At 50.6% G+C, this 282,511-nt stretch overlaps 7 protein-coding genes and 2 long non-coding RNA genes across 16 annotated transcripts; 4 read left to right on the forward strand and 5 right to left on the reverse strand.

The window, feature by feature from the left end:
• Window positions 1-52,828: 52,828 nt before the first annotated feature.
• Window positions 52,829-83,464, forward strand: CDK18 (cyclin dependent kinase 18). 4 transcript variants are annotated; one of them, XM_036015998.1, is made up of 17 exons: window positions 52,829-53,036; window positions 57,702-57,707; window positions 69,042-69,191; window positions 69,358-69,497; window positions 70,100-70,225; window positions 71,001-71,057; window positions 71,948-72,062; window positions 72,219-72,313; window positions 72,563-72,625; window positions 73,297-73,420; window positions 73,519-73,639; window positions 74,378-74,475; window positions 74,674-74,779; window positions 74,902-74,944; window positions 75,603-75,693; window positions 76,056-76,133; window positions 76,771-83,464. In XM_036015998.1, exons 3-17 carry the CDS (start codon window positions 69,068-69,070, stop codon window positions 76,803-76,805), a joined length of 1,416 nt encoding a protein of 471 aa, XP_035871891.1. In that variant the 5' UTR covers window positions 52,829-53,036; window positions 57,702-57,707; window positions 69,042-69,067; the 3' UTR covers window positions 76,806-83,464. The 4 variants fall into 4 exon arrangements, with proteins under 4 accessions (XP_035871891.1, XP_028386454.1, XP_035871893.1 ...); XM_028530653.2 differs by lacking the exon at window positions 57,702-57,707 and having other exon boundaries at window positions 52,829-53,041; XM_036016000.1 differs by lacking the exons at window positions 52,829-53,036; window positions 57,702-57,707 and adding an exon at window positions 53,080-53,119.
• A 17,886-nt stretch (window positions 83,465-101,350) lies between these two features.
• On the forward strand, window positions 101,351-129,937 carry MFSD4A (major facilitator superfamily domain containing 4A). Its single transcript, XM_028530919.2, has 10 exons — window positions 101,351-101,664; window positions 111,543-111,741; window positions 112,374-112,619; window positions 116,120-116,288; window positions 116,701-116,816; window positions 117,875-118,048; window positions 121,570-121,717; window positions 124,980-125,050; window positions 126,253-126,373; window positions 127,712-129,937. Exons 1-10 carry the CDS (start codon window positions 101,435-101,437, stop codon window positions 127,765-127,767), a joined length of 1,530 nt encoding a protein of 509 aa, XP_028386720.1. The 5' UTR covers window positions 101,351-101,434; the 3' UTR covers window positions 127,768-129,937.
• A 3,731-nt stretch (window positions 129,938-133,668) lies between these two features.
• Window positions 133,669-152,440, reverse strand: ELK4 (ETS transcription factor ELK4). Its single transcript, XM_028530949.2, has 5 exons — window positions 152,149-152,440; window positions 146,346-146,561; window positions 144,128-144,994; window positions 143,204-143,320; window positions 133,669-141,613 (listed from the first exon to the last, which is right to left on the reverse strand). Exons 2-5 carry the CDS (start codon window positions 146,550-146,552, stop codon window positions 141,515-141,517), a joined length of 1,290 nt encoding a protein of 429 aa, XP_028386750.1. The 5' UTR covers window positions 146,553-146,561; window positions 152,149-152,440; the 3' UTR covers window positions 133,669-141,514.
• On the forward strand, window positions 151,275-157,165 carry LOC118498223. Its single transcript, XR_004900750.1, has 2 exons — window positions 151,275-151,748; window positions 156,889-157,165. It is a non-coding gene; the product is annotated as an uncharacterized LOC118498223 (long non-coding RNA).
• A 13,726-nt stretch (window positions 157,166-170,891) lies between these two features.
• LOC114511912 (calmodulin-1-like) lies at window positions 170,892-171,645 on the forward strand. The gene has a single exon (XM_028530749.2). The coding sequence runs from the start codon at window positions 170,966-170,968 to the stop codon at window positions 171,410-171,412; it is 447 nt and encodes a 148-aa protein (XP_028386550.1). The 5' UTR covers window positions 170,892-170,965; the 3' UTR covers window positions 171,413-171,645.
• A 412-nt stretch (window positions 171,646-172,057) lies between these two features.
• Window positions 172,058-191,309, reverse strand: SLC45A3 (solute carrier family 45 member 3). Of its 3 annotated transcripts, XM_028530737.2 has the most exons (6): window positions 190,913-190,970; window positions 183,520-183,604; window positions 178,058-178,447; window positions 176,436-177,221; window positions 175,872-176,137; window positions 172,058-173,826 (listed from the first exon to the last, which is right to left on the reverse strand). In XM_028530737.2, the coding sequence occupies exons 3-6, from the start codon at window positions 178,227-178,229 to the stop codon at window positions 173,389-173,391; spliced, it is 1,662 nt and encodes a 553-aa protein (XP_028386538.1). In that variant the 5' UTR covers window positions 178,230-178,447; window positions 183,520-183,604; window positions 190,913-190,970; the 3' UTR covers window positions 172,058-173,388. The 3 variants fall into 3 exon arrangements, with proteins under 3 accessions (XP_028386538.1, XP_028386537.1, XP_035871744.1); XM_028530736.2 differs by lacking the exon at window positions 183,520-183,604 and having other exon boundaries at window positions 172,063-173,826; window positions 190,913-191,309; XM_036015851.1 differs by lacking the exons at window positions 183,520-183,604; window positions 190,913-190,970 and adding an exon at window positions 179,462-180,500 and having other exon boundaries at window positions 173,389-173,826.
• A 29,614-nt stretch (window positions 191,310-220,923) lies between these two features.
• NUCKS1 (nuclear casein kinase and cyclin dependent kinase substrate 1) lies at window positions 220,924-252,482 on the reverse strand. Of its 2 annotated transcripts, none has more exons than XM_028530562.2 (7): window positions 252,214-252,482; window positions 232,980-233,029; window positions 230,506-230,611; window positions 227,463-227,518; window positions 226,707-226,859; window positions 225,354-225,503; window positions 220,924-224,407 (listed from the first exon to the last, which is right to left on the reverse strand). In XM_028530562.2, the coding sequence occupies exons 1-7, from the start codon at window positions 252,228-252,230 to the stop codon at window positions 224,208-224,210; spliced, it is 732 nt and encodes a 243-aa protein (XP_028386363.1). In that variant the 5' UTR covers window positions 252,231-252,482; the 3' UTR covers window positions 220,924-224,207. The 2 variants fall into 2 exon arrangements, with proteins under 2 accessions (XP_028386363.1, XP_028386364.1); XM_028530563.2 differs by having other exon boundaries at window positions 225,354-225,500; window positions 252,214-252,466.
• Window positions 252,483-261,336: 8,854 nt separating this feature from the next.
• LOC118498088 lies at window positions 261,337-279,820 on the reverse strand. The gene is made up of 2 exons (XR_004900618.1): window positions 279,751-279,820; window positions 261,337-261,431 (listed from the first exon to the last, which is right to left on the reverse strand). It is a non-coding gene; the product is annotated as an uncharacterized LOC118498088 (long non-coding RNA).
• Window positions 267,915-276,658, reverse strand: RAB29 (RAB29, member RAS oncogene family). Of its 2 annotated transcripts, XM_028530958.2 has the most exons (6): window positions 276,614-276,658; window positions 276,083-276,329; window positions 273,466-273,537; window positions 272,585-272,766; window positions 270,186-270,307; window positions 269,723-269,927 (listed from the first exon to the last, which is right to left on the reverse strand). In XM_028530958.2, exons 2-6 carry the CDS (start codon window positions 276,204-276,206, stop codon window positions 269,816-269,818), a joined length of 612 nt encoding a protein of 203 aa, XP_028386759.1. In that variant the 5' UTR covers window positions 276,207-276,329; window positions 276,614-276,658; the 3' UTR covers window positions 269,723-269,815. The 2 variants fall into 2 exon arrangements, with proteins under 2 accessions (XP_028386761.1, XP_028386759.1); XM_028530960.2 differs by lacking the exons at window positions 276,083-276,329; window positions 276,614-276,658 and adding an exon at window positions 276,367-276,606 and having other exon boundaries at window positions 267,915-269,927.
• Window positions 279,821-282,511: the final 2,691 nt, after the last annotated feature.

The raw sequence follows: 282,511 nt of genomic DNA on the forward strand, positions 1-282,511 counted from the left end.
GGGTCAAGGAGGCTCCCTGTGCTGCTCCCGCCAGACTGCCAGCCTGAGCTCCATCTGTGGGAGTCTTCCAGGGTGGCTGGGATGGAGTTAGGCAGATTGTGGGAGAGGACTGGCTATGGCGAGCCAGGTGGGAGGGGACAGGGAGCGCAGGTCTTTCCCAGACCCAGGAGGGAGAGAGGAAATGCCCGGACAGGGTAGCAGACCCAGAGCTGGAACCCTAAGCTCCAACTGGCAGCCTGTGGGGAGTGGCTGCCTTCCCCCCTTCACTCTGCTGAACCTCCGTTCCTCAGGTGGCCGGCCTGAGCCCTCCCGTTTCAGCCACACAGAAAAAGGCTGAGGATTTGAGCTGACCGCAGAGAAGAAGTGAGTGAAGTGGAGAAACAGGTTGTTCCGGAGGTACTGAGCAAAGTCCCAAGTGCTGTGTGGCCCAGCATTCCTGGACTAGCAGCCCCCAAATCCGTGAGCCACAGGCCAGGCCTCAGTAACTCGGCGAGGGGGAAGGAATTGGCTCTGAGACCTCAGCACCAGGGCAAGTCTCTTTCCAGACTCAGGGAATCTGCCCCTAGAATCGCCAGTCCAGCCTCTTCATTTCGGAGTGAAGGAGCAGGACCAGAGAGGGGAGGTGACTTGGCCAAGGCCACACAACCTAGTCCCATCCTCCCTGCATGCCCCGCCACCCCCCACCTGGTGCCCCTTTGTGGCTGTCCCATAGCCTGGGCCTGAGCAGAGGTGCAGGTGCGCAGAAGGAGCAGGCCCCTCACTGTAGCCCATGGCTTTTAGCCCTACATGAGTTTGGAACAGCAATCACATAGGAATGAAAAGCCATAGGCCACAGCAGAGCTGAGGGGATCCAGCAGCAGGAATCAAAAAAGGGCGCGGGGAGCTGAAGGTACTTGGGATGCCCTCACGCCCCTTCCCACCAACGCCACCCACCCACACTGCCTCCCCTGTGGTACTGGGCCCCCCAGGTTACATTCTCTCACCATCCCCCACCACCTGGCCCCAGAAGCATTAAAGCCATCCTAGTAATGAGTTTTCAGTTCTTGCCCTACAAAAGCCCCCACACAATGGGCCTCACTCCAGGCATCAGGGGTGGTTTCCTGGCCATAAAGGACCTCCTCGAATTCCCTTAATTAGCCTCCATCCCCCTGCCCAGGGTCCTTAACTACTCCTCACCCCCATCCCTACAGAATCTTTTCAATGCTACTTACTGCTAGAGCCCAGGACCAGCCTGCATTAGGCTCTGTCCTTACAGAGTTTAACACTTTCTAGTTCAGCCACAGGAAACAGAGAGGGCAAGAGGGTCTGGGGGGGGGGAGAGCAGAGACAAGAAGCGCCTGCCTTTTCTTTAGAGGGATGGCCCACACTTCCTGGACTAGTTCTGGACGTTACTGTTACCATTCTTCTGTGGCTTAGAGGGGAGCAGGACCTCAGTCTTCAGACCCAGATGGAGACAGGAAAAGGGCCAGTGCTCGAAATCCCCACCAGTTGAGGGCAGCTAGCCTTGGAGCTACCCTGGGTGATGTTGTGGGAGGGGTGCTTGGTGCTCTCCCTCCCTCATGGGCAGGATGTGGTGGCTGGCACAGGCATCTCCAGGACTAGGGTGAAGAGCTAAGTCAAAGGAAACCAAGGTCTGCCTTGGCCAGGTGACTCAGTTGGTTGGAGCTTTGTCCCATACACCAAAAGGCTGTGGGTTCGATCCCCAGTCAGGGCGTGTACAGGATGGCGGGTGGGGGGACACCTGATCAATATGTCTCTCTCCCTTCCTCTCTCTCTAAAAATCAACTTAAAAAACCATATCCTCAGGTGAAGATTAAAAAAAATAAAAAGGGCAACCAAGGTCTCAGGGTCCTGGAAAAGATGTGCACTAAACACAGGACTGCCTTCTCCCCCCCTTTCCTGTAGTCAGTGTGGGCATGCATCAGCAGCCTTGGGGGGACGTTCAGGAAAGCTCCAGGGAATTCAGATCCCCAAGCCTGGCCTTGACCTCCCAGGGCCCCCCAAGGATGTGGTGAAGAGGCCTGAGGCACAGATCAGGCCCCATCTCTGCCAGGGAGCAGGTGCAGCCCCACCGTGGCCCAACCGCAGCCTCCAGGGTAGGCTCGCGGGCTCTCTGCAGGACCTGGCTGGCCGCCCACACTCCCCAACAGTGAGCGTGGGCACATGCTCGCACACACCAGTCTTACCCAATATTAAGGGCCAAACTGGACACCTTCCAACTTCCCGCCTGAACTTTAAGTCATCACCCCCAACCTCCACCGGCTGAAGCCTTTGGTTCCCCCCGTCCTCTTCCATGGGTCCCGAAATCCCAGACTTAGGACCTTCAAAAACTGTGGGCTCCAAGCAGAATGTCCTCGATTTCCTCCCAAGTGACACTGGGGTCCAAGGGTCTGCTTACCCGGCACCCTCGCCCGTCCTCTCCCTCACAAGTCCCGCAGAGCCACCTCCTGCCTCCGGGCAGCCACTTGGTCCTCCGCTTACCCCCAGAAACTCCAGGCTCCGTGCGGCAACTGGGGCCGGCCTCCCCCTTCCACACCCCACAGCCTGGTCAGAGCCGTGCAGAACTCAACTTGACTCACTTGTGAGGACCGGGCCCGCCCCTCCCCCAGCCCAGGGGCCGGTGGGTGTGGGGCGGGTTAGGCGGGCGGGGAGGTCAGGTATTCCTTCAACCCTGACTTGGGCCTGGGTAACAAAGGTCTCATTGAGCCTCTGGCTGTCTGGTCGGTGAAGCACAAACCTCTTGTATCTGCTCGCTTTTGATCTCACTCCCTCTGAACCAGCCATGTATTACTCACATCCCCCTGCCAGGCTATTGGAGTTGGAGGGGCTGTTTCGGCCCCCCTCCCCGCCCTCCCCATCTCCTTTCTCTCCTTCCTTTCCCTGCTGCTCCCCTCCAGCTTTTTTATGGTTTGCTTTTTGGCAGGAGACCCGAGGCAGCTGCCCAGAGGCCCCTCTCTTGCCCCAGTGCCCCTCCCTACCTCCCAGCCCCAGCTCCTCTCACCACCCAGCAGCCTCCGCAGCCTCCGCTCCTGCACCCGCCTGTCCTTCTAGCTCAGAGATCCACAGCCCAGCTCAGGCCTGGCCCCTCCACTCACCCTCGGCTAGTCCTTCCCTGGGGTCACGGATTCCCTGCCCTGGGCACATGAAAAGCTCAGCCCTTGGCCTGCCTTCCAGCCCCAGCCCACCGGACAAGCCCCCAGTAAGCTCGGGAAGCAGCAGCCTCTCTCCAAGGAGTTGCTGCGTCCAGAAGGACTCGGGAGTGAGGGGGAAGAACAGCTCTCTGGCTTTAGGCAACGACCTGATGAGACCTCCTTGGAAAGTGAAGGAAGGGGAGGCAGGTCAGCTAGGCCTCACCTCCTTTTCTGAGGAAACCCTGCTTCCTCCAATCCCGAGAATCTGCTTTCTAGTGAAAGGCTGCCACTCGGTGAGAACCCGAGGATTCACCCTCCTCAAGCTGGGGCTATCCCACCTTTCCTGTCTCCTCTGTGGCCGCCCCCAAGCCTCCCGCAGCTCTGCTGGGAGTGAGGCCTGGGGTGCAGCCCTGAGGAGCGGCACGTACTCCCTGGCTTCTCTGGCCCCGGTCCTCAGGGCAAACCACGGCGGGGGAGAGACAGCCGGCCACCTCTGAGGTCTGAGCTCTCCCTCGAAATGCCAACAGATGCTGGGGTCCCACGGCAGGCAGTCTGCGAGAGCCCCGCCAGCGCCCCAGCTCCCCAGCGCACCACCTGTGGCTCCTCTCCACCTCCGTAGTTTCTGCCCCTCCCTACCCCCCAGGTACTGCATTCAGCCGGGCTGAGGATTTGGGAAACTTCTCCTGCCCCGACAGAGGCCCCATTCTTCCTGCTGCTGGCTCTCATTGTCCCTCATGACTCCACACATTCTTGGGCCTCTAATGAGAAGCCGAGACAGCCACCAGCCCTCCCTGCCCCACTCGGCTCTTGTCAGCACAGCCTGGGCCCAGCCGCCTGCCTGTGGCAGAAGCTGGGGGAGGGAGGCAGGGCACAATCGGGAGTGAGTAAAAGGAGCTGGGAGACAAAACAGAGGAGGGGAGGAGATGGAACCACGGGAGACGCGGAGAGAAACTGTGAAGGAAGAGGAAAGTGATGTCGATGAAAATGTGAGAGAAATTAGACAGGAGAAAAGGGAAGGGGAGGAAGGAGCTACGGTGTTATGAAGTGGGTACTATGTGCCATGCATACGCTAGGCCCTTCAGTACCACAAACACTGTCATGATTATCGGCATCTGGTAGATGAGAAAACTGAGGCTCCCAGAGGCTGGGCGGGCATTTTCGCTCCTAGAGCAGGGGGCAGGGGACGCCTGAGAGAGAAAGGAGAGAGCTGAAAAGAATGCTGACAATGAGGAAAGAGGGCTGCGGAGGAAAACAAGCAGAGCAGGAAGAGGTAGAGGACTGGCCATGGACTTGAGGTTTCCCTGACCTCCTGCCATTCCCCTGGGGGTCCAGCTGACTGACTACAGGGCACACACCCCAAGGGCCCTGCAGTGCCGTCCCCTCTCCAGTGGCCAGTCCCATCGTGCCGCACCTGCTGGAGAGCCCAGGTCCAGCCTGCACACTAACGCCCACAGCAAACCCCTTGTTAGGGAGCCCCCAGTCCCGCCATTGTCTCCAAGGGCACAGTCACCCCGAATCCTCAGCCTATAACTAGGCACTGGAGTTGGAGGTGGTTCCAGATGAAAACAGGCCAGATTAGAGAACACTCCTTTGCAAGGAGAGCAGTGGGAAGGGCTGGCGAGCCGGCTACTCACCCTCCATAGGAGAGAAAGCCACAGAAGGGAGGGGCCAGGAGCACAGACTGGGCTCAGCCTGAGAAGGGACTGAAGACCTAGAACACTCCTGAAGAAGCAGTGTGCTCCCAGGCACCAGAGTCAAACATAGGGTGCATAACTACTTCTCAGACCTACTGCCAGGCACACAGTAGTTGCTCAATAAATGGTATGCTGGTGTAGAAGGGATTCTTGCACGTAGAAGTTAGATCAAATCTAAGGTCCCATTGCCTCCAAGATTTCACAAGTCCACATGGTAGCTGACTTCTCTCAAAGCTTTTCATAGACTTACATACCCTCTGAGGGGCTTGGAGCCCAGCAGCCCCGCCACTCTGCCCATGGTGGCAGAAAACAGGACATTAGGAAGATACTAAATTAAGAAGGTGAGGTATTCTCTCTCACCACCCCATGCACCCTAACATACCACATTATTCTAAGGATGTTGGCTGAATGATATAGGTATGTATTTGTTGAATGAATGAATGAATGAATGAACGAATGGCTGGTGAAGCTTGGAAACAAGAGCTAAAGACCTAGGTTCTCCCATATTTCAGGCCTGGTGTGTGCCTGGAGCTCCCTCATGTCTGTACTCTCAGGGTGGAGGGTAGGGAACACACCCTGGCACCTGATTCCACCCACCATGGCAGGAGCGGGGCACTGCAGAAACTTCAGAGGAGTGCCAGGAATTTGATTCTGCTGTCTCTGCCCCAGACAAGCTCCCAGACTTGGAGCTGTCATTGGGATAGGTCTGTGGGTGCAGTCGCTGGCCCAGAACAGGCCCGGCACTGACCCAGGAGACTAGTTCCAGATGGACCTGGCAATCTCCTCTGCGTTGTCCTCTAGACCTGAACCAGACCAGCGGTGTGCTTGCTACCAAAACCAGGATGCCTGGCCTGTTTCTGGACCCCTAGGTAGCCTTCCCTATGGTGCAAACCTCCACTGCCTCCCAGCTCCATTTCTACTCCAAAGGATGGTCAGCTCAGGTTCCTTCTCAGTCACCGGCTTCAGAGCCCCCCAGCAGGGAGGGTGCTCTCCAGTAAGCAAGAAAGCACAGAGAGTTCAGGCGTGAATTTCCTTTTTCCCAAGGGCTTTGTCTAGTTGTCTCAGGAGCCTCACCTCAGTCCTGAGCCTTTGCAGGCAAATGGAGGGAGCTCCCAGCCTGGCTTCCCATCCCTGGGCTCTTAGGGACGGGAAGAGAAGGGAGACCTGGGGCAGCCCCTGACGGCCTAGGCAGAGAGGCCAGGGGACAGGGAGAGCAAAGGCAGGAGGTCGGGGGTTCTCTGCAGCCCTGACACTTTCAGCCCCTGCGTCTGGTTTCTGCTGAGCTCCCAGGGCTGGGCTACGGGAGGGAGGAGAACACAGGGAAGCGCTTGTGTCACCAGAATCCAGCCTCCCCAAGCACAGGGCCTGGCCAGTTTTGCCTCTCAGAGCAGTCAAGCTGTTAAAGGAAAATACAATAACGGGTCATTGGCAAACTCACATGCATTTCAACCTGAGCAATTCATGGGTATCGAGATGTTCCGACGACCTGCCCAGGCTGTGTCCGCCCCCAGCCCTCTCCTTTCCCCCGTGCCTCCCTCAGCCTACACTGGGTGAGGGTGGCCAGCCCTAAAGAAGGGCACAGTGGGCTCTCCCAAGCCCCTTGGAATATGTCTCAGAGAGGGAGGCAGGCGAAGATGTGGGTGTTGGGGGTGGGGAGAGGGTCTGCAGCAGCAACCACTCATTTGGCAGACAGGCACTGAGCGTGTACAGTGGGACAGGCACCGTGCTGGGCACCAGGAGACGGCGCTCAGGCAGGCACAGCCACCGAGCAGGCAGTCCATGGGAAGACAGGCCCACAGGCACGACTGCATTCAGAGCGGTCCTATCGCCCCGGCCCCAGGTCTCCCCCACCCCCAAGGCCTTCACACTGCCTTTTTTGGGGGGGAGGTGTTAAGCTGAACTTGGCCCTCCCTATTTTGAGGGTCCCTCCTTCCTGTTCACACCTTTAGACCAGAGGCCTCACCCAGATATTTTCTGTGGTGTGGGGGTGTGTGCAAGAGAGATCTTCCTCTTTCTCCTGACCGATGGGGCGAAGGGTGGCTGGGACTGAGTGGCAGAGATGCACACCGTTCCCAGCCCTGAGCTCGGCTGTGTCCCCCTGCAGGATGGATGCAGGGCTTTCGGGGCACCAAAACTGCCCCCAAGGGAGGCACAGTTCCCTCCAAAGTTAGCCTTTCTCAAGGCTTAAGTTGGGCTAAGTTGTTCACTGGTGGATGAAGGTACATTGAAAAATCACCAGAAAGAAGTAAAATCAAACCCGAGGAAGAATTTGTTCATGAGGGTTGAGAGGAGGATGGCGGGTTCTCTTGCCTCCAAAGGAAGGCTGTGGAATGTAGTCAGGAGAGGGGCTCTCCCTGGGGCCCCCAGGCGCCCCCTCCTGACCAGCTGGGTAGAGGCAGGGGCTGGTGGCCAGCCCTGTTCTCTGCGGTCACTCGGTCAAGGACCCTTTCTCAGGAAAAGGGAGCTGCCTGCCCGCCCCACCCTGGCCAGGGTCTGCTCCCTGGCTGGCCTCCAGCTCCAGCCCCTCTTAGGTGCACAAGGGCCCTAGGTTTGAGGACTGAGGTGGGAGGCCCACCCAGGGCCAGGAGTTGATGGTGCTGCCCAGAGAACCGGTTTCTCCCAGCCTCCCATGCTGGGGTCCCCTGGGGACCTCTGCCCCAGGGGTGGACACCTCTGCTTTTGCCTTCTCAGCGCCAAACACATGCACAGGTGTCACAAAGTCCTGATCCTTGCCTCCTGTACGGCCCCTTCCCCCATCCCACCCACAACAGGGGGTGAAGGGAAGGGCGGAGGCGCCCAAAGCTAGTCTCTCCTGCCAGGGGGGAGCAGGAGACCGGGCGACCTCCTGAGTCAGGGCCCTCGCTCCTTCTCGCACTTGCCCCTGAATCCCACCAGCTGCAAAAACCTTTAAAAGGAACAAAGGCAATGTGGCCGGGTAGGGGGCTCCCTTTGGCCGACCTGGGGCGACGGTTGACGCAGCCTGCGGCGGTCCGCGCCAGCTTTCAGGTGAGTGCCTAAACCGCATCCTGGAGTCCGCCCTTGCCTCAGGAACCCCTCAGCGCCCAGCCAGAACCTCCGCGAAGAGGCGAGCCCTCCACAGACGCTCGCGGCCCTCAACCCGGCCCGGGGGCCCTTACTCGTAGCACTTTCTGCCTATTTGTTTTCGCTCAGTACTCACAGTTCGGATGCTGAGCCGGCTCCTCTCTCGCACTCACTTCCTTTGTCTCTTTCTCTCTCCCTCTCTCCCTCTCCCCCTCTCCAAGCTCCCTCTCTCTCTTCCCTCCTTGTCTGAGTCTCTGCAGTAGCTTCCAGTGGAGAAAAATAATTATTCTTCTCAATGGGTTCGCACGGGGCGCACGCACACACGCGCGCGCACACACACACACCCCGCGGTGGTACCCAATCAATGCACAAATCTTCGGGGTCCCTTTAACCTCTGCGGATGACTCCGGGAGTTAATTACGAAGCCTATTTCGGCGCAGCATAAATATGCATTAAGGTATGAAATGACAACCGATGCGCTGAACTTCAGGGATTTGGCGTTTAGACAGACTTCATGTCACCGCCCCCCACCCCACCCCCCGCCATTCCCACCACAGCCCTACAAGCCACCTCCACGGCATCGCAGTGACCACCGCGAGCTCTTACAGGGTGTCGGGGGCCGCGGGTGGCCTCCATGCAGTGCTTTGTGCCCCGAGACCCCCTCGCGCGCCCCCTGCGGTCCGGGTAGACCTTCAGCGGGCGCTTCCACTTCCCACAAACCGCAAGCCGGGCCCGGGCCACCGCGTGCCCCCCACCCCGCCCCCCAACGCACGGTGCTTGTCTGGGAACAAACTCCTAGCTCAGTGCCTGGAGAAGCTGGAGAGAGCGGGACGGCGACCAGTCCTCGCGCCAGAGTTCCCGGCAGAGCAAGACCCGGGACGCGACTCCCCTGCGGGTAAAGGGTCCTGGAGGTCCCGCTGCCCCCCACTGGTCCCGACCCGCACAACATGCACGCTTTTGCACACACGCGCGCGCACATGCACGCGTTTGCACACGCGCGCGTACATATGTGCACACAGACACTCCCGCGCGCGCTCGCGCCCGCACACACTCAGGGTTGTAACAAAGGAAGAGGGGCCAGCGCTGCCTTACTTTTCTTTCTCTTCTCCTCTCTTTTGCAGCCCCCCAGCCCCGCGCCGGCGTGCCCGGCCCACACCCCCCAGCCCTCCGCGCCCCGAGACGGCGGCGGGCGGCCAGCATTCCGGAGCAGCGCGTCGGAGCGGCAACTTCGCGCCCAGGCGCCCGCGCCTCGCAGCCCGGCGGGCGGGAGACAAAAGCTGCGGCGCCGCCGGAGGCCGCGCGACCAAGGTGTGCACGCTAATTGTCAGGAAATGTGTGTGTGCGCGCCGGGAGCTGGGGGGCGGGGAGGGGGCGCGGGCGGGAGGGGGAGAGGAGAAGAGGAGACCCACCCCCCGCCCCGCCACTCGCCCGCGCCAGGCACCCGAGCCCGGATTAGAGAATAAATTATCTGCTCTCTTCTCATTGGGCTGTGCCTGTGGCCGCCGTCGGCGGCGCCGGGCTGGGAGCCCGCCCGGCTCTTTGCATTCACCGCACAGCTCCGGCTTGCCTCGCTTCGCGGGGGCCAAGAGCCCGGGGCCTTGGCTCCAGACGCCAGAGGACACCAGCCGGCTGGCCGCGCCGCCCCTCCCCCGCCGCCCAGCTCGGCCTGACCCTTCGCCCCTCCCAATTCTGGCTGGTATCTTGGGGACGAAGAGACCGGAGAAAGAAGCCCAGAGGACGTAGAGCTCAGACTCCCTCTCCCCACCTCTCGTTTCACCCCCCCTCCAAGGAGAAAGGCGAGGGCAACTGGGGTCAGTCACCTAGCCCACCGAGCCCACCGCAATGAGACAGGGTTTTGAGAGCCCTTGGAGAGGATCCCTTTAGAGACAAATTCCCCTACAAATGTCCCTCCCTTGAGGCGATCTTCTGCCCCCCCACATTGTAGCAATGACAAAGAGGAAATTGCACTAAGGTTCTTTGCTTTCTCCAGCCCCATCAGCTTCAGCCCAGTCTTGTTCCCCATTTCCTGGGCCTTTCTATCGCCCACCTGCAAGACAGCTCATTAACTGCCTGCAAAGGAAGTACCTTCTGGTTCAAAGCAGCTCCGTGCCAAGAATGCATTCATTCATTCAGCAAGTAAGTAAATGCAGGACCATAGAACATGGGCTGGGCACCAGGAATACAAAGGGACATGGTTTGGATGAGCAGGCATGAAAAAATAAATTAAAGATAAATAAAATTAAAATTACAACTGTGTGAGAGGTGCTACATCAAGGTACAGACAAATTTTGAGTTCAGAGATGGGGGGACTACAGCCATTTATTCAACAAATGATTCAGCTCGTCTTAAGTGCCAGATACATAGATGAACTGGCGGGCATGGTGCCCACCGCCTGGAGTGGACAGTCTGGTGGACCAGAGGAGCCCTGACTGGTGTGATATGAGCTAATCAGTAGACACAGGGGAGAGGTGACAGTGAATAGCAGGGGTTCATAATCCACTCTGGGAAGCCCAGAAAGCTTCTTTGAGGAAATGAGATCTAAGTGAAGGCCTAAAAGTGAGTAAGAGATAGCTGGGTTGGGGAAGGGAAGGGAAGAGTTCTGACCAGAAGAAACTTGTAGAAAGGATCTGAGCTGCTGCTAACTGACTTTAGAAGGCAAGTGAACACCACTGTGCAGAGGGAGGTGGGGCTGGGAAGGCCCCTGTCCTTGCTCCCTGGGGGAACTAAGAGAACTGCCCGGAGTGATATTTCACATGCAACCCAAGGCAGGCTTCTCGAGGTCCTACAGTTTAATGTTTTGGAAGAGGCTCACTTGTGCATTATCTCTCAGTCTAGTCTAACCTCGCACCCTACCCCACTTTACGTCTAGTCACAGCCTGTTGCAATTGGACCAACTCTGTGCCGCTAAAGATAACCCTAAAATAAAGAACATGGATGATGAGCCCTTGGAGATAAGATACAGCAGTTCAACTTCCTGCTCCATCTTATCACTTCCCAGCAGCTTGCATCACTCTGGTTACTTCATCATTAAATGACACTTGGCCCTCACACAGGGACGCTGTCCCTGGGACCAGCCTGGACTCCTTTCTGCATGCTGGGATCTGTGCTTTCCAAGCAGCTCCACATTTATTATCCGGCGTTTTGCACAGCAACCCTGTGAGTTAACTTTATCTCCGTTGGACAGGTGGGGAAACCGAAAGTCAGGGAGGAGTGGCCTACCTACTGCCACGTACAGATTCCTTGGCCGAGCAGAGTTTGTGGCCCCCTGCCTTCTCTCCACTAGACTTCAGGTATGTGGCGGCCTCCCCAGCTCACTGGTGAGCCCCATGAGGGCCAGGACCTAGTGATCCCCTGCCTGTAGGAGAGCCTTCAGCACCTAGGACAGGGCCCTGCACACCCAGGCTCTCAAGCCAACCCTGCTGAGTGAGTGGCTGTGGTGGAAGGGAAGGAGATGAATGATTCAAAGGCAGAAACTGCATTAGCTTCAGAGTTATGCCTCAGCCGAAATTGCTGCTGTTACCAACACACTCTGTGCAGTTTATTCAGACTTTCTGAGATAGAGCTCCCTCATCTTCCAAGTGGGATTCACAGTACCCACCTAAGACCTTTGTGGAGATTAAGTGAAATGATGAGTGTGGAGTATCTGTGGAAACATACACAGGACATTGGTAACAGCAGTTACTGCTGAGAAGGGGACATGAATGGAGGGAGCACTGGAATCAAAGGAGAAACTCACTTTTCATGGTTTATACCCTCTAGTAGTTGTGACATACCATATCCACACATTACCTGCCCAAAATGAATAATGAAATATTTTATTAAGATAATACATGAAACAACATAACAACAACCAGAAAATGGGGACTCCATATGCATTTGTTGAACTGAATTGAGTTTTGCAGTTTGAAACATTAGGATGTGTTATTAAAGAGAATCATAGAGTCTCCTTTAGCTGTCACTCTGGCCTGAAAGTTTGCAATTGCTCTGTCTACAGGCAAAGGTGAAGATGTCCAAGCAGGTGAGATATTTTCCAACCCAGAAATTCTACAGTCCAACCTCCGTCTCAGAGGGAAATGGCAGCCCAGCAGGCTCATTGTTCTGCTGAGAGACCAAACTCCTGGAAGTAACGTGAGATGGATGGGGATGGAGCAGAGGTGATGGGGAGGAAAGGCCGAGGGCCTGGGCAGCCCCTCAGCAGGCCCCATTCTGTCCAGAGGAGACAGGGCAGAAAGGACTCCTGGACCTGCTTCCTCAGTGTCACTGTTCTAAGGTTTAGCAAGCAAGCTGCCCGCCTGGGCACTCCGTGGCCCCTAAGGAAAGTTGAGAGCAGCAGGTGCAGAGCCTAAGGAGGGGAGTGGGCTTTCTCTTGTTACCCTCCAGGTATTGAGGTCCCAGAAAGGACAGGGCAGCCATTCATCAGCCAGCACAAAGAGATACTCTCTCAGCCACAAAGGGACCAGGCCAGGTCATCTCAGACACTGGGGTATAACATCAGTGGGAAATTTAGAGCCTCTTAAAGAAAAAAAAGCTTTGGACTCTCACATCCAGTAACATTGGGGGAGGAATGGAGACAGGAAGGAAGCATTTTTCTGGGAGATTCTGGGTACAAAAAAGAGATAGTGGCCCCAGCCTCAATGAAGCAAAGGGTAGGGCAAAAATGATCAGAAACACTAGAAAAATAGGAATCAAAAGAAATAGAAATCATTTATTCTAGAGGAGTGACAGCTGAGGGAGAAAAGGAAGGAAAGGCAAAGACCACGGCTGGAATGGCCACTTTTCGGTCCAAGGGAAGAATGTGGCTGCTGCTTTTTCTGTTCTGAGTTTCTGGGGAAGGGCCTGAGGAGAGTGCGGGGTTTTCGTCTGGGTCAGGGGCTGCGGCGACTCCAGCCTCGCGCATGTCACCTTTCTGACTCCCAACTTTGCCTGTGGTCCACCTACTTCTCATTAAGACAGGACACAGTTACAGTGCAGTCTCTGGTTAGTCTTGAACACAGAAATGACCATCAGAAGGGACAAAGTACAATCTATTTCCATATATTTTTTAAGATTTTATTTTGTTGCAGAGAGGAGGGGAGGGAGAAAGAAAGGGAGAGAAGCATCAACGGGTGAGAGAAACTTCAGTTGGTTGCCTTTTGCACGCCCTCAACCAGGGTCAGGACCTGGCCTGCAACCCAGGCATTTGCCCTGACTGGAAATCAAACCAGCAACCTTTTGGTTCACAGGCCACCGCTCAATCCACTGAGCCACACCAACTAGAGTTATTTCCATATTAAGCAATCAAAGGTACTTAGAGATTATCATCACCCACTCACATTCTGAGACCTGTTGTACGCAGTGCACTGGGTTATGGCCTGCCCCTATTACAGTTGTCAGAACATCGAATATATGCAGTCTTAACCAATGATTATGCCATGTGCCTTGCACAGCGCTGGACACTTCAAGGATATAGCAGGATTTGTTTCATTCATTCTTTTATTCAATAGAATCCTCACACTTGCCAGCTAAATACTCTGGACTGTATGTAGCTTTAACTGGCCATCCACCTTCCTCAATGACAATGTCAGGGCATGCCCCATCATGCTTTGTATTACAAATCGCAGTCACCCCCATCATCTATAATCCCATAGATGGAATCCCCAAAGCAGCTACCAATTGAGTTTCATCTCCCACCTCTCCCTACCATCCCAAACCTTTCCATTGTATCCTTTGGAACTCACTCTGCCACTAGCCAATGTCCCTCTATCCTTAAACCCTTCCCCCAGCATTCCCTTCATTGACATGTTCTGTGACACCTGGCTGTCCCCTGAAGACACTGCTTCCCCAGCAGACCTGCCTACTGGGCAAGGATGAAGGGTAAAGATCCACACATCTTAGAGTCTACGGAAGGGCCTCTAAATCACGTCACCTTCATTCTGCAAAAACTGCAGCATCTTTGACATCAATGGAATTAGAACCCATCTTTAGAACCCATGTTACCTTTTTGCTATCTTCTCCACCAACTCATGTGATCATACCCTAAGTCTTGTTCTTATCCATAGATATATCAATATCTATATCTCCAATAACCTCACTTTCAAGAATCCCAGTCACCGATACCTCTCTCCTTCCAATTAACTTTGTACAGGACCCCCATTCAAGCTATTCTGTGGTCTCACAGGGACCTAATACACTGAACACATTTTATTGTCCTCCACGCCCTGCATAGGACCACTTCTCCCCTTCTCGAGCTTGATGTTCACATTTTATTACTACGATATCTCTTACAAACGGCCTCATCTGCTTTATCTCTCTTTTCCTTTGTTGTACTTACCTGGCAAAACTCCAGTCCCATTTAAACACAGCTAGCCACCTATCTGAGCAGCTGAACATTACTGAAGAAAATCACACAATCGTGTGTATTAACTGGTCTTACTCTAACCTTATGACTTTAAATCTCCAAAGAGCACTCAGATCTACCCAGCAAACCTTCTACATTTCCATGGTATATTCATCTTCCCTTCCTCTCAAGGGCTGTTCCGTGCCTTCTCTCTCTTCAAAACTCTAGCACCACCCCTCCATATGACTCTGCCTCATACTTCACTGATTAAGAAATGCAAAGAAATGAGAAGTACTCCATCTTTCTACCAACCCACCTGCACGATCTCTACTCACTCTCTGCCATCCCTGCACTTGGAGCCGATGAAGAGATTCTGTCCATGCCTAGGGCCAGGTCCTCCACTTGTGCACTGGGCCCCTTCCACTCTTGCTTCCTCCATGACTCTGCTTCTTGCAGTTTTCTCCTCTCTCCTGAATTATTGGACTTTCCTTAGATCATGCCTACCAACATAGAAATATACTTGACCTCCACGTCTTTTTCTAGGTAAGACTCCATTTCTTCGTCATTTTATGACAAAACTCAAAATAGGTCTCTGTAATCACTCTACACTTCCTTACCTACAATCTCTCCTCAGTGCACTCCAGTTTGATTTCTGTCTCTACCACCTGCTGACATCTCTCTTGTTCAGGTCTTTGGTAACCTCTCTCTCTCTCTCTTTTTTCTAACAGCCTTCCTCGGACCAAATCCAAAGGCCATACAAAGCCAGTCTGATTTGACCTATCATCGGTGTTTGACACAAATGACTACTTTCCTCCTGGCAACACTCTCTTTGCTTGAAACACCTCCCCACTCCTCCTCACTGACCGTTCCCTCATCTCTCCATGGGCTGGCCTCTCCTCTGAACTCTCTTTGACTCACTCTCTAGTCAACCTCATCTAGTCCTATGGCTTTAAAAACCAACCTCCTCCCTCCTGAGCTCTGGGCTTGCATATCCAAATGTCCACTCGACCTCTCCACTAAAATGCTGTATCAGTTTTCTAGGGCTGATGTGACAAAGTGACACAAACTGGATGGCTTGAAACAACAGAAATGTATTGTCTTGTAGTTCTAGAGGCCAGAAGTCCAAAATCAAGGTGGTGGCAGGGCTACACTCCCTCCGAACCCTCTAGGGGGGGATCCGTCCTTGCCTCTTTCTCCTCGGGCTGGCAGTCCCAGGTGTTCCTTGGCTTGTAGCAGCATCACTCCTGTTTCTGCCTCCATCGTCCCGTCTCTGTCCTCCCCCTGGATCTGTGTCTTCACAAGGTGTTCTCCTCTGTGTGTGTGTGTGTCCCCAATTTTCCTCTTCTTTTAAGGACACTGGTAATACTGGATTAGGGCCACCCTAATGATTTCATCTTAACTTGATTGCATCTGCAAAAGCCCTATTTCCAAACAAGGTCACATTCATAGGTATTGGAGATTAGGATCTCAACATATCTTTTTTGGGGGGACACAAGTCAACCCATAACCAGTGTCAGCTAGGTAATTCGATCTTAACATGTCCATAATGGAACTCTTGATTTCTATCCCTCTTGCCCCCAACCTGTTTCTCCTTCTCTTTCCCCACCTTAGGTAGCAGCACCATCAGCTCCATTGACAAGCCTAGAGAACGTTCTTGATTCCTCTCTTTTCCTCGCTCACTACATAGACACTGTTAGCAAGACCCGTTACCCAAAGCCAACCCTTCTTTCCACCTCCCCTGCCACTCCTTGAGTCTAATAATCTCATTTCTCTCTGTGCCGGTCTCCTAACTGGTCTCTAGCTTCCACTCACCCTACAGACTACAGTCTATTTTCCATCTAAAAGCCAGAGGGATTGTTTTAGTGCATAAATCAGATTACATCCCTCCCACTGCTTAAAATCTTCCAAAGACTTCTTATTGGAATTAGAATAAAATCCAAGCTTCTTAACGTGGCTTATGAGGTTTTATACGATTCAGCCCCTCTTCTCTCATTTCCTACAATTCTCCCCCATACTTACCTCATCTGCAATGGCACAGGCCTTCTTCTTGTCTCCCTTGAATGCTCCAAACTTGTTCCTGCCTCTGGGCTTTGCTTTTGCTCTTCCTTCTGCCTGGAACACCCTTTCCCCATTTGGCGTGAGTAACTTGTTCTCCCACTCAAATGTCACCTCCTGAGAAAACCTCCCAATGCAAGAGGCTCTCTCTCCCATTACTTTATTGTTCTATCCATAACTTTATTGCTAACTGAGACTGTTTTATTTGTTTCATGTACTTATTTCTGTGTTTATGATCTAATTATCCTATTATACCACAACCATCATAAGAGTGAGGACTTAGTTTGCCTTTGTCACTGCTTCGTCCCCAGCATCTACAACAGAGCCAGTACACAGTAAGTATTTGTTTATTAAATAAACAAATCACTGTTATATGCCTGGCAATGTATTAGGGTCTGAGGATTCAGCAATAAGCAAAAGACAAAAATCTGTTTCTTCTTTATAAATCAGATAGTGACCCTCCCCATGAGGAGCATGTCACAGAGCTATCAAATGTCTTGAACAACTTGAACAGCTCTTTTTTTTTAAAGATTTAATTTATTTATTTTTAGAGAGGGAAGGGAGGGAGAAAGAGAGAGAGAGAGAGAGAAACATCAGTGTGTGGTTGCTGGGGGTCATGGCCTGCAGCCCAGGCATGTGCCCTGACCGGGAATCGAACCCGCGATGCTTTGGTTCACAGTCCACGCTCAATCCACTGAGCTACACCAGCCAGGGCTTGAACAGCTCTTGAACAACTTCTTAGCAACATTCTCTCTGAGGATGGGTAAGCCCTCTCTCTCCACCCAAGGAATCTTCTCCAAAGTATACCACTCCAGCCCTGGCCACTGCAGCCCAGTTGGTTGGAAAATTGTCCTATAAACCCAAAGGTTGCAGGTTTGATTCCCAGTCAGGGCACATGCCTGAGCTGCAGGTTCCATGGGGCACATGTGAGAGGCAACCAATCAATGTTTCTCTCTCACATCAATGCGTCTCTCTTCCTCCCTTCCCTTCTCTCTAAACGCAATGAGCATGTCCTCAGATAAGGATAAAAATAAAATAAAATAAAATTGGCCTTGGCTGGAAAATTGGCCCTGGCTGGTGTGGCTCAGTGGATTGGATGTCAGTCTCTAAACTGAAAGGTCAATGGTTCGATTCCTGATCAGGGTGCATGCCTAGGTTGTGAGCCAGATCCCCAGTTGGGGGCATGCGAGAGGCAACTGATTGATGTATGTCTCACACATCGATGTTTCTCTCCCTCTTTCTCCTTCCCTTCCCCTCTGTCTAAAAACAAATAAATAAATAAAAATTTTAAAAAGTTGAAAATAAATAAAATAATTTGTTTTAAGTATACCACTCCAGATACTTCCCGTTTTCTTCATCTCAGTAGATGATCTTGTTTCCTGCTGCTATTTCTCAAGACAGAACAGGCCCTCTCCTCCCTCTTTCCCTCCCGTGTCCCCTTGCCCCCTACCCTTTTGGAAAGAGTGTGGGCTTGGCATTCAGGCAGATATGGGTGCCCACCCTGGGTCTGTGTGTGACCTTGGACCTCTGAGTCTCAGTTTTGTCATCTGTAAAATGATCGTGACAACACCTACCTCATTAGGTTGTCCTGAGATATAAACGAGACATTCTGTGTCACGTGTCTGTCTTTTTACAGATGCTCAGAAAGTATTTCATTCCCTTCCTTGCCCCTCTCTTCCTGCATCACCCTGTAAGTGTTACCATTCCTGTTTTACAGATGGAGAAGCTGAAGGCAAGTCTACTGATGTTCACATCTATCGGTTAGCTTAACCAAAGTCACACACACACTGCTAAGTGGCAGACCTCAGATTAAATCTCAGATCCCAGGACTTCTAGCACTGCTTCCAAAAAGCAAAAATAATCTAGTCACTTTTTAACAAAGCCAAATTAATTCAATTTAAAGTATTGTCCTTCATTCAGTCTGATATTTTGTTCCCTTTCTCTCTCTTCCTCTCTCTCTCTTAATGTCAGGATGTCCTTTATCTTAAAAAATGATTGTTGTATCCTTTTCTCACTTGGAAAAAGAGCTAACTAACTGCAAGACATCCATCCCTGCTGTTACAAAACTGCCTCCACTATCCCCAGAGGCTGCTGCCCATTCCCTGGTGGCAGAGGGCGGGCCCCAGTGTTTCTTCGTCAGAGGGGCTGAAGGTGGAGGTTTGGGTGGAAGGAGGAGTTTGGAGAATCGAGGTGAAGCTGGCTGCATAGCTATTAACCTTGGTTTGGAAGGACTGATGGAGATTTTGGAGAGCCCCAGCCCAGCTACCCTGTCATCGCAGTGTCCTGGCGCACAGGCACAGCCTGTCCTGGGAAGGGCCACACAACTAACTGCTCAGGCATGCTGCACCCTCCCTGTCGTCCTCCTTCCCTGGCCGGTTCAAGAAAGGTCTCTGCCTTTCCCTCCCAATAGTTTCCAGTACGCCCCATGAGGAAAATTGTAGATCTGAATGAGGATTATAAAAACGTGATCAGCGTATTGACCTTATTATTTTATTGTTGTTTCCATGCAACTGGCCCCAGGAGGTGACTGACAAGTTAGGCCAAGTGCACTGAAAGCCCCGTCTCTGCACCCGCAACTCCTGAGCTGCACAGGCCCCCGAGGACCCTGTGAGATGGCAGAGAGCCATAAATCCAGCCAGCTGGAGCCTGGGAGCTCACTGATTGTGCTGGGGAAAAGCAGCCTGATTTGATTGCTCCGTGAGCTGGAGGGGGAAAGGTGGTAACTGGAGTTCTGGAAATACAACTGTTTCAGAACAAAATGCAGTAACAGAGGGGCAGGAGGAGGGGACTGTGTGTGTGTGTTAATCTGTACAACAAAGGGGCCAGATTAGACCGAATCTAAGGCCCTTTCATCACAGAAATTCTGGGTTCCACTTTGTAACGGAGGGCAAGCGTGATGTAGCAGCTGTGAGAGATGTCATGGCAGGAAGGCAGGATTGGGAGACCCAGGGAAGCCGGAAGGAGGCAAGGAGGAGGAAGAGACATTTACTGACCAGTTACCATCACATTTAATCCTCATAATAATGAGTGAGGTTGATACACTTATATCCCCATTTTACAGGGAAGAACACTGAGGCACAGAGGATCAATGAATTTTCCAAGGTTATAGAACCAAGTGCTCAGGCTTGAACTCTAGCCCAGCAAGTCCGACCCCGAGGCTGCCCTCTTGGGCATGAAGTTGCCTTGCCTGCCTGTGAGATGTGGCGAGGGGAATATGGGAAGAAGCATGTCACGACTCCTGTGTCTCCACTTTGTAAGGAAGAAATAGAAAACCGACGGTCTCTAAGGAGTGAACTGTCCAAAAGGTATACCTGTGTTCCAGAGGTGAGGCGTGTGTGTGGGTGTGTCTGTCAGGGATGTGGCAGGAGCACACTGAGGGAAATACCCATAGGAGTAAATGGCAACCCCTGGACCTGGGCACAAAACCCCCATTCTGTGGAATAGGAGGGAGCTTCAGGACCAAACAGCATCACTTTAGGGGCCTCACCGACACCAAGCTCAGGTTGAGTCACCGGTGTTGTGAGGCTTCCAGAAAAGCCCACCACAGACCTGCAACCACAGAAGGGCAGCCTCTTTTTATTTTTAAAGATTTTATTTCTTTATGTTCAGAGAGAGGATAAAGGAGGGAGAAAGAGAGGAAGAGAAACATTGATGTGTGAGAGGAACATCAGTTGGTTGCCTCTCATGTGCCTCAGACTTGGGGGGACCTGACCCACAACCCATGCGTGTGTCCTGACTGGGAGTTGAACCGGCAGTCTTTCAGTTCCCTCGATGGTACTCAGTCCACTGAGCCACACCAGCCAGGGCTGAAGGGCAGTGTCTTGAGCCAGGAAGGGGCAAATCCCCTGGGACACCCATGCCGGCTTGAGCTCCAGGGCACTTGCTCTAAGAAGGGCAGGGACAGGCTACAGAGGACACAGAGAGGAGTGGCTGGGGCTGAGACAGGTATCTGGGAACGCGGTGAAACACTCACCAGGTGAAGGAACTAGGTGATCTTGCTCATGTTACGCAGTATAGGACAACCTCAGTTTCCAAATCTGTAAAAGGGGTTCATAGTAGATCGGCATGAAGAATGAATGAGGTAATGCATACAAAGTGCAGAGCTCAGGGCTGGAGACGACAAATGTTGGCTGCGGTAGCTATTATTAAACACTGAGCGTGGCTGCCTCAGACACTGGGACTCATTGGACACACACTGGAGGGACAATGACAGCATCCCCATGTCATCCATCTGTCCAGAGCTACTAGCTTTGTGGAGCAGGCGAGTGTGTCCAAAGGCCCTGGGGCTTGTTCCTCCTCCTCTGACATTAGTCCAGTTAAACCTCAAGAGCCCATGTTCATCTTGGTGGCTCGGGGAGACCTCTGGGTGATCAGAGCAGAGAGGTGTCTAGGCAGCAGTGTTCCTTCCTTCCCTGGCTGGCTGGTTGGGGGGCAGGGTAAGTGGGAGGCCTGGGACCAGCAGGGACCAAGTGACTGCCAGCAATAAGTGCGCCTCCTGCCCGCCTACTCAGCCCCTTCCTGCCCTGGTCTCTCCCCCTCCCCAGGCCACTGCCCCATCTCACCCTCTCCTCCACCTCCCTGCTTTCTGGCTGGGAGCAGGAACAGTGATGCTCGTCTCCTCTGGCTGTTTTCCTGATCCCTGGTTGGGCTTTGGTCTTTCACATGAGTGGGGCACCCAGTAGGCTTTTAAAGACTGTGAGGACGGAGAGTGAATGCTTAGAAGACAGAAATGTACATCACAGGCTGTGGGGATTGGAAAGCACCTACGGAACTACCTAGTTCAATCCTTAGCCTCAGTAGTTTTCAACTAGACTGAGCACAGGATTATTTGGGGAGGCTGTTAAAATGCAGATTCCTGGCCCCCAACCTGGACTCGTTGAAATACAATCCATACAAGGCATCCTCCATAGAAGAGACTTCTGGGATACCTGGGCATGGCCTGTGTAACCAGCTCCAGCAGGCGAAGGTCCATGCAGGTGATTTGGGTGGACACTTTGAAAAACACTGTTCTGATTCGTGACTCCTCTCTACCTTCCTACTATCCACCCGGATGGATGGGGAGACCACCAGCATGTGCCGTGAAAGGTTAGAGGCTGGCCCAGTTGGAGAAGGTCCAGGGACGAGGCAAACTTTGAGGACAATCAGGCACAGTTTTTCTTCCCTAAGCAGCTAATATGCTCCACTGTGGAGGTGCTCAATTAGCCACACTCGGGAATTCTGCATGTTTCATCCACCGTCCCCTCCTCCCTCCAGACAGAGCCCTCTGCTCCCCAGGACACAATTACAATCTCCGGCCTGCATTAATGAAAGCAAACACATTCAGTATCTGCATGTGGCTTCTCCGGTGCTGGAGATGGTTGGAGGGGACAGGGCGGGAGGCTTTCCTGGGGAGAATGAGCAAGTAACAGCCTTACCTCACTCTTCCGTCCGGCATCTCAGTTCACGAGGCCCATTCACACAGGCTTTCTCCTCAACTTCACCGCCTTCTCACTGTGGCCACGCATTTTAGCGCCGCTCGTGCCGGCGAGGTGTGCTCACGTAGGTTTCACCGTGATGTTGACGTTATAGAAGTTCAAGAAGATCAGTATTTCCATTTCCACCAGCTGGTTTGTTGGCAGTTTACTTACCAGGTTACAGGTTAACTCACATGGTCCCGCCATCAACTCTGTCTCATGAGGGAGTTGGTTTTTCTTTTATTGTTCACAGCGATATTCGCTACCCTCTGCCTAGTGTATGACACAGAACTTAGACTGTAAGAAGCACAACTATTTTACAAACCATTAAGAAACCAAAGAGCATCCCCAATCGCTGCACAACCACTGGTTGTGTAATGCACGCCGGTTTCACTGATATTAACATCTGAAAAATAAGGTGTGTGACTCGTGTACTTGGGGAAGTGGTACAAGTGACAGTGAACACAGCAGTGTGCGCCCGCCCACTGGCTCTGGCACACAAGTCTCTTTACTGACTGTTTGCCCAAGTTCAGGAGCAAGTGGAGAGACAAAACAGAGAGAGGTGAGAGGCAGTTTCCAATTTAACAAGCTAGAAGAGCATAGCTCATTTTTCTTATTCTCTAAAAGGGCAGAGATATTTAAAATTTTATGGTTCCGTTTTATAGGTGAAGCTGTCAAGACTCAAAGGCGCCATTGGCGGCTGCTCAAGGCCACATCGGTGGGACAGGGAGCTGGGCCTTCTGTCCCAAAGGTCACACAAATGTCCATCAGCTGATGGGTGGAGAAACACAAGGCCGTCCGGTGGAATATTACTCAGCCAGCAAGTGGAGTAAAGTACTGATACATGTGACTACAAGGATGAGCCTTTATAACATTATGCTAAGTGAAATAAGCCAGACGCAGAAGTCACATAGTGCACAATTCCATTTATATGAGATGTCCGGAATAGGTAAATCTGTAGACACGGACTGCAGATGAACGGTTGCCAGGGGCTAGGGAGGGAGGAGTGACTGCCACTGAGCGCAGGGTTCCCGTTTGCGGTGACGAAATGCGCTAGAATTGAAGAGCCGTGCTGGCACGCAGCCTTGCAAATGCACTAGATGTCACTGATGGTGAGTTTTATGTTGTGTGTATTTTACCACAGTAAGAAAGAAGGACTCGAGCAGAACAAATTCCGTTCCTTTCCCCCTGGTCCTGCTGTAGCCACGGTCTGTGGGCTGGCACGGCCAGTGCCTGCCACACAGTGGCCCTCCATCACGTGTTGAGAGAATGGGGGCAGGAGGTGGCTGCTGTTTCGGGAGTTGCCAGGGGACAGGAAACCCCCAGAAGGACTGCATGCTGCTCTAGAGGTCACAGTCAGGATGGCTGGGGTTGAAGAGAAGCAAAAAAAGATGAATGAGGAGGGAGGGCTGCAGAGATGAACAAAGGGAGAAACGGGACAGAGGGAAGAAAGTGAGCAGAGGAAGGGGAAGGGCCCAGGTCCAGAAGAAAGCGGGGCAGGAAGAAGAGGGAAGACCAAGGTGAAAGCAGGGAGGAGGGCTGGCGGGGGAGGAGAGAGGATGTGGGTGCCAATGGCAGCTGGAGAGCCTTCGGTGCCAGAGCAGAGGACATCCAGGTACTTGGCAAGCCCTCGCACCCCCTCGCCCCCACCCGGTTGTGATTCTTCCCCTCCAGGAAGATGAGCAGAGTTGGCCTGGGATCATCTGTCTTCATTACACCGCCCCCACCACCTTCGTCACTTCTTGCCAGAAAACTCATCAATATTCCCCTGTGGCTTGGCAGGCCCAGCCCTGCCCCCTCCCGGCCCCTCCTCCTCCTCTTCCTCCCCCCAGGTCCTGCTCGTGGACCAGTGATGAGCATGCCCCAGCCCTCCCCTCTGGGGTCCCTGCACTCCTCTCCCGGGGTCCCTGGATACATTCCCTGGAGGTGGGGAGAGGCTTCCAGGAGCCAGGCAGGATGAGAGGTGCCATCTCAGTGTTGCCAGCCCCTTTGAGAAGCCCCTGAGCCCTCTCTCTGAAATTTCTAAGTGCCCCCTAGCACTCTGCACTTGCTGTGTCGAGTTCGTTTTCCCCAGTCCGAAGCATTGATCCTTTTCTAATATGAGCTCTATGTTTATAGCCCACAGTACATGTTTACATTGTTTACTTGCCTCCTCCTGTTAGAATGCATGCTTCATTAGCACGGGGCCTAGGCCCGATGTGCTCACTGCCTAGACCAGTGTCTGGGGCTAGCAAGTGGGGTGAACGACTGTGGGGTGCTGGGTTTGGATGTCCATGAGGAAGGTGTTAGCATCTGCAGGGCCTAATGGACTCACTGGCTGTTGGGTCAGGGTATTTCCATGCTTCCGGACCCAGTGGCCTTGAAGGCAGCAAACAGAGGTGGAAGTCAGGTGGGAGTTCCCCTGCTTGCACTCCCTTAGAACAAAACCCAAACTTACTTCCAGGTTGGCCCCTGGCTGCGCCTGTTCTTTCCGACTGCTGTCTGCCTCCGTCACTCCACTGCAGCCACTCTGGACCCCTTGCATTTCCTCCGGCACACCTCGGGCACCCCTGCTCGGGGCCTTGGTGCTGGCTCTTCCCATAGCCCGGACTCCAGCACTGTTTCCCATGGGACATGGAGCTGGCCTTCAGGTAGCCTGTCCCTTGCCTCACTCGGGTCTCAGCAGAAACCCACCTCCTCCAACAGGCCCGCCCTGACCACCTGCGCTAACACAGTGTTGCTCCGTGTCCCTCTGTCCCCTTACCCTACCTCCTCTTCCTTATGGTGCTACCTGACTGCGTGCTATGGATATTCTTCCTCTCTCTCTCATTAGAGTGCAAGCTCCCTGAGGGCAGCTGCTGCTGGCACCTGGCTCTCTCTGCTGTCGTTAGTGCACACAGGCTGGACCCCAGCTGCCAGCATCTGCTTCTCTTTGCATGACAGCTTTCTCCTGCTGTGCTGGCTCTGTTTGCACCCACATCAAGCCAAAAACAAACAAACAAACAAACAAACAAACAGGTTTACTGGAAACCCACACACAAGCACTCAACAAAAACTGTTGGGAATTGGTGTATACATCTGCCTGCCCCCTTGCTCCTTGGGTTAGATAATTCCAAAGCGCAAGTTCTATACTGGCTCCCAGAGCTACAAATGGCCTTAAGCTTCAATTACTCTCTGTGGTAATTTGCTAAATAATGATTCTTTATTGGCTGCCTTCCCTTCTCTTTCTCCCTTCCCTATTTTCCCGCTGGTGTTCCTGGGATCATTTCCCAAGTAAAATCCTACGGTTAAAATGTTCTCTCAGACTGGAATGCTCATACGTGGCTGGTGGGGATATAAAGTGGTAGAGCTGCTTTTAAAAAAAAATAGCCTGGCAGTTTTTCAAAGTGTTAACCATGAAGTCACCACCTGACCCAGCAATCCCAGTCCTAGGTGTGTACCTAGAAGAATTTAAATGTGCATGAGTGTTCAGAGTAGCATCATTTAGAATAGCCAAGAAGTGGAAACAACCTAAATGTTGATCGATTGATGAATGGGTAAGCAAATTGTGTAGCCAAGCAATGGAATATTACTCAGCCATCAAAAGGAATGAAGTACTCACACATGTTATGACATGGGTGGACCTTGAAAACATGCTAAATGAGAGAAGGCAGTCATGAAAGGCCATATATTGTATGATTCCATTTATACAAAATGTCTAGAATAAGGAAATCTGCAGACAAAAAAGTAGATTCATGGCTGCTGGTAGGCAGGAGGAGAGAAAAATTTGGAATGACTGCTAATGGGTATGGGTTTCTTTATGGGGTGATGAAAATGTTCTAAAATTGATGGTGGTGATGCTTGCACAACTCCGTGAATATCCTAAAAATCACCGAATTATACACTTTGGATGGGTGAATTGTATGGTGTGTGAATGATACCTCAGTGAAGCCTTTTGATCTACTTAAAGCCCTTGTCTCAAGGTCCACTTCTTGGGGAACCCAACCTAAGATCCCTGGAACTTAGAACCTAAAACTGTGCCTAACACATAGTAGGTGTTCAGTCAAAATGGAAATACACGTCGCATGACTAAATGAATGGAAAATAACTGCAAACACAGGCTTGAGGATAGTTACAGCAACAACTACAACTGCCCTTTGCAACAGCGTGGATGGAACTGGAGAGCATTATGCTGAGTGAAATAAGCCAGGCGGTGAAAGACAAATACCATATGATCTCACCTGAAAGTGGAACCTAATCAACAAACAAACAAGTGAGCAAAATAGAACCAGAGACACTGAAATAAAGAACAAACTGACAGTGACCAGAGGGGAGGGGGAAGGGGGATAAAGAGGGAGAGAAGGGGGAGGGTTGTCAAGGAACATGATAAAGGACCCGTGGACAAAGCCAGAGGGGGAAAGGATTGAGGGTGGGAGATGGGGGTCCATAGGGCAGGGGAGAGTGGTGGGGGAGAAATGGAGACAGCTGTACTCAAATAGCAATAAAAGTAAAAATAAATGAATTTTAAAAATAGCCAACAAGTTTTCATTACAGCAAAAAAAAAAAAAAAAAAAAAAGAGAATGTCAACTACTATTCCCCCAAGCTCGTCCCGAGCCTTTGCCTCGTTCCCACCAGAGACACACCACAAATCTCACATGGCTGTGTGGGGTTGTCTCAGAGTGTGAAGGGAGCAGACTGGTGCACGCGCGTGCGTGTTTGTGTGTGCGTGTCAGTGTGTGTGTATTTGTGTGTGTGAATGGGGGGTGTTGGTGTGAGAGCATGTGTATGCGTGCGAGCGTGCGTGGTGACGCAGGAGTTGTCAGGAATCTAACCACGGGATCGTCGGTGGTGGTGAGGGCACTCTGAGCAGATCACCTCCCGACATCTTAAAGCAACCAGCACCCTCCCACCCCCTTCGTGCCTCCCTCCCACCCATGAAGCCCCTCCTATTGGAGTCCCTGCTGTTGGGGTCCCTACATCAGACGACTGTCACTTCTGCAAGGTAGTCCCACCTGCGGCAGCTTGGCCAACACTCTCGGCTGTTCATTGCTGGGCTGGTTGCATCACCAGGATTGAGGGCCGAGAGGAGAAAAGCGAGCCCAACTCTAAACAGATTCAGAGAACAGAGGGACGCCCCTTCACCCGAAAGCCAGCATTGCAGACCTTTTCTTGCCCACTAGCAATAAGACCAGTTCTTTTAAAAAATATTTTATTTATTTATTTATTTTAGAGAGAGGGGAAGGGAGGAGAAAGAGAGGGAGAGAAACATTGATGTGTGAGGGAAACATTGATCAGTTGCCTCTCTCACGCATCCCGTTTGGGGACCCGCAGCTCAGGCATGTACCCTGACCGGAATCGAACCAGCAACCTTCGGCTTTGTGGGACGACACTCAACCCACTGAGTCACACCGGCCAGGGCTAAAATTGGTTCTTAATCAGTTAAGAACATAATTCCTATTAGAGTGTGCTTTGATGATCCTGACTCATCATTCCACTCAACTGAGGCTGCAGTGCCCCTGCCCCTGCCCCCGCCTCTGCTGAGCTTCAAGGCTGGGACCCAGATGGCCCACGTGCATTCTGTGAGGCTGTGCAAAGTGTGGGCAACACACCGGTGACCTGTGTGAGGCCTGGCCCTGACCCCTGGGAGGCATTCCCCCGCCCCATCCCACCTCCCACCATTTCCTTAGTGTGGTGACATCCCAACATTCTGACTTGGGACAGCCCCCCAGCCCTCCATCTTGCTGGCCACCTTTCTCACACCCTCACAGTTCCAGGGATACCTGACCAGCTGGCCCAGCCCTCTGTGGGACTGAGTGGACTCTCCCTCTCGCTGTTCCCAGGCCAGGAGCTCAGTGGCAGAAGAATAACCCCCCTGGGTTGGCTCCAGACTCCACCACCCTGGGCGCGCGCCCTTGCCACCCCACAGGTGGCCTCAGTGCCCATGGGAGCTGTGAGCAGGAAAAGAAAAAGCGTGGCACCCAGACTGGACCAGACGTCCCCTGACGGGGGACCCTGGCATCCTCCCTCTCACCCCTCCCCACGGAGAGCCCCGCCCAGGTGCAGCGGCATCTGCCCTAGTGCATCCCAGTGCTCCTTCTGACTGGCTAGTCAGTCCTCACTCAACAAATAGTTTTGGCCCCTTTGCTCTGAGCCAGGCACTGTACCAGGCCCTGGGGTGCCAAGAGGAACGAGGAAGTCAGAGGGTCCCTGCCCTCACGGACCTCAGGAGAGACAGGCAAGCAACAATGCAACACATCACGACAAAAACACAAAAGGGTAGTGCTCATAAAGCGCAGAGCGCTCACCGTGTGCGGTCACCGTGTGTGTTTGCTGGGTTTTGTGAAATGACTGCTTTTGGCACTTCACTCCAATTAAGTCAAGTAACTTCACGGGAACCCCATAGCGTAGATATTGCAAACACAGGAGCTGAGGCTCAGAGGTTAGGTAATGAGTCCAAGGTCACCCAGCTAGTAACAGGGGTGAGGGGGGATTCTAGATTGCTTCCGGGTGAGTACTGGAGAGAGAAGCGCAGGGCCCAGGGCATCTGACTGCCTGGAGGGGCAGAGAGGGGTTGTTGGCTCCTGCACCTGCTCTTCCCAGACACCGTGAATTGCCTTCAACTCAGCTCTAAACACAAGGGCTGGCAGAGGCCTTCGTGGCTCACAGTCTCAAGTCCTGAATGGTCAGAGCCCTCTCATGCACTGAAGGACAGCAATGTGGGTCCCTGGCTGGGAGGGTGCGGGGAGTGGGGCCATGGTGTCAGGAATCTGTGACCAGGAGGGACCACCAGACACCATGTCTTTGGCACCGGCACTCCAGCAGGAGCGGAGGGCGGTCCCGGGAGCCCCAGAGAGGCCTGTCTCCCTTTCACGCCATTCGTTCCCGCCACACTCCACACATGCGCAGTCATGACTCACCACACTTCAGGCTCACGGGGCCATTGTCTGTCTGTCCGTCTCTCCACGTCTCCTGGGAGCAGAGATCACATGTGTCTTAACCAAGGCACGGCCCCTGCAACCAGGGCCATGTGACCTGAAAGATGCTCAGGTTATTGAGTAGATGGATGGGTGGGTGACCGATGGGCTCGTGGGTAGATCTGAGCCTTACAGTCACCCGGGAAGACAGAAGAAGTGTTGTTGTCCCCAGCTACGGGCTCGGGGCCGTGGCATGGCACAGCTAGGGGGCTTTGACCCCAGCCCAGGGCACTTGTTGGGTCACGCTAGGAGCAGGGCCCCAGGGCCACAAGAATAGCTGAAGACGCAAGGAAAGGTAGGGGACAGCAGACTTCTCACCGCCCAAGTCCCATTTTCCTTCCTCTTTGCCTCCTCCTGTGGCTGGTCCCCTCCAGCAGCGCATCTATCAACCCCAGGGGGCTCCAGGCCCTCCCCCTGGCCCGGCCATCATTGTGAGCTTGACGCTTATTACAGGGCACTGGATACGTGCCTGGGGGAGGGACACAGACATTAACGTGTGTCCCTGGGATCATAGTGACACCCACAACAGCTCCCACATAAGCACCCTCGCTGCAGTGCAGACCCAAACCCAACATTCACTCATTCGTTCTCTATTCACTCAACACATATGTACGGAGGGCGTGCTGTGTACCACACAGAGGTCTGGGCACCAGGCATTCAGGCCTGCCCTCAAGGGGCTCTCGGTCTAGCTGAGCAGCAGAGGAAATGACCTCTTTGAGGACCCAGCACAGAGGTGAGAAACAGCACAATTTGTGGGGGAGGGGCGTCAAGAGAAAGGCCAAGCTGCTGAGGCAAACGTGTGAGGCAGGGAGGGAGGGGCAGGAAAGGATGCAGGAGGAGGAGGCAGCACCCGTCTCGGTTGTTCTCACCGCTTTGCACAGAACACTCATTTCATAGTCACTAGTGTCTGAGGCAGGCACTCCTAAAATTCTGACTTTACAGATGAGGAAACAGTGGCACGGAGAAGTGCGGCTGCCCCAGCCACACAGCAGGAATGTAGCAGGCGGGATCGGAACCCAGAACACAGGCCGCAGCATCTGTGCATCTGACTTCGTGCTGCAGTGCCTCGGCTGGCAGGAGCCAACCCACAGCCACCTCTCGGGTCCAGTCGAGTCGGGCCGAGGAGCCCAAGGTGGTCCCGCAGGCGTGGGGCCCTGATGATTGAAACAGGAGAGCCTGCTGCTCAGACTGACCCAGAAGGACCGGTGGAGGATGGGCTTTAGGTGGAGGATGGGCAAGGCGAGGAGATTTGTCTGGGGGCCCTTACTGCGACCCGGGTGAGAGGAGGGCCGAGGGAGCTGGCTGGAGAGGAGGGGGTGGGTTTGAGAGAAACTGAGAAGGTAAACTTGTCAGGCAAAATGTGCTGACTGGCTGACAGGAAATGAAGAGCTGGAAAGATGGGGGTGTGGAGGGGGGATTTCTGGCTAAGAGCTTGGGGGCGGGTTCTTTGCCAGCCATGATACAGGACAGGGAGAAGCGTTGTTGGGAGTGACGGTGAGTGCGGGTTGGGACACGCGGCCTCCGAGGTGCTGGGGGACACCCAGGAGCAGAAGTGGGGCAGTTCCATAAAGAGCCCCACAGCCCTGCTCCCTCAAGGTCCCACTTCCTCTTGCCCACCTTCCCTCTCCCGGGCAAACCCCTGCCTGGCCCTGGCCCGCTTTCCACGGTCACCCAGGCCATCGGCCTGGGGCAAATCCCCCTGCCGCCTGTGGATGGGTGGGCACAGACCCTCCCCATTTCCCGCCTGCCCTCAGGGTGGGACGGGACTTTCCTACTCTGGTTTCCCCTGCCTGGCATGGAGACGGTAGCTCCTTCTTTGTGACACGAGCACGTGACATTGAGAGGCCAGTAAGTGGAACAGGGAAACTGAGGCAGATATTTAAAAAGGCTAAGTGGTTTACAACCATCTAGTAAATTGCAAAATCCTACCTTCCCTGGCCAAGGACACTTAAGAGTAAAGGGTTTACACTTCTCCCCAGCCACCAGGCAAACAGCTGGAATCACCCCACTCAGGGGAACAGATAACAACAATCCAGTTAGTGCCGTTTGTGCCTGCCACAACCAGGAACTGATGAAGTCAGGAGAATAAATCTCATTTTTGCGCATCAGCATAAAGCTGATGAATATTCTGTTGAGATCTTCCCCAGAGACCTCCCCTAAAATTCCCGTGTTTAGAAAACAAATAAGAACCCTCAAGTTGAAGACCAGCTCGGGCTGTCTCAGGAGCACGCCCACACCTTTCTCCCCTCTCAGGGTGTGTCTTTACTTTTCTCTCCTGAACCCTAAGGGTCCCCGTGAGACTCGCAACCAGGGGAGCAGCGGGCGGTGGCAGCTCATCCCAGGCTGACCCCCTGACCCTGTCTTCAGGGCCCCTTTTCTCTGACTTCCCAGTGAGCTAACAGCAGCCTCGCCTTGGCTCGCTTCTTTCCTGTGACGTCTCCAGGAAGCCAACGCAGAGCACCGCCTGGGCTCTCTGCTGTCACCTCTTCTACCCCAAGTCCTTCCTTTGTGTCACTGTCCCCAGCCTTAGTAAACCCACTCTCAAAATCACCTGGACTCACGTTGTGAAATCTTTACTATGTGAAGTCAAGAAACTGTACACCTCTGGCTGTCCAGCAGATCTGCTCCAGGCCTGGTCCCTTTCCGGTGACAACGTGACCTGTGACTCTATCTCCAGTAAGGGGACCAGAGCCAAACTGAAGAAAGACCCCATGCCAGTCCACACCCAGACGCTGCCGGTCACCCATCAGGGTTTCCGGAGGGCAGCCCCAGGTCTGTGGTGGGAGATGGGGAGAACTTGAGTGTGGTTTGGGATGGGAGGGGACCCAAGCTGCACAGCAGTGGCCTCTCGCTGGGGTCAGGGGATGGAAGTGCTAATCCTGCCCTGCTCCTTACTTGCCATGTGACCTTGGGCAACTGGCTCACTTGAGCAGGTCTCCTCTGTGACCTTCGCTGGACCACAGAACCTTCCGCTGCGCCCTTCAGCTCTCACCCTCCTGGTGGCAGCTGGAGGAGAGGGGGGCACCCACGGGGCATCGAGTGAGCTCTGGAGGAGGAAGGTGCATTTGGCAGAAAAGCCAGCCGGGTGCTTCAGCAGCAAGCAGGACCACAGAGCGGTGCAGCACGGGCAGCTGGCTCTGCTCGTTCTCCTGTCTGTGTGTCGGGACGCGCCAGGGCTGGGCGTCTGCGTCCGGTAAGCCTCCTGCTACAGTGGAATTCTCGGCAGCTTGGGCTTCTCAGACCACAACAGTAATCTGCTCAGGAAGAGCCTGGCCCTGCCGCACCCTGGGGGGCCGTGTTTGGCACAGGGCACCTGCCTGCCTTTGCAACCACTCCCACTGCTTGCCTCCCTTCTCTCTCCCCTGCCCCAGCCCATCACCTACAGATGCGCTGCAGGTCCACCAGCCAGTGCCAGTCTGCGGGAGGGCTAATGGGCCACTCGCAACTGAAAGGAATCTAGTTGGATTCCAGAAAAACTGTCCAGTGTTGGGTGGCTGACTAAGGAGGAATGTGATCTTTCTTTGTCTAAAGAGTTTGTAAATATTAAATATTTAAAAATATTGCCTTGTCTGAGGTACAAGAAGTAATGTTACTGAACAGCAAGTGGGGTCTTGCTGCCTGCCACCACCCTCCAGGGAAAATTCTGGAGGCAAAGGTTTGGTGATAAAGGAAAGGAGGCTTTACTCAAACGCTTCACAGTTTTGGAATAACACCTTTCCACAGGCATTAGTCACCTGAACCCTTCAATTAAGGCTGAACTCTTTAACTCTTTAGTTACAGCTTTAATCACTTAAACCTATGAATTAAGGCTAAACTCTAAAACCTGAGTTCTCTCATCATTCCCCTGTTAGTTTTTAATTATCTTATTTCTATAGGGTTAGTTTACAAACTAAAACAACATAAGATACAAAAGCTACACAATTTTGGAAGAACATCAGGCTTCTGCCTCAGAGCGCCCTCTAGAACACCCAGAGAACAGCCCTGCCACCATCTGCCAGGCCAGCCGGACCCTGGGCTGCACCAGGAGTTCCTTCTCATCCAAACTATAGTCCAGCGGGAAATGTGGGCAGCCGCAGCAGGGTCACCCAGGCATCCAGGAGGAAGAGAGGAAGAGAGAGAGAGAGCCAGTGAGCCAGCTCAAGAGCCCAAGGGCTCTTATTCGACCAGCTCTGGAGGCTTTCAGCTTCTCAGCCAATCCCGTCCTAGGCTGTTTACCATTGCCTCAGGCAAGCTCCTCCTACGGTCCCTCCCTCCTCCTTCCCAGGGATCTGATCAGATGTCTTTGTATCAGTGAGATGAGTGGAGATTTGGTGTGAGGGCATTTAACCTCCAGAACTTTCTGGAATGGAGTTGAGTGGGGGCTGACAGGGGAGGACTACACCAAAGCCATGGGGGAGGGTCTCCAAGACACAGCTTTCCTTGCCCCTTGAGGCGGTGAATTTGTGTGCCGAGCCCTGGGTGTGGGGCTGTCTGACTGTGGGGGCCACTCTGACCCGCTGTCTCCTCTCCCATCACACGGTTTTGGGTCGGTGAAACATCTCTGACCTCACACCCTCAGCCTTTGATGCCCTTCACTGCTCCCCGTTTTGAAATCTTCTCCTCCCTTATTACCAAAAAGTGGCATTCTTCAGGAACTCCGTTTTCCTGAGGATAAGTTAGGATTTTCCATTTGCAGGAAACAGAAAGCCCTACCTCACTGCCTTAACACAGTAAAGGACATCTGTTTGTTCCCCCAGGATTCAGGCAAGGACTGATGAACCAACCTGGGATGTCACCAAGGGCCTCGTTCTCTCCACCTGCTGCTCTGTCCTCCTCAGCCCGAGGCTGGCTCCCCATGGGGTCCCAGATGGGCGTCCAGGGCTCTCAGCCCCACCTGCCTCTTTGTTCACATGCTGATGGGAAGAGCTTCTTTTTCCCAGCATGGCCATCTTAAGGGCTGTAACTCTCATCGGCCTGACTCAAGACAAATTGATAGGGGAACTCAAGAGTTAAAGATTTTAGCTTTGTTACAGCTGAGAGGCTTAAGTGATTGACAGCTGTGGGAAGCTGTTGCTCCGGGAACTGGAATGCATGACTGCCTGACTCCAGGAGGTGGAGAAGCAACGCAACCTCCGGGGCCCAGGGGGTCTGCAAGTGACCGAACAATCAGCCGAGATGGCTTCTGAGCCACCGTGTTCCAGGGAGGGAACGTCTGTGATACAGATAAAGAATTGTTGATCAGTAGAAAAGGAAACCCTGGAAAAACCACTGCTGGGCTGCAGCTCTTACCTGAGTAACCTTTTCCAACCCCCTCACCTACCCTTCTCTTCTCCTTATAAAGAGGTTGGCTTGAGATGAGATGTTAGGATGGTTTTTAGGGTACACAACCCACCGTCTTCTCAGATCGCTGGCATCAGAATAAAGCTCCCATGAAGATTCAATCCTTGTCTCGACCTACTGGTGTCGGTAGTGACAGGCAGCACGAACATTGACTTTTCTGGTTTCAAATGTCCCCCTGGACCAATCCTTGCTGCTGGGGGTGTCATATGCTATACCCGGGAGTCACTGGGCGGCAAAGGGGGTTGACTAGTGGGGAGGCTCCTATACACACCCTTCCCCTGGACCCTACCTTTCCAGTCCCTGCCCCTGTCCCACCCCAGCGTCTCCACACTGCCCCCCTGGCACCTTTGTCCCCTCTCACTGCCAAGTCCCTCCTTTGCTACGCCTCAAGCCCTGACTTTCTTCCAGCACCCCACCCTGCATCCTGCTGTATTCGAGCTTTTCTATTTGACGTCCTTACATTCATCCGTATATAAAAAGAATAGTCATCTTTCTCCTGACATTACCCCTCTCACACAGACGCACACGGCTGAACTCCTCAGTCAGTCCCAGGTTGGGCTGGTACTTCTTCTCCACCTACCGCCCACCCACGGCCGGCCCCACGTCCTGCTCTTCCCCGGAGCCCGCAGCCGCTGCACCACATCTACAGTCCCCTTGACCCCAGACCACAGCAACATCCTCCCCTGCTTCCTTCCCAGTGTGCCTTGTTTCCTCACTACTTTCTTTGTGTGTGTGTGTGTTGCAAATATGCCATTTTTATATACACATTTAAAAAATATCTTTAACCACAGTTTACATTTGACAGCATTTGCGCCCATTTCAGATGTATAGTAAAGTGGACAGAAAGCCGTGCCCTCCACAGAGTGGTCCACTTACTGCTCCGAGCACCCACGTGACCCCATATCCGGTCATCTCAACGGAGTTGATTCTGTCCCCCGCCGCTGCCCACAGCTCCTCACTCTCACGCCGGCTTCTCTGAGCACATGCTGAGACACCACTGTTTCCTGCCACACCTATCCCCCAAAGCCTTCCACGTCTCCCCATTGCCCACTTGATCGAACCTTCCTCCCTGAGCCTGGCATTCGAGGCTCCTTGTGAAGGGAGCTCCCATTTTTCTCTCTACTCTGCTGTCTGTTACAGACCGCTGTCTGGTTTTACTGGCTGACCCTGAGAAACCATAGACATCCCTGCCTCTTCACTCTCCTCCCTGCAGCTTCCCGAAGACCACCGCTGGCAGCCTCCCGGTCCCTGTCACATATGTGTATTAGTGCGCATATGTGCCCATCTGCCCTTGAGTTCACGACTGCATCAAAAGCCCGTGGACACAACAGTCGCTGCCCTCAGATATCCTGGAGGAGCCTGTTCTTGGTAGAAATGAGCTCATGGGTGTGGAAGCACTTGGGGACAGAGGGGAGGTTTCATGTTTCACCAGCCAGGAGGACAGAGACAGGAATGCTGAAAGAAGCCAAAGGTGGAACCTAAGGGAGATGGGTCGCCAAGGACAGTATGGACAGCCTCTGCCAGGAGAGAGCCATGCCTGGCATCAGAATATAGGATATGGGCTACAACCCCAGGCACCCTGCTGACCAGCTGTGAGACCTAGGGCAAGTGGCTTACCGTCTCTGAGCTTTAGTCCCCTCACCTGGATGAGGGGCATTATGCCGCCTGCTCTGCTCTGCACCCAGGGCCACTGGAGGATGATTGAGGTGATGTGCAAATAGACTGGAGGAGGAGCGTGTGCCCAGGGACCTGGAACCTGTCTGGTCTGCCTCTCAGGGGACAAAGGGTAAGAAGCAAGCCTGGCCCTGCTCCAGCGGGAAGCTCTGCACCAGTCTGGCCCCCAGCAAGCTTCAGGGGGAAGTGGAGCTGATCAAAGTCCAGGGCTGAGAACAGCCACGCCGCACCTCTCTGGGTGGGGAACCTGCCGACCCTCCTGGTGATATCCTGGTGGCTGCCAGAAGGGTCTTCCTGCCCTCTAGTGGGCACAGTTAAGAGGCGCACCCACTTCAGTAAAAGCACCAAGGTCTGCTGCGGATTTCAGAATGCCACCTGGCACCTATGAATTTTGTCCAGTCATAGAATTCTCAACGGTCCTTCCAGACCTGTGATAGCAGCTCCCCACCCCATATTATAGATGGAGATCCTCCACTTTAGAGGTTATAGAATTACACAAGCTCCCACTGTTCATGGCAGTGGAGCTGAGGACTCCCAGGCCAGAGGTGTGTGCAGGGGCTAGCTCCCTGTAGGACCCCATTAGGGAGCTAGCTAGCTCAGGGATGGGAAGATGTGGGTTCATTGTTGGGAGAGCTTCGTCAAGGGAAAACCAGGCAGCTGGCTCTGGCGAAGGCTGGAGAATCCAGCCCCTCCTGCTGCTGCTCTGGCTGCTTCCCCTCCAACACAGGCAGGGGGCAGGAGATCCTGAGGCCCAGGGCCCTCTCCCCTAAGGTGGGGTCTGCAGACTTCTGCAAAGGGCCAGACATCAAATACTTCAAGCTTTGCAGGCCGTACGGGGTCTCTGTTGCAACGACTGGACTCGCCATTGTGGCAGGAATCAGCCCTAGATAATGCATAAGCAATGAACATGCTTGTGTTCCAATAAAACTTCATTTATAAATGTCAGGCTAAAATTTCACATAATATTGAAACGTCATAAAATATAATTCTTCTTTTGAATTTTTCAAACATTTAAAGTGTAAAAACCATGGGAGTGGGGGGGCAGGCTGGATGGAGGGGGGCAAAGGAGGAAAAATCGGGATAATGGTAACAGTACAAACAATAAAATATTTAACAAAAAAATGCAAAAAGCCATTCTGAGCTTCAGGCAGTACGAAAGGAAGCAGGCGGTGGGCTGCCCTGTCCCAGCCCTTCCTCTAAGATGTAGGTGTCTGTCTTTGCAGAGTTCAGGCTCAGCTCCCGGGTCTCACAGCTCTTTCTTTGTCCCCCATTCTAGTTCGTCTTCCAATTCTCTCCACGGAGCCAGAACCCGAGGTCCTGCCCTCAGCCCCCACCCCCCTCTCTCCCACGCACTCATTCACGCGTCCCCAGTGTAGTGCTGGGGGTCCCAGCACGCGCCCGCTTTGCACCACTCCTCCACCGCCCCAGACAGCTCGCTAGCCTTCAACCGGTCCTGAACTCCCTTACTTGTGTGCTTCAGAGACATTTCTCTTCCCCAAAGCCCGGGAGGGACTAGCTCTGGAAAGCGCACCGGGCCGCTGCAGCTCTGGCTCGGCTCTGAACCCTGAGCGTGGCACCAGCCAGCAGGTGATTTCTACCTTGACCACCTCCGGGTTTTCATTTGGTTCACGTCTTATGCTGTGTTGTCGGAGAAGCAACGATGCTTGACATGAGAACAGTTCAGAGCCAGGACACCGGGGCTCTGCCTGCAGCTCTGAACTCTCGGGAGTCGCAGGGCCTGGGCTGTGAGAGCCATTTGCGTGCGTCAGAACACACAGACCCGGCTCTCAGAACAGAGGAAGATTCAGGCAGAGACTCCTCCCCGCCTCCCCCGAAGTCCCAACTATGTGAGGTAACGATGTGTTAACTGAACCTGTTGAGATCATTTCACACATGCATATTTCAGATCATCACACAGCACACCTTAAACGCACACAGTGTTACATGCCAATTACATCTACATAACTCTGGAAACACCCAGAATAACGCACAATGTGTATATGGGAATCAACAACACGTAGCAGGTCACATAGCCCTGGGAGAGTGCCCTCGCTGAGAGGGAATGTAAAGTAAAATCGAAGAAGAATCCTGAAAAAATACCTCCAGGGTCAGTGTTAACTCTCTGTGGCCAGGAGGTGGCAGCATAGGCCACTAAGGGGTGTTCTGAGGGGCAGGAAAAAGGCTCTGGAAGAGACAGGTAGGCTCCCCAAACCTTAAATAACTTTCTGCTTGGGTAACAGTACTTGGCACTGAATGTGGGAGGGAAGAGGAGTTGAATCAGAGGGTATATGAGTCTATACACGTGTGTGTGTGTGTATATATATATATATAGAGAGAGAGAGAGAGAGAGAGAGAGAGTCTGTCCAGAAGATATCCAGCCTTAATATAACAAGAGCAGTTTGCGCGACATTGATGTAACCTGGCGGCCAAGGAGAGTGGACAGGAATGCACATGTGTGAACAGTGACGACTTCACTGCACTAGTCAGTGAAGGCGGTAGACACTGTTGAATGAACACGTGGACTGTGTGGCCACCGTATCCAAAATGACTGAGTAGAGCAACGAATCTGCATCAAATTGTGTTAAGCTTGAACGTTCCTCCACTGAAACTATTCAGATGATTCAGAAGGCCACAGCTATGGGCACCTGGTGACTGGCAGCTTCATCACCACAACACGCCTGCTCATGCATCATGTCTTGTGCAGAATTTTTGGGCAAAACATCAAATCACCCAGGTAACTCAGCCTCCCTACAGCCCAGATTTGGCACTCTGCAACTTCTGGCTTTTCCCAAAATTAAAATCACCTGTGAAAGGGAAGATGTTTCAGACCATCGATGAGATTCAGTAAAATACAACGGGACAGCTGATGGTGACTGGGAGAACTGTGTGAGGTCCCAAGGTGCCTACTTTGAAGGGGACTGAGGCGTCGTTGTCCTATGTACAATGTTTCTTGTATCTTGTATCTTCTTCAATAAATGTCTCAATTTTTCATAGTACATGGCTGGATACCTTCTGGACAGACCTCATATATGTACACATATGTACACAGATAGAAGCATATGTAGCTTTTTCCAACTAAACCTTGCTGGGTGGGGGCCAAGCAGGTGTTTTATTTCCAAGAGCACGGAACTAGGAGCCCAAATAGTAGCTCTTGTTTTGAGAAAATTGGAGGAGCACAGGTTACCTACTCCCAGGATGCCTCAGTTCAAATCCCATCTTTACTGTTTTAGTAGCTGTGTGAACTTGAACAAGTTCCTTAACCTCTCTGTGTTTCAGTTTCTTTAACTATAGAATAGGGACAATGTTAGTATCTATCTCCATAGAGCTATGCCAGTATTAGATTAATTGATACATGGAAAGCTCTTAGAACAGTGCTTAGCATGTAGAAAGTGCTTAATAAACGTTAGCAATTCTATTATCTTTAAGATCCCACGCTGAATGGAAATCCTCCAGGTCACTCCTTTCCATGAAAAGGCCCCAAGATCTCAACCCGGTGACTCAGAAAGGTAGCTGCCATGTTGGATCCACCACTGGGAAAAGGGTCCTGGCAGGAGCGTAGTGTGGCATGCCACCCCACGAGCCTCAAGCTGCAGAGGCCGTGCTAACACGGGGTCAGAAGGCACATACCTCCTTACCCCGAAACCCTTTTTAATTGACGGGGGTCTAACACCCCTAAATCCAGCAGGAACTGGAGCCAGAACAGACGTGTGTTTGTGTGTGCGGAAGTGGGGAGGAGTTGGGGGGCTCCCTCTTTCCCCTACCACCCAAGTCTGTCTCTGATCCTGCACTGGGATGGTGAGACGGAAAGCCCCCTGGGCTGGGTGTCAGGTGACTCACGTTCCAGTACTGGCTGGGGCACTGAGCCGTCTCTGACCTCCAAGGTCCCTTCAGGCTGTGATATTGCCTGGTCTTGGGTGGGCTTGTGCTTCCCCTCTGCCAGTCCAGCAGCTCCACCTCAGACCCCTCCTCCTCTGTCTTCTCCCTCGTCCTCCCCCACTGCACTCCAGCCTCCTTGTAAAAGGCTCCTAGACCTAGAAGTGGGTTGTCGTGAGAGAAGACAGACTGCCCCCCTGCCTGTCAGTTTGCATTTCCCCTATAGGATGCACCTCTGGGTTCAGGAGGTGGGCCCAGACTGCCCATGGGGCCCCTGGGAACTGGAGTCTAAAAACAGCGAAGGGGCAGAGCTGTAGAGGTCGGATGCCAGGGAGCAGTCTGTGTGGGGTGGGGGAGGGGCGGGCTGGAGTCCAGCCCACCTCGGTTCCCTCCTGGGACAGGCAGCATCTGGAGCGCCTGCCCTGCCCATCCTTTCCTGACTTCTTCGCCCAGAGCCCTGTCTCTGCTCTCACCGGCAGCCCTCATCCGGAGTAGCTTGTCCCCTAGTGGGTGGGCAGGGCGTCGCCGCTGCTGGGACCCATGGAGGAAGTGAGGGGAGAGGCAGGAGGTGGGCGGTTAACGCCTAACTGAGTCTGGGTCAGGGCCTGGTGGCCTCAGGGAGGCCCCCTCAACTGCCAGGAGCCAGAGCTCAGTTCTCCCCCCAGAGTGCCTCTCCTCAAAAAGAGCAGGAATGCGACCTTCTCCTGCCACCTGGGGTGCTGGAGAGAGAGGTGGTTCTGTCTGCCCATTCTCTGATTTTGTATAAGCAAGAGCAAGGGGCAGGGTGGACGGGCAGAGAAACTTCCTGGGCAGAGAAGATCATGAAACAATGAAATGGCGGCTTGTTCCAGAGCGTGGGCACAGTTAGTCCTTTCTGGTCGGGGAACTGAACCAGAACCAATAAGCAGGATTGGCGAGATAATCTGTGACCCAAAGCAAAATGAGAACACAAGACTCCTGTTAAAAAAAAGTACTCGGAGTTTCAAGAAGACAACAATAAAGCATTAAACTAAGCATGGGGCCTTCTGAATGTGGGGCCCTTCTGAGCACAGCGCCCCACAAGACTGCAGGCTCAGATGCCCATGAAGCCAGCCCCACTGAAAGCGATCATTTATTAAGTACCTACTATGTGCTAGACATGCTACTTGTATGTGCATTATCTCATTTAATTCTCAAACGACTCTGTGAAGTAGGCATGAGTAGGGTCTCTTTCTGGATGAGGAAACCTGGAGCAGCTAAACCGCCTGCCCAAGGCCACGTGTGCTAGTGAGCGCTATCAGAATGCATTCTTCCGGGCCAGTGCCTGTGTCCTTCTCCTGCTGCCTCTGTTCCTTCGTCTCCAGGGGCGCACGGCATCTGAGCAGGGACACTCTGAGGCTGTAGCAGAGACTGCCCCCCAGTCTGACCTGCCCCATGATGGGCCTTGGGCATGGGGAGGGCGCCTGCTGCCACCTGAGCACCCAGGTGCTGCAGAAAGTACGGGTGCTCTAGACTCGGACAGACCTGGATTTGTGTTCAGCTCTGCCTGTCGCCAAGTGACTAGGAAAGTCATTTGACCTCATTAATCCTCAGTTTTCTCACCTGTAAAATGGGATCACAATATCTACTTTCTGTTATCAGGAAGATTAACTGTGATCTACCACGTAAAGTTCCTGACACATAATAGATACCCAGTACTTAATAGGTACCGAGCCCCGCCCCGCACGGTCCATCTCTTTGGCAAGCCCCACTCTCCACCCACTCTCTGCCCTTCTTTGGAGCAGCCCAAGTTCGCTCTCCCCCAAGAGCTTCTTCTCCTGCAGGCTAGTGAGGGAGCTCCCTGAGCAGCTTCTCTTTTCTTTTTCTTAAATATTTTATTTATTTTTAGAGAGAGGGGAAGGGAAGGAGAAAGAGAGGGAGAGAAACAAGGATGTGTAAGAGAAATGTTGATGAGTTGCCTCCCACGCACGCCCCAGCTGGGGGCCAGGTCTGCAACCCAAGCCTGTGCCCTGATCGGGGACCTTTCGCTTTGCAGGACGACACCCAACCAACTGAGCCTTGCCCGTCAGGCTGGCAGCCTCTTTTTAAAATAACTTGGCAGGGTACACTGGGTTTCAAGGTTTATTGTTAATCCCCCCAGGGAGAATTACAAGGCCAAATATGGGGAAATTACCAAGTTTCTTGATTCTGCAGAGTCAGGCGGGTCTGACTCCTTTCTGAGGTGGTAGCCCTGACGTCCATGGCCTGCCTGCTTTCACTGCTCAGTGGGTCTCAGTACCTTCCTCTTCCCTTTCAGGGAGAAGCAGGCTGACCCCTCCCTGCAAGAAGGCCTCCTGCCCTTGGAAGCTTCCCGCTGGGGCGCCTGGGTAGGACCTCGTGCCTTCTTATCTCCAGGGAGGGCTGTGGGTTTCTGACCACTCCCGGCTGAGCTCCCTCTGCTCGACTTTCACCCTCTCAGGGACAGTTCCCCAGGGACAAAGTCCCCTTCCAGCCCCTCCCGGCCCGTGCTGGGGAGCTGAGGTAGATGGTTCGGTGGAGGAATAACTAAGGCCTGAGAAATCCTCTGGTATCTGAGAAAAGAGCAAATTCTCCCTTCTTCTCCCTCCCCCTCCCCCAGAACCCAGCCAACTGCAGCTTCAGGCTGCCCGGGTGATGCCTGCCCCTTTGCCCTCTCTCCAGGAGTAAATATTGGATCAGGTTCAGTCACCAGCTGTTCAACTAAGAGCACAGTTATGGGTTCATGAAAGGCCGAGATCCTAGGAAAGAAATGCTGAACCGCATTAATGCCCCAGAGGGCCCTGGGCAAGCTCCCCTTGCAAATGGTGCAGCTGGGGTCCAGGCCCTGTTCCTTTTCTTCCTCTAGTGGCACCAGGCTCTGCCAGACACAAACCTGTGAGCCTGGGCTGCCACCTGGAGCAGCCTGTCCCCTGGAAAGTGTTTTCCTTGCCAGGGCATTCAGTGCGATAGTCTCATTTGGGGCGGTCTGGTGTATTCAGGAATCGTACCTGGCCCCACCTGTACAGACTTAGCACTACTGCCGGGACACGGGTACATTTCGCCTGGTAGCACCTGACACATTCAGATGTATTTTGATTGGACATACCTGTCCATTCAGGTGTAGGGTCTCTGGACCTAGCAGACCACTCAGGTGTGTCTGGACTGAACAGGTCCAGTATCTGCCCCATCATCCAGACAGGTGTGCTCCTGGGAGGCCTGGGTAATCCACACTGCGCTGGGCCCGGGCTCACTCCAGAGAAAAAGGGACTGTGAATATAAACCCCAGCTTCTTCCTCACTCCTCCAGATGTGCCCCATCCCTGGGCCTTGCAGATTGCTTCTGGTTCCCGACCCATCCCCCCTGCCAGGCCCCACTTTCATCCCTCAGGCCACACCTGGCTGCTCTGGGGCCCCAGCCCCTCCCAGGCGGCAGGAAAAGGGGAAGCTGGTCCGGGAGGAGCCTCCAGGGAAATTAGCTGTGACTTTAGGGGAGTGTGGTCCCCAGAGCTGGGCTTACAGGGTGTGGTGGCAAAGGCCGTAGATCTGGGCCCGGAAACTTGCATCCTCCAGGCTGAGGTCGGGGAGAGGTAGCTGCTTTCCCCCTGCCCTGGACGCGCGCCCCAAGCCTGGCCCAGGGCTGCTGAAGAGCTGAGTTGTGAGAGAGGGTGAGAGGAGCCCAGCCTGCCCAGGCATTTCCCTGGGGAGTGCTAACCTCGGGGGCCAGCACTGTGAGTCGCCACTGCCAGGCTGTTCTCATCTCTCCCTCCCTCCTTATAGGGGGAAACTGCAGGGGTGGCAGTACCGGCCTGGAGCCTGTCAGAGCCAGGATAACCCCAGGGGAGGGGCGGCCCAAGGACTTTCCCTGCACTTTCCCGACTCCGTCAGCAAAGTGAGTTGTCTGGGCTCTCGCTGGCCACCGATCCAGCTGCTCAGTTCCAACAACGAGTGCCTTGGAAAAGGATGCCAAACAGCATCCACGTCTTCTGTCCACACCCTGGTTTTAGAGGCTCTGGCCTCGGGTCTCCCTCTTTCTACCCCCAGGGAACTTGCCTTCTTGTCTGTGCTGAGTGATTGTCTCTATGGCTCTCCTTCTCCATCAGGATCCAGCTGCTGGAGCGGGAGCTCAGAGCATTGCATTAGCCAGGCCCAAGCTGCTCAGGCCAGGGACGGGCAGCAGAGCACTGTGGAATGGGATAGGACTTCTACGGGAGATTTTGTTCGCATGCCTCCTCTCGACCCCTTTGTGCACCTCCCCAGGCCCCAGGCAGCGGCCATCCCCGCAATCTCCCCTGTCCGCTTCCTCCAACCTCCCCCTGGGCCCTGGGCGGCGGCGTGAGGCAGGATGCAGGAGCCCAGGAGCATCTTCATCCTGCGGCTGGTGGCCCTGGTTGGCTGGAGACATGAGCATCCAGAGCCGGCTAATCATTTGCAATTCTTCAGCAGGATATCTTTTCAACATATTTGTGTAATGTGGATCCGGCGGAGTGGCCAAGGGCTTTGTGGAGGCGGGTGGAGAAGCACTGCTGGGGCCGGCCTTGGCCCCTCTTGCCTCCCCAATTGGTTTGTGTTCCTCACTCGGCAAAGCAAAAGCTTTGCTGCTATTTAGTCAACCATCTTGTCACTAGAGCAGTCTTGACTGTGAGGGGGGCTCACCTCTCCCCTAAGGTGTTTCCAAATTACCTCTCCCACACACATGTCCTTACATTTATTTCTACCTGCAGCTGGCCCAGCGCTTACTCCAACTGTGGCTACGGGGCCTCTGCAGACTCTCTTGTTCCCCCAGCCCCCACCCAGCACCCATCCGCATCAGCTGCCGTCTGGCTGCAAACCAGTGGTGGGTGTGTGGTGGGGGTTGGGGGGGGCTTAGGTGTTCTCAGACAAACCTGGAGCAAGGACTTCAACCTGCTTTTTTCTGGACCTCACTTCCTGAAGCCCAGCTCAGAACCTCCTGCAGAAGCCAGCTGGGCCTGTCTGCTCTCTGGGTGTCCAGTAGGGAGAAGGCAGGGTCCCTCCTCTCGTTCCATGACCCTTCACTTCCTTTCCCTGAGACTTCCCAAATCTCCCTCCAAGGTTAAGGCAGGACCTTGGGGCACCTCACTCATAACTCACATGTGTTTAGTTTCCCTTCCCCCACCCTGCCCTCTGTCCCCCGCAAGGCCCAGAGCAAGCAAGGCCTCATCCTTGCTATGCCCGTCCCCGCCACGTCCTTGTCCCCCAAAGAGGGCAGGCGGGTGCCTTGAAAAGGCTGGGGTTTGGTGTTTAATTATGGAGCAGGCACTTGGCGAAGAGGCAGCTCCCCGGAAGGCGTGCGATGTCTCTCAGCACCCCAGCTAATGAGATAGTGCGGAGCCAGCCGACGGAGGCAGGCTCTGCCTGTCATTTACGGGTGCCTAATGGCTGTGGAGGCTATTGTTTTTTAATGCGATCAGGAGCAAAAGCTGTCTTTTCCTCCCCTTCTTCCTCCTCCCTCCCCCCCTTCTCCCTCTTTTCCCTCTTCTCCCCACCTTCTTTTTTCTTTAATCTGTCGGACTAGGAGAAATGGAGTTCTGGTCTCTCCTAACACGCTGTTCCAACCTGGACGTGCTACTTGGTGGCGCCGTGGGTACACTCAAACACTCACTACTCCTGAGTGAGTTCTTCGGAGCAGGGTCCTGATCCACCAGGTGCGTGGGAGCTGCGGAGAGGAAGTTCAAGGTGCCCGACTGCACTCAGACTGTGTGCCCTGTAGCGCCGCCACAGCACACTACCACGGCAGCGTACAGGCTGGTCTCAACCTTGGGCCACTGGGTCTTCATCTTCTCTGGATCACAGAACCCTCTGAGGGGCTCACAAAAGCTCATATATCTTTATATCTCTCTATTTTTTTAATTTTTAAAATTTTATTTATTTATTTTTAGAGAGGGAAGGGAGGGAGAAAGAGAGAGAGAGAAACATCAATGTGCAGTTGCTGGGGGCTGTGGCCTGCAACCCAGGCACATGCCCTGACTGGGAATTGAACCTGCAATGCTTTGGTTCGCAGCCCGCGCTCAATCCACTGAGCTACGCCAGCCAGGAATATCTCTCTCTTTCAAAAAGAGTAATACTTAGCAGTAATTGTCCTCTGGTTATGTTCCAGGAACTGTACTAAGTTATTTACATGCATTTAACCCTCACCCTGACCCCATGAGAAGGTGCTATATTATCCCCATTTCAGAGATTAGGAAACAGAGGTGCAGAGGGGTAACCAATTTGCTTATGTCATCCAGACAGAGCTTGAATCCAGAAGGCTGACTCTGCTTGAACACGGTCATTTGTAGAGACTCTCTCTTTAGAAACATGCAGTCTCTCTCCCTCTCCCTCGCTCTCTCTCTCTCACACACACACACGTGTGCGTGCACACAAGTCAGCATGGGCATACAGTGTTACGGGTTTTCACAGACTCACTGAAGCCCTCCTCCTGCTCAGAGGTGGAAAACCCCACGTCTAGGAGCCCCAGATCCGCACTTGAGAGGCCCGAGGGCAGGAACTGGGCCCGCCATTGTGACCGCTGGGTGCGTTAGTGTTCGCTGAAGGAAGAAACAGGGAAGTGAGGGAGAGGGAGGCGGGGAGGGAGGGCGGGCATGACCCCTGCCTTCAAGAAGTTCAGAATCTAACTAGTTGGACAAGATATGCAAACATGAAGACTTCTAAATAACATCTGCAAAGAAGAGAAGAGCCGGTGCCCGTCAAGCAGGACCCACTATGCGGGGATCGGGGCAGGGGAAGGAAGGCCGGTGACAGAGGTGGCGGGCTTGGGGCGCTGCAGGAGTGTCACCAAGGTGCACGTGCTGTTCCTGATGCCGGCTCTGTTTGCTTTCTCTCCAGGGCAGTGGGGGCAGGAGCTCTGGGCTGGGAGGCTGGCACGGTCCTCAGGCTCCCGCCTGCTCTGCTGTTCCCGGCAGAGCTAGCAGCTCAGCGGTCCTCCCACCGCCAGTGGCCCTTCCCTGCCTTCATTCACCCCACCCCCACCTCCAGGGTTGCCCTCATCAAGGTCTCGGATCTCAGGTAACCCACCATCTCCGTTTGCCTAGGAATTTCAATTCTAGATCTGACAGTCCCCAGAAAACCTAGACAGTTGGTCACTCTGCCAGCGGCTTCCTAGCGGAAGAATTCAGTCATGCCTTTCATCTTGACCTCTAGGCTCCTCTGGAGCCTCCTTCCTGTTTGCCACCCTCCTGTCCCCTGGCTCCTGTCCCGCCCTCCAGTTTGCTCATGGGCCCTCGTCTTTGTCAACTCTTTCCCCTGCCAGTTAGGTGCTGCCATTTTGGTTCTCCAGACCTATTCTTTGCTGGGTCCTGGGGCTACAAGGCTAAAGACGTGGTCTCTGGCCTCAGGAGACTCAGAGCCCAGTAAGAAGACAGACATGGAGCCCCCGCGTGTTGGGAGACACAATGAGAGAAGCAGGTACCGAACAGCAGTGTTCTGACGGCGGAGCGGTCAGGTGCGTCTGGGCGGGTCGAGGGCTCCAACAAGGAGGTGGCAGCTCCTGAGTTGGGCTTTGGAACATGAATAGGAGTTTCCCAGATACCAGGTGAAGGAGAAAGTGTCTTCAGCCATTGGGAACAGTATGTGCAAAGGCCTGAAGCAGTGGAATACAGCAGCACGTACGAGGAAAGTACACGTACTTCGATGTGGCCAGCGAGGGAGGCAGATACAGACTTACAAGGACCTCATATGCTAGGGCTCCATGAGTGAGTCCGTGGGTGGGCTTTGACAGGTCCCTAGGCCCTGAAATGAATGGGAAATATGCATATGTTTTTGATACTGGTGAGTGAGTTCCTTAGATTTGCTCCAATTCTGAAGGAGGTCTTGGGGCCCTAAGGCCCGCTGTCGGAGAGCTACCAGAAGCAGCTGGCGGCAGAGCCCAGTTGCCAGGTTTTCATTTTTAATTACGGTCTCTCTGGTAGCTGACTGAGGGAGGATGCGGAGGTCTGGAAGCTAGAAGCTAGGAGCTGGTTTACGGAGGCCCACAGGGTTCAAGCTTCAGCCCTCTTCCCTGGCTCTGAGTGAAGTCCTCTGGATGGGGGCAGTCTGCCCTCCCTGAGACACAAGCCTCCAGGCCTGCCCCACAGGCCTCCTGGCAGTCCCAGACATCACCACCCACATGCTCCACAGGTCCCTCAAAGTCCCCACCAGGCCACAGCTGGAGCCGGCGCCTGTGCCGGGCACATGCCAGGTGCCCAGTGAGTGGTTTCAAATGCAGCTGGGGCCCTCTCTGCGGGCAGAGCACACAGAGGGTTACGGTGGTGAGTACACGGGACAGAGGCTCTCCTCCTGTTATCGTTGACTAACTACCGTATCATTTTCCACGAGAACCACTGCACACCTGCCTTTGCCACACCCTGTGGGATGGGCTCAGGAGCCGGGTCTCAGGCTTTGATTTTAGATCTGTCTGGGGGTCGATCAACTCTCTTTTGCCCAGAAGTCTTGAATTCTTACGGTTTTCTGAAAAGAAAAGCTACGGTTCCTAGCCTTACTTATTAGTTGGAGAGTAATTGCACACTCTGAGCACATCCTATAATACAAACAGGAGTCTCTGACCCCACCTGTGGGTGAGCATACTGAGGCCCAGGGCTAGAACATGGACCTAGGGAGCCCGGCTGAACCAGCTGTCTCTCTCTCCTCCCCCAGCCTGCATGGGGTCCCTCTCCATGACCTAACCCTGGCCAGTGTTGCCTGCCTCCCCTCCCCAATGCCTGGCCCAGGCTTGTTGCTAAGGGCACTTTCCCCTTTTCTCCACTCTGTGTGGTGGTTTCCTTTCTGTGGCAATGCAGCAACCTGAAGGATTGTGGTATGTTAGGGAGGCACTGCTGGTGCGGGTGTGGGGTTCTAATTGGTTTGACGGTTGCTAGGATCAACAGGGCTGTGATTGGCTGACTCTGTTTATGTGTCCGCCCTGTCCCAGAACCCTCTGGATATGCGGCTGTGGCCCCCTCTGAAGTCCAGAGTGGCCGTGCGTGGTGTGTGTGACAGTGAGAAGAGGATATGATGCTTGGTGCAGTGATACATTACTGGAAAACAGTGGGCAGGGTTTACTCAGAAGAGGAGTAAGAATTGGCTGAGTCCAGCCGAGTCCTGTTGACCCTACTGACTATTCTACCCCAGGGAGCCAGCCCACGCATCAGTCCATGGGCTCAGGTCTCGGCTGCCATCCTCCCTCCTCCCTGCCAAGGACATACCTGCCCTGGGGAGAGTTTCACTCTGTTCTTAGTTTCCCATTTCTTCTGCCCGTACTTGTCTCCTAGAACCCTATGAAGGGCCTTTGGCTGCACACTAATGACCACAGACACACGCAGATGTCTTCACAATTCACAAAGCACTTGCACGTTTACGCTCTCATTTAACCCTTCTGAGAGGACAGGGGTCACATTATTCCCATTTTGCAGAGGAGGAAAACAGAGGCCCAGATAAACTGAGGCCCTTAGGGGCAGAGTCAGGCCTGGGGCCTTCCAAGTGTCCCTGCAAGGGGGCGGGGGACAGAAAGAAGGAGAGCCTGTGGCCAAGCGCAGGAAGGAGATCTCTGTTCGGTGAACTCCCCTGTCTGGGTGCCAAGCTTCCCAGGGGAACGTGGGACAGGCTCGGGCTTCGGTTTTCCAGAAGCCATGCCAACACCTCCCTTCACAGCCTGTGAGCGAGGGCTCTTTCCAGCTCCCCCACTCAGCCCCCAGGCACCCAGGGCTGCGTGTCCCATCTGCAGGGCATGGTGTCACCAGCAGCAGGGAGGAGAGGCGAGAGCAGAGTGGGGAAGTGGCCTGGATGGCTCCTGGCCCCTGTTGTCCCGAGGCTCAGGCCGGCCAGCATCCTGCTCCTAGGGGACCAAGGCCTCCCAGGACGCCACAGACCCTTAGAGTAGCAGAAGTGAGGGGCCCTAGGAGCCAGGGGTCCAGGGGAACCTCCAGCCAAGAGTTTCCTGTCTGACCCTGACAGGAGGCAGTTACTGGGCTGCAGGGAAGGGAAAGAGCGTGGATCGGGCGCCGAGTGAACGTCTCACTGAAAGCTCACAACAGCCGCAGGAGAGAAGGACTAACACAGCCTCCGTGGTGCGGATGGGGAACCGGAGCCCTGAGTGACTGCCCAAGGCACATGGCTTTAAAGCCCTCAGTCTTACTTGTGGGGCAGCAGGACAGGAGTCCCTCCTCAGTGGGAGAGCCGGGCGGTGCCGCGTCTGCTGAGCTGGGCTCGTTGACAGCAGTGTGGGGGCAGACACTGGCATGGGAGGAAGGCGGGGACACCAAAGGCTTCAGAGGGAATTTTCCGAAGGGCACAGACAGGGAGCAGAAAAATTAGGACGGCTCAAACAGTGCGCACATATAGGTTCCCTATCCAGCTAGTGAGCTCCGCCCACCTGTCCAAAGTCACTCTTAGCTGGTTTGTCTTTCCACCTGCCCATCTGTTCATGCCCGGCCCTGGGCCTGCCGAAGTTTCACCCGTCACTTTCTGAGCCCCAAACAGACTGGATTCTGCAGTCTAACCCCCTTAGCAGGAGCGAGGAGCAAGATGATGCCTTCAAAATGGAAGATTTCAGAGATTCCGAAACATAATCCCATGTCAGGGGCAGGGGGTGAGGTGACAGTCTCTGAGCAAGTGGTTGGCCCTACGTTGTTTAAGGTGTCACCTCTCCTCTGTGAAACTGTCCCTGATTCTCTCGGGCACAGTTAAGGGATTCTTCCTCTGCCCCAGCCGGTATTACCTTGTATGCATCTGACCCTGTGCGTGTCCCTCTCCCACGGGACGGTGACCTGCTTGAGAATAGGGATCGAGGCTTAAACTCATCCCTGCACCTCAAGGATCCAGCACACTCCCCGGCACACAGCAGGTGCTCAATGAATTTTTGCTGAATGGGCGAATGATGGTAATTGTGTCTGTTATTTACTGACTTCCTGTCATGAGCCAGGTCATGCTTCGGTGTACATTGCTTTTAATATGCACAACAGCTACACAAGATTGCTTTTAGTATCTTTGTTTCACAAGTGGCACACCTAGGCTCAGAAAGGGTAAGTCACTTGCCTCACGCCACACAGCCGATACAAGGAGGCTCTGGGAGTCAAGGAGTCCTTGAGAAGCCCCCAGCCTGGCCTGTCATACCAGCAGTTCCAACCTTGATATTTGTCACCACCTTGTCGTCCAGTCTCAGACAGGAACAAAGTTCTGTGACCCTGTTTCCTCATGCAAGGGAACATCTCTCATGCAAGCTCCCTCCTCCCCTTCCTGCCACTGCTAGAATTTATTTTCCACCAGGGCTTGTCTCCACACTGGGGTTCTCATCTCCAGACTTACCCACACCAGCAATCCACCACTTGGCCGCCAGAGAGCTCGTCCTAAATAGCAGATTGGTGATGTCTCTCTCCTTTGAAATGCTCCATGTTGCCATGTGCTTTCAGGTCTTCAGTAGAAGTAGAAGGGTCTTCAGAACCCAGCACCTGGCCCTCTTTATGTCATCACCTCCAGCCTCACCTACTCTAAGCTCTGGCCTCACAGAACTATGAGACCCTGCACTTTGCATGTGGCATTAGCCCTCCTGGAAAAACCAAACCAAACCAAACCCAAAAAACCCTCCTTAGTTCTCTCAGCCCATAATCCTCAGCTGGAGCAGCAGAGCGACCCCTGCAGGCAGCCACAGCTCTAACCTCGGTCCTGCAGCAGCACAGCTGTTCACTTAGCTGCCCCATTAAACGGCCAGCTCCCAGAAACTTTGTACCCAGCGACTTGTCTATTAATTGGCACATACGAGATGTTCAGAAACCTCTTGACCTCATCTATCTCCCTGGTTCCTTGAAACTCTACCCTTTGGCTCCATTCTCTCTGATTGTCCAAAACACGGTTCCTTTGCCATAGCCCCTCTCTCTGCCCTTCCGATCCCATCCCTGCCTTCGCACGGCTTGCTTGACTCCCGGCCTCTCATCACAGACGTGGGCTATGGAGCCAGGCAGACTGCTTTCTCTTCCCAAAGCCTGGAAGTTCTGGATCCAGCCCTCATTGCACCCTTCAGCCCTCAGCAGTTTTATTTGATAAAGGGCTGTGTGCCCAGGAACTCTACATGCCTGGCAGAGAGTACAGAGGCAGCAAAGAGCTGGAAGGCCCTCCGAAGGGTGCCCCTGCGGACCACGCACAGGACACTCCTGCTACACGCAGTTGCTCCCTTCGCTCTGCCGTGCCCGTCCCCTGGGCAGTCTACAGAGACCGTATGCCTCAGGCTGATGCTGGGGGCAGGTGCAGGCCTGAGTAGCTGACCCAGGCCCACGTCTTCTGGGAAGGCAATGGTTCTGCTCTCAACAACTCCTCCCCAGGGAAAGGCCTCAGGCTCAAAGTCTGGGACCTAAAGGGTGTCTGTCACTTCAGATCAGTCCTAGGAAAGGGTTCAGGCAGGAACGTGTGCACACCATGTAGCTCCCCTCCTCAAGAGACTCCCCGCACTGCCAGGGCCCCCAAACTAAAGAGGCCACGCCCACTGGCAGGGCGGAGGAGGCAGACCTCCCTGTTTTGGTGCCCATCACACTTGAGGCAGCAATCCCTCACAGCCTTCAGCAGGGAGCAAGGCTGGGAGGGGCCCACATGGGGCCAGCCCGCTGTTGCCATCCCATCCCAGTTGCCTCTGACCCCTGAGTCCAATGGTGTGGGCAGCGTGGTCACTGGCCTCAGTCCTAATCGGACCTGTCACTAAATCCTGCGGGGCTTTGGGCCAGTTCGTCCTCCTCTCTGGGCTTAGGTAGACTGTGGGTATTCTTGGATGATTCCCAGTTGGCCTGCAGGGTCTAATTCTAGCAGGACACACTGATGTAGCATTCAGGGCAGGAAGTGGGGGTGATGGCTCTCGGTGGGGCTCATTCAGGCCCTGGAGAGGTGTGGCCAACCCGGTGGGAGCTTTGTACCTGAAGGTAAATGACAAGACCCACTGAACAGGGCAGAGGACAAGCTCTAAGAACTACTGTTTGCCATGTTCTGCAAATGAATGTGGCAAACAGGACCTGTCTGTGCACATTAGCTCCTGGGGTGCCAGGTGCTGGGATCAGGGTCAGACTCGGAAGGTGGGAGAGAGCTACCTTTGGAGACAGGCCCTCTCAGCAAATCACCCCAGTGCACTGGCCGCAGTCCTGGGGGACTCCAGTCCCCAAGGGTCTCACCCCTCAGTCAAGGCTCTCAGGGCCAGCCCTAGGGCCAGCCCTAGGACCAACACCGGAAGTGGTGCTTGGGCCAGGGCTCTCAGAGTGGGAGAAAGGGGTGGGCACCCAGGCAGAGGCAGCCGCGGAGATTGGCAGCAGCTGTGGGCAGCTCGGGAGGGACGGGGAGGAGTCAACTTGTGCACGTGAAAAACTCCAGCGGGGCCGGGCTTTCCCCTTCCTCCTCCTCCTCCTCCTCCTCCCCCTCCGTCCTCCCCCCTACCTTCCTCCACCCCTCCCCTTCTCCCTCCTCCTCCTCCTCCACCTCCTTCAGCTCAGGTTGCAGCTTCTCTGGGGAGCCACTCACCTTTCGGGAACAGGGCAAGCAGCTCCGAGCCGGGCGAGGACCCCGGCGGGGCGCAGGGCACAGCGCCCGGCACCACAGCCTCTGGACGCGTGCGGTGAGTCCCGCTGGCTGGGGACCAAGGGGGGGGGGGTTGGAGCTGGGGGCACAGTGGCGCCCGCAAAACGGAGCAAAGGTAAGCCGGCGGCTCTTAAAGGCGCCGCTGCGTTTGCCGGGGGACGAGGGGTTGTTAGAGCCTGCCAGAGCGGTGAGGAAGACAGGGGATCGCGAGGCGTGCTGGGGGGCGGGGGAGGGGGGATGATGCCCTTGCGCAGAGGCCACTCCCAAGTTCCAGGTGCTTAGGAAGGAGGGCGATTTTGCATTCTCAGACCCCCGCACCCCCCGGGGAGTTTCCATCGGGACTTCTTTGGGCCCTCAGGCTCTGATCTGAACCGTGAGAAGCAAAGTTTTCCACCCAGTCGCGAGCCTGGCGCTTTCTAAGCGCCCTTCCTTCTGGGAAGGGCAAGGGTCAGGAGTGTCCGGTGAGGAGGGGATCCGCGAGGGTGGGGCCAGATCGCTGCCTCCGCGGGCTTTCGGGCTCTGGTGAACTTCCCAGAGCTCCAGACTAGGGGCTGGAGGCCGGAGCCCTGGGGTGAAGGTGGAAGGACACCCATGAAGCCCCGCGGGTTCCAGCGCTAGGAGATGGTGGTGACTGGGGGGGGAGGTTGACAGCTGGAGTGTGGGGATTGCTGCCCCTTCTCTCTCTGCCCACCCAGGGACCCCGAGGGTCTGTGGCCCCCACCCTGTGGCAGCTACTGGCAAAGGGTGAATGCAGCCACGGGAAAGGGTGGGCTGCCTGTTGGGCTGAGGAGATGGGGCTTGCGAATCCGCTGCAGGGGAGAGGTGCCCAGGTGTGGAGGACTGCGCAGACCTTGTGGTGGATGCAGTGGGGCTGTTGAGACAGTGACTGATTTTCTGGGCTTTCGGGGCGACATCCTGCTAGGCATCAGTGGCGTCTTTCTAATTCTCTCTGAGCCCCTTGCCGAGGCAGGGGTGGGAGCGGTGCTGGGGCTGGGGCAGTGGGCAGTGCGTATCAGCTCCTTGGAACCTTATCCCCACCCCCAGCCCAGCCCTCAGGAGTTCCCCAACTGTGGCCGGGGCCCTGGCTGACTCACTAACACCGCTGGCTTGCCCCTCCTGTGTCAGTGTCCTGTGAGGTTATGAATGCTCGTGTGGCATTTTCCGCTGGGGCTGAGCGCACAGCACATTCCTGGACGTGGCCTGAGGGAGCAGAAGCCCCCAGAGCACCTGGGAACGGCCCACAGGTGTCCCAGTCCTCAGAGGTTCCCTGCCTGTAGCCTGGCCCTGGAGGGAGCTGGGACAGCAGTGGCTCAGGGGTGGGGGACTGCGAGCACGACTCCAGGCGACGCTGGCTGCTGGGTTTGGGTCTGCATCTGGAAGGCCTGCTGAAGACAGGGTCGCCTTGCTGCAGCTGAGCCACTGTCTAGGGCCACCCTGCCCCAGCCACCTCCTGTGTAGCTGGTGAGGCTGTGAGGCTGACCCCACCCCTCCCCACAACCTCACTGCCCATTAGGTTCCTGGGAGTCTTCCCGCCCACTGCCCACACCCCTCCAGGAGAATGGAGCCTTTATTCTTCCCAAACTTCCTGGGGTTTCCAGAGCCAGAGTAGGCTTCAGTAAGTTACATCCAATTTCTGAATGCCTCAGCGGCTGCCATGTACCGAGTATCACTCAGCTTTCTGAACTAAGTGTTTCTGTCCTCATAATATAGGTGAGGGGACAGATGCTCTGGGAGACCAGCTTTCCCAGAGTCACACAGAGGTGGGGCCCAGCCCTTTTCCTTCAGAGCCCCAGCCCCCTGCTCTCAGTCCTTGCCCCATCACAGGAGACCCCAGCGTACCCCGCAGTTCTCCCGTTCGGCCTCAGCCCTCAGGAGAAGGAAGGATGGGGATGGCGCTCCCAGGAAGAGGCGTCCGTGTGTCCCGTGCTGGGCACACCAGCTCTCCATGGGTCGCAGGAGAGAGGGCAGCAGATCTGTGGAACAAGTAGGTTCCTGCTCTGAGATCTCCTGAGATCTGCTTGCCTCGTTTGGGAGCCTCCCCTGGGCCTCGGGGACATGAAGCTGCCTTAATGGCTGCATTTGTTTTCTCTGCAGAGCCAGGCTGTCCTCTGCCTGTGCCCAGGTACACAAGCCCCATGCTGTGGGGCGGAGCCTGGCTTGGCCCCTCCCGCCTCCGACCTCCAACCTTGCCTCTCCTTTCCCTGGGAACACCCCATTTTGGACTGTTGTCCAGCATCTCCATCTATCCCTCCCCCAGTTCCTTCTTTCCTACCCTGAGTTTGAGGCCGAAAGGGCCGGCCTTGGTGGAGCCCAGCTCCAGCGCACACTAGCTGACTCCCGTCTCCCCAGCAGACTCCTGAGCTTCTGCCAGCCTCAGTTTCCTCATCTGTGAAGTGAGGATCATAATGGGGAGGGTGGTCATGTGAATTGGATGAAAGAATGCATAGTGCCTGGCATGGAGCAGATGCTAAGTCACCGGTGGCTGTGCTGTTGGTGGCCGCTCGGAAGGGAATTTCCTAGCTGTGGCCCTGGGCCTGGCTGTGGGGGAGAGAGCAGGGCGGGCTTCCCTAATCCCACCAGGCCAGGCTCCTCAACGCTGTCTCTCCTGCTCTTCCAGCTGGAGAGTGGGGCTCTGTGCAAGAGAGTCAGGGTGGGGTGCTGGTGGGATGGAAACCTGCAGGCAGGAACCAGGAACCCATGCTGTGGGGACTCTGGCCTCCAGCTGCCAGGATGTGTGGGGTCTGCACTGGGAAGACCTACAGCCTCCTCCTCTGAGGGGCCTCTGGCAGGCCCCCCCCCCGGGGGTAAGAAGACCTCCCTCCCCCAGTACTCAATTAATTGCAGTCCCTGTCATAGCCCCTCCCTCCCCCCAACCCTGGACCCTTCACCTCCGCCCTCCTGGTGTTAGCTGCTTCTGGGGCACCTTTCCTTCTCCAGGGGTGGGCACAGACTAAGGGTAGTCTTGTGGTGTCCTGGGCCCCCCATCTGTGGACACACACAGACCCCACTGGAAGGCTGGGCTCACAGTGGACCAGGCGGAGGGTCTGGGACCCAGGGTCACGGCAGAGCCAGCGGCTGGGCCTGGCGGGAGGCGGCCAGCCACATCAGCAAGTCAGGAAGAGGAGAGCAGTGGCACAGCTCAGCCAGACCCGCCCTTCGAAGGTGAGCTGTCTGCGCCAGAGATCTCCGTGGAGGTTCTGTCTGCAGGGGAGGAAGGGTCGGGAGGTTTGGCTCTGAGCTGGTGAAGGCCTGGATGCTCTCTGATCCCTTGAGTGGCCCTGGTGAGACAGGACACCCCGGTCTCAGAGACACTGGACAGAACTTTAGAAGGGACACTGGTGCCCCCCACCCCCATCTTGGAACTCTGGATGATGGTCTCACCCTGTGCTTGTGCCTCACCCTGCCGCCCTTAAAGTCTTCCCTGGAAACAGAGGGTGGGGGCAGACAAGGTGACCCCGTGCCGACCCGGGCTGGTGCAGGCGTCCCTCTTTCCTTGCTGAGCGTCCCCGTCAGCTGTGGGTGGAGGCGGGCCTGGACTTTGGGGTCATTCAGGTGCCACCGCTGACATTCAGTGAGCGGTCTCCTGGATGAGGGAACTTGCTCCCGCATGCTCGTCCCTGGGTTTGGTGAACGGGGAGAGTAACGGTGTCACTTGGCGTGGCTGCAAAGATCCCGTGAGGTAACGCCCGCAAGCGCCTGGCTTCCTGCCCCGCCTGCTGTCACCAGCCACAGGTGGCTGCGGCAAACGGAGCCGGCAGCCACACTGGACGCTCTCACGGCCTGGGTGCGATCCCTGCAGAAAGCAGGGCTCGGGCCCCAGCCTGGGAAGGAAACTCTGTTCTTCAACCCTGTTGCCCTCCCTCACCCTGAGTGCCCCCTGCACGTCATCCTTGTTGTGGGGCGTCCTGATGAGGCCCCGAGTGAGCTGTTCTCACCCCTTCTGTAAAGAAGCCCCGTTTCTTCCTCCAGGCATCTCCTCAGGAATCAGGGCTGCTTCTCTCCTCTGACCCTAACTGTCCAGCAAAGGAGGCCCATGCGGGTTGACCAGACCCAGGAGGGGCATGGCCACCCTTCCGTGTGTCTTTGCAGGGCCTGGCAGCAGGTGGGCAGTAGGTCAATCGCTGGAGGGTGTCACTCATGACTGCAGCGGCGCTGGGTCCCCCAGCTGCCTGTGCTGGCGGGGCACGGGACGAGGCTGGGGAAGGGGTCCCACAGCTGCCCCCTGTTCCTGGTGTGGAGCCCCCGCCGTGGCCGGGCTGGGTGCCACATCCCGAGCTGATACCAGACCTGACCTGCACCTTCTCTGTGCAAGGTGGCCCTTGAGGGCTGCAGACTTCCCTGGTGGCGGTGCCTGGGGGCGGAATGCTGTCCCAGGGCAGGTGCGGTTCCCTCCAACCCCGGGGAGGCAGGAAGGGCACTGAACTCGAAGTTACAAGCCCTTGGCTCCAGTCTCACCTCTGCCCTGCCAACCCAAGTGGCCTTGGGCAGGTCACTTCCCCTTTCTGAGTCTTGCCTTCTTCACCTGGAAAATTCAGGCGCTGACCAGGGGATTTCTGAAGCCCCACCCAAGACTGCTGGGGTGCAGTTCCGACTTCCGCTGGTCCTGCCAACAAGGGGGGCCGTGTGCTGAGACCTGGAGAGGGTCTCTGCCTCCTGTCCCCCCAAACTCTGGAACACAGGGGCTTCCCTCAGCTGAGGCCTGGGTAGCCGGTTCCTCTGGTGGGCAAGGAAACCCTGGAAGGCCTCCCCCCAGTCAGGAGAAAAAGCACCTCCCAAACAGGTGGGTGCTAGATTCTAATGCTGTACGGGTGCCAGAGGCTCAGAGGCAAGGCTTGGTGAACTGTGGCCTTGGCCACGTCTGGCCTGTTTTATTTATTTATGTATTTACTTATTTATTTATCTATCTATCTCTTATTTAAAACAATTTTTTTATTTAGTGACTTTTAGAGAGGGAGAAACATCAGTTTGTTGTTCCACTTATTTATGCATTCACCAGTTGACTTCTGTATGTGCACTGGCAGGAATCGAACCCGCAACCTTGGGGTATCAGGACGATACTCTAACCAACTGAGCCACCTGGCCAGGGCCCAAATCCAGCCTCTTTTAGTATGGGCTATGAGCTAAGAATGTTTTGTACAGTGTCAAGTGGCTGGGAAAAATCTTCACAGAAGAAAATAATATTTTGTGACACTTAAAATTATATAAAATTCAAATTTTCGTGTCCACAAGTAAAGACCCTCTGGAACGCAGCCACACCACACTAGTTGTTCCCGGCTGGCTGCGGGCTCCTGCTGCCAGAGCGAACCGCGGTTGCCGTGGAGAGCGAGCAGCCCCCAAGCCTGAGTGCCAGCTGCCGGGCCCGGGCAGGAAGCGGCTGCCGACCCTGCTCCACATAACCATGCTTTTCCCAAGGCTGCATGGAGTGGGTCTGGGGTCACCACCTAAAAATACTTTCCCTTCACTTAAAAAGAAGTGTCGCTTCTTTTAACACGCGCAGTGAATGTTCGTTATGGCACTATTACATGATGCACATAAGCAAAAGGAAGATCTTAATATCACTCACAGTTCTGTGCCAGGGATGACTACTGTTAGCGTTCTAACACCTGTCTTTCTTGATTATATGCAGAATTTGTATGTATCTGTTACATGTATGACACTCTTGTATATTTAGCACACATAACAGCTTTTACAAGTGGCACACATCTGTCCTTTTTACCTAAAAACACATTTCAGCCCTGGTTGGTGTGGCTCAGTGGACTGAGTGTGAGCTACAAACCAAAGGGTCGTCGGTTGGATTCCCAGTCAGGGCACATGACTAGGTTGCAGGCCAGGTCCCAGTGGGGGCCACGTGAGCGGCAACCACACATTGATGCTTCTCTTCCTCTCTTTCTCTCTCCCTCCCCTCTCTCCAAAAATAAATAAATAAAATCTTAAAAAAAAATACATCTCAAACGGTTTGCGACCCCTGACTGTCCTGGGCCCAGTGGGGGTATTCCAGACAGAGGCGCCCGGCCGGCAGTCGGCCCTGCCTGGGTGAGACTCGGGCTCGGTGGGGCCAGAGTCATGAGCACATGGGTGGTGGTTTCCACCACTGGGGAACATGAGGTCACCAGGAAGAGTGCGTGGAGGTGGAGGAACAAAGGGCCGAAGCGGGAACTCTGGGGAGTGCCGACACCCGGGGACAGGGAGAGGAAGTGAGTCCGCCGGATGCAGAGGGAGCACGAAGCAGGAGGAGAAGCAGAAGGCCAAGGGAAGGGAAGACAAGGTGTAGAGCCCAGGGCAGCGCCTGGTGCCAAGCAGCTAACTGTGAAGTTAGAAAGTGACTAGAAGACACCAGCACCTCCTTCAAGAAGCCTGAGCTCCTGCCTGACCTGTGTGGCTCAGTGGGTTGGGCATCTTCCTACAAAGTGAAAGATCACTGGTTCGATTCCCGGTCTGGTCACATGTTTGGGTTGTGGGTTCTGTCCCAGTTGGGGTGCATAGGGCAGGCAACTGATTGATGCTTTTTCTCCCACATCACTGTTTCTCTCCCCCTCTTCCCCTCTTTCTAAAAAATAAATAAGTAAAAAATGAAGCCTAAGCTACAGGTGGCAGGTGCCACTGATGGGGACAATTAGAGAACAGTTGGCACACTGGGAGATGTCCAGAGGCTTCCTGGAGTGTGCCTTGGAGACAGAGAGGAGCATGGAGGTGGTCCAGGCTGAGGAGTATGGAGGTGGTCCCTGCTGAGGTGGTCCAGGCTGAGGCGGTTGCCTGGGCCCAGCCTGGTGCCAGGGAGACCAGCCGAGTGTGAGGAGGCAGCTTGTACAATGTCGGCCAGAGGGTTCTGTTGGAGTGCGGGCGTGGGCCGTGTGGGCCAGACTGGGGCGTGGGGGCTGGGAGTGGAGTATAAATAGGAATATGGTCTAGAGATGCTGGGAAACCCTTCCCTTGGCCCTCCCCGAGCCCGAGACTGAGGGGTCCCCAGGGACGCCAGAGCTCAAAGGCCCCTGCAGTTCTGTTGCTAAAGTTGGGCACAGAAAAAGCCAGAGAGATGTTAACAAGGGTCCCATGACAGGTCCTCGTATCTGGAAGAGGGAAGGCCAAAGAGCGGGCGAACTTGGTGCTTTGGGTTTCTCCTCCTACCGATTTGTGGAAGATGGGAAGATGGGAGCGTTGGCGTCTGCGCTTAAGCAGGCGGAGAGGAGGCAGATGTGAGCGCTTTCCTTTGGGGGTTAAGGAAGACCTAAGAAAAGTTTCTGAACTTTGGAACTTTGAAAGCCCTGGGCGGTAGGTGAGGGGCCTCTCTGGGGGTCTTTAACAAGAGCTGGTAAGAGGTGTGGGGAAGGGTCCCCTGTGCCCAGGAGGTGAGGCGGGCCTGGCCTGGAAGCAGGAAGATGTGGGGACAGAGGGCGTGCTTCAGCTCCGGGCTGGGAGGTTCTGTGCGCCCAGGACCCCAGCGGGCGGAAGGGCGCCTGGTTCCATGTTATGACTGGGAAATCCAGAGCCTCCCCGAAGACTGCGGGCCAGCTTTAGCTGGGCCTCCAAAAAAGGTCAAAAAGAAAATACCAGAAGACAATCAATGTGCCTGTGTTTCTTGAGCCTTAGGAAGCCAAAGAGAGCAACAGAGTATCAGGAGGGCCCACAAGAGGGGCTGGAAATGGGGCAGTCAGAGAATCGGGTGGGGCGGTCACCTATAGGGGTCAAGGCCAAAGTCTGAGCTTGGGTAGTGTACTTGACCCGTGAGTTTCTGGGAATCACCCCTGAGGGATGGGATCAGGGATGGGAATCCCAGGGATGGGAATCAGCCCTGAGGAGGGCCCCAGGGGCCTGCCAGCCTCCCTCCCCATGAGCCCTGGAGGCCTAACTTCTTGGGTTCTGGTTGGAATCTCTCATTAGGGTTTCCCCATCCCTAGTCCATCCGTCACTGTGGTGTGGCACCTGCCAGCCGAGACCTCTGTGGGCCTCATTTAGGAAGTTGCTGCCAAGCAAGAAGCTGCCCCCTCTGCCCCAGTGCGCCATCGCTCCACTGCCGTTGGGGCCCAGAGCTGGCTGTGCAAGAAGGGTTAGGGCATGGCGGAGGCTCCAAGTCCAGTGGGCAGCTGATGGTTTCCTGTGGGTCCTCTTGCCTCCAAACAGCTCCTGGACCTAGGAATTCACAGCTTTCGAATATTGATTCACTGAACATGTGATGGTTCGCTCAGTGCCAGGCCCTGTGTCAGGCCGTCCTTGCCCTTCACGAGCTCGCAGGTGAGCCAGGGAAAGGGACAAGTGAACAGGACAGGGAGGAGCCAAGGGCTCTGCTTGCGCCTGTCCACATGCTGTGGGAGCACAGCAGGGGGCTGGCTGGCTGCTGGGGGGAGGGAGGCCAGAACAGGAGGGGCAGCAGGCAGGGGTTTAGGGAGGGAGATGTTGTCCCTGGATTGGTCGAGCCTTGAAGGTGTGAGCACTTCCCTGGCTTTTCCCTAGTCCCTGGCCGGCCACCCTGGTGTCCCACCCAGAGCCAGGACAACCGAGGTGGATCCACACCGCAGGGAGTCTAGGGCTGGCTGGCTGGCTTGCTGCGGTGTGTGTGGGAGGAGGGCAGAGCCAGGCCCGCCCCAGGGGTGGCTAGCTGCAAAGAGTGGGGCTGGCCGGACCAGCAGATAAACCGAGACACAGGTCCCTGGTAGGCCCGAAGTGCACGGAAGGGGACCTGCCTTTATTGTACGCAGTGTCCTGGGGGTTCAGGTGACTGAAGGTCTGTCCACAGTGGACCTAATGTTTGTACATCTATGGAGGAAAGAGTCTTTAACAAATCGCTGTGGCATAGTGGCCAAGGTCTAGTGCACTAGTGCAGCCGTTGCTTCACTCGGTCCGCAAACACGGACTGAGCACCGCGGAGGTTCCTGATGCCGACGGAACGAGGTTGGCCGCTCTTGCCCTGAAGGACGTCACAGCCTAGTTTCCAGTGTGCACCGGCTGCTCCGGAAGCCACGAGGAGGGGCATCTCGCTTCACGTAGAGGAAGCGTGTGGCGTCACATACTAAGCTCAGGGGAACGACACTTGAGTCGAGTTTGGAAGTGGTTTTACCGAGGAGGGCCGGGCCCAGGGAACAGCACATGCGGAGCTGTGGGGCGCCAGCTTGGTCTCCTCTGCGAACGCCCAGCACGCTCCTCGAAACTGGACCCTCCAGGATGGGTGTGAGATGCCATAGGAGACAGGTCACAATGCAAGAGGCCTGGTCTGCTGGGCCCAAAGTTTGGACTTTTCCTAAGGGCAGTATTGTACTGAAGGGTTGTGAGCAGGGGAGTGGCATCGCCAGAAAGCCACTGAGGACGTGAAGGCCCCCAGATGAGTAGCAGCTGGACAGGAGGTTAGGAATTACTAGGAATTATCCCCATTCAGCAGATGAGGACACTGAGGTGCGGGTGTCCGCCCAGGTCACAGTGCGAGCAGGTGGCAGAGCTGGGATTTCTTCCGTGACCCTGGACTGCGGAGGGTTTTGGAGAGCAGGCCTGGACAGCAGGGGCCCTCACTCCAGGTCATTCCATCGGGGGGTGCGGCAGAGGTGCCCTGTGTCCCAGACGCCTCGTCTCCTGACCAGTCTCCTGCAGGTTAGCCTGGCTCGCTCCTGGAGACCTCCCCCGCCTGCTTCCTGCTTTCCATGCAGAGGCTGTGGGGATCGTCTCTGAGGTCCGTCACTCTGTGCACGGCATCTGCTCATTGGCGGGATGGCTGCAGGCCTAGCTGTCTCCCTAGATTCTTGCCACCCAGAAGGCCTCAGGCTGGCAGCCTCTCTCATCCAGGCCGGAGCTGGGGTGGGGCGAGGTCAGCCGTGAGGGCTCAGGGCTTCTGCTTCTGCCCTTGCCTCCCAGAGTCAGGCAGCGTGGGGTGACTGGCTTCCCCTGAGGTTCAGCAGCGTGGGGTGACTGGCTTCCCCTGAGGTTCGGGAGCTCGGAAACTGCAGCCTCCGGCTCCCTGCAGGGCAGGGTCAGTTAGAGGGTGGAGGAAGCGATGCTATCTGCAGGCTCCCTGCAGGCACGGTTCTCCCCGGGAGGAGGGAGTGTCTGAAGTCTCAGCTCATGACGTCTGCAGACTTAGTCAGCCGTGGCCTCTAGTTCCTTTGAAACCTGCCCAAAGCCCCACGTGGCTGAGTGACCGAGGTGGGGGCGGGGAGCAGGCAGCAGAGGGTATCATGAGGATCCTGGCCTGTGGTCAGCCTTCGGGACTAAAGGTCAGACCCCCTGGGCTTCAGAAAGGGGGCAGGTGGAAGTTACATCCTTCAGCCCCTGCCTCTGGGCCCACGGAGACTGAGATCTAAGAGAAAATGAAAACAGGAGTTGAGGAAGCATCTGACATGTACCTGGAACACAGCGCATGCTCCATGGGCTGTGAAGCAGGCAGCCGCGCCTGCTGTATGTCACCAGCGTGAGGCAGGGGATCAAAGCGGTCCCGTGAGTTCGTGCGCTTTAGGGGGGTACCCAATGGTCCTGAGGGTTCAGGGAAGCCTCTGAAGATCTGAGACCTGAGCTGCATGCAGGGGTGTGGCCTGGTGCAGAGCTAGAGTGGTGGGGAGGCGGGAGAGCAGAGCCAGAGAGGAGGCGGCGCCCAGATCTTGAAGGACTGTGAGCACAGGCTGGGAAGTGGGGCTTTATCCCGGAGGAAGGCAGTGGGACTCTGTGTAAGGGTTCGCTGGGGAATCTGCAGTCCCGCTCTCCGGAGGCTAGGACGTGAAAGTGACCCCCACCGCCCTCACCAGGGTGCAGCCAAGGTTCTGTGAGGTGGGGGCTGCTGCCAGCTTCCCTGGACAGTCTGCCAGCCTCCTTCTTGGCCTTGTGAGCTCCTGGTCAGGACCCCCCCAGGTGTCCCAGCCCTAGGGCAGGTGTTAGGTCTGGGGCCTGGCACAGGTTGTCCTGGACAATGGCCCTGCGGGGCCAGCGGGGCCTGCTCTGGGGAGACAGCTGCCCTCCGAGGGCAGGGTGAGATCTGTGCACTGGGGGGCCAGGTCCCCTGGCCTGTGCGCACCTCAGTCTGAGTTGGGAAGCCCTGCCTGCCTGGCCTTTCCTTCTGGTGGCTCCGGCCCGCCAATCGTTGACCACGTTCCCTGCATCCCACTCCCCTTCCATGCTGGGGTCTCAGAGCACCTTCCCGGCTGTGTGGACAGCTCTGAGGGCTGTGGCTGATGAGCCCTACGTGCGGCTTCTTGTCCGGCATGTGCTGTCTGAGCAGGTGCTCGAGAAGAGAAAATGGAGGGGAGAGCTGACATTCGCTGGGCGTCTTCCCTGTGCTCGTGTTGTGTCATGTCGGCGCTCGCAGAGTGTCCACTCAGACATCCACTGGACACCAGACACTTGCTCCAAACCCCACTCCTCCCCAGCCCACAGCAGCCTCTGCTCGCAGCTCCATCCTTCCTATCGCTCAGGCCCAAACCCTCAGGGTCCTGCCCAGTTCCCGCCTCACAGTCCATAGGCAGTCCTTCCGAGGGTCCCCTCCTGGCAGACTCCTCCAGAGCCCCACCACTTCCTGCCCCCACTGCCCCCGAGCAAGGCCGAGACACCACCACCTCTCTGGGACCTCTGCGTAGCCTCTTGCCCACACAGTTCTCAACACCGCAGCCAGAGGGAGCTGTTTAAAATCTGCAGTAAGGGGGATCACATCACTCATCTGCTTGAACCCTCCCAAGTCCCAAGGGGCCCTGGTGTGGTCTGTTGTGCCTGGCGCCTCCTTTCCAGCCACACAGACACGTCTCTCCAGTTCTCACTTCTGCCTCAGAGCCTCTGCTCCCGCTGCTGCTGTGCTGACCTGCTTCCCCAGATTCCCCATGACCAGTTTCCTCCCCGTGCCTACTTGGGGCTTTTCCAAGAAGACGTCACCTCCTCAGGGAGGCCTACCTACTATCCTGGTTACCATTGCTGTGCCCCATCCCCCCTTCGGGCTTTATTTCCGCCACCACACTTCTCACCACCTACCACTGCATGTTGTATTTGCTTTGTAGTCCGTGCTGCCCCTCCCCACCTTTGTTAGAACGCAAGTGCTGTGAAGGCAGGAATGAACCCTCTGTTTTGTTCACAAGACTCTCAGGGTCAGTAACGCTTCCTGGCACACAGTGGCTATTCAATAGTTGTCAAATGTGAATGACCAGAGCCAAAGCGAAGAGACTGGAGAACTTACCATCAGACAGCCTGCCAGTGGCAGCACCAGAATCTAAACCTGGGTTTGTCTGGCTTCTGATTCAGAGTGGGGGTGGAGGGGACCTGGAGGAGAACAGAGCGCTCACAGCCTCGGCCACCGGCCACCGGGAGGGGCAGGTGGGGGCTTTCCCGCCGGGAGCAGAAAGGAGTGATGTGGTCTCCGCCTCTGCATGCTCAGCCGCACCAGGAAATGGCCACATGATTCTCAGCAAGTCAGTTCCCCTCTCGGAGCCCTGGCACCCCCGCGGGCCAGCGAGGGGCTGGAATGGGGATCCGTAAGCGCCTTCCGCTAAGGTTCCAGGACCCCAGCCCTTCCTTGCTGGGGGCACGATGGCCTCTGGGCAAGTGGCCGGTTCCTCCTGGACTGACTCCTCCTTCCTCCTGTGCCATCCACTTCTCTGGTGCCAGCAGGAAGTGCTGGAGGGCCAGTGTGCACCTGGGAGGAAGTGACAGGGGGCAGGCCGAGGACTTCTCGGACGTACCTGGGCAGGCGGCAGGAGGAAGGCCTGCTGGGTGGTCTGCCTGCCCGCCCCACAGCTCCTGAGAGAGCTGCGCTTCCCCACCCCCACCCCCACCCCACCCCGACCAGGCCCGCAGCCCCACAGCCCCGGACGCTGTCTCCCTCTTCCCCTGGCACCAGTTGCACGGGGACAGCCCCAGATGGCTCTATGACCTGGGGGACAAAGGCCACACTGTGCCCAGCCCTGGGGTGGCCTCAGGCTGGGTCACACTGAGCCCTTCTGTCCCCATATGGGGGTGGGGGCAGATGGCACAAGGTGACAGGCCATTTTCCCAACTCCCTTCCCCCTTGACCCCCTAATCTGAGGAGCTGACTCTCCCAAGGGAAAAGTGACAGAGGCATCTGTGTCTTGAGCTATGGGACAACAGGCCATTCACTGCCCAGGCTGCCCTGTCACACCCAAGACCCCGCTGGGCTCAATGCCCCGATTGTCCCCTGCAGAGAGAGGCAGCTACTCTCGGCTGTGGTCACCACCCCTGCCACCTGCCCCCTGTCACCATCCGGAAGTCCGTCCTCACACCGGACCTCCATCGGCCCTACACCACTGACAGCCACTTCCTCCTGGTCTCTCCTCAGGCCAGTGGAGACCAGCTGGTCCCCAGTCCTCTGCACTCCCGGCCCCACATTCCCGCTTGAGTCAGCTGTCCCCAGTTTCACCCTCCCTCTGGCTCCCTGTCCCATCATCCCCTGCCCTGCCCAGCCCAGGTGGTGGCTCCTTGCTTCTAACTGAACATGAAGAGAGCAGGTACGGGCTAGGTCTCCTTGTTCCTGCAGAAATTGGGGGTCTCTCCCCCAAAAGGCTTTCAGTGAGCTCCTCCGCCCCTTCTACACAGGTGCAAGCAAGGCCATGAGGTGGATGGTGGTTACTGGTGGATTGCCAAGTCACAGGCCCATCGCTCCACCCCCTAAATCTCAGGCTGCAGGATGGCTTTATGGGGGTTCCCTGTTGTTAGAAGCAGGCATGGCTGGGGGCCCTTATAGAGCTCAGAGCTCAGGGAGCCCAGGGCCTGGCTCTGCCCACACCCACAGATCATCATGATTGAGCCTGGGCTGTCCGTCTGTGCCAGGCCATTTCCTTCCCTTCTCGGGGCTCTCCTGTGCCTGCCCAGCTCCAAGGGGTCCCCGTCTCAGCCAGTGCGGCAGCCCAGAAACCCAGACAGGACACTCTCCCTCACCTGGGCCTCAGATGTTTCCCTACCATGGCTCCCTGTGCAGATCACTGGGGATGCTTTTTAGTTTTTGTGTTTTGTGTATTTCTTTTAACCCTCACCCAAGGACATGCTTACTGGTTTTGGAGAGAGGGAGAGGGAGAGAGAGAACATCAGTTGGTTGCCTCCTATGCATGCCCTGGACACCAAGCCTGCAACCCGGGCATGTTCCCTGACCAGGAGTCAAACCCACGACCTTTTAGTTTGTGGGACGACACTCCAACCAGCTGAGCCACAGTGGCCAGGGCTAGGATGTTTTTAAAAGCTGCATTTTCCTGGTTGCAACCCTCAGAGCCTCAGTTCCAGAGTTTGAGGGTGAGACCCAGGAACCTGAATTTTTTACAGAACGTCCTGGTGATGCTGATGTTCAGCCAACATTGTAAACAACTGACCCATGTGCTGGGGACATCTCTGCTGTCACGCTGGGAAGTGTGAACCCACAGGGAGGGTGCGTCTGTGTCCCTTGACACTGGAACCCGTGTGACCCCTCTGTTACGGGTCCCCCGGGTTGGCCGCACACAGAGTGCGAGATGAGGTTGCTGCAGGAATGAGCTCCAGGGTAGGGCGTCAGGAAGGTAAGTGCATGGCCTGCTGGCTTGGCCAAGGCAGCTGGTAGAGCTCTCAGCTGCCTTCCCATCCGAGGATGCCTCGCCAGCCCCTGAGCTCCTTGAAGAGGGACCAAGCTTTACTCACCACTGTAACCACAGTGCCTAACACAGTGCCTGGCCTGTAGTAGGTCCTCGGTCCTTGTTTGCAGAGCTAAACTGAGTGAGACTTTGGGGCCCACTGACAGGGAGGCTTAGCTGGCAGCGCAGACCCAAAGCCTGCATTCTGAGAGGCGCAAGCCTGAGGTCGGAAGTGCCCAGTCTCAGGGCTCAGGGGAGCTGGGGGCCAGACTTAGGTGCCTTGGGGGCAGCCAGGAACATTCAGGGTCCTTTCTGGCTGAGGACAGAAGGATGTGATCATTAAGCAAAGCAAACATGTTACTGACCCATAATCCCTTAAACCAGAGGATTCAGGAGGCGCCCGGTTGCCTTGGCAACTGGGTAGTGGCCAGTGACAGTGCTGAGAGCATCCTCTGGAATAGGCTGTGCCTGGTGCGTGGGTAAAAAGCTGGGAGAGGGCACAGCATGGCCCCTCCCATCACAGGACTGGCTCTGATGCCTTCTTGGCAGGTGAGGGTGGGGGCCCTCGTGGGACCTCTGGGACCCAGCCCCACTACAGCTGGGGGGATGTGGGCAGAGCAGGATGAGAGGGCGGCTGCAGTGGGAATTTAGGAAACCATGGAGGGGAGGAGGAACAGCCCTAGTCTGGGTTTTCAGGGCAGGATGGAGAAGAAAGGGTTTGTGGGAAGAAGCGATACACAAATCTCGATGGGAGGCCAGCAGGGTGTCCCCTCTCTGAGAGGGCAAGAGGGCTGAGGAGCTGCAGTGAGAGAACCCCTTTTGGCTGGGGAGGGGCCCCAAGGGTGAGCAGAGAGGCCTGCCCCTCCCCCACTGTTTTCTCTCCTCCGGGTCCCTCTCTGTTTCCAACCAACTTCTGTGTTTCCCCTGAGACCCACAGCTGCCCCTGACCTCCCAGATTTCAGCCAGAGAGATGAGGCCGGGCCAGCTCAAATGCATACCCTTCCTCCCTCGTCTTTTTCCTCTTTTCTGTCTCCTGGGGACCCAGGACAAGCCAGAGAGGGACCTCCAGGTATTGGTAGTAGATGAGAGGGGGTTTGGACCACTCTCTGTCCCATTGATGCTTAGCTTCTAGGCATCAATGAATGAGGCTGACCAGCTGCTGACATGTCCAAGCTCGTGCACGCAAATGGTCAAGAGCTGCTGGTCAGAGGGCCACCTGGTCCTGGTGCCCTCCCTGCCATGCAGGCTTCCATGTCACTTCATGCTGCCATCATGAGCCGTCCTTTGTGGCTCTGACGGATCCAGCTTGTGAGCGTTTCCCCAGGGCAGGGAACCTGGGGGCACTCCCAGCGCGGCAGAGGGTCGGGACCTCCCCTCCGGGAGCTTGAACCCTGGCTGCCAAGCGCAGCGTGGCAGAGTGTGCCGGGAAGATGAAGACTAAGGCCTGGAATTCACTTTGGGGGTCGACTGCCGGCCCCCCCGCCACTGTCTTGTTCTCATGGCTGGCTCTTCTCACTTCTCCCTTCTCAGCCCCTGCTGCCTGGTCCCTGCTGATCATGAATAAGATGAAGAACTTTAAGCGCCGCTTCTCCCTGTCTGTGCCCCGCACCGAGACCATCGAGGAGTCCTTGACTGAGTTCACAGAGCAGTTCACCCAGCTGCACAACCAGCGCAATGAGGGTGAGGGGGTGCGGCCTCCCACCCTGGCACCCCCCCAAAGCCCCTCCTTGCCCTCCTTGACCGTACCTTCACTGCTGGCCTTGGGGGAGGACGGAGGGAGGACAGAGACCCCCCCTCCCCTTGGGGCAGAGGGGCAGGGTGGGGAGCTGATGCCTCTCCCTCTCAGACCTGCAGCTCGGTCCTCTTGGCAGAGACCCCCCGCCAGACTCCAGCACCTTCTCCCCAGCAGACAGCGGGGAAGAGCCCGGGCAGCCGTCCCCCGGCATACAGTGCCGGCGGCAGAACCAGCGCCGCTTCTCCATGGAGGTGAGGGCTCGGGCTCTGTCCCGTGGACGTGCCAGCATGTGTCCCCTGCTGTGTGCCCAGAAGGGTGGTGGCCTGGGACCCAGACTTCATGGGTTCAGGTTCTAGCTCTGCCACTGATGAGCTCCGTGACCTTGAGGAAAAGTTCCCAACCTCTGTATGCCAGAGTCTCCTTGTGTTAAAATGGTCATTGTGAAGGTCAGGTGGGTTAATACATGCCAGGTGCTCGGGTCATTCCTGCTACACAGCAAGGGCTTGACAACTCGACTGTTGTTCTATGACCCGTATGTGTGACCCAAGTGTGTGAAAGGTGTGCTCCAGAATCGTGCTGTCTGCAGGGACCCCAGTCTGCAGATGGCGATACTGCTGGCCCAGAAAGGGGAAGGGGCCTCCAAAGGTCACACAGCCCCCAGCCCCCGGGCGTTCACATATGTCTCTGAGCACATCATCGAAGTGGCTGTGAGCCTGGGGCCACAGCACGTGGCTTAGCCCTGCTGGGGTGGCTCTACAGGGAAAGCCAGGCCCAGGGTGAGAAGCGAGGGTCCCACAGCACTAGCTACCCTGGAGCAAACACTGGTGTCCATGTTTCATCCTGACCACTGCAGGACATCAGTAAGAGGCTCTCTTTGCCCATGGACATCCGCTTGCCCCAGGAATTCCTGCAGAAGCTACAGCTGGAGAGCCCAGACCTGCCCAAACCGCTCAGCCGCAGGTCCCGCCGAGCATCCCTGGTGAGTCCCAGGATGGACACAGACAGCAGCCTTGTAGCGGGTTCCTAGGAAGTTTCTGAGTGTCTGGCGCCACCTGCTGGTCACAGCAGATCCACATAGACCTGCGTCCTTGGTTAACATTCACTCCATAGATGGATCCCACCAGGGCTGGGGCTGACCCCTAAGCCTCCTCTGGGCCCCAGGGTCTCCAGCAGGGTGAGATCAATAGACCAGCTGGTACATGCTGCCCATTCCTGGCTTCCTGTCAGGTTTCCTTGGGAGCATCTTCCAAAACACGGACTCCAGCCCCCACCCCAGATACCCACCATGTATCTCTGGGTGGTGGGGCCCGGAATCTGTATTGTTAACAGTTGGGTGTCACTGAGCTAGAGGAGGTGTGCTGATGAGAGAGGCTATTGGGGTGGTGGGTTCTGAACTGGACATCGAGGTACAGCAGAGAGAAAAGACAGTTCCTGGGGCTGGTAGTCTGAGCAAGATGGAGACAGGTGGGGGGAGGTGTGCTGAGGCCTCCCCAGGTGCTAGGGCCCTGGGCTCCACCGCCGCCCCCCAGAGCAGGAAGCAACTCCCACCTGCAAGGGCTTCCCCCTGCGCCACAGGGATGAGGGGGAGGAGAAGAGGAAGGACTTGTGGCTGTGCTCACCCCTGCGAGCCTCAGTTGTTCCTTCTTCCTGAGGGTGCCTCAGTTCCTGTCCTCCCGGAAGCTGGAGCAGGGGAGGTGTAGTCTCGGGGCTGCTGGGGCCTCAAGCTCACAGGACCCTGTGTCTCTTCCTCTCAGTCAGATATCGGCTTTGGGAAACTAGAAACATATGTGAAACTGGACAAACTGGGGGAGGTAAGAGGCTGGGTTTGGTCTTCTCAGGGCAGCCAGGTGGGCTGGCTAGGAGGAGGACGGGTCTCCTCCACCCCTCCCCAACCTGCCCTCTCCCCGCACCTGCCCCATAGGGGTGCACGATCGTGGCTGTGCAGCCAGGCTCAGCCTTTGGCAGGTGCTGAGGTGGGCCCCGGTCCTGGAGGAGGGCGTGAGGGTGGAGTTGTCCATGGGTCCTGAGCAGGATCCAGGCCCCCCCCGCCCCCCCCCCCCCCCCCCCCCCAGTATTTCTTGTTTGAGTTTGAATCCCAGCTCTACTGTTCCCTAGCTTGGTGACCTTGGGCACATTACGTGACCTCTCTGCACCTGCCTTCCTTCCTTTGTGAAATGGGGCTGGTAACCGTTCCCCCTTACAGACTTGTTACGCAGATTGAAGAGGTCCCTATGATGAGCTTTTGTACAGCAAACACTCAGTGCCTGGTGTGTAGTTCAGTACTGTCAGCTGCTTCTGTAGTCACTGCCCCAGGCTTCCTCCTGGAGGCGGGGGTGGGCAAAGGTTCACAGAGAGGAGGAAGAAGGCCCTTTCCCTGCAGAAACCCGGGGAGACCTACACATAAACATCAGCCTCAGGAAGAACCAACTGGCACTGTAATAGAGGGGCAGCTGGCCTGGGAGGAGTTAGGGGCAGCTTCACAGAGAAGGGAAGGGAAGGGAAGGGAAGGGAAGGGAAGGGAAGGGAAGGGAAGGGAAGGGAAGGGAAGGGAAGGGAAGGGAAGGGAAGGGAAGGGAAGGGAAGGGAAGGGGGAAGGGCCCTCGGACTGAAGTCGCAGTCGCAGCAGAGGCACAAAGAGGGGGCGCTGAACAGAGGAGAGCCGGACCTGAGTGTTGCTGGGGCTCCTGGGCTGCTTTCCCAGGGCACCTACGCCACCGTCTTCAAAGGGCGCAGCAAGCTGACGGAGAACCTCGTGGCCCTAAAGGAGATCCGGCTGGAGCACGAGGAGGGGGCGCCCTGCACAGCCATCCGTGAGGGTACAGCACCCTAGGGTCCCCAACTCCTGAGCACTCCTGGGAGGAGGGGTTCATCGGCTGGAGCCCTGGCAGGAGCCTGGGGTGGAAGGCCACTGCAGGAGCGGGGACAGGGGGCTGACCTCAGGAAGGGACCCAGGTGGGCCTGTCTCCCCACAGTGTCTCTACTGAAGAACCTGAAGCATGCCAATATTGTCACCCTGCATGACCTCATCCACACGGAGCGGTCCCTCACCCTGGTGTTTGAGTACCTGGTGAGCTGGGACCTTCTTCCCCTCGTGGTGGGGGCGGGATGGCAAGGGTGATGGAGATGGGGGGTGCCCTGGGCCTTGCTCCAAAATCCGGCTCTCAGATATTTCCGGATAGGAGTGGGCCCAGGCCCAGGCCTAGGGGCAGCTCGGAGCCAGGGACCTCTCCCATTCCTGGGCTTGGGCCTTTGCCAGGGAGGGGCTTCCGGCCAGCGGTCAGGACTGGCCATGGCTGAGCCAGGCTCTGTGTTCCAGGACAGTGACCTGAAGCAGTATCTGGACCACTGCGGAAACCTCATGAGTATGCACAATGTCAAGGTGAGGGACCCCACACGTTTAGGCCCCTGTCCATCTTGGCACCCACCTGTTCTCAAGTCCAGCATGGGAACCCACTCTCACCACCAGGGACCGGCTGCTGAGGTTGCTTAGACCTTCTGTGTAGGACGGAGGGAAGGAGCGGTGCCCTTTAGAGAGGGCGGGGCCCCGTGCTGAGCGCCTTACCTGCCACACAGACGCTTACCCTCGGCCACCCCTAGCTGTGGATGCAGTATAACCCCTCCCAACTCTGAGCATCAGTTTTCCCATCTGTCAGACAAGAGCCTCGGTTACCTGCTAGGATGAGGGAGGCCTCTGGGGAAGCCCAAAAGGATGAGTGACCTCCGGTGTGTACCAGAATCAGGCACTTGCATGTGGCGGGCTTCCCGGCCCCTCGTGGCCCCTCAGCTCCCAGGCTAGAGAACCACCTGTCCCCCACCCCCCGTCCTTCCCACCTCCTCTGCACACCTGGTGCCCTCCCCTCTGGATGGACGGGGTTCCCTGGGGTGATGGGGCTGCGGTGTGGGCAAGGCAGCTCTCCAGGTCCCTCACCCCTGCCCAGTCCCTGTCCCCATCTGCGTCCCAGCCGTGGGGCAGGGGCGCAGGGTCTCCCAGATGGGACACGTTCCCACCTTTCACTGCTCCCCCTGCTCTGTCCTCCTGCTTTCCTCCAGATTTTCATGTTCCAGCTGCTCCGGGGCCTTGCCTACTGCCACCGCCGCAAGATCCTGCACCGGGACCTGAAGCCCCAGAACCTGCTCATCAACGAGAGGGGCGAGCTGAAGCTGGCTGACTTCGGTGAGGGCCGGAGCCCCCAGGGCCAGGTGGGGTCGGCCAGTCTCCTCAGAATGCGAGTGCCGTCGTGAGGAGAGGTTCAGCGACCTGTCTGTCCCTAGGGCTGGCCAGGGCCAAGTCAGTGCCCACGAAGACCTACTCCAATGAGGTGGTGACCCTGTGGTACAGGCCCCCCGACGTGCTGCTGGGGTCCACAGAGTACTCCACCCCCATTGACATGTGGTGAGTGAGTGAGTGTCATGGGACCCGGGGCAGGGGGGCCTTCCACACCACAGACTCCCTGCCGCTGCCCAAGTCCGCCTGTGAAGGGCAGCCTCGCCTCCTGGGACCAGGGGCCGTGCGGCAGCCTGTGGGACTGGCTGTTAAAGGATAAAGTCTGTGCCACATTGGGGCTTCCTGTCTCTAATCAGACCCTCCAAGCCGTGCTTGTGAAACACCCCTGGGACCTCCAGGGGGTTACGGAGGGCACAGGAGGCCCCCCCCCCCCCCCCCCCCCCCCCCCCCCCCCCCCAGTGAATATGACAGCCCTTCCCCAAGCATCAGTCCTACCAAAAGTCTTGGAAAGAATATATTCTTAAAATGAGCATGGGTATTATTTAATTGTTGTAGGATGAATTTTAAAACCGAAGCGCAGGTTTCCCAGGAGCGTCCTCTGGGAGAATGGGTTTAAGGCTTCTCTTCCGGTGGGAACGCACCACGTGGAAAACGTTTAAGAACGCCGCTTAGAGAACTGTCACAGAGTGACAGGGGAGCGGTCAGAGCGTCCTGGAGCCCGGAGACGCCCCCAGAGAGGGGCTTCAGTGGGGGGCTTGGCTGTGCTAGGAGCCCCTGCTGTCCTGGACCCGCGTGCCAGGACCTGTGGGAGCCGCCGTGGGGCAGGGCGTCGCAGTGGAGCAGCCCTCGGAAGGGTGGGTGCGAGGAGGCCCAGCCTGACGCGCCCCTGCCCCTTGCTCCCCGCAGGGGCGTGGGCTGCATTCACTACGAGATGGCCACAGGGAGGCCCCTCTTCCCCGGCTCCACAGTCAAGGAGGAGCTGCACCTCATCTTTCGACTCCTCGGTCAGTCTCCTGCGCTCCCCCAAAATGGCCACTAGGGGCGTCAGAACTCTATCTAGCCCCGGCGCATAAAGGGACTGGGAAGAGCGGCTGCACCTGTGGCCTTGGCCATTTTCTGCCTCACCCCTACGTTGCACGCCTCCCAGTCACCCTTGGCCCTGGCTCCTTACCATGCCTCCCCACCCCCTTTTGTCTCCCCAGGGACCCCTGTAGAAGAGACGTGGCCTGGCGTGATGGCCCTGTCTGAGTTCCGTGCCTATAACTTCCCTCGGTACCTCCCCCAGCCGCTCATCAGCCACGCTCCCAGGTAGCCCGCCACCCCACACCTCTCCTGCCTGCGGTCCTGGCTGCCCCGTCTCGAGGGGGCCACCCACCCCGCCCTCCCCTCCCCGCCCAGGCCAGGCCTGTGCCAGCTCCTTCCTCCTGCAGGTTGGACTCTGATGGCATCAACCTCCTGACCAGCCTTCTCCTGGTGAGTGCCCTCAGCTGGGTGCAGGAACGGGCACCAAAGACTGCTGAAGTCCTAAGACCCCACTCCGGCCCTCTGCCCACTTCTGTGCTCATGCTCTCGAGTTTGAACTGCCCCCCACCCTGCCCTCCACCCCACCCCCAGCTAGGCCCAGAGGAGCACCAGCGTCCCCGGACTCAGAGCAGGTGCACTCTGAATTCAAACCGCAGTGCAAACCCACTCACTAGCTTGAAAGCTACAGAACTTTTCTGTGCTTCGGTTTCCTCAACGGCAAAGTGGGATTAATCTTCCACATTTTATGAGATGGCAGTGAGGCTAAACTGAGGTTGGGGGACATCCTCAATGTGGGGCATGGCATGGAGGAGGCACACCACAGAGGGTGCGTGTTGGTGTTCCGTGGTGGTGTTACTATTATTAATGGTATGGTCATGGTTGCTTTAGCATCTGCATTCCTATCCCGAGAGGAGGTCACTCTCCTGAGGTCCTGTTTCTGGCTTTCTCCTGGTGGGAGGTGGGAGCCGGCACATTTGACCCCAGGGGCTTCTGGGCTTAGACTCAAGCCCCTCCATTTTGGCCCTCTAACTTGGCATAGGAGTAGCAATTCCCAAAGGGGTCCCTGTAGCCCCCCAGCCAGGACCCAACAGACCCCTGTGCTTTTCAGTATGAATCGAAGAGTCGCATATCAGCAGAGGCAGCGCTGAACCACCCCTACTTCCGGTCTCTGGGAGAGCGGGTGCACCAGCTCGAAGACAGTGAGTGTCTGGGGGAGGTTGGGGGAGGGAGCAAGGGCACCCCAGAACCAGGAAAGGTGGCGGCAGGTGTGAGTAGAGGAACTATAGCAAAAAGGCCAGAGGCCCTCCGTCTAGCTGAGCAGCCTTGGGCACATGAGTTCCCCTCCTTGGGTTCTCATTTGTGGGTAAGGGACCAAACCGTGGCTCTGAGTTTCTGCCCAAAAGGCCTAGTTAGCTGCTCCTGGCCAGTCCTAGCTGAAGGGGGTCCCCAGTCACAGGGTGCACCCAGCTCCAAGTACTCGGCGGGCGTGGGGGCCGCAGGCTTGAGGAGCAGGGCCGGCTCCACTCAGGTCTCTCCCTGCCTTCCTTCCGTCTCACTGCAGCTGCCTCCATCTTCTCCCTGAAGGAGATCCAGCTCCAGAAGGACCCAGGCTGCCGGGGCCTGGCCTTTCAGCAGCCAGGTAGGGCCCTGTGCTTCCACCACCACCCCTCACTGCAGAAGACCAAGACAGGCTGCTCCTCCCTCCAGAGGAACAGAAATGGGGCCCAGCAGCCCCTCGTGCGATGGGAAATCAGCATGGCCTCCCTTCCGGGGGCCCGTGGGGAGCAGGGAAGGGGTGGGTTTCCCTATCTCTGGCTCAGGCTTCCTCCTCTCGTGTCTCCCTCCTCAACCCCCACCCTAGACAGAACGGGGCTGCATGTAACAAAGCCCCGATGAAGGTACGTGCTCTCTCTGGTGTGTTCTCTCTGCAAGTCCTGAGCTCTCCAAGTAGCCTGCACCCCTGGAGAACTGTACTTTGTCCCTAAACCAGCTGATGGCCTTGGAAGTGCCAGGCACTTTCCATGCATCGTCTCATTGAATCCTTTGAACCCCTTGAAGTCGGTACTATTAATGCTCCCCAGTCAGTGAAACTGAGGCTGTGAATGGTTCAGACACGATTTCGTGCAGCTCCTGAGTAGCCAAGACAGGACTTGAATCCAGGACTGACCAGTTTCCAGGCATGAGCTCTTGCTTGCTCTAGCCACAGCTCTGGAGCATGCCCCTCCCCCCGGCCCAGCCTCCTCCCTGCAGTCTCCCTCTTCCCCTCTTTTCTCCAGGTCGAGGGAAGAACCGGCGACAGAGCATCTTCTGAGCTGTGCCCACCCGACTGTGGCTCTTGGGATGAGAGGTCGCACTGACCACAACTGCAGGCAGGAGGGGGCTTCTGCGGCCCTCGGAGGACAGAGAAACGAGGGCTAAGGCTGGCCCAGAAGACGTCTTGCAGCTCTGCTGGCCACAGCTGGGTCCTGACCCTGCTTCCCACATGTCTCCCCAGTGGCCTTTGCCTGGACACCAACCCCTCCATCACCTGCCCTGAGGGGAGGTGAGATGGAAGGGAGGGACCTTGGACTCCTTCCCACCCCGAAGTCCCCGGGCATCCACATGGGACCCACAGGGACAGGAGAATCCAGCTGCAGGGCCAAGCAATGTGCCCTGGACATGGGCACCCCCACGCCTCTCCCAGAGGCCCACCTGTCTCACCAGTTTGGTGGAGCCCCTTACGGGAACCTTGGAGCCCACACACCTTTCACCTTCTTCCCCTCTGAGAGCAGGAAGCAGTGTGGCACCTTTTCCAGGACCCTGGAATCCTTGGTACCAGTGTGTGTGCCAAAGCCCACCCCCCACCTGAGGAGCGGGTGTCCCTGTAGCAGCAGGGGAACAGCAGCCCGTCCCCACTCCCAGTCATCACCCCACCCTGTCCACATTCCCCCTGCTTGCCGGAGTCCCCCATGTTGCGGGACGCCCAGCTGAGTCCGGGGGCGGCCCGGCTGCACTCCTGTGCCTCCGCCGCCCCGCCCGTCTCCCTAGCCTGAATGGGACTGCCTGAAGGTGGTGGATGGTGGAGCACTCCCTGCCCTTGGAGCGCTGGCCCAGGCTCCTACCTGTCCACCCCTTCCCGAGAGCAGCTCCTGCTTATCATGTCTGAGTGCTGATAAGCCAGCCCTGGGCCAGGGTCCTGAGAACAGCACCCAGATATGCAGGGTCACCCTGACATTGGTGCCAGCTTGGCCTCATTTCTTTAGGGCTGGCGCAGCCTCCCCTGCCCCCTCCTTCCCGGCCCGTGTGGCCCTGTCCTTGTCGCACCCAGTCCTGGCACTAGCCTCTCCAAAGGGTGGTCACAAGAAGGCAGGTGTAAATGCCACGGTGACGTAGAGGACAGTGAGATGGGACAGGACAGGCTCAGATCCCGAGATCCCCACCCCGGGGGGCTGGGAGTGTGAGGGGCCGGGGCTCCTGAAGGAGGCACCCCTCGGCACCCCTTCGGAGCGTGCCTGTTGTGTCCCCAAGGGCGCTTCCACACTCGGCCGTGTCTTGAATAGCCAGGCCAGGTGGGGCCCAGGCCCAACCTGTCTGTACCGCCCTGGCCCAGGCGCACCCCTCAGCCTGAGGCGCAGCCCTGGAGGGCCTTTGCCTCCCTGGGAGCCCCCCCACCTCTCATCCAGGGTACTGTGAATGTCCTGTGACTCAGCCAAAGACAGGTGACATATTTAATTCATGTACTGAAGGGAGCAGGCATTCACATGCAGAAAAGCTGAATTTGACAGACTGATGCCAAAGATGGAGGCCTTCTCCGGGTCTCAGGATGCGGGTAGGCTTGTGTGTGTGTGTGTGTGTGTGTGTATAAAGTGCAGAGAGAGTTAGATTTGTGTGTGTGTCTCTGAACCCACCTGGGCTGTAGGAGGGGTGCCCTCCACCCTCCCTGCTGTGTTTTGGATGCTGCTTCGTTTAGGACAGGAGGTCAACTCTGGGTGTTGTGGGTGGGCGAGGAGGAGGCCCGCATCCCGCCTTGGCCCAGGCGGTGCCTGAGGCCAGGACAGTGACGACGGGGTCCGGGGAGGGTCTGCCTTCTGTCTGCTGGAACCAGCCCCTTTCTCCCCCAACCAGGTGGCTCCCTGACTTCTTGGGAGGGAGGAAGATTCAAGAGGGCTGACATAGTGGATGGCCAAGGCCAGGGCAGCAAAACTAGGTCCAATCCTCACAGTGATTCTGGGTCGTCTAGACTCCGTGTCCCCGGGGCTGCCCAGACCGCCTCTCACCCCATGTCTGCCTGCAGCCTCCTCTCACACGCGTCTCCCACAGCCCTCAGCACCCCGCTCTGTCTGCAGCTCAGCGCTCGGAGAATGTGAGGCTCCCGAGCCACTCCCGACCTCCCTGTTCAGCAGACTCACCTGGGGTGGCTGCTTTCCCGAGGAGGAAGCTAGTACTGAGAGGTGGGTGACATCTCCCAAGGCCCTGGAAGGAAAGAGCGGACAAGGACTTGATGCTGGGCCACCAGGTCAGCAGCCTAGGCCTCCTCATCCTTCTGCAGCCAGCCAGTCTCCACACTGTATGTAGGACAGTCCGCGCTCCGTGAGAGGGCAGGAGACTGGATGGGACCCGATGTTCATGAAGCTCCGTGCAATGTACCAGTCCGTGCGCAGAGGCATCTCCTGAGCCTCACGATGGTCCCATTTCTCCCCCCTTTGCAGGTGAGAACAGTGAGGTTCCCAGCCTTAAAAGACTTGTCTGGGGTCATGTAGCAAATCGGAACCCCAGGTCTGTCTGCCGTCCCAGCCCTTGGTCTTCAGGGAGGGGTGGGAGTGGAGAAGGGGGAGGTGTAGACAGAGTGGAGTCCCAGGAACCTGGGCAACCAAGGCAGGATCCGGGGCAGACCCTGCTTTGCTGGAGCACCTTGCAAGACCACCACTGAGACAGAGGCAGTGGCTGCCCGCCAGTTCACAGAGGCCCCTGCCCCTTTAAGAGTCTTCCTTGGGGGCCGCTGATCTTGCTGTCTCAGCTTCAGGCTCATGTGGACTGGGGGACTTAAGAAGTAACCTGAGTTTCTGCCCTAGAAGCCTGGGGAGCTCAGCTGGGCAGGCTTACACTATGCAGTCAGTGCTCAGAAGCCTTCAGTGGGAAAACGAAGGTTTCAGGAAGCTGAAAGGAAGCTGGAGGGGCCTGGCGGCTGGTTACCACCCACCAGGGCAGAGCTGTGAGGGCTGCCAGCGGGCTCTGTAGTGGCCACATGGCCACAACACAGGGCCTGCGGCCTGGAGCCCTCTGTTTCCTGGGCACCCCACCTCCCGCCACCCCACCATCACGTCCTGCCTCCTGGTGGCTCTTACAAACGGGCCTGCCCCATTCAGTGGGAGTCTGGGGCTCAAGTCCCCTTTAGCGAGTCATTTCCCCCTCTGGCCTCACTTTGCTGTCTGCTTATAGCACGGGTCAGGAATGCCCAGGGGCCTGACTGGCCCTTCCCTTCACCTGCCCACTGGCGGGAGCCCTGCAGTGCCTGAGGGAAGGTTCTGTTTGCAAGGGAGGCGGTGGCACCAGATCGCACGCTGGGTCCTGACCCACATCAGCTCCCACACAGATAGGACCTGGGGCCGGCTCTCCTCTGCCCCGCCCTCCTTCCCCACTTCCTGTGGGCTCGCAGTCACCCTGTCCCTACGGTCTGGTCTGAGCCCTGTGATTGGGGCTGATGCCCAACTGTTTGCTTTGTCCTGCTAGGCTACCTGGGCCAGCCAAGGGCTGGACACTGTTGCCAGACCTCCTCCCTTCCTTCTCGAAGCAGCTCGGCCCCTTTGGCCCATCTTTGCCCTGACCCCTGCTTCTAGTCTCGACCCTCCGCAGCACCCCATGGGCCCCTCTGTCTCCAAAGCAAATGGTCAGCACCTTGCATTGGTCACAGCCAGGCCCTGTGCTGGGCATCAGGACACTACGACGTATGACTCCACCCTCGCCTCCCAGCAGCAGACCCGCTGGTGGAGATGGCCTGTCTTACAGCAGACTTCCACCAAGCACGCACTGCGTGCCAGGCACTCTTAGGCCCCAAGAAGGGGGCAGTGAGCAGGACCACCATGTCTTCACACTCGGAGCTTAGAAAGACTCCACCCAGATGAGCACACGTCCATCAAGGGGTCAAGTATGATGAAGCAAAACCAAGCCGGGTCAGGGAGACACGATGGCACAGGGTGAGGGGCTTCTCTGATAAGTTCGGGGTGAGCCCTGGGGTCCCCCGAGGACAGAGTATTCGCACAGCCGCGGGCAGAGTGGCAGGCGGGCTGGCTCCTGCCTCACCTGGGGTGGCGGCTCTGCCTGGGAGATCCAGCAAAGACCCATCACCCCGATTTTCTGCTGGCAGGACCAAGCATCAGTAGTTTTTGAAAAGCTCCCCAGATCCCCCTGATGTGTGGCCAGAGTTGAGAATTCCTCAGGTGGGGTCTTGTGGGACGTGGGAGGGGTTCTGGATTTCTTTCTGAGATGGGAAGCCACTGACCTCGGTTTTTCCACACTCGAGAGGTGGACAGAAGCTGTCAGGGCCCAGCTCCAGTGACCTTGTCCCAACTCTCCCCAGACCGGACGGGCGGGGCGGAGGGCAGCTCCAATGGGACGGCAGATGCCCTTTGTCCACTGCCTTCTGCGCTCGTCGTCCTTTCCTCCTCTCCCTCCCGCCCTCCGTCTCTCCTTCTACCTGTCCCCCTTTCCCACCGTTGCTGGCTTTTCCTGCCCGCCCCTCCTTCCTCTTCTGGGAGTGGTCCTGGTCACACTGACACCCAGAGAGCAATCCTCTCACCTGCCCTCTGCCCCGAGGAAGAAGACCACAGCCTCTCCTCGCTGTCTGCCCCAAGCCTCACTCCCCAGAAGAGTTTTCTTGATGTCCAGCCTTATCCCCCTCTCCTGCGCACTGGTCCTCGTCCTAGGACGGCAGCACGAGGCATGGGTGCCGAGGCCGTGGCTGTGTGGCGGGCACGCGGCGCTGCCCTCCCGGGTGCACTCAGCCCTCCTCCTTGCCCGAAGCTTCTGGGCCAGCGCCTCATCTTCCCATCTCCTCCTGAACGCCTTTCCTCCCTCATCACTCGTCTGAGGAGCCCTGACTCCGCACCAGACGGTTCCAGGACCCAAGATGCACACAGGACAGACTCAGCCCCCTCTCAGGCACTCGGCACCTGGAGTCCCCAGGATGTGGTCTTCACTTCCTCCTGTGAGGGCGCAGTCACCTGGGGGGCAGGGAGTTGTCCACTGGGCATTCTCTTAAAATTTACCAATTTTTTGAAAAAAGCCTCAGATACAACAAAAACTCTTCATGCCATCCGTATCTTCCCGGGAGGAGGGACTGGCTGGGCACTGGGTTCCTGGGGAGGAGTCTTGCACAGCCCAGGCTCCAAAGCACACAGACCTAGATTGAGATCCCAGCTCTGCTGCCTGAAAGCTGTGTTACCTCCAGCGCGTAACTTAACCTCTCTGTGCCATGGTCTCCTTTTTAACATGATAGCGATAACACCTTTTTCACAGGATGGTAAGGATTCACACCACAGAGCGCTTGGTAAGCGGTAGCATTCACATCTCCCTGCACATGCCCGCCCCCTCCTCCACCACAGACATTCCAGCTTCGCCAGGGGAGCCAGTCCTGGCACTAAAATCGGGTCATACTTTTGCTTGTCTTGCTTTCTTTACCCTTGGTAAGATCTCCATTACAAGAACGTATTAAGTGTATTCTAACTAAATGACTCTGTGAGACTTTAAGAAGAGGACCTCTGTCCCGAGTTTTGTCTCTAGAGTTTCACATGCAGCTGGAGAAGCAGACATTGGAGGACAGTCGACAGTAAAAAGCATTGGGTCACAGGTGTCACTCAAAGTGAACCAGTTGCCTTCTGAGATAGTAAGCCCTCTGTCCCAAGGGACATCCAAGCAGGGGCTGGGAGACCACTTCATGGGAACTCTGGGGGCACGCACTGCCACTGGGAAGCCTCACCAGGCTTCAGAGGAAGGGGCCCACTTGAGGTCGGCCTGGTCTGACCATGTGCCTTGGGTCTCTACTCTGCCAGGAGGGCAGCAAGGTATGATGTGCCGGTGAGAAGTGCTGCCCAGAGAAGCCGAGAGAGATGCGGCTTCTGGGCTGGCAAGCTCCCTCCTCTTGGATTTCAAGGTGCCTGGGCCTCCTTCCCACTCTGGCTGCTCACTTGGAGGCCAGACCTCCTTGGCCTTTCAAGGCCTGGGTCTGACTAGGGTGTGGGAATGAACCAACCTGGGATCCCTAAAGCCGGAGCTGATGGCAGCGGGGGGGAGGGGGGGCTATTGTGGGGAAGAGGGGACAGGCCCAGGGGTTCGGCCCAGTTCTGTGTCATGCCTTGGGCAGATGCAAGGTCGCCCTCAGCCACCTGTGACCTACACCTCCAGGCAAGTGCTGTACTTGGCAATGAAGCTGGCTGCTCAGCTTCATGGTGCCAGAAGAGCGGGGAGGGCTGGGGTCCCTAAGCAAGGGAGGCAGTGCAGTGCAGGGTCGAAACTCAGCGGCCTCAGCATGAATCCTGGCTCCACCCCCTCCTAGTTCTGGGGCCTCATGCCTCAGTTTCCCTTCTCGAAATGAGGTGACCATAGAAGTAGTGTGGAGGTGGAGTTAACATGTGGAAAGCTCCCAGAATCTTTGGCCACATAGAAAGCACCACGTAAGCGCTGGCTGCTATGTCACCTGTCCCCCAGGTAGAAGCAGGCCTCACTCACCGGACAGGGAGAGGGCTGCTCGGGGCCCAGGGGTGGATGAAAGCCCTCCTGTCTACGGGGGCCACCTGTCCTCCCAACTGCCACCGGACTCCAGAATGTTCATGTCTCTTACCCTAACAGACGTATGTGTTAGACAAAGGACTGTGAGCTGAACAAACATTATCTAAGTTTTTTAAAAATTCAGACATTAAAAAAAAACTTCTTGGCCCAAACTACTCTGTGAAACACGAAAGATTCAGAAATAATTAAAGAGCGCTCTCCGCACAAGGAACTCAGAGTCTGCTGAGGGCCAGATAAATCCACGCCAGAAATAATAACAATAATGGCTTCCAAGTGGCCCCTTTATCTGTGTTCTCCAGATGCCCAGCGATAATCCCAGCGGTGCGAGCAGCCGGCCGGGGCTGCTCCTTTCTGCCGCCCTCCCTCCCCTCCCTCAGCCTTTGCGGGGGCCGGGGGCCGTGCGCGTCTTGCAGGCCTCGAGAGTGAGTCAGACCTCCACCCTGTAGGCTCAGTTCCCAGCTGTGAATGACATGAATTAGCCTCAAACTGAAACGTCTGATGTGCTGGGAACCTGCTGGAACCCGCCCTTCCCCGGGCCCTCCCTGCTCTTCCCCTCTGCCTCGAGCTCAGACCTCTTTGGAAGTGAGAGCCCCTTTACAGTCACGTGGTCTTATTTTTGGGTGTTTCCAAACCCTAACTGCCCACCCCTCCTTCTTCCTTCACCCCCCAGAATAGACAAAAGAATGTGGCCGCACGCCGCAAGCAGCTCCTAGACACCTCACTGATCGTCCCACTGCTGACTCCAAGGGGCAATGCTCTCCCAACAAGGCGCCCAGGGCCTTGGCGCCCAGCCCTGACTGTCCCTCCCTCCAGCTCCGTGTCTGAGCACCCACTGCACACTCTCTACTCTTCCACCAGACCAAGGTCCCACCTGTCCCTGAAGGTGCTTCCTCCCTCGAGCCTTTGCACCTCCATCTGTGCATGCTCCCTCTGCAGCCCCAGCTCAGTCAGACCCACTGGGCCTTGGCTGGGTGCTTTCTCCTTGCTGGTCCTCAGGGCCGCTGTGTCTACAGTGAATGGGGGCCGTGGATGACCTTAGAGTGTCCTCCCTGCTCCCAGTTTTACATAAACTGGTCTCTTCCCACTCCAGCATTTTGTAGGAGCCATTTTCCTCTTCTTTGAAGCATGCCTCAAACTCTCCTCCTTCAAGACGCCTTTCTCGATCAACTGCATGAACACTACGGGCTCGGTTCTATTGGCACAAAGCAGGCCTACACTGATGCCGATGCAAGAGGCTCCTGAAGGCCTTAGCCCCTCATAACCTCCATCGCCCACATAGACGCAACCTAAGTAAAAAGTCTGAGTTCTAGGTAAGACCTCGAACACCCCCCACCCCAGCCCTCCTCCCACGCCTGGCAAGCTAGAAACTCCAGCAGTCTGCAGTCCACACTCAAGCTTCGCACCGTCTGTCGGCTCTCTGTCCTGGTCTGGGCTGTGCGCTGCCCGGGCTGAAGAGTGCCCTGCTATTCTGGGCGTGCGCTCCCTCAGGTGGGCCGCCCCACCCCCCAGTCGCTTTGTTAGTAATGACACCAGTCAGTGACCCAGTGATTCCTTTATAAATGTGGAGGCACTTTCAGGCACAGTAGCCCATTTTGTTCTGAAAACATCCTGTGAGGCTGACCGGGCTGGTACAAATACACAATTCATGGATGTGGAGACGGAGGCCCTAGGAGACCGAGCACCTTTGCACATGGGCAGTGAAGTGACAAAGCCGGTGTCCCACCAGATCCGCCTGCCTGCCTCGCCGCGCTCTGAACTGCTTTGTCTGCCAGCTCAGATTTTAACTCGTTCCAGGGTCAGGGCTGTTGAGCAGTGGTCCTGGGCCGGCAGCCGAGCCAGAATAAGCAGATCTGACTTCTAATCTGACTCACCCAGCTGGTTCAGTTGTAGCCAAGCTGGGGAAATTTGGTCACATTCCCACCTCTCCCCTCCCCCTCATCCACAGCTGCTCTCCCTGCCACCTCCAGCTCCGGGAGCCCCAGGGTAGGGGCCGGGTGGGGTCCCAGGAGGATGTGAGCCCATGGGTGGGTGGGATGTTTTTCCTACTCAGCATTGTTCTGCCCTTCCCATTGTGTGGGCTGAGAGCAGGACGTCACCAAGTCGCCTGGCAGGCTTTCATCAGAGCTGGGGAACATTTCCGGAGGGAGCTGACCTGTTATGAATGGCTGAAGCTTTTCCAACGCTTTAGCATTCCCCTGGATCAGCCAGACTGGGGGAGTCAAGGAGAGGAAGGACTCGGAGACGGCCCACTCCTGGCAGCAGCTACAAGGCCAAGGGTCCCAGGGACCTCAGCAGACCCGTAGTTTGCCAAGAGGCCTTTCGCTTCGGCATGAGGGGCTTGGGAAGGCAGACTGGAGGGGAAATGGGGCGTGGGAGTGGGAAAGGGCTGGTGGATGAAGGGCTTGGCTAGCGGGCATTGAGTCAAAATTGGTATTTTGTTTACAACCTCTGACCCCAGCTTGAAATCGCGTGCACCTAAGGATGGGAATGGACCTAGTTATCTTTGAAAAGCTTCATGGAGCTCTCCCCAGAGGAAGTGCAAGGTCAGAATTGCTTTAAAGCAGCTCAGTGTTTGCTGTGGGGTGAGTAACGCTCCATGTTCTCAACCCACAGCTCTTCCTTCCCCAGGACGGTGTTTCTTCAGGGGCCCTCTTCTGACCGCCAGCTGGGCGTGCCTCCAGCGTGGTTCCCAGGTGCCACGTGCATCCGTTTTCTCCTGGTTTCATTTAATGCCCACAGCAAGACCAACAGTCAGCTATAGCCCTCCCCCCCAATTCTTGCAGATGAGGACACTGGGTCTCCAGACCATACAGCTACTTTTGTGGCAGATCTGGGATTTGAACCCAGGTCTGTGACACTCCAAAGTCCGTGGTGTGCAGCAGGATTCCTCAGACGTTCACGTGCATCAGAATTGGCTGGGATGCTGGCTGAGAATGCAGATCTCTGGGCCATGTCCCCTGTCTCCCATTTTAGTTCAGTTAATCAGGGTGGGGACAAGTAACGGGTGACTCTGAAGCAGTGGGCCACGGGGGAGGAAGTCTGCCTTGGGGCCTGGCTCTGTTCTATGACTTAGGCCTAAAGAACAGCATCCAGGTCTGAAACACAGGGGGAGCCCCAGGCCCCTGCCAAGACCTCGAGAGGTGGCCCTGTCCCCTCACTCATCCCTCGGAATGGATGAAGCGAGTGGACCCCAGGAGCAGCAGCCTGGAACCTCTAAAGGCAAAGAACCAGTCCACAGCTTAGAAAAGTCTCCCATTGTCCTCTTAACATTTTTAGCCCACAAGAGGGGAACCAGAGCAAACAAATCAGGGATAAAGGGGCCCTCATTTCACCCCTCAGGGGTTTACGGACCACCACCATGGGAAGGGGCTTGGGAGACACCTCTGAGACCTGGAGACGATGAGCAGAGCAGGCTTCTTAGAGCTGGGTGCATCAGGAACCCCTTGCTGCGGAATTACTTGGGGTTTGCTAAGAAGGCGGAGTCCTGGGCCCCACCTCCACGGTCTGAAACTCTATGGGAATCTGCATTAAATGCACTCCCCAGGCGATTCTGAGGCAAGTAGAGGTTTTCAGTTCTGGAAGAAAAGGAACTCGTGAGGCCCAAGCACCAGAGCTGTGGCATTGGCAGGAGAGCCAGGTGCGGCTGTGGACTGGTGGGAGGTATGCCACTCTCAGTGTGCAGGATTCTGGGTTTAAAGCCTTGCTTGGCCACTCTGAGGTCCTGGGCACACGGCCACCTCCCTGAGCTCAATTCCTCGCAGGCCTAAAGAGGATAATCTGGTCCACATCACCACACGGCTGGGAAGACCCAGTGAGCACGCAGTAGGTGCTGCTCAGCCAGCACCAGGTGTGTGGTGAAAGGAGCTTATTCAGTGTCTTGAGGTGATGCCAACAGAGGGCTCCCAGCAACCCCCAGCGGACGCTGACCCACGTCGCTTTGCTGGGGAGCCAAAGGCTCATTGGACGTGGGGGGTCAGAACTCAGAATCAGGACTCTGGACTAGATGGAGTGGCCTGGGACCCCCTCTGAGGGCCAGGGGTCAGGCTGAGGCCTGAAGGTCAGGTCTGGAGGGCTGCCTCTACCCCTTCACTCCCCTGTCCATCCACACCCAAGGCCCTCGACTTCACTCCAGAAGGCCACACCAAAAGCAGGGGCTCTGCTGGGTCAGCTCTGGGCTCCCCCAACCTACCCTCTCTGTTTCTCACCCTGTTCCCTGGAGTTGCCTCTGCTGAGCTGGGGCATCTAACCAGTCCTGCTCTCCTCCTTTCCTCCCTCCGCCCTGGGACGGCCCCGAGGACCTGTTTCCTTCCTTGCCCTCATGCCCTCTTTAGAGGCTCCTTTGCCCCTCTGCACCTTAAGAAGCCCACAGGCACCCTCAGGCCAACTGCCAGCTCACTTGTGGGGATAAACCAACTTTCACCCAGCAGGTGGAGTGGGCGCGCACAGTGAGGCACCAGGAAGAGGTGCAGCCGGACTGGGAGAGGGCCTCCCCTCTGGCAGTGCAGCCTGAAGGTTAAGAGCACAGGCTTCGGAGCCAGAAGGTTCAAGTCTTGGCCAGGCCGTTCACTGGGGCCACCTATGTCACCTCTCTGTGCCCCCATTTCCTGTTGTGTAAAATACAGATGTAATAACCATGCCCACTTCCCTCACGTGGGGAAAGCACTCGGAAATGCCTGGCACACATTAGACACTCAGTACGTGTTAGCCATATTGCTTATTGATGCCAGGATTTTTGAACATGGGAGATTTTTTTATGGTCTGACTTCATAGGTCTGCCTGTGTGTGCTCCTGGGGCCGTGCACCCGCCACATCCAAGCTCAGCTCTGGCTGCTCTCCCTTGGACGTGATGCTGTGCATGGAGCTGTGTCTCAGTTCCCAGGCAGGATTTATTCTCCTGGTAAATCTCCTTGAGAATAAGGATGAGGATGAGAGCCTCAGAGGCCGGATTAGGGGACCACACGAGCATCTCTTAAGCCAGGACCTAGAGGGCTGGGGAAAGAGGGTGACATCTGCTCCGCTCTGCCACTTCCTCTAAGCGCAGCTCCCACGTGGACTGGGGGCAGCTTGTGAACCACTGGTTCTCCTCGAGCTGAGCACTGGGGAGAGGGGGGTCCTCTGACAGCTGTGCTCTTCTGCAGGAATCTGGGAGGAGGCGGGGAACACACTCAAATCCTCCAGGGAAAGGGGACAGATGGTGGGGTCTGCTTTAGTCACTCCTGCACCATCTCTTCCCCTCCCAGCTACCTGCCCTCTGGATAGGGGCAGGCAGGAGGACAGGAAGACTCCTGGGGGTGGGGCTTGGGGGGGATGTGGAAGTCTCTGGGGCAAATGTCACCTCATCTCCCAGCCCCACTTGCTCCAACCAATGTGAAGAAAGCCTCCTCTCCTTCCCTTCTCCCTTGGCCAGACCGGCCACCCTGGGAGAGCCCTGTCCTCTCAAGCTGGACCACTGGGGTTGGTCCAGGACCGTTACTGGTTCAGAAGGTGTAATGCTCTGCAGAATGCCGCTAGGTAGAGGGCCTTGCCATGGGGCACACAGGACTGCAGCCAGGCCAGGCACACACACACAGAGGTCACACCCCAGAAACTCACACCAGCAGAAAGGGGACACCCAAGTGAAGTGAGGACCGTGGCCAGCAGTAACTGTAGCATCTCCAGCTCGCAGAGGCAGGAGAAAGCAGCCAGAGGACCATGGGGCCGCACATCCCGGAGTTCACCTTGAGTCAGGGCTGGGCTACACCTGGAAACTCAGTGATTCATAAGACAAGGGCCACACACATGAGGAATCCAGTCCTGGGGAGAACGTCGTTACCTGGGCACAAAGGAGGGAGCCACTGATTCTATCTGGGAGGGGACATTTGAGCCGGACAGTGCAGGCCGGGTCCCATTTCCGCAGGCCAGGGGAGAACAGCCAAGAGGCCTTGTTCAGGAGTCACGAATCCTCCCGTGGGGGCAGCAGGGATGATAGAAGAGGAGGGAAACGCAGACGGAGGCCTCACATTAGAGGGGCTGGCCGTGTCCCTTGGACAGAGGGAGGAGGCAGCAGGCAGGGTTCTCTCCTGATTTTCAGAAGCCATATATCCCTATCACAAAAAATTGGGGGCGAAACAGAAAAGGGGTAAAAAAGAAACTCAAAATCACTCATATACCAACTACCCAGAAATGACCACAGTGAACATTTTGCTGTTTTCCTTTCAGATCCTTTTTATAAAGAGACCTTTATAAAGAGCACATATGACAAATGCAATATGTAATGTACGGGCATAATAATATAGCAAACTCATCTTTCATATTTAAAGATCACGTTATAGTAGATCTTATTACGCATTCAGGGAATATATAGATTGACATTTGTGCAAGTTATTTTACAGGGATGGGCAAAAGCAGGCCTACAGTTGTGAGTATGTGACAGACTTTACTCTTGTGTTATTTATTAATTACTATGTTATTTATTTGTATCACAACTGTAAATCTACTTTGGCCTGCCCCTGTATAATAACTTAGCATAATAAATGTGCTTTTAAAAAAAAACTAAATTGAGATGTTGCAAAGGGAGAGTTTTACATTTTATTTATTTACGCATTTTTATTAGACAATACATTCATGTGCTCCATAATTCAAAAGGCACAAGAGTGTATCTAGTGAAAATGTCTCCCACCACCTAGTTCCCTCCTTAGACTCAATGAGTATTGCTGGGACCTTCTGGGAGTTTTATGCACAGACAAGAAGATAAACACATTAGTTTCTCCCCCTTTATGCAAACACTACACAAATATTAGCCACTCATTCTACATCCTGCAGTTTTTACTTAGTATATCTTACATACTGTTTCCTATCAATATATAGTTTTCTCATTTTTATGGCTACATAATCTCTCATTCTGTGGATGTACTGTGACTTATTTAGCAAGTCTCTTCTAACGGTTGGGTTTCTACGCTGTGTTGCTTGGTACAAGCGCTGGAATAAGTCACTGTGTACCTGTCATTGTGCACAAGTTCCACTCTAGCTGCAGGAGAACTTCCTGGAAGCGCAACTGCAGGTCAAAGGGCAGAAGCAGCTATAGTTTTGATGGACATTGCTAAACAACCCTCTGTAGAGGTGATACTAATTGTTTTTTTTTAAGATTGTATTTATTCCTTTATTCTTAGAGAGAGGGGAAGGGAGGGAGAAAGAAAGGGAGAGAAACATTGATCAGCTGCTTCTCATACACACCCCGACTAGGAACCAGGCCCACAACCCAGGCATGTGCTCTGATTGGGAATCGAACCAGCAACCTTTTGCTTTGCAGGAAAATACCCAACCCAACAGAGCCACACTGGCCAGGGTGATACTAATTGCTTTAAATTATCCCTCTCTTGACATAAATGAGGGTTAAATTCAGGTCTGAATTCAGAGTGTAAGGAGACTGGATTAGAGGGGAGCAGGCAGGGAGTGAGGAGGCTGCTGCAAGCATACAGAAGGAACGGCCTGGAATTAAATGAGGGGTCAGAAGCACGACACAGAGGCAGTGCGTGGGGCTGCAGCCATAGCTTCAGGAAAGCGCTGGACGTAAAATCAACAGGACAGACACCAAGGGCGTTTGGATGGGAGAGGGCCAAGGTCTCCCATGGGGCGACTGGGTGGATGAGGAAGCTGTGTCTGAAGTGCAGAGACGGTGAAGCAAAAGCAGCTGGAGAGCAAGGAGTCCCCCAGATTTCCGGGGCCTCTGCTCCCCGACCTGTAGGGGCTTATTATAAGGCTGAAACTCTTAACTGGGTTCATTCTCCTACATCAAGGAGAATGACCTTCACTCTGAAAAAGTTAAGTCACGTGAAGAGGAAATTGAAGATTTCTTTTTAAAGATGAGACTATTGGCCACATGTGTTTGCCATTTCTCCATCTGTGATCCCACTAAAGTGATAATTAAGCAATAAAGAAAAGTACATTTGCCTAAGGGCGAGGAGAACAGGAGGGAGGCCACGGCAGAGAACCATTCTCAGCAAGCATACAGGAGCTGGGGACCAGAGAAGAGGGTGGCCACTGTAGGAGGAGGGGCCACGGAACCGCGGCATCAGTGAAAGGTGTTCAGAGGCAGGAGGATCGGAGAACGGTTCTGAGAGATGGACAGCAGTGTGTCTGGGATGGGTGGGGGGAGTACAAAGAAAACAGAAGGGAACACATTCTCAAATGAAATGACAAAATGATTGTCCAACGCTAGCGGGCAGAATGTTCAAGTGAAAAAGGGACACCGAGAACCCGACACCAGGAATGAAGAAAGGCACCACCATGGCGAAACTTCAGAATAGCAAAGATAAAGACAAGACTCGGAAAACATCCTCAGAGGGAAGAAATGTTTAACTCTAAAAATATAATCATCGTGGGGTCTGGGGAAGGGGCAGCAGGTGTCCTGTCCGGCTGCGAAGGTGGCAAGAAGGTGCCCCTGAAGTGGCCCAAGAAGCAGGCCAAGGAGGTGGATGAGAGAAGGCGAGCAGGCAGGGGAAACTGGAAGGCCGGCCAAGAGGCCCCCCGGGCATAGATGGAATTAAGAACCTGGCAAAAAGTGAGCCGTTGCGTGTGCCCGGGGCAGTGGCGATCCTTAATTCCATCCCTGTTTGAACATCCGGGATCCGGTCATAACGTCTTATGTCAGCTATAGCTGCCAGTCAGTGTTGTCTTGGAGTCTGTCATACATTTAAGAGCAAACTTTTGTAAATCGCCCTCACCATCATTGTCCTCATCCTGCAGTGGCTCATCTCTTTAGTTCTTCTCACTCAGCCATTTCGACCTTTGCTCAGAGGTCAGTGAGCCCAGCCCAGCATCCTGTTCCAGTGCATCCTTCAGTCTCTGCTCCAGCCCGAACTCGGTGCCTCCTGTAGTTAAACCAACTCACTTGAAAAAATAAAACAATACATCAATCAATAAATAATCAAACTGGCCTTGGTATTCTCACAATGCCTTCTTCAACATGTTGTGAAAAAGAGCAATTTTCAACCAAGAAGTCTAGACCCATCCGAATTACCATTCAAGTATGAGGACAGAGCTGTGACACTTCCTGAAAGGAAGGACTCAGAAAACCTGCATGCCACACACTCCTTCTTAAGAAATTACTTGACCATGTGATCAGCAAAATAACAGAGTAAACAAAGAAGAAAAGGAGAAGGAGGGAGGAGAAAACATACCAAAGTACAGTGGGACCAGCCCAGGGCACCAGCAAGAGGAAGAAATCCTAGGCTGATGACAACCTGGCAGAAAAGCAACATCCAAACGAAAGCACGAGGGAGAACGCCCCGTGTGCGAGGTCCCTGGGGAAACCGGGGCCTCGTGAGCAGAGTACTCGAAATGCTGAAAACACTCTGGGGGGAATGGTCACGGCAAGTAAGGAGAAGAGAAAGAAGGAGGGGACAAAGAAAACGTACTTTGAAACTATAAAACCTAAATCAGGTAAAAGAAGGAAATGTCATCAGACTTTGCTGGCTCTGCCATAAACAATGTTTACACTGTCACAGATGTAAACACTGTTGACCGGATGTAAACTTTTAGAACCAACCCATAGGTAAAACACGGGACTCTCAACTATGATTAGAAGATGAGAATGTAAATACTGTTGACACTGAGCATTTAAAGTAGGTGTTCAGGAGGCGGAAGTTGGGGAGGAGTGGTGACATCCTTACCCTTCAAAGCAGTGAGTGGAACTGTGGTTGGTAGCTGGTGGGATGAGGACTAAAGATACACACGTGTCACTTAAAGCAACAGAGGCAGGCAGCAGATTTGTTTCATCTCGGGGAAACTAAATGAAAATAGCTGTGCGACCATGTTGGGAGTAGGGGAGGGGAGGGTTGTTTGGGTGACATATGTGCATTAAATCCTTATCTTTCATAGTTCTAGATCCATAGAGGATGTTTAAAATGGAGACATTTAGAAAGAGCAGCAGCAGCATATTATTTGGAGAGATGGGAGTATCCTCCCAGAATGAGACGCAAAAGGAGTTAGAGGCACGGGTCTCCCAGGAGCAGGACTGGACCTGGACAGGGCAGGGAGCGGGGGGCAGGTCGTGAGGCGGGACAGTTCATGGCAGGCGCTTCTGTTTGGCTTCATTTTTAACCAAGTGCGCAAGTCACTTGGGTGTAAAAATCTAAGTGTGTCACCCAATAGAGAAGAAGATAGATGTGTGAGAGCATGTGTGATGAGTTCTGGGGGTCAGATTCAGAGGAGTAAGAATCTACGTGCAGTCAGGACTGAACTACCTGCAGGCAGGACTGAAAACCACCCGGATAAATGATGAGGACACTGGAGAAGAGAAAACGTTCTGATTTTCACAGAGACAGAAGGTATTTTTGGAAACTATAGACCAAGCAGCTCAATATAGAATCCTGGCAAAATTCTAGTGCAGATTATTAAACAGATGGCTTGGGAATGCTTTGTGATTTATTTATATATTTATACTTTGCCTCATTGCAAAAAGAAGGATTTGCAGTGGCTTACAGAGATACATACAATACAGTGAGATTTTTAAAAAATTTAATGAGAAAAGATTATCAAAAAGTGAAATAGAGTTACCACATGACCCAGCAAACCCACCCATTAGGTACAACACCCAAGGGAACTGAAACGTGTTCACACAGACACTCACACAGGACGGTTCCTAGTGGCATTACTCATGACAGCCAAAAAGTGGAGACCTGGAGGTGCATTGACTGATGAACGGATAAACAAAGGTGGTTCATCGATACCATGGAATGTTGTTCAGCCATAAAAAGGAAGTACAGGTACCTGCTATGACATGGATGTACCTTGAAAACATTATGCTGAGTGAATGAACCCAGACACAAAAGGCCACTTACTATATGATCCAATTTATATGAAAAGTCCAGAACAGGCACACCCACAGGCTCAGGGAGCAGGCCACTGCTGTGGAAGGCTGGAGGGAGGCGGGAGTGACAGTGACTGCTAACGGGTATAGCATTTCCTCTCGGGGGGATGAAAGTGTTCCGGAGTCAGGTAGTTGATGATGATCACACCTGGTGACTACTAAAAACCACTGACTCATACCCTTTAAAAGAGTAAATTTTGATCCAGCTGGTGCAGCTCAGTGGATTGAGTTCGGACCTGCAAACCAAAGGGTCACCGGTTTGATTCCCAGTCAGGGCACATGCCTGGGTTTCGGGCCGGGTCCCCGATGGGGCAGTGCAGGGGGCAACCACACCTTGGTGTTTCTCTCCCTGTCTTCCTCCCTCGCTTCCCCCCTCTCTAAAAGTAAATAATAAAATTTAAAAAATAATGAGAGTGAATTTTATAGTATGTAAATTATGTCTCAATGTAAAAGCATTGTTAAGGGAAAAAAAGGAAAGGAGGGTGAGAAGAAATGGACAGAAAATACAGAGGAATCAAGTCAGTACACAATGCAAATATCACAAAATTCTACATAGGTGATAAAGGTGGACTGTGACTGTGGCCATGAGTTTTCCAGCAGCTGCTATGAGCTTGGAAAACAGTGTTGTCACTTGATGCCCAGCATCCTTAAGATAAACAGGAACTGGTTGCTCAGGAGAATCACAATTTTTCCTGATGCTGATGCCCAATGGAAATCGTACCTATGTGTCCTCATGAAGGGGTCCCAGTGGCCACAACATCCCCACTGAAACTCCAGTAACTTACCCTAGGGGCATGCAAACTGGACATAAAGCCCCCAATTCCATAAAGGCACGTCAGCGACGGGCCTGAGCACCGCAGGCTGCGGGAGTGAGTCTCCGATAGTGAGATATAGGCTCTCAGCAGCAGTGGTTTCCAAACTTGGCTGCACACAGAGAGCCCTTGGGGAGCTTTTGCAAAATACCCAGGCAGGACTCCATCAGCCCAACCGTCTGACTTTCCTGAACTCAGAGATGATTCTAACGTATCGCCAAGTCTGAGCACCACTGATTAAATAGATAAATTATATGTTCCTCATGAAATCCTCTATGAATATTATTTCTTGCCTCAGAAGTTTTCGTTAGTTCAAGCTATAGTAATTAAACACACATTTGTGTAGCTAATATTTTCTGAATCCCTGCTGTGTGCTAGGCAGGCGCTGCCCCATGTCCTTGAGATGCAAGGATTAATGTGGGACCCAACCTCCATCCTCAAGGAGCTGACAGTTCTGTGTTGCAGACACCCCGGCTGGTGGCCACGAGAAGGGCAGTAATGGGGTGATGGAGGGAACACGAGGCAAGCACCTGGGGCGGCCCTGGGTGGATGAGGAGCTCCCGGCAGACTGACTAGCTCATCAGAGCCCCGAAGGGCCAGGGAGCAGGAGGCAGAGCATAGGGTACCGTGTTCAATATTTTCCTCAGTGGTTTGCATGATTCTTAGTAATTGTACATCATAAACACAAGGTGCCATCTTTACTCCGGAACAACCAGAGGAATAGCCCTTCTGCTGTGTGGCTGAACTGGGACCTCCAAGAGGGCTGGCAGGGACAAGAAGGGCAAACCAAAATTAAATGAGACTCGGGAGCAGGGCAGGGCAACTAAGATGATTTACTCATGAGCCACGAGGGAAGGATCTAGACTTTGGAACCAGGAGACCTAGGCTCAAAATTCAGCTTCAATACTTACTAGCTGTGTGGCTTTGGGCAAGTTACTCTGCCTTCCTGAGCCTCAGTTTCCTTGTCCATAAAATGGAGCTAATGATGATACAGCAACGAAAAACAACAAGCTGCTGCTCTCATAGACGTAACACTGAGAAAGCACACTACTCCGTTGGGAGTGGGTGCTGGAGATATCTATCTTCATCTGGATGCATACACATGTAAAAAGTCTACATGTTCACTTAAGACTTGTGCTTTAATACATGTAAGTTCGACCTCAATAAAGTGAACAAAAGGTTTTTGTATGTCACGTATTGACCCAGAGTGGGCACTCAGTGAGCAGCTGCTAATGTTTCTAGAAAGGAGGCGGCAGCACACCCGTTGCACTGTGCGATGCTCAGACTGCCAGGGAGCCCTGGTGTCGTGCGAGGAGCCCCCTTTTAAAGAGGGTCACTGACAGGGCACAACATGATGGCGACTTCAGGATGGCAAAGGGTCTGGAACACACGGTAAATGCGGAATGGCTGAAAGACGTGGAGAGGATGCTGGGGGGAACAATACAGCTTAGGAAGAATAAGAAGAATGTCTTCAGATAATCAATGGCTGGCTTTCTGCAGAACGGGATCCACACGTTTCCCTTTGCAGCTCTACAGCAGTGACTCTCAGTCTGTGGCTGCATCTGGGTCTGCTGGAGGGTTTATTAACACCGACTACTGAGCTACACCCCCAGCATTTCCGATTCAGCAGGTCTGGGGCAGGACCAAGAGTCTGCATTTCTGACAAGCCCCCAGGGCATGCTGATGCTGCTGGTCTCCGACTACGCTTCACTAGCCGCCATTCTAGTGCACAAAAACAGGCAAGCAGATTGTGTTGTCAGGAAGGAGAAAGAGGATTATTGATTGAGAACCTGGTGTATCAGTCCCTGTGTTACACTCGGTCTACGTTTTCTCAATTATTCTCCCCATTCTGGAGAGGAGGAAGAGCCTCGGGTGTTCACGGATCTCGCAGACCTCTCCGAGGGGGCATGCTGAAAGTGAGCCTGAGTGCCTACCTGCAGGGCCACTGCCAATGGAATTCTGTTTCCAAGTGGGAGATTGTGTCAGGCCATTCAGAGAGTCCTCCAGCTCTCAGAGTTAGGCTAGATTCAACCAGCACTTTTAAGCACTAACACATATTCAGTACCAACTCAATGCCAGGTATTATGCAACATTCCCTCCAGGATGTGTGTGGCCACCGGTCTAACTCCAAAGATGTGCCTCTGTGCCGGCTCACTTGCACCTGTCCCTCCTATCTTCCCTGGCACCTTCCATGACCACTCCTTCCTCCACTCAGGCAGGCTGAAAACTTGATTCATCCGGATATTTGGAAAGGAGGCGCTCTGTGCACACACCCACCTCTGCTGTTTGCGCTCATACGGGGGAGGGTAGCTCCTTCATCTGGGTGCAGTCCTTGGCACCAGGCTGTCTGCCACCTGCCCCCAGCCAACCCCAGACAGAACTTGCTAGCCCACTCTCCACACCCTGGCCAGTAAGGCACTGACGTGGGGACTGAGAAGATGAAGTCCAGAGGTGGGGGGGGGGCGGGCGCCTCCTGCCCCAGAATGGTCAGGGAACTGCAGAATGTGCTTAATGACCTTGAACTGGAGACTTCACTCTGCTGCTCCTGCCTGGCCTCCCGAGAGTCTGGCAAGCGGAGCCCAGAGAGCCCTGGGGACAGAGGGCAGGCCCCTGGTCGCTTAGAGGATCCCGCCAAGCACGCAACCAAGGCCCAAGTTCCAGTGACAACCCTCTAGGCCGCGATAATCAGACCTTTTCTCTTCGCACATCTTTTTTTACATTTAAGGTCTTCAGTTCTAATAGAAACGTAAGAAAAGTAAAATGCGCAGGAAGGGTTCATATACTAAAGAATCTGGAGAGCTGCGATGCACGTGAAAGAGTCTTAGTGAGGGTGTCCAGCTCTCTGTGTAATATTACCATGTTTGCTTTCTCTGTGAGTGTTTCCAGGATGGAGAGCACCTGTCCACGGCCCAAGAAGTGTCGTTGATTTATTGTGTATCAACGTCTAGGTGCTAGTGGGAGTCAGTGCAGGGCAAACACCTCTCACCAAGGGGCCGCCCCCTGTGCCCAGTGGAGAGCAAACCCCATGACCCTAACCTTGAAGGGTGGCAGTATGCAGGTCATCAGCAGTGCTTTAGGTTGGCAGCCCCAGGGAGGGACCCCAGGAAGGTCAAAGAAAGCTTCCCAGAGGAGGTGACCTTTAAGGCAAAGGAACAGATTTCAGTTGGCAAGAGCTGAGAACCCGTGACTCCCTCAGCTCCTTTCCACCAGTCCACTGAGTCTTCCCGTATTTGGGGATCTCGGGCCGCTTTCTAGAGCTTGAGGAACAGGGGTCATTCCCTTCCAAGTTACAAGGAGGGAATCAGAGTGCGGCTAAGGGACCATCCAAGGTTTTGTCTTTAAGCATAATAATGACCAAAGGGTGCCCAGTTAGGGCTGGAGATTTGAATACAAAACACAAAGGAAATACAGGACAGCCTTTGCCCTTGGGGAACTTGCCATCATTGGCAGATAAGATATGTAAAATAAAATATAATTGTAAAGGTACTGTGCGAGTTGTTTCCCCAGCTGTTGATCTAGGACAATCTGTAAGGCACCTGATCAGGGCAGGGGAGAGTTAGATATACAGGTAAACATACCCCCAACCTTTAGAACTCACAGTTTAACTGGCTGCAGAGGAGGCAGGGGAGCAGGAGGAGGCAGCTAACAATCCGCAGAGTACTGGGTGGGGCAAAAGTAGGTTTACAGTTGTGAGTCCGTGAAACACAGGGTTTATGCTTCCATTATTATTTATTAATTATTGTATTCTTTTCCATACAAACAACTGTGAACCTCCTTTTGCCCACCCTGTACAATAGCTGACACTCTAAGACAGTAGCTGGCGAGGAGTAAACCTGGGGCTTGTTGGAATTTGGGGTTTGGAGAGAATCTTTCTCAGAAAGGTTCCTGGAGGTGGTGATGCCAGAAAATAGCGACACTGAGAAAGAGAAGGAAAGAGAATAAGCAAAACCGTTTCACATACTTATCCTTCCAGGCCCAGTTCAATAATCCCCTCTTCCAGGAAACCTTCCCCGGCAAAATGAGATTCTTCTTCTCCAGGCTCTCGAAGCGCCCCTAGTACAGAATGTATCTCATTGCGCCCTGACCGGTGTGTCTCAGTTGGTTGGGTGTCATCCCGCAAAACAAAAGGTCGCCGGTTTGATTCCCGGTCAGGGCAAATGCCTGAGTTGTGGGCCATGTCCCCAGTCGGGGTGCACGTGGGAGGCAACTGACAGGTGTTTCACTCCCTCCCTTCCCCTCTCTAAAATAATAAATAAGTAATATCTTTTTTAAAAAATGAATGTATCCCGTTGTTGTACTTGTTTCCTTACTGCATGGGTCAATTCAAGGGCCCCACACAAAAGAAAAAAGAAAAGAAGGAAGAAAGGCCTTTGACTGCAGTGGGGCTGGGTATCGCATTCACTACAGTCTGTTTTTACTATTACTTTGAAATACAACTCACATATAGTGAAAGGTAGAAATCATAAGCATGCAGCCATGAACACTGAAATGTGTTTACATATGTGGAGCCACCACCCAGATCACGTTACAGAGTGCTCCTAGCACCCCAGACACTGCAGGCTGCTCACTGGAACAGGGCTGCTGCCGCCACCGCCGTGGCCGGAGGACCCGAATGAGTAGGCTGGGTCTCGGGGGAGCAGCCTCCAAGGAAGGGATTTCAGGTGTTTGGTCTGGAGAAGCCAGGTGCTGGGGCGAGGTCATTATTCGTGAGAAGGACTAACTGTGCAAGCGCAATTAGGTTTGTCCTGTGGTGGCAGTGGGCGGCCACAGGGAGGGGTCTTTTAGTAGAGCATGAAGCCCTTCCTGCCACCAGAGCTGACCCATGTTGGAAGCAAACCCCCAGGAAAAGACAAGTGAGGTTCCCATTAATGAAAGGCGTCAGCCAGGAACAGGACTGACACGCGTTTCTCGGTAACGATGGCATGGGGATCGAGGACTCCATTGGACACGGCTCCTTCCACCTCTGAGCATCTCTGATCCTGGCATTTGGTGGCAGTGGCACAGAGGACTCACTCAAATGCTTGTGGTTGTGAATTGTTCCTTTTTCCAGAGGAAAACTTTTTTATCACTAGTGCTGTGCAGGCCCACCATTACCACCGCTGAATAAGTAATTGTCATCTCCTAACACCAGCTAGGCCAGAGAGACCTTGGGGCTCCCCGCCCCCATGCTCACAGTCCAGGGGGAGGGAGCAGATGCTGGGGTGGCACTGCGAGATGGGACCAGCACCTACAAGAGACGTTGGTTGTCCCCATCTGTACCAAGCTGTCATGGGGGCACCCACCCATCTCCTCTGTCTTTTTAGGCCTGGCCCCCCTGGGTGGGAGGGGGCAAATGGGCGTGAATAATGGCTCTCACCACTACCAGAACACCAGGGCAGTGGTGGCACTGTAGGCCTCACTGCTCTGCCTCCTGGGAACAATGCAGGACCATTGTCCTGGCTCAAGAGCAGGACCACACAAGGACGCCAGCCCCGTGACCACCTGGGGAGAGGGACAGCCTGTATCAGCTGCAGGCTGCTTCAAGGACTCGCAGCCTGGAGGCCGGCATCCTCCCACTCCACCTCCTTCCGGCTTTTTCCAGCAAAACAGCAATTTTTCACAGATCTCGTTTCTGTCCTAGAGGGTTATTACCAAATTTCTCCTGGGATTCCTCCAGGTCACCACTCTCCCCTTTCTGTCCCGCTCCCCTCCCCTAAAAAGGAAGGAAAGAGACAGAGTTTGGACCAAGCATCCTTCCTCCCTCCGGCACCTGGCCAAGGTGCAGAGGAGATGCAGCAGGTGAAAATGGGCTCCAGGCCCTTTTGCAGAGCTAGGGGCGAAGATGGATAGTTTCTGGGGTTTTCTGTCTAAAGGGCAATAAACCTTTTGAGGTTCTAATGAAAACCATGGATACCCTCCCAAAATAAAATATATGTAGATTTCGCCTTCAGTTCTGGGGAAAGATGGGGTGGGGGGTGGCTCTCAGACCCTGGAAGTCCGTCTGTGAGGGGCCTCCTCTACAGCCAAAGTCCAGGCCAGGCTAGTGTCTGGGGAGAGCTTGGAGCTCCCCCGAGCCCAGGCGAAGCACTGGAAGACCTCTCTCTCCAGCCTCTCTGTACACACGGGACCGCTAGGGTTCTTGGTGTGCCCGGCTCTAAAATGGGCACTCAGGCCCCTCCGCCCCTGGGAGGCTGCGTAAGGACGCTGGTGGGCCCGGGAGTTGGGTGGGAGGAGGGTGGGGGTGGAGAGCAGCTCCGGGCTGGTCTCCAGGCGGGGGCGGAGGGAGGGCTGGTGCCTGCGAGAGGGAGCAGGCAGCACGCTCCGGGACTCTCGGCCCACCGGCCGAAGACCCACCCCTACCTCCCCAAGCCCGGGGCGGGGCCCCCTGCCGGGCGGCCCCTCCCGGCCCCTCCCGGCCCCGCCCCTCCCCCCTCAGCTGCCGGCCTCCCCCGCCCCGCTGGCCCTCTGCGGGCGGGCGGCACTCGGGCACCGCACGCTCTGGGCCAGCAGCCGCCAGTCCGTCCGCCAGCCGGGGCCATGGGCTGCGACGGCCGCTTGTCCGGGCTGCTCCGCCGCAACCTGCAGCCCACGGTCACCTACTGGAGCGTCTTCTTGAGCTTTGGCCTGTGCATCGCCTTCCTGGGGCCCACGCTGCTGGACCTGCGCTGCCAGACGCACAGCTCGCTGTCCCAGATCTCCTGGGTCTTCTTCTCGCAGCAGCTCTGCCTCCTGCTGGGAAGCATCATCGGGGGCGTCTTCAAGCGGACGTGAGTACCCGGCCTTCGTCGCGCGGACCCTTCCCTCCCGCCTCCCTCTTCACTGTCCCCGCGGTGCCGGGCTGCGACCACCCCTCCCCACTCTGCCTGCTGTGACCGGGTTGCCGAAAGGCTGCCTCTGTCCTCCACCCCAGCTCTCCGAGCAAAACTCTCCCCCGGGACCGAAGGTGATCTCTGGGTTGTGTTTTGGCCTTCACTCATCCCTGTGAGGGGGTAAACCCAGCACTCACCCCGCTTCCCCCACCCCCACCCCCACTCCACGGGAGATGGGCAATGCAGTTTGCAAAGGTGGGAGCGTCCCCCTCCTGCACAGCGGGCCTGACGTTTGTCCCTAGCCCCTACTGCTGGGCGGGTGGAATTGGAAGTGAGGTGGAAGGAGAATGGGAGTGTCACCTCAGGAGCCCTGTGAGGTGCCAGAGGGCTGGGGCTTGACAGAGCGCCCAGGGCCAGGCTCCGCTCACACCAACAGTCCCAGATCAGCAGACACAGGTCACCCCTTTCCCCAGGAGGCCACAGGCCAGTGGGTCCGGTGTGGTCCTGTTCCTTAAGGGGCCAGGGTTCCTGCCCTGGACCCTGGAGGCAGAGCCCTTTTGCCTGTGAGACACACAGGACCTCCCCACTGGGGCCTTGTAGGGAAGGTCTGGGGTGTCTTATAGCTTGGTAAGGTGACCCTCTCTCTCTGTGCCAGGGTTCCCCTCCACCACCCCCTGTTACTCCTCCCTGGCCTCTGCCCAGGGTTGGTGTCTGGAGTGCCTGACATGGCCCCCAGGGACTCCTCTTAGGGTTTCATTGCAGAGCCTTCTCCTGCTCAAATTGGACAGGGCCACCTTCAAGGAGCCCTTTGGAAGGGTGGCAGGATCACTGGCTCAGTGCAGCTGGGAAAACAGACCCAAAACAGAAGATAGATGACTTGCAAGCCAGAAGCTGCTGGGAGATTTCCCTAGTCCCAGCCCTGGGCTGCATGGTTTCCTGGATTGCTTGGGCTCAAGTAGGCAGACGGCCTGGGAACAAAACCACAGCTGGGCTATCTCAGAGGAACCTCTGGAGGGCCCGTCTGGGCCAAGGGCAACCCCCTTTGGCTCACTCCTAGAGGCTTCCACGAGGGTGGGTTTTCCTGTCCACCCCACTCCACGGCTGATGCCAGAGGGGCACAGGTGCCAGACCGATGGCCCCACGTTAAGCCACCAAATGATAAAACTCCCTAATTGTCGATTAGGGAGTGATTATCCCCACTACCAAATCCTCTTGTAAACTGAAAACCTCTCCTCTTAAGAAGCACCTCTCCTTGCCCAGTGTTTCTGTGGGTTTGTGCAGGGCTGGGTGCATGCGGGACTCAGAAAGTCTTAGAAACTCAAGATCCGTTCTGATTCTGCCTAGAGGTGTATTTTTAAATTTATTTTTTCAATTACATTTGACATAAAACATTATATTAGTTTGAGGTGTACAACATAGGAATTAGGCATTTATATACCTTGCAAAATGATCACCCTTATATGTCTAGTACCCATCTGGCACCATACACAGTTATTGCAATATTCTTGACTATTTTCCCTCTTCTGTATTTTATATCCTGTGACTATTTTTATAACTGTCAATCTGTACTTTTAAAAATCTTTATTTATTGATTTTAGATAGGGAGAGAGGAAAGAAGAGAAAAAGAAAGAAACCTCGATTGTTGTTCCTCTTATTTATGCATTCATTGGTTGATTCTTATATGTGCCCTGACCAGGAACTGAACCTGCAACCTTGGCGTGTCAGAATGATGCTCCAACCGACTGAGCTACCTGCCCAGGGCCCAATTTGTATTTCTTAGTCCATTTACCTTTTTTACCCATCCTCCCCAGCCTCTCTCCCATCAGGCGACAATCAGTTTGTTCTTTGTATCTATGAATTTATTTCTGTTTTGCTTGTTTATTTTTTAGATTCCATATATAAGTGAAATCATATGATATTTGTCTTTCTGTGTCTGACTTATTTTGCTTTGCATCATATCCTTTAGGTCCATGGTCCTTCAGGTTGTCACAAATGGCATTTTCGTCCTTTTTTATAGCTGAGTAATACTCCATTGTATATATGTACCACTTTTACCCATTAGTCAGTTGATGGGCCCTGGGGTTGCTCCCATGCCTTGTCTGTTGTAAATTCTGCTGCAGTCAGCGTAGGGGTACATGCATCTCCAAATTAGTGTGTTAGGTCTCTTCAGATAAATACCTAGGAGTGGAATTGCTAGGTCACATGGTAGTTCTATTTTTAATTTGTTGCGGAACCTCCACACTGTTTTCCACGGTGCCTGCACCAGTCCACATCCCCAACAACAGTGCCTGACAGTTCCTTTTCTCCGCATCCTCGCCAACACTTGTTGTTTGTTGATTTACTGATAATAGCCATTCTGGCAGGTGTGAGGTGATCTGCCTAGAGGTTTAATTAGAAATCTGTCAAGGTATTTTTCTGTTTTTGCTCTTGTGTTTTAAGTGTTTTGATGTATAAAAGCCCCCTCACCTGGAACTTTTTAGGAACACGTGTAGCACAGAGCATAAGAAGGGGCGTGAGTATAACCCTAAGAGGCAGGTCGCTGTGCTGGGCCTCGCGAGAAGGGCAGAGATACGCATCCGGCTGGACCATCTCTCCCTCCCTTGCTTTGAGCCTCCCTTTAGGTTCCTTACTCAACAGGGGGCTCTGGACAAGCAGTGGGCAGGGGCTCACGGCATGAAGGCTACTCACAGAAAGGAAAAATGGTCATGGTGACAATGGTGACTGTCTTTATTGAGCACTTAGCCAGTTCTGGGCACTGTTCTTAGGACCTCGCTTGTACAAGCCCATTTCATCCTCACAGCAACCCTGAGGAGTAATACTGTTTCTAGGAAGCCGAGGCACAGAGCGGTTAGGAGACTTGCCTCAGGGTCCCACAGCTGCTCAGAGGCCTAGTCAGGATTTGAACCCAGGCGTTTGTCTCTAGAGCCAGAACTCTGCAGGGTGTGAGTTATGCTCTGCACTCCCAAGCACAGGCGTGGACCATCTCTCAGCTGACACACCTGGGAAGGGAGCTGGGGGCCTTTGGGGCTTCTTGCTGAGATCGGAGGGTACAGGCAGGGCAGGATGGGGACAGTAGGCCCTGCCAGTGCTTTGGGTTTAAATTCTGAACCTCAGTCCTTTCATCCCAAAGACAAAATGTCGCAAAGATCCCTGTCCTCTGGTTAAGAGCAAAGCAGACTCCAGTGGACGTGGGGGGATATCACAGGGCTGACCTGTGGGTAAATGGGAGTCACCACCTAGCTAGGCCTGGATGATTCCCCATCCCCCACCTCACCCCAATAAACCAGCCTCCATTGGCCCTGAAACCAGCCTCTAAAGCTTGATTCCTTGGGGCCTCCCCACATCTCAGTTAAAATGCTAATACCCCTCCCTGCAAGTGCTTTTCAGCTTAAGTGATTACTGGCTGGTGCACCCAGCTAGTGCTTGTCAGTGGGGGATTGGCTAACCGTGGAGAGGGCCAGCTGCCGAAGGGGGCGGTGCAGAGCCCTGGAGAGAGGGAATCCCGAAGGCAGCTCTTCTTTCTCCAGGATTCCGTCTGGGTTCTGCCTGCTGCTTGCCCCAGACCGACAACCAGGGCTGGATAGTTTCTGGATGCCTCCACAGCGACATGCGTTGGAGGGACTGGGTGTAGAAAGCCTTGGATGTCAGAGTGGGTGCAGGGGAGACGGGAGCCTTGGCTCAGGGCAGGGCCAGCGTGCGCACACGCTCCCTGCTTCCCTCTGTCTGCCCCTCCAAGGCCTCCCGCCCCCTCCCGCGCTCTCTTCCCTTCTAGCCTGGAGACATGTTGAAGGAGGCCACCACATGCAGGCCAAGAGGGAGAAGGGTACAACTGGGCTCAGAAAAATCAGGAGTAGACCTTCCTTAGGAGAGCAGAAAATGATTCAAGTAAAACATAAAGCCACCTTGCCGGCAGGGTGTACAGGTATGTGCTTTGTCAGAAAGAGGAAGGAGGGTGTATTTAGACACAAGTTTAGAGTTTCTTTCCTGGTTTCTTGGGGACCTGTCTAACCACCCTGGGCAGTTTGGGAGACCCCTTTATCTCAAAGGCATCAGGGCAGAAAAGCAGCTTTCAGGGCTTTCTCAGTCTTCTCCCAGCCCCACCTTGGCCTCTCCCCTGAATATACCCTGCTAACTGCGGCCTCTCTGAGTTCTTCCCCTCTTTGCCCTAGTCACTATCTCCTTCTCTACCTGCTTTTTTCCTCAAATTCCTGCAAGTCCTGCCCTGCCTCAGACCCAGCTCCAACTCCCTCCTTCCCCTTGCACGAAACCTAGTGTTCTGTGTGAGGCTCCCAGGCCCCTCTCAGACCTGCTTCTGCAAGATCCTGGCCCCCGAGGGAACACGATGCAAAAGCCAGTTCCTTCCTCTGACCTGGGCCCTTGGTTGGTCTCCCATCTAGAAAGCCTCGCTTCTTTCGCCAGCAGCTTGTCCACCTTGCAGCATGCGACAAACCTGGGCCAAAAGCCACCAGGCACACTTCTTGCTTTAAAAATCCACCTCAACATGGAGTTACCATATGACGCAGCAACTCCACGGCTAGGTATACGCCTCAAATGAAGACATATGTCTGCACAAAACTTGTACATGCATATTCATAGCAGTGTTATTCATAATGGCCAAAAAGAGGAAACAAACCAAATGTCCATCAACAACATGTGGTACATCTATACAGTGGGCTGTCTTTCAGCCATAAACAGGAAGGACATACCGCCATATGCTACAATATGGAGGGACCTTGAAACACTGTTGAGTGAAGAAGCAGACACAAAATATGACATGCTGTATGGTTTCATTTATCTGGGAGTCCGCAATCAGAAAATCTGTAGGTACAGAAAGTAGATTAGTCTCGCCTGGGGCTGGGGGTGGGGGGGGGGCATGGAGAGGAATGGGGGGTGACTGCAGACCGGTGTGGGTTTCCTTTTGGGGTGCTGGGAATGCTCTAAATTTAGATTGTGGTCATGTGTTTATAATTCTGAGCACACTAAAACCGTCAAACTGTACACTTCGAACAGATGAATGTTATGGTATGTGAATTTATATCAATTCTTTTGTTAAAAAGTATCACAAAACTCATCCCAACTCCCCCTTAGTTCACTCACTCAACAAACATCTCTTGAGCCAGACCGTTTTGGGGGTGAGCACGGCAGACGGGGCTCCTGCCGTGCTGGAGCTTACCTTCTGGAGGGCCGTGTCAGTGAAACACGGGGAGTAAAGCTGAGTCAGGAGACAGAGTAGCAGAGCTGGGCAAGGGTAACCAAGGTAGGCAGTCAGGGAAGGCCTCTCTGAGGAGGTGACATTTGAGCTGACACTTGAATGACAGGAGACAGCCGTGCATGCAGAGAACTGCATGGGGGAGAGGCGTTATGGGCCAAGAGAACTGCAAGTCCAGCCAACCTGTAAGGAGTGCTCCCTGGAGCCCAGCACCCGCTGGGCCAGGGCCTGCCCACAGGCAATTAATCGTGCCTTAGGATGGGATCTTCCCAAGACAGGCTGGGCTGTTCCTCCCTCTGGGGACCCCCAGCCATTACACAGAGCCCTGAATAAGCTGGGGTGTCAGTGCTGGGGTGACCCACCTAGAGGGGGCTGCTTCTGCCCTGGCCCCTTCCTCAATCTAAGTCACCCTTTGCTATTGCCCTGGCTTCAACTGTAGTCCCCAGCCTGCCCTAGCTCCACGAGGGAGCCCCGTCTCTGGTTTCTCGTCCTCTCGCGGGCTGCCTGCCCCTGTGGGGAAGGGAGGTGTGCGGACGCCTCTGACCCCTCCTTGGTTCTGTGCTCTGCCCTCTCCCCTAGGCTTTCCAGGACAGAGGTCATCCAGGGGAAACAGGGGCATCCCCTACATCAAAGATGTAAGCAGAATGTCAGTGCCCCTCCTGAGGTCACTCATTGCAATCTGGGGTCACTCTGTCTTTGGTGACACGGGGCTGGGCTTCCACAGTAAGTTTACCTGCCCCTGGTGGGGAAAGCAGGACAGGCAGCTGATGCCTTACTACTGGAATCCTTCCCCTGTTTTGAAGCCAAGCAGACCCTTCCTTGTTTTCTGGGCCAGAGAAGTTGCCCACAGCAAAGCCAGGTCAAGGTGATCACGTGTGTCCCCTGGGTAAGACAGAACCCCTGGTTGACAAGGTCAGCAGTGTGCTCAAGGCCACACAGCAAACTGGTGGGGCTGGCACCTCCAGCAGAGCCACCACCAGGCAGGGGGAGGACCTGGCTCCCTGCCCTCCCTCCCTGTTGGCACCTTCCGTGTGGAGCTGGCAATGAGTAACTGGGACATTTCTCAGGCTTCCTAAGGAAGGGTTCCCTGGATGGTTGGGGCTGTTCCTGGGAGTGGGGCTCTTCCTATAATTGACCTGAATTAACCTCTGAACCTAGCACCAGAGGAGGGCAGATCAGTGATACTACACTGGCTTCTGCCTGGATTGGGAGTCAAGAAACTGGATCCCAGCTCAGCATTACTCTGCCCTCCTTCCCTGTCTGGTCCTGGTTCCTGATCTGTAACATGAGGGCTAGGGCTCTTCCGTCATGTTGTCACTCTAGCTGTTCCTGGACCAGCCTCCGAAGTCACCCTGGAGGGAGCTGCAGCAGGAACAGTGGCAGAGCCTTGGGGGAGAGTCGCAGAGCCGGCACCATCCCCTGCACCCCTCCTAGATGGCATGCTTTTCTGGGCCTGGCAATGCTCTCCGGGAGCCAGCAGGGAGGGGTGAGCAGCGGGGTGGGGACTGCAGGGGACAGGGAAGATCCCAGTGAGTGAGAGCGGAGGACCAGCTGGAAAGCACAGCAGACTCCGCACAGCAGCTTCGTGAGGCGGAGCCCACCAGCCCATCTTAGAGGGGAAGAAACTGAGGCTCAGAAGGCCACCCGCTGGGAATTGGCAGAGGGGCCAGACCAGTCTTCTAACTACAGATCCCCCTCATCTGCGCTGCCAGAGCTGTTTTGACATTATTATTTAAACATTAACAGTTATCGACTTTCCTAGAAAGGGCTATTGACCAAGCCATTAAGTGGCCAGGCCGATCAGTGTGTTTCAGTCCGGCTCTGGGATGCACGCGAGACCCCTTCTCTCGGCAGCAACATGCCGCTCCAAAGAAACTTGTTCAGGTGGATTTCTGGAATGCCCAGGAGGAGCCCTGCTGAAGCAACTGGAGGGTGGGCAGCCCGGATCCAAACACGGTTTCCTGAGGTGTGGCGTCCCCATTTACCGGGAATGGGTCTCCATCCCCTAGTGTGATCTGGGCCCTCCTTGGCCCCACCCCTGGTGGGCAGCAGGCTCACGGCCCTGCCCAGGGGGTGGCGGGAGGTGTGGGGAAGGCACATCTCCTCAGCTTCTCCTTCCTGCCAGTTCTCTCTCTATGCCTCCCTCCTGCCTGTCCCTGGGCCTCGGAACAAGAAAGCCCCCTGTGGGCATCAGGTGTCCTCCAGAGTGATAAGGTGAGAAGACATGGACAGGAGAGAGGAGAGGCCTGGACAGGGCAACCTGCTGGACTCGGCCCTTCTCCAACCCGGCCCCTTTTCTGAGCCTCCTGCTGTTCCACGCAGCGCCTTCTTGGTACCTCTCGGTCTGTCTCTCTGTCGCCCCCGTACAACCCCATGTCAGCCCCCAATAGTCTCCCGTCCCTTTCCCTGGGCCATCCTGTGTGCAGCGACAAGACACACCTGCCTCGAACACTGGTCTCCTTTCAGTAGCAACATTCAGCCCCTTCCCAGGGCCAAGCACAGTGCCAGGCCTGGGGCCCCACAATGAACGGGCTGCCCCAGATGCCTCGGGAGGCGGGCGATGAAGCCAGCAGTTATGATATAAAGCATCTGGAGATCCCATAAACACCAGCAGAGGAACCACTGGGGGCCCATGTTCTAGAGACTGTAGCGATTCACCACTGCTTCCTGAGACAGGGCTCTGCACAGCCCAGCCTCGTGCTCCCTGCTGGCCGCCCCCTCCAGCCTGGCTGAGACCCGACACCAGCCTTCTTACACACCCCACACACGCCCCCCACCGTGGAGGAACAGCATGGCATGGAAGACCCCGGTTTAAGTCCACACTGTCAGCTACTTTCTTGGCCTTTCTCAGCCTCGGTTGACTTGTGGGTCAGAAATTGCAAACTCTCCCTCAGCATTGTCATGTGCACAGATGTCTTGGCCGAGCAAACAGATGTTAGTGTTGCCCTGGAAACCAGCTTCGCTTCCTCACATTGCCCCACGGCTCCTCCTCTCCTTCCCTCAGGACTTTCCTGCGGAACTGATTCCTGATCCCCTCGCTCAGGTGTTGCAGGGCAGTGTGATGACGTGTTCCTTTTCCACGAGTGTTTGTACTCAGAGCATCTGTGCTTTACCACAGAGTGGGGAGTCAGGCGGTGGAAATGTCACCCCCCTGTACTGGGTTAATGTAGGGGACATTTGAGGGGGATAGAGGGGACCCTCTTGGCATTCCCGAAGTCGGCTCACCTGAGAGACTCCTAGTCTACCTGTGTGGGGAAAGGAAGGGGAAAGAGAGTGCTGTTATGCAAGGGCGGCTGTTCTTAGTGCCCTCAGGGTTTCAGGCACGGCCTCTGTGTTGGCACCATCGGAAACGCAGTGCAGCCACGAGGCTGCAGGAAGCGGAGGCTCAGTTCCTGCTGGGGTGGGGGGCGGGGTCAGGCCTCCCCACAGCATGGCCTCCCTACTGTCCTCCGGGGACCAGGGTGGAGTGGGTGGCAGGGGCCGTGCTCAGTAATCTCGCCAGCAAGTCAGCTGGAAACAAGCATATGATGGGCAGCCGCTATCAGCAGAGCCCCTGGTTAGGGAGTTAATCAAAGACACACAAGACGAGAAGCTGTGAGCCGAGGGCTCAGAGGCAGGAACCTCCTGGAAAAGACAGCTCACCAGGGTTTGGGGGGTATTTCCCTTCTCTCCAGTGTGTCAGAAATTCAGGCATATCTCCTTGCCCTATCCCCCACACCCCCCCAAGTACAGCAGCCACAGGGCTGACTGGGGCTCCCCAGCTTTTCTCAATTTAAGAAAGCTTCTCCACAACTTCTTCCCTCCAGAGCCTTCTTGCTGCCCGATCTCCGCCCCCCCCCCACCCCCGCCACATTAGCCTTTCAGACTGGCCCCAGAAAACGCAGGCTTCATTCCTTCCTCCGAGAGTGTTTGCTGGGCAGAGTGTACCTGCCAAAAAGACCTTCACGGAGCCTTCGGCACTTCATTCATTTGTTCGTTCACGCATCCATTCCCTCCCTCGTGGAGAGTGGCCCGCAGCCTGTCTGCGGTGGGCTCCGGGGGGGGGGGGGGGGGGGGGCGGCGTACTGCCCAGTGGGGATGGCCGCAGAGCCTCGCGTCCAGCCTCCTGCCAGGCACAGGGCCCATCACCTCTGCCCGTACAGGGCTCACCAAATGCCTCCGACGCCTCGCCGTGGGCTGTGGCTCAGGCAGCTCAGGCCTGCGGCCTGCGAGGGGCCTGTCCTCCACTCCTGCGTGGACAGTGCCCACGGCAGCCCGGCTCAGGGATTTGGGGTTCCGGTTCCATCTCCAGGTTTGTGCATGTGGCACAGTTCCCTTGGAACATTTGAAGCAGATTCCCCTCTAATTGTTGACAGGTAGACAATATAAAATTGCTTATAGGTAAAATAATAGCAGTTACACTGTGTTAGGGCCCCTTGCGTCCCATCACGTGCTCCCTGGAGTCCTCACTACCAGCCCAGGGGGAGAGACTGCTCTCTGAGACTGAGGCACGTCTCGCCTGCAGCCCGCAGCCAGTAAGAGACAGGGCTTCTTCCTCAGCTTCCTTCCCCTGCCACCAGAGGGTGGGGGACGGTCCCCAGGGGCCACCCAGTTCCCCTCCACTGACCTCAGCCCTCTGTGACCGCAGCCTGGCCCAGTCCCTGTGGGCTCTCTTCTCCTCCTCTCTGACCATCTCCCTGGTGTTCGCCGTCATCCCCTTCTGCCGTGATGTGAAGGTGCTGGCCGCCGTCATGGCGCTGGCGGGCCTGGCCATGGGCTGCATCGACACCGTGGCCAACATGCAGTTGGTGAGGATCTACCAGAAGGACTCCGCCATCTTCCTCCAGGTGAGCCCACGGTGGCCCCAGGGCAGGGCGGTGGGGGGCCCTGCCCACTTGTCCATCTCTCTTGGCCTCCTCACCCCTCAACCTCAGCGACTTTGACCCTAGGCCAGGGCGGTGGAGCACAAAGAGCACCAGGGGCTGAGTTCAGTGCGACCAGCTAGGCTGGTGTCTCTGCACTCGGTCATGACCCCTGCCCGGGGCCAGGGGGGGGAGGGCACAAGAATCTAAGCGCTAACCAGAAAGCTTTCTGTCAAGGGGAGGACTTGCTGTTTTCCTCTGGTCCCCTTCCCTCTCTCTGTATTTCTTCTTCCTTCCTTGTCCTCCCACGCACCCACGACTCTGGTCCGGCCCTTCCCTGTTTTAAGCCCCCTCCCCTCTGGTGGACGCTGACACGGGAACAACCTCCCATGGCGGGTGAAGGTCTGGGAAAGGAGGGAGAATAAGAGAGGGGGTGGTCCTGGCGGGCAAGTCATCCCAGGACACGCAGGTGGCCGAGAGGCTCGTCCCTCCCCTCTCCTGCCTCCCACCCCTTTGCTCCCCTTGGGCTCGGGAGGGGCTCCCCAGATGGGACACAAGGTGGGGGATGGGTAAGAAGCTGGCACCATCACCCCATCCCCCCTCTCCTCCCTCCCCAGGTTCTTCATTTTTTTGTGGGTTTTGGGGCTCTGCTGAGCCCCCTTATCGCCGACCCCTTCCTTTCGGAGGAGGACTGCTTGCCTGCCAATGGCACAGCCAACGCCACTTCCAGCAGCCACCTCTTCCATGCCTCCAGGGTCCTGGGCCACCGGTCTTGGTCGAACGGGACGCTCCCTGGGCAGTCCCCGCCAGACCGAGCAGGAACCCGTGTGTCCTACGCCTTCTGGATCATGGCCCTGATCAACGTGAGTACTGCTGGGGCCGGGCTGGGCTGGACGGGTGGGCAGTCACACGGCCAGTCCGTTCCAGCTCGGGTGAAGGTTCTCCTGTTTCTAAGGCCTGGGCTGGGGCTGGGTGTGTCCTCGAGAAGACAGCAGGATGGGAGAGCCGACCCTGCAGGGTTTATCTGAACACGAAGAGGGTTGCAACAGACCCCCACTAAGGTCCTTCCCTTTGGCTGTGACATCCCGTGAATGCAGTTCTCAGGGGAGACACAGCAGTGAACGGGTTTAGCACAATGAAATCAGGGCCACCTTTCAAGTTGTCTGAGGTGCTGTGGGAGACCCAGCCCTCTCCTCCGAGGTCAGATGAGGCTGACCCTGGGCCAGAGCCCTGCAGGATGGGACAGGTTCTTCTCCAGGGCCCTCCACGGCTGGGGGATTCGCCTGTGCCCCGCTGTGCAGGCAGCTCCTGGGAGGCAGGGCCACCTCCCAGGGGCGCCCTGCCAAGGCTGCCTTGGAGGGAGCACAGCAGAGACACAACCGACTCACTGTGACTGAGTCAGACACCGAGGCCTCTCGGAGCCCCCGGCTCCACCCTCCCGGCCAGCTCTGGCAGGAAACCTCCTCTGGTGCTCTGCAGCCCCAGGCTGGCTCTCCTGTGTGAGCTTCTGCTGGGGCCAGAAGGAGCGGTGGGGAGGCTCCCCCGCCCCAGCGCCTGCCCCCGCTTGGGAAAGACTGCCAGGAGCAGCGCTGGCCTCCTGACTTGGGCCTAGCATGGGCTGGGAGTGGGGAGGGTTCCAGTTGGCCACTGGCCTGCTGGCTGGGGAGGGAGTCACTGTGGGCTCGTCACTCTGACTTAGAACTTAGGCACTCGGCAGACCTGTCAGCCCTCCAGAGGGAGGCCGCTAGGTGCGGGCAAGACAGCAGCTCCCAGCTTCTGTGGTGCTCAGAGTGACGCTGTGCACGTTGAGACCTTGCTGCCCCACCGAGCAGCCAGCGGGGTGTCACCCTGCCTCTGGCTCGAAGCCCTGATAGCAGCCGGTGTGGGGCCAGGCCGTGCTGGAGCCTGACTCTGGCACAACCTCCCACCCGCTGCCCTGCTGTCACTGCCCATTTCCCCTTCTTCTCCTCTGTGACCCTCCGTCCCTCCAGCAGAGCCTTCCCCGGGGGCCCAGAAACGCCCCCTCTCCCTCTGCTCCTTTCCTTTTCTGCCCGGCCTGTCATTGTTTGGGAACAATGCGGCTTCAGGCCTGCGCTCTCCAAGGGGGACCTGCGGAGGGAAGGAGACTGTCAGTACACAGTCAAGGCTGGGCCTGTGGGACCGGAAGCTGGCAGGTCCCGCGTAAGCCCGAGGTCTGTTTTCTCTTGCCGCACGAGGCGCAGACTGGAAGCACTTCATTTGAAGCGAGATTTTCGTACTTTTCCCATTGGTTTCTGTCTGGAGATCAACAGTCACCACAGAGGAGAGTGAGGCCATGCAAGCACACAGGCACATATGCACAAACACACACTCATGTGCACGCACAGGAACAGCCCACCTGGCACTGTCTGACTCCAAGGTGGAGCCTGCCTTCCCTGGGCCGCCTGCACGGATGGAGGGGGCTCCTGCGGCAGAGCCCCATGTGAAGTCCTTCCCGCCGCCCACCTCCCTGGAAAGCCCTGCCTGGGCGGCCTGGCCCCTTTGACAGCTGTTTCCCCTTGGCCTCCACTCAGGCATTCTGCCACCACGGGCCTCGGTGTGCGGGTTTCCTGTTTCCCCAGCAGACTGGAGGGAGAGCTTTAGCTCCTCCTTCGGACCTGGCACTCTTGAGGCCCGGAACCGTCTCCTTCCACTCGGGCCCAAAGTGTGGCCCTGGCTCTGCAGGCAGAGTCTGGCTTGGCCTTGGTTCCGAGTGTGGAGGGAGGCTCCCGAGGTGCCCAGAGGGAGGTGTCAGTGCAAGGCTGGTGTTCAGGCGACTTGGAAAATGCTCAGGAGCCAGCCTGGCTCCATGCCAGAGAAGACTCCCTCAAAGCAGCCCCAGACAGACTTCTGCCTCTATCCCCCTTCAGCCCAGAGGAGCCCATAGGCCTCTGGGAAGCTTCCACAGCCCCCGGCCTTCCTCTCTCCCCTAAGCAGGAGGAACTGCACGGAGCCGCAGCAGCAGGGCAGAGGCTAGCCTGGATGAGGGTGTCCTGGCAGCCAGGGTGGTCAGACAGAGGCAGGGCACCTGAGGGAGGCGGCAGAGGCTTCTGCAGGCAACCTCAGAAGCAGGAGACATTTCTCATCACTCTGGGGCCTCAATTTCTAACCTGTATGACATGAGAGGCACATAGGTGAGCCACAAAAAGTTTCAAACATGCAGTACCTGACCATTTAGTCAGGGACACTGATCCCTTTTCCTGTAGATTTTCAAATTAAAAATGTGACATCAGCCCTGACCAGTGTGGCTCAGTTGGTTGGGTGTCATCCCACGAAGCGAAAGGTCGCTGGTTCGATCCCGGTGAGGGCACATGCCTGGGGCTGCAGTCTCAGTCCCTGGTCGGGCGCGTTTGAAAGGCAGCTGACCAGTATTTCTCTCCTCTTCTCCCTCCCCACCTTCCTCCCTCCCTCCCTTCCCCTCTCACTAAAAATAAATAAGTAAAAACCTTTAAATTACACCTATTTTTTTGTCAGATCAGCAAACAACATAATTTGGGGGGGGAGGTGTTGCAGAATTTTATATGTTCCATAAGATGAAAAAGGTTAAAGATCACTGCCCCATAACTCTGGAGAGTTCATAAAACCTAAGTGGCTTAACATAAAAAATAGCAGTGAACTTAACATTGGGCTTGTGTGTGTGTGTTGCCTGTAGCACGCATTTTTTTTTTAACCAAAAGGAGTCCACACCTCTGTTTTCCCATTTAGATGCCCAGCCCCAAGCCTGAGGACAGCCTCAACCCTCTTAGGGCACACCATCACTGAGACGGCCCCCGGGGTGGACATGGCACTGGACAGGCTCAGGATGCCCCAGTGACAGCCCTGCTCTGCCCCAAGCCAGCTGTGTCACCAGCACTGACGCTTGCTGGACCTCCAGCTGACCGCTCAGGTCTCTCCCAGAGTGACAGGTTCTGACTAAGTGGTAACTCTGAGCCTCACTTGCCCCATCCGGAAAATGGAGATGATAATTCCCCCAGCAGGTTCGCAGAACCGCGATGAACGAAAGCAAAGCTTCTTTGGAAACAAGTTTGTCTCTGGCACCTTTCCTGTGCCCACAGAGGCCCGGTGTGAGTCTAAGCTTTGCCTGTGACAAGTACCTGACTCTTCAGGGAGACTGATGTCGCCCCTGTGTGTGTTAAGGTTGGGCAGCAGTTCCACCAGCCTGCCCTGGGTCAAGGCCGCAGTAGCTGGGGAGGCCTCTCAGGTGGGCACCCTTGGCGAAGAGCTGTCTCCTCCCAGGACTGTGTAGACATGTGCCGTGTGACCGTGGGGGCACATGCAGTGGGCCAGGCATGGGGAGGGGAGCCTGCCGGAAGCAGGGCTCTTCTGACCCTCTGCCCACCCCCAGCTCCCGGTGCCCATGGCCGTGCTGTTTCTGCTGTCCAAAGAGCGGCTGCTGACCTGCTGCCCTCAGAGGAGGCCGCTGCTCCTGTCTGCAGACGAGCTCGCCCTGGAGACACAGCCTCCAGAGAAGGAAGACACGTCCTCGCTGCCCCCAAAGATTCCGTCACATCCAGGTGGGGGCTCTAACGAACTTTCGTGCTCACAGCCCCACAAGGAGGCTACTCTAGTAACCCCTCCCCCAGAGGGCGCAGGTAGATCACAGGTGATAATGGTTGGAGAAGAACCTTGGCACCAGTGGTCTCATGAGGCAGGAGATGGAGCAGCCTGGCCAAGGGAATGAGCCCTAACCGCCATTCTGCCTGCCCCTGCTTGCGTGATCTTGGGCAAGTTACTTGACCTCTCTGAGCCTTGCCTCCACCAGGGCTGTGAGATGGACAGGGGCTGTTCCTGACAGATGGTTGGTGGAAGCCAGAGAAGGCAGGAGGCACCAAGTGGTCCTCCTTCCTGCTGGCGGCTCCTCGGGGGCACGCAGAGGCCGGGGAGCAGCAGCTAGGACTCACCCGGGACTTCCCGTGTCTCTCCCAGCACACGAGGACCTGTTCAGCTGCTGCCAGAGGACGAACTTCAGAGGAGCCCCTTGTTCCTTCTTCGCCATCCACATCGTAGCCGCCCTGGTCCTGTTCATGATGGATGGGATCACGGTGAGCCTGCCCTCAGGGTGCACCTTCTTGGGGGACCCTCCACCCCGAGACTCAAATCTGGGGATGGCAAGAGAAAGAGAGGACCATCAAGGTTTCCTGGAGACCTGACCTATATAGTTCAGTTGATCCAAAAATTTAAACAAAATGAAAGTCCTGGGGGAGACTGTTTCCGGAATCATTCACAGACCCTTAGTACTGTGGTCTTCTGTCCCAGCCAATTGTTTACATTTCCCTTAACGCTGTGGATAGGGGCCTGTGGGTCTGTGACCGAGTGCGGGCTACCCACACTTTCTGGAAGGGACAGAGCCCTGTTCTGCCACATAGAAGTCATGCCAAGTGAACTCCAGGACACTGCCTCCTGGGACATTCCACACCTGGGCTCTTTAAGCCATGCCACAAAAACAAGCTGTGGGCCCCGCTGTTCCGTCCACCGGTGACCTCTGTCACACTGTTTAATGCCTATTCCCAGAAATCTCTAAGGATTAGATTAGAACAGCTTTAAATGGCTGATTAGCTGATTGCCATAGGAGGGACTCTCCAAAGAGAAGGCCCTACACTCTAGGTGACCCGGTGGCAGGTACTCGTGACAGTTCTGGTTGACTTCCAACGCTCGGTGTGACCTTGGGCGAGTCACTTCTCTCAGCCCTCTCAGCTGTAAAATGAGATGCTCGTACACACCTTTTTTTTTTCTGCAGCAAAACAAACTTTCTTTAACAAAAAACTTTCTGTGGAATCCTGGTAAATAAGGCAACTAGTGGAACCCTGCTCTGGTGAAGGGGCTGCAGAGCTTTCATGCCCAGGCCCCTCAGGCTCCCTGTGGGGGAGGGCCCCCTGGGGCCCAGGGGCCTCTGCAGAGGCAGTCCAGGAGCTGTCGCCCTCAGGACCTGTTCTTGGCTCCGGCCTATGCATGCTATGTGACCCCGGCCCCAAGCCCACCCTTTGATGAGCCCCTAGGAGCAGGAGTGGGCCTCCCACACCCGCCTGGCCAGGGCCCCCTTTCCCGGGATTACGGACTGGCTGTGCTGCGGGCGTGCTCAGCAGGCCCTGTCTCTCCACAGGGGGTGTATTCCACCTTCGTGTACAGCTATGCCGTGGAGAAGCCGCTGTCTGTCGGACACAAGGTGGCCGGTTACCTCCCCAGCCTCTTCTGGGGCTTCATCACCCTGGGTCACCTTGTCTCCATTCCCATCTCCTCCAGGATGAAGCCAGCCACCATGGTTTGCATCAACGTGGTAAGTGGCCTCATGTTGCTTCTTGGAGACATGGGGAACCATTCCCTCCTAGCCCTACCACTGCACCCGGACTTTTGTTCAGGATGGAGCTCTGCCAGCGGGGTGGACTGCAGGAGCAAGGGAGGGGAGGGATGCTGGCGAAGAAGGGATGCTGGGGTCTTGGAGGAGTCCCTTCCCCTCTCTGGGGCCCTGACTTTGCACTCATAAATGGAAGGGGCTGGGGTGGGGAGTGACTCCTGCGGCGTGGGGTGGAGACCCCGCTGACAACCTGTTGAGAATACAGAGAAGCAGGACCTGTGTCATCAGTGCCCAGCTGGTCAGAGCCTTGTGGCCAGTGGAAGCCTGGCAGCCCCTTCGGGCCGACACCTGGGGATTTGCATTTGGAAACTCTTCCATGTAATTCTCAAGCAGCCGGACTGGCACGTGGGCTGCCTTCGAGGACCCGGCCTGCCCAGGAGGCAGGAGGTCTGGGCCTGCGTGATGGGTCTTAACTTCCACTCTGCTGTGTGTCTCTGTCACCATCTGTGACAAAGGGGTCCAGATGACAGATTCCTGAAAGGTCATCCAGCCTGACCCCCAGCAGGGCTTGAATCACCTCGATAGCATCCCTTTATAGAGGGGAGGCACACAGCCTGTTTAATCACCTCCAGGGCCTGGGAACGCACTGCCTTGCCGGTAGCCCAGTCTGCTGCAGAAAGTCCTCCCTTGGGTTGAGTTTCTAGCAGATAGGGGGTCAAGAAGTAATGCTGGGGCTACTCACATCAAAGGTGATGAGCCTCAAGAAAGGCTTTTGGATTTGTGCCTGTACTGGTTTATGACCTTCAAGAAAGAAATTTGCATTCGAGGTAGATGGGAGGTTGGGTGGGCAGAAGCCAGATGCGAGAGGCTGAGAGGGAGAGGGAGGTGGGGCGTGGAGGCGTGAGTGTTGCAGATATTCTGAGCTGGAGGCGGTTCGGCTGGACAGGAGTCAGGGTGACGTGAGTCTGTTCACAGGCAGAGGAGAAAGGGGGACACCCGCAGGGAGGGCGCCTGTGAAGGTGCCATTGTGGGGAACTGGGTGAGGAAGGCCCCAGGGCAGGGGCGAGGGGATGCGGAGCAGTGGGGGAGGAAGTGGGAAGTTCAGGGAGGAGGGAGCCCCTGTTCCTCGAGCTGGGGTGACGTGACCCAGGGAGGGGGAGGGAGAGAACAGTGAGGGTACAGGCACTGCGGGGGTCAGCCTCTGTAGGACGCCAGCCAGCTGCCTAGAGAGGGGAGTGAGCGGTTTGCGAGAAAGAAGAAAAGTCTGAAGCATCCTAGGCACCAACAATAAAAACTCACCTGGAGTGAAGGTTCTCAAAAAGGCGAATTGAATTCTGGGGCCCAGCCGAGACCCAGAATTAGATTCCTGCGTCTAAGAGGCCAGTCCCTCGGGGAGACGGGGCGACGGTGCCACCACTGCCATCCAGGCCCGAGAGGGGCGGGGACGAGGGCCGGCAGGATGGACTTGGACAGGTGCAGAGGTCCTGGACGTCTCCTGAGGTACCGTGGGCAAGAACGTAGGTGAGGAAAGGAGGGCTCAAGGACTACCTCAGATACGAGGGTTGAGCCCTGGGGGGATGCTGTTAACTGATGTGACAACAAAGCAGGTTTGTGGGAGGAAAGGACAGGTTCCATTCAGGCCACATTGCTGGCCATCCAGTGACCTATCAAAGGGACAGTTTTACATGCAAGCTTGGAGTTCTGGACTCCGGTCCTGGCTGGAGGGATGGATTTAAGAGTCCAGGCATAGGGGTATTTGAAACTGTGGGGCTGAACCAATGGGAAATGTAGACAAAGAAGCAACACAACAGCCGTGGCGGCCTGGCTTAGTTGGCTGGAGCATTGTCCTGTGCACCGAAAGGTCGCCGGTTTGACTCCCAGTCAGGGCACCTGCCTGGGTTGCAGGACGGGTACCCTGTTGGGGGCGTGCAAGAGGCAACACACATGGATGTTTCTCTCCCCCTCTTTTTCCCTCCCTTCCCTTCTCTCTAAACAAGAAATAAATAAAATATTTTTTAAAAATTGAGCTAAGAAAGAAGAAAGAGCAGATGGATCTGTGGGACCATTTTCTTTGCCAAAGAACTACATTCTATTACGAACCATAGATAGGCCCCTTGCCTTCGTGTTTTCACGGCACAAAAGGAGTCTTCCACGTTGTGAAGGGGGCGTGTTTCCTTCTGCCATTGCTGCTGGCGGATCCTTCCCTCCCTGGGCAGCAAGTCTCTCCCAGCGAGGGCTCTGAGCTTCCACCAGGGCTCTGGTGCCTCAGAGGTCCCACAGCAGAGGTCCCACTGAAGGACAGAGAAGGGACAGGGCTCACGGCTGCAGTCCTGGCTGTGTTTCTCCAATTGGAGCAAATCCCGCCGGGGCTGCTGGGGCGTGTGAAAGGCCTTTCCCTCCTCACATTCATCCGTGAGGTGCACCAGGCCGGTTAGCTGCGGGTTTTCCCATGCCTTCTAGCTCTCCGGATCTTATTTTTTCTAGAAACAGATATGCTCCCCCAGGAGAGCTTCACCTCAACACCGTGAGGTTTTGTGGGTCCTCCCGAGGCATTAGGAAGAGCTCACACACGAATGCTCAGACCGACATTTGTGCGAAGCCTCAGGCCGGAGCCCTTCATTGCTGCTGCTCCCCACCACCCTCCAGTGTAGCTACTGCAGCCCGTCGGGCAGGAAAGGAAGCCGGGGGTCCGAGAGGTCAGCCGCTCCAAGGCCCCAGGACTGGTGGCACCTGAGCCTGGGTCTTCTGCCTCCAAGCCTGTGCCGCCTGGGTTTCTTCCCAGATGTGTTTTGCATAGGAATCAGTCAATAGTGACATAAATACATTTTTAGAGAATATTTTAGAGTCATCTTACCAAAAGTATTCCCATGTGACAGAAACCCTGACTGAGCTAGACAGCCCTCTGGCCCCTTGGCCCGCCAGCCACAGGGGTCTCCAGCCACCGTGGAATCTGAGCCAAACCTGGGGGGAGCCACGCTGGCCCGCCCCAGCCACCGCCCCTCTCTGGGAGCTCTGTCTGGACTCCTAGACGCTGGGGACCCCACCTCCTCTGCTACCCCAGGCTCCCCCACCCCCAAGCTCACTGCTCGTGGGGAAGGAGAAGCTGCTGCTGTTCAGAGAAGTGGAGGACGCCCACCCCCCAGCCGGCAGGGCGGGGAGCTGATGACTGGGTCGGACTCCCCCATGCTCGCTCGCTCGCAGAGAAGGCCTTGGGGACCACCAGCACCCCCTCCCCAAGCGCGTCTTAAGGCTGTGTGGTAGGCCCTTTGCTGGAGGTGGCTGGCTGGGCTCACCCCTTCCTTCTGGTCATATTTTCAGGGCTTGGTTGGCAGACACCAGACTAGGCAGGTGCAGTCCCCACACGTTCCACGGGGTGGCACACCGGTCACAGCGGTGCCCAAGGCCTAACTGTCCAAGGCCGGACTGACTCCCCCAGGCTTTTCCTTTCTCACAGACGCCCGGCTTTTCCCAATTTCTAATCACCTCCATCACTGCTGTGACAGGTTGGCGTGGTGGTGACGTACCTGGTGCTTCTTGCTTTACCCTACAATATCATCTTCCTGTACGTGGGGACGGCCAGTCTGGGACTGTTCCTTAGTAGCACCTTCCCCAGCATGCTCGCCTACACGGAGGATGCCCTGCAGTACAAAGGTGAGTGTGCAGGGGCGGGGGTCCCCCTGGCTGTGCCACGCCCCCTGCCCCCCATCCCCCGCCTTTCTGTGCTGCTGTAGCGGGAGGATCACTGCCCTGCCTCCTCACAGAAACGGTGCTCCCCTGATGGTGGGAACAGGTCCGTAAATGGGGTTGTCCTAATCCATGTGCCCCCCGCTTTGAACATCACATCTGTGTATGTGCTCAGGCCACAGAGAAGCAGTTGGTTTCCCTCTTCCCTTTTCTGCCTTCCCGTAGTCCTATCTGCCGGTCCACAGCTGGCACTTTGTGTGACGGGCATGGGAATTTCAAGTTGCAGCATTGCACAGGGGAAGTTACAGCCCAGGAAAGGGACTTTGAATAATACCTTCACGGTGATGGGGCCTCCTAGCTCTGCTGTTCTGTGGCTGTTGTTCGAGCCGTAGAGGGTTAGAATGAAGCCGCCACAGCTGCTGAGGGGCTGTGACACGGCTTCTTGATGTTGGAAACCTCTGGTTCTCCTTCCATGGCCTCCCGAGTGCACACAGCAAAAGTCTTTGGTAAAATGAGTTGATTAAAAATATTCCTGCTTTGAACAGTTAACATTATTACCCTCAGAAGTAACTAGAAATGCCCCAGCGTGCAGGACAACCAGCATTGAGGAGGCATGCTTTCTTTGGAGGAGGGGGGATTCGGCGCAGGGGTGGCCGGAGCAGCTGGACCTGCACCCACCTCGATTCCCCACAGCACCGAGACAGGAGACCTGGGTCCTTGAACTCCAAGGGCAATCCCCAAACCGCATCTACCCAAAGTGGGTAGATGAAACAATGTTGATGTCGCCTGTCACTCACTGTATCCCACAGGCTCTGAGCTACAGCAAATGTTAAACAGCAGTCATAGCAATGATGCTGGTTGGTTCCGCCTGCGGGTGGTCACCAGACCATCCCCTTTTCATCTCTCCCCTCCTGGCCTCAGTTCAGGCCTCTGTCCTCTCTCACTTGCCTGGAACACTTCACAGCACCCATCTTTTCCTGCTGCCCCATCACCTCCACTGCTGCTTGGGCAGGTCGTGGCTTGTCTCTTTGCCTTCACACATGCGTCCGTCAGAGGTTCTCAGTGCTGGTTCCATGTTGGAGTCACCCGGAGCACTTGTAACAGAACCCAGCACCTGGGCTCCACCTGCACGGAGTCTGAGGGAATTGGCCCAGAGCCTCTGGGAGATCTAACGTGGAGCCAGGGCAAGGACCTGGCGCTACCGCTCAAACACAGAGCAGATTCCGGCCTCACGTCTTTCCTCGGAGCTCCTTTCCTTCCCCTTGGAGTCGCGTTCCAGCCGACTGCCCCCCCCCCACCCAGGCGCACAACCGTCCTGCCCTCCACACCTGGCACGCGGTGAACCCTGTGCAGGAATGCCCTCTACTCCACCCCTCCTCTCTGCCCCTCGGGGAAGCTTCTCTGCTCCGCACTGGAAAGATCCCCTCCTCTGTACCTGCTTCTCATGTGTGATCCCTTCAGGGCTTTTGTGCCTGGTCATCTGCATCCTCTCCTTGACAACGCAGTCCCTGTGGGCGCCGGCGAGGGACAAGGCCAAGCGTGAGGGCTTTGAGGTCGCCAGCAGACCCAAATCAGTCCTGCCTCTGCTCTCTCTGGCTTTGTGGCCTTGGGTGATTCAGTGTCTTCCCCTCACTGAGCCTGTTTTCTCATCTGAGAAATGGGAATGCACATACTCACCTTTGAGGATTGTTTTGCGCATTAGAGAAATTGTAAAGCTCTTGAGTTAGCAGCTTAACTGGCTCCCAGGTGCTCAGTGTATGTGTTAGCTCTGTTCATTGGCACAGCCCCAGCACTAGCACAGGCCTTGATGCGCGGAAGGTGCTGGCAGGTTTTTGAGTGAATGAGTGAAATTGACAGTGGTTACCACTGGAATTCAGACCAGGGAGGGACTGATGTTAAATCTCAAGGTAGCTTCATGGAAGAGATGGGATGTGAGCTGGCCCAAAATTTGGAAAGACAGGAGAAAGGAAAGGCACTCGGAGAAGGGTAGGGTGAGGGCAGGGGCCAGTGGCCAGTGTGGGAGCGAAGGAGCAGAGACAGGTAACAACATAAACCAGAGATTAAAAGAGGAACTTGAAGCCCAGAATAAAAACACTCAGTGCCTATCCTACATTGGCCACCATGCTGGCAATAGGCAGTGGTACCTGTCACAGAACTAAAATTCAAGGCACCGTCCTCTCTCAGGGACCTAAAGCCTGCACAGACAGCAGGGTGCGTGAGCATAGGGTGAGGGGGCTGAGGGAGCACGGGGAGCAGCTGACCCAGGTCCAGGGAGGGGGCGAGGGGAGAAGACTACAGAAGGACATCTCGGCTGGGCCTGGAGGCCGAGCAGGGGCCCGCAGGACGAAGAGGAGGGGCAGCAGGGGTCCCGACCTGGCGGCAGGCAGGCGTGCGCCTGTGCAGGCGGGAAACTGACGCTTCCTCCTGGCCGGAGGGCAGCCTGGGGGCAGGTGGTGGGAGAGACGAGTCCGTGCTCTCCGCAGGGACAGACTGTGAAGGGTCCTGGAGACCACGTTAAGGCCCCTGGACTTTGTCCTGAAGGCGGCAGCATTGAAGGGTGGAAGCTGAGAACGGGCCTGGCCTGGTGTCGAGGGTTTGCCGTGTGGCGGGACTTCGCTGGGCATGTCCACACACTGCACCAGAGGGCGCCGCACGGCAGCCCTGCGCAGGCTGTGCTGTGGCGCCCACTTCACGGAAGGAAACCAAGGCCTGCAGAAGGCACAGGACTCGCCTGAGGCCGCACAGCTAGCAGGTGGCACAGCGGGGCCTGGTGCCCCAGTTTGCCTCTGAAGTTTGGGCCCTGACAGCCTGTGCCACGTCGCCAGGTGGACCAGAGGTGCAGCTGGCCAGTGCGGTGCCAGGGCTCCGAGGACACTGTTCTGACCAGTGGAGGGCTGGCCTGCAGAGATCAGGAGATCTTTCTGGAAAAGTCGGTGGTGGTCCCATTGGGAGGGCCCTGAACACCAGGCTAAACAGCTTGGAATTCACTGGGAGGACAGTTGTGGGTGATGAAGGTCTCAGAACAAGGGAGGGACATAATGACCTCGAGACCTATGCATTCCCAGGAAAAATTAAGAGCTGAAGTTTGCGAAATCTTAGGAATCCCAAGGAGTCCTCTTAGGCAGCCATGCTACTTTCCAGAGACTTCCCAGAAATAACCTGGATGACGCCTGCTGATTTCTGTCTCCTGACTTGTTCTGACTAAACCACATCCTTCTGTTCTGTGTAGGCTGTGCGACCACAGTGCTGGTGACAGGGGCGGGAATTGGCGAGATGGCCCTCCAGATGCTGGTTGGTTGGGTACGTGGGAAACTCTGGGGGGAGGGAGAGAGAGCCTTCGGGGAGCACCCCTCCGAGCAGGCGGGAAGCTGCGGCCAGTGCCTTCTGAACCCAGGCGAGCAGGGCCCGCTCTGTGTTACCTGTGTCCGCTCCTGAGCCAGCCCTGGAAGCGGAGCCTCCAACAGGGGGCCGGAGCTGGGAAGGGCTGCCGCATCCAAAGCAAACACAGGTCATGTCTGGGAGCGGGGCCAGGGGGGCCCCGTGGGAACGTGTTTAGCTCCCGGGCCTGGGACGGGATTGAGCTGCAGAGGCCTTTGTCCATCCCTTCCCGGCCCGCCGCTCCCCCAGCCCACCTCGCACAGCCTTTGCTGGGCCACCCCGCAAAGGGCCAGCGTCCCTGCCCAGTTCCTGCTCTGATCCCAGGCTGGCTCCTGTTACACACACCCACAGTTCACATGTCCAACAGGAGGAGAAGAAGTCTACTTTCTACTGAAGACGACAGTGTAGACATTGTCGTCCCCCTTTTTACAGAGGAGGACACTGAAACTCAGACAGATTAAGCAGCTCACCCTCAGTCATCCCACTCCTCATAACTGCCAGCGATGGCAACCAAACCCAGCGCTCTCAGACTCCCAAAGCCGCCCCCCCCGGCCCCCCACTGTTCTCTCCACTGCTTCTGCCCCCGGGTGGGGAGAGCACGTCTCTGGTGCCCTCTGCCTGGAAGCGCCGTGCTGGCCGGGCCGGGCTCCGGTGTGGTTTCGTGGAGGGAGTGGAGGGAGCTGGTACGTGCTGTTGGAGCTGGCCCCGGGCCCGTGGGATTCCATGGGCTCCTTGGGCATATATTTACAATTCTCTGGAATATAAGGATATATGTAATCTCCCCGGCAAAATCCTGGTCAGGCCTTGTGGGTGGAGAAACACCTAGGATGACTGGAGTTTTAAGGAAGATAAGGAGATTTTTCAGAAGGTTCCAGACACAGAGCTGAAAGGGACAGCAGGGCTCCCCCGGTCCAGCCCTCACAGTAGAACGTGGTTTCTGTCTCCTCCAGAAACATGACCTTGAAACAAGACCAAGGCGTCCCTGCTCCCCATGGCTCTATCTATTGGTGTGACAGTCCTCAGCTTGACTAGAGAACCTGCCAAGGGCCCGAGGGGGCCGCTTCCTCCCCTACATCTCCGTGGGAGGCTCTGACGGCCTGTGTGTCTGTTTTCCCCTTTGGCAGATATTCCAGGCTCAGGGCAGCTACAGCTTCCTGGTCTGTGGCGTGATCTTTGGTTGCTTGGCTTTTGCCTTCTACATCTTGCTCCTGTTTTTCCACAGGATGCACCCTGGACTCTCATCAGGTAAGGAAAGAATCTGTTTCTGCACAAGAGGAGGAAAACAGAGCCGGGTGAGGGCGGGGGACGGGGGGAGGACCTATGGGAGATACTGTGGACCTTAGCACACCAGCACTGCTGTTCTGTTTCAAGTAAAATGCAAGGAAATGTTTATTTTTCTACAGCTTCCTTTCCCCTCTTCCTGCCTTGCCATGCAATTGTCTGCGCCGCGCTCCTAGGGCAGCAGCGGCTGGGGCGGGCTGACTCATGGTTTCTCTGTGAGGAGAGGGGCACGGATATGAACTTGGCTTCCTGCACCCTACCGTGCTGCAGGACCCTGGGCCAAGGCCCTTTCCAGCCTGTGCCGGGCACTGAAAGGCAGAACCTGACTCTTTGGCTGGAATTCAGCCCAGCAGCCCAACTGGCTGTATCTTTGCAGTTGAGGATTTTGACTCTAGTTCACACCCTTTTTTTTTTTTTTTTTTTTTTTCAAAAAGAAGTCCCTCAGGCCAAGTAGCAAAGAAAAGCACTTTCAGGGCAGAGACACCACCTCAGAACAGTCTCACTCCTGGAGACCCCAGGCAGGGGCGGTCCCAAAACTGTTTGCATGACCTCTGCCCAGACCTCTCAAAGTCTCCACAACTGTTTCAGGGGGCACACAGCCAGTTATTAAGAGGGGGTGCCCAGGCAGAGCCCTGGTCTCCCCCACAGGAAGCCAAGACTGAAGGAACAGGCAGCCAGAGGCCTCTCTTGGCAGGTGGACACATGCACCCTTTAAACAATCCGTTTAAAAGCCCTGAGAACAACAAGGGCTTCCCAGGCAGCTCTGACTACAGCCTTGCTTCTCCGGTGGCAGGTGCCCACTGCCGTCTAGCCCCACACTCAGGACAGAGCGCTCACCTGCACATGCAGGAAGGAGTGGCTGCGCCCTGACTGGTGTGTGGCTCAGTGGGCTGGGGGCGTGCGAGAGGCAGCCGATCAAGGTTTCTCTGCAACATCAATGTTTCTCTCCCTCTCCTTCTCCCTCCCTCCCCCTCTCTAAAAATAAATAAAATCTTTAAAAAAGTAATATTGGATAGTTGCTAAATGTCAACTAACACTTGATAAATTCCCAATCAAGGAGGACAGAAAGAAATACATATTCCCCAAGCCCAAGACACTAGTCTCAACAAACTGTCCCCACCAACAGTTTGCCAGGGCTCGTGGGTCTGACTTGTCACTTGGTTCCCCAAGGGGCCATGGGACAGCAGAGGAACGAAAGGCTCGGGCAAGCTCTCAGCATGAGTGATCGCTGCAGTGTCACCGGAGCTGCTGAAATGTGCTACCTGGTCGGTTGGTTGGTCTGTCTGTCTGTTTCTGTTGCAGTTCTCACCCAGGACAAACCTCTTGGAGTGGAAAGCTCAGAGTGCTACCAGAGGTAAAAGTGGGTGAAGGCGGCAGGCGAAGACACCTGGCCTCTCGAGCACCAGCGGAGACCGAAGTGTGGAAGGGCGCCGGGGCGGCCGTGGAGCAGCCTCCGACCCCTCGGTTCGGACTTCTGCACACTGGACACTGGCATAGAAGAAATTAAACCGGGCTCTGGTACCTGGGTCCTCCCTGGGCAAATCATTAGAGGTGCACCTGGCTACTCAAGTTCCTTTCCTCGTTCCTGGTTCTGGCTTTTGGTCAGAGCTGTCTGCCTGGGAAGGAGGCAAACAGTCATCCGCTTCACGCCACTGGCTGCCTCCTGGGTGGACCACACTCTGGGTTTGAAGGTCACTCTTAGTTGAATTTGAAAATACAGGTTGAAATTATAAAGCTCGGTGATCATTGCTGTATGTAGATGCATTTTAAGTTAATCAGAACAAATTCATGGCATGCTCTCAGGGTTTGTGTGCTTTTTATTTATTAACAGTCCAACGTCCCTCAAATTCCTGCTGCTGACATCAGTAGTTTGTCCGCAATCCAAAACAGTAAAAGGAAAACTTGAATCTTGCTGTCTTTGGGACACTAATTCAGTGATATGCTGGGCTAGCTTCTACGGGCTTATAAAAGCTGATTGTTAAACTTTCTTTTTAAAAGCTATTTGTTAAATACAGCCATTATTAAAAATTAAATTATAGAAACTTAAAATACACGAAAAACAAAGGTAATAGTTACTCAAAACTCATCACTTCCTAATCTTTCTACGCCTGTGTTCCTGAAGCAATGTGTGACTGTCGTGCCCGTGTGGTGCGCACACTGTGCAAAGGAGTGTCGCTGGGTGTCTCCCTCGGGCTCCCCTCTCAGGGGCACGGTGTTGGTGGCTGGAGATCGGCCATGGTGGGAGTACTGACACCACAGCAATTGGCAAAAGCTACCAATCATAGCTAGTCTCACCTGGAGAGCCCGGTGGTAAACATCTGCCAGCACACCACTGCTAGTAGTCAGTGCTAACTGGTCCAGAAGTTGCCTCGAGACTGAGATGGATGTTCTGTCTTTCTTTACTGACACTGACTAGCTTATAGAAGGTATAGAAACGGCACTGAGGATTTCTCAAAAATATCCAATGTAAATTTACATCTTCTATAGAGGAAAACAACTCTTCACTGGCATACCTCAGGGATATTGGGGGTTCAGTTCCAGACCATCACAACGAAGCGAGTATCGCAATAAAATGAGTTGTCGTCTTTTTGCTGGTGGAGGCTCTTGCTTTCAATTTGTAAAAAAATGCAACATCTGTGAAACGCAATAAAGTGAGTCCCAATGCAACGAGGTATGCCTGTGTACCACGTCAAGTTCTTTAACAAAAACAGGATTTTGGAACAATTCAGGCTGTGTAGTATACGGAAGCTGTGCCTGACTGTCAAGCAAATCCCGTGCAAAGAAGGCAAACTCAGAGACTTGGCGAGGGAGAGCAGCTGCGCTGGGTTGTGACGTGGCTGTGACAAGGACTGTGCACCAGTTCGCCTGCACTTGTGCATATACAAATGTACATGTATAAAAACAAGTGGATCACGACTCTCAGTAACCTGCCCCAGTACTGCGGGTCACATGCCCGACACGGGAAGTTTATCCTGGAACTGTGGGCACTGTCCTGGAAGCCAGCTCCACCTGCCAGCAGCCTGGTGCGGTGGTAAGAACCCGGCTGTCCAGAGACCTGGTTCAAGCGTTGGTCTCAGCGTCTGTCTCTGTGGCAGAGAGATCACTGAGGCTCTTCCAGCTTTGCTTGTTTTAAAAATCTGTAAAGTGACATTTCTAAAAGAATCTTACCCTACCTCAAAGGAATTCTGAAAGAATTAAGTGAATTTGTATAAACCAGTTATTATATGCCTGACATAGAAACTGCTTCATAAATGTTGGCAATTTTTATTTTTAAAACCTGTAAGCAGCTTAGAAATTGTTCATGTGTTTGTTACATATTTACTGTAAGCCAAACAGGTCCCGACTCTTTTGAAAGCTGGTGGCCCAGGGCTGTGGTTTGAGCTGTGTCTGCAGACGGGGAGAAGCATGAGATGCCCACCGGACTTGAACCTGCAGCCCGACTGCAGGGAGTGGCTGACTGGGACGAAAAGGAGACAGCTGGATTTTTCTCATGGGCTTTCAAGAAAACATCCCTTTTATACAGATTTAGAAATAAGAATCAATAGCTTTATCTAAGGTGATCAGTATTAATTTGTGAATATAGAAAATAAGGCTGAAACAAATTTGACTGCCTTTTCTAAAATAAAATGCTTTAAACTGAGTGTGTTGTCTATTCTCAAGGACACTCGACCCGTATTTGCATAAGCCCGGAAACAATATGACCAAGTGCTCCCTGCAGACAGGTCTCTCTCGTATTGTGGGTTCACACGGCTGGTATTTTAGGAGAAATGAAACTGTCACGTGAGGAACTGACAACCACTACCCCTCTGACGCACCGTCAGAGTCGGGAAAGGCAGGCAGGTTCTCATGCCACAGCGCGAACGCAACCACAGAGCAAGCCGGCCTTTCTTCTCATTTTCTTGTTAGGAGTTCTGACAAGTTCCCGGGTGCCGTGCAGTTGCCCTCTTTCCAGACTGCCCTCTGCTCCGTGGGTGTGAGATCCAACCCACCAGTGTACCAGACTCTCCAAAGGAAGGCACAGTGACACAGGTGTTTGAGAGAATTCCTTCATTCACTTAGAACGACGTATTGGGTACCTGCTGTCCTGGAGGCACTCATCTCTGTGTAGAGATGGGGCAGAAGGTGACATGGGAGTCCCTGCCTCAGAGAGACTGCACTGCAGATGAAGACACAGAGACAGCAAAGAGAGACAGCATGCCACAGGATGAGGGATGACTCAGTGCCATAAAAATAAAGCCGGGAAGGGAGGTGGAAGAGGGAATGTCAAGAAATGCTTCGGAAGATCTTTCTAAGGAGGTACCATTTGTGCAGAAACCTGAATGATGTGCAGGATCGAGCCATCCAAGTACCCGGGAAAGATCGCATCTGGCAGGACACAGCAAGTGCAAGGGCCTTAGACTCACTATGCTTGCACCTGAGGACCAACCAGCAAGCAGGCCAGTGTGCGTCCGTGCAGCAGGGGAGGGGAAGAACGCCAGGCAATAGGTCGGGGTGGGGGGGGAAGGTAGGGGCCAGACGGTATCAGCCATGTTAGGAATATGGAGTTTTTCCTTTTAGTTATGTGAGATTAGGGGAGTTGTGAGCAGGCAAGGGGCAGGGATGAAATAGTGGGCACAGGCGAAGTTACAACGGCAATAAACCACACAGGAGATGGTGGCTTGGACAGTGCGGGTTAGAGCTCTGTTCTGAAAGTCAAACAGATGATCTGCTGAGTTGGGTGTGTGGGTGTGTGAGAGAAAGACAGGAAGCAAGGCTGACCCGAAGGCACTGGGCTCGAGTAACTGGGTACCGAGTAACTGGGCAGTGAGGAAGCCACCCAACGCTGGGAGATGATGGGCCACAGAGCTCTGGTTTGGAAGTGTCAAAGGCTGGGAGATAAAAAAAGTCCAGAGGTTACTGCAGGCAAGAAGGGGTGGGAAAGAAGTATTCCAAGTCATGAAAGGCAAGGACCTACATCCAAGATTGCTCTATCCAGCAACACTTTCATTTAGAATGGAAGGGCAGATAAAGTGCTTCTCAGATAAGGTCAAGATAAAGGAGTTCATCATCACCAAGCCCTTATTTTATGAAATGTTAAAGGGATTTATCTAAGAAAAAGAAAATAAAAAACATGTATAGTAAAATGACAGCAAACTCACAAATATTAACAACCACACCTAAAACAAAAACAAACTAAGCAATCAACTAGAATAGGAACAGAACCACAGAAATGGAGATCAGATGGAGGGTTAGCAACAGGGGAGTGGGAGGAGGAGAGAGGGGGGGAAAGATACAGGGAATAAGTAGCATAGATGGTAGGTAGAAAATAGACAGGGGAGGGTAAGAATAGTATGGGAAATGTAGAAACTAAAGAACTTATGACACACGGACATGAACTAAAGGAGGGAAATGTGGGTGAGAGAGGGTGTGCAGGGTGGAGGGGAGTGAAGCGGGGGAAATGGGACAACTGTAGTAGCATAATCAATAGAATATATTTTAAAAAATAAAAAGTCCAGAGGTTAACAGAAACTCAGGCCTGGAGATGTAAATTTCACGGTCACATACAGAATGTAGGGGGTGGGGCTGAGTCGGACCACCAGGGGAGTGAATGTGGGACTGGAAGATTGAGCCCTGAGGTTCTTCAACACCTAGAAGTTTGAAACCAGGACAGAATCCAGCAGAGAAAATGAAGAGAAGCCAGAGGAGTACCAGAAGTTCAGGGGAGAGTGTGGTTTCCTGAGGGGCACGGGAAGAGCTTCTCAGGGAAAGGAATCAGTGCTGCCACCAGGTCCACGGAGGACTATGTTGCCGTGGCAACATGGAAGGGGACCTTGACTGGAGAGGGGTTTCTGTCAGCAGCGATGTGTTCACAATACGTGGGAATTGTGAGGCCAACTCTGAGGTTCCAGCAACCTCCTGACACCCATCTTCCTGCCCATTAGAACCTCTCTTTGCTGGTTTACTTTTCATTATACACTGTCCTCTTATTTGGGCGGTGTTGGGTTAAAGGTTATTTCAAAGGGAGTCACCTTTATGGACTCCCAGTTAAAGGGCATATTCCAGTAAGTGCAGCGCCTGCAGTGAGAATCCACGTGAAGTCTTGTAACTGTTAATAAATGATTGTCTCCTACCTGATTATGCCAACCCTGGAAAATTACCCAATAAAACACAAAAAGTGATTGCAAAACAGCTATTACGCCTCTCAAAAGGGGATGTGTCAGCAATAGTCAGAAAGCTTAGAAAATGGTGCATAAATAGGGTTTTTTTAACTGAAGGACTTCTTAGAGCTTTTAACATCCTAATATGCATTTTGGCTCTCCAAGGGGTGACACCCTACTTCCCAAACTTATCTGGCCTCGTGCAAGCGCCGATGTAGGTCATGTATTTTGAGAACGGCGGTGCAGGAGAACCTGGCGGTCCTCCTAAGCAATCACCTAGCTGCACTGCACACTGCTCAGCGACCTGCATCTGAAGCGACATTTCTCCAGGGTCAGCCGGCTGCTGCCCCCCACCTACTCATGTGCTGCTACCCTATCCTGCCATTTTTACCTGGAGACAGGAAACAGACCTCTCCGGCGTGATTTTGCCACCTATTAACCCTACTTCCACCCCTGAACCCAGTTCTGAAAAAGCCTAATTTCATTTGCTAAATGAACTGAAATCTCCAGTGGGATTTTTTTCTTCTTTCCTTGTGTAGTGTTTTGTTTTGTTTTAAAGAGAGAGGGGATGGGAGGGAGGGAAACACTGATCGGCGGTCTCTCCTGCGCACCCTGACCAGGGAACCAAACGAGCAAGCACTCACGTGGCGGGACAAGGCCCAACCCACTGGGCCACCCTGGTCAGGGGCTGAACGCTCCAGTTTTCAATCTCAAAAACTACAGGAAGAAACAGGGCCTAGAGCAGAAATAAGCAAAAGTTGCTTCTTACAACAGAATACAAGCAACTAATTAAAAGATTTTTTAACTTTTTAAAAATTTAAATTTTAAAATTTAAAAGTAAAATAAAGCGATTTCACATGGCGAATAGTTTTTCTAGCCCGTCAATTCTCTTTTAATCCCTTTTTCTATCAATAATCATTTTTACAGTCTCCCCTTTTCACCACCTATCCCAACTGGGGTCTTAAATATTTGACACATCACATAGTTAAAGGCCAGGTTTTAACGGGAACCACTGGGAAACTGAACTCTCTCCTTACCCACATGCGCACGGATGACCCTGCACGCAGGGACCACCCCAACAGACGTGAGAGGAAGGAAATGAATACTCCATTCAGAAAGTCATTTTGTTAAAAATATTTATTTAAAAAAATACAATTGTCCATATCTAGTTGCACATATATCTATTAACATATCTATATAATTTTGGACTTTAATAAATTTTCTACAGTGCTTTCTTAAAGCTAGCTAGCCATTATACAAAGCAAATTCCTGTCAGTTCTTACATAAAATATTTTTTAATGTATCATCTTTCTAATAAGATGCATATCACCATTTCAGAATTTTTTAAAAAATCTTTGCATAAAATTCAAAGCAATAGAAAAAAAGATCACCTGATTAGTTATTCAGGGCAACCGTTACCATGTCGGAAGGAACACTTTTTGTCTTTGAAAAGCAGCACATTATAAAGCTCTCACGGTGCTGGTGCACCAGCCCCCTCCCCCACCTAAACCTGGTGTGAAGTTTCTTGTCGCAAATGAACAGAACTCAGGACCCCAGCCACAGTCATGCTCGTCAACTCTAAAGCAACATCCCTTTGTTTCCCAGCAGGTTCGTCAGGTCAGACTGCCTGGCCGGGAGAGATGGCAGTCTCTCTTGGTCACAATAAAATTAATGCGATTTTAATCCATGTTAGCAGTTACCATCTTTTTAATAGCTTTTTTGGAAAAAAGAAGAAAACAGTGACTCTAAACCTTTGTAAGTCTCCCTAATGTAAATTACAATGAAATTAAGTTACTTTAACAGTTATTCTTTCCTTTGGGTAGGTATGCACTTGCATTTTATAGATAAGCATTCTGTTTATAAAAATGGTGGATAATGGATATTATGAGACAGATTTCAAAAAATAAACGAGAGGAAATCAAAAATGAAGTAACTGTCTTCTCAGCAGAGCCGATCTAGGTTTATGGAAAGCACCCTGGCAGGTTCCCGTCACCACGCATCCCAACACTGACACGCCAGCCCAAAAACGTGTCTTTTCTGTGTCTGCACCGCGGCAGGCTTGCCCTCTGAGTTACAGGTTGGGTGCATGAGACAACAAGTTTATTATTTAAAAAACAGCTTTTAATTTTCAAGTAATGTCCACACCTGAAGGTCCAGTAGGACTCATAAAAAAGTTGTTTGTTATACACTTTTTACTTTTAGCCAACTTGATTATTTGGTGCATAAAGGGCATAATTTAAAAAAACTAATTTTAGTCAAAAATTTTATTGCCTCAAACCAAAGCTAACCTGTAGCAAAATGACAGGTCTGAGTTTTGCACTTAATCTTCCCTACCCACAAGGATAAATTAAACTGCTAGAAGGCAAAAGTGAGGAAACAGACAGGACTATAATTAGAGAAGGCTGAAGGGCCAAACTGAATCAACAGGCCCTAAGTAATCAAAAGTTAATTGTATTGATTTCTATCTTTACTTACATGCATGTTAATTTCACTGATGCTGAGCAGGGAAGTTTATCAAACATGCTCCTTTATCACATAAGCAATGACTGCTCTGTACACACAAAGGCCATTGGTACTACTGCCCCCAAAACAAAAAATATGAAATGTCTTAAAAGGAACTGTGTCCCCTACATAACAGACATAAACAACAGCGATTATACAGAAAAGAAACTTAAAATTGGACAGTTTACAAAGCTGGGTATAATACATCAACTGTAGATCATTAAAAGTCATACATTTCTGCAAAGCGGAATATTAAAGCTTGTTAATTATTCTAAAACATCCTCGCCAAAAGGGTCTACCTCACAGAGCCAGAAGAAAGGCTCCTCGGGTAACCCCTTACCCCTTCCTTCAAATAGTCTTAAGTTCCAGAAAACATAAGTGAGAAATAAACCTTACTTCCCTGACCCTCAATATCCATAAGCTGAAAGTAAACTAACAAAATAATCATTAAGTGCTTCCAGTTATTAAAAATGAAACAGTGCTAACAATGGCGCCCCCCAAAGTGCCAAGTGATTTGATACCGACAGATGGCATTCCCCCCCCTGAACTCTAGGCATGTACTTGAATGTTTCCGTGGCTAGAACTCCAGCCCAGCCACGGGGCACCGCCACCCCCACCCACGCACGTCCAGAAGGTCCCAGGCCTGTCCTAGCATGGCTCAGAATCCCAGAAGGGACAAGACCAGCACGGGCTCTGATGAGATGGAACGCAAGGCAAGGTGGAGAGTATTCGGCCCAAGATGCTCTGAGGTTTCTGCTGATACTTGTATCAGTTCAAGAGGATAAATCAGGCTGCAGTGCCAGAATAATCCCTTCACTGTCACATCAATCCACGGTCGAATCAGTGTTCCAGAAACACTGCTTCTCACATACACCTCTCCTCTGAGAAACTTAGAACCCAACGTGGTAAGCGTTCTACACAAAAGCAAAGTAAATGCAGAAACCTTCAGAAGGGACACCCTCAACTGCCCCGTAAGACACGAACCGAAGAGCTGAAGATGACGCTGCTCAGCGTCCGTTGCATGTGGCGCCGAGGTCCTAAAACGCTGGCAAGCAACTGGTCTTTAAGGCCTATGATTTTATACATTTTAGAAAACTGAAATGTGCAAGGCATAAATGTTTAAAAAGTGGCAATTGCAAAGTGCGCCAATTTTTTTTAAGTTTTAGTATAAAATAGCCTAGGAGCCATCCTAGAGGATGAATAGTATGTTCCCTCTGAAAAACAGATTTATTGTTTGTGTGTGTATACACACACACACACACACACACACGCACACACACATACACTCAGGCCATACATCAGTATATAAACACACATATGTACTCAGCCAATAAATCAAAATACTTGGAAAGAAATGCTCTAGTCTCCTAATTAGGCATTTAAAACTAAAATTTTAAACCTCACAAAACTTCCTGATGTATATTATACTCAAAAGACTAGAGGGTTCAAGAGATTTACAATGTCTGATTGTATCTCTCATGAATGTTCTGGTTCAAAGTTTCATTTTAAATGACGTTAACAGCAGCCTGAATCCCCTGGCTTCTACAGAAAGTTAAAGCCGACCTTCCCCTTGATTGGAACCACTCTGGATTCCGTCTCCCACCACGGCCTGGGGTGAATGACAGCACCCTAGAAATTGCTATTTTTCTGGCTGGCTGTCAACCTATCGCTTTTTTTTTCTTTCTTCAGAAAAGCAGCTTGAAGAAACTGGCAGCTTCAAATGGAACATTTATACTACATCAACAACGCGCCCTTCAGATCTGCTCTGTTCACAGGTCAAAACATGACTTTTATACTAACAGGTTCCATCAAGCATGAGAAATGAAATCAAACCGCCTTCTTTTCTTGCTTAATACACTACCACCCACAAGATTTCTAGATTCGAAGATTAAAACACAGACTTCAGAAAGCAGAATTCTGATGACCTAAGAGCAACAGCAGAGCACCTGGTTTCAGGCTTCGCCAGCAGCACGGAAGCCAGGAAGAAGACGTTTGCTTGCTGACCCACACCAAGGCAGTAATCAGCAAACCCTTTCCGCAGAACCCTTCTCTGGTCCGAGTGCCTGCTGAAGAAGTGCAGCTACGGTTTACCTCCACTTCACCACTGCAGATTAAACAATCAATTTCTCAATTCCTTTTCGGAAGTAATCTATTCTGTCACACCTCAGGTAACAGACTGTGACATCCTGAGTCTTTTTCACTTTCCCGTTGGGTTGGCAATTCTTCAGAGCTCTGGGGTTCTGCACAGAGACCTGCGTTGGTCCCCACACTCGTTCACACACCCGCGAACGGCCCCTCAGCACAACTCTAGACTTCTGGCACAGATACATAAATGCACAAAGTGAAGGGGTACACAGAGTGGACCTGTCAGGGAGAGTATTTCATCTTCAGATGCTGATATGTTACAAAAAACCCTTACTAATGCAGCAGTAAAATGGAGGTTATTATGTATTTTAACGTAAAGCAATTTGAAGTAATTCTGAATTTACTGGTAAAATGTAACACTAATAAGACCAAAAGAAGTCTGCAAGCAGGCTAGTGAAGTACAAGTGCAGCAGAGTCAGACCCGACATGAAGAGAAGGGACACAAGAGGCCGCCCAAAGCGGTGCGCGGGGCCCCGGAGAGTATGTGGCGATGGGTTACTTGGTGACTGAAGAAAAAGAATTAGCATGAATTTTCTCCTGAAAAATCCCATATCTCTACTAGAATTTTACATGACAATCAGATCAAATACAGAAGGACTTCTCCATACCTCACAACAAAAGCATCCAAGTCTTTTCTCGCAGGTCAGACTGAGGAGCAACATTCTGAGTCAGTGTCGTGACAGCGCGTGTTGCCAGCCAGTCTGCTGGGTGCAGGGAGAAGTACCAGAACTTCTACTCGAGACTTACTTTTCAACCCATCCTATCTCTGTTTTTGTGCATGTCCCATAATGTACACATTACTTTAGAAGAGCAGTATCTGACGTAACATACATACACATGAATTTGCAATAGTGAATCTGTGTTCAAAAGCTCTTACTGATCAAGGTGTGTGTGCAAAAAGGGTGGAGACTGCTTTTCTGAAGTGCCAGTGAGAGTCTCTGATGTGCTTAAATTCACTGGAAACACACGAAACTGCCTTCTACAACTAGAATCGTAACACACACTCTGAGATCAGGGTGAAACGCCATTAGACTGGGCATTACGCAGGGCCAGAGCCGGGGGGTGCGGGGCAGGGATACCAGCAGCCTGTGGCCACAGCTCCAGAACCAAGCCTCTGACTTACTCTCCCTGCTCAGCCTAAGTGACTCACAGCGTGCAGAAAACCAGAGATTGTGCCAGGTAAACAGACGCAACAACAGTCAGCCCTGCCTTTTGGATCTTTAAACAGTATGTAAATCTTCAAGGAATTCTTTCAGTTAAAAAAAAAAAAAATCCAGTACCCTTTTATTTCATAGGCTCATGGGCCATCAAAACTTGAAGACAAAAAAGTCACACCTATTTTCTAACCATAAAATGTAGAAAAATTAAGCCTATATTTCAACTCTAAGAAGTGTAAGATTGACTTTTTGAGGGCTTCTGGATTCTTCCATTACATATAAATTTTTAAAAATTAGCGGCTATTTCCATCTGTTTGAACACACGAAACACGCCACGAAGAGTCTGACACCACAAAAGCACCGTAACAGACCATGGAAAAGAGATCACTGAGGTCAGACGTGGGATTTTAACTCTGTATGTCAGCACAAGAACAAAAAATGCTTTAGAAGTTATGTGAAAACCCACCCCTGGGTGGAGTAAGTGCAGTGGGCTGCTGGCTGAGGACACGGCTGTACTCATCCCTTCGCAATGCCAAGGTGGTGGCTTCGGCCATATGGGGGGTAATTCGCACCTCGGAAATCAGCAAATGCTACAATGTAAGGGCCCCCTTTCCCTCCCGAGAGCCTGGCAGTCAAACACTCCCCAGCGCACAACTGAGCAGATCTGGACCAGAGCAGACGGAAAGCTGAGAAAATCACAGCAGCTGTCTGGAAAACTCACTCCACCTGTTCCCCTGTGTTACCTTAGGCCACTTTTGCCCACCAGCATTCATCCTGGCAAGGTGACCAGTGATGGCCACCAGCTACAGCTACCAAGTATGTCTCTCCAGGGAATACTGATGGTCAGTGGTATGTCACCTCTGGGTTCTAAGAACTCTGTGGATGTTCAAAATATACAAAACTGATACTGTTGCAGGAAGGAGGTAGCTTGCACATAGAATGGCCTGCCTCATACAGTTGAGCTCAAGGTTGTAAACTTCCATTTAAAAAAGACACACACACACGCACACACACAAATGCTTCCCCAGACTAGCTGATTCCAAAGAGAAAGCAGGTCATCATCAGCCTCCTGCGGCCCACGCCTCCCAGAGGCTCCCGCGACAGACTTACAGACAGAGGAGTCACGGAAACTGGTTCCCGGGAAACCGCTGTGACTCGGTGTCAGCGGTGTCCTCCCTTCCCAGGCATCCCTGTGCTGAGGCAGTTAGAGATTACAGACAGCGTCTGCGAAAACAGACCAATGGCTTTTCTCCTTTAATACCAAAAGATAAAAATAGTTTTTGTGCTTTCAAAATGTTAAATATCTAGTTAAGTCAATCAATCAATACTTACTTATTTAATGTACAAAATGTTAATCAACCTAATATTAGTAAAACTATTCCAAAGTGCTGCTGAGAGGTCTAACTTCACACAGGCACGCAAGCTAAGAGATTCGACCCGGGGAGAAGTCCAGGCAGTCTGTCCCACGTCACCGCTGAACACGACCACCTTTCCACACGGCTACTGCACGTCTCCAAAGCAGACCTGTCACCCCAGAACCACAGACGAAGCAGCGCGGGTCTCCGAGACTCCCGAGTCAAAGGCAGCTCCCTGAGCACTGCCCTGCCGCCTGGCAGGGGAGTCCTGCGCTGGAGCTTCTCCGCCCGGCCCCTGAACTCATCTACAGTATCACGAGTCTGGAAGATGCTGGTTTGTTTCAGTGTCACTTGAGCCCTGGTCATTACTCCCTCCTTCATTTAGTTCATGCGACTGAATTACATGAACTATCTCCAGGGTTGTGAGACCAGTTTAATGGACAGTGGGGGGGCGGGGGGCCCACATATGATATCTAATCCCGGACTTTAAAAAGATTCCACTGTCAGCTGGTATTAGTTCAGTTTGGTGGGACTGACAAAGCTGTCCGCACCTGGCATTAGTTGCCATAAGGTAATATTTTATAAATTGTGTAATGGGAGAGACAAAAGCCTAAATTTTTCTCTACTACTATGAGTGATCTAATCCCTGTGTATGAGGGTTTCCAAGTGAACTCTGCTCCTCCCTAATTTAAAAAGAAAGTTTCAGAGAAGCGAGCAGATCTTTACCTCACTACAGATTTGGAAACCTCACTGCGCTTTTCATCTTCCTAGTTACATCTTTAAAACTATCACGACCTCTCACAACCGTAAACTGGGAAGCAGAAACTACCCAGCAGAAAATGAGGAGACATGAACAGAAAAGAGAAAGGGTCCTGCGTGCCAGGTATCCTCTACCTGGGGAAAGCCCTCCGTGTAGTTTCCAGTTATCTGACTGAATCTGTTACTCTTGAGATGCCACGGAACTTCAAAACCTGGGCACACTCTCCTAGAAGCCATTGTCTGCCATGCCACGCTCCAGGGGCGTGCAACCGCAACACGTGGAGAGCGGCCAGCATTCCTGTGCTGGACACGGGCCCCCGTTCTCACTGGTTGTTCCAAACACTCCTGAACCCCGGATTTAAGAATCCCCCTGTGCTGAACAGACCACCTCCACGCTCTGCTGGCAGGCTGAGACAAGGCCACCCGTGTGGCTGAGAGACCACCCTGAATAAACGTGAGTAAGGTGCCTTCCTGCGGAGCCGCTTTACTACGTTAGAGCGCATAGCAAAGCGGCATCACCCCAAAGTACTGCTCCAGTCTTCCTTCGTGTGAGCAGAAACGGTTCTTCCTCCCCTATTCCTTATGCATAGCTCACTTGTAGTCATTCAATGGTGCAGTCTTAGAGATACGGCCAATTTCATTTAACCAGTATTTCTTTAAATAATATACTCAAAGTATATATTTTTTTCGGGCCAAAGGGTCCCAGTAAGGCAGAAGGAATAACTTTGTTCTTAATTGCTCTCGCAAAGCATAGCTAGCTGCTAAACCCCACCAAAAATGTCTTTAATACAAAGCTCAAAATATTTTTTAGGAAAAGAAGAGAGAGAAGAGGAGGGAGGTGGAGTTTGGACTCCAATTAAGGCATTTTTTAAACATAGTCCGACGTGAGTCTCATTGGAAGGGATCCTAAAAAGGCATTTCAACAGGAGTGGCAAAGGTCACACGAGTCTGTCATCAGCACCTCGGAACTACTGACGCTCACTCCAAGTGCAACCACGCCACGTGTCTGTTGCTTTAGTCCTTGGTTCGCTCATTCTGCAAGTGCACAGGTTATGTTTTCTGAGGATCTGGGGAGAACGGGCCAGGGGTGGAAGGTCCGTCCAGGCCAGACAGAGTGAAAGGCCCATGACTGTTCAGAACAGAAGGAAACTGAGAAAGAAAAACAGAACACATTAGCATCTTTTACTCAACACCAGCGTTCACTTTCTGTCCCTCCTTGCTCTCTGTGGCAGAACACACAGCCGCCAGCAGTGGCTCCTTGGACAAACCAGTAACAGTTTATCATGAAAGAATACAATGTCACAGCAAAAGGTATAAAGAAAAGAATGTTAAATATTAACGCTCTCTGGCCTGCCTGACGGGATGGAAAGCACAAACCCACGCCTCCCCTCACACCCTAAGGTGCTCAGGGTTACGCTTCACATCAAAAGAAGGTTTTAGAAAGTTCAGTAAATGACAACATGTACCACTGAGTATATTTGATTATAATGCAAATCACAGCCTGTCAAAAAGAGGTCCAGAAAGAGATTCCCACCTATTAACTCTATTTGTAACTGGTGCAAACAGTTATAGGGTGCTGACCCCCGAGGGGAGCCCCACCACACACATTCTGAGACACTTGTACAGGGAGGCTCCTGGCTGAGGCTGCCTGGGCACCGTGCCGTGGCTGGGGCCTTAGGTTCACGCTATAAGTCAGTTATCCATGTGTGAGAGGCAGAGGAGGAGGAAATAAGAAAAATTCCCAAAACTTTCTGTTCAATTTAGAACTTTTTATCAAAAATGCAGAAGTAGAAGGATTTTTAGTTTTCTTCTTTTTAACATTTCACTTCCAAAAGAAAAAATGAAAAGTTAAATTACGAAAATGTAAGAAAATCTTCCAGGATGTTACCCCTGGATGAGTGAATGAATCAGCCATGAGAAAGCCTATAAGTTATATAGTCTAGATGTTTGGGGGCAAAATAATAGTTAAAATCTCTAAGACTTTTCCAAGACTAAGATCTTGGTTAAGAGATAATATTCATTTTTAAATATATATTTAAAATGTTGATAAACAGAAATTCTAAGGGGGAAGCAAGAGTATTTGATATATACCTGGCTGGCATAGCTCAGTGGATTGAGCGCAGGCTGCGAACCAAAGTGCCGCAGGTTCGATTCCCAGTCAGGGCACGTGCCTGGGTTGCAGGCCATGACCCCCAGCAACCACACACTGATGTTTCTCTCTCTTTCCCCCTCCCTTCCCTCTCTAAAAATAAATAAATAAAATCTTTTTTTAAAAAAGTATTTGATATACTATTCTCAAGAGCTTTCTCTATTTGTTTTAAATCCTCAGTCAAAAGGGGAAACCTATGGTCAGGAATTCCACCCCCCACACTATGTATATATGTTTGTATGAACATATATGTATGTACAACTTTTTCCCAATAAAAAACGATTTCTACAGTTTAAAATGACAAAAAAAACACAACTGGGTGGGCTCCAAGCCTGCTGCAGCACGGAACCGCTCGTGGTCCACCTCACACACACAGAACGGTCAACAATGCGAAGGAAGCTTTGCTGTGAGTATTCATCTGAGCTGTTTACTGGCCAGGAAATTAACACTTAAAAATTCAAAAGCAAAACTGAAGAATCTCTATTAAACAGAAGTTTTATAATGCTTAAACTGAAGAGGGGGATACTGCCTTTTTTCGTCTTGCTCCATTTACCACGCTCCCTACAAGAGACAACCGTTCTTTCATTTACCTGGAAAAGCGTGTTAGCACCTTGCAGCCGGGCTGGACTGAGGGGAGCAACGGGGCTGAGGGTGCTCCAGAAGTGGATGCTGGAGAGCAAGGGGCTCGGAGTCAGCAGGATGGGCGTCTGCAACACACAAAGCACAAACAGCCCCTCAACGACACATCGGGCTTAGGGTTCACCCTCGGGATAGTACAGAAACAGCCCGAACCCAAATCCCGTCCACTCTCCACTCGAAACCTCTCCAAGTCTGAGACTGTATCATCAGGGAAAACTCAGAAATTATTTGTACAGCTTAAGAAAGATAAAGATCAAAATATTTTCTAACCTCTCTTTTATAGGGTCTTTCCCAAATAGAAAAACCAGTCTGAATTCATGTATGGAAAAATGATGGGTAACTGAGTCTTGAATATGTGATTTTCTTAATAGTGAGAAGATCTGTGAGTAATCCATCTATTTAAATGCTATATTTAAGCAAGTTAGGAAATACCTAAGATAACTGTAGAAAGTTGTTACTTAACATCAACCATTTCTTTTTCCTAAGGTTCTCAGGATCAACTGTTTTCTAACTTGAGATTATCACTGTTTGTTTTTTAATAAGATAGCCACCAGTTTTATAAGAGCACCCCCCCCCCACTAACTGCCAAAAACAAAGAAAAAGACAGGGAGAGCTTATTTTCTTTAGAAGGAAGTGGAAAACCATAATATATTTTTACTTGTAAAACAATGAATTTTTAACACAATGCTCCAAACCTTCAGTTTTAGAGACCCTAGTTGGGGTGAGGAATTGGGTTATTTCCACGCAGTCCCATATAAACCTTTCTGAGACAAACCTAAGTAGCAGAACAAACACTTGAGGTTATAAATCTGGATTTGTTTTAAAAAGCATGTAAATGCAAACAATGGTGACACTGAAGACGAAGAGCGAGCTACCTGTGAGAAAAGTGCTGGCGTGAGGGAAGCTGTGGGGAGAGATGGGCTCAGTATCCCCAGGGGGCTCGGGTCGCTGCCCGTGATCACGAGGATGGGGGCCAGCTCCAGCCCTTTGGGCTTCTTGGATCTGGACGAATTGTGTGTCTTGTCCTTTTCTGGCAACGCTGAGTCCTGGTCTCTAGGCTCCAGAGACAAGTTCTCCGGCAGTTCCATGGGCTGAGAAGCCACAGAATCGATGTCTGTGTCGACGTCTGGGTTGGAACCCAGCGGTGGGGAAGGCGTTCTAGGAGGCTGAAAGGAAGGGGACACGGAGGAAACATGCGGGGCGGAAAAAGCGGGGGCTGCGCTGGAGGCAGAGGTTGGTGCTTCCAAGGCAGGCAGTTTGGGGGAAGCCAAGGTCTCCAACACTTGGATGGTTTCTTCCGGAGATGGAGAGATACTTGAGCTGGTTGAGATGGTGGCGACAACAGGTTCAACCAGGGGCTTTTTGGAAGGTGTTGTTACAAATTTAATGACAGATGGTGTTGACTCCTGAGATTTTCTCTCTGCCAGTTTCTCAGCTGGATTCTCGATCTTTATGGACTTGAGAGGCTTCCTCTTGGAGGCGTTCAGGGAGTTGAGGGTAAACGAAGAGTATAAGCCGGAGTGAATGTAGTCGTTGCGGCTGGAGGCCTTGGCCCCTGGCTGCGGCGGCTTCTCTCTCCCTCCGGTCTCCGCGTCTCTGGGGCCGCTGCTGACCTCGCCGAAGCTGAAGGCGTCACAGTCCCCCTCAACCCTGCCCACCTTCATGGGGTCCATGCTCAGAATCTCCGGGTAAGAGACGAACTTGTACACAAACTTCTGGCCATTCACTTTTTTAATGATATTCTGTAGATAAATAAAATAAGCATTCTTAAACCTTACCTCCCACAGGTCACGGAAAAGCTGACCTAATGATGTTCTCTGTTTGACAAGCAGTTTACTTAAAACTTTCAAAATTGTCTAAAATCACCTAAATTATCTAGCTATACTTAACACAGTTCCTACTATTGTGAAACATAAGTTAAGAACATTTAAATGTCTTATTAACAACTGAATTAACATATTAATAAAAACAGAAAGATTTTAATTGCTTAACACTTTCAGGCAGTATCTGTACTAAGTCAAAAATCACTGACCTGACATCTAAAACAATTCCAAAGGTACAAGCCATATGCATGCTGAGTAAGCAAAAAAAGAATTAAAAATTTTACTTCTACTAAGGTTCCTTCAAAATTTCCAGTTGTTGCCTTGGCCAAGTGGCTCAGCTGGTTGGAGCGCCATCCTATGCACCAAAAGGCTCCGAGTTCGATCCTGGTTGGGGCGTGCGTGGGAGGCAGCGATTCGGTATTTCTCCCACCTGTCTCTCTCTCTCTCTCTCTCTCTCTTTCTCTTTCTCTCTCTCTCTCTCTCCCCCTCCCTCCCTCTCCCTCTCTCTCTAAAGTTAGTGACCATATCCTCAGGTGAGGATTTTTATTTTTAAAATTTTTAATTAAAAAATAAAATTCCAGTTGTTGCTTACCTCATGTCTCCATGCAGCACAGCTGATAAAAATCAACCACTTAAAGGTGAAAGAAACTTAGACCTCAGCTTCTCATTCCAATCCCACCCATTTGAGCCATTTATTTTTACCTCAGTGCCCAAAGTGTATTCAAAATAACACAACGTTTAAAACTGTTGTCAACTAAGAAATCAATTCTCTATATTAACAGGTATGCTGTAAGGTATTAATTTGTGTATTCTGGATTAAGCTAAAAAGTAAAAATTAAGAAAAGCTAAAATACGGTATATGACAATTTTTAAAGTAAATCAGAACATACACGAGAACAGTTACCCTCAAGCCTCTAGCTGCCCCGCCCCTGTTCCAAGCCTACACGGACTTTGTCTGTAGAGACAACCGCGGTCTGGAACAAAACAGGGGAGGTGGGAGTGGGGCATGAGGTCTGCAGAAACACCACCGGAACATTTCCGGCTCTCACCCTAATTCCAAACTGCTTAAGTTATAAGATAAACCGGATTAAAATAAGCCGGGACAGTGATGCTTTTGCAGTGTAAACAAATATTGAATCATCATGTTTTATACCCGAAACTAGTGTAATGTTATATTTCAATTATACCTCCATTAAAACTGAAATAAACAAACCAGGATAATCCACAGAAGAGAGGGAACACTTCTCGTTCTGAGGTGGAGGTGTATTACCTTCACATAATAGTATCTGAGGGCTCGGCTGAGTTTGTCGTAGTTCATATTGGGCTTGTTCTTCCGTATTCCCCAGAGCCGGGCCACCTCTTCCGCTTGCAAAAGCTTGAACTCCCCATTGTCGGAGGTCCAGCAGATCATGTGCTTGTTCTGAGGCTCCTGGAGGAGCTGCAGGAGGAACTGCCACAGGGTGATAGCGCTGTCCATAGCAATGAGCTGCAGAGGCGCACAGAGGAGAGAGACAACAGTGTTCACAGCTGGCGCTTCCAGCACACTCGGCCAGGCACTGTCTGAAGTGCTCTACACGTACGACTTCTTTTCATGCCCACAACAGACACCACTGCAGCCTCATTTTCTATATGAAAAGAACCGATTCCTTAAAGAGTTAAGTGATTTGTCTAAGGTCACACAAGTAGACAGGGGAGCTGAGATTTAATCCCAGGCAGTGGAATCAAGTCCAAACACTCGAGATGCCACACTGCTTAAGAAAAGTCCTGCTGGGAGGTAACACTAGTTCCACAGATCACAGCAGCAGCCCGACGACCGCCAGCCACTCGAGTGTCGTTGGTACTGAATTCACCTTACAGACTCGCTGTCGTGTTCTCTGAGGACACCACCATCTCAGCGTCCATCTTAACCAACCCCACTGGTCATCTGCCAGGATGTGTGCGTGTGTGTCTCCGCATGGCCCCGGGGGCTGCAGGGAATAATCTACTTTTGCTCCACTGGTATTTCTCTTTCAAACAGCTTCCATTACCGTAAATACAACTTGCATATAAATCAGCAGCCCCGGAAATTCAGCAAAATGTCCCCGGTTTAAATTACAAGTTCTGTCATCACTCTGTCCACAGGGACTACCTCTGCATCGATCCACCTTTTATTCGAATAGCAACCTTTATTTAATTACCAAAACTCAACCTGAAACATCCTTCGACATCTCAAGTTTTAGGAGCTCCCTATTTCGGCCAGGGTTTCTCAACTACTGATATTTTGGGCCAGATAATTCCTTGTTCCTGGAAGCTGTCCTGTGCATTAACGGCATCACTGTCCTCGACTCACTACGCACTTCCTACCCAACTGTGACAATCAAAAATGTCCCAACGCCCTGGCCAGTGTGGCTCAGATGATTGGGTGTCATCCAGCAAACTGAAAGTTTGATTCCCAGTCAGGGCACATGCCTAGGTTGTGGGTTTGGTCCCTGGTTGGGGTTCATACAAGAAGTAACTGGCTGGCTGATGTTTCTCAAATTGATGTTTCTCTCCCTCTTTCTCCTTCCCTTCCCCTCTCTCTAAAAATAAATAAATAAAATCTTAAAGAAAAATGTTCCCCCAGGGAACAAAAATCATCCCAGGTGATAACGATTTCATCACTGGTTTGGGCAATGGACCAACAAGGAAATATTTACCCAGTTATTTTCCTCATAAAACTTCAAAACACCTTAACAGGAATAACTTTAGAGCAGGAATTCTGGCCAAATACATATAAACACAGGCTAAGAAGCCTATTTCTAAACTATACCCACACAAAAGCAAAAATTTCCTTTTTTAAATCTAGAAATGAGATCTCAGTGGGTCAGGACAGGACTTGAAAACAATTAAATCGATCCATGAAATTACAGAGAGAGGCGAACTAAACTGTATCAAAATTTAGAACTTCTGTGCTGCAAACAACACCATCAGGTGAGAAGACAATCTGCTTGTATCAAAACATTATTTAAAAACTCTTACATAAAAAAAAGAAAGAACATAGGCGAAGAATTCGAAGAGACATTTCTCCAAAGATAAACTGCCAATAAGCACACGAAAAGGCGCTCACCAGCTTTAGTTACCACGGAAATGGGAAGCAGCCACCTCAGAGCCCCTCCACACCTACGAGAGGGCTGTAACCAGAAAGACAAACAGCAGTGTCAGCTCCGATGTGGAGAAAGTGAAACCCGCACATCACAGGTGGGCACGCAAAGCGGTACAACCACTTGGAAAACAGTTTGACAGTTTCTCGAAGACTCCGTATAGTTACCGTAAGGCCCATCAATTCCACTCGTAGCTCCATACCCCCAAAACGAAAATATACGTCTGCACAGACACCTGTACAGGAATCTTCACAGCAGCATTACACGTAATATCCAATAAAAGCAGAAAAAAGCAGGAACCACCTGAATGTCCATCCACTGATAACTGACAAGCAGAACGCACAACAGTACAACCCGAGAGCAGATCACCCGGCCAGAAAAAGGAGCGAAGCACTGATAGAGTCTACAGCACGGATGGGCCTTGGAAACACGACGCTAAGTGAAAGAAGCCAGACACGCAAGGACAAACTTTCTGTGACCCCACTTATATGAAGTGTCCTGAGGAGGCACATCTACTGGACACAGAGAGGAGATCGGGGGCTGCAGGGGGGGAAGGCGGTGGGCGGGAAGGCCGTGGGGAATGACGCCCGTGGGGTGATTTACACGTTCTGAACTCAGACTGTGGTGGCGGTGGCACAACTCTGAGAATATACTAACGCCATGTAATTTTACAGTTAAAGTAGGCAAATTTTATGTATGTGAGTTATATCTCAATAAAGGTGTTAAAAACAAGTTAACACTGCAAATATTATAAAATTTTGTTATGCCTGAGAAGCTCGATTCTAGCCGAGTGTAACTCAGACAAAATGGGGTCCTCAGCAGTCACCTACACGGGCCTCCACAAAGGGCGGAGATGAGGAGCCGCAGTGGGAAAATGTCCAATGTCTGGGTTTCCGTAACTTCTCCGAGACACTCAGGATGTCCTCCTGTCAACAGCCCTCAGAGTTGCCACTCGGAAGCACATTATGCAGAGTTACTGTCGTCTGAAAGTAGAGTTGGGAAAATACAACCCAGAACAGACAGGGGGAGGCCTCCCACTCACAGAGTCCATGGAGAGGCTGAGGCCGGGACTCCAACTCTCTTTCACAGCAGGTCACCCTCTCTGTCCACCAGGGAACCCACTTCCCTGGATGGACAAAGCCCTCACACCGTGGCCAGTGGTTGGTCGGCTGTAAAGTATTACACATCAGATACTAAGTGATGACAACCTACAACTAACACGTGCTACTTTAACACTAAATAACCAAGCCCACTAGAAATCAGTCTCCCAAAGCCTCACTTAATCTAGGTCAAACTACAGGTTTACATTATTATATCCACCAAGCAGCAGGACACAGGGTCAGGGCGCCCTGCCACTGCTCTGAGTTTATCAGAGAGGCCTCTCTTCTTCTGACGACTGTCCACAGAAGAAGTTACTTTGTAACTACGTGTGTAAACAATTACTTGTTCATCTAAGCCTGTTAAAACTACACCCTACTAAATTTTGTTTAACCAAAGAATGCAGTCTACAATCCCAGATACCATCTTCGTATCAAGATTGCTTACAGGGGTAGGAGTGTGAATGTGGGAATGGACGGTGAAGGCTACAGTGATGATGGTGGAGGCTGGAGAGGAAGATGGGGACAGGGGAAGGGAAGATGAGGAGGGGCAGGAGGAAGGAAGAAAGTAAAGACTACTGCACATTTGGTGTCTATAATTCCATGTTTCTGAGAAAAATTTCCAGAACCAAAATTAGAGTCTTAATACCCATCACTGTAGATAATGCTTGAGCCCTACAGGTTTACAACAGCTAGGCTGCACACGCAGAACAACACAGTAACATCCACAGCTCCGCCGTGAGCGAATGTACAAGTTTCATCCTGAGCAAAGGGAGGTTCCACCAGCACGGGTGTTTCCAAGGTGCTGCGGGTCTATTCCACAGCTAAGGTGCCCGCTGGCTGTGTGGAGAGCGCACGTGCTGAGCTGCTTGGTATTTTAAGGCAGAACCTAACTGCTGTGGAAAACGCCGAGGCTTCCTCAGTGCTCTCCAGCGTGTCGGGAGAGCACTGTGGGGAGTAAAAGAAAAAGGGCATTGTGGTTTTCGCCTCAAGTGCTGGAGGAGAATATTCTTTTGCAAGAATCTAACAAAGACATACAATGGACATCTTCAGAGAGTACTTTAAAAAAGTATTTTATTCGGCCAATTTTGATATCAGGTTATTCTTTGGTTGAAAAGTTGGGGGTGGCTGGATATAAGGTTGAGTTGAACCTCTTCATTTTAGTTCCTAAAAGTGTGCCATTAATATGAAATTCAATGATTTCCTCAGTTATAAAAGAGAACTACAGGAAAAATATTCAAGGCAGTTATTTTACAAAGGTGAAATAGTAAAACAGTATACTTTTATCTTTGCTACCTATTAGTCAAAAAAAGAAACCCCTCATTCTCCTCCTCATGAAAATCTCAGGTTTCCCATAATTACAGTTCTAAAAGTTTGTTTGTATGTTTGTTTGTTTTAGCGGAAGCATAACGAGAGAGGGTAACAGCTGATCCAAAAGAAGGACTGACTTTTCAGGGGTTAAATGGTGAAAAACATAACTGATTCTACCGTAACATTTCAAAGACGGTAGACTAGTCTCTGTGCTAAACCTAAAGAATGAGCATCTTGAAACAAGTTGTTATGTAAAGAAAGTCCCTATTAAATGAAATTTTTTCCACCCTAAATATGCTTAAATACAGTCTGGTTGCTGCGGTGACCCACAAGCCAACTGTTTTTCAGAAACAGTAGCTACGACCTCCCCCCCAGAAGTCTCCAAATTCAGCGTGCTGCTTCAGTGAAACAAAACCAATTATAAAATGTACCAAGACAAGTCTTGAATTAAAATAAATGTCGTTGTCAAAAAGTAACCAGGTGTCTAACTGTACAGTAGCCTATACTGTGAATATTAAAAGTATACTGCTACTTTACAATACAACTGGAAGACAGTGTTTCCCTACAAATGTAATGAATCCACTCACGCAATTGTGATGTTTAAATAAAAGCAAAGAGAGCCTGCGGGGAGGGACTGAATCATACTACATTTTAACAAAAACACCACTGACCGTCCTAAATATTGAAGGACCAAGTTTTGCACTCCGTTGGGTGGTGGGCGGAAGACCACGAAAGGGGGACAGAGGATCTGACCCACGAACCTAAGAGATAGGCGAGCCGTTCTGATGAATAAAACTCAAGTCTTTACCTAAATACCCTAAACTTCAAATAGCAACAGGCTGAGGAGTCGCCAAATGTGCATATACCTCTTGACTACTTCCTTCAACAACACCCCTTATTTCCTACCAAAGGCAGTAAATATTCCACCCCCAAATAAGATTCCAACTGATCTTCTTCCTAAGAATGAAGAAGCGACCGGCCCAGCTACACGTGAAGCAGAGTCAACGAGGAGATTCGCTAGCGAGTAGGAAAAGAAATGAAACTCGACACCGGATGAATAGCGAGCTTCAGGAGAGGAAGCAGCCCGGTGACCGACTGCCGCAGAGATCAAAGTTCGGAGAAAGCGCCGCAGCCTCACGGGCCTTGGTAGCACTGAGTTACTGCACTTTCATTTTCCAACTTCCTGTCACCACAAAGAGTCAAAATTGCTGCCTTCTTCGCCCCCTCCCCCAGCAAAAACAAACAAAAGTACCGCCACCTTCCACCCGAAGGACCTGCTAGAACTAGTAAGGGGCGAAAGGCGCGGGGCGGGCGGGCGCTCCCCGGTCCACCTGCGCGCGCGGGCTGCAGTCGCGGGACAGGGCGGAACCCCGCGGGCTGGCGCCGGGGGGTGGGTCCCTGGGGAGCGCGCCCGCAGTCCCCCGCCCAGCCCCCGCCACGCGCCTGCTTCCTGCTGGGCCGCGAGCCCCCCGCTCCCGCTCCCCGCTTTGGGGCTGGGGGGACGGGGAGCGGCGGCTGCGAGACCCCGACGGGGCGCGCCGCTCACCGAGGCCGCGCGCGGGGCTCCCTCTGGGTCTCCGCCGCGAACTCGATGCTGCTGTCCGCCCACCGCCTCCTCACGCCGGCACCTCCGGGACGGCGCGGCAGCCACGGTGACAACCGCTGCGGAGGCGAAGAAGGCGGCGGCGGCCGAGCCCAGCCCGCTGGGTGCCCGCAGCCGCCCGCATCTCCCGCGGCCACCGCCACCGCCCCGGCCGCGGCCCCTCGCGCCCCGCCCTGCCGCCCCCGCACGAGGCTGTCTGGCCGCTACCCGCGGGCGCGCGCTCGAGCGTTCCAGGCCGCCGCCGGTCTGCCAATCGCCCAGCGGTCGCCGCCCCTCTCGAACCCCCTTGCTGTCTCGAGGCCCCTCCCGGACGCCGTAGCGGGCGCGTCACTTCTGGGGGCGGGAGAGGAGGAGCCGCCGCGAGGAAAAGAACTGAGAGCCGCGGCTACCTCCAACCCTGGGTTCGCGGGGCAAGGGTTACGGGCGTGGGCGCGGCGGGGGCGCAGTCTGGCTCCCAGTTGCCACTCTTCGCCCTACTCCTAATCAGTGACTGTGTGTGGGTCACGCGACGCTTACCTAAGCTGCCCCCGGTGCGAGGATCTCGGGCGGCCTGCCCTCGTTATCTCCCGGTCCGTGGGAAGAGTTGATGCGCGACCAGGGGCCTCCCAGGGGATCAGGTCTCTGGCTGCTGAGCCAAGTGTGAGGGCTTCTCCCCCTTCTGTGCTGCCCGCTCAACCTTCTTCTCTGCGGCGTGGACGGATAAGTGGGGGACCCCCGCAGCTTTCTCATAGAAGTGCCAGAACCCGGGACACTGCAAACACTTGATAAATATTAAATCAGCACTGCGGCTTTCTGTCCTGGGGACTGACAAATGGAAACACTCGTGTTGTGGGGGAAGCTTGTTCTGGTGTTGGAGTTGGACCAGGAATCCAGTCGTGGTTCTCACCCTCCCTAACTCTTAGCAACTTTCTTGATCTCCCAAAACAGCTCGTCAGCTATGAAATGGAGAGGATTCAAATCTCTTAGAGTTGTGATGATGAGAGGAGGAGATAAGGTGCGTAAGTCACCTAGCAGAGTTTCTAGCCCATAGGTTGTCATTAAATAGAACTCTTTTTTTTTTTAAGATTTTATTTCTTTGCCTGGCTGGCATAGCTCAGTGGATTGAGTGCAGGCTGCGAACCAAAGTGTCGCAGGTTCGATTCCCAGCCAGAGTACATGCTTGGGTTGCAGACCATAACCCCCAGCAACCACACATTGATGTTTCTCTCTCCCTCTCTCTCTCTCTCCCCCTCCCTCCCTTCCCTCTCTAAAAGTGAATAAATAAAAAATCTTAAAAAAAAAAGAATTTATTTCTTTTTAGAGGAAAGGGTAGAAAGAGAAGGAGAGAAACGTTCATGTATGGCTGCCTCTCGTATGCCCCCCACTAGGGACCTGGCCCATAACCCAGGCATGTGCCCTGACTCAAAATCAAACGGGTGACTCTTTGGTTGCAGTCCGGCACTCCATCCACTGAGCCACACCAGCCAGGGCTGAATACAATTCTTAAGGAACCAGGTCACATTTGGTTCACGAGGCTACTTGAATAATTTAAAAACAGAAGGAATGCATGATCATTATTAATACTCTGAACTGCTGAACAAAGCCTCCAAGAAACACATTGCCTGTTCTATTTAACAGGAAACCAAAGGCAGACCAGTGTCTGAGTTACTTCTTGTGCCTACCCATTTGCTAGCTGTGTGACCTGCAGTGGGTTGCTTAACCTCTGAACCTCCGTCCCTCAGGTGGAATGAAGATGATAAATGAGGAGTGTTGTTGAGAAAATTAATGAGAGAACAGCCATAATCAGCTTAGTGCATTGCCTGGCACACAGTAGACACCTAGTAAATGGTGCCCTTATTCTTCTCTCACGCCCACAATTGAATTCAAGGTAAAATTAATTGAATTCACTGAGTGAAACACGATCCCATCACTTCTTCCCCCTCCTCCCCCCAAACACAGAGACAGAGAGGGAGAATGAGAGGGAGAGAAACATCAGTCAATGTGTGGTTGTCTCTCCAGAATCCCTACTGGGGACCTGGCTTGCAACCCAGGCATGTGCCCTAGACTGGGAATTGAACCAGTGACCCTTTGGTTTGCAGGCTGGTGCTCAGTCCACTGAGCCACACCAGCCCAGGCTACTTCCTTTGATTTCCAACTTTTTCCATCATAATAAAGAATAAGTATAATACAGAGAGGTTTCCTGTAAAAGCAACACTACCAAAAGACATTAGCTTTTCTTTTAAAGATTTTATTTTTTTGTTTTTAGGAGGGGAAGGGAGGGAGAAAGAAAGGGAGAGAAACATCGATCAGTTGCCTCTCTCATGTGCCCCAGGAAATCGAACCAGCAACCTTTTGCTCTGCAGGTGGACACCCAACCAATTGAGCCACACCAGTCAGGGTGACATTAGCTTTTCTAAAATAATTTTACCTAAGGATGTAAGAAATATGTGTTTTTAGCAGGTGCTGGTGGCTTGGTTGGAGTCTCATCCTGTGCACCAAAAGATCACCAGTTGAACAGTTCGATTCCCATCGGGGCACATGCCTGGGTTGCTCGATGTTTCTCTCTCCCTTTCTAGAATCAATTTAAAAAGAAAGAAGTGTTTTTGAAGGAACATGAAATACATGAAACTCCTAGCACCCTTGGCACCTAATATAATTTTTTCCTTGCAACAGCTTCCATTTTAGAAACCAAGAGGAAAAATGAGAATTATTAAGCCCTGGCTGGTGTAGCTCAGTGGATTGAGCGCAGGCTGCAAACCAAAGTGTCGCAGGTTCGATTCCCAGTCAGGGTCCATGCCTGGGTTGCAGGCCATGACCCCCAGCAACTGCACATTGATGTTTCTCTCTCTCTCTCTCTTTCTTCCTCCATTCCCTCTCTGAAAATGAATAAATAAAATCTTTAAAAAAAATAAAATGGGGATAACACCACTGATTTTTAAAAAATGAGAATTATTCAGGTAGGCTGATGAAAGCACACCCATTGGAAACATCTGTGTGTAGGAAGGGACTTCGTTTCCCGGCCCCCTACCAAGGACAGCGAGCGCGTGGCTGTGGAGCTCTTCTGTGCTGCTCTGCCCTGACGAGGAATAAACGTCGGACTCGGCCTTGGGGTCCGGACTTGTTCACAACTCCTTTAGACCGAGTACTGCCAATTACTGCATTTTTGGAAAAGATCCTGCTTTGGGAGTTCTTAAATTAGTCATACAAGTCCGTCTGTTTTTAAATTGACTTTTTTTTTTTTAACACCGTACATGTTGACAGCAAAGAAACAAGAAGTAGATGTCAGATTGGTGAGCTGGGGGAGAAAAGTGTATTCATGTGCCTGGTTTTCCCACTCGGGATTCTATAAATACTGAATCTCTCTCCATGTTTCCTCACACAACAGATGGTTCTGTTTTTGCAAGCTCCATAGTGGTTGTGTTGGTCAACCAAAAAGATTGTGCTTTTTTATTATCTCATTTGGTCATTTTCCCTCTAGATGGATAGATTCCTAACCTTAGCCTTAGCTACTGAGGACTATCTCAAATCAAATTTGCTCTGCGCTCTCGTTAAATGACACTACGAGTGTTGTGTATTGGGGATTGAATCTTAGATAGAGGAAAAGTTAGCTTTGAAAATGAAGCGCAGGCCCCGGCCTGCTGGGGCGTGTGGTTGGAGTGTCGTCCTGCTACGCCGAGGCTGCGGGCTTGGTCTCAGGACGGGGCACAGACGGGCATCAACCAACAACTGCGTGAACAAGTGGTGCGGCAAATCAGTGTCTCCCCCGCCCCTTCCTCTCTCTCTCTGAAATCAATAACTAAAAAAATAAAATAAAAATCTTTAAAATGCAGGTTAGCTATATATTGAATTTGGCAGCATTTGCTGAACCACCTACCTAATGGGGCCCTAAAATTCACCAAAGACAACCAACGAGGTGATGCTGAGACATGTCTTCACCGAAGCTATCATTCTGGGTAAAGAAGTTTCGTGCCCAATAATAAGACTTAGAAGCAGAAGGTGTTGGAGGCCCAGAGAAAAACCCATGAGAAAGTCCTTGAACAAGGTACTTATGGCCCTAGATTACGAGGAAGGCTCATGGCAGCGTCTTGCAGCTCTCGCTGCCCTCTCCACACAACACTGTTTCCCAGGGAGGACTGACAAGACAGGAGTTACCGCAGTTGCGTGCCCGAGGCATAGCGACTGTCTGATACATCCGATGGCCTGACACAAACACACCTCAGGAATGACTTCATATAATTTTAGCCTTGGGAACCTATACCTGGTCTAGTTCCTTCCTCCTCCGCTAATATTTTTAACCTAAAATAATTTTATCCATCTTTCATGATTGTACTTTTTCTGGGCTTTTGAAATGGCTAATGGAGCATGTAGGAGAGACAGGAGGGAACTGGCCGCTTTATTCCTAACTACCCTTTGGGGAAGATGCGAACTGACGAGGCCCAGCTCACGGTGTGAGAGTCTGGGTGGTTTGGTGGTCTGCTGGACTCCTTGCTGTAGGGTGCATATTGCTCTGAATTTTAAGCCAGAAGTTTTGTTCCGTCCCTTGTATATTTTATGATAACCAGCTGGAAAGTTTTTTCTTTTTCAATTACAGTTAATTCAGGAACCACCAATGTATAATACTATTCTGCTTACTATAGACTATGTTGTATATACTATGTTGTTTACTATAGGGCAAACTCCAAAAGGTTGAGCTCTTTTCTCTAGGAGATTTCCATCTCGGACCAGCAAACTTCGGAAACCATCCTTGCTATCCACGACTTCCTCAATTCCAGAGTTCTCTCACATTGCCTCTTGATCCTATTCACATAGACAAGTCAGCTAAAGACCCAGAGATGATGGGAGGGCAAAGCCAGGGTGACAAATACAGAAATGCAGCTCTAAACAGCAAGCAAAATTACCACCTCCCTCTGCCTGAGGGACATTTCCTGAAAGAGGTGGAGTTGGAGAGACTTGGTGCTAATTCAAAAATGTGTAATGCCAGCTTTTTTCTCCCTTACTTTATTTATCCAGCTGCAAAACAAAATTAGCTTTGCGCTACTCAGAGAACTTAGCTGTGAGCTGTAGAGACAATTCGGAAGTCTGACACAGCCGCCAGCCCCACCCCCACCCCCAGAGTCTCAGGGAAGGCAATTTGAATTCTGTCTGGGCTCACCCCGCCAAGAGGGAAAATTGGTAGGTCTGTAGGGCTTTCTTCCTCCCTCTTTCTCTCAGCTTCTCCCTGCTTCTCGGAAAATGCAGCCAAGTGTGTCTAGCCATCAGGTCCCAATGAGGGAACCTGAAAGTGGAGGGGGACTGGAGGTTCTCCCGTGACGAAGAAGAAACCAAGGCCAAGGCTGCTTGGAGCACAGAGTTTCCACAAGGTTGTGGTTGGACTTGCACCCTCTCCACTCTGTGTACCTTTCATCGTCCTTTGCTCCCTCCTCGCCCCTCGTCCCAGCCCTCTCCTTCAGCCTTGCTTTCTCCCTACGTCTACTCTTCCTTTCCCTTTTTAAAAAATGTTTTTAAATATTTTATTTATTTATTTATTTTTAGAGAGGTAAGGGAGGGAGGTAGAGAGAGAGAGAGAAACATCAATGTGTGGTTGCTGGGGATCATGGCCTGCAACCTAGGCATGTACCCTGACTAGGAATCGAACCTGCGACACTTTGGTTTGCAGCCTGTGCTCAATCCACTGAGCTACGCCAGCCGGGGGCTTCCTTTCCCTTTTCACCTCTCTGCCTTCACCCTGCCAGTCGCCCCTTGAAAATGGATTAGCTGTGGCGACGTCCCTGGGCCTGAGAGGATTTCATATCACAAAATATTTTTATGCATCAACCATGTGCTGAGTGCTGCACTAGACACTTGAGATCCAAAGAAGACTAAGACCAGCCTCTTGTCTAGAAGTTTCTAGTAGATGAGTGGGTAACAGCCACAGTGGCCCAGGAAAGGGTGTCGGTTAAGTCGGGGTGCAGACTGGGTGCTGCAGCGGGGTTGGGAGGAACATCACGTTCTCAGCAGAGAAGATCGGCCACCCTCGCACTCCGGGGTACCTCAGGTTCAGAGAAATTTGGGGAGGGGGTTTTAGGGACACATTTGCCTTCTGCCCTGCTCTGCCCCACCCCACTACTTCCCCCTTTAGGTCTCAGCTCAGCTGTCACTTGCCGAGGAAGTCCTGTCCACCCCTGCACTGGAGTATGACCTCCAGTACTGGCCCTCCTTGCTGTGGTTCTTACCACACTAACCCGAAGTTTCTTTCTTCTTTTTTTTTTTTTTAAGATTTTATTTATTTTTAGAGAGAGGGGAAGGAAGAAAGAGAGGGAGAGAAGCATCAATGTGGGGTTGCCTTTTGTGTGCCCCCCCATTGCAGACCTGGCCTGTAACCCAGGCGTGGACCCTGACTGGGAATTGAACCAGCGGCCCTTTGGGCCACAGGCCAGTGCTCAGTCCACTGAGCCACACCAGCCAGAGCCTGAAGTTTCTTATTAGCTTGTCCAACTCTTTGGACTGGGTCCTCAGAGGCCTTGTTGATCTCTGCGGCCCCGCTGAGTCCCTTCCCCAGGCTCCGCCCAGTAAACGCTGATGGAATGACTAGATTGGCGAAGGGCACAGCTCGGAGGGGTGAACGAGCCTGCCACGGAGAAGGATGGGGCTTGCCCAAGCCGCGCCGGTCCTGAGAAGACTTCCCTCTTCAACGATCAGCCTGTCTTTTCCCCTCTTTCCTTCCCTTAGGTATCAAACCTCAAAAAATAGTGGCTTATATTTGCCACATGTACTTTCTCCCCGTCTGATCACGCTTCTGTGTGCTGACAGCGTCTGCTGTCCCCACCACTGCCTCCCCTAGTGAAGGCCACAGCCACCTGGACGGCCAGATCTGACCTCCCTTTTCAGGCCTTGTCCATCTTGTAGTCATCCTCAAGGCCAGTTCAGACATGACCGCCTTGCGCGAACATTCCCTGACCCCCCAAAGCAGGCTTGAATAGGCCTTCCTGGCACCTTCTCTGAAACACAGTCCTCTCTCAGGTCCCACAGTTCTCCTGCTAGCTCTCTGGCTAGCTTCTGCCTTGTTGGGGCTTCTTTTCCACCAGCTCTGAGGCATGGGCTCTACCTCTGGACTCCTGTCCCTCCCCACACCATGAGCAGCCTCCTTCTCTCCAAGGCTTCATGCAGCCCCACGTGCTAATGACCTGTAACCTTTATCTCTGACCCTCACTTCTCCCCTGAGCTCCAGATTCATGTTTTCAATTTCCTACAGGATTTTTGCACCCGGATGTCCTCATGGCCCTTCCATCTCAGAACACGCCACTTGGACTCATTCCCTCTGCCTGCCACACCTCACCAAATCCTCCTAAATTTCACTTGACGGCATTACCCAGACATCTCAGTCATCTCTGGGGATTTTTTCTTCCTCGCCTTCCTCAGGCAATGGGTCACCTTGGTGAGTTGTATCTAATCTCTGTGGTATCTTACATCTGTCCCCTACTCACGCCTGTCCCCAGGGCACTCACCATCTCTTGCTCGGACTGTTGCAGTAGCCTTCTAACCTCTCTCCCAGGACCCAGGCACTCCACCCCACCCTCCACATGACCATGAGGAAACTTTCTGAAACACACATTTGATTACATCACTCGTCTGTTTTAGTGTGTCCGAAGGATTGATTTCCCTGCCGCTTCCAGAATGAAGTCCAAGCTCCAGCCTGAAAGGCCTGTGAAGGGCAAGGTTAAAGGTTGTGTCACCGTCAGTGTTCCCTATTTTGATTAGTGACCTTTCACAGTCCAGCCCCTTGGCAGCCTCATCTCGGACCTCGCACGTGGCAGCCCTCGAAGACGCCAGGCGCTCCCAGGGCTCCAGCCCTTGTTTACGCAGCTCCCTCAGCCCTTAGCGCGACTGTCTCCTCCATCCCTTGGAATTCCTTGAAAGCCCCAGGCCCGGTGCTAGGGACAGGGCCGCAGGGAACGTCAGGGTAATAGACTGACGAGTAAACAAGTGTGATGCTGAGGAAAGTGCCGGGGCAGGGCCTCGGTCATACACCCTCGCTGGAGAGAAAAGGGCAGGAAAAGCCAAACCACGCCCATCACGGTCATCGGTGAGCGCGGTGTCGAGGCAGAAGGAGCGTGTTGGATAAGGCCACTCGGGCGCTATCATAAAGTACCAGGGAAGTAGCTTATAAACAGAAACGTAGTGCCCGAGGTCTGAGGGCTGGGAAGCCCGAGGCCAGGGCACTAGCGCAGCCATGTTCTGCCTCCTCCCGGCTCACAGTGAGGCCCCTTCCTGTGTCCTCACACGGTGGCAGGGACAGGCGCTCTGTGGGGTCTCTCCCAGGAGCACTGATCTCCTTCATGCAGGCTTCGCCCTCGTGACCCCAGCGCCTCCCGCCTGTGAGTGCCAGCTCTCGGGGAGCTTTAGGGTTTCAGCACACACGTTTGGGGTGGGGGGGCACCCACATTCAGCCCACAGCATGTGATAACTGGATGTGCCAGCCACACGGCTGGGCTGCAGGCAAGGGGCCCCGCCCCCGGAACGACGCGGGGCCAGTGGCTCCCAATGCCTTCCTCACCTAGTCCCCGCTTTCCGATTCGTGCTGCCCACCGCCCTGCTGCTGACACACCCTCCCCCACCGTCTCCTCCACCGCCTTCAAGCTCCAGCCCACACAGCGTTCTCTTCTGCGTCGCGGCCGTGTGTGTCCTTGGCACTGGACCTCAGCTTCTCTGGTCAAACAGAGTGGTTGTGCCCCACAGACCAATGCATTTGTTTGGACGAGTAGTCGTGCTTCGACCTCTTTACGTGTCTTTACTTGTGGCAACTGGCCATTGCCCAGGGCCGTAGAGACTCGCAGGGTTAGAGGGTGCTTAACAATGCAGACGGACTGCCTCCCAGTACTTGCATCTCCCGTGTGACCCTGCACCAAGCACTGGTCAGCCCATGTTCCCGGAGAACTCCCTTCCTCCATTTACCCTTCAACTATCAAGTCTGTATCTCCTGGCTGTTCTCCAGCCCCCTGCTCCCTGGAGAACAGAACAATGCATTCCTACCTCCGCAGAACTGCCCTTTAAGTAGCTGAAGACTGCCCTCCAGCCTCCTGAGGATGCCAAGCTAAACGTGTCTCCATTTCCTTCACCCCTTCCTCATGTGATGGGATTTCGAGTGTCTTCACCATTTTGCCCATTGCCCTTGCTCTAAACAAGACGGACAACTGTGACACTGACTAGACCAGGCAGAATGTGGCTTTCTCTTTCAAGCTGTTGACCCAAGGAGAAAACCCAATCATAGGCTTCACACAAGCAAAAAGCAAAAATGTTACGCTTGAAATTTGAAAATAGGCCACTGGTTGCCTCGCTGCTCCAAACACTCTGTGCCCCACTGGAGCCACAGCACTTCCCAGTAACCAGGAAGACAGATGGCAGGCACTAAAAATGTCGTGTTTAAAAACACACAAGCAGCGCTGGCTGGCGTGGCTCAGTGGACTGAGTGCCGGCCTGCAAACCAAAGGGTCACTGGTTCAATTCCCAGTCAGGACACATGCCTGGGTTGCAGGCCGGGTCACCAGTTGGGGACGTGCGAGAGGCAACCGATCAATGTTTCTCTCTCACATGATGTTCCTCTCCCTTTCTTTCTCCCTCCCTTCTCCTCTCTCTAGAAATAAATGCAATATATTTTTTAAAGATTTTATTTATTTATTTTTAGAGAGAGAGGGAGGGAGAAAGAGAGAGAGAGAGAGAGAGAAACATCAATGTGTGGTTGCTGGGGGCCTCGGCCTGCAACCCAGGCATGTGCCCTGACTGGGAATTGAACCTGCGATGCCTGGTTCGCAGCCTGTGCTCAGTCCACTGAGCTACGCCAGCCAGGGCTAAATACAATATTTTTAAAAAAACATGCAAGCAGTAGCTGGAAGGCTGTGTTTTCAGAAACTTTCTGGGAGCTCACTGAAATTAAGGATGGGGCCAGCTCCCACCGGTCACCCCCGCCCCCCTGCCCTGCCCCAAATGTGCGTAGTCTCAGCTCCCCAGCTCCCATGACACCCACAACGGCCACCTGGGCCGGCTCTCAGCAGAGTCCTACGGAGGTGAGGTTGGCGGGGCCTGCCCTGCCTGCCTGTACCATCTCCACTGTTCCGAATGCCTCCTTTCACTTTCAAGAAGCGAACTATGCCAATTGTGTGTAGTTTGCTTCTGCACATCTCTGAAATTTTCGCTGAGCAAGGACCTCCAACAGAGTAGGAACTGTGTCTATCTTTTCAACCTGTGTACCCCCGTCTTCCCGCATCAAAAACTGCTCTTTAAAAAGGCATTTTATCGATTCATTGATATGCTCTCGTGAATTCATGTCAGTAAATTATTTTCCCAGGGATGTTTGCATTTTAAGTCTTATTTCTAATTAGGGTCTCCAGCTAAGTGAACACGGTTGGTGGAATGTGCCGTGGAAAGAACCTTCCTTCTTGGGCTTCAGTTTCACCATCTGTAAACTGAGGGGGCGTCTGAGCTCCAGCTCGCTCATCTATGAGTCAATGATGTATCTGGCATTAATAAGACCTCATGCGTTAGTCATGACTCGTTAGTCATCAGTTGGTAGTAGGATGGCTTTCTATTGGTTTTTCTCTGCAGAGAGAGCAGGGTGTGAGGGGGTCTGGCTGCAACACCTGTCACCCTGCTGTTGGCCAGGGCGACTCGGCCGATGCAGCTGGCCAGGAGGGCGTCCCCGTCCTCCCTCGCTGACCCACGCGCATCCCTCCCAAAGCTGCATGCTCAGTTGAAGAGGACAGCCTTCGTAGCCAGAGGAGAGGACTGGTCTTCAGTCAAGGGTATACGAGTAGCCGTGCTCCCTGCTAGAACCTCCAGACAAGGTCTATAGAGAGAGGACAGTGTGTTGTAAGAAACTGGCCCACACAGTCATGGAGACAAGTCCCGGGATCTGCAGGGTGGGTTATGGACCTGGAGACTCGGGAGAGCCCGGGAGAGCCCGCGGCCAGTCCCAGCCCCAGTCGGAAAGCCTGAGAACCACAGCAGCTCCAGGGAGACGGCCAGCCAGCTCCAGGCCCAGGCAGGGCCGACGGTCCAGTCCGAGTCTGAAGGCAGGAAGAGGTCAAAGTCCCAACTCAAAGGCAGTGAGGAAGGGGGATCCCGTCTCACTCAGTGGGCAGTCAGCGGTTTTGTCCTCTTCGGGCCTGCAACTGAGTGAGTGAGGCCCCCCACCTTTGCTTACTCGGCCTCCCCACAAATGTTAACCTCCTCCACAGACACCCGCACGGACACCCAGAATAATGTTTGGCCAAGTGTCTGTGCACCTGTGGCCTAGTGAGTTGGCACGCAAAGCCAACCGCCACACTGTCGGAAGCAGGTGGCAGTCCCTGGAAAGGTCTGGCCCTGACAGTGGACGAGAGAGAGGTCCAGAGGGACGTTCTCTGAGCACCTGGACAAAGGGCAGGGCCGTCAGACCCTGCCTCTCTTCCTGCTTCCCGCCCACCGCCCACGGTGTCGCTCCACTCCCACTTCACAGCGGCAAGTTTTCGTCTTTTTTGCATTGAGAAAAACAGAACTATTCTAAGGAACGTATTACCCATAAAATTCACAGATATTAATAAATTAAACAAAATGCTTCTTTCCATAGCATACTGAAACAAAACCACAAGTTCATTTTAAAAAGGTGGCACCACTCACCATTCACACGGTATCACTCAGCTGATGCAACAGCCAGAATGAGCCGTGGACGAACCCCGAGGCCGAGAGGCCGAGCCCAGCCTCCCTGTCGGCACAGCCCCCAGCGTCAGAAGCCAGCGTGTTAGGCTGCGGCTGTCCATTTGTGGAGAAGTAAGGTGGTTTTCATTTGCTCATTTCTTATGTTTGCTCAAAAATGCATTGAATCGAGCAAGCAAATTTACAGAGCACCTACTATGTGTAGACACAGACCTAGACTTGGAGCTGCAGCACGGTAAGATGCCCCTTGTGCCGCTGAAGAACGTGGTGGGGGAACAGGCTGGGAATTCCTGTTGGAGCTTCAGGTCTCATGTTTGTCTCCCTTCTCCTCGGAAGCCCTCCCTGATTCCACACTAGCCGTCCTCACCCCAGTCCGGGCTAGGGCCCCTCAGTGCACTTTCCAGCCCTGTGGCTCTCACCACAGCACATCACACATTCTGCAATTGCTTCTGCGTCTCTCTGAGCTCCTCCGTGGTGAGGGACTGCCAACAGGGTAGAGACTGCTCCTGTCTTTGCACCCGGTCACAGCCCTGACACGTGGCGGTTGCTTCTTCATAAATGTCTGTGGAAAGAACCAGTAGATGAATAAGTCAAATGGATTTTTGCCCGATGCACACGAGTGCCACAGTCACGGCATGTTCTGGGAAGACTGGCGGGGATGTGATTAGCACCGGGGGAACTGGAGAAGGAGATGCCGCAGCTGAGAGTTGGAGCACAAATCAATCTCGGTAGGCAGAGAAGACGCAGGGCTTTCCACGGAGAGAATGCATCAGGTGCACAGGCACCAAGGCCCCACGGAGACAGGTGTGGTTGTACCATGGGTGGAAGCTCACTGTGGCAGAAGCAGGGTTTGGGGGACTAAGAGACCAGGAGAGCAGCAGGTGAAGAGGGCGAAGAGCCGCACGGAGCTTGGCTGCCACGTGCAGGTGAGTCTCCCAAGGGTTCTCGGCTGCCTGGGTGTCTTCTCGGTGCTCTGGGAGGAGGGCTCAGGCTGCAGTGCAGGCAGGGCCTTAGCGGCCAGCCGGCAGGGCGAGCCGAGGCCACAGGGAGATCAATAAGGTTAATGTATTGGTCCAAGAGACAGATGGCACGACAGGGGCGGTGATGGTCAGCAGCGAGGTGATCGATGGGAGGGATAGTAGGGTGTGGGGTCAATAAGCCTCGGTGGCTTTCTTCATGACTAATGCATGGAGATGGAGCAAATGCATGTCCGGTCGATGGAAGTGCTCCTGTGCTTTGAAAGTGTTCATTAAGTCAGAACGCTGTGAACTTGCTCTGAGGAGGGAAAGAGGCTTTGTCCCTATTTCAGACACACGCTCCTGGCAGCACTGCTCCCGCCACGCCCCCTTGTTCTTTCGGCCCTGGTGGCACTTGTCACACTGCCTGGCGATGCTAGAAATAACCTCTCGCTTGCACGTGCCGTCCTTCCTCACGGGGAACGTGAGAGCTCAGGGCACAGGTCTGCATTTTGCACGTGCCTCTCCACACCCCGGTGCCTCTCCCCACCAGGGGTCCAGTCAGCAGCAACAGGTGACGACCGACTGGAGGAGGCTCATCGGAAGGGGATGACACAGGCCTGAAGTCCTCCGCATTAAACAAAAACAATCCTCTCTCTTGGGTATAACGTTAGAGTTACGGAAAAGCTGTGGAGACAGTGCAGAGGCTTCCTGCAGGCCCCTCACCTCCACCTTTTGAAATGAGTGGTGGCAGAACGAAGGCAGCCCCAAGTCAGCGGCCCCCCGACAGACCAGTCGCATCAGCTCAGCCAGCCAGGTCACCGAGGGAAGGAGGACGAGGGCCTCCCGCCTGCAGGCTCCTCTCGTGTCGCTGTAACGAAGTCACTAAGGAAAGGCCAGCCCTCGGGGTGCCCGCTGTGTCAGACCCACACCTTGCTCTCCCTGCAGCCCGCTCCCCCCACCCCCCAACCTGGGTCCCTACGTGGGCACGGGGCTGCTTCCCACCGGCCCCCTCACTGCCCCACCTGAGCTGCAGCGGTGGTGGCGTCTCTCTCGTTGCCACAGCCCCAGGGCTAACATAGGGCCCAGCATAGAGGAAGGCAGGCAAACATTTTCCTGGCGAGAAGGAGGGAAGGAGAGAGCATCAGTGGGGATTGCACATTGCTAGCTGCCAGGTAGGCGGGGTGCACGGAATCGAGGTGTCTGTGCCACAGAATTCCAGCATCTGTGTCCTCGATCTATGAGGCCCTCACCACACACACAGCACAAGGACTTGTCGAAAGTCAATGCCAGTGAGGGGCAGACTAGGGTCAATGACAAGCTGCCTCCCAGTGTGTGCAGAGATCTGGTGACAGTGCTGCGTGTCAGAAAGCACCAGTTCTGAACAGCCTCGGGCCAGCGGTGACAAAACTGCCAGGCTGCTGTAATGGAACCTGACCCTGGAAACAAAGGGCTTTTTCCCCAACAGCAAGAGAAGTAACCTGAGACCCAGGCTGCCCAGGGGATGTTCCCCACCCCTACTCTGCCCGCTCCTCCTCCCCACGCACGGCTCTGCAGGGAGGGGCACTCCAGGCCAGAAAGGAAGACCCATGAATGTACAAGGATGGGGCACTGCCCACCTACCCCAGCCTGGCGCCCCTTTCTCCATGTCTGGGCTCAAACCACAAGCCAGGACCCCCATCTCCACCCCCCTCTGGGAGATGGGCAGGATCTGGCCTGGTGGGGGTGGAGAGGGCTATGAATAGCCTGACCCTTCCTCTCTCCATCACAGAAAAATCATTTCTCCGTCCTATAAACTGCATTAGTGTTGGTAGGGGACTCAAGACTTGGCGAATTTTAGCTTAAGGTAAAAGTTACAAGCTTAGCAAGTAATGTATGTGTTAAAGCTTTTGTTTCAGAAACTACAGATAAGGCTGGTCCTGGCTCCTGGAAAAACAGCCGACCTCCTGGGGCACTGGCTAGAGATTACTGCCTGGGGAAATCTGGAGGCATCTGGACCTTTGTGCTCCAGGGAGAGACAGAGGACCACCCGCCCCTGGGAACAGCTAACTGCCCAGGACAGGAATGTTGCTGCTTCCTTCACGAAATTCTCCCTGAATCTCAGAGTCCCCACCACACCTTGTTTATTCCCTGCTATGGAAACGGCCTGGAAAGAAAAGACAAGATGGGCTGTTAGGGTATGAACCCGCCATCTTCTTGGATCCCCGGCCATCTGAATAAAGCGCCCATAAAGATTCAATCGCTGTCATTGCTTCTTGGGTTTGGTAGAGACAGGCAGCCCGAACGCCAATGTCTTTTCCAGCTACAGTATCTTTGTTTCATGTTCTGCATTTTCTACTTACAGATGCCTGATACATCGTCGATGTGCATTTGGTTCATACGAGCTTGTTCCTTAAAGGCACAGGCTGGGTTGCCCGTGTTGGGGACCCCACGCACAGAGGACTCAGCCAGCTCGGTTGTGATGTCTTTGAGGTCACTTGTGGCTTCCTCCTCCTTCCTTCCCAGAGGCCCCTTCCTCCTGCCTCACTCCTCTCTTTCCATACTCGTTAGCGAGTTATGTTTCTGCGAGAAACGCACTTTAAGACTGGGGAACTACCAACACAAGGCCCCAGCTGCCTGTGAACTGGCTTATCCGGCCCCAGGTATCGCAGACTTGTGCTGCGGAAGGCCTCTGCGCCCCAGCCTCGTGCTCCCCAAGGGCTTGCAGTCTCCTCTCGTGTCCCCTGGAACCACCAGCACAGCGAGGAGGTGGCTGCTGGGCCAGGGGACAAAGAGTGAGCACGCTGGTGGGCCAGCCTCTGTGTGCTGGTGGCACGGGCAGGCTGACACTGATGGGTCCTTTTTGCTGCTCACATATCACACACACTCACACACACTCATACACACTCACACACAGCCTCTGGGCCAGGCTGTTTCAGGGTGGGAGGAATTAGAGAAGCAAAATACCGTGTGTGTGTGTGTGTGTGTGTGTGTGTGTGTGCACGCACGTGTACAGTCCTGAACTTGACCTGGAAGTAGCAATGCCAACGTACAACGTATTTGCATTGAATTTTCCCCCAGTTTGGTCCACTTCAAAAGCCTAAAACCAGTAACCAATCCAGTAACAAGCGCCCCTGATGCAGATATTATGGCCTCTACATCCTTTTTCCAAAACAAAGCAGTCACAGACCCTTACAGGAAATAGCTCATTCCAGGTCTGTGGCCACAAATATACAAGATGGGCTGGGACATCCAGTCAGGCCAGAAAACAAAGAAACTTTCAAAATGATTGTGTCAAAAGGATCCAGAAAATCAACTTGAAGAGGCTCCCACTGGCCAGAAATGGGAACAGTCTGAGCATGAGGAACAATGGGAAGGACCGAAACATCGAGTACGTGTGAATTCTTGAGTACATGACGCCACTGAGGGAAAACCTCTCTGTCATCCTGAGGGAGGGACTGGGAGGAGGCTGATTATTTTGAAGAAGAAATGAAAGAGTATCATCATTCCCCAATGCCTATGAAATAATGGGTCCAAGTAAAGACGTCAGTGACTGCCAGCATCGAAAAGACAACCAGCTACTGCCTGAGCCTTTTCACGGGAGCACATAAATCTCTTAAGTGTTGTGAAAACAAACACAAAAGTCCCGAATCTAATCTGGTCTCTGACTTTAATTACCAATGTAACAGAAAATACAGAGCAATAAAAACATGTGAAATATAACCATTCTCTATAGGATGAATAATCCAACTTCTTAACAAATTGCAAGGAAAAAAGTAAAAGTTGAGGAGATGCCTATGGAGTATAAGAATTTAAGAGACACATCAATCAATTGCAACATACGGGACTTACTAGTGGGGACCCAAAACACCTGGAATTACCTTCTGGAGGGCAGGCCCCATGTAGTTGGGTGAGTGTTCTAGGAACCCACCTATACCAGTGAACCAGCTGGCAGTGTTGTGAGAGGCTGCATTCAGCTTCAGTCATTTGTTTTTAAAAACTCAACACATCTGCCCATTTTACAATAGGTGATTTACCAGAGCACCTGCCCGCACCAGGCTGAGTATTCAGCAGTTTTTCACCAAAAATGGCATGGCCTCGGTGCCCCACCCTCCCTATTAACCCGGTCTCACCAGATAACTTTGTTTTTGTCCCCCCTACTGCAAAAAAAGCCCTCAAAGGGAAACATTTTGCCACAGAAGAGGTGAAACAAACAATAACAACAAAAAGGCAGAAGCACTAAAGGCATCAAAATTGAGTCAAAACTGTTTTTGAGTGATAGAAAAAACATCTCTTTAGGTATATCGTATCGAACGGAGAGTACTTTGAAGGGGAATGAAGTTTAAACAGGTAAAAACAAATACGCAATTTTTTTAAAGATTTTATTTATTCATTTTTAGAGAGAGGGGAAGAGAAGGAAAGAAACATCAATGTGTGGTTGCCTCTCCCACGCCCCCTACTGGGGACCTGGCCTGCAACCCCAGCATATGCCCTGACTGGGAATCAAACTGGCGACCCTTTTGTTCGCAGCCCACGCTCAATCTACTGAGCTACACCAGCCAGGGCCAAATACATGATTTTTTATAAATTCTGGGTTTTGGGGTCCCCTCTCATATTTAGATGCTAATTTGAACAAAACTATACAAAATAATTTATGAGACAGAAAATGTGAACACTGGTTATTTGGTTACGCTAAGGAATTTTTATCTGATAATAGTAATATGGCAATATGGTTTTAAAAATAAGTCCTAACCTTTGAGAAATACATCCTGAAGTGTTTAGAAATTAAATATAATGTCTGAAATTTGCTTCAAAATGACGCAGGAGGATAAAGGCCTGTGTCCTTGTGACAGAACGAACGTGAACCTGATGCGGCCCCAAGGTCTTACCACCACCGCAGGGGGAGGGGGGAAGGGGAACAGCTCAACACTGAGGACAGTCAGCCAAACACAGACGGTGGGCAGTTCCGTAGAAGAAATGAGTGGTTTTCACAAATGAATGGCATTTTAAAAAGTAGTGTGTTAAAGACATACTACTAAAGACAATTTATCTTCGTTGTTTATTTCCGTTGGAACCAGCCAAGTATAAAAGACATGTTCAGGACAATCGGGGAAAGTTGTACACGAATGGGGTGGTTAACAATAAGGAACCACTGTCGGCTAGACATGTTTGTAGTGCTGTGACGGACTTGTTTAAAGTCCTGTTTTTAAAGGTGTGCACTGAAGTACTTACTGTAAGTCAAACGAATCGTGTCTGCCGCATGCTTTAAAAATAGCCCAGAAAAAAAGGTGAGGGGTCGGGGTGTGAAATAAAAATGGCAGAATGCTAATGATTGCTGAAGTTAGGCTCATTATACCAGGTTCATTACTCATGTATGTTTGAAAATTTCCACAATAAAAAGCTAAATGAAATATAGAGCCAAGACCGGTGCGGCTCAGCTCCTTGAGCATGGCTCTGCAAGGAGAAAAGTCACTGGTTGGTCCTTGTCAGGGCAGGAGCTGGATTTTGGGCCTGGTCCCGGCTGGGGCGCGAGGGCGGGGAAACCAACCATCGTTTCTCTCACATATCAATGTTTCTTTCCCTCCCTTTCCCTCTGTCTAAAGAAAAATAAGTAGATGAAATCTTTTTTAAAAGTATACAGAACATTTACAAAATAAACAAAGCTAGTTGAATTTAAAGGACAGGAAGACCCATCAGGTTTGAAGGGGTGAGGGTGGTGACAAGGCAGAGAAGCCTCTGAACTTGACCTGAGCCTGGCAGGGTCTAGGAGATGAGAAAAGGCAGGAACCAAGGCACAGCGGGGTCAAAATCCTCGCCTGCATGTCAGGGAGTTCGTATTGCTGCAGTTCTTGCTCCATCGCCTTGGACATACCATGAGCCCATGGAAAAGGAAAGTGCCCTCACTTCTCTGCACTCCCTACACTCTTCCACTCCCTTTCTCGACCTGGCATTCCCAAAGGAAGCCCCCAATCCGGGGGACAGCACAGCCACACCCAATCACCAAGAGAGCAGAGTATTGGTCTATGACTCCCCCTGCTGGTGGTGCTGGGAACTGAAGCTGACAAAATACGAGAAGGGAGTTGGGGATCATTTTTGAGAAATCTGATTCTGAGTCCAAGTGGAGCCAGCGAGCTGAGTGGTTGTGTGGTTGAGTCTCGGAGACCCGTAGCACTAGCAGCATGGCTGACCAGCTGACTGAGGAGCAGATTGCGGAATTCAAAGCTTTTTCACTATTTGACAAGGATGGTGATGGGACTATTACAACAAAGGAATTGGGAACTGTAATGAGGTCTCTTGGGCAGAATCCTACAGAAGCAGAGTTACAGGACATGATTAATGAAGTAGATGCTGATGGTAATGGCACAATTGACTTCCCGGAATTTCTGACAATGATGGCAAGAAAAATGAAAGACACAGACAGTGAAGAAGAAATTAGAGAAGCATTCCGTGTGTTCGATAAGGATGGCAATGGCTACATTAGTGCAGTAGAACGTTGCCATGTGATGACAAGCCTTGGAGAGAAGTTAACAGATGAAGAGGTTGATGAAGTGATCAGGGAAGCAGATATTGATGGCGATGGTCAAGTAAACTATGAAGAGTTTGTACAAATGATGACAGCAAAGTGAAGACATTGTACAGAATGTGTTAAATGTCTTGTACAAAATTGTTTGCCTTTTGTTTGTAACTTATCTGCAAAAGGTTTCCCCTACTGTCAAAAAATATGCATGTAGAGTAATTAGGACTTCATTCCTCCATGTTTTCTTCTGCTATTGTCATTGTCCCAAAACCTTATTTTAGAAAATTGATCAAGTAACATGTTGCATGTGGCTTACTCTGGATATATCTAAGCCCTTCTACATATCTAAACTTAGTAGGAGTTGGTCAAATGAGGGAACATCTGGGTTATGCCTTTTTTTTAAGTAGTTTTCTTTAGGAACTGTCAGCATACTGTTGTTGCAGTGTGGAGTTGTAATTCTGCATGGACTATGGACAGTCAACAATACATACTTAAAGTTGCACTATTGTAAAACGGGTGTATTATCCAGGTACTTGTACACTATATTTTTGTACTGCTGGTCCTATACCAGAAATGTTTTCTTTTATTGTTACTTGCTTTTTAAACTTTGTTTAGCCACTTAAAGAAAATCTGCTTATGGCACAATTTGCCTCAGATCCATTCCAAGTTGTATATTTGTTTTTCAATAAAAAAAATTTTACCCCCCCCAAAAAGAAATCTGATCCTTACATGGGAGAAAAGATAACTACAGGCCGATTAAACATATAAGAAGCCTTTAATTTCATCATCATAAACATTATACTCTGATTGCTCACATACAGTATAAAATATTTACTCCGCTAAATAAATAAAACATGACATTATTGCAAACGGCACTTAAAACCCCCCAGAGATATGACCTCCTTAGCCTAGGCAGGGGGTGCTCCTGAGTTTCTGTGCGAGAGTCCCCAAGCACAGATATGCCCTGGGCATGAGACGGACGAAGGTTTGAGGAGCCACCCTGGCTGCTTCTGGTCCTGGAACAGCCCCAAACAGAGGCTGTGAAGCCAGAGAAAGGTGGGGGTGGGTGGCTCCTTCATCAGCCCAGTCCTAGAGGGAGCAGAGGGGAGGGGGCGAGGGCAGGCTGGGCCAAGAGAGGAGCCGAGGCTCAGGAGGCTGCTGAGACCTGAAGGCCAACTCTTCACCTTTACCCAGCCATGGGCGAGAGGAGTTGGTGTATCAGCTGGGGAGAAGAGAGCTTCCAAGCTCCCGGGTTAGGCAGTGTTGGGGCCAGACAGATCATCCCTAGGAAAGGAGATTCTGACAATGCTGAGCCCAATAACCAGCCATGTCATGGGACCCAGTCACTGGGGACGTCACCTCCTAGGCCAGACATGGCAGAGCTGGGAACTGATGCCCCTTTATTGAGTTAAATAAATAAATTAAATATTTAAAGGCCCGTGTCCCTATGATGGAGACACAGGGGCCAACAAGCCACGTCCTGACAACACGGGGGCTGGGCAGCTCAGTGGGACGGCAGTGCCACGGGGCCAGGCGGCGGCCCCTCCCCCCTAAGGAACCTTAGCCCCCCCCACCAAGTAACTTTCTTACTTTTAAATCCTGTGGAGAGTTTCACACTAGAGCAACATTAGAGGGACCTACAGGATTGGGGGGCTCAGAGGAGGGAGAATTGGTGGCTGAGTTACTCAGCTCCCTAAATACCTTCCCTTGGTATGCGTTGATCAAGACACTAGCTGTTAACGCTGAGCCTGGGTAACTCTGCCAGAGTCCTGAGTTCCAGTGCATGGTGCTAATCAAATGCCCTGCCCTTCTCTCCCTGTATTTAGTTCAGACTTAAGCCCATTTGGAGTCAACCACAGCCCTAAAGACTGTGGGAGGGAATCCATGAAGAGGTGTGGGAGGGAAGTCCCAGACTCTAACCGTGCAGCTATGCACCTTGTCACCACGGGGTGGCAGCAGAGAGCCACATCACTTAGGCAGCGACAGAACCTGGGAGGCCAGCCCAGTAGCCAGATGGAGCCTGGAATACAGGGAGCTGGGACCCAGTGAGGCAGCCCCCCCACCCCCCAGAGGGTAGGAACTACTCTACACTGAGTATCTGGTCAAGTCACTCTTGTCAAATACTACCCGTGTAGCAAAGTAAATGGCAACCAGACCCAGGCCTGCAGCTGACACCATGTAGGCAGTGACAGACTGGCTGAGCTGCACGATGGAACCCATGAACAGGGACGGGGCCACCTGGGACAGCAGGAAGGCACTATCCAGGATGGCGAGGTCCAGGCAGATGCCCCTGCCTGGAACAACCCTGGCCTCAGGTGGCTCGCCCACCACCACATGCATGGACACATCGCAGGCAGAGGCCCCGCAGAGAGCAGGTGCAGGCGGGAGCAGGCCACTGCCCCCAGCACCCACGTGTCCATTGGGGAAGGGGGACCTGGCCTTGGGGCCAGGCAGGAAGCTGGTCGTCAGGCTATCTTCACTGGCACCACCTCCAGGATCTCCTCGGTACTTGGGCAGGAATACCTGTGGGGACACAGGAACGAAAAGGGAGCTAGGACAGGTGTGCACCCAGGCATGGAAGTCCCCCAGCTATGAGCATAAACCAGGCCACAGCCCTTAAAGAAAATCAGGCAGTGGGTCAAACAACTGAGCAGCCCCTGCTTGGTTTGGGTCTAGTCAGAACACTCCTCAGGACTGGGAGGCAGGAGAGGAGGCAGGGACAGGACAAACCCGAGACTAGAAGTCTGGGGCCCCTCTAGCCTGTCCTGCAACAGGCAGATGGCAGACAAATGCAGTACTGCAGGCTGGGAAGGGAGCAGGACCCCACGGCAAAGGGAAAGACAGGCAGAATGAAGACAGGGAGGAAAGACGTGTAAAAACAGAGGGGTGAAATCCAAGGCTGGGGCACCTGGTGGCCCAAACCCTCTTCTTTCCCTCCCCCACCACCTGGACATTGTGGAACCCTCATCACCATCTTCAGAGAGAAGCTCTGCTCCCACTGCACCCCGGGCCCTGTCTGAGCGGCTGCCCTACGGTGAGATCTGTGGCCCCAGCCTTGAGGCAAGGAGGGTCCAGCAGGCAGCCTCAGAGAGAAGCAGGAGGAATCGCCCTCCCTGGACTCTGTGCCCTAGTTGTGCTAATGTTAAAGCCCTTTCCCCCACCTTCTCACTGTGTCCTCAGACCTGAGTGACCTGGCCCAGCCCTGCCCCCAGCAGTCTGGGCCTCCTATTTAAGGGTGAGGACACAACTTATCAGACTGTCCCCATCCCCATTCGTGCCCAGCAGGAAAGAATTCTGGAGTTGGCTGCATTAGGGAACCATGGCAGAGCTCAAACCTGACCCCAGGGGAGCCCACAACTTATGCAAGAGGGCAAGAGGCAGGTGCGGGCAATGCCCAAGGCCAGGGGTGCCACCTGCAGCTGCTGTCATGGGACCTCCCAGGACTCTCCTCCCTGCCTGCCAGCCCAGGGAAGACCAGTGAGGCTGGAGCCTGGAGAGAGACAGATAGGCGTGCTCCTCAGTCCATGGGGACGACCAGCCCCAGCGTGTTCTCTGGCTCAAGTGCACATGCCCATGCCTGGCCTTCGGACATCAGCCGCTAAGCCCCCACCCAAGTCAGCAGCAGAGTGCAGACTGATCAAAGTCATCAGCGTGTGGACAGGGCTCTCACAAAGCAGGTTCCCCAACCCAGACCCTGCCCCCCGCCCCCGCCACTCCTCCTACCCTGTAGCTATGGATTCGGTGAACCAGCCCCCAGCTCGGTGCTTCTCTGCTACCCTGCCCGAGTCCTGAAAGGGCAGAGACGTGCCTTCTCTGCAGTCTGAAGCTCTGGGGACACCCTAACTTCTTGCCCATCTGGGCAGAGCTCTGCACCCAGGGCTATACAGCTCAGTGAGGCCAGTGGAAGGGACAAAGGTGACCCTACAGCCCAGGCCAGGAGGCTTCCCACAGAAGGGACCCCTGGAAGGACTGGTTAGTGTGAGGCCACCTGACTTACAAAGTCAGGCAAGTGGTGTCAGGAGCTGCAGGAGCAGAGATCTGCCCTGGGGGCGGGGATGGGGGTGGGGGGCAAAGGAGTGAGGCAGGACAAGAGAGACTTGGACAGAGGAGGTAAGTCACGAGAGGGGGCAGTGAGGAGCCTTCTCCATCTAGGACACCAAAGCAGGCACAGGGCAGTCACAGTGCCTCTCCCAGCCTCTCACCGAGTGAGGGACAGTGTTGGCCACGCCGGTCCATGGCCACTGGCCACCTGCCGAAGCTAGGCCCCAGAGGCCATCTGAGCTGGTCCCCTGCCTCTGCACAGAACAACCCAGCCCAGGCTGAGGGCTTCTGTCAGCCTGACTCTTGGGATCCAGAGAAGGGTTTCCCATTTCTTGCAATCACCCACTCAAGGGCTTTGTGATCCCGACACCAGGAAGGCATTCCGGGAATCTAGCCTATGCCCTCCTTCCCCGGCCCCCAGGGCCCCACAGGCTTCCTGTCCGATCACAGACTGCCTTCTCCAGCTTCTCTTGCCTGACTCCACCGCCCCAGCCCCCAGTGTCCAGTGTGGCATCCGGCGAGAGTACCTGCTTCTCCCGGTGGTAGAGGGAGGCTAGTGTGTAGGGCAGGATCTGCAGGGCGGAGAAGGTGAACCCGGTGAGGGCGGCCGAGGCGGTCACAACAGCCACGCTGCGGGACAGGCACGTGGCACCAGCAGCCACAGGGAAAGCCACCACGCTGGCCAGGTAGACAGCCCGGGTGCCGAAGCGCTGCACCAGCCGGTCCATGACCAGGGAGAAGAGCAGGGAGATGGCACACTGCAGGAACAGCCCCAGGCTGCCCATCCTGACTCCTGGGCAGGAGCCGGGAAAGAGGCGGTCAGATGGGGGGCAGTATAGCCTGGGGGGTCGCTCAGAGCCGGCTACCCAAGACCTGCTGTAGATCAGCCCTGCCCCCCAGCACCTTCCCTCCCCTACCTGTAACACCCAAGCCTAGGCTGTTCACTGACCTCAGGGAACACAGCCAGAGCTGCCAGCCAAGTGCAGAGAAAGATGTTCTGAGCATGAGCACAGGGCATGGGCCTCCCCCTCCGCCTGAGCTCCCACCCCAGAGGGAAGCTCCCGCAACAGCCCCCAGCCACGGAGCCTTACCTTCATCGTAGTGTCTCCGGGCCTCGGTGCCTGGCTCAGCCCTGGGCACGCCCTGGTACAGGCCCTCGCCCACGAAGTCCGTGTAAAACAGCGTGAAGGTCATGAATGCCATCCAGCTGCACAGCTCGGCCACAAAGAGTCGGCGCAGGGCGTGTGGTACACGGCAGCAAAGCTGGTGCAGCCGGGGAAACAGAGCGCCCAGGTTCTGGAAAGCCAGGCGGGCACGACACGGGCAGCAGTGGGGAGGCCTGGAGGGGACCGACAGCCCTTCCTCTGGCTCGGCTGGGCCCAGGGCTGCCTCCTCGGCCACGAACAGTGTGGCTGCCATGCAAGTGAGGAAGATGAGGGTGAGCAGGCCAAAGAGGCATTCTTCCTGGGTGCCCAGGTAGGGGGCCAGGGCACTGGTGTCCCAGTCAATGGCAGGCAGGAGGTAGCCCAGGCAGCCCCCGAGGCTGATCATGAAGGCATAGACAGAGAAGGCCTGGCGACAGTGGTCTGGGTCCCGGAAGAGGTCCGAGAGCAGGGCCTCCAGTGGGGTGAAGCACACCTGGCCGCAGAAGTCCAGCAGCCCCACACCCAGGATCAGCAGGGCCAGCTCCAGGGGCCTGGTGTCTGGGCCCAGCAGCCCCGCCAGCCGGCCAGCCCTCGGGATGAGGAAGAGGCTCAGCAGGACACCCAGCGACAGCGCCCAGATGAAGGGCCTCCGGCGACCATAGCGCCCACGCCAGTGGTCACTGGCTGAGCCTAGAAGTGGCACCGAGACCAGGCCCAGCACTGGACCAATGCCTGCAAGAAGGGCAAGTAGTATGAGCCAGAGGCTGGAGCCCTTGAGGGCGGGGAAGGGGGACCAGCCTCCCTGAGAAGGGTGGAGATGATCATGATACCGCTGCAGGGAGGACCGATCCCGCACTGGGCGCTGTGCTGAGTGCTTCACAGGGACTCTAATTCACACCTCACAGCCTGGGTCACTAGTGCCCCCTTTCCAGATGGGGGAGCCGAGGCATGGAGCAACAGATAAGTGACACTTCTGTCCAGGCACAGAGCTGGGGAGGTGGTAGCAGGCAGTCTGACTGCAGAGCCTGCGGCCCTGATGGAGCCCCTGCTTCCTGGGAGTCACGTGATGGTGACCGCTTTGGTGGCCTTTGCAGAATTCATTCGCAGTCCAGAGCTCAGCCCCTGACCCATGGCTAAGAAAGAGCCTTGGCTCAGGGACCAGCCTGGCTAGGTCACCTAACTCCTTGCAGACCTCCATTATCTTCCCCGTGGGCCAGATAAGCTCAGAGGCTTGCTACAAGCATGAGATAATAGATTATAGATTATATAGATTATAGATTACAGATTATAGATTATAAAGGGCTAGCCAAAGGGGCGGGGCCATTTCTACAGTGTCTCCTGTGAACCGGGCATTAGACAGGGGTTTACTGGTGACCAGGGCATGTCCCTGTACTCTTTTCTTCCTCTTGGGACCCCTTCAGCCCAGGCCACCCCATCCCCAGCCATACCAACCCAGCAGACAGCCACCTCTCCCTGCAAGCGGCACTGTGGGCAGAGAGAGGCACCGCTGCCCTGGTTCCAGGCGGTATGCACCTGGAACGGGAGGGCAGGAGGAAGCAGAGACTCACCCAGCACCATGGTCATGAACTTCTCTTCGACTCCCACTTCCAGCAGCAGGGGCGGTGCATAGGTGATGCCCGCAGCCAGACACACCTCCAGGCCGAAGGTCAGCAAGTTGACCAGCAGGAGCTGGGCTTTCTGATGCCGCAGCAAGCGGCTCACCCACAGCCTCAGGACCATGGCGGGCCAGGCGGGTAGGGCTCCGACCGTCACTATCTCCAGAACTGCCTCCTCCCAGCCCTGCTCCAGGTGCCAGGGCCGCTCCTCCTCGCTGCCACCGGCTGCCTAGGACTCCGCCAGGAGGCCATTTCTCCGGTCCTCCGTGCCGGTCCAGCCGCTCAGCCCATGCTAACTGCCTGTTGCCATGGGGTGCCTGGTGGGGACATCTCACTCAGGTCCTAAAAGGGCAGGGACAACAAACACACCGAGCGTTAAGTCCTGGAAACCAGGTCTCCAGGGTTTGCTCTGAATGCTCTGAATCCTGTCCACTTCCAGGCTGATGGTGTGGCCCAGCCACCCAGGTGCCACTCCTACCGCCCAGTCAGGAAATGCATGTTAATATTAGCCTAAGGCTGACATAATTAATAAGGTAAATATGATTTTTAGACCTCAGCACCCTCCAGGGCCAAAGAGATGTTGGTTATTCTCTGTCTTGGAATACCTTTGCAGCTGCCCTCCTCTGCTAATATGGGAGGGAAAAGAAATCAAACCACCTGAGTTCCCAGATCCCCAGGCCCTGCTACCAAGGTGCCCCCGGAGACCCTCCACCAGGCCGGGTTTATCTGCTTCTCTCTCCACTTCCCAAAGCTGGCTGCCCAATTCCCCTTTGTTAAGAGCAGCACTTCCTACTCTGCACTGCCTGGCTGTGAACTGTGCGGCATCGGAACTCCCACCCCCAGGAACTGAGGACCAGGGGAACGAGGACCAGGGGAACAGGAGGGGAGGCTGTGGTTTGTTGGGCTGGGTTTGACCCTGTCATTGACCCACTGAAAGAGTGCTCCCCTGGCAGGACCTGGGCCAGAAAGCCTCTCCCTTAGATTCCTCCAGTGCTCCCCATTCACGGGGAAGAAACACCCCCACCTGTGCTGCCTGACCGCCCCGGGAAAGCAAGCCGCCGTCCAGCCCAGATGTTCCCAGGTCCCAGCCTCACAGGGGTGTGAAACCACACCAACTGCCGGCAACTGCCATGGCCCTGTTGTGCCGTGGGCTGGCAGGGCGCCCCACCAGTTCCCCGGCTGCCTTTGTCTGCTCCCCAAACAGCTCCATTCCCATCAGAGAAGTCCCCACAGCCCTTCCTTCCAGGCCTGACTCCTGTGCACAGAAACCCCACTGGGAAGCACCCACCCTGTGGCCCTGCCCCCTCACCCTCTGCAGCTGGCCTCCAGGTCGTGCTTCGCAACAATAACACGCACTGCAGCCTGCATGGTTTAGAAGGGACCACACAAGATCAAGTCAGCCACGAAGAGGTGGTACAGAGGAGGCGGGCATCTTGTGTGTAAAGGCAGGAGTCCCCTAACCTGTCATCCGTTCAAAGGAGCTGGGTGCACAGAGCTTCTGGCCACTGGTGGCTGGAGTCGGGGGCGCCTTCCCTGGCCTTCCCGTGCCTCGAGACTCAGTCCCACAAATGCATTTGAGGAGCACTACTCCTCTGTGAAGTCCACGGTGGCGGAGGGCCAGGCTTCAGCCCCCTCCCCAAGCTGGAGCACCCTCAGCCTGCACTCATTCCCTCCTCCAATCTCAGCATCTCGTAGTTTGGCACTCCAACCTCATTCATCTTTCCGAATGACACTTGGCCCCAGAGGCCTTGTGTATTGCAAAGCACGTCGTAGGTGCTCTCTGCGCCCTGCCACAGAGAGTGCAGAGGGCCATCAACCCTAGGGAAGAGGTCTCTGTCCCATAACTGCCTTCTGGGGCCCTGCAGCTGGTCGAGCAGGAAGGAAGGGGCTTCAGATAAGGCTGAGCTACCAGCAGCACTCTCCCCAAAGATCCGCTCAGACCCAGACCACCAACTTTGGGACAAGGCATGGACCGGCTGGCACAGCAGGAGTGTAAAACACTGGCCCACGAGTCCCCCAAAGGGGTAGGGGAACCCAAATATCAGTCTTACAGCTGGGCAGTTGTGGGTTCAGCTTGAGTCAAGCCCCTCTCCAGTGGCTGCATTGCCACAGCACCCCCAGAAGGGAAGCAGTGGATGGTACAGAGACCAGGGTGCTTTCCATCTTGGAGGGAAGGGTTCTGGGTCAAAAGGCTTCCAGCCCATTCCACTCCCTGCCCTCAGCCTGGGCAGACCCTGGACACTCACCTGCTCCGGGTTTGTAAGGACCAGGTCCTCCCTGAGCAAACAAACGTTTAGACCCAACCTCACCCACTACCTGCCCCCATTCCCAGGCCCTGGGTGCTCACCATTGTTGAAACCAAACTGCAGCTTTCCTGCCACTGTCAATCACCCCACCCGCCTCCCTGCCACGCCCCTTCCCTTAATCCAGCTCCTCGGCCCATAAGAGAGAAAGATAAAAAGGGGTGGAGAGAAAAATTCCCCCTCATCCATCTACAACCAAGATAGCCCCTGAGCCGCCTCCCGGACCTCTGCTCCTCTCCTCAGCCCCTGAGGCTCTCTACCTAGAAACCCGGGGCTGGGCCAGGTGAGGAATTCACTGGGAGTCCTCGATTAGGAAGTGGGCGGGCTCTAAACCGCGCTCCTCCACGCACTCTCTTCTTGGGTTGCTGAGCCCGTCCTCCCCCTTTTGGCTCCTACCGCATCCCGGGGTCCAGGGCACGCTCCGCCCGCGGGCTCCACTCTTTTCAGCCTGGAAGTGCTGGAGGAATTCCAGACCCATTAGAGTACTCTCCCTTCCAAAGGCCCCTTTCTTCCCCTACATCTTCCCCAGTGCCCCAGCCCGCCCCTTCGTCATGCCCACTCCAGGGCCCTCAGGGTGGAGAAAGTGACCGAGGACACCCAGAGCACTAACCCCAGTCACCAGCAGTCCCTCCAGGCCTCCTTCCCTGGGGCACAAACAGGGAAGCCCGGGCCCTCTGGCTCCCGGGCCCAGAGAGGTGGGGGGTGGGGCAAGAAGGCGTTCCCACCACTTTCCCAGTTACACTCCTACAGGCAGCCCCGGGGCACACCTCCTGTTAAAACTGAAAACTGACAGGTGGCCGCTGGGTCCCCAGTTTGGGGAGCTCCCCTGTCTGCGTCAGGAAGACAGGCAGGGAGACGGGATGCAATTCTCTCCTATACCCTCCCGTCTCAAAGATGCCCTACTCAGCCCTCCTGCCCGCTGCCCCTGGAGGACTCTGCCGATCTGGTAAACAGAATATCGACCCGAAAGCCGACTCCGAAGACACCTGGTGGGGGGGTGGGGGGCCAGGAAAGGAAGGAGGGCCCGGTACCGAAGGGGGAGTCTGACCTGACCTCCTAGAAAGGAACAGTGGCCTTCTGGGACAAGACCCTCTCAAATGTCTCCCCTCCTCTCTGGGCCCCCACGACAGGACAGTAAGAAAGCTGGAGGAAACCCAACACCTCTGAGAGCCTTCCTGGGGCTCCACCCTAGGCCATCTTTCCTCCCCTCCGCCCCCCACCCCTGCCCAGCAGAGCCCCAGCCCAGACAGCCCAGGGCCTTGGCAGGGCCCGTGAACCTGCATTGTGTCCAGCTCCAGATAGCGGGAGACCTAACCACCGCGTGGGCTCCACACGTGGCACCCCCAGCAGGCAGTGGGCTCGGTCACCACCCACTTCAGATTAGGCCTCAGCAGGGAGTAGGGGAAACGAAACTGAGCAATAGCAACGAACTTGGCCTGAACTTTCTCCAAAATTCTGATGACAGAGTGGAGGAAGCGGGAGGAGAGGCAACCGAGCCCACAGCCCACTCCTAAGCCCACTCCCATAGCTCCCCATGGGAAGGGAGGGTCAGAGGGACGTATAAAGGGGCCTTTGAGGACTTTCAAAGGGGATCCTGCCACCGCATAGCTGAAGTGGAGCTGGGGGGAGCAGAGTCCCTCAGCTGACAGAGGCCAGAGGGAGCCCAGGCTGGGGCAGCCCCACGGCCATGGGCCAGTGTCAGGCAGCAATTCTATGGCCTCTTTATTCGGGCCAGCGTCCCCACACCCCACCCAGGGCAGCAGCCCCCACCCTGATGGGAGGAGCCGGGCAGCCAGCGACTGTGCCCTCCTCCCTCCCTGCTCACCAGGATAGTGCGGCTCTCTCAGCTCCTGGGGAAGCACAAGCTCCGATACCCACCCACCCCCCAGCGGGAGAAACGGGACAGGGTGGGCTAGCCAGAGGGGTAATGACTCAGTGGAAGAGGGGGTGGAGTCACCCCAGGCCAATCCCCCCACATACACTACCCTACACTAGGCTGCCCCACCCCAGGACAGGGGTGAGGGTGGGGTGCAACGTTCAGGTGGAGGCTGCAAGACTCTGAGGTAGGAAGGATCCCCATTCCTCCACACAGGCCGGACCCCAGAATCTGGTTCCAGGTTGAGCTCTCCAGGCCCTCCAAGCTGGGGGTGGGAAGAGGTCTATGGGTTCACCAGCCCAGCCCCCCTGCCAGCTGACCCCTTGCCTTGGTCCCTGGGAACCAGTGTCCTTGGCCTTCTCCAGTCAAAGCCAGCACACTGCATTCCCAAAACAAACTCCATCCTCAGGACAGCTCCAGGAGGAGCATCGGGACACCCCAGAAGAGGCCACGCTGGCCAGCCAGGAAACCTGAAAATGAGCATCCGCGGGGGTAAGGAGCCAGCCATCGTCACTGAGTCCCTGTCAGGGAAGCCCCCTGTGGGGGTCCTCTCTGGGCGGCTGGGGCGAAGGTGCATGAGATTAGACTGTGTTTGGCTTCGGTGCCCTCCTGCCCACTTCTAATCTTTGATTCTCGGTGTTCAAATACTTCCAGAGAAGCGGGGACCTGCATTCCTGTTCCCACTCTACAAAAAGGCAGTGATTTGCACAAACAGCCAAGGCCCACCAATTCACAGGGCTCCCACAGACACTTGGAAACACTACTCAGGATGCAACCTCTGCACTTCAAGGGACTCTAAGAAAGAATAAGGCCAGGCAGAGGGAGGAAGATCCACCCCCTCCCAGACCTGCTCCCCAGCTTGCCCCCCCCCGCCCCCCCAGGGCCCAGAGGCCAGGGATTTAGAGTCCGCCTGCTGCGCTGCCTTTTCTTCGCTCAGACTGGAAGCCTTCTGCTTAGCAGCTTGTCAGAGAGAGTGAGGGGGCTGCAGGCCAGGACACAAAGGGGGATTAGGGAGAAACCTCTAGGCCCGCAGAGTAATCCATCAAACTCTCTCCCGGCTGCCAGCGCTGGCCCCTTCCCACTCAATTCCCCTTCCAGCTGCTGCGGGCCCCCAACCCCCTCCTGCTCCTGAGCCCTGTCAAGTTAGGCAGCAAAGAGAATCCCAGGCCCTGGGGGGCCAGAGGGGACACATTGAAGACACTGGGAAAAGGGCAACAGTTCCCTCCCGCACTCACCCCTGATGTGTGAAAACCCAACAGGTGGCAGTAGCTTGGAGGAAAGTTGCTTTTGTTGCCCCGTCTGAGAGCCCCAGCCCAGCTTCTGAAAGGAAACAAATGCCAGAGGAGGGTGGGGGAAGGGAGGAGGAAGGACAGGTCCCTGGGGCTCACTCTGATCCCCCCTCCCTCTCCAGTCCAGTGAGAGGTCTGACCCTCACCTTGGCCAGTCAGTCCGGGCCAGCCTAAGCAGAGGGGAAGCACCCCGCCCAAGGGTCCCGGGGCAATCCCGCAGTGGCGGTCCACATGGACGCACATCTGACTTCAGGCAAAGGGCCTCCCAATCAGGCTTCCTCTCTGAGAACAGCTGTGACCCAGGGTCACAATGAGTCCCCTTGACCAAATACCCTCCTAGCCAAGACAACCAGGACTCTTCCACCTGGAGCTCTTTTCCACCCCAGGGGCCAGAGGCCTCTGAACTTGGCAGATTCTGCAGGGTGACCTCAATTTTGCAACAGCCTGACCTGAGTTTGCATGCCAGTTCCACCACTTATTAACACTGTGTGACCTTGTTAATTGACCTCCCTGAGTCTCAGTTTTCTCATCTGCAATTAACAATAGCAGCTAACACCGAGGCCCCGCACGCCAGCCACTCCTCACAGCGTTTTACTCTTCCAGCTGCCCGCTGAGGTGGGTGCAACGAGTGGAGCCATCCGAAGGGCAAGAAGACTTGGATGGACACCACCACCTTCACAGCCATGTGGTGTGTTTGACAGCAAGTATAAATGGGGGCTCCTGGCAGCCTCTTCTTCCCTCTTCCTCTGGGCTTCCTCAGTGCAAAAACCCCGGAGAGGGCCTTCTCTTTCCCAAACAAGAGCAGCAGAGGTCAGAGGGCAACCAGCTACTCCTTTACTCGTCTTTCCATTCTCCTCTCAACCTGGAGTCTCTCCCACCCTTACTAGTGCCTCTTTCAGCCCCCAGAGGCAGGAAGAATGCCAAGAATGTAAATGCCTCCCCAGGTGTTGGCCCCAACAGGTGAGCAGAGGCCACTGCAGTGGACCTGCCTGCAGTGGCCTGGGGGGAAGGACAAATGCCCCAATGTTATAAGACAGGGTGGTTCCCACCCACGGGGGAAGTCATCACAGCGGCCGATACCTCCTAACTGTCCAGGGGTGTCTGGCACATGCTGGGCACCTGACAGCTTCCTTCTCTAGTCCATGCCCTTTGTACAATCCTCCCAAGTAGGTGCTATTTAATATTCCTGTTTCACAAGAATGAAAATTGAGAAATCCATTAACATGCCCAAAGCTGCACAAATAAAAAAGCTTGAATGAAAAATTCAAACCATTTGGAAATTCTGGAAGGTGCTCTGAGCTGGGAGCCAGGACAGTGCAGTGCAGTTTCAGCAACTTTCATGGCTGTATGGCTCAGACAAGCCATTTCACCTCTCTGGGACTCGGTTTCCACAACTGTAAAGTGAGAACTAGTCTCGGGCCGTCTCAGGTTCTTCGCAGCACCACAGCTCTGTGATCGCACACCCACCACCACCACCTTGCCCAGGGAGGGGGCCCTCCATGGACAGACAGGTGCCTGCTGAGGGCCCACTGACAGACAAGGCCCACGGCATAGTGAGGGGAGGCACAGAGGAACCCAGTGGAGAAGAGCCCCCCACCTGCCAAAACCCCTCCTCCACCTGCCCTCACACCACTCAAGTACAACACAGCGCCAAGGGTCAGGAGGTCACCTGAAACCTAGCCAGGTAGCTAAGACATCTGGGGGCAGAACTGCCCTCTTCCCTATGCCAGCCCAGAGTTGGGCTTTGTTCCTGGCTGAAATTAGTAACTGAATTCTTTCTCTCCTTGAGCCTAATAAGTGCTCCCCTACAAATTGGGGCAGTGGTCGCCAGAAACCCTAAGTCCAGGGCGGGTAAGAGGGTGTGGGGAAATGGGGAGTAGGGTGTACTCTCCAAGCCACGGCAAGTCCCCTCCCCCTGTTCCCTTCTCTTCCTACAGCCCCTGCAAAGTGAAACCTGAACTGGTCTCCCTCCTACTGAACTTGAACTTTGCCAGTCAGCCAGTCCAAGCAACTCTGCACAAATGACCCTGCAGCCTGGCCTGAGAGGTGAGGCACACAGGAGGCAGCCCGGGGGTGGAGGGTCTGGGTGGACCCATGGGTGAGCAGAGCAGAGCAGGGCAGGGAGTCCAGCCAGGGTGTGGTCTTAGCTCTGCCTCGTCCCACGTCTAGTATCTCAAATGTGATGGTCTGTAAGGACCTTTCAGCCCCAATATCCTAGGGTCTGTGACCAGTCCCATTCATCATCAGAGGCTCTGAGCCAGACTCAGTCCTGTGGAAATGTGTTCTCAAAATAGTCATGCAATCAAAATACTGTGGTACATTTGCCCAATGGAATACTACACAGGAGAAGGGAAGAAGGAACCCCTACTCTCCACGACAGCATGGGTGGAACTGGAGAGCATTATGCTAAGTGAAGTAAGCCAGGTGGTAAAAGACAAATACCATATGAAGTCACCTACAAGTGGAATCCAATCAACAAAACAAGCAAATGAGCAAAACTCAGAGGCATGCAAACAAGGAATAAACTGACAGGGTCCGTAGGGGAGCAGGGAGGCGGATAAGGGAAGAAAGGGAAGGGTCTAGTTAAAGAACAAGTATAATGGACCCATGCACATGGACTACAGGGTGGGGATTGACTATGGGGGCCAGGGGCGGTGGGGCAAGGGAGAGCAATGGGGGGGGGGGGGGTTGGGACAACTGTAATAGAACAACAATAAAAGAAAAAATAGACAGTGATGAGTAAGGTGCAAGCAGGCTCCAAAAGAGACACTGTTATTATTATTATTATTATTATTAAAGAACCCTCATTTGCCTACCCTTGGAGGAAGTATGCCTCAGTGTGTGCAACCTGACCTCCCCAAAGGAGCATGAAAGAACACTAAAACTCACCCCCCCACCCCGTCCAACCAACACCCCCTGAGCCCATCAGGCGACAGCCCACTGTGAAGGGGCTGCAGTCCCTGTCAGCGGAAGAGACAAAGGCAGTCAGACGCGGGGAGGTGGCACAGGTGCAAAGACACTAGGACTTCCTCGGTTCTGTTGCTGAGCCGTGGAAAATGCGCAGACAGGAAAAGGGCAGATATCTGCAAGACACAGCCCCTGAGTCCTGGGGCTTGCACACCCACCCACCTCTTCCTCGTCCCCTCCCCAGGGAGCTGTGGTAGAAAGGACACCAGGCCCCAACATCGCGGGATGAGTTTTGATCTTAGATCTCGGTCCGCACTGGGGATATTCATCAGCACTGGGCCTGTCTTTGCTTCAGAAGGAATCACCATGCTCCAGTCACCTCCCCTCCACTGCCTCCCTGCACTCAGCCCTGCCCCCTCAGGCCCCACACCTCCTCCAGGGTGGCCTGGAGCCCTAGCTGTCAAGGACCCCCCTCTTCTCTCAGTCTCGCCTGCGCTCTCCTGGCAGTCCCTCAGGGTTAGATGTGGATCGCTCACAGCCCTCCTGGTGTGGTTTGCCATCCTTCCCTGCCGCCCACCCCACTGGCCCCTCAGCTCCCAGAAAGCAGGGAGCACAGCCCCTACCCAGGCCCTGAAAAGAGGGGTGCTCGAATGCAAGGCCCCGCAGATGAGGCTGAGTCAGGATTCCTATCTGATGTGATTTGCCTGGCAAGCCTGGCATTCCCAGCAGGGCCAAATGCAAGGTTTTTGGGTTCTCGGTTCTTTGTAGTGACCAAAGCTGGGAGTAGGAAACTATATTGTCATACCCCTAGGAATGGGCCAGGTGCTACGAGCTTGGACACTCTTTGTAAGCTCAAAGGACACTGGAGACTAGGCTGGGGGCGGGTGGGGGCACAGCAGAGAGCACTGGGGACAGAGGGACTGCTGCCTCAGCCCGGCTGCTCCCAAGGGCATCCCAGACAGCCTGGTCTCCAGAATTAACAAGGAAGGGGAAGGAAATAAACACGTATTGAGCACCTGGTCCGTGCAGACACTTTGCTAATCATGCCTGTCACATGCATTCCTCACCATAACCTCGCAGGGTGAATGTTATCCTCTCCGTCTTACAGACACAGACACCAAGGCCACCAGGTGAGACAGGCCCACCTCCAACCTCAGAAGCAAGAGGCCCCACAAGTCATGCGAGGTCAGTGGCACTTCTTCCCGTGGAGGAGGAAACAAACACGCAGTAGAAAAAGGGATTAAACAGGAAGTTCTGGCCAGATATCAAGACCATCCCGTGATGGCCCTGTCACCAGCCTCTCCCCGCAAACAGGGACACTTAATACACTGGACAAAGCTCCACACTCCAGCTCTACTGCTGGAAGTCAAGCGGCGGCAGCGTTCGAGACACTGGGCCTGGTACCAACTGGTCCAGCCTCTGCCCTCGTGGTCAAGCAAACAGGGCCACTAACTGTTCAAAGAAAAGCTAGGCTGGGTTTTCTGTTCTGGACACCAGAAAGCAGTGCAGAGCATCCCACTGGGGAGGAAGGATGGAGCTGAGCCCACATGCACAGCAGCCCCCTCTATCATACAGTTACCCTAAAACTCACAGCAAATAACCTTTCTGCGTAGAAGACTCTTAAGCTTTCAGGATATACAGTCATCCCTATCACCTCATGATTGGTCTCCATCACCCCTAACCTGAGAGCAAGAGGGGGCATGGGTTACTGGACAGACTGAAAAATAAGTCACACAATACTGCCAGGGAGAGACCGGGGCTTCAGATCCTGGTGTGTTCTCAGCACGGCACCCCAAGTTCAACTGCATTTGTGGTTCACAGCTTACATGTAGTTACATATGGTCCCGATTCCTTTGCTAAGAGACTCTGGTCTCTAAGTGTAAACCACAATGATTGTCTCCATTGTCACCAAATAACAGCAGCTGACGTTTATCAAGCTCTTTCTACTTACAGCTGCTGTGCTCAGAGCTTTGCCTACATGAGGTAGCTACCGTTATCCTCATTCTAAGAGAAGGAAATGGATGCACAGAGAGGTGAAGTAACTGTCAAGAGAGACAACAGCATTCAAGCCCAGGCAACTGGGTGCTGGAGTTCAGCCTCTTGCCTAGTCATACTGACTTCCCAAAGTCCAGGAGACCTTGCTCCCAAAGAAACGAGGTCTATAGCAGAGCCCAAGAATGGAGCCCCGGGCTGGGCGCTGCTGTCCATTCAGTCACGGGGGATAGACAGGGTGGATGTGGTTACTGCTGGCTAACACTTACTGAGCACTTACTTCCCATCAGGCACACGGTCAGTCCCCTGCTCTGTGTGTGTGGTTTAATAACAGTACATTTGTTTATACTTCACATGTTATATTGAGCTATTATTTATGCATATTTATATTTGTTAGTTATTATTTAATAAATAATAAGACTCTACAGTAGGTATATCCTGGTTATTATTACAATCCTCGTTCTGCAGCCAGGGAAAGTGCACATTCCACGGCTAGTAGAGCAGCCAAGATACAAGCCCTGTCTCTCTGACCGTCTGGGTTTTTATCCATAATGCTGTGCTATTAGACGATAATGGTCCAGATGATAGTGCTTAATTTCACTTTTGGAGTCCTCAGCCATCCCTGCCTTTCTGCCTTTTCTCTCCAGAGGCCTGGACAGGCTGAGAAAGTGGAATCCCTCTACCACCCAGTGGCCTAGCCGGACCCCTGTGGGCCACCAAGCACCCTTGCCCGGCTCCGCCCTCCTTCACGTGGCTGAGAGAGCCAGGGGAGGCAGGGGCATCCACCGCACACTGCACACTCCGCACTCCGAGTGCGCATGGAAACTCTCCCCTCCCCCGACTAAATTGGGGCCTGGATGGCCACAGCTGCACATTCGTCCAGCTGTATTTTTATCTTCAAACTCATCCTGCTGACTCAAGTTCCATTTTTCTGAGAACTTTTAGAAAAACAGAGTCCTGGACCCAGACAGGGCTGTGGGGAGGAGATTAGGGAGGGATGAGGGAAGGGGACCCGCCCGACTAAAGGGCCTGTGACCTCCCATATTGTTCCACTCTCTCCCGGGGAGCAGTTGCTCCATGGGTTTCCTCAGGCTTCCCATTCAGCCTGCCCCTCCTGGCCCCGGCCGTTCCCGCCCGTGTAAGTCAGCCTGTTCCCCTCACAACCCCCAGGCAGGTGAACCCACACCAAGGCTGTCCTGGACAGGAAGGGAGTCCTGCTAGGTGCCTCAGGAGAAGCAGCCTGAAGCCCCCAGGGCCTCACCCCCACCCCTAAGCAACGCTTCCAGGAGCCCAGCAAGGGTCACTCTGGGCCCTGGTCCGCTGGCTATGCCCAGCTGCAAACTCCAGAGCAGCGAGACAGCAGCTGGGCTATTCTTAGTCCCTGCTCCACTGGGATCAGGTGTGTGCAACAGCTGAAGGGCAAATCCTCGCCAGGTAGCCACCATGCCAAACCTCTCCCTACCCCCAGCTCTGGCCTCTTAAGAAAAGAGGAAGCACAGGGGAGTGGTGCTGAGTAGAAGGAAAAGCTGAGCAGGTCAAGAGTAGCTGTCAGGGAGATGGAAGCTGAGTCAGAGGTCAAGGGCAAGAGCAACTCACAGGGCTCAGGGCTCCAGGAGACTATGAGAAGGACTGACCCTCATTCCGGAGAAACCCTGCAGGTCCCTAGGGGTTTTTCCAGCAGGCAAAGCCCCTACTTATACCTAGAGCCCTGAGGGGCTGTGTCTGGGGCCCAGGTACCACCTCATCACACCTGTTTGCTGTTCTCAGAATCCTCACCATCTCTACTTGAACCCTGGCAGGCAGGAGGTCAGAGCACTCAGCTTCTCTATCCCCTCCTTCTCTGAGGGGTAACCGAGACTCAGAAGGGGGCAGAGGAACCCGCGCGCGCGCACACACAACACACACACGCTCCAACCTCAGCTCCCTGCCCAGAGGCTGGCCGCAAGACAAATGTCCCAAAGGGTTCAGCCACCTCTCCCGCGGCTTCCAGGCCGCCAGCCCCTTTCCAGGCTCCCAACTCCCGGACTGTGGGCGCCGCGGTGACTCATCGTGCCCCTTTCCGGTGAAGCCGAGACAAGGGAAGAAAATACATGCAACTTTCCAAAGAAAACTCTGACGAGGGAGGTGCAACAGGAGCTAGCGCCGGACCGTCCGCTGCTGCCTAATCCGCTGCCTGGCCGGGGACGGCCGGGCCCGGGCGCCTCCAGCTCAGCCCGCCTTCCTCCAGGAAAGAACAGCCCCGCGGGGACCCGAGCGGGTGCCCCGCACTCCGCAGCCTGGCCACCTCCACTGGGACTCGAGGGGCTGCGGCGCCCAGACGGCCACAGCGTGGTCCCAGACCGCGGGGCGTGAAGCTCGCTACATCGCGGGGCTGGGCCGCGCCCGTCCCCTTCCCGCGCCGGTACCCTGTCGCCTGGGAGAAGAGGGGGTGCGCTCCTACCTGGCGGAGGAGAGCGGCTGTCACCAGGGCCAGCGCGGTGGAGCTGGCCTCCTTCTGCCCCCACGCGCGCCAGCCGGCGGCTTTTAAATCTCCAGGTTACTCGGCTGGGGAAGAGAGCATGCGCGCTGGGGCTGCCAGGAGGGGGCGGGGCGGGACGGGCTGAAGGGGGTCCCGAGGGGTGGGGGTGGTCCCCAAGCGAAGACAGCGCGAGGTCTCCAAGCTGTCTTCGCAGCCGCGACCGCGACGGGCAGCCCCCGCGTGGCTCCCAGACGCCCTATCATTACCTAGGGCAGTGCACCGCCCCCTCGGCGCTCGCCACCCAAACATTTAGGTAAAAGCGAACGGGCTCCGCGGGGCACCTCCTCTCAGGAGCCAGTCTGTGACCGTGACCTGCACATGCTCGCTGGCCATGCCCCTGTCCCCAGGCAGAACAGCACCCCATTTACCCAGGACCAGCTCTCGAAAAGAGATGTCACATTCTCCTCGAGTTACTCTTCCTACTGTTTGCTGCTCTCTGAGGCCGAAAGAGCGTCCTTATAGTTAACTCAATCCCTCTTCCTGAAGTTAAAAGCCACATTCCATTTTTTTTTCCTTCTTAGGGTAGAGATGGGATGAGGGGTTGATACTTGCCAGTAACATGTTCCCTTTGTCAGCTGTTGAACAGGGTCCCCGGATACCCGTTTCCAGAATACCTTCCACAAGAGCAGAATAGTGCAGGTGGGAAGCAGAGAACTGGGGGTCCCGGCTGGCCTTGTGTCTTTTTTCCTCCATGGAGTTTTATCCACAGCAAGGATAAATCCAATTGCTGTGGATTGTTGACTTGAATACTACAAAATCACAGGAAGATGCCTTTGAAGGGAGGACCTAGGGAGCTGTGGCCTTGGACTTGGACTGAGCCCTGGGGGCCCTAGGTCCCAGTGCTGGCCCTGCCACCAACCAGATGTGACGTGGAGCAAGTCCCTTCCACATTCTGGGCCTCTGTACAAAGAAAGATTGGCCAGGTAATCTTTAAAGGCACCTCCAGCTGGGAGGCAAAGAAGAGTGGGAAATGGAGAAGAGACGGGAACGATGGAGCCCTGGTGGCCTGGGGAGCCCAGAGTGGAGGCAGAAGAGAGCAGAGCAGAGATGCAAGAGCAGAGCAGAAGAACCAAGAATCTACGTTTTGAGTCACTCAACAAGTTCAGCTCGAAACCTGGGAAGCACTTACCCCTGCAGCAGGTGACCTTCCACCTTCCCAGGGGTTTTCCAAAGCCTTTGGTGTACCCATTTGTGGCCAAAGGAGACTAGGGTAGAGTCTTGGGTCCCTGAGCTGGTGTTCCCACTGCCCCAGAAAAGAGGGCAAAAGTAAAGGGTAATTCCAGGTCAGCCGGAAAATTACAGAGCCAAGAGAGAGGAGACGTGGTATTTTCCAGGCTTGGGCAAAGAGCACTGACTGGGAGCAGGAGGGAGTCCTTCCTTGCAGAGCATAGGAGTCCCCCTCGCCCTTCCCTGATTTTTTGCCAGAGGCCTACGTGGCTTATACCTTGTAAGCAAGTTATGACATCCTGGACCCCACCCAGTGTCCTGGCCACCTGGGTAGGTGCCAGGTACACCTCCCCAGTGCAGGTGACCTTTCTCTACCGAGCCAGGTGGGTGCATTCTCCAGGCCCCACCTTGCACAGGGTGCTGTGAAAATGCTCCCCCTTCTTCTGCAGGCTAAGCCTCCTCATGTAATAGTAATAACAGTTGACTGTTACTGACTGTGCCAGGCATGGCTCCAAGTGCTTTTTATGTATTTACTCATTTAATCCTTATGACATTCAAGAGCTGAGTTCCATTTTCAGATAAACCGAGGCAATCCCTCTGTCCAATCACCATTTCCCACCCCCACCCCCCTTCACACACAGACACACAGTCTCTGGGCTTCAGAAACGAGGCAGAGGCAGCGATCCCTCACTGAGCCTGACCAGTGACTTCAGAGCCCCAGAGAGAGTCCCAACCCCATACTGAGACCCTCACAAACCTATGTGGGTCTCAGTTCCCCACTAAGTCAGTGGCACCACCGTGTCCCTTTCCCTTCCTCTCCTCTTCCTCCCTCACCACACACACACACACACACACACGCTCGCGCGCACACAAAACACACACACGCCCTACTCCCTAGCCACTTCCCATTTATAGGAAATGGGGGATGATGTGAGGAGCAAGGCCATCCTTGGGGACCTGCTAATAGTCTGGCTGAATATTGGAGAAACCAAAGACGCTGGCAAAAATGCATTAGCAGCTTCTACTCTACCCTCCCCCCACAGCCCCTTCCCATTATACTCGGGCTCAGAGCAAGCATTGTTCTCTTTCTACAGAGTGCGATACCTCGATACCTCGCTGGGGCTGGTTAGCCTTGACGAAGCCTGCAAAGTCGTGAAGAACTTGGAGTTTCCTTTATGTTCCCCTCGCCTCTCGCCACCTCCACCTTACAAGGGCTGTGGCCCCCTTTGAGGCCTACTTCTTCCTGGCCTACCTTAGGGTCAGGGGCGAACAGTCTTTTGAGTATAAAGGCCACCGCAGGGCCAGATCCTAGCTCCAGACTTGATGGAGGAGGGAAGGGTCCCTGGACACAACAGTTCCATTTCTGGGGTTCCACTTGTGGCACAATAATCTGATATGTATGTCAAAGGTATATACATAATGTTTATCTCATCATTCCTCATAATAGGCAGAAAGGAGAAACAATCCAAGTGTAGAATAGTAAGTTATTGGCTAAGCGAATTATGGCAACTCCATATAATGGGACATGATGCTGCCATTTAGAAGTGGTGATGACAGAGAATTTTAATTGATGGAGGAAATAAACATTTCCTCCATCAATTAAAACAGTGAAAACAGTGGCTACAAAACAGTACTCACGGTGGGATATACATTTTTAAGGTAGGTATAAACTAATGCAATGTGATCTCCGGGACTGGATCTTGGAACAGGAAAGGGACAGTAGAAAACTGGTGGAAACTGAGTAAGGTCTGCAGTTTCGTAAACAGTACTCCACCGGCATTAATATCTCAGTTCGATAATTGCACTGTGGTTATGTTAACATCAGGTGGAGGGGGAGCCTTTCTGTGTCTCAAAGTTTTCTATGTGGATTAAAAACTGCTCTTGTAAATAGAAAGAAAAGAGCCAGTAAACATTATTTTTAAAGGGAAAGAATAAAATAAAACAAAGGCAGAAAGGGGAATGGGACACACCACTGGGCTGCCCCCAGGGTGGGCCCCTGCTCCCACTTCCGTCCACAGGGTTTGGGTGAGGGAGACCAGGGACGTGAGCAGGAGAACCCCACCACTCTCGAGGCCCCCTTAATGGGGAGGTTTGGCACCGTTGGGTGAAGAAATGAGTTGGAGCAGGGTTTGAAAGGTGAGAAGGAACTGGAGGGTTGTACGCACGCACCTGGCTGTATTCCTGCCATCACCCAGCACTCCGTGGGCACAGAAGAGAAACTGAAGTCGCTGAAAGAAGGATGGGACAGCCCCACCTTCCCTCTCAAACCGCAAGTTTTGGAAGGATCATGGCCTCTAGTTCCTGAGGTCACCAGTGCTGCCCCTGTCACTCCTAGAAGGTTGAACCTTAGAATTGCTGGTGAGCCCTGACCTATGTGGCTCAGTTGGCTGGGCATTGTCCAGCAAAGTGAAAGGTTGCTGGTTCGATTCCCAGTCAGGGCATATGCCTGGGTTGTGGGTTCGGTCCCCCATCAGGGTGCATGGGAAAGGCAATTGATAAATGTTTCTGCCCCACACTGATGTTCATCTCCCTCCTTTCCCCTCCCTCTACCAGTAAATAAACACAATCTTTAAAAAAATTGCTGGTGAACATAGCCCCCATGATGTAACTGTGGACAGTCCAATCTGAGTGGTGACCCATGCGGGGGAGTTTGTGGAAGTTTTTAAAACAACAACAAATACCTTCAAGTGCACATCCTTCAGGAATAGAAATCCTTCTACAAAGAGAGCTTTCCTCTGGACTTAAACTTCTTCTGAGTCCTCCTCCTGGCCCCACCCAGGTCCAAGGGGAATCAGGAGAGATCAAAACTGCCCCCAAAGCAGAGCCCCCGGCCAGGTAGCTCCATTAGCCAGAGCATCATCCCGATACCCCAAGGCTGTGGGTTCAATCCCCAGTTAGGCATAGACAAAAATCAACCAATGAATGCATGAATAGGTGGAACAACAAATTGATGTCTCTTTCTCTCTTCCTCTCTCTCCCTTCCTTTCTCTCTAAAATCAGTCAATAAATTAAAAAAAAAAAAAAAAAAAAAAAAAAAACTGCTACCAAAGCAGAGAGATCTGGCTGAGTAGAGAGCTGGGGTCTCTACTCATGAGAAGATGTTGGCTTTCTAAAAAAAGATTTTATTTATTTTTAGAGAGAGGGGAAAGGAGTGAGAAAGAGAGGGAGAGAAACATTGACTTGAGACAGAAACATCAGTTAGTTGCCTCTTGAACGCACCAGGCATGGAGCCTGAAATTGAGGCTTTTGCCCTGACCAGGAATTGAACCGGTGACCTTTTGCTTTGCGGGACGATGGCCCAACCCACTGAGACACACCGGTCCTGGCAAGTTGTTGGCTTTTCTACAGGCAACAGCAAAGTCAGTGGAGAAAGGGGTTGGCCTCAGAGGGCCAAACCAGACCAGAGGAGAGAGTCCGGGGAGCCAGATTATAGGGAGCTCACGAAGGGGCAGGTTCGAAGCTGCTTTAAACAGATGAAGCGCGAGGAATGGGTAGCTCTCCGGGGCTTTCAGGCACCAGGTGAGGGGCGAGCCGGGACGAGCCCAGTAGTCCTTCCCCTCCCTGAGAGCCAGTCAAACCCATTCCACTCTCCACTCAAAGGCTGGAGCTGTCTGTTCGCCTCCCGTATTTGGGGGGCATCAGCAGAATGCTCCAAGTCAAGGAAGCCTAGTTCAAAGCCGGAATGGGAGCCGCTCAGTTTTAGAAACCAAATTAACAGGACGAATTGGGACTGGGGTTAGATGCTTGATGGGACTTGTTCTGGGCAGTGAGGCAGAAGCAAAAATGGTAATTCTGTCTCCTTCCCTTTAAGGTTCCGGGAGTGAACCAGACAATCTCCCTCCGAGTCTCTAAAAGGCAAAGACACTTAGTTAACTGGGCTGGGCTGTGAAATGCCTGGAGCAAGGAGGTGATTATGTCGCTGTGAATACCAGGAAATCTACTCTGGAGCTCAGCTGCCTGAGGGCTAACTCCAGGTGGGTTGGCAAATGGGGAGGGACAGCCAGAGGGGACAGGGCTCCCCAGCTCCACACACCCCACGGAGACCTTTCCCCAGCTAATCAATGAGAGGCTGTGTGCTAGAGTCAGAAAAGTGTGGGCTCTGGGACCAGACAGACCCAATGCCACTTCCTGGGCACCCAGTCACTCAGTTCTCCTTCAACAAACACTTATTAAGTAACAATTATGAACTGGGCTAGGATGTAGTAACTTTATGTAGCAAGTAAGGCATTTAGCTTCTGAGTCTCAATTTTTATGCAGAAATCTTTTTGGGAAGAATGCAGGCTACTGCTTGAGTGATGTACTTAGAGGAGAATCTCAATGCGTGTTTGCTCATTCTGTACTGTGTACAGAGTCCCAAATGAGATGCAGAAGGACATGCAAGGTACATCCTCTGCCCTTATGGAGGTTATAGTCTTCTCTGGAAAATAGAAAGTGGTGTAAAAATATTACTCAGCAGCATGTAGGCAAGTACAAAATCTCAAGGCTACCAACCAACTCCAGAGGTCATAAATGAAGGAAGGCCCGTGGACAAACCCAGGGGAAGTGGGGCAGAGCTGGGAGTTCTGCACTGAGTTTGGAGGCCACCATGCTGGTGACAGTGATAGAGAGTTCCCTGTCTCGGTGCTGCACTCGGCAGCCGACACGGCACTTTCACACACATCATCAGGTCTCATACTCACAGGTACCTCAAAGGCAGGCAGGTGCCACTCCCTTTAACGGATGGGGAAGTGGGGTCAAGTCATCTGCCCAAGATGGTAGAGCTGAAGCAAATGAGAGCCTGAGCCTGAGCCCTCGAGCCTTGCTCCAGCGTGCTCAGAGCCCCGCGGTCCCCGAGTGGCAGCGGAAGCCAGGGCTCGGCTCCCCCCAAGCCAGCACTGCACTTCAGTGGTGGTGCATTAACCACAGCAGCAGCAGGCCCAGACAGAGCCCAGCTCGGGAGGCAGCAGAGCTCAAAGGGGATTTGGTTGGCGGCTGCATCTCCACAGTCTCCAGAGTGGGGGAAAATAGAGGGGTCAAGAGGGGAGGGAGGGCACAAAGGAAAAGGACCCAAGATCTTGTTCCCATTTTTCCTCCAGGGCTGACTCTAGGCTGTGAGGCAAGAATTAAAGGAGGATGAGGCTGCTATACCCACCATCAAGTGCTCTTACACTATTTACTCAGCCAGAGGCAAGGAGGGCAAAACAAGAGGGAAAACACTAGAATTGCAGCAAAAAGGAACAGGAGTCAGGCTAGAGGAGGGACTTCCCTGAGCATCTGAAATAAGATGTAAAATTTCTAACCTTCCTTCCCAAAGTGTCCCCCCACAACCACACACACACACACACACACACACACACACACAGCTCTCCAAGTCCAGTGCAGGGCCGCAAGGGGTGAGGGGCGGGGGAGATAACCTGTGGCAGGCTCCACGTTGAGGATCTGATGTTGGAGGTCCTGCAGACTGGGCAGCTTTTCCCATTCTGGAAGGGATGGTCTGAATGTGTCAGGAGTCGTGGGGGATAGACTGCAGATGGAGTGACTTTTTGACAGCACTTACTACAGTACCTGGACATGTGTGTGTGTCCTGAGGTGGGCGGAGTGGGGTGGGGTGAGGGCAGCTGATACTCATTTAAGTGGCTACAAAGCCATTCTCACGGTCCTGATGCAATGCTCAGGATAATAAGAAGTGAGTAAGTAGTAATTAGATTGTGAACTAACCTCTTGCTTCAGGGTATCTATCGTGCCACTTTTGCACAATCCACCCCCTGGCCTGCGGGAAAGACAGGGCAGGGCTGAGTCCAGGTACCTGGGCAGGGCCACCCCCCACCCAGACTCTGGAGCTCCAGAAGAACAGAAGGACTCGGTGAAGACCCCCTCCACCTCCTGCTGGGTTCCAGGGCCAGGAAATGGGGAGGGAATAAGCCACAAAATCTATAGACTAGATTTTGTTTGTTTTGTTTTTTCTTTTTTTAATTTTTTTAAGCAGGATGATTTTTTAAAAAGATTTTATTTAGTTTTAGAGAGGGAATGGAGGGAGAAAGAGAGAGAAACATCTATGTGCAGTTGCTGGGGGTCATGGCCTGCAACCCAGGCATGTACCCTGACTGGGAATCGAACCTGTGACACTTTGGTTTGCAGCCTGCCCTCAATCTTTTTTTAATTTTTAAAATGTCCATTTATTGATATTTTAGAAAGAGAGGAAGGGGAAGGGGAGAGAGAGAGAAACATCAATTTGTTGTTCCACTTACTTATGCATTCATTGGCTGATTCTTGTACGTGTCTGGCTGGGGATCAAATCCGCAACCTTGGCATATCAGGACACACTCTAACCAACTGAGCTACCTGCCCAGGGCCTGTTTTGTTTTTTCTAAATGAATTAATCTCCGAGTCCTTCTCAGTACTGCCATGCACAGCTGCACGTGCTAGTGCTGAGCACCATCCAGCCGTGTTGGCTAAAAGACGCCTCCTTCGTTGAATGGGAAGTGAGGAGACAGAACACTGAAACATCTATGCCCCGCCTGTTCAGAGCTGACTGTCCCGCAGCTGACATAGCAGTGAGCAATCAGTTACCCCAGGTGTCCTTAACAGGTGCATGCAAACCCTGGCCGGGTAGCTCAGTTGGTTAGAGCGTCATCCCGATATGCCAAGGTTGAGGGTTCGATCCTCAGTCACGGAAGCACATAAAAGAATCAACCAGGGCCCTGGCTGGTGTGGCTCAGTGGATTGAGCACGAGCCTGTAAACCAAACCAAAGGTTTGATTCCTTTACTGCTGGCTTGATTCCCAGTCAGGACACATGCCCAGGTTGTGGGCTAGGCCCCTAGTTTGGGGTGTGCAAGAGGCAACCACATATTGATATTTCTCTCCCACTCTTTCCTTTCTCCTTACCTTCCCTTCTCTCTAAAAATAAACAAATAAAATCTTTTTTAAAAAAGAATCAACCAGGGAACACATAAATAAGTGGAAACAAATCAGTGTTTCTCTCTCTCTTCCTCTCCCTGAGGTGCCGGAGAGGACACACAGAGGCCCGTGGTCTGGATTTGGGGCAGTCGGCCACGCTCTCCCTCCGCTGCCCTCTCGACACTCCTACCACTTACATATTTTTTCCACGTTTCTTCTTCTTTCCCCCCTCCCCAGTTACTCTTTAGTGTTCAACTTTATTGTTTCCTGGGCTTTGTTTTGCTTTTCCTTAATTAACTTCAGAGTACCCCCCAGGGCTGCCATGGTGTGCACGGTATTCGCCTCACAGGCACAGCCAGGCAAGGCTCCTGGCGGCACAACCTTTTTCTAATTTGTATAAAAAGAAGTGTTGTATGGGCAGGCGGTGGCCCTGGCACCTTCGTGGACCAGACACTGAGAAATACTTTTGGTCTCCACCCCGCCCGCCCCCTGCTCAGTTCACTCTTCTTCTCCTGCCCCCATCTCCCTCCAGTGCCCTCGCCCAGAAAAGGCTCTGTAGAGACTTGGTAGCGTGCAAAGATCGTGGACTCTGAGCTTAGACTTGGGCTTGCTGCCCTACTCTGCCCTTACCAGCGGTAAACTTGGACTAAGTAACTTCGCTGAACCCAGATGGCCTTCCGTGCAACAAGGATTATAGTTCCCGTCCCACAGGGTCCCACAGGGCTGTGTGAGAATCAGAGAGTGCTTAGTTTAGAGCCCGACCCAGAGCAGTAAATAAGCACTGTCCTGGGTCCTTTCCTTCCGCCCCCTGCTCCTGACCCCTGCTCAGGGCCATTGCCTCATGCTGTTCCATCGCCCTGCTGGCCTATGTCTGACACCTGTTCCACAAACATAGCAGTCCCTCGCAGGTAAAGAGCATCATTTGCAAAGCACTTGCACAGATACTTCCCATTGACTCTTTGCCACGCCGAGCAGCGGTCAGGGAAGGTGTCGGACTGACTTCCCAAGGGTTATGTGGCTACAGAGCGGCAGAGCTGAATGAGAAGCAAGCCCATTTCCTTTGTGCTGAACTCCCCAGGTGTCACATGGAGGTTGCTAGAACTCTGCTGACACCTTCTGAGGATAAAAGAGGGGAGAGGCAGGTGACACCTGAAATCCACACATTCAAATCCTGTCCCCCACCCTCCTGCCCTGAATGCGCGAACGGATGGACAGCGGAGGAGGGCCGAGAGCCAGGAGGAGCTGTCACACTGGCCGCAGCGGGAGGCGGACGCTGTCTCGGTCTAACGGCTGGCTGGGCTGGCGCGGGAAGGGCGATCCTGATCAGGCAGACATATCGGACCAGACAGACGCTGGTGGCGGACCACAAGCAGGGGTGATGGGGGCCCCTGATGAGAGCCTCTGTGATAATGTCTCCAAGGCCTTCCTTCCCTCACTCACATCTCCAAGATTTCACATTTTTAAGAAAGATTTTATGTATTTTCAGAGAGAGGGGAATGGAGGGAGAAAGAGAGGGAACAAAACGTGGGTCAGTTGTCATATGTACCCTGCACCCTGACTGGGGACCAAACCCACGACCCACCCGTGTGTCCTGACCGGAATCGAACTGGCGACCTTTGGCTTTGCAGGATGACCCCCAACCAACCGAGCCACCTCGGTGAGGGCTCATCTCCTAGATTTCATATAGTGCCCTAGTGATAGAGGCCTCCCGCCCCCCACACTCTGCTCAGGCCAGGCTGTGCTGAGGCTGCCTCACACTCAATGGTCACTTCAGGCCTGTCCCGCAGTCAGTGCAGTGGGTGGGCTCACTGCGTGTCGGGAGGGCTGGGCCCGGGAATCACAGGTCACTCCCGTGAAACCTCCTTCCTGGGCTTATGCTTCCTGTCACATACAGTGTGTCATTTGGTCTTCCCAGTGATCTTGGGAGACAGGTATTACTAAAGGAAGGAAATGTAACCTTAGAAAAGTAGGGAGTGACTAGCTAGGGCCGCACAGCCACTGTGCTGGAGCCTGGCCTTAAGCTCTAGTCCTCTGACCACATCTACTTCTTTTTTTTTAAAGATTTTATGTATTTATTTTTAGAAAGGGGAAGGGAGGGAGAAAGAGAAGGAGAGAAACATCAATGTGCAAGAGATACATCGATTGATTGCCTCCTGCACGCCCCTAACTGCGGACCTGGCCTGCAACCCAGGCATGTGCCCCGACTGGGAATCGAACCGCTTGGCAGGTCAGCACTCAGTCCACTGAGCCACACCAGCCAGGACCACATCTACTCCTAAGGGAGGTGACTCAAGGGGAGAGAGGCTGCTGGGTGCCAAGACCTGAACATCCAGAAGACAGGACAGTGTCGGCTGTCTAAGAAGACCCTGGTAAAAAGGGCCCCTTCTTTCTTAGAGGGAGCAGAACCAGTGTGGGGCTTGGCCCCGCCCTCAAACTTCCTAGAGGGGGGTGGAGGGAGGACTAGCAGAAGGAAGGAGGAATGAGAAGGGCACACCTCTGCACTACCCCTCACCCTGGGGGCTTGCGCCCGCAGGCCCTCCTGCTCCCAGCTTCCACTTCATCCCCAGCACCCAGCTTTGTATTTGCATTTTGATTCCCGTACCTTCACAGCCCAGCCTGGAGACTGTGCGCACACATCCCCACCCCCAAGGCCACGCAGCAGCCTCCAGGGATCTCTGGGCTCCGTGGGGCGGCATCTCTACTACATGGAGTGGGAGCCTGACAAGGTGATTATAAGCTCCCCAGAGAAACAAGCCTGTCATTAGGAGCAGACTTTCCACTTCCATCCAGCAGCTAGCTCTCCTGTTCGTTTCTGCAAACTCTCTACCAGGGCTCTGGCAGGCTTGCTGCTGCAGGAGCCTACCGTGTGGACACGGAGCGGCCCGCGAGAGGAGAGAGGGCACCCGGGGTTTCCCCGCTGGGGAGGCAGACTTCGCCTTCCAGAGCCGATGTCCCAAGGAGGTTAAGCCACTTCAGCCATCCTACCTTCTACTTTCTAGAAAAAACTAAGGGAAAAGGGCATTTAGATGAGCTGCAACTGGGGATGGGCTCCTGTGGGACACCACTTTGGGGGCCTCTTCCCCAAAAGCCTTCATGGGGGTGCAGGTCCCGTCAGTCTCTCTCTGGACTCCAGGAGGCTGGCACTGCCTCTGGGGCCCAGGGTGAAACAGGGCCTCCCAAAATGTGCAGCCGAAAGGGACCCGTCCCAGAGGCCATGCTGTCCTTGCCACTGAACAGCCTTTTACAGAAGCCCATCCGCTTTTTAGAATCATCTAGGAATCTGCACACTTTTTCTGTGAAGGGCCAAGGAGGAAAGATTTTAGGGACCACATGGTCTCTGCCACAAGTACTCAACTCTGCCCCAATGCACTGAAGGGGGCACAGACACAACAGGCAAATGAATGGGCATAGCTGTGTCCCCATATAACTTTACTGATGGACCCTGAAATTTGAATTTCATACAATTTTCACATGTCATGAAATAGCCTTCTTCTTTTGATTTTTTTTCAACTACTTCAAAATGTGAAGATCCTCTTTATTCGTGGGCTGTGCAAACGCCAGCAGCGGCCTGGTTGTGGCAGGAGGGTGGTGGTTTTCCGTGTTTCCTTCCCGCAGGGTTGCCATGTGTGTTGGCCTCTTTAAATCAAAGGAACGACGAAGCTGATGAAGGAGTGGAGACGAGATTGGTGTGGAACGGAAGCCAGGCTCCCGTTTACTGCCTTTGGATAACCCTGTGGATTTATTTTTTAAACCAGTGCTTGTTCCATATTTATTCCGTGCTTCTACATAACTCTCTCATTCTCCCCACAAGCTCATGAAGCCAGCCAGAAGCACTTCTATTTGATATCGGAGGGAAATAAATGTCAAGAGGTGAAGTCACTTTTCCGGAGCTGCGCGATTAACATTTGGCTAAGCTGAAGTCCAACCCTACAAGGGGGGCCACAAAAACCCTAGAACTGTCTTCTGGAGGGCGGGCCCCAGTAGAATAGGCTTCTCCCAGACCCCAGGTGTGGTCTAGAAATGTGTCTGTATCAGCGCACCGGCTGGCGTCGTTGTGAGGACTTGCATTTGGCTTCCGTGGATTTTTTTAAGACTCTCTTAGAAAAAAGTGCGTGCGCCCATTTCACAATGGGTGATTTATGAGCGCACCTGCTCACACCAGGTGGAGTGTTCAGTGGTCTTTTGACCAAAACCAGCATGACCCCTGTGCCCCACCCTCCCTCTTCCCCCGATTTCGGCCCGAGCAACTTTTTGTTTGTTTGTTTGTTTGCTTGTTGTTTCCCTAGATGAAAAAATTCTTCAAAGGGAAACATTTCGTCAATGTGGAAGAGGTGAAACAAAAAACGGCAGAAGCACTAAAAGGAATCATCAAAATCGACCATTCAAAAACTGTTGTGAACTGGGAACCAAAGTGTCCCAGGTTCGATTCCCAGCCAGGGTACATTCCTGGGTTGCAGGCCATAACCCCCAGCAACCGCACATTGATGTCTCTCTCTCTCTTTCTCTCTCTCCCTCCCTCCCTCCCTCCCCTCTCTAAAAATAAATAAATAAAATCTTGAAAAAAAAAACTGTTGTGAGCATGGGAAAAAAGTCTCCGTGGGTGTATTGAGTCAAATGCGGAGTACTTTGTAGGTGACTGAAATTTAAACATGTAAGAATAAATACACAAGTTTTTGTAAATAAATTCCCACTGTTTTGAGTCCCCCCTTGGATGTATACTCAGTTTTCAGTTTTCCAGCCTCTGTGGCCAGCGTTCTGCCTGCCTTCATGATGGGCTTTTTCTGCCTTACTCCGACCTCCAGGGGATTTATCAGCATCCAACAAATAGTGGGCGAGCCCCTTCCAGATGCTGGGGATGCCGGGTCGAGGGGACAGGCCAGGTCCCTGGATGCTGAAGTGCACGTTTTAGTGGGGACACTGCACTCGTTCCTGAGCAACTTCGGATGGCCGTGAAGAAAAACAAGAGGGTGAGTTAGAGGGCCTTTCGCCGGGGGGAGGAAGTGGAGAAAGAAAGGGCCCTCTGAGGAGGGAACATTTGAGCTAGGTCATGAAAATTAAAAAGAAGTCCTCTCCGGGAAGCTCTGAGGGGAAACCACCGGGAAAATGGAACAGCGGACACAAAGGTCCTGAGGCAGGACCAGCTGGCGGGAAGGGAGTCCCATGAATGGAGAGAAGCCAGCGCAAGATGGGTTTGGGTAAGTAAGCAGAAACCAGAGTGTGCAGATTTTATTCTTGTGCAACAGGAAGGCACTAGAAGAAGTCAAGCAGAACAGCGACATAATCTAATTATGGTTTCAAAGATCGCTTTGGGAGGTATACGTTCAGCAGAGAGGAATATCAATAAATCCAGTAGAAAAAAGTGATGATGGGCACAAAAAAGCTTGGAACAGGACATTCTGTGACCACTGCTGTGGCATGGGAAGCCCCGGGTGGGGTGGGCAGGGCTCCTTCTGGTTGGTCACACCCAAGGGGAAGTCTGTCCCCATCTTCCTTCTCTTATTTACCCTACAGCCACCCCCACACTAGAGTAAGCAAGTCCTTTGAGACCCAAAGGGCTGCAGGAGAGAGAACTGGCAGAGTGAGCAGTCCAAGTCATTTGGGAGGGGAGTGGCCCGTGCCCTCTGTCTTCTCCCCAGCTGTTGGCTCCAAAGGCCAGGGGCTCTGCCCAGTCACAGCCCTGGCCCCAGCCTGGACCTGGGAGGCACGGGGGGGGGGGGGGGGGGGACAGGCAGGATGAGTAGATGAGAACGGGGAACAGGGTGTCAAGAGCCTGTGATCTCCCTCTCTTCCAGAGGAGAGACCCACAAGGGAGGTCATTCTTATTCAAAAGAAACACCAGTGGGAAGAAGGAAAGGGGGGTTCTGCGCCTTTTCTAGTGGCCTGTGGCTGAAGAAAGTTCCATGATGGGATCAGAAGTTTCAGCATCTTTGTCAGATCCAAGGCGAGGCGGGGAGAAGGGCGGTGCTGGGGCCAGGCAGTTTCTGGAAGGCGTGGGAGGCACCAGGACTTTGGCTACTTGGGCTTTGGAATTTGAAGGGAGGGATAAGTTTGTGGACAGCTTGCATGTGCTTGGCAGAAACCATTCCAGCACACCCAGTAACCACTCAGAGAGGGGTGCCCACTGTCCCTCTCAGGCTTTCATTGAAGCCGGGAGAAGCTCACCTTGACCGTAGAAAAGCCCAGTGGCAGTGGCACTGGTGACTCCTAGGGGCTGGCCCGTTGCCCCGTCCTCCTGTGCGCGGATGCGACACCTGTGCTGCAGAGAGGCGGTCTGCACGGCACCCAGCCCCTGCTGAGTCCAGCCTGTGCTCAAGTCCCCGTTACTCTTAGGCCAGCCAGTTGAGGGCGTCCTTTCAACTGGACTCCTGAGGCCTCTCCTCATCAGCCCCCTCTCACAGGCAGGGAAGGCAGGGAGGAAACTGGCATTTCAGGGGCTGTGGCTACTGCGAGTGAAGAACTTTATATGTTGTTTTATCTGTTCCTTATGACTCTTATAAGAGAGACATTTATCTTTCTTTGACAGATCAGGAAGTGAAGTCTCAGAGAGATTTAAGTGCCTTGCCCAGAACACACCGCTGACAAGGGGCAGGGGCAGGACTGGACTCAGGCCAGCTTCCAAAGCCCCCGGCGCCCCTGCGCCTCCCCTGTGTGTCCCTTCCTGCCGTCACTCTACTTGTCGGTTGTTCTCATTCCCTTCCACCTGTGCATGGAACCCTGCCTTTTGTCCCTACATACAACCTGGCTCTGCTGTCACCCACATGCTCAATGCTAACGACGGCCGTGTGTCTGCTGATCAATTCTTTCTTCAGACTCTGCCTTGATTTTTGGTTTGTGGCTGAAGGTAACCACTCCAGCCACTGTCATCCTCTTCTTTTCCCTCACCTCCACCTGGACAGAAAGGCCAGAGCAGATTGTCCTCAGTTGCTACCAAGGAACATGGCCTGCGGGCCCACTGTGCGCCCACACGATGCTGTGGCTGGATAGAAAGACCAGCTGATGTTCACGTAAAGCCTGGACATGAACGTCCATAGCCTCACTTGCAATAGCCCCAGAGTGGAAACAGCCTAAATGTCCTTCAGCAGGTGAAGAGTTAAACACACTCTGGCCCTAATATACCGCGAATTCAATAACTACTCACCAACAGAAAGGAAAGAGCTCCCAAGGCACAGACGGCTTGGGCAGACTTATGCAGAGAAAGGCCAACCCCAGAGTCGTGTGCTATCTGACTCTTTCCATGTAGCATTTCTGAAGCAAAACTTCAGGAGTGGAGTGGAGCGCGGAATCCTGTTTGCCGAGGAGTGGGGACGGGTACGGAGGACGTGGCTTTCCAGGGCAGCACGAGGGGTCCCTGCTCCCTGCCGTGTTGTGACTGTTCAGAATCGGGATTGTGACAGTGCAGACATACACAGGTGCCGACATTGTATAGACCTAAACACACACATGCATGCCCACCCGTGTGCGCGAGCATGCACGCAAAGCAAACCGGGAAACCTCAGTGAGGTTGGAGATTGACTCACGGTCAGGATCCTGGCCGTGCGATTGCACCAGGTCTTGTAGAATGCTGCCGCCGGGGGAGCTGGCCGCCTGCACAAGGGCTCTCTCCGCGTCGTTCTCACTATTTTAACTGCATGTGAATTTACAGTGACCTCAGTAAAAAACTCAATTATCACAAGAAAGACTTAAGAGATCTCCTGTCCTTCAGGGGCTTATGGCCTCTACCGTGTCCCCTGTTTCTTTTCTCTGCCTCTTTATCTAACTCCAGGCTGGATGTCACCGGGGCAGAGCGAATGATTTCTCTTAGGGAAGAAATTGCCGAACGAGCAGCAAAGGACCATAATTCAAATGAATTGTCACTTCTCTTCTTGATTTCCCAATCCCAACCTCCTCAACTTTGGCATTAAAACAATTTTTTTTTTTTTTTTCCCTGGCTGGTGTGGCTCAAGTGCCAGCCTGCAAACTGAAAGGTCACAGGTTTGATCCCCAGTCCGGGCACATGCCCGGGTTGTGGGCCAGGTCCCCATTTAAAGTGTGCAAGAGGTAACTAATTGATGTATCTCTCACACAGTGATGTTTCTCTCCCTTTCTTCCTCCCTTCCTTCCACTCTTTCTAAAAAATTAATAAATGGAATCTTTAAAAAATTATTATTTTTCAGTCCTCACCTACAGACGTGTTCACTGATTCCAGAGAGAGAGGAGGGGAGAGAAAGAAAAGAGAGAAACGTCTACATAACAGAGAAACATCAACTGGTTGCCTCTGATAGGTACATATGCCCCAACTGGGGCTCGAACCCTCAACTTAGGTGTGTGTGCTGCCTAGAACTGAACCCACAACCCTTTGGTGAATGGGATGATGCTCCAACTAACTGAACCACCCACCCAAGATAACGTTGGCATTTTTTAAAGGAGAATTGGGAGTGGGGGGGAAGCTCTCAGAAACTTGGAACAGCCCTGAGATCAGGGGTCAAAGAAAACAACGGTGAGGCCCCCCCCCCCCTCCCAGCTCGCCAGCTTCCAGGTCAGTGTAGGTATTTAAGACACTGCTGAATCACTCTGTGCCTGTGTGTGTGTGTGTGTGTGTGTGTGTGTGTGTGTGTGTGTAGTTTCGTGCGCGCATGGCGGGGGGAGGGGGGCAGTGTCCTCTCTCTCCAATAGTGGAAAGAGGAAAGGTGCCCATAACCCTCGCATCATCCTGGAATCTGCTTCATGAGTACATTTTCTAGGGAAGCAGCAGCCCAGCTGTTTCCTCTCCCTCTAAACTCTCCCTCTACGTCCCCCTCACCTGTGGTCCCTCTTGGGACTATTTTCTACCCCCCTCCCCCCCAGGCACTGTGCTGACCGAGGGAGGCCCTGTGGGGAGAGGAAGGTTTTCAGCCTGTCCCAGGACCTCAGCCAAGGTCCCCCGCCTCCCCACTGTGTCCCATCCTCCCTCCTGCCTGCCCCCCACAGCCGCCCCAGCCGCCCCAGCCAAGCTTGAGGCAGCCAGCTCTGTCCCCAGCAGCTGTACACAGCAGGGGTGGGGACCGCCACACTCCCTCTCACTCCCAGGCAGCAGCTGAGGGGCTGTGAATAAACAACTCAACTTCCCTGGGGGCCTTTCTGACATTCTGCCTGTAACCACCACCTCATCTCATCCTTTCCTTGGGTTCCTCAAAGCATCCACATCACAGCCATGCCCAGTGGCCGGTCTGCAGGCTTCTGCCGGAAGCAGGGACACTCCCTCTCTCCGGAGCGGGCTGGGCGCTGCTGGGAAGGGCAGGGAAGAGAGGAGCCTGAGCAGCTGCTTCCTTTCTGGTCCTTCCCATGATACCCACGACCGCGGGGCACCGGGGACTGGGGTTTCCCAGCTCAGCTGAGAAACTATTTCCTGTCATAAAGAGGCATGTAATTAGCCTGGGGAAATGGGAGACCCCAGAGGGTGAACGCATTCTTCAGCCGAGTTGACCACCAAGGATAGGGGCTCTGGGGAGACAAGAAGCTCCCTTCCAGCCTCCCACCCTCCAAAACACACAAACGCCAGGCTGCTCTGCCTGTCTCTCTCTCTCTGTCTCTCTCTCTGTCTCTCTGTCTCTCTCTCTCTCTCTCTCTCTCCGTCTCTCTCTCTCTCTCTCTCTCTCTCTCTGTCTCTCTCTCTCTCTCTCTCTCTCTCTCTCTCTCTCGTATGCAAAGGCAGGCCCCACTCAGCAAGGAAACACAAGGGCACATACGGTCTGGCTTTGAAATCTTGCTGAATCAGGAGCAGGCCCACCCCTAGCCATGGGCCACTTCCTAGAGGACCTAGCTTGTCACCCTTTTTTCGTACTTCAAGTTTCCTGTTCACTTGCCCCTCGCCATCAGCTATCCCCCTTCCCTCGAAACTCTCAAAACGGAGCCACCATAGGTCTGTCCTCGCTGGTCAGTGGGCCGATCCACCTATGTGCAGATGCAAATTCCAGGCCTCCCATTACCACCTCGCCCTCCTTTATGGGAAGCCACAGCAGCCTTAAGAGGGAGGGCTAAGTGGGAGTTCGCGCAGCTCCCTACCCATCCGCCTCCCCAGTCCAGGTCATTCTGGTTCTCTGTCCGCGGCAGAGCTCCCGTGTTGAGTGAGGGGTGCTGGTTACCTATTGTTTCCATGAAGCACTGCTCCCTCCCTCCCCACCACCCCAGCCCTCTACCTGTGAGACCTGAGTTGTCTTGTTGCCTCCAGGCCACAGCCTGCGCCCCTCCTGATGCTCACTGGAGACCCCTGTTTGGCTGTGTCTGCAAATACCAAAATGTGCATAAGAAGCCTGTTGTTCGCCAGCTGCTTCACAGGACAAGCACAAATAAACAGATAGTGCCTGAAGCAAGGCACTCGGAGCTGCACAGAGCACAGGCAGCCAGGAGAACTGAGACGAGCTGGCTGGGTGGCTCCCCACCCTCTTCCCCTCCCCTTAGTCACCTGGGTGCACCCTCATCCCACCCTCGAGACTACACAGCCAGAGAAATGCGATTTCCCTCAGCAACCGGCATGAAAGGCCCGTGGTCCAGCCGTTGAGGCCTTATTAACTTCTCCCCTGCCCCCCCACGGGAATCACTGCCGTGAGGCCTCATGCTGGTGGTTCCACTCCTCATCCCTCACCTCTGAGCAGGTGTGTTGGTGACCTCTCGAACAACCCGAGACACCGAGACTCAGGGAGGGCCAGTGTCTTGTCAAGGGCCTGGCTGGGCGGTACAGAACCAGAGCCCAAAACCAGGCCCACGAGTTTCTGCCTAGTGTTTGTTTTTTTTTTCATCACACCTCTCTTTTCATCTATTTTTGGTTAATTCTCGGTTCCTGCATGCTTCTGCTAGAGGCTGGGTATTCTTCTGGGAAGCGAGGGAAGGGAGCCAACATGTAGCTGATCAGTGTCGGTACATCGGTGGCAGTGTTGTATTTGTCAGCAATGGGGTCTGAGGCACCTCGTTTCGCTGTCTCCAGACCCCGGTTTCTTCTGTAACTGGGCGTCATGATATTATGTGTATCTCATGCAGCTGTGTAAGGATTCGATGGTAGAGGGCATGGTAACTGTTCCAGATGATTCCTCGGTTCCTTCAGCACAAACCCTCAAAAACAAAAGCTACTGTTATTGCTAAGACCATGTCGGAAAAAGCACACGCTAGCCAAAACAAACAATCCAGGGTGAGATGTCGATTGTTAAAGAGGTTACATGCAAGCTCTTTCTGCTCCAGTCTTAACACGAGCATCTGTGGTTTGTCAAAGACATTTTCAGGGTCTAGTTTTTTTTTGGTTGTTGTTGTTTTTCCCAGAAAGAGAATGAGAGGAAAAACAAAACAAAACTCAAAACCAAGGCCTGAATCTATAAGCAATTCAACAGCAGGCAGGATTCTTATCCTAAGTCGCAGGATGAAAAGCAGATGTGTCCAAGGAGGTAAGGACAGTGGGATCATCGAGGGGAGAAGGGTCAGTGTTATCTCTGGTGACTCCCCACAGGGATGGGGCATCTGAGAGTGATGGAAATATTTCCAGGAAAGGCAAGAAGGGTCTCACCATAGGATTCGACTGGTGCCGTCGTGCCGGACGGACAGGTGCAATGGTGGGTCTGTCTCAGTAATGTCAAGCTGCCTTTTCCAATATTAAGAAAAGGGTGAGGGTTTGGTCCAGCGGACCCCTTGGCAGGAGAGCATCTAGCAGTGGCTGTCCAACTTGAGTGCGCACCGGCACCAACCAGACGGCTTGGTAAGCCCCGACCGTGGGGTCTCACCCCCAGAGTTTCTGACCCCATGGGTCTGGGATGGGCCCGAAGAGGCTGCATTTTGAACAAGTTCCCAGTTGTTGGTCTGGGGATCCCATTCTGAGAACCACTGGTTTAAAGCGCTCCTCTCTGGACAGCCAGGGTGTGTCGGATGCAAACCTTAACACCCTGCTCTCCAATGCGTGTTTAGCTCTTTACTCTCTTTTATTACAGTGATTAGAAAATGACATGATTTCTCAATTAAGAATTTTATATTGAAAACAAACCAAAAAAAATGCCACAAATCAAAGAAATCTCTCTCTTTTTAAAAAGGATTTATTTATTTATTTTTATAGAGAGAGGAAAGGAAAGAGAAAGAGTGGGAAACATCATTGTGTGGTTGCCTCTCATATGCCCCCTACTGGGGACCCGGCCCACAACCCAAGTGTATGCCCTGACTGGGAATCAAACCAGCAACCCGTTGGTTCTCAGGCCCACGCTCAATCCACTGAACTACATCAGCCAGGGCAGAAATTTCCTTCGAAAGTCTGATGGACATTCCGCAGAGCTCACTTGACCTGAAAATCAGTAGGGAAGGGACCTGGAGAAGCAAGGCTTCTCACTCCTTGCGCTGGTCCCTCACCATCGATGCTTTTGTGTAGGGAACCTGACTGTGTGTGAATCTGTGACCCAGCTGGCATTCTGACTCTCCAAAGATGTGGTGAGAGCTAAGCCCTGGGGGAAGGAGGCCATCCTAGTTTTCAGCTAAATTTCTTTGAATACCACACTCTTCAGAGGGAACAAGAATCCAGTTCTCATGACCTTACATGCTGACACTTGTCTGAGACGCCCGATGAGGGGGAAGCATGCGGCAGGCGCATGAACAGAGCGCACTGATAGCAACTGGGCTGAGAAAAGTGAAAACCAAACCAGAGCCAAACGGCCGTTTTATCTCCTCCAGCAAGACTGCCTGACCAGAGGGGCTCTTCGCCTTCTGGGAGTTATCTTATCTGCCCAAGAAGCACACAGGATGTTCTTAAAATTCGGATAGAAGACGGGATTACAAGATAACAGGCTCTTGACCAGAATTTCGGCATTTATAGTCTGACTGTTACTCAGCTTACATAAATCAAACTTTTTTCCTTCCCTCTTTTTTTTTTTAAAGGCCTCCTCACTATCTGTTGGAATTGGGTCTTTCTTCCCCAAAGACTGAGGAGAATTCTCGGGGCGGGGGGAGGGAGGCACCCATCACGCAGCTCCTCCCTGGGGAACAGCTGCCAAGGTGCTGTCTGTAGCAGGGTCTCCTGAAGGGGGCCTTTACACAGAGTGTTCTAGGGAGGCCCCGGTACCCAGAGGAAACAGGAGATCAATCACCTGATATCAAACGTTTCAGTTGAACCCGAGTTCTGTCCCCAGTAATGGCTCAATAGATAGTTTTGTGGCTTCCTTTCTGCTACTACATTTGAAAGACCAAAGACACAAAAATGAGTGATTTCGTATACCAAAAACATGCCCCTGACAAGTATTTCTGATCAGTTTTTCTAGAAATTTGAAATATATATTCCATAATTAAGAATATGGTTTGCATCCACTGAATAAAAACTTTTGTTCTTATGAGAAGCTGGAGAAGTATTCAAACTCCAATCAGTACTGTGTACTTAGACTATTTAAAAAAAAACAAAACCCTCTTACTAGTGCAGGTGACTTGGGAGTTCCTGCTACTCTCCCGTCTCCTCTAGAGCCACCCTAATTTGTGAGCTGGTTAAAGTTTACCCTTTTGCAAGAGTGTTCTTACTAATAAATAACTCATTTGTACTTCAGAGACAAAGCTAAAAGGGTTCAGTTCTGCAGGAACACATCTCGCAGGCACAGACCTTGCCTGGAGGAACATTGCTGCTTTTGTTTGAGGCCGGTTGGTCTACAATGCCAAGAGCAACTTGGGTGCACAGAGGGCTTCTCTCTGAGGCCTTAGGTGCACACAGCCTCACCCACTCTCACAGTGTCCCTTTGAAGTGGAGGATAATCAGTTGCTTATTATTCTTATTATAGAAGAAGGAGAATCGGGCAAGGGGTAGGAGGTGGTGGGGGTGATAGGGGACTTGCCTGTGGTTTGTCTGCTTCGTGTCCCACCAGCCACAAAGCTTCTGTAAAGCAGGTCACAGGTAAGGAAAGGTGAGTGGGGGTCTCAGTACACGGACAGCGGCCCCTGCTGCAGGGAGAGCATCACAGCATCGCGGGCCACTCTCAGCTCTGTAGCTTCCCACCTGCTGGACTGTTCACCCCTCGTCACATACATTTCCCGGGGGAATCCTATTTTAGGTAGTTCATGCCTTATTTCCTTAAACCATAAAGATATCTCAGAAATGGCAGCATTCTGAGATCCAAAGTCTACTTAGATTATTTTTCTTACTGGGGAGAAGGGCAAAAACTCTTCATTATTATACCCAGGCCCCAACTTCTGGTCTTGGAATATAGTCACCACGATCATCATCGTCAGTAAATACTGCTGGCTCGTTCGGAGACGAACTCCAGAGTCAGCTCCCGCTCTGGGGATCCCCGTTTCCCTGTCTGGCGTCATTAGCGTGTGTCCCCACTCAGACTTTAGTCTCCCAGATTGGGGCACCAGTGCTCAGGGACTGCTCTCGGTGGTGCTGGTTTCTGAAGGACAGCGAGTAACTGTGAGACAAACATTAGGTCTTATTGCTTCACCTGAGCAAATGGGAAGAAAGAGAAATGCAGGATGAGAGAAGGAAAGGATGCTTGCTGGTAGCCTAAGACTGGCCCATTGCGCAAGGTCCAGAACAAAAGCCACTCTCTTTACCTCGTTGCTGTGTTTGTATATCCTGTATACCCAAAGTTACGGCAGCCCTACAAGCCCTGTAAAAGCTCCCTACAATGGAGCTTTGGAATCTGAGCTCTGCTTTGTTTCAGGTTTACCCAGAAATGCTGTTTACCTTGTACTTGGGCCAACCGTGCGCTCCGTGCAGGACAGCTGGTTCCCCAGCCACTTCTAGGACTACCTGGTTCATTTTTTGGTTTGGTTTTGTTTTTAGAGAGTAAAGTTTTTTATTCACTCTCCAAGAAAGGAGAGGGGCCTGGCATGGAGAGATACTCCAGGCTTGAAAGGTGGGGGCTTTGAGCTTTTATTGGATTATCATTGGATTTAAAGGGGGGGGGTTGCCATCGTGTGGCCCTGGGCTGTCGGGGCATTGTTAACAGAGGCTGCAGTTTGTTCCAATGTTATATTCTGCCTGTGGCTGTGGGGAGCGGTTAGTTCTGTTCTTGCTTCCAGTAATTTCCAGTCCTGGGGACATAAGCTCAGAAGAGTAAAATGGCTGTCATGTTTCATAGGTCTGCTCAGCAAAAGGTGCCAAGGTAGCAAATGGCTCTGGCTTTTCCCTTTCATCCCCCCTCTGGTTTTAAAATGGATTTCTTCTTTTTTTTTTTTTTTTTAAAGATTTGATTTATTTTTAGAGAGAGGGGAAAGTAAGGAGAAAGAACAGGAGAGAAACATCAATGTGTGGTTGTGTCGCACACTCCCCTTACAGGGGACCCAGCCCGCAACCCAGGCGTGTGCCCTAGACCAGGAATCGAACCAGCGACCCCTTGGTTCATAGAGCTGCACTCAATCCACTGTGCCACACCAGCCAGGGCGAAAATGGATTTATTCTTAATGATCTGGCCCAGTTCTGGTTTTGGGGAGTAGGGTCTAAGGTCTCTTCTCCCGTGACTACTTCAGGCGGGCTAGGGCGCAGAGCTGTCCCCGCCTGTGGGTCCGGGTGTGGGTCATCGAGGAGAAGAGGGTGGGACTGGACAGCCCCAAAAGTGAGAGCTGGGGCTGGAGGCCGTTTGTGGAGAGAATCTTGCTCTGTTGAATGCAGGGTATGGGATACTTGAGGAGACGTGGCCTAAAAACAGGAATAAAGAAAAAGGCTGCTACAGGTCCTAGGAAGGGAATTAGTCAGGAAAACTAAGACCAGATGTTGAACTTAACATCCCAAAAAGGGAGAGGCAGAGTAGCAGGTGAATTCTGTGTGGCTCGCACTGCATCAGTAGTTCTCAATGATTCCAAGTCAGAGGATGAAAGAAATGAAACATTAGCTTGGAAGGAAACTGGGAAAACCACGATTCAATCAGCTTGTGGGTGACAATTGGACATTGAGATTTCCATCGAAACAGTTTCTCTCCCTAAAGCCACCCTCATTTTAGCAAAGAGAATGTATGTAAATTTAGTTTCAATTTGGCCTGATTATCTGCATGAACGCAACAAGAATAGTAATTGATCGTGCAGGCTCTTTCAAATCAGCTCTGCTGGAGTTTTACAGGAAACCTTCAGACTGAGCTTTAGTCAGCCTCTCAGGGGCACGGAAGCTGAGCCACACAGCTGCCATCGGGCTTGGCCTGAAATACCCATTAGTTGGAGTGGATTCCTCAAGGTCCTGAGGTCCCCCAAATGTCTTGAGGTTCCTTCCTTGACATCTTTCAGGAAAGCAACCTTCGTTTCTCCCCTGGAAAGACCACCAGGATCCATGTGACCAAGCGAGGCACCAGGCCGTTTCTCCAAGGGGCTCTTATTGGCTTTGAACTCAATCAACTCCTTAAGGCTTTCTGGTGACATCCAGAGTCCAGGCATGACCCTTTCGATCATGACATTCCAGACTAAGATTTGGTCATTAAGACCACATGGTCTTGCACACTGGTGCTACTGTAAAGACAACAGATTCTTCCTGGGTTTATGCAAACACACACATTGCCGTGAAGGTAATCCTCACTCATTAAGAGCTGCCAGATTCTGGAGGGATCAGGTAGGGAGAAAAATATAATATTTCAATGTTGCTTATGAGGCTATAATTTACAAGACATTCTAGGGAAAAAACAAGTTTTCTCATATCTGGAAAACAAAAAGATTTAAACTTAGCAATATTTTGAACAAAACCATAAAAATAACAATTATCTTTAGTTAATTTAGTAGAACTACCTGGTTAATTTATAAACAATATATTTGCCTCAAAAACACTAACCCCATGGAAAATGTTCAGATGTTCATTTATAAGAAAGAGAGAGAGAGAGGGAGAGAAAAGGAAAAGAGATAGGGGGAAATTAGGTCAGAGGCCACAGGAAAGACTGCCCGGGGAACTTGGTTTGTAACTGAGAGGTGGCATGCATTAGATATGAAGTCAGGTTACTGAAGTCCCGGATTACGTTCCAAGATCTAAATAGAATATCAATTGATTCCTCCGTGACTCCTAAAGACATTTAATACCTTAAGACAGAGCTCTGCTATACCATTATACTTTAGAGGTAAAACCATATTTTAAAAATGCTTAGTATTTTATTCCATCAGGCTAAATTAGTGAACCACAAGAGAACCAATTTATAGTCGCAAAGATCCAATGTATATCGCTGTCTCTGCACATTTTTTGGGTGAAGACAATTGTTTCACAATCTACTCTTTAAAAAATTATTTATTTAATTTTAGAGTGAGGGAGAGGGAGAAAGTGAGGGGAACATCAATGTGTGAGAGATACATTGGTTGCTTCTCACACGCCTTCAACTGGGGACCCGGCCTGCAACCCAGGCGTGTGCCCTGACTGGGAATCGAACCTGCGACATTTCAGTTTGTAGGCTGGTGCTCAATCCACTGAGCCACAGCAGCCAGGGCTCCCAATCTACTTCTTTTAATAATTCCACTATACATTCAGTTCATTGTATGTGAGAATCACTTCTTACCACATAAACAATCGGCTAGTGTTAGCAAGGGTGTCCAATCCAGGGCCTGCGGGCCGCATGCGGCCCAGGGTGCCTAATAATGCAGCCCAACACAAAACCATAAATTACTTACAACCTTTTTTTTTGCTCATCAGTTTTCGTTAGTGTTTGTGTATTTAATGTGTGGCCCAAGGCAACTCTTCTTCCAGTGTGGCCCAGAGAGCCAAAAGGTTGGACACCCCTAGGCCATCCTTTCCCATGTTCCGAATGACTGTGTCCTTCAGAGACTTACCTACTCCATTCACCCTAATCTCTTACAGTCCTTAGGACACACGGAGCGCAAATCCCTGTTCCTACCCAAGGCGGAAAAAGTTTATCATCAGACACGTTACAGTCCGTGTTAGCCAAGGATGTGGTCTCACAGATTCCAACACAAGGACTTGGTGTGTGTACACACACACACACTCAAGTTAACAGCACCAATAATTGATCTACTAATTCCATATATTTTTCAACAACTCATTTCTGGGTGCCAGCTTAGACCTAAATCAAAGTATTATTTTCAGCATTTTGTTATCATATTTTAAGTAATTATTTGCTCTGCTACACAAGGATGGAAACTCTAGCTGTACCTCACTCTCTGACCCCAGAATTAACACAGCATTTATTTCACAATATTTGCCCAGGACTTTAACATTGAAACAGGGGATACACCCATGCATGAGTAATGAGCTCTCCTGATGGCGGCCCAGCCAAAGCATGTCAAATGGGTACCTATTCACTCTGTTGTGATAATGGAGAAGGGAAGCATACCCTCAAGATAAGGAACACAAGGGACCATGTTGCTTTGAAAACAAGCCTTAGTATTCATTGCATGTGAGCTGTATAAGGGCTGCTCGTGCAAGAACAAGGCTTTTGAGCCAGAGGGCAATTTCGAAAGGCAACACCTGTTTCAAACTAGGGCCAAGAATTTACAGCTGCATTTTGAAATCTCAACATATGTGTACTTTACTTTTGGGGTGTTATCCACGTAGGATTTGGGAATTGTAAAGAGAGGACAACATAAGCAGACAGATGTGCACGAACCAAGAGATCTTATTTTCCACTTAAAGTCCAGGAAATATTGCTGCTGCATACACTAGAATGTCGAGTGGGCACACTGATCACAGAACCCCTCCAACCCAAGTAGGTGGTAGGGTGCCCTCATACAGTGGACATTGGGCCCAGGGGAAGGTATCTGAAAATGAGGTGGGGTGAGCAAGGGCCCACTAGCTAAGTACATAGAGAACACTGCCCTCTCCTGGCAGAGGTAAGGGGTATATAATTAAGATGACTAGTCATAGTTACTATCTTAAGACATAATTAGAAAATAAAAGCTTTCATATAAGTTAAAGCTTTATATCTAGGGACCACAGGGACTTTCAAGTGAATTTAAGTATTTAATGAGGAATTTTTCTATCTCACTGAAAATAATTTTTTACCACTGCCATGTTAGAGATGCTAAAGTACAACAGCAAAATGCTCAAAGGTCATCAGAAAGAAGGTTCAAGGGACCCATTTATACAAGAGAACAGGAGCTGTGACAGCTTCAGGCACACAGGATAGTGACCTGGTCCAAACACTTGTGCCATACCAGTCACATCAAAGCGCATCCTCTCTGAGCCAGTTCGTTTTCTCCAGAATTGGGGAACAACAGACAGCTGGCCAATCTCAGTTGTTGGGAAAACTGAACGAGGTAATACGTAAATAAGCACTTTATAAACTGCCAAGTGTCTTACATTACTGCCTGGTAACGTTCAGGGATAAGGATCAAGGGAGCTCCAAGTGCTTTACCTAACCAAACTTCTGTCGTCCACCTGGTTTCTGAAATCCTTTAAACCAGATTCTATTTCTTCAGCATAGTACTGAAATGGTAATCTGGTATGTTAATCATAACACATACATATTACCAGGAAATGGCTGCTTAACATTCTTCCAAAGTCTACTTAGACCTGGGACAAATAACTGAGAAATAATCGTGAACTTAGTCATTGAGGGACAACATGCAAAAAGCACCTAATTCCAAAGCTAAGGAGAGTTTACATATTATTAAACATTTGCATAACAATCCAAGAATGTAAACAAGGGACAGTTGAAAAGAATAAAAGCACTAATAGCTACAATATCAGCCCAATTCTAAAGGGACCTTGTACCATGTTCACCATCTAAGTAGTATTTAATTCTAAAATGCAATATAGTGCAGTTCTTGTGGGTGTCTAAAATTGAACACAGATGTGCTTTGTGAGTATAAACATTATCCTAAATTATATATGATTGTTGGGAGAATTTTGCCCTCCACAAGTTTATAACCTTGGATGTGAACATGAGGCAAAATGCTAACTGGGACCCAAGTAGTCAGTACTCCCTTGATAAATCAAGTTAGTGAATCTATTGCCTCTTGATTCCTTACTCTAAAATATTAATTTCTGTTTTGACTTGAGACAAGACATGCTTTTCTTGTTACAACAAAAGTGATGGTCACTGTTAGTTTCTAGAAAATTCATTCAGGAAGCAGCACCTCCCCACCCCGCCCCGCAGTCTGGCTGGACTGGGAGCTAAAGGCCAAGGTGATCAGCTCTCTAAGTCAGTGTATTTGCGTGAAGAGTATTACAAGAAGTACACAGAGCACATATCTGGGTTATAAAAGCCCTTTTATAAAGCAATTTTTAAACAAAACAAAGTTTACAAAAGAAAAAAAGATACAGAAAAAGAATAACTTGCTTCATGTCCCAAAAAGAGAAAAAAGAAAAAAAAAAGAAAACAAAAGGGACAATGCCAACATGCTCAACGATAACGGGTTCTTTTTCTTATTTTTTAATACAAAATACAAGCAAAGGATACATACTTAAAACAGAGCTCAGGAGCAGACACGCAGTCCTGGAAACCCTTCAATAAAAGAAAGCAGGAGTTTGTTTTTCTTTGTCTATGCAGATACGTACAGAGACTGGGATATGTAAAAATTAAGTATCACAAAAGACCATCACACAAGTCTACCAATGCATGTTGCATCTATAATTCACGAACATGGTCAACAAAATCATGTTCACTTCAACCCCATTTCATTTAAATTAAAAAAAACTTTTAAATAAAGTGGTTACATTCAAACTTGAACTTCCTTAGTACCATGCTGCAGATTTCAGCACTGTTAAGGTATTGCAAGAATGCCCAACTCTCTGGTGTCTGATCGCAACCTAGCAACGTTGCAGTATTGAGAAGGGGCTGCCCCAGTCTCAGCCCATGGACTTACAACTAAATACGTTTAAGCAGGTTCCTCTTTTACCCTTCCTGCTCAGAACATGTAAGATTAAGGATGAAAATGAAGGAAGACCGGGAATTTCAGAGCTGGCAAAATGAAGTCTGAAAGATGAATCAAGGCAAACAGTTACTGATAACTTGGCTGCTGCTTAACCTAGAAAGTCTTCAAGTCTTTCCTTAAATCTTGCAGGAATTAGGTGTTTAAGGTTGGCTGCAACATGTTCCTGGTAAATAAACTAGGTAGAGCTCTTATTTACAGATCTTGTAACAAATACTTCTGGAGAAAAAGAATTATTTAATTTCCAGAAGACAAAGGTTTAATTGCCAGACATATACACACACTCACACACACCCACACAATACTTCAGGGGTTTTTATACACGTTATTTAGGGCATAAGCTTAGTACTATACCCCTAATGCCACATCAAAAAAGGGACAACAAAAAAACCCAATTTTACCCTCCCCCCAAATCTAGAAAACCCTCCCTTCACCCCTGATGTACAAAGTGTATGCATAACGGTGGCATTCCACCGGCCACACGAAGCATGCTCGGACAGAACAGATGTCACCAGTTTAGTCACTCCACTGGCACGGTGATAGGCAGGTTTCAGGGACTTTTCCCGATAGTGGTTAATACACAGCACCACTGCGAATGTTGTAAATTTGGCTATGAAAAACAGGGTGACTTAGGGACTTAGGGTTTGTTTTGTGTCAAGTTTATCCCAAGACAAAGAGAAGAAAATGGGTTGCAGATTGACAGCTTGATGTCCCAATATTCAAAGTGACTCCTTTTCTAAAAAACCCAGCTCCAACCACACACAGAAAAGGGTAACTTTCTAACCTCAAGAGCAACCAAATTTTTATCGGATTTTCCCTACCCCGTGGCAAGACATGTGTATCACTCGTTCTGTATAAGTACCCAAGTCTGAAGGCCCCCGAGCCCAGTGCCCAGGCTTCTTCCTTTCAAGACTCCCGAGGTGGCTGTCCCTGCTTCTCAATGCAGCCGCCTGCGAGGCGGGCACAGGAGGACTCCCCCAACGCCCACGCTCTGCAACAGCGACACTGACCACAGCGTCTTCCATAAGGCTTTCCCTGTGGCTCCTCCAGGTAGTAACTGCTGCTCTTGCCTTTCTAACACTCCCAAAGCATCTTCTAAACTGGTTGGTTTAAAGAAAAGCACTCTTCCCTTTCCTCAACTAGTACTCCAAAATTCACTTGCTACCCGAATGGCCATGGATAAAGAAAGAAATCTTTGAGGGGAAAAGAAAAAGGGCAATTTAGTTTAGCTGACCAGAAGATATATCCATAAGAGTGTCAAAAACTTTACTGGATTATCATCTCCAATTCCTCCTGATTAGTTACCTGTAGGAAAATGCTACTTGAGTCAGTACTTAGAATAAGAATCAAATTGAGAATTAAACCTGGGCCAACTGTTACTGTGTGGGGGGAAATCACTATCGAACCTCCCTCGTGGGAAATCAACCATTATTTTTTGAGATGAAAAGATTTCCACTCACTACCTTCTTAAAGGAGGACATACCCATTGATTTTCCTTTATGGACTCAGTGAGAAGTGGAGATATGAAAGGGGGGGTTAGAAAGAACAAATCTACCACTACTAAAAGTAAGAAGTATCCTTTGGGCCTGCTCCACTGATTCCAATCCGAGGTGGGGAGGGCTAAAAGCAGCAGCAAGGTACAGATAGATTTAATAACATGGAAACTACCCTTGTCAAGTTGTAGGTGTGTTGGGAAATCTAGAAAAAAAATCTTAATAACTAGAATGTAGTGTCAGTCAGCACAGCTGCCGAAATCCATGTTTCGGAGTAACCCTAACAGAGCTAATGTAAGAATTCAGTTAACACAAACGAGCACCTTCAAAGTTAATGTCCCACTTCCTGAGCACTGTAGAACAAGACGGTGAATGCCACTGCCATTTCACCATAGGCACGCCAGAGAAAGAGAGGGAGTTGAGTCAAGGGTGGTGCCAATGGCCAGCCCCTGTCAGCTTACAGCCCGTACCCTTCCCGACACCACCATCAGCCCGACTATTGAGCACCTGCTTCCAGTTGAGACGCCACAGCTACCCTCTTCTTTGCATGCATGATTTGAGGGGAAGACTAGAGTGTTTTAATCAATAAAAAGTGGAGAAAACAAAGGTCATTCAGAGCCTGTCTCACTTGGGGACACAGATCCTTTTGTCCAGTCTATTAGAAATACGTAATACATTTTTCAATATCATGAATTAATTTTTAAAAAAGGGATCCCACACAAAAAGCCCAACCAAATGCACACAAGTAACTTAGAAGACAAGATTACCTCTAAAGTATGTGCCTATATCAGAGATGTTAGTGCAGATTAATATATTAAAGAGACTGTATTACATAAAATACCAAGGCTAAAGTTTTAAAAGACACCTCCCCCCAATTTTCACAAAACATGATCTAAGAAAATCCCAAATGTTACTAGGAATGTAAGACTTAAAGTTATAAACCCCTAAAAATAGAAGTGCATGGTGGAAACACTGATAGGTCTCTTGCTATAAGACCCAAACCTTGTTAAAATTAGATACCTGAACGAACCCACTAAAGCAAACAGAATAATCTTTAGGTAACAATCCAACTTCTACTTATGTTCAAGCTTTGCATTTTTGGCCTAGTACTACAATCTTCAAATTCAATCTTTAACACATAGTGCAACAGTGAAATGACTCTCTGTCACTGGGTGTTATTTTTTTTTTAATCACAAAGTAAAAATATTAAAGTGTCTTAATAATCAGAGTAAAAATATTCCTTAAATAACCTTTTGTTCTAGGAACACCTGAAAGAAAGCCACTTTGCCTGACAGAAAAATATGCTGTAATTGAAAGGAAAAAAAACTGCGTAAGTAAAATACTAAGGAAGCAAACCTAAATAAAAACGCAGAGGTTAAATTTCACTAATTTTTGAACTTCTTAGCACGCTAAGGCCCCTGACCCTTGCTCCCAGAAGCTTAAGGTGTCAGGATGTGAAGGATCAAACTTACAGATCTATCTCCTGACTGCTTCCATAAGGCATGGAAAGTCTGTTATCAACTGCACACAGGCCTCCCGAATGCCTGCTTTCTCTAGCCCTGCTGTACCCCATCAATTCCTGCTTTAAGCAACATGAATAGTAAGCAGGCGCACCAGTTCAAAAAAAAAAAAGGCAAACTGAATAGTGTGGGAGCATTGAACACACACCCACAAAACACAGGATGGGAAGTGAAGACAGAGCCAGGAGAAGTCATGTCCTATAGCAGGGCTGGTAGGCACTGGGGGAGGTATGCAGCGGTGCCCTCCGCTCCAGCAGGAGGCCAAGAGATGCCCTTCACACCGTGCTTCCATGAAGACCTAGGGAGGACAGGCATACAAAAAGGAAAATGTTCTATCCTCAAATAAAAACAGCACAATTCATGGGATCTGAATGCACGCACATTTATGGCATAAAAGAATTTCAGTTCTTTGTTTTCATCAAGGAAAAAATCGCAAGTCTTTGTGAATGAGTTTCACATTAACCGGTATTTTATTTGCTTAAAACCTAAACATTGTCAGTTTGAGAAGAAATCCACTGTGATAATATAGACTTGCCATTTAAATTCTAGGTTTGTTTGTTTTTTTTATCCTTGGTAAAATTTTATCCAAGAAACAGGATATACATAGATTTTAAAACATGAACCATTAGAGAATCAAGTAGGAAATTAAGCATGATTTAAGTTTTAGAGGCCCTTGTTTTTGTTTGTTTGTTTTTGTTTTTTAAATTTCTTAAAGACTGTAGCAGGATAAAAGGGTCACTGGCTCTGAATCTCTTTGAGATAACAAGTGATGAAATGAAATAAAAAACAACAAAAAAACAAAAACAAAACAACAACAAAAAACCCCCACAAAAAACCCACACCCTCAAACAAGGTCAGGTAACCTACTCCCTGCCCTGCCCCAAGGTAAAAAATAAACTTGACAATTGATTTTTTAAAAAGTTTAAGTAGAGAAAGAGGCAATCGTTTTGAACTAAAACCCTTCTAATGTTTTTTGATTACTGCTCAACTTGCTACTGTCTAGCAAAAAGCAACATTTCCATAGTGTTCATCTCAAATCTTATTGCTTTACAACTGTGGTATGCCATCCATTAAAAATAAAAAGATGAAGCAGTTGATCCAGTGATTAATTTGACACGGCTTTCATTGGAAAAGCGAGGGAGGAGAGGGTGGTGGCAAAGAAAAGACCAATAGACAAAAAGGTAAATTAAACATACAATGGTTTTCTTAATTAAAAAAATTTTTTTAAAAAAGAGAGAAGATGTTATTTTCAACAAAAGGAAAAAAAGCGTTGAAAGCCCATGAGTCAAGCCATAGCCAAAACCATGTTCTATCTTATGTAGGTTTTCTTTTTTCCCCGTTTTCTTTTTTCCTTTTTTTTGTTTTTTGTTTTTTAAATAAAATCTCTCCCAAACCATCATCACTTTTAATCCTCCCCAGACGGGGCTTCATCTTCAGACCCTTCATCCCCAGACTTCTCGGGCGCGGGGCTGGCAGATGTCTTCTTCTCTGGGGGGCTTTCTGGTTCCTCGTCGTCTTCTTTGGGAGAAGGAGTCTTTTCCTTTGATGCCTTTGAAGCTGTGGGGCGACCCACTTTCCCTTTGCCTTTCACAGGGCTTGGCGTCACTGAGGGAAGAGAAATACCAAATTGGGGAAGGGAAGACAAAGACTTTAATAAAAATTCAACTACAAAACCAAACAGTCCACCAGAATAAAAGCTATAAAGACCATTTACTAAAAACCAAGGCGGACACTGGTCTCCAACCCCTCTTTACCAGAACTTCGGTGTTGCGTAAGCGGTTACGCTCATGCTAAAGAAACAGATGCTGCAGACACTGCACATCATCCTAGTGGCCTGTGAAATGGAATGCTGTTTGTGCTTAAAAGTGGGTCAAGAAGAAGAAAGGATATGACAATCTGAGTAGAATCTGAAGCCATCAAATAATCAGACAGTTCTGGGATTCCCAACAAGAAATGATGAGTAAAAGGTTTAAAAATCACGAGGTTCCACTTGCTAGAATAAAAAAACAAATCTAACTTTCTGATTTAATGACAAACTAGCTCTGACCAGGGGAACATCGGGCAGAAACCATGGGCCTTGGGGAAAATGACTGCATGTGGTCAGTGTGGCTTTATTCCGCTAACACAGAGGCTGCCGCAGTGACCAGAACGCAGAATGAACTGCTGTATGTAGGTGCACGTTTCCACAGTTCCAAGTCTTCACTAGCTGCTGGGATTGGGTTCCTGGTGGGAAAAAGGGCAGGGATAGCTCTGTTGACAGTGTTCCTAACACCGTGCCTGACACAAATAGGTCATTCCCAAATCTTACTGATGGTTTGGCAGGAGTTGAAGAACAGGGCTAAGCCACCAGGCTCTTGGAGGGGTTAGAGTCCTTATTAATAAATAAGCAACACTTCCAGGTGTAGAATACACGATCCTTTCAGAATCCATGTATTCTTAACTAACTGTGTGGCCAATGCCACTCTCTAATGAAGAATTTCTGTAAAGAAAGTTAATTAGTTCATAAAATTTTTCAAAAGCAGTAATATAACTTCAGTTCTGCAGAACTCACCTGTAGCCTTTAGCCTGGGTTTGGGCATTTTCTTTTCTTTTCTCTCAGGTTTGGACTTCTTAACCATCTTTTTGTTTTTCTTTTTTGAACTGCCATAGTCACTATCATCATCATCTTCCATTAGAAAATCTTCATCACTGCCGGAATCTTCTGAGAGGAAAGAAGAATTTCAACGTCCAACTTAATGTACACATCCTTCTAAGTGAACAAAGGGAGAAAGCACTAAGAATGACTGGAGGATGGGACCTGGGAGCCAAACACTCCTGGATTCTAGCTGCTGCTGTACTGCCCATTTGGTGGGAGTCATCACTGACCCCACCTGTAAAGTGTGTGTGGGTGTGGGTATGGGTTAACATGACTAACTTATTTGAAGAGTAGGTTGAACACAGCAAGGGATAAAACTTAATCTGAATGAAAACTGAAGCTAGCCCTGGCTGGTGTAGCTCAGTGGACTGAGTGCGGGCTGTGAACCAAAGTGTCGCAGGTTCGATTCCCAGTCAGGGTACATGCCTGGGTTGCAGGCCATGACCCCCAGCAACCGCACATCGATGTTTCTCTCTTTCTCCCTCCCTTCCCTCTCTAAAAATAAATAAACAAAATCTTAAAAAAGAAAAAAGAAAACTGAAGCTATCAAGTAACGTGGGGGTACTTATATCATTCCTGAATAATACTGGTAAGACCAGGGAAATAAAACTGAATCGACATCATGTGCTTGGTGCAAACATGAATAAATGAAACACGAAAATTACATACAAAGCAATAACACATGTAACTAACTAATCTGAATAACCCCTGAAACATCTAAATTCTGTTACTAACACTTTTTGTCAGGAAGAGCTCTACACCCTTCTCCACCAGGCCAGAATACAAATCTTAATCACAATATCCACTGTGTAACTATCGTTCTAACAATCGTTTGAGTATTTAAGTACAAATGATGAACAGCATAGTCATGATAATCTTTGAATCTTTTACAGTATCAATAGATGTCAAAGTCATCATCTCTTCTAACAATGAGTAATTTAAGGGGCCATTTGTTAACACTTAACACCCCCCTAAAAACTGCCAAAGCAGTCAAGGACACAAACTACAATCAAGATGAAGGCACCAGCCCTGGCTGGTGTGGCTCAGTGGATTGAGCACTGAACTGAGAAGCAAAAGGTGGTTGGTTCAATTCCCAGTCAGGGCGCATGCCTGGGTTGCAAGCCTGGTCCCCAGTAGGAGGCATACAAGAGGCAACCACACATTGATATTTCTCTCCCTCTCTTTCTCCCTACCTTCCTCTCTCTCTAAAAATAAATAAAACCTTAAAAAAAAAAAAAAAAGACCAAGGCACCAGCCAAATGTACGTACTCTCCTGGAATGGTGCCTCATCCTCTTCTTCTGGTTCTTCTTCACTGCCCACATCTTCCATGAGCATCTCTCTCTGTTTAGACGCCGCTTTAGAGGCTGCCTGCCGTTGCTGGCGCACGTTTTTATGATCTTCTTTTTCATCTTCACTGTCCTCTGCAATATCAAAGTTATGATGCACTAATCCAAGATTTGTGTTTATTTGACAACTAACCAGAAAAGCCAATGCAATGGCCATTATGAGATATAACCTGCAGCTTTATTTCATTCAAAAAGGATAAAATCTATCCTTAAAAATTCCAACAGAAGAGGAGCTACAATTCGAAGAATGAACTTGAAATAAGTACCCCACTATTACATACAAAATAACTTATGCATTTAGTTTTAAGTAAAAATAAAGCTGAATTTAGGTGTAAACACATGCTTCTTATAACACACTTTAAACTTGTATTTACAATAGTGCCAGGCATTACTATAAAACCACATATTTGGCCCTGGATGGTATAGCTCAGTGGATTGAGCACAGGTTGTGAACCAAAGGGTTGCCAGTTCGATTCCCAGTCAGGGCACATGCCTGTGTTGCAGGCCAGGTCCCTGGTGGGGGCCACATGAGAGGCAACCACACACTGATGTTTCCCTCCCTTCCCCCTTCTCTAAACAATAGATAAAAACTAAAAAAAAGAAGTCTGCATATTAAAATGTCCAATGAATAAATACATAAAGAGAATTACATCTATTGCATTAAATGTTGTTTATTACCTGCTGAGTGAGAATCATCCTTCTTGGTCTTCACATCTTTTTCTTCTGAGTCTTCACTATAAGGGGAAGGAGTAAAAAAATTTAAGTTATTAGATCAAAATCTAAATGAATGTAGATCCCTGGTATCTGACTGAAGAACACTGAAGAAAACCTTCTTATTCATATAAAATTCAAACAGTGCTGAGGAGTAAAGTTGCTTCCATTATTTCCCTCCTTTATAGGGATGTTGGTGATTAAACACAATTTTTACTTACTTTTGGAAAATGCTGCTTCTAAAAACCCAAAGGTAAAAAAAAGAAGGCATCTCAACACAGGTTGAAAATTTCTCAAAAAACATTTAATAAGGAAAAAAGTTCTTGGTTGTTAAAGGCAGAATATAGAAATACCACCATTGTATAATGTGTCGATGGTGGTAAAATAAGCAAATAAATGGACAGCACCAATATAGTTATTAGAGGAAATTGGAATTCAGTTACATAAATTACACTATGTCTAAAGTTTATCTAAAAAAATAAAAATATTAACTAAATATTTTTTGCCTCCACTATTTCTATACATGAGAAACATGAGCACACGGGCCTGCTTGGTATCCTGGAGAAAATGAAAGTGAGCTCTAGATCACTGCAAAATAGAATAAGAAGTTTCAAAGCTCAATGAAAAGTTTCATAAAACAACTTTTAAAGTCCCAAAGATGCATATTTTATGTCCTCACAAATCTTATCTCAGGAATCTGGGTTCTAGTGTCCTGTTTTTGTCATTAGTTTTATGATCTCAGGCAAATTACTTGGTATTCTTCAGCGCTAAAATTTTATGATTTCCTGAGAAATTCTGACAAACAAAAAAACAAAAGTATACATAAAAATTCTCTTCATAGCTTTTCTTTCTTAAACAGTAGGTCTTGTAAATCTCTTGGTATTTCCATAATCTAGATCACACTCAAATGACAAACTACTAAACCCTAGATTCCTAAGTGAAGAAAAAAAAAACAAACATATTTCTTTACTAAGCAATCTGATGCAAGAAACTATAATTCTGAAACCTGTAACTGTTACTTTAAAAAAAAACATTTTATTAAAAATTGTATTTATTTTTTAGAGAGGGGGGAAGGGAGGCAGAAAGAGAGGAAGAGAAACTTTGAAGTGTGAGAGAAACATTCATTGGTTGCCTCTTGCACGCCCCCAACTGAGGACCTGGCCTGCAACCAAGACATGTGCCCTGACTGGGAATCGAACCTACAACTGTTCAGTTCTCAGGCCAGTGCTCAATCCACTGAGCCACAGCACCCAGAGCTGTAACTGTTCTATAGAAATGTTTTTATGTAAAATAAGCATTTAATTCACAAGTCTACAACAATAAATTATATGACTTTTCTCAAGTTCTTTTATTATTGAATTTATAGAAACCATTAATCCTTGAGTCCTATTGGAGCAAAGCCAAGTTAATAGCTGAGCTTTTTAAAAACATTTTTAAAAAAGATTTTATTTATTTAGTTTTAGAAAGGGGAAGGGAGGGAGAGAAACACTGATGTGTGAAAGAAACATCGACTGCTTGCCTCTTGCATGTTCCCCAACCAGGGATCTGGCCAGCAACCGAGGCAGGTGCCCTGTCTGAGAATCAAACCAGTGACCTTTTGGTTTGCAAGACGACACTCAACTCATTCAGCCACACCAGTCAGGGCAAAAGCTGAGCTTTTAAGTAGAGACCAATGGAAAAATCAACATAATATGGTCCGAGGGAATAAACATATAATGGCAATAAAAGCTATATTTACTTCAAGCACTCCTGACACTTTGGAGAGAATAAAAAAACCGAGTGACTACAACAAGGAAAAATTTAGGTTAGGTATCAATTACATCAAGGAGACATTATAACAGCCTACAAGGAAGCTCATTCTTAGAATAAATATACTTAATATAATAAAATATATTATTGGGCTGCTATATAAAACTGGATTAGAGAGATATACTATGAAACTGTGAAAGATTTGTTTACCCACAACACATTTTTCTGAAATTTTCCAAGAAAGAAAATATTAGATGTTAGCAATACAAGCAAACATAAATATTACGTTACTGTATATATTTAATATTGTTTTATCTGCAAATTTAGCATCCCATAAATTCAGAATGGTAAGACTGCTGCCTGGAGCTTTATTATAGTGATTTTAGTGCTTGCCAGTAAATATCTAGAACTAGTGAGAAATATTGTTCATATCTTTGAACTGCAAATACTTAATAGTATTATTTGGAAGTAATATAGCTCAATGGTTAAAAAACAGACTTTGGCCCTGCTGGTATGGCTCAGTGGATTGGATGTTGGCCTGTGAACCAAAGGGTTACCGGTTCAATTCCCAGCCTGGGCACATGCCTGGGTTGTGGGCTGGGTCCCCAGTGGGGGGCACGCAAGAGGCAACTACACACTGATGTTTCTCTCCCTTTCTGTCTCCCTCCTCTTCCCTCTCTCTAAAATTAATAAATACAATCTTTAAACAAACAAACAAACAAACAACCTAAGGGAAGGGAGATGTCCCTAATGATTAAATTACCTAAACAAAGGAGAATTGCTTATAGGCAGTAAAACTTGGCAGGCTATACACTTAAAATTTTCTAAGCTTTAGTAATGATTCTACCAGTGATTTGTAACTGAATGAGAAAGATTCTTTGCTATTTCTTTGCTATTACTATAATAAAAATATCATTCTTTGCTATTACTATAATGAAAATATCAATACTAACGTTAGGAAACAAATTACATACGTAAGCAATCTTTCTGCTTATGTTCAAAGGTTTGAGGTGGCAACTAAGGCATTCTCGGAGGTCACCTTGGATTCCAGGCTGAGTCCAAGTAAGCCTCATGACCTTAAAGAGACCAGCCTCTAGTCTCAGAAGCCCTGCCCTAAGTTAAGATTAAATATGCACATTAAAGTGGACTATTAGTGCCTTCCCAAAAGAAATGAAGACTCTACTAGTTTAGAGGTCAGAAGCTACCCTCGCCTGACAGTGGCCGACAGTGTGAGCAGGAACAACGTAACAAGGCCTCTTACCTGTCTTCCTGTGAATTCTTTCCAGATCGCCTCTTATTTTTAGCTTCTCGAGGAGATGATCGAATTTTCTTAGCAGGAGGGCCTGAATCTCTTCCATAATCTTCGTCTAAACAGCATTTTTCAAAGTCAATAAACTATGTTATGATTTTAACATGTAGAAATTACCACTGTATTTACTGAAATTATCTCTCGTGCTATTCAAATGATGAGGGGCAGGATTTCCCACATAATTTTTTATTTTCACTTAAAAACAAATTCTCCTGTCCCAGTCCCACCACCTTAACTCAATCATTTCCATTTCTGCATATTACCCTCTAGTCCTCATGTGTATATATTTTAATATATCCATAGCCAAATATCTCTTATCATTTTATATCCTACCTCTTTATTAAATATTTTCCCATGTTCCCTCATCTTCATATTTTAAAACTACTATAGCAATGAGTATATTATTATAAGCATTTTAGAATGTAAAGATCCCACAATTCCTCAATCATAATACAATTTCTGTTATCAAGTAATTCCTTTTAAAGTATCAATTATAGTATACTCTGGCACTTGAGGAAAATACCTGCAATTTCAAAAGACCTATTAAACTCAAGAAAATTACCCTGCCTTAAGGTGATTATTTCTAAAACAGTTTACTACACCATTATACATAATGGTGAGGATCTGGAAGTAGTCTGGAGCTTAAACAATTAATAAGTGTTGGACACATTATAAATTCTATTATGGAATATCTCATTACCATCAATAGGAATTTTTCAAGTAATTTTTTAAAAAGAGATTTTATTTATTTTTAGAAAGAAGGGAAGGGAGGGAGAAAGAGAGGGAGAGAAACATCAATGTGTGAGAGAAATATTGATCAGTTGCCTCTCACATGCCCCTAACGGGGGACCTGGCCTGCAACCCGGACATGTGCCCTGACTGGGAATAGAACTGGTGACCTTTTGGTTCACAGGCCGGCACTCAATCCACTGAGCCACTCCAGCCAGTGCTCAGTAACTTTTTTTAAAAAATTGATTTTAAAGACAGAGAGAGGGAGAGAGGGAGAGGGAGAGGGAGAGAGAGAGGGAGAGAGAAGGAGAGAGAGGGGGGAGAGAGAGGGAGGGGGGGAGAGAGGGGGAGAGGGAGGGGGGGAGAGGGAGGGGGAGGGAGAGGGGGGGCGGGGGGAGAAGGGAGATACCAATTTGTTGTTCCACTTGTTTATGCATTCATTGGTTGATTCTTGTTTGTGCCCTGACTGGGCATCAAACCCACAATGTTGGTGTACCAGGACAATGTTCTAAAAATTGAGTTATCTGGTCAAGCCTCAAGTAACTTCTAATAGCATGAGGAAGATACTCATAAGTAGGGATGTGGTGGGAGAGTGACAGAATCCAAAATTCTACAGCAAGGCTTCAACTAGATTTATTTTTTTTTAAGGGGGAAAAAAAAGTCAAAAGCTTTTTCAACAAAATGGCTAAAATGTCTATTTGCTGGCTAAGGGATCTTGTGTAATAGCTTTGCCTGTTTTCTTTATCTGCAGAATGGAAATAATAATATACATCCTGGATTGTTCTGAGGATTAAAAGAATTAATACAAACATTTAGCAAGCATTTAATAAGTGTTAGTATTCCATCTGGGAGTTTGGATTATTATTTTTATTGTTTTTACTCTCCCTTATATATTTCTGTATTTTCTCAATTCTCCCAAAGTGCATATATTACTTATACAGTAAAATTAGATCTAAAAAAAGAAAGAAAAAAGAATAGTAAATGCACCTGGAAAACAATGAGATTAGAAATAGCATATTCTAGCCCTGGCGGAGTAACTCGGTTGGGTAGCTCAGCTAGTTAGGGCATCGTCCTAATATGCTGCAGGTCGTGGGCTTGATTCCCAGTCAGGTGACATACAAAAAGTGACCAATGAATGCATAAATAAGGGGAAAAACAAACTGATGTTTCTCTGTCTCTCTTTTCTTCTTTTCCCTTCCCCCCTTTCTCTAAAATCAATGAATAATTTTTTAAAAAGAAAAGAAACATATTCTAAAGAAACCTGTTACAACTAAGATTTCAGATCCACTTCTCATCCTATGATGGTTCACAAATCAAAGTTATTTCACAAAATACTGTCATCTTAGTGACTTTACTACGTAAAAAACTTAACACTCCCTATTAAAAGTTACAAGTTTAAACTGTGATTATAGCAGGAGATATATTAACTAATAAACATTGCATTAGAATTACTGCACATTTAAACTTTGGACTACAAAACCAGGTAAGAAAAAAATAATTCAAATATTTGTATCAAGGAAAAGTTAAAATCTACACAAGTTCAACTTCTGTTTTGTGTGACACAGAGCTTGATGTAATTTACATACATACAGTCTAAAAATAAATAAAATGGTCTGACAGCATTATGAAAAAGTTCATAAGCTGGTGATGCTTCCACTAGGGTCCAACTTAAAATTTACTGAAAGAGCAAAACTTACCAGCATCATCAGATTCCTGAAACTGTGAATAATCAACGACCTTCCTATTTCTGTAGAAAGAAGAGATTCTAATTAAGATTATAAAAACATAGGGTGTTTCTAAGATATTAGGACACATTTTTCATAAGCAGGACTAGAACTAGCTCTCTGAAAAATTTTTTTCAGTAAGCCTCCACCTCTGCCAAACACCATTTTGTTACAGTAACATGTAGCTTAAACCAAGTGTTTCAAACTACAATCCTCGTATTGCTCACCTCAGTGATCATTCAAATATTATTCTTTCCCACAAACAACCCCAAACACATATACATAAAACAGCAAAATGACGCAAACTACCTTCTTCTATGTTCACTATATAGAGATATCACATGTGTACAAACCAAAACTGTAAATGTTTTCTTACTGCTACATATACATATCTATGTGCACTTGATAGACAAGTTATTACTGAGTTTTTTCCAAGATGAAGTGATTTTTTAAATATAATACAATTACATTATAATATATAAATAATGGTGACAGTAAATTAAGGCTTACAAAGATGGGAAAGAAAAAAAAAACTGACCCACTCAAAAGATTCTTTTTATTGAAGGGTCTATAAATAAGAAAAATATGAAAATCTACTGAATTTATGTGTCTATTTGACTCAATGATGTTAAGTACTTCCTACTATGTAAGGCATCTCTTTAACATCTCAAACAAACCTTAATTTCCATTTTCCTACTTTATATTCTAAAAACCTGAACGTTTAAAATTCCTCCTCCAAAAATACAGAACGGGGCAAAAGTAGGTTTACAGTTGTGAGTATGCCAGTTTGTTCTTATATTATCATTTATTGTATTCTTTTCCATACAAACAATAGTAAACCTACTTTTGCCCCACACTGTATAGAAGCTTTCATGTGGGAACCCAGACAGCCTGGCTTCCAAAGGAGCCTCACATGCACTGTGACTAAATGATACTGAACAAGTGAACTGAAAGGGTGAGGAGAAACATGCCACCAAGTACACTTAAACCAGAGCAGAGGGATATTCCCGGTTTTATAATAAAGATTAAGATACCACTTATTTTTTTATTTTTAATTTTTTTTTAAGATTTTATTTATTTTTTGACAGAGGAGAAAGGAGAAAGAGGAGAGAAACATCAATGTGTCGTTGCCTCTCGCATACCCACTATTGGGGACCTGGCCCACAATTCAGGCATGTGCCCTGACTGGGAGTCAAACCGGCAACCCTTTGCTTTGCAGGCCTGTGCTCAATCCACTGAGCCCCACCAGCCAGAGCTAAGATACCATTTAAATTCAAAGACAGGATGATCAGAATTCAAGCACAGGTACAAGTAACCTGTGTATAATACGCAAAATGATAGGTGTAGGAATGAATTCTAAGAACATATTTGGGGCTTAGATGTTGATGTCGAAGAACATATAACCATATCCTGTGCTTCAGAGAAAAAAGAAAGGTTTTTAAGGAATTTTTTCCTTCAGTTTTTCTTTAGTCTACCATCAATGAATTATCTTCTGAATTTACTACCTCAGTGAGTCAAGATGCAAAACTAAAAACTATGCTCTAACTACACCTGAGCCTTGAGCAAGACGGGTTTGAAATGCACAGGTCCACTTATTAGATTTTTTCATCCTGTAAACAGATGAGACAAGCTTACAGTATCAATAAATACAGTACTGTAAATGTATTTTCTCTTCCATACTATTTTCTTAGTAACAGTTTTCTGTAGCTTACTTTATTGTATTAATATAATATTATAATACATGTAACATACAAATATGTTAATGAATTGCTTATGCTATTGGTAAGGCTTCCAGTCAACAGTAGACTAGTAGTTTTGTTATAAGTTGAGTTTATATGTCAAAGATACCATCATTCTATTAGAAAGGCTAATTTAAAAAATATGACAGTATCACTTATATGCTGTACAGAGTAGTCAAGTTCACAAACAGAAAGCAGCACAGTAGGTGCCAGGAGCTGGGGTAGGGAGAAACGGCGAGTTAATGGCATATGCACTTTCAGTTTTGCGAGAGGAAGAGTGCTGGAGGTTGGGTGTACAAAAAAGTGAATGTATTTAACATCACTGAACTGTGCATTTAAAAATGGTTAGGATGTTTAATTTATTATTTTACCATAATTAAAAGGAAAAGGAAAATATCTTCTTTCTAAAAAACAAACTATTTGGGCGGGAGGTGCTGGTAATCAAATGTGTACCATGTTCTACCAAAAGTGATTTTTAATGACAGATTGCCATGAGAAACAGTGTTATGATCATAATGTGAAGACGATGATTTTTGGCACTACTTAGGGTCACAGAGTATGGGATGTGGAACCAGCGGAAGGAAAGCATCCAGATGGGGAGTTTAAAATCTTAATCACTAATAACTAATGTATAGTTTCTGAAATCGCAGCCATAATTATTCTGGCTTTCTGTGCTGGTGGCATTGCTACTCAAATATCAGTACAATTTCTGGGTACCATAAATCAAAAAAATACATTCAATGGGATTATTTTAAGGAGGGTAACTAGAATGGTAAAACGTATTGTCATATGAAGAACAACCGAATAAACTGGATTTTTAACTTGCATAAGGGAAAACATGTCAGCTACTTTAGGGCTTTAAAACGAGTAGTAGTAAATGTTGCTGATCCAATTAAGTGCGGGTTCAACATAAAGAGCTTTCTAGCAGTTTGACAAAGATAGTTACTTTCTTAGTGTATCACTAGGGAACACTCCAGAAAATAATCATACAGTAATAAGTACAGAATCTTTGTTAGTAAAAATCCTGAGTTCTGGTTCTAGAACATCAAAGCAAATTGCTTAATTTCTCTTGGCCTTAGGTCCTCCTCTGTTGAAACTGATTACCTAAGTTGCTGACAGATCTAAGAAGTTATTCTATAAATTAAATATTAAAATTTAATGGTAAACAATTCTTTTCCATTGCAAATGGTCAATTAGTCTTTTGCCTACTACATATTTTAACATGTATTGCCATACCATTTTTTCAAAAAAAGATTTTATTTATTTTGAGAGAGGTGAAGGGGGGAGAAAGAGAGGGAGAGAAACATCACTATGTGGTTGATTCTTCCATACTTCCTACAGGGAACCTGGCCTGCAACCTAGGCAGGTGCCCTGACTAGGAGTCGAACCAGTGGCCCTTTAGTTTGCAGGCTGGAGCTCAATCTACTGAGCCACACCAGCCAGAGCTCACTGTACCATTTTTTTCTTCACTAATCTGAGCCTCCTGAAAGTAGTACCCACACCTTACCCCACATTTCTGATATAGAGCAAGAAAAAAGTAGGCACTCAAATGTTTTCTGAACTTTTTGTTCTTAGGATCAAATTGAAGAGATCTGTTAGAAACCTAATTTTATGAGATATGTTAAAGGATAAAATCCCATCTCCTTCAAGTCTCATCTCTTGCCATTTAACAGTGAAGCGCCCCAGGAACTTTGTAATTCCTCCAATTATGTTGTTTCCTATTGGTTATGCTGCTCCTTGGCCCCGAATACTTTCATATCACTCCCCACTCATAACAGGTTCAACCTCACTTCAACACCTTTGATTCTTTTATACCGTGTAATTACTAAACATCTGTCTTCCCTAACAAAGGTGAACTTCTTGAGGACAGGGATTGTCTCTTCTTCATCTGGAACACTGAATTCAAGAAATGCATATTTAATGAGTGAATGATTTGGCCTCTGCAAAAGATTATGGTAGGAAAGGGTTATCAGTACAAAGGATGAGCGTGCCCTTGGAGCTTTCAGACTATCAGACATTTAGTTACCACCGTCCTTAACAACAAAAGAAAATTTAGTTTCTGCCATATTAAATAACTCGTTACATTAAAAAATTAAAAAGGGAACTATGTAGTACATTTTTTCTTTTTTAAAAAAGGTTTTATTTATTTTTAGATATGGGGGCAGGGAGAAAGAGGAGAGAAACATCGATCAGCTGCCTCTTGCATGCTCCCTGACTAGGGATCAAACGGAAACTATACAAGTGCCCTGACCAGGAACTGAACCAGTGACCCCTGCTTTGTAGGAGGACACTCAACCAACTGAGCCAAACTGGTCAGAACACAGTACAGTTTCTCCTGTCCTAGTTTTCAGGTAGAACTACAAAAATAACATGTAGACTATACTGACATACACACAATTAAATTTAAATTTTTCAAACTCAAATTAGAAGACCACTCCTTCCTTTGAAACATTAAACATTTTAATTTTCAATGACATGAAAATAGCCAGAGTAAATGTAATTTTATCACAAAATTATAAAAACTGAGGAAGGCAAAACATGAATATAGAAGCAACCTTGTCTTACAGGTAACTAGTCAAAAAATGCAACCATCTATACATGCTAAAGAGAGAAGGGAAAAATAATGAAAACAAAAGATCTACGATAACAAGGTTCATCCACAATAAGCCTTATAATGATTTGTAATAAGTTTTGTTCATTTCCTGCCCTTTAAAGCTGCTATTCCAAACAATATACGATTTCCACTACTTGGAGTTTACCTTATTTAGGTTTGAAAAACATTTTGATGAACTTATTCCTATGTAAACTGGAAACTGACATGATATACTGGGATAGAAGCACAACCCTTAAGAGAAATATTTAAGTTTAAGAAGTTCTACTTCTAGCTGAAAACAAATAAACATTCTTACTTCCTCAAAATACCATAAATTAAATGCCAAAGCTAAGCCAACTCTTCAGTGTGAAATGTGCATCGACAACTAGAACTGGGAGAAAAAATAAAATTTCAATATAGAATTATAGGTTAAAACAGATTTTTTAATTGGTTTTAAATCCTGGCTCTGCCACTTACTAGTTGTATGTCCTTGAGCAAGTTACCTCCCCTCAATGAACTTCAGTTTTCTCACCTGTAAAATAGGAATAAACAATACCTAACTCTCAAAATTGTTGTGAGTGCCAGGTACACAACCATCCAGTAAGTAGCAGCTATTATAACTTGTAAGCACTAATTTGTTCCACCCAGAATATCACTGCAATCTTGAACACTCTTAAGTAACACTCGTAATTACCTGAATATAAGTCACTCAATTTTAAAATATCTTAAGAATACTGGCTCTAGTACCATTTAGAAAGAATGACTTAAAAGGTTTGTTGCTCATTTCATTAAAATGCAATGCCAAAATGCCTGTTTTTATATTATTTCCTTTATGATAACTTTATGATAAAATTTTCAGATTACCATTAAGGCCAAAGAAAGTAGCAGTAGTTGCTATTTTAAAGCCACCATACAAATCAGATCAATTTCTATCACTCATATCAACTGGAGTTCCATCTAAACAGGTCTAAAAGTTTGCACTAGAATAGAAAATTGTGCCTTGGCCAGTAGCTCAGCTGGTTAGAGCGTTGGCCTGTTCAGGCTGACACAAGAACCAACCAATGAATGCACAAATAAGTGGACAAACAAATTGATGTTTCTCTTTCTCCCTTCCCCTCTCTCTCTTAAAAAAAAGGAACCCTGTAAGGAAAACAAATGTTTAAATACAAAATATTGGGAAACAAAAACTTCAATTATGCGCCTACTCTTAGTTTAAAAGCATATAAACCATTTATGTTCTAAGTGTACCTTGGTCACACACAATGAACCAATTCCTAGGTGATAGCCAGAGGGCTGAAGTGAGAAGCCCCCACTGCCACATCAGTTAAAAGAGAGGGACAGGGGAAGCCAGAGAACACTAAAAGATGTGCTGGGGGCACCAAACACTGATCGCTCCAGCAGTTCAAGAGCAACAGGCTTTTTTCCTTCCACTCCTAATCATCAACTTCTTTCTACTAAATACTGGTAAGTGTACCCTCCAAATGCTTTTTCTTCCTTATAGCAGCAGAGGTCTAAAACCAAAACATAATATTCCTGAAAAGTGAGGTATGTAAAGCCAACATTCTGAAGAGTCAAGGATCACACCGGAGATGGAATCACACATTTGAGGCTATCTCATCTTACTCCTCAGCTTCTGGATGAGAAAACAACTAAGATCACATAACCCAGTTCTACTTTATAATAAACCTGCACATCAAAATAGGGAGAAAGATAACAAGCAAGCTCTAGGTGAGGGAGAACTTCTAAAAACCCTACACTTTATACCACTTAAGGAAAACAAAACCATTTTCTCAAGGCAAATCAGAGACATTTACTACTTTATTTAGCTTGATCACACCTTTTTATCCTGAATAATTTATATTGTTCTGGTCAGGGAAGAACAAAACCACCTTGCTGATTTTCTAGAATATAACAAGTTTCTCATTAGGCAGAGTACATTTGAAATCTGAGTTCTGAGAAACCCAAAATAGCCAGCATAGATCACCTAGGCCTAGGTGGTAAAAATATCATTTCATCAGATGAATGAGGCCCTTAAAAAATGTTTTTTAATCTATAGGTCTCAACCCATTAATGAGTCCTGATATCAATTTACTGGTATATAACCTGCATTTTAAAAGAAAAAGAAAATTGAAAATATCAGAGAAAGCTGTGCCTGAATACTAAGTTCCTGAAACTTGTTTCAGGTGTGTGTGTACTTATGTGTACAAATTACCAAGTCAAATGTATTTATTAGAACGTCATCAAAAACGGTTGAGAGCCACTGTTTTAGACTAAAAAGTGGATTGCAAAAAGAGATTTCCAAAATCTCTTCACACAAAAAAAAGTGTTATTGATCCACAGCCCAATCCACCCCCCCAACTAATCACTATTTCAAGCTTTAAGCACAAAACCTATCGAAGTTTGGTGTGTATGAGGTAGAGTGATATGATTATGATAATATGTAGCCTACTGCAGTAATAGGCTGCTGGACTTCGGCCTTTCTAATCCAGCCCTACCCAAAATTTATCCTATCAACAGGGAATGACTGAGAATCTCTTCTATCTCCCAAGGCGGGCTATTCTAAGAAAACTCCAAATAATGAAACAGTTCTCAACGAGGTGAAATCTGCCTCTAAAGTTCACTAACCGTGACTACCGTGGTCTAAGTCTAACCCGCCCCCCACAGAGCAGGGGCTAAATACTGGGGTTCCTTTTAACTCTTCCTCATGACATATTTTCGAGCATCCTCACAACCTAGCGGCTCTCCTCCACACCACCTCAGTTTCAGTCAAGTCCAGGAAGTAGTGCCCTGATCTAAAGGCAACACCACGGTTTTAAAAGGCGTGTGGGGGAGGGGAGCAGATCCGAGTATGACTGTCCTCTTCCTATTCTACTCCCCATTCGTACTTAGCAGTCCAAGATCTCAGTTGCCTTTTGGGCTGTTACATCACACAATGGACTGGATATTACAATGACTAAAACCTCTTTTCCCAAAATCTAATACGTTTCTGTACACCAATACTTCAACATTTGTATCTTTCTCAAATTCCTATCATCTTCACACTTAATTGGCCCGGGCCAAGAACAAGGTCTTTGAAGGCGTCCAGGTAGACGCCAACCCATGAACCAGCCTTCTCTGGGTATGGCTACTGAGGCGCAGTCATCACTGGGAACTTTCATCCCACCTCCATTTCTTCGTCTTCCCCACAAGGACCTCCTGTGAAGCTCTGTCAAAACTCCTGTTGAGGCCCTGGCCTGGTAGCTCTCGGTTAGTTACAGCGTCAACTCAAAACGCCAGGGTGGCGGGTCCCACCCTGTCAGGGCACACTCCAAGAAGTAACCAATGGCACTGGCAGGTGTGGCTCAGTGGTTTACATGCCTGCCTGCGGACCAAAGGGTCGCCGGTTCGATGTTTCTCTCCCTTTCTCCCTCTCTCTAAAACTCAATAAAACTTTTTTAAAAAGATAACCAATCAACTCATAAATAAGTGGAACAAAATCAGTGTTTGTCTCTAAAAATCATTTAAGAAGTTCCTGAACAAAAACCTCAGTTTTAATTCTTTTTTTAAAAAGATTTTATTTATTTTGAGAGAGAGCGGAAGGGAGAGAAAAAGAGAGGGAGAGAAACATCAGTGTGTGGTTGCCTCTCACATGCCCCCTACTGGGGACCTGGCCTGCAACCCAGGCATATACCCTGACTGGGAATCGAACCAGTGACCTTTTGGTTTGCAGGCTCGTGCTCAATCCACTGAGCCACACCAGCCAGGGCCAAGTTTTTAATTCTAATTCTTTTATTATAATAAATGTTTTAAGCCCTGGCTGATGTAGCTCAGTGGATTGAGCTTGGGCTGGGAACCAAAGTGTCCCAGGTTCGATTCCCAGCCAGGGTACATGCCTGGGTTGCAGGCCATAACCCCCAGCAACCACACATTGATGTTTCTCTCTCTCTCTATCTTCCTACCTTCCCTCTCTAAAAATAAATAAATAAAATCTTAAAAAAATAAAAATAAAAAGAAAAATCCTTAAAAAATGTTTTAAAGAGCAATTCAAGATGGTTTACATCAATAATAATTAAATCTTTTAGGAATAAATCTTTCTCATTCAAACAAAATATCCCCAGGAACCACAAAAAATAAACACAGATAATTAAAAGAATAATTTTAAGAACATAAATGTCTTAAAAAAGTCCTCATTACAACTGAGTTCTGTAAAAAACCAGGATTTTTCCAAGCTTTCCTTGTCAGATCAATTTAGATATTATCACCTCCTTACACGTTAAGGCTGTGAAAAGCTTGCATTAAAGGAACACGCTAAATTATCTTATAAAAGCAAAATTTGAATCAAATGCTTGAGATATCCCTGAAAGCCATCTATGAGACTCGTTTTTGTGACTCCATGCTGACTTGTAATAACTACAATAGCAGTAACTACGTGCCAGATACTTCACCTAAATTCTCACTGAAGTGCATGCACTCTCAGGAGCACACCTGCGCCTTTTTCTCTCCTAAGCTCCAAGGGCCTTCTTTTGCTTCTGTAATGTCTCCTGAGCCTCAGCAGCCTTGCTGGCTCATTTCTACTACTTCTGTAACTTTCCAAATAAACTTTAGAAGTCAATTTTCCAATTCCACACGCTTACAGGGCACTGTCAGTACTTGCTGCCTCCCAAATCTTCCTAAACATTCGCACAAATCTAACTATTCTATAGAACTGATGCCATTAAAGTTTCTGCATATTGCCCTGGCTGGTGTAGCTCAGTGGACTGCGCTTGAGCCACAGACCAAAAGGTCGTGGGTTCAATTCCCAGTCAGGGCACATGCCTGGGTTGCAGGCCAAGTCCCCAGTGGGGGCCACATGAGAAGCAACCACACATTGATATTTCTCTCCCACTTTCTCCTTCCCTTCCCCTCTCTCTAAAAATAAATAAAATAAAAAACCTTTAAAAAGTTTCTGCATATTAACTATTTTCCTCCCTTTGAATCTTAGGACATTTCCCTTTCTCCATTCTTCTCTCCTTCAAAGATTATTCATATGCAAAATCTTTTCAGAATAAAAGAATATTCATAGAAGCCAGGATACCTGAACTCAATTCAGGGTAATTTCTCATAAATGCTTCATTTATTTTGAGCTTCAAGTTCCTTTCAGCTAAGATATATTGCTTCCACTGCATCTTATATCATTGTTATAATTAAACATAACATTTAAAAAAGAGTCACAAGATATAAGCAAAAAGTAAAGCAAGCAAAAAAAAAAAAAAGGTTATAGGAAAGAACTCCTAAAAGTTTTTCATTACTAATTTCTGCAAAACGGGAGCACAGTGAAGGAGTTCTGATCAGCCAGGCACATCTGTTACTAGGCTGTCCCAATCCTCTACTAAATCTTTAAAAAAAAAAATCATGCTAGTGCTTTCTCATCAGGATGAATATGTATGATAGGCACTCCTTATTCCTAAAACATTCATGTTCTTTCCATATAGGAAAACACTTTGCTTAAAAGCCCTGTGTATTCATACACAGCCCTCATTGGTATGGCTCAATGGACTGAGTGCCAGCCTGCTAACCTAAAGGTCGCCAGTTCACTTCCCAGTAGACCACAAGCCTGGGTTGCAGGCTAGGTCCCCAGTTAGGAGGGTGCAAGAGGCAACCAATGGATGTATCTCACATCGATGTTTTTTCCCTTCTTTCTCCTTCTCTTCCCCCCTCTCTAAAAATAACAAAATCTAAAAAAAAGTCACACACAAATTTGAATATAAAATAAAGTATTAGATAAATAAAATGGGCTCGATTTTTGCCCAGAGGTTTAGTGCAAACTGTATGCAATTAGGGATAGAGAAACCTCAAGCAGATGAAACTGAAGAGGTCTCAGATGTCCGCATTACCAAGTAGAGCCCTGCCTGCAGTACAGAGTCCTAAAGCTCTGGTGGAATCTTCCCAAACTGTCTTAACTCCATCGCCGAGGACAAATCTGTAGCTCTTCAAAGTCAAGTTTATCGACTCATTACAACGAATTACTCAGTGTGGAGCATCCCACCAACAGGAAAATTAACAGGATTTGGGGAAGGGTACGATGTAGGTGAAATTTAATTGCGACAGTGCCTTGCTAGGCTCAACAGGACAACAGGACTCTAAAAGGTCAACATGAAGTCTGGACTGCAAAGTGGATCTCTTCTCATCCTATTTCTTGGCAAAGTTAAAGTAAGTGTGGAATTTGTGTACAGCAATCCCTCCTCGGGAGCTCTGAAGTTGTAAATTGAACCTGTCAAAAGTATTTAGTACTTCCTACAAAAGTGCGATGTTTCATTCTTACAGAAATAATTTCAAGCAGCAAAGTTTCTGATAGTCTCTGATTTTAGACACTCATTATAAATCTTTACAGATGCAGCATGTCTGTGGAATTCAGACAGCTCTGTTATCCCAGCCCAATGAAAAAGCAGGGTTGTTTTTACTTCTCAGTCAAGCCGATTTTCAGTTTCTCAAGTAGTTCATCTTCTAGGTCATTTTTTTTCTTGACAGATGAAATCTCCCTGACGCTTGCCTAGCAAGCAGGTAACTGAACAGGTGCACAATTCAAAAAGTAGATATGCACTAAGAAGCACCCGAAAACATTATATCCAGTTGAGACACTTTTTGCCAGTCTAGGATATCTTCATTTAAGTATTTCAAAGACCTATAGTTAATGGCTATTTATATAGTAATTATTTAAGAATATGGTGCCCTGGCTGTTGTGGCTCAGTGGATTGAACACTGGTCTGCGAACCAAAAGGTCGCCAGTTTGATTCCCGGTCAGGGCACATGCCTGGGTTGCAGGCCAGGTCCCCAGCTGGGGGTGCATGAGGCAACCACACATTGTTTCTCTCCCTCCCTTCCCCTGTCTAAAAATAAGTGAAATCTTAATAAAAATATGGTAATGCAATTCTTTAAACAATCAGTTCCACTTCTTTGAATGTAGATAGTAACATTTTTCTTTTAAAAAAATACGAAGCCTATTGACAACTGTTTTCAACAATTTTAAAGATTTTTATTTGCTTTTAGAGGGGGAGGGGAAGGAGAGAAACATCAATGTGCAAGATACATCTATTGGTTTGCCTCTCACACACCACCAACTGGCCAACTGAGTACCTGGCCTGTAACTCAGGCATGTGCCCTGATTGGGAATCGAACTGGTGACCCTTTGGTTTGCAGGCTAGCACTCAATCCACTGAGCCACAACAGCCTGGGCAGTAACACACTTTTTAAGACAGAACAAAGGGATGTCCTACTTTGATCAAAGTGGTCCTGTGGTGTTTTCTCCTACTGTGTACAATATGACAGTCTCCTAAATTAAGACTTATCTCTAGCCTCAATCCAAGAAGATACTTCTTCATCTAATGAGTCACACTAATGTCTTTACAGTTAAGAATTTATATTTACTTCTTTTTCAAATTACAAGATGGCCATTTAGAAAGTTAAGGAGGTAACAGAAGTGAGCCAGCTGGGCTGCACAGGCTCAGGAAACAAGTTACAGAAGCAAAAGAAGGGCCCTTGGAGTTTAGGAGTGAGAAAGGCAAAGTTATGCTCTGGAAAGAGAGCAAATGCAGCTAAGAATTGTAAAAATGTAAATAGAAGTGACACTTCACGGCATGCTCAGTAACTTCATTGTTATTAAGTTCAAGAAACCAAGTTTGTAATGTAATCTATTGGGCTGTGCAGACGCTAAATCTTGTTAGCTCTAGAGGGGCACCATTCGTGTGGACTACAATGTGGATGGATGGTGTCCTTGAGTTACAGTTTAGTGGCCTTGGTTTATATTTCTGGGGTGGGGGGCGGGTACCAAATACACAAATGAATATATGAAAAGAACCGATCTCCCTTTATTCAAGATAACTTTCTCTGTAGTAATTTCTTTTTAGAGCTGAAGGAAACCTGTAAGACAAAGCTTGAAAATTATGAAATGCTTTATAAATGCAAGGTACTACTATTCAAATGGAGTCCCCCCTCTCCATTACATAAACCTCTGCAGAGGCTGGGACTCAATTCGCCAGAGACCTGGGTTTCTTCAGCTGTGCCAGGTTACTTCCCACAAGTTTCATAGCTAATTGATTTGAAACACTAAAAATGCCAACTGACCTTAGAGCTTGTAATTTTTGTCAGTTCAATCAACTCCATTTTTAATCACAATTTCCACCTAAAGGTAAGGTACCTTTATCATTACGAGTGCTCTAGGTGTTGAACCTTTTAAAACGCCATGGTTTTTCTCTTTTAGTTATTAGTATTTTTAGTATGATGTAATCAGTAATAGATTTGAAGTTTTGTTCCTTGGACAAATCCTAATTAATCATATATACTTTAATACACACTGGATTCAGTTATCTAATACTGTTTGATCTTTTTGTGTCTATACTTATGTGTAAATGGAATCCACTAATTTTCCAGCAGTGTCCTTTAGGTGGGTTTGGAATCTTTTCACTCACTTCAGTCATGGGGAAATGGCCTTGAACTACAAAATGCACTCTTAGAGCAACGCCACTTATTTAACATTCACACTTCCCACGAAGCGTCACACTACACTTCACTTTTATCTCTACGTTTAGGTAAATCTTTCTTTAATCCTTTCACATAGTCTCCTATTCCTTCCCAAAATTGTCCTTTTGCCTTGGCCGGGTGGTTCAGTTGATTGGAGCATCGGCCTGTGTACCAATATAGTTGCAGGTTTGATCCCCACTCCTGGTGCGTACTAGAAGCAAGCCATCACTGTTTCTCTCTCTAAACACCAGTAAAACATATCTCCACGTATGGTTAAAAAAAAAAACAAACTAGCCCTGACTGGTGTGGCTCAGCGGGTAGGGTGTTAACCGCGAACTGAAAAGTCGCCAGCTTGATTCCAGGTCAGGGTACGTGCCTGGATTGTGGGCCAGGTCCCCGTTTGGAGGTGTGTGAGAGGTAACGGATCGACGTTCTTCTTGCACGTTTCTCTCTCTCTTTCTCCCTCCCTTATCCTCTCTAAAAACAATTTTTTTGAAATCGTCCTTTTCTCCATTCCCCCACCCCTAAGCGCACTTTTAGGCTGGCTCCTCCCACAAAAGTCCTATCATGAATTGTAACCCCCTACAGAGACAAGTAAGTGTAGTACTGACATGAGACAGAGTAACGCCTCATGGCAGTGTCACAGGAAAGGTCATCCTGGTTTGGACTGGCCACCCCTGGATTTGAATTCCTGCTTCGCCTGTTAATAGTTAGGTGAACTGTTACTTAGCCAAGCCTCAGTGACCTCACACATGAAACCGGGATAAAATATACCTTGCTCGAACAGTTGTTTCAAAATTTTGAAATATGTGTAAAGTACCTGGCAGAATATTTTCGTACAAAGAGTTGCTTAGTAAGTGATGGCCACACTGAGTGTCAACAAAATTTTATTTTTTTCTAACACTGAAGGTTGCAAAAGGAACTTTTGTTAAAGGTCCAAATTTATGAGGCACAATTTACAAACTCATAAAGTTCTGAAAACCTAACTTTTTTTTCATAACTTGTAAAATGGTAAACCTGACTTGACCTCAACAATAAGGGGCTTCTTAGTTTTGTGTATGTGTGAAAATCCCTAAGTTTTACTACAGACACAGTAACATGTTTGGCAGGAATGCCTCCCTGGTGATGACGTAATATGGTATAAACATGCTGCCACCTTTGTACAACTTTTACAAAAATTTGAACTTCCAAATGCATATGGCCCCAATGGCTTCAAATGAGGGGTTATTTAGTTGTAATATGTTCTACGTGTAAACAAATATCAGTAAATATAAATCTAGTAAAAAGGAATATAGCTAAAATTTATGCCGTCTAAATCTGACTTTGCTACTATACACTTTAATTCCTTTGGCTTCAAAGTCATCAACAGTAACTTTTAGAGTTACTTTAAAAAAAATTAAAGGAACTGGACTTAATTTCTGAAGTTCTTTCTAGTTTTTTTTTTAAGATTTTATTTATTTATTTTTAGAGAGGGAAGAGAGGGAGAAAGAGAGAGAGAGAGAGAGAGAGAGAGAGAGAGAGAGAGAGAGAAACATCAATGTGCGGTTGCTGGGGGCCGTGGCCTGCAACCCAGGCATGTGCCCTGACTGGGAATTGAACCTGTGATGCTTTGGTTTGCAGCCCACGCTCATCCACTGAGCTACACCAGCCAGGGCTCTCTTTCTAGTTTTTTAAAAAAATACTTCTAATTTAAAAATACCTCTTTTTAATTAGAAAAGACTTTGAAATACTGAGTTGAACAAAACTCTTTAAAATATTTGGGCCACATTTTCCCTAAAATATTTTCTATATAGAACAAAAAACCTAGGTATGTCACATGCATTTGCCACTGAAAAGATTACTAAATAAAAAAAATCTGACCATCTTTATGCCAAACACTAGGAAGGAAAGACTGGCACATGGAAAGAACTCCAGGTTTGTATTTAGAAAATGGGGTTCAAATTCTGGCTCTTCTTTAGTACTTCTATGACTTCAGGTAATGTACTCTTTCAGCTTATTTCATCATCTGTTTTGTAGGAATTTAAAAAAATCCTATCTTATATGGTTGTAATAAGGATAAAACAAGACAAAATGAAAGCATCTAGCAAAGCGACTATTATCCAGTTTATTAATTATCCAATTTATTATCCAGTAGTTTATTAAACTACTCTAAAAACTACACTTTAAGCACTGGATTACAATTTTCAGCTTTATTAATGACGTTAGCAAATGTTGACCACTTAAAGCGATGTTATAAAATTAACTTCCCCCATTATTTAGGGTTTGCAAGTTATGTGAGTTATCTTTGAAGGTAAAGTCTACAGAAGAGTTTATGTCTTTTTAGAGGAAAGTGACAAGTAAGTAATAAAAAGTACAGACCCAAGGTTAACAGCTGCTCTCCCCAACCTGAAGTAAAGAATACAAGACTTAAAACACCAGTTTCAACTTAACCACATTTACTAGAATACTCATTTTTTGTCTTCCTGTGCACAGTTGTTATCATAAATCCCAAGCTATCAGGAATTTTCAGGTTTCCAAGTTTTCCCTTTAACTGAAGATTTTTTGAAACTAACTTTCCAATAAGAGAGAATATCAATTTTTAGAATCTAGACACATCTCAAACAAAATTCTCCTGGGAAAGAAAGTAATCTGGAATCTTGGGAAAGCTGTTAATTCTCAACTCAATTATAAACATGACAAAAATAAAAGTAATTTTATATCAAACTGCAAGGGCCTATGCTTTCTCATATAAACTTTTAATGTTAATTTTAGTGTTTAGTATTTGCAATCTCAAATACTAAATAAAAGGCAAGTTATCAAGAACACTTGATGCAAGCCCTGGCTGGCATAGCTCAGTGGGTTGAGTGTGGCCTGCGAATCAAAGCATCGCAGGTTCAATTCCCAGTCAGGACACATGCCTGGGTTGCAGGCCATGGCCCCCCACAACGGCATATTGATGTCTCTGTCTCTCTCTCCCCCTCTCCCTCCCACCCTTCCCTCTCTGGAAATCTTAAAAAACAAAACAAAACAAAAAAAAAACCCCCAAAAAAACACCACACAACGCTATAAGGGAGAAGAGGATCTCTGGAAAATATACAAAGCTTAATTTCAAGAAACCTGGATTCTAGTCTGGACAAGTCAGTAAATCTCTCTGAACTTTCTCACCTCTTACAAATAAAAGCATTCTTCCTCCTTCTTCACGAAGATGAGTAATGAAAGCACTTTGAAAAGTTAGAAGTTCCATACAGTACAATAACATCAATACTTATCAGGCAGAAGGTAAAGTGATTATTGTGCAGAAAGGGGGAGAGTGAGGATGAGCAAGACTGCATGGGAAATCTGGGTTCTAGACCCAGGCTGGCATCTACCAGCGTGATGCAAGGCAATTCATTTGTCAGATCCCCATGAAGTCCCTTGAAAAATGAATCTGTCTAAATTTCTTTCTAGCTCCAAGACTAATTTCATGCTATAAATTTTAATTCAAGGCCTGAAATATTTGAGCCCTCATTTATATACAATGACTCAAATACATCAAAGGTAAGGATAACAATACTCTTATGTTATACACATCTATTGTAGCTTATTCCCTTCATTTGGAAACTGGTGTCAAGTAGCCACTAGTACATTTCTAAATCTTTAAATGCTTAGATTAATATTAAAATGAAAGTGAGTAATATTTACACTATTCTGAAAACCATAAAAAACAGGCCTGCCCTGGCTGGCGTAGCTCAGTGGATTGAGCTCGGGCTGCAAACCAAAGTGTTGCAGGTTCGATTCCCAGTCAGGGTACATGCCTGAGATGCAGGCCAGGACCCCCAGCAATCGCACATTGATATTTCTCTCTATCTCCCTCCCTTCCCTCTCTAAAAATAAATAAGTAAAATCTTAAAAAAAACACAAAAAACAAAAAACCAGGCCTAAGGAAAGAAACATACTCCAAAACAAGATGTGCTGATACTATTATGCACCAAAATAATTTTTAAAAGATTTTATTTATTTATAAACAAGGGACAGGAGGAAGAAGGAGAGGGAGAGAAACATCAATGTGTGGTTGCTTCTCACACACCCCCTGCAGAGGACCTGGCCCAAAACCCAGGCATGTGCCCTAACTGGGAATCGAACCTGCGACCCTTTGGTTGGCAGACTGGCACTCAACTACTGAGTCACATCAGCCAGGGCCTGTTTTTAAAACAAGGCTAATTATTCTGATATCAATGTCGATCATTATTTTGTTAAGTGCCCTCAGGTACATATAGGTCTTCTATTATACCTTGAAACAAAAGCACTTCCCTAAGAGGACTTTTTTAATTGAAAATTTAACAAACCACCAAACTCGAGTTTAATTATTTCTGCTTTATTTTTTGGTCATGAGTGTATTAAAGACTTAAAAATAGTTACAAAGAGCCTTTATCACTAAAATATATAATAAAACACCAAGTTGCTTTGAAATTAATCTTTTGAAAGTGACCAAAAAAGCCAACAATATATTAACTTCTTCAATTAGGAGCAAATGAAGTTAAAATCATTTTTAACAACATACTGAGCAAGAAAAAAGTGCAGAAATTCCAATGCCTCCAAAAATCTTACAGAACATGCTTAATAATATATTTGTCTCCATCTGGTGATATTAAAAATCCAGTTTTCAAGCAAAATAAAGTCCTATTCGTGTTGCAGTATCTAAATCTGGTAACAAAAATTCAGGCGTGAGTTTAAAAAAGTCACAATAAAGTAATCAAAACCTAATGAACTTAAGTTATAATCAAAACCTAATGAACTTAAGTTAAAAAGCCAAGAATAGTGATAGTCCAGTTTCACCAGAAGACAGAGATCTAATCCAGATGAAACAAATATTTGATATTGTCTATTTCACCTGATCCTAAACAAAACATTCTACAAAAATTGATGGGATACCTCAGTCAATTTTTAAGGGCAGGGGAGGGATGCATACTGTAACCTGAAATTATCTGTTCAGACTCCCTGCCCAAAAGTCAGCAAAACTCCTCCTGGAGGCGATGGTGAGTAATCAGAGATGCATGTTGAACTAAGAAGGCAGAGAAGCAGCGAGGTAGTTAGAGTTCTCCACATGCCCACCCTGAGCACAGGGTGTGTGGTTCTACACCACCACCAGCTGGAGACCGATGGTCTAGTCGGGAACAGAACGGGTTCCAAACCTCCCTTTAGAGATCTAGGCCAAAATACTTCCGTTTCTCACAAAACTTGGAATGAAGGGGAAACAACTGTTAACATTTTAAAACTAAACCTTTACCTATTTATCTAGTAAAACACTACATAGCCACTTCCTTACATCGAAAACGTCAGACATCACGTGAAAAGTAGTATTTATTTGCAAATGCTCTCCTAAAGGCCTCAACAGATTGACTTAAGCCACACCCCTCCATAAACGGCACATTCCATACAATAGCCAGGAGGACGGCAAAGGGCGATTCCACCGTCCGCGGGATAACAGCAAACTTGTTGAAATTCTCCGAATAAAGTCTAACGATTTACTAAACCTAACCCCTTTATTATTGAAGTTATTCAGGGTAAAGAGAGGGTTACAAAAACATCAAGACGTGCACTCTGGGTGAGTAGAGAGCTCTGGGGAACGAGAACCACAGGAGATATGGGTCGTGCTGTTAACCCGCATCTCCCGGAGGAAGGACATCTTCCCTAGGAAGATCAGGGAAATGGGCGAACTCGGGAGCTTTGAGACCCTCAGAATTCCGAGGTGGGTGAGAAGCAACAGTCATCATTTCCCAGGGCCCGTTCTGAACTCTTTTGCCAGAGTGGGAAAAGACCAGCCCCGCCCACACCCCCGTTGTGGGAGGCGGGGCCCCGGGGTAACCCGGAGGACGGAGGCGGGGCCCTGTACCAGTACTGCCCTCCTCCTTGGTGTAGAACACCCGGTCCGCTGGAGAGAGTTGAGTCTCCCCCACCCTTCAACCTCCCACGCAGGCAGTGGGGGAAGGGGCAATACGGGTGTCTCCACTCCTCACTTAAGGGCGAGGGGCCCCAAGCCCAGGTCCGCTGTTGCCTCCCCCAGGAGAGCTCCAAGGGGCTGTCCCCGAGGAGGTGGGGCCTAGTAGCGACACAGACTTCACACCCCTCCCCCTTCGGCCGCTGGCGGTTCAGGGAACACCCCGCCCGTTCCAGTGCAGCGGGCGGGGGAGGCTGCCGAGCAGTCCAGAGCCCTGCAGCGGAGTGGGGCGGGGAGAAGCGCGCATGGGCGCATGGCCGCACGGCCGCCACCCCCCGCGCCAGCAAGGCCCCCAACGCTCAAGGGCGCGCTCAGGCCCCGAAAGGAAGGAGGCCACGAGAGGCACCGGAGACATCAGATTCTAGGCTTGAGTCCCCCACTCCTTCACCATACACCCCGCACCCACCTCTCCAACCCACTCCAGGCCTCAGACTCCGCACTGACCTGACAGGCCGAGACATGTTCGCTGTCGAATCAGGACCGAGTTGAGAAGCCAAAGACCAAGACCCCCCCCACCCCGCGCGCTGGGCGCCCCACCCCCCCCAACTTCGGCCGAGGGGGCCGATACCGCAGAACCCCGAGCCGCTGGCTTCTCAAACTCTGCCGCTCCTTGGTTCAGAGACCCGTAATGAGACGAACCCCCCGCTCCCCCGTCTCTTCAAAATGGATGAATCAAACCAGCCGAAAATGCGCCAAAGCTGACGTGCAACCAAACCCACTAGGGCTTTTGGGCTCCTCCCCAAAACGCTCGGTTATTGGCAGCTTTTGCCAGTTGCGCCGAACTCATTAGTCCGTTTGAATCATCACGTCCCCCCAGGCTCCGCCCCTCCCTTTGATAGGCCCTGCCTCCACCATTGGGTCCTGTTAGTCAAGATGCTTTGAGAGTACACGGCCGCAAAACAAAAATGGTCGCTGCGCTGCCCACCCCCTGGTTTCCACTCCACAATTGCAGATTCGTCTTGGGTCACTGCTTGTTACGACTAGAAAAAAAGATTTATACGGGAGTCAAATGTAACTTGCTGTTAATTTAATTGTCTTTTATTTCGCAGAAACCACATCAATAGCAAAACCTAGGGAATAGGCAGCTGATTCGTCACTAAGGGGCTGCTTCAGAATTGGAGGGAAATTCCATAGGTTCAAAAAAATTGACCTTAAACCCATAAGCCCCTTTCCCTGACTTTAGCATTTAGCCTTCAAGGGCCCAACCGCTGCTGAAGCAGAGAGGTAGGATCATAAACAAAGAAAAACTTCTCCAATTTCCATTCTCCATTCTGGACCTTGAGATCCGCTTCAGGGTCATTAAAGTCCCAATCTGGGACAGTACTTTGAAGGCCTACGGTTAGGAGGAGCATGAACCCTGTGGCCACAGAGTGCTTCGGTTTGAAGCTCAGGTCCGCAGCTTAATGATTGTATAACTTTACCTCTCTGTGCCACAGTTTTCTTAAGTGTGAAATGGGGGACAATAATACTTACCTTACAGAGTGATTAGGATTAAATAAGTCGATATATGAAAAGCCTCTAAGACGGTGTCTGGCACACTGTACGCACTATGTAATGGATTAAAGTTGTTAAGTTCAATTTTTGAAAGGTGACCTTATCCCCGGGTAGAGATAGGAGAGGCAGGCTGAAGACTCAAGTCAAATGACTTAGGGTAACCCAGATCATTCCATTAAAATCTACGAACGTTTGTTAGATACCCAAACTCGCAGAAGCTGAGCTCAGGACGCGGATGGCAACAACTAAAGTTTACCCCATCATTGTAAAATAGACTTTAATCACTGCCGCAGGCAGCCTGTTAATAACCAACTGAAGATATATGCCATAAACAAACAAACCCATCATTGTCTGCCCCCTGAAAGTCTCTGTAAAATCTGGGTATTTTAAGGGAAGAGAATAAATAGCACAGTACACCAGTGAAGCATTAAATTTCTTTTCTGCCTCTTCCGAGCCACTCCACTCTTTTTTCCTTGAATGGTTTTGTTGTTGTAAAAAGATGCATAACATGAAATTCACCATTTCAACCATTTTAAGTGCATAGTTCAGTGGCATTAAATACATTCACATTGTAGTACAATCATCACCTCTGTCCATCTCCAGAACTTTTTCATCAAATCCAACTGAAACTCTCTTCCCATAACCTCTTTCCCCAGCCCCTGGCACCCACTATTCTATCTTCTGTCTTTACGAATTTGACTACTGTAGGAATCTCATGTAAGTAGAATCATATAGCATTTGTCCTTTTGTGATTGGCTTATTTCACTTAGCGTAATGTCTCCCAGGTTCATGCATGTTCTAGCATGTATCAAAATTTTCTACCTCCTAAAGGGTGTATAATATTTTATTGCATATATATGTGCCGCATTTTGGCTAGCTGTTAACTGTCAATGGACACTTGGGTTGCTTCTAGATTTTGGCTATTGTGAATAACACTGCTATGAACACGGGTGTACAAATATCTCTTTGTGACCCTGCTTTCAATTATGTTGGGTGTAAACACAGAAATGGAATTTCTAGAGCATATAGGAATTCTACTTTTAGTTTTTTGAGGAATCTGCATACTGTTCTCCACAGCAGCTGTACCACTTTATATTCCCACCCGGGAGTACACGCGGGGTGCAGTTTCTCTACATCCTTGCTAACACTCACTTATCATTTTGTTTTTTTGATAGTAGCCATCCTGATGGGTGTCCAAATATATTTTAACTAAATATATTGTCATTCATATTATTGTCAAAATGCCAGTACAGAGAATGGGGTGGTGCAGTGATCATGAGTGACTTTGTTGGAGGCTATTTGAGTAGGGCAGATTGCTATTCTTTTAGCAGGTACTATTATTTGGTATTGGGAGATGAGGCAGGTATTCTTGTTACTTATTTATTAGGTAATAAAAAGGTCTGGCCATAGTCAACGTGTACAGGCAGGCAGAAAGTTTAGAAAAGGTCTTCCGGGCCCTGTCTTATAGTTTAGTACGAAGCCCAGTATACAGATGGCCACTGAATGAAGGCTCTTCTTCATCCAAGGTGACAGTCTCCTTACCTCAACTTTGGCTAACATCTTCTCTCCATTTGTTTATTCACTCTGTTTTAACAAACGCTCTTAGGAATGTAGTAAATTAAGACGTGAACTTCTAGTTTACTTTTTAGGGGACAAATATAGAATTATGCCACAAGAGCCCTAGTACTGTCTCCCTGGCTGCCAAGAGAACTTGGAATACATTCTCCAAGGTCAGTTCCATCTAGCCCATTTCCAAATGATCTGGCCCAGAGAATCTGTTTCAACTGATTTGAAACTGAAGAAAAACACTGATTATGTGATAGGTTAGTTTTTTTTTTAAAGATTTTATTTATTTACTTTTGGAGAGAGGGGAAAGGAAGAAGAAAGAGAGGGAGAGAAACATTGTCTCTCTCTTGCCCCCAAATGGGGACCCAGCCTGAAACCCACACGTGCCCTGACTGGGAATCGAACAGTGAGCCTTTGGTTTACAGGCCATTACTCAATCCACTGAGCCACACCAACCAGTGCAATAGGTTAGATTTTAAAAGCACTGTTGGATATACCTGAAGGGGCAATACACATACTAAAACTTTGATAAATTATGAAAACATAAAAGGCTCAGGAGACAGAAAAATCAGTTATTCCTTTCCCCTGGAAATGAGATTTAATGGCCTTTTAAACCCAATGCTTAATTTCTCCTGTGATTCTTGATTATACAGGGTCTGGCAGAATTAACACCTGCTTGAGTGTGGTTGGTAGGGCAATAATATGGGTGTAATAATTTATAGTTTTAATTTGAACATTTCACCTAAAACGTCATATGGTGTGCTTGAGTGTGATATTGTTATGTTACAGAATTCCATGCTTATGATTTTGTAGTGAAAAATTTTGTAATAAAAAAGGGGTGTTACTTGTGACAGACCCTGTGTTTTGAGAAGTAGCATTTTCCTTCTCTCCTGCACATGTTAAAGACAGTGAGTGGCAGTGCTGGGGTGGTAGGACTGATGTTTCTTTCCTATCCCTAACAAAGACCATTTCCTTCAAGTCTGTACTCTAGTAGCTGGGAGCATCCTACAAATTTTTGAGTACTCTGTGCTGGGACCTCATTAAAGTCAGCCAACCAAGCCTAAAGACCGACAGACACTGCTTCTCCTGACCACTGAAACACAGAAAGTCACCTCTCTTCGAAGACCCTGTCAGGAAGTTAAAGAAAGCTCCTCCTGTTTTGTTTTTGTTTGTTTGTTTTTAAACTTCTATCTTTACCCTGCTGACCTTCTGCTACACTGTACTCAGAAAAAATGATGGGACAGAAGAGCTGTCTGGCTGGTCTTTCTGGAGCCCCAGAGGCCGAGTAGCCTGCCTGGAGGTAGGTTCATGGTTAAGGAGGGTGCTCTCTTGCCCACAGGTCAGAGCCAGAAAAAGGTTGGGCCCAAGTCAATCTAAACTTTTAAATTCATTTTCTCAAGTGTGTATGTCTTTGGCTCCAGACTTCCATCTTCCTGTCTACTTTTAAGAATGTTAAAAGATAAATTTAGGAGGGTTTCTGTTACTTAAACAAAAAAGAGGTACAACTTGACATCTAGTTTGAATTGAATTGAACAGAAGACTAACACTTCGTGTTTTCCTCAACACTGTCTGTTCTGCTTGCACCAATAAAATCTATAGAAAACTTGCCCTTGTAACACTGAAGGAGACAGAGTCTTACCCATCTAAACCACCAGCAAACATTGTGAAGTGAGCACTGCTGAAACGAAAGGCCCCAAAGTGTAACAAAAACAGCACTGATCTGGTCATCTTCCTGAGCACTGTGATTTACTATCTAGGTGAACTGTGGCAAATTTCAAAGTCCTGAACCTCAACTCCTTCATCTGTAAATTGGTAATAACTATGTCAGTAGGCATAATAACATTAAAAAAATAGGCTCACTTGTGAGAGTAGCTTGTATACTGTGAAGCACTCTGAACAACAGAATGGATCACATTGTCTTCACATTGTTGTTCGTTGTTTTCCAACAGCTGGTTTATTCCTCCATCAGAACACAACCACAGTTAAGCCCTGGGAACATAGTTCACAAAGATTGCTCACAGCTCACAGCTGGAGAAAAAGTGACAATGAAAAAGACGACAGTCACCTTTCAACACTGTGAATGTCCAAGGTGTCGCTCTTTCTCCACCATCTCCTAATCCTTCCTGGGAAAGTAATCTATTCCAGTGACACCCAAGACTGGCGTGCATCTGAAACTACTGCCGGCCTCCCTGCCTCTTGCTGAGTTCCTAACGGACATCCCCATGTGGGTGTCCACAAGCTCAATTTATCTATGCCAAACAAATCATCCCCCCTTACTCTCCTTTTCCTCACTCCCCACTTCGGTCAGCACTGTCTTCATTTCTGTCAGCAACATCTTCTTAATCACCTGTGCTCAATTCCTTAGTGCTACTGACTCCGCCCCTACGCCTCACTGTTAGTCTTTATCATGGAAACCTCTTGATTCTTTCATTGCATTTCTCACAAGTTATTTTTCACTTGCCATTTCCACTGTCACCATTCATGCTTAAACTACTGTAACAGCTTTTCTTCTCTCTGTTTTTTAATTTTTTTTTTCTTTTGGTAATCTGTGGGAGACAAAACAGACAATACTATCTTCCTGAAGCACGGTGTTCAATACGGTCATACAACTTCCATAATACGTCTAAATAGTTTATTCTAGTGTTTCAACCACTATCAGATACATTTCTCAAGCACAAATCTAACATCATTCTGCCTAAAATCTCTCTGTGAACTGGGGAAAATATTTGTAGTATATATGACAAAAGGTTGATATCCTTACTATACAAAGGGCATTTACAAAATCACTAAGAAAAATACAAAAAAAAAAGACATAGGATACAAATAGGTGACTAACAGAAGACATAAAATTAACCAGTATATTTAAAAATAAACTCATAACAAAAAAATTTTAAAATCTTCACTTCTCAGATTGGTAAAAGTTAAAAATAGTTTTGCTAACAATATAGGTAAATTGGTTGCTTAGACCCAATTGGTGGGACTACTGTATGTTTGTACAAACATTTTGGTGGGAAATTTGGTACTATATTTAAACTTAAGAAGGTGGGCAGGGCCTCTGCACTGCTAGTACCTCATGCTTGAAACCTGCTATGGTGGAATAAACTCTGTCCACTTGAGCATGGGCCTAGGGTGAGTCCCTTATATTCAGAAGACATTTAGATATTTTTGAGTGAGTAAATTAATTAATAAACAAAATTGAACTTCTAGCCAAGTTGGAGATGTAGGTAGACACACTGTGCCTCCTCGCAAAACCAAAAGGACAACAACAAATTTGAAAACAAAAAAAATAACCAGAACTGCCAGAAAATCAAACTGTATAGAAGTCTGACAACCAAGGAGTTAAAGAAGACACATTCATCCAGACCAGTAGGAGGGGCGCAGATGGGCAGCCGGGCAGAGAGGACTCTAGGCAAGGTGGCGGCTGGCGGAGAGGGTGATCCCACATTCACATTCAGATAAACCAGGATGAACAACTGTGGACTGAGCAACCAAGTGTCCCAGCACAGGGATATAAAGCCTCAGACCACTAATTGAAAACACCGGTGGGGGTTGAGGCGGCAGCGGGAGAAACTCCCAGCCTCATAGGAGAGCTCGTTGGAGACACCCACAGAGTTCTAGAACATACACAAACCCACCCACATGGATATCAGCACCAGAACGGCCCAGAGACAAAAAAAAAAAAAAAAAAGGCCCAAATGAAAGAATAGTTCAAAGGTCCAGAAAAAATATAATGAAGCGACAAAGAGATAGACAACCTATCAGATACACAATTCAAAACACTGGTTATCAAGATGCTCCAGGAACTCACTGGGTACTTCAACAGCATAAAAAAAAAAAAAACATACAGCAATGAAGGTTGCATTATGTGAAATAAAGAAAAATCTACAGGGAACTAACAGTGATGGGAAGGAAACCAGGACTCAAATAAAAGATTTGGAACAGAAGGAAGAAATAAACATTCAACCAGAACAGAATGAATAAACAAGAATTTTAAAAAAATGAGGAGAGGCTTTGGAACCTCCAGGACATCTTTAAACATTCCAACATTCAAATCATAAGGGTGCCAGAGGGAGAAGAGGAAGACCAAGAAATTGAAAACTAATTTGAACAAATAATGAAGGAGAACTTCCCTAATCTGGCAAAGAAAATAGACTTTCAGGAAGTCTAGGAAGCTCAGAGAGTCCCAAAGAAGTTGGACCCAAGGAGGAACACACCAAGGCACATCATAATTACATTACCCAAGATTCAAGAGAAGGAGAGAATCTTAAAAGCAGCAACAGGAAAGGACACAGTTACCTACAAAGGAGTGCCCATAAGACTGTCAGCTGATTTCTCAAAAGAAACCTTGCAGGCAAGAAGGGGTTGGAAAAAAGCATCTGAAGTCATGAAAAGTAAGGACCTACATCCAAGATTACTCTATCTAGCAAAGCTGTCATTTAGAATGGATGGGCAGATAAAGTGCTTCCCAGATAAGGTCAAGTTAAAGGAGTTCATCATCACCAAGCCCTTATTATATGAAATGTTAAAGGGACTTATCTAAGAAAAAGAAGATGATCAAAAATATGAACAGTAAAATGACAACAAGCTCACAACTATCAACAACTGAACCTAATACAAAAGCAAAAACAAACTAAGCAAACAGCTAGAACAGGAACAGAATCACAGAAATGGAGATCACATGGAGGGTTAGCAACAGGGGAGTGGGAGGAGGAGAGGGGGGAAAAGATACAGAGAATAAGAAGCATAAATGGTAGGTACAAAATAGACAGGGGAAGGCAAGAATAGTATGGGAAATGTAGAAGCTAAAGAACTTATGACACATGGACATGAACTAAAGGGGGGAAATGTGGGTGGGAGAGGGTGTGCAGGGTGGAGGGGAATGAACGGGGGAGGGTAATGGGACAACTGTAATAGCATAATCAATAAAATATATTAAAAAATATAAATATAAAATAAAAAATATGTTATCAGGGCTGCACTCCTTTATAGAGGCCATAGAGAAGAATCACTTTCTTATCTTTTCTAGCTGGGAGAGGTCACCCACATTCCTTGGTGCGTGGCCCCCTTCCTCCATCTTCAAAGACAGCAATGGCTGGTCAAATCTTTCTTACATCTCATACTTTAACTCTTCTACTTTTTAAGGACCTTGTGATTGATAGGGAACTTAAGAGTTGGAAAATTGGAGTTTAAGTAATAGCGAATAAGCTTAGTAATCAATGCGAGTAAAAGCTTTTGGTCCAGGAACTGAAGGTATGACCCACCCTGACTCCAGGAGGCCATAAGTAGTTCCACCTTTGTTCCTCAGGAGGACTGCAAGAAATTCAAGATGATATCTGAGCCTGTACTCCAGGGTGAGGTGAGTACCTCTCCAGACACAGCTAAAGACCACTGCCTGGGGCACAGCTTAATACCACCGCCCAGGGCAAGAATGCTGAAGTTGTTGGGTTTTTTTAATCCAATTAACTTTTCCCAGAATTCCAAACCCCTTACCCACACTTTGTTCTCCTTATAAAAAGGGCCATTTAAAAATGGAATTTAAGATGGTCTGTTAAGGTATGAACCCGCCATCTTCTCAGATCCCCGGCCATCTGAATAATGCACCATAAAGATTCAATTGCTGCCATTGCTTATTGGGTTTGGTAGTGACAGGCAGCCTGAACTCTGGTGTCTTTTCCGGCTTCAAATTCACTTTGGGTCCACTCAGATAATCCAGGTTAATTTGCCACATCAAGATCAGTTTGTTAGCAACCTTAATTCCCCCACCCATATCCACAGCTTCCAGAGATAGGGTCTTGAATATTTGGGGAGCGGGCATCGTTATTGTGCTCCCACAGATAGGAACACTGAGGAGTGGTGGGGCTAAGGAACTTGCCTGGGTTTACACAGCTAGCTGAGAGTAGGGCCAAGAATAAACATAATTATTTTTTAATTCAAATAATACAGACATTTTTAGGAGATAAAATTCCTTGAATATTCTTCCAGGTTTTTCTATATATATGTACAGTCCTAGCTGTACACTCCTCCCCTTGTTTAAAAAAGGGGGAAGCTTACATTTGGCTTTCTGCAACTTGCTTTTCTCTTTTCAGTGTAACTTGGCTATCTCTTCATGTATGAGTGTAGAGTTGTACCTCATTCCTCCTAATTGCTGCATAAGACTGCATGGATATGTTATGATTTATGTAGCCAACTATCTGTTAGTGGGTGTTTGGGTTATTTCTTGTCCTCTCTAACAGATAGTGTCACAAACTAACATCTTTTTTTTTTTAAGATTTTATTTATTTTTTAGAGAGGGAAGGGAGGGAGATAGAGACAGAGAGAGAAACATCAATGTGCGGTTGCTGGGGGTTATGGCCTGCAACCCAGGCATGTACCCTGGCTGGGAATCAAACCTGGGACACTTTGGTTCCCAGCCCACAAACTAACATCTTTATATATGTATTTATATACTTATGTGAAAACTTTTTTAGGGCCTCGGTGAGTCAAAGAGCATACACACTTTATTTTTTTAAATATACTTTATTGATTATGCTATTACAATTGTCCCATTTCCCCCCTTTATTCCCCTCTGCTCCACACACCCCCTCTCACCCGCATTCACCCCCCTTTAGTTCATGTCCATGGGTGGTGCATGTAAGTTCTTTGTCTTCTACATTTCCTGTAATAAATTCTTAACCTTCCCCTGTCTATTTTGTACCTACCATTTATGCTACTTATTCTCTGTATCTTTTCCCCTTCTCCCCCTCCCGTTCTCACTCCCCCACTGATAACCTCCCACATGATCTCCATTTCTGTGATTCTGTTCCTGTTCTAGCTGTTTGCTTAGTTTGTTTTTGCTTTTGTATTAGGTTCAGTTGTTGATAGTTGTGAGCTTGTTGTCATTTTACTGTTCATATTTTTGATCATCTTCTTTTTCTTAGATAAGTCCCTTTAACATTTCATATAATAAGGGCTTGGTGATGATGAACTCCTTTAACTTGACCTTATCTGGGAAGCACTTTATCTGCCCATCCATTCTAAATGACAGCTTTGCTAGATAGAGTAATCTTGGATGTAGGTCCTTACTTTTCATGACTTCAGATGCTTTTTTCCCACCCCTTCTTGCCTGCAAGGTTTCTTTTGAGAAATCAGCTGACAGTCTTATGGGCACTCCTTTGTAGGTAACTGTGTCCTTTCCTGTTGCTGCTTTTAAGATTCTCTCCTTCTCTTGAATCTTGGGTAATGTAATTATGATGTGCCTTGGTGTGTTCCTCCTTGGGTCCAACTTCTTTGGGACTCTCTGAGCTTCCTAGACTTCCTGAAAGTCTATTTTCTTTGCCAGATTAGGGAATTTCTCCTTCATTATTTGTTCAAATTAGTTTTCAATTTCTTGGTCTTCCTCCTCTCCCTCTGGCACCCCTATGATTTGAATGTTGGAATGTTTAAAGATGTCCTGGAGGTTCCAAAGCCTCTCTTCATTTTTTCTTTTAATTCTTGTTTATTCATTCTGTTCTGGTTGAATGTTTATTTCTTCCTTCTGTTCCAAATCTTTTATTTGCATCCTGGTTTCCTTCTTGTCACTGTTGGTTCCTGTACATTTTCTTTCATTCCATTTTGCATAGCCTTCACTTCTTCCTCTATTTTGCAACCATATTCAACCATTTTAGTGAGCATCCTGATTACCAGTGTTTTGAACTCTGCATCTGATAAGTTGTCTATCTCTTCATTGCTTAGTCTTATTAGTCTTTTTGGAGCTTTGATCCGTTCTTTCATTTGGGCCATATTTTTTTTTGTCTCAGGACACCGGTTATGTAATAAGGGGTGGAGCCTTAGGAATTCACTAGGGTGGAGCAACCCACATCTAATTACAAGCAAATTGGGCCCTTGAGGTGCTGATTCCTAGGTGGGTTCACTTGTGTTCATTTTAGGTCCCTGTGGATCTCTCCAGTGCACTCTCCTGTGAGGCAGGGAGTTTCTCCTACTGCCGCAATCACTACAGATTTTTTTAGTCAGAGGTTTTGAGGCTTTATTTCCCTGTGCTGGAACCCTGGGTTGCTCAGTCTGTCTCTCTCTGCTGTTGTTCCTCCTGGTTTATCTGCACTCAAAAGTGGAATTGCCTGGTGCACCAGCAACCTTGCCTTATTCCTCTCCACCTGGCTTCCTGTCTTTGTCCCTCCTACAGGTCCGGATGAATATTTCTTCTCTAACTACTTGGTTGTTGGACTTCTATACAGTTCAATTTTCTGACAGTTCTGGTTATTTTGTTTGCTTGTTTTTAAATTTGCTGTTGTCCTTCTTTTGGTTGTGGGAGGACACACAGTATATATGCCTACATCTCCAACTTAGCTGTAAGTCCCAACATCTCTTTTAAAAAAACATTTTATTTACTTATTTGTAGAGAGAGGGGAAGGGAGGAAGAAAGAGAGGAAGAGAAACATCAATGTGTGAAATATTGATTAGTTGCCCCTCACATGTCCCCTATGGGAGACCTGGCCCACAACCCAGGCATATGCCCTGAATGGGAATTGAACCAGTGACCTTTCAGTTTTTAGGATGATGCCCAATTCACTGAGCCACACCTGTCAGGGCCCTGCCAACACCTTGATGTTAGTCCACTGAGACCAAGTTTGGACCTCTAACCTCCAGAAGTATAAAATGATATATTTCTATTTATTTTTAAAAGGTAATGTTTATGTATTTTTCACTAAGAAAAAACTTTAAAAAAATTAAACCCTTTAATAGTTCTCCACTACAAGGTGATATTCAAATGCTTCACCATGGCCTGTGGGGCTCTCCTCGATTTGGTCCTATTTCTAAACCTCATTTTCTCACAGTCCCTTCCTCCACATCCCTGCCAGCTCCAGCTATTATGAATGTCCACTGTTCTCTGAGCAAGCTCTGCTCTTTGTTGCATGTCCCCACGCCTTTGTTTCCTTTCCTCTGTGTAAGATGCATTTATTCCCTTTTGTAGTCCTTCAGTTAGGGACACTTAGAAGCTGAAGTGCCCATGAGGCTTTTCTTGACCTCCCTTCAGTTCTCCATCACTACAAATACACTCGGCACTTCTCGAAGCAAAATGCAGTGCCCTGATGAGTCTGACTCGCTTCCGGACTGCCCCTCATGGACAGGAAGCTTCTCTTCTCCAGGTCTTCATCCCATGCATCTAATAAAGAACCTGGCACATGGCAGGTATGCCACTACCAGTTAAAACCATGAATGACCCAGACAATCTGTCAACAATCTTTCTGATCTTATATCCCACTGCTCTGCAGCCTGAGTGCTTTGGGAACTGGCTATTTCTCAACCCTATGTCAGAATTCTAAACTCCCTTTCTTCTCAACCTAAAGTCCTATCTCCCCTCTTCCTTGATTTACATCTAAATCCTACTTCCTTTCCAGAAATCTTTCTTAACCTCCTTCTCCTTTGAACTTCTGTGGCATAGATCTTTATATCCCCCACAACTCCTACTATAATACTAGATACATAAAAGATATGTAATCTAAAATGATTTAAGTGTGAATACAATTACATGAAAAAATCTTTGTTTTAACTGATCGAAAACAAGTTTATCAAAATGTAAATAAATGGTGGTTTGGATTTTTCTTCTTTCCTTCATTTCATGAGTAGATTTAAAATTTTTCATTATAAAGGTATTAGAAAAACCTATATGCCCACTTAATAAATTACCATTTGCTTCCACCATACTGAAAAATTGTTGTATGAAAAAACTTCACCCCTAGCCGGTGTAGCTCAGTGGATTGAGCACGGGCTGTGAACCAAAGGGTCGCCGGTTTGATTCCCAGTCAGGGCCCATGCTTGGGTTGCGGGCCAGGTCCCCAGTGGGGGCCACATGATAGGTAAACACACACTGATGTTCCTTTCCCTTTCTTTCTCCCTCCCTTTACCCCTCTCTAAAAATAAATAAAATATTTAGAAAAAATTTCAAGGATGCCACCACCGAAACACACACATGCAAAATGGGAGGAAGTGTGTGGTAGTAAAGACCCAGTTCCTGGAGTCACACTACTTAAGCTTAAAAATCAGTTTTGCCACTTGCTAGCTGTGTAACCTTGAGCAGAATCTTGGGTTTTTGTTCCTCAGTTTCCTCATTTATATATATTCATATCACATGTGAAGTGTTCAGAATACTTACTTGGTTTATGACAACACTCAGATTTAGCTACTGGTAGCAACAGTTGGAAATGGAATGGCTGCTGAAATCTCTGTACTTGCAAACAACAGAGCTGATATGCAAAATCAAATGAGTCACTGCATTTGGGTGACGTATCTTAGTAAGAAGAACTTGTCGATAAAGCATCTTACAATGTATCTGTACTGTATATTATCCAAACTGCACTTCATTTGGCTCCAAATTTAATTATATATTTGTCTCCATTCCACATTTGGACATGGCCTCTAACCAAAATCTAACGCAAAACAAGAGTTTCAAACCCAAAAGCAATCAGTTCTGTTTCTCTGTCTGGGCTTATTTTCCAAAATAGCTTTCTCTGGTTAAACATTCCCCAGAAACCCCACGGACAGAATGGAGAGCGGGAATTAGACGACTTGCAGCTCGGTCTTGGCTTCGTTACAGATTCAACCAGCTGCCTTTCGGAAAGTCAAATTTAGAGATATTTGTTCCCTCAAACATAAAATGGGAGAAACAATTTGCTTTCTCACTTCCAAGACAGTGTGAAAAGCACACACAACTCACACATCTGATAAACAAGTTTCGTACAAAACCAGCCATTGATACCCACTGCTTCCCTGCTCATACCATGGTAAGTCATAAAAAGCCTACCTTTTCTCCTTCCTCTTCCTGTCTACTTTCTCCTCTTCATTCCCACAGTTAGGTCCCAATCAGATGCACTTTGATGAGTATGAATCCCATTAGAGTGCAAAGGCAGGAAAATAGCACCATTATACAGTAAAGTACTATTAAGTGCATGTGGTGGTTAATTTTATGTGTCAATTTGACTGGGCCATCAGCTGCCCAGATATTTGGTCAAAGGTAATTCTGAGTGTTTCTGTGAGGGTGTTTATGAATGAGATTGACATTTAAATCAATAGAGTGATTAAAGAAGATTGCGTTAGGAAATGTGGGTGGGCCTCATCCAATCAGTTGAAGACTTAAGCAGAATAAAACGTTGACCGTCTGCTAAGTAAGAATTCTCTTGCCTGATACTTCAAATTGAAGTATCAGCTTCTTCCAGCCTGCCAGCCTTGGGACTTTCACTGTGACATCGGGTCTGCAGATTTTGGACTTTCAGCTTCCATAACCGAGTAAGCCGGTTCCTTATAGTAAATACATACATATATATATATTCTAGGAATATATATATATTCCTAGAGTTCTGTTTCCCTGGAAAACCTTGATACAGAACAATGCCATTTATATTGAAACATTGCAGATAAAACGAGTGAATTCAGATTATGCTTGAAAGTCAAAGAGAAGGTAGGGTTTTTCTAATAACAATGGAGGTCATATATATACTTTCAAGTCTCTGTATTTATGGCTGAATTAAAAATACATGTATAGTTCTTTAGAATACACATCATTTTCTAGTGGTTTCTTATCTAATCCAACTTGAAGCTTTGGGGATTTTTTGGCTTTAATAAATGAATCACTTATACAGCTGAGTAAACATAGTGAACCAAGAGGGGTAGAGGTGAAATAAATAGGTTTTTCTCCTTGGGCAACCTGATCATTAAATTTTATGGAATACCGTGGAGATTTTTTTTAAGATTTTATTTATTTATTTTTAGAGAGAGGGGAAGGGAAAAAGAGAGGGAGAGAAACATCAATGTGTGGTTGCCTCTCATACACCCCCTACTGGGGATGTGGCCTGCAACCCAGGCATGTGCTCTGACTGGGAATCGAACTGGTGACCCTCTGGTTCGCAGGCCCACACTCAATTCACTGAGCTACACTAGCCAGGGCCCATGGAGAATCTTATATCTTCTAACTATGTCCTCAGATCAGGTCAAAAGCAGGCCACTGCCTATAGGACAATGAAGGGCAGAAAGGCCTCATGTAAGATGGGACACAGTGTCCTGAAGACAGAAGAACAGAAGACGGACCACATGAAGAATTGAAACTGGAGATAACAGGTAAAAGTAAGGAACCCCAGTACACTGTAGCAATAGCTAGGGAAAGTGAATTAGGAAAATCATCTTGGAGTAATTCTGGCTCATTAGCAATAACAAAAGAGCAAACCATCAGTTAAGAGCAAACCTCTTTCCCCTGCTTGTTTGGTCACTTGGCTTTTCTGTCCAGAGGAGAAAGCCGTGGTGGTCTCCACCCCACAGCTCTGTTTCGGCCCTTCCTTCGGTCTCGAAGAACATTCTGCAGAGAATGCTGGTTTTCTTTGGGCCACAGACCAGCTGAGTGGTTGGGGCGGCATCTTGTCTCAAATACAGAGACTTCTCTAGGGAAGGGTCACAACGGTCTCCATGTTCCAAATAATTTTACCTAAGAGGTGGCATCCAAATGACAGGATCTCATTGTTTTAGTATAATCACATTTTGAGTCATGTAAATAGTTTCTTCTTCCTTCTGTTTTCCCTTTTCTCTATGGGTATGGACATAGAGAGGAATTAGTTATATTGCAACTTCTTCTTTAGTTTCAGGCCTATCATTTTCACCAATTGAAAGACAAAATCCAGAAGGGCTGGCAGGCCAGCTACTAGTAATGCTTGAAAAGGTCATATATCTTGAGTCAGCAAATGGGAAAAGAAAGCATATTCAATTTTTTTTACTTTTTTTTTTGTTCAAGTACAGTTTTCTGCCTTTTCCCCCCACCCGTCCCCACTTCCCTCCCCTGTTTCTACCCACCCCCCCTTGTTATTGTCCATGTAGCATTTTCAATTTTTTTAAATGGTCACATTTCCAAATAGTATTTGGGATGTTACATCAAGTACTGAATTGGTACTAGGTAGCTGGTACTTACTAGTAAATTAATAGATAAGCAGAAAAACATTCACCTTCACTTTTAAAGAGGCTGTTTGTTTTTTTAAAGTACAGTCTCCACTTCCACAATGCCCTTGAACAACCAGCATAGGATAACACTTCAACAAACTCACATAAATGGCCAATAACTACCACGAATACAAGATTTATTTTTCATTTATTTATAATATTTCAGGGGTTTGAACCAGTGCATAAAAATCAATTTTCTTCTCATATAAAGTGAATCTGTTAATCCACTATTATCTTCAGAATCATTATAATAAAAACTCTACCTGAAAGGGGTAATACAAAAGAGAACTTCAAGGTCTCAAAAGTTGTGCAAAAGTTATAATAATTGGCATTAAAAACAAAAACAAAACTACTGAAGGCTTGGCTCTCATTCTTTTTCTGATATTTGGCTTCTAATCTCTCCCTTAGGACAGTGGTTTTTAAAGTCCAGTGTGCACCAGAATCACCTGGAGAACTAACAGGAGAGGCCTGGGTCTCTGCCACGTGGTACCAAGCTCTCCAGCAGGGGTTTGTTTTCAAACCAGACTGATCAAAGTCACCTGGGAAGCTTTGAAAAATAGCACATTCCCAGGCTTCACCCCTAGAAATGTTCACTCAGTAGGTTTGAGGTTGGGACCCAGCAATCTTCAAACCCTACCTGACTTAGCAGTTAAATTAGCTAATGATTTTCTATCTACTTCCACTCCCAGACAAAAGTGTGTACATAATATTCATTTCCCGTGGCTGTTAAGTGCTAGTCACCCAGAGTGCTCCTAAGCAAGTTGCCCCACAGGGTTTTGTTGTAGTAACCTCTCCCTCTTCCATTCACAGCCTCAGAGCTGCGAGAAACAGGCAGCCAGGTGCCGCTGGCAGCATTATGCATCAAGACATCAGCCCAGAAACCTGCCCACCCTGCCCCTACCCTCTGGCGGGGAGACGATTAGACCCTGATGTGAGAAGTAATTTCTTTGTGGAAAGAGCAGCTCTCATCATACAAAATAGATAGTTTAAAAGCTTGATTGCTCTTTTTTTAACCCTCACCTGAGGATATGTTTATTGATTTTGAGAGAGAGAGATCGATTGGTTGGCTCCCATACGTGCCCAACTAAGACTCAAACCTGCATCCTAGGTCCTAAGTACATGTCCCAACCAGGGATTGAACCTACACCATTTGTGTGTGTGTGCACACACATAAGACAATTCTCCAACCAACTGAGCCATCGGCCAGGGTAAGTGTGACTATTCTTGAAGCCAAGACAAGAGAAAGCTACTGTATTTTTTGGACTATAAGACACACTCCTGCCCCCCAAATTTGGGAGGAATAATGGTTGTTAATGCTGCTGTTGAGTTCTGTTTACATTTACATTGGTGAAATATTATGCTATTAAGTATTTTACCACATTTTTTGCTTAAAAAATTTTTTTCCTATTTTCCTCCTCTAAAACCTAGATGTGTTTTATGGTCTGAAAAATACAGTAATTATGAGTTTAGAAGCTTCAAAAATACAGTGACTTTTGAGTCACCTCCAGTAGCCTAAAACTCAAAGATATCCAGCTCCACTCCTTCTGCATCTCAGAATCAGATAGTTACAGTAAATTCAAATGCCAAGACAGAAAGAATCTGAAAGCCTGACCTGCAAGGAATTTGGGAAATGATCTTTGATTTCATTTTCCTCTCAATCTGAAGTCATATCAGATTGATAGCTCAACATACATCAGATGGAAATATAAGCTCAAAGGCAGTAGATAATTATGATCCTTAAGACACAAATACTGATTTCTGATCCTTCCCACAAAGCCCCAGATCGCAAATTGAGTGACGAGGTGATCTTATACAAGAGGCACTACCTGGGCCACATGAGCCAGCAGCAAGTGAGAACCAAGTTGCGGGAGATGCAGAAATGCACCTGGGTCCCAGGTGTCATTTCTTGGTGATGATGGCCCTCCTTCCTGGACAGTCAGCAGGAGACAGTTCAAATGTACTTAATTAAACTGCTGAGTGGGCAACCAAAGGGAAGGGACTAGAACTGGGAGGGAAAGCATGCAGAACACTCCTAGCAGCAGCCCCAGCTGGAGGAGGGTTTGGTTTGTAGGTTGATGTAGTCCCCTTGGGTGGACAAAGACAAATCTTCTCTGAAATTCTTCATCATCTTTTCGATGAGGACTCTGAAAAACAAATATAAGTAACTCTGAAAAGCTGGATTGAGGAAAGGGAGAAACAGCACGCATTGTCTGTCTTAACACCAAATGCCATTTCAGGAAAGCCACAAGGTTTGTCCCCAGTTACTTCAGAAGAGAGGGCAGCGTCCCTGACCTTCAGAAGCTGGTGTTCCAGTCTGTTCTTATTTGCTCAGAAATAAGAAGAGAAGGTCCAGTGGGCTGCAGGGGAAGATGGGCACATCTGTGTGCCCATGAGCTACTCACCTCATGGCCTCATTAATATTTTTGTTCTCCTTGACTGATGTTTCTGTCCATCCTATGAAACCGTTCTCCTTACTGAACCGGTCAACCTGGTCTCGGCTCACTGCCCAAGGGGACAGATCACACTGGCAAGGACAGTAAATAAAAAGCAACACCATAAACTTCCTGGGAATAGGAACATAGCTCAGACACCTGTGGATTTAAAACCTTTCCACCAGACTTCCGGCCAAGATGGAGGCGTAGGAAGACACATTGTGCCTCCTTGCACAACCAAGATAGGGACAATTTAGAAACAGAATAACAACCAGAACTGACAGACAACGGAACTGCATGGAAGTTGGACAACCAAAGAGTTAAAATAGACATGTTTATCCAGACTGGTGGGAGGGGTGGAGTCAGGCAGCTGGGTGGAGAGGGGTCGCAGCACAAAGAGCAGTGGGACCAGGCACCTAAGACCGCAGTGGGCAGACCCTGGGCGTGCAGGCGGCGGCTGGCAGACCCCTGGCCCAGGGGGGAAACGGGCAGACCCAGTGAGGCAGTGATTGTGAAGGGAGGCACTGCATGTCAGGCGGCTGCCTGACTGGGCGGTCCCAGGGTCCCAGCGCTGAGAAATAGAGCCACAGGCACTGTTTGGAAATACCTGTGGGGGTTGAGGCACAGGGAGAGACTCCCAGCCTCATGGGAGAGTTCACTGGAGAGACCCACGGGGGTCCTGGAATATACACAAGCCCACTCACATGGGAACCAGCACTAGAAAGGCCCAGTTAGCTTGGGGGAAGCTACAGAAGGGACTGAAATCCCAAAGAGAGAGAGAAGCAAGAGCCATTGTTTCCTCTCAGACCCCGCCCCCCATACAACGTCACAACCCAGAAACCGGGTTACTCCACCCCGGTGAACACCTAAGGCTCCACCCTTCATACCTAACAGGTGTGACAAGACAAAAAAAAAAAAAAAAAATAGCCCAAATGGAAGAACAGATCAAAGATCCAGAAAAAATACAATTAGGCGACCAAGAGATATAGCCAACCTATCATATGCACACTTCAAAGCACTGGTGATCAGGATGCTCACAGAATTGGTTGAATTCTGTCACAAATTAGATGAAACATGAAGGCTACGCTAAGTGAAATGAAGGAAAATGCACAGGGAACCAACAGTGATGGGAAGAAAACTGGGACTCAAATCAATGGAGTGGACCAGAAGGAAGAAAGAAACAAACAAAAAGAAAAGAATGAAGCAACAAGAATTCAAAAAAATGAGGAGAGGCTTAGGAACCTCCAGGACATCTTTAAATGTTCCAACATCTGAATTATAGGGGTGCCAGAAGGGGAAGAGGAAGAGCAGCAAGTGGAAAACTTATTTGAACAAATAATAAAGGAGAATTTCCCCAATCTGGCAAAGTAAATAGATTTCCAGGAAGTTCAGGAAGCTCAGAGTCCCTAAGGAAGGCTAATTACATTAGCCAAGGTAAAAATGAAGGAGAGAATCCTAGAAGCAGCAAGAGACAAGGAGACAGTAACCTACAAAGAAGTTCCCATCAGACTGTCAGCTGATTTCTCAAAAGAGACCTTGCAGGCAAGAAGGGGCTGGAAAGAAGTATTCCAAGTCATGAAAGGCAAGGACCTACATCCTTGCTCTAGGATGTAGGATCTAGGATGTAAGATTGCTCTATCCAGAAAGCTTTCATTTAGAATGGAAGGAAAGATAAAATGCTTCTCAGATAAGGTAAAGTTAAAGGAGTTCATCATTACCAAGCTCTTATTTTATGAAATGTTAAAGGGACTTATCTAAGAAAAAGAAGATAAAAAACATGTATAGTAAAATGACAGCAAACACAATTATTAACAACCACACCTAACACAAAAACAAAAACAAACTAAGCAAACAACTAGAACAGGAATAGAAACACAGAAATGGAGATCACATGGAGGGTTAGCAACAGGGGAATGGGGCGGGGAGAAGGTACAGAGAATAAGTAGCATAGATGGTAGGTAGAAAATAGATGGGGAGGGCAAGAATAGTATGGAAAATGTAGAAGCTAAAGAACTTATGACACATGGACATGAACTAAAGGGGGGAATATGGGTGGGAGAGGGTGGAGGGGAATGAAGGGGGGGAAATGAGAGAACTGTAATAGCATAATCAATAAAACATGTTAAAAAAGAAAATAAAACAAAATTAAAAAAAAAACCTTTCCACCAATGGCTACGAAGAGCAGCATCTAAAATCTACACTCAACATTCTTCCCAAAGAAAGTCTCAACATCCCTTGAAAGGAGGTAGAGATGATTTTGCCAGCTCGTGAAGGGAAAGTGGATGTCCAGACCTGAAGAGCATTTTAGACAGCCTGTTGTCCCACCAAAGACTGCAGCCAGTGCCCATGTCCCTAGATTGACCACGTACCTTGTTGGCCAAGAGTAGACAGGGCACAGGCTTCCCATTGGGCAGTGTGAGCTTGCTGTCCAGGTCCTGTTTCCATTTCTGGCTGTTGCTGAAGGTAGTGGCATTGGTAACATCAAACATAATAACACAGGCAGAGGCATCCCGGTAGTATAGTCGTGTCATGGATGTGAAGCGCTCCTGTCCTGTGAGGAGACGGAAATTCTCTAGCAGGTGATCCTGGGAACCAGTCCCAAAGCTCCTTCTAACACCCTGCCCTTTCTGCCTTCACTGTGGGAGAGAAGGCAGTGTGCATGGTGCGTGAGTCCAGATGCTGTACCCGGATTCTCCAAGTCTAACTCCCTGCTCTGTCATTTACTACTTATGTGACTTTGGACAAGTTGAGCTTTCAATGCCTAATTATTTCCCATCTGTAAAGTGGGGACAGAAGAAGTAGCTTTATCATAGGGTCGTTGCAAGGAATAATGAGCCAGTGAACCTAAAATGTTTAGAAAAGTGCTTGACACATAATAAGGGTTAGCTATTATTATTGTCTCTATTTTCTGGGTAACTGGTTTCTCACCGAGGTTCGCTGAAAACCTGGAAAAAGCACACTTCCGCTGCTGTCGGAGCATCCACCCACAGCCTGGACCGTCCACCACCTTGCCCGTCCCTCCACCTCCACAGATACTGCTTCACATTTGTTTATTCAGGGCAAGACATCTGCAGAAAATACCTACAAAAGTTCTATGTCTATTCAGCTCATGCATCCTCAGAGCAGCTCCAATGACCTCTCCAGCTTCAAGAAAAAAACTTCTGGTTTTACCGCTCCATTTTTTTCTCTGGGAGCTGGCTGGTTAAACCAAAATTTTGCCCCTTGTTCTTATTCAGTCTTCCCGGCGTACCTGCAATATCCCACAGCTGGAGCCTCACCATCTCTGAGTCAGACCACTGGAGAACCTTCAGAGCGAAATCCACTGAAAAAAATATATATTAATACATTGAATAAAATTTACCTTTAAACAACCCATAGAAAAACCTTAGATCAAATATGCAGTTACAACACTAGGGATACGCAACTCCTATTTATTTATTCATTTTCTTTTTAAGCCCTCAGTGAGCCAAGCCCACATTCATGTATTAAACATAGGACAGCTCATTTATACTCACTCTCAGAAGGGAGTTTTTTGCTCTTGCTCTCTTGTCAAACCGACTTGATATTACTTCTCTCCAAGGTTGGAGATAGGAGGGTGGAGGTAATTACGAAATCAATTTCTAATCACAGCCAGGAGTGTCCAATCCTCGGCCAGAGGGCTGCATGCAGCCCAGGGTGGTTATGAATGCAGCCCAACACAAAATCATAAATTTACTTAAAATCTTTTTCTTGCTCATCAGTTTTTGTTAGTGTTTGTGTATTTAATGCATGGCCCAAGACAACACTTCTTTTTCCAGTGTGGCCTGGAGACGCCAAAAGGTTGGACACCCTTGTAATCTGGGAGATTTCGGGGATTTTCTCAGGGAAGGGATGATGGGTTTCTAGAAGAGGAAAATGAGGTAAGCGTGGTGGCTTTTGCCGATTCCACATTCAGTTTCACTCTTGGCTTGTAATACAATTGTATTATGATAAAAATACACCCTAGGGGGAATTCTACATCCTCCATAAGACGTAGAAATTATCTTGGGCAGGAATGGGACAAAGTGAAAAGGTCCCAGAGGACTCTCAGAAAGAAGACAAGGTATGGATGATGCTTAAGAGTTGTGCTGGCTCAGTTGGTTGGTGTGTTGTTCAGCATACCACAGACCCAAAGGTCGTGCGTGGTTCAGTTCCCCGTTGGGGGTGGCGTGAGAAAGCAATCGATCAATGTTTTTCTTCCACATCAATGTTTTTTTTCTTCTCTCTCTTCTTGCCTTCCTGACTCTCTAAAAGCAATGAGAAAAGGTCCCCTGGTAAAGAAAAATAAAGTAAAAAAGTTGTGCTGGAATATACTGCAACACACGCAGATGCTGAGGCCCCGTGAGTTAAGGCTCAAGGAGTATGCCAGTGGAAGAGAGCTTTTGGATAAGGAGAGAAATAGGATCATTTCTGAGGTTTGGAAATATATTCTTCCATATCTGTGACAGAAATAAAAGCTAGGGAGAATGTAGAATAGATGCTGAAAAAAAAAATTAGCAAGAATCACGTATATTCTTCACTAAAGGAAAACTAGAGCAATTGCTAAAAATTAATTAGTGGGACATTTTTAAACCAAAGCCATGAAATAGAGACCCTCATATTATTTAGGAATTGGGGGGCAGCGTGGTTCAAAACTTTAAACTTTTAATTTTGCTGGATGTTTCTTTTCTTTTTTTAAAGATTTTACTTAGTTTTAGAGAGAGGGGAAGGGAAAGAGAGGGAAGAGAACATCAGTGTGTGGTTGCCTTTCGAGACCTTTCGTGGGTACAGGGGACCCACAGGGGACCCAGCCAGCAACCCAGGCACGCACCCCAACTGGGAATCGAACCGGCAACCCTTTGGTTCACAAGCCATGCTCAAGTCACAGCTATACCAGCCAGGGCTTGATAGATGTTCTTAAGAAGAATGTTTTAATTGCAATGTAAATGCTTGTTAACTTGTTAAAATTTTGTGATGAATACCAGCACACATTTTCAAAATTTACATTGGTGCAGGTTTTTTCCCTTTAAAAATTTATTTTAATGGAGATAAATGTCTGTTACTCTCCCCCTTCACCAACTCTGCCCAGCTAAGCACTTTCTATTTAACAAAATGGCATTTCCAACTTCTGGGGGGGAAAAAAAAAGAGTCCGAAGACCACACCTGTAAAGAGATAAATGAACTCTTAAGGTGTTCCCTCCCTCCCTCCCTTCCTCTCTAAACCTGTTCGAAAGAAAAAGGGGTGGGAAAATAGGTCAAAGACGCAGTGTATCTCACCTTCTTGAGGAATTCCTAGGTTGCCTTTATTTAAGCAATCAATGGGCAATAAACACCCCTCTCATCAGCCCTGACGAGCATCTGTTTGTGTGGCCTACAGGCTTTCCCACGCAGACATCCCCCAAAGGAAGCTAGGCCAGGTTAAATGCCTTTCTGCAACTGCTTGGAACTTCGTGAGGCGCAGGACAGCAGCCCCGGCTGGCACCTCACCAGGCCCTCCACGGGGGTCTCAACTGCCTCTGCTGGTTTGAGATTTGCCCAGGACGGCCTGGGGATGCTGCTAGCAGGAAGAGATCTGGGCTTCCCTCGCGGAGCGCAGCGACTGCTCATTTCCCCCTCCTCCCTTCCCTACACCTCATCTTCACATCTCCGCCCGGTCTCTTCTTGGGCAATCAGCTCAGGCTAGGAAATCCTAACTGAGGAAACCCAAAAGAGGCATGCAAATCACATACCCGCAGTTGGCCTCTCTAGGATCCCAGGCTCGGAGGGCAGACCCAACGACAACAGATCCCCAGCTCCCACCCCACTGGAGTCCACATCTTGAGTCCGAGCTCCGGGCCTCCTGTCCACCCCTCCCCGCCGCGACGTCTCACCTCCCACCGTGGACTTGTAGTGTTTGCTGAAGCTGTCCTGAGAGTATCTTTGCACCAGGGACGTCTTGCCCACCGCGGCGTCCCCCACCACCAGCACTTTGAACAGGTGGTCGCGGCTGCCCATGGCTAGCTGGGTGGACTTCTGAGGGAGGCGGGAAGTGGGGGAGTCGCTGTTTTAACCCCTTTAGCTCCTGACCCCCTTCAAACTGAAGTTCGGCATTCCGCCCACCGCCTGTTGGGGACTGCTCTGACAAGAAAGCAAAAAGGGAAACTTGGCACCCAACCTTTACGCGCTTCCTCCCGGCGCGGCCGCAGCCTGGGTGGGGCACCGGGCGCAGAGCGCGAGCTCTGAGCCCCCAGCTGTTTGCACCTTCTCCCTGTCCCGGTAGGGCTTGCCGAGAAACAGAACGAGGCTTGGCGGTGTATCACCCGCCGGGACTTCCCCGGAGCGGCCCCAGCTAGCGACTAAGCTTGGTCAGCTTATTTCCCGGGTTTGGCAGAAGATGGGGGCCCTCCCTCCACTGAACAAACCAATCTCGAGGAAGGAGCTGCTCACGCCTTCGCTCCCCGGACCCAGAAGGCGCAGTTTCTCTCCACCACTCCGCACGCGTCACGTGCAGCGTTGCTTAGAGAACTACATTTCCCAGTTTACCTCGCGGTGAAGAGAACCAGTCGAGTGCGAGGAGTGCCTGCGAGGGCCTCCTGGAAAGTGTAGTTTATGCAGGGTTTTTGTTGTTGTTTTGCTTTTAAAAACTTACACGAAGTTTCAAGGCTTTCGAACTCTTTCAGGCTTTCGGAATTTTATTTTTAAATAATTCTGGAATAGAAAAGATTCTTAAAAGAGATTCGTTCCTCATAATGTCAGCTGCCTGTCTGTCTCCGGATTGGTTTCTCATTACATTTAAAGGTTTTATGGAGCTAAGATTAAAAATTATTCCATAGATTCCCTAAATTGTTCCACTAATGTAAGATCAAGGCTCGTCATTCACGCTCCAAGTGAAGTCCGTTTTCTATTCTTTCAGTTAGTTACACAATCCTAGGATCTTGTGAACATGACAGAAGCCAACTCTTACATTTCCTCCATGACCCCAATATCGTATCAATCAAGTTCAGGGACACTTGATCAAGAGATTGACCCTTACAAAAACCCATGCTGCTAATGTTAGTTATTAACATTAGTAAAGGTTAATAATAATTATGCTAACCTAGCAGTAAAGATAGACAGAAAACAAGAGTTCCTCATTCTCACTTCCACGATCCCTGGTCCAGCTACACTGCTCATAGATCATTTGAGCTAGAAACTAATTTGGAAGATGTGGAAAGTCCTCCTCCATTTGTTGCTTCTGTTGCTCATGAATAATAATTACACTATAGTTTTGCAAATTATTTTGATTTTTCTACCAGTAACTTTTTTGACTTGCCTGTCCTTTAGGTAAGAGGTAAGGGGATGTAATGAGCTTCATGGTGAGCAGAATAAGCCCTGTTGCATATGCATCTCTTGGGAATGGAAGCGAAAGCAGCAGGGCCATGGGAAAACAGCCCTGCCCAGATTTCCTGACAGTGAGGCTACCACTCAAACGTTCTGTGAGGGAAAAACATCAGCATGGTTCACAGCTTATTTAGCCCAAAATGTTTGTTACCCAGGTAGGAGAGGTGAGGCTGGGCTACTCATATTCCAGGATGTCTCAGACGTCTTTCCAGTGGTCTTTTCTTACTTCCCGTTGGCTTTGATGTAGTTGACCACTCCTTGAAATTTGTTTCTCACATGGCTTCTATGACACTGTTCTTCCTCAATTGCCTTCTCTTTTTCTGATAATCACCTTTCTATCTTCATGGTTTCTTCCCAACCCATCCTCTGAATATAAATGAATATTTCCTTAGGTCCCTGAGCTGATCGTCCCTTTAAACTCTTTATTTAGTAAATTGCCATTGGCCCCAAATGTCTCTCTGAGTCTTGACTTTATTTATATATTTATTGCCAATCAATTGTGTTCAACTGCCGTAAAGGTATATCTGCATGGAAGTCCTGCCATAGCCTCCCCCTCACAACGTCACCACGAAAGCAGCTGCTTTCCTCAGCTTTCCCATTTCTGTCACTGTCCGCATTATGTCTTCCCTCCACTCAGGTTTTAGACCTCATGCATTTTTTAAAAAAATTAATTTTGTTGTAGGAGGAATACTCAACATTGGATCTACATTGGATCTACACTTTTAACAACTTTTTAAAAAAGATTTTATTTAGTAATTTTTAGAGAGAGTGGAAGGGTGGGAGAAAGAGAGGGAGAGAAACATCAGTGTGTGGTTGCCTCTCACATGCCCCCTACTGGGGACCTAGCCTGCAACCCAGGCATATGCCCTGACTGGAAATGTATCGGTGACCCTTTGGTTCACAGGCTGGCGCTGAATCCACTGAGCCACACCAGCCAAGACTCCCTCCCCCAGCTCTTAACAACCACTATTCCATTTTTTGATTCTATAAATTTGACTATTTTAGATACCTTATCTAAGTGGAATCATGCAGTAGTTGTCTTTCTGTGACTTGGTTGTTTCGCGTAGCATGATGTCTGTAAGTTTCATCCATGTTGTTGCTTGTTGCATAATTTTTTTCTTTTTAAAGTCTGAGTAATAGTCCACGAATGCACATACCAGTTTCCTTTATCTGTCCATCTGTTGATGGACATTTAGGTTGTTTTCATATATCGGCCATTGTAAATAGTGCTAACTTGGGAGTTATGTGTCTTCAAGATCTGATTGTAACTATCTTGGACAAATACCCAGAAGTGGGATTGCTGGATCATAAGGTAGTTCTATTTTTAATTTTTTGAGGAACCTCCATACCATTTTCCATAATGGTGACACTATTTTGCATTCCCATCAACAGTGTGCAAGGGTTCCCATTTCTCCACATCCTCACCAGCAGTCGTCTTTTGGTTTTTCCATAATAGCCATCCTGATGGGTGTGAAGTGATATCTCATTGTGGCTTTGACTTGTATTTCCCTGATGATTACTGATGATGAATATTTTTTCATATACCTGTTGGCTACTCATATGTCTTCTTTGGAGAAGTCTGTTTAATCTTTAGCCAATTTTTTCATCATGTTATTAGTCTTTTTTACTACTGCAAAAGGAAAATTGAGAGTTATTAATGTTTCCTTTTACACACAGACCTGTGTAGCCCCCTCCCTTTAAAATAGCCAGTCACCACATCCTACTGATTCTTCCCTCATAAACAGTTCTCCCACCCATTCTTTCGGCTTCATATCCAGTGCCACTTCCATGATCTCACACCTGAATCATCTTGGATGACCTGCTTTCCAGTCTCTGGGATTATAATTTCTCCTACCTTCAATTCATCCTACACAACTGACCCGGATGATTTCCCTAAAAAATCATTGTTTGTTCCTTCATTGTCTACCAACTATCCCCAAACTGGCCAACCTCCCTGAGCTAGTGTCCTGAGCTTTCCATGCACTGGCCCCATCCTGCATAACCAACTTTAACTCATCTTATCTCAAACAGGAACTCTCCCACCTGCTAACAAGGTCAGATTCTTTATACTCTTTATTTTTTAAAATACATTTTATTGATTATGCCATTGCAGTTGTCCCATTTCCCTCCCTTCATTACCCTCCACCCAGCACACCCTCTCCCACCCACATTCCCCCACTTTAGTTCATGTCCATGTGTCATAAGTTCTTTAGCTTCTACATTTCCCATACTATTCTTACCCTCCCCCTGTCTATTTTTCTACCTACCATCTATGCTACTTATTCTCTGTACCTTTTCCCCCTCTCTCCTCCTCCCACTCTCCTGTTGCTAACCCTCCATGTGATCTCCATTTTTGTGTTTCTGTTCCTGTTCTAGTTGATTGCTTAGTTTGTTTTTGTTGTTTTAGGTGTGGTTGTTAGTAATTGTGAGTTTACTGTCATTTCACTATACATGTTTTTGATCTTCTTTTTCTTAGATAAGTCCCTTTAACATTTCATATATTAGGGGCTTGGTGATGATGAACTTCTTTAACTTGACCTTATCTGAGAAGCACTTTATCTGCCCTTCCATTCTAAATGAAAGCTTTGCTGGATAGAGCAATCTTGGATGTAGGTCCTTGCCTTTCATGACTTGGAATACTTCTTTCCAGCTCCTTCTTGCTTGCAAGGTCTGTTTTGAGAAATCAGCTGACAGTCTGATGGGAACTCCTTTGTAGGTGACTGTCTCCTTATCTCTTGCTGCTTCTAGGATTCTCTCCTTCATTTTTACCTTGGCTAATGTAATTATGATGTGCCTTGGTGTGTTCCTCCTTGGGTTCAACTTCTTTGGGACTCTCTGAGCTTCCTGGACTTCCTAGAAGTCTATTTCCTTTGCCAGATTGGGGAAGTTCTCCTTTATTATTTGTTCAAATAACTTTTCCACTTGCTACTCTTCCTCTTCCCCTTCTGGCACCCCTATAATTCGGATGTTGGAACATTTAAAGATGTCCGGGAGGTTCCTAAGCCTCTCCTCATTTTTTTGAATTCTTGTTGCTTCATTCTTTTCTTTTTGTTTGTTTCTTTCTTCCTTCTGGTCCACTCCATTGATTTGCATCCCAGTTTTCTTCCCATCACTGTTGGTTCCCTGTGCATTTTCCTTCATTTCACTTAGCGTAGCCTTCATTTTTCATCTAATTTGCGACCGAATTCAACCAATTCTGTGAGCATCCTGATCACCAGTGCTTTGAAGTGTGCATCTGATAGGTTGGCTATCTCTTGGTTGCTTAGTTGTATTATTTCTGAAGCTTTGATCTGTTCTTCCATTTGGGCTATTTTTTTTGTCTTGTCACACCTGTTAGGTATGAGGGGTGGAGCCTTAGGTATTCACCAGGGCGGGGCTACCCAGTTGCTGGGTTGTGACTCTGTATGAGGGGGCGGGGTCTGAGAGGGAACTATAGTGCACATGCTCTGCTCTCCGTTGGATTTCAGGTCCCTCCGCTGCTTCTGCCCAGCAAACTGGGCCCTCTGGTGCTGATTCCGGGGTGGGCCTGCCTGTGTACATTCCAGGACCCTGTGGGTCTCTCCAACAAATTCTCCTGTGAGGCTGGGTGTCTCTCCCTGCGCTTCAACCCCCACAGGTGTTTTCAATCAGTGTTTTGAGGCTTTACTTCTGGGCGCTGGGACCCAGGGTTGTGTGGTCTGTCTTGCTCTCCAGTTTCGCCTGGTTTATCTGCGTGCGAATGTGGGACCACCCGGTCAGCCAGTCACCTTGCGTGCAGTGCTTCACTTCACAATCACTGCCTTGCTGGGTCTGCCCATTGGCACCCTGCATGCAAGGTCTGCCAGCCACCGCCTGCATGCCCAGGGCTTGCCCGCTGCTGTCTTGTGCGCCGGAGTGCCTTGTATGCCTGGTGCCACCAATTTTTTTGCTGACCCCTCTCCGCCCCTCCTACCCATCTGGATGAATAAGTCTATTTTAACTCCTTGGTTGTCGGACTTCCATACAGTTCAATTTTCTGTCAGTTCTGGTTGTTATTTTGTTTCTAAATTGTTGTTGTCCTTATTTTGGTTGCCTGAAGAGGCACAGTGTGTCTACCCATTCCTCTATCTTGGCTGGAAGTCCCTTTTATACTCTTTAAAAGACCAATTTTATTTTCTACTTGGTGTCTTTGCCTAGGGTGCTTCACCTATCAGAATATCCTTCAGGCTTTGTTTTTTCACCGGTATTTTACCACAGTTGAAGTTCTTAAGGGCTCTAATTAAATATGGACATTCTGATTCTGTAGGGCTGGGGGAGGGCCCACAGGCATCTACCTTTTTCTCCAGTATTCAGGTGATTCCTAGACAAGTTTCCACTTTGAAAAATGCTGCTTTAAGACCTGACCTAAGTATTAACTTACTTATAAACAGTTCCTTTATTATTGCAGCCCTGATTCATTACATAGCATTTATAATCTGTTTGAATTGTGGTTGCTTAACTATGTCAACTATGTAACAGTTTATAGTTATTTCATTTATAAGCAAACAGCATATTGCAAAGTAAACACAGACTTCAAATACAAAAACTTGGCCCAGTGTCTGTGAGGGAAACTACTCAAAGCTTCCCTAATCAGAAAGGTGAGGAGTGAAGATTTAAGAGGGAAAATTAGCAAGTTCCTAGAGTTCCCCCCAAGTCCGACTATTCCTTTGGTGGGGGTGGGGTGTATTTCTTCAATAGTAAGTTGCAGTTTCCCAGAGAGAGTTTAATACAAGAAAGGAAAAGCACGCTCAGAGTGCCAAACAACTGACTTGCACGTATGTGACTGGAACACCATTCTTGGGAAGCTGGCAGAAGTGGTCAGCGTCCTCTGTTACTGTCACATTCCCTATAGGTGTCTGCCTCTCCTTTGTACTTCTCCCTCTTTATTTTGAAAAATTTCAAACCCATGGAAAAGATAAAAGAAGAGTACACTGCATGTCAGT

The sequence above is a fragment of the Phyllostomus discolor genome, chromosome 14 (genome assembly GCF_004126475.2).
Source record: "Phyllostomus discolor isolate MPI-MPIP mPhyDis1 chromosome 14, mPhyDis1.pri.v3, whole genome shotgun sequence".
Lineage (NCBI taxonomy): Eukaryota > Metazoa > Chordata > Mammalia > Chiroptera > Phyllostomidae > Phyllostomus > Phyllostomus discolor.

What these genes read in the sequence shown, in the direction of transcription:
- CDK18 (XM_028530653.2), top strand. Translation starts at nt 69,068, where the DNA reads ATGAATAAGATGAAGAACTTTAAGCGCCGCTTCTCCCTGTCTGTGCCC. An exon ending in AACTGGACAAACTGGGGGAG is followed by an intron (nt 71,058 to 71,947) that starts GTAAGAGGCTGG and finishes CTGCTTTCCCAG; the next exon opens with GGCACCTACGCCACCGTCTT. An exon ending in GCTGAAGCTGGCTGACTTCG is followed by an intron (nt 73,421 to 73,518) that starts GTGAGGGCCGGA and finishes GTCTGTCCCTAG; the next exon opens with GGCTGGCCAGGGCCAAGTCA.
- SLC45A3 (XM_028530737.2), bottom strand. Translation starts at nt 178,229, where the DNA reads ATGGTCCTGAGGCTGTGGGTGAGCCGCTTGCTGCGGCATCAGAAAGCC. An exon ending in GTTCATGACCATGGTGCTGG is followed by an intron (nt 177,222 to 178,057) that starts GTGAGTCTCTGC and finishes CCCTTCTTGCAG; the next exon opens with GCATTGGTCCAGTGCTGGGC. An exon ending in CCGGAGACACTACGATGAAG is followed by an intron (nt 176,138 to 176,435) that starts GTAAGGCTCCGT and finishes GCTCCTGCCCAG; the next exon opens with GAGTCAGGATGGGCAGCCTG.
- ELK4 (XM_028530949.2), bottom strand. Translation starts at nt 146,552, where the DNA reads ATGGACAGCGCTATCACCCTGTGGCAGTTCCTCCTGCAGCTCCTCCAG. An exon ending in TCAGATACTATTATGTGAAG is followed by an intron (nt 144,995 to 146,345) that starts GTAATACACCTC and finishes ATTTATCTACAG; the next exon opens with AATATCATTAAAAAAGTGAA. An exon ending in CGCCAGCACTTTTCTCACAG is followed by an intron (nt 143,321 to 144,127) that starts GTAGCTCGCTCT and finishes TGTGTGTTGCAG; the next exon opens with ACGCCCATCCTGCTGACTCC.
- NUCKS1 (XM_028530562.2), bottom strand. An exon ending in AAGAATTCACAGGAAGACAG is followed by an intron (nt 227,519 to 230,505) that starts GTAAGAGGCCTT and finishes TTCCCCTTATAG; the next exon opens with TGAAGACTCAGAAGAAAAAG. An exon ending in GGATGATTCTCACTCAGCAG is followed by an intron (nt 226,860 to 227,462) that starts GTAATAAACAAC and finishes TTGATATTGCAG; the next exon opens with AGGACAGTGAAGATGAAAAA.
- LOC114511912 (XM_028530749.2), top strand. Translation starts at nt 170,966, where the DNA reads ATGGCTGACCAGCTGACTGAGGAGCAGATTGCGGAATTCAAAGCTTTT.
- RAB29 (XM_028530958.2), bottom strand. Translation starts at nt 276,206, where the DNA reads ATGGGCAGCCGCGACCACCTGTTCAAAGTGCTGGTGGTGGGGGACGCC. An exon ending in GTCTACTCTTGGCCAACAAG is followed by an intron (nt 270,308 to 272,584) that starts GTACGTGGTCAA and finishes TGTCCTTGCCAG; the next exon opens with TGTGATCTGTCCCCTTGGGC. An exon ending in AATATTAATGAGGCCATGAG is followed by an intron (nt 269,928 to 270,185) that starts GTGAGTAGCTCA and finishes TTTGTTTTTCAG; the next exon opens with AGTCCTCATCGAAAAGATGA.
- MFSD4A (XM_028530919.2), top strand. Translation starts at nt 101,435, where the DNA reads ATGGGCTGCGACGGCCGCTTGTCCGGGCTGCTCCGCCGCAACCTGCAG. An exon ending in GGATCATGGCCCTGATCAAC is followed by an intron (nt 112,620 to 116,119) that starts GTGAGTACTGCT and finishes GCCCACCCCCAG; the next exon opens with CTCCCGGTGCCCATGGCCGT. An exon ending in TCCAGATGCTGGTTGGTTGG is followed by an intron (nt 125,051 to 126,252) that starts GTACGTGGGAAA and finishes CCCCTTTGGCAG; the next exon opens with ATATTCCAGGCTCAGGGCAG.